Raw genomic sequence first — 288358 nt, forward strand, 5'->3', positions numbered from 1 at the left:
TTGATTTTTATTATGTTTGAAGTCCGCCCCGATAGCTGAGTGTTCAGCGTGACGGATTGCCGTCCTACGGGCCAGGGTTCGATTCCCGGCTGTGTCGGGGATTTTCTCCGCTCAGGGACTGGGTGTTGTGCTGGCTTCATCATCATTTCATCCCTATCCGGCGCGCAGGTCGCCCAGTGTGGCGTAGAATGAAATAAGACCTGCACCAAGGCGGCCGGACCTGCCCCGGAAGGGGCCTCCCTGCCAATGACGCCAGACGCTCATTTCCATTTCCATTATGTTTGAGAATATGTCGACATTCCAAAGATAATAATAATGAATTTTTGTAATACCGACTGTAGCTTCAGTTTTTTCATTCATAGATATACCAGTGGCAAGGCTGTAAGGCTTCAGCACTGAGTTCTGTAATGTAACTTATGGGTAATTTTCGAACGTATACGAAAATTGCAATTTGACTCTAGTAGTAAGTTCCGACTAACGTACCGAGCGAGGTGACGCAGTAGTTGAGACGATGGGCCCAAATTCTGGAGAAGTGGTGGTCAAACTTTGGTTTTCCGTGGTTTTATCAAAATCGATTAAGATGAATGCCGGTGTGGTTCCTCTGAAAAGGTGACGGGCGTTTTCCTTCTGCATCCTTCTCTTGCCAGGGTTTGTGCTCCGCCTCTAATGACCTTGGAGTCGACGGTATGTTAAACTCTAATCTCACATCCTTGCGACCATAATAAACGCGTAAGGGCAAGTGCAGCAATAGTGCGCAACTAAGCAAAAATTATTATTTTGAGAAATTCATGATATGTAACCTAAAGCCAACTGAATGCAGGTTTGTTGTAGTTTCTTTAGTTTTACTATAACAAATCAATTTACAAGTGAGAAATAATACAATGAAATTTGAGTGCAAATACCGTAAGATAGTTATCCGCAGTGGTTGCGGAATTGTGCGCTCGAGAAGGAAACGTTATGTTAAATACACATGAGTAAAAATAATCGCCATTTAAATTATCTGCCAGTTTTCGTTAGAAAATTAGAATATTGAAACGTATTTATACTGTAACATGGAATGTCTAATCACTTTCATTTTCACATTTCAAAAACTTTACAATGTTAATTTCTTGTATAAACTGTTATCGCAAACAAAATCTTGGGGTGTCTTCTCCAGTAGTGCATACATGCAGCATGATTCCAAGAGTAGCTCCCAACACACCAAAACTCTTTGTTTTTGCCTGCTTTTCCACAGATGCAGTATAACTCATTAAATTCTTCATTACGTGTAGGCAGTGGTTTCCATGTCCCACTAAAGTGGCTATCGTAATTATCGACCTCAAGACAAAAGTTGGAAACATCCGGTACCTCTGGTGACTCTGGTGTTTCCTCCTTACTTCGAGTTTTATTTCTCCGCTGTCATATTATTATTTCTCAAACCAGTCTTTGTGTCTTTTTAGTCCTCACTTTCTTTTTCATTTCAGCTTCTTCCAGCTTTTTTTTTTTTAAAAAAAAAGAGAAAAACACGGTGGTGCTGAACTCTTCTCTTTCAGAGTACCACTGACCCAGCATATTTCCTTAGTAAGGCAGTTCCTCAGAGTTGGAACAGTACAGTAATTTTTCTATTTTACAAAAAAAGATGACACACAAGACATAAAGTATTATAGACTTAATAGCTTCCTCCTCTCTGTGACGTACACACATTCATGAAAACTTTCCCCAGATGCATATAAAAATCATTGAATTGTAATCAGGCAATGGAACGAGCTGGAATTACAAGTGAAAGACGTTTCTCAAGTCGTGAAAGAAATTATTGTCCGGAGAAGTAAGTCTGAACTAGCCCGCCCTGTTGGCCGTGCGCTCTAACGCACTGCTTTCCGGGCGGGAAGGCGTGCCGGTCCCCGGCACCACGAATCCGCGATTCGTGTCGAGATCCGGCGTCCCGGCCAGTCTGTGGATGGTTTTTAAGGCAGTTTCCATCTGCCTCGGCGAATGCGGGCTGGTTCCCCTTATTCCGCCTCAGTTACACTATGTGGGCGATTGCTGCGCAAACACCGTCTCCACGTACGCGTACACCATAATCACTCTACCACGCAAACATTGGGGATACACTCGTCTGGTGTGAGACGTTCCCCCGGGGGTCCACTGGGGGCCGAACCGTACAATAACCCTGGGTTCGGTGTGGGGCGGAGGTGGGGTGAGTGGACTGCTGTAGCCTGTTGTTCAGTGACGAAAAAGAACTCAAAAAGGAATCACGCGGTTATTCAGAGGAATTCACAACAAATTTTGAGTCAGTAGACATTTCTACTATTTTGTACAAGGACAACAACAATGTCAGTTTCCTCTCCACTTTTGTTGGAGAACTTCCAAAATCAGAAGTGAGAAGGTTTGATAGGAAGAAAAAGAAGCACGTACTGGTGCCTTCCCCAGCAGTTGTCTCTGTATACAGTTCTCACAAGGGGAATGGGAGATTTGGTGAATCACGCACTGCATATTGCCAACATCTCACATGACAGATACATCATAGACATAATGATCGATATGCCTTGGGTATTCGGTAATTTATTGTGGCCTCTCCTGTGGAACGAAGCTGGCAGGCTGCTCCATGTGCCACTGTAGCAGACTCCGAGATTATTGCACAGGGAGACGGGTGAAACTGGAATGTCACAGAAAGAAAGTAGTGAAAGATATCATCAACACAGTTGGCACGGAGCCACTACTGAACCAGTCACACGATACAACAAGCACCAGAGGCTGTATCAGCTATATAGATGACTGCTAATAATAGTATCTGTGAGAACAACGGCAACTTTACGAGAAAACAGTGGGCTAGCTCTCAAATACGAACCAATTGACACGTAAAATATAAATTAACTATAACAACAACAAAACAATTTATACACTGATGAGACAAAACTATAAACACTGCCCACCACGATATTGACTGTCGTTACGAACAAGTGACGCAGTAAGAAAAGTATTCTATCGACGATACGGGCTCCAAAACGGGAAATCCATTGGCATGAACGACTTTGATAGAGGCAGGCTGTTACGGCCCGGCGTCTGGGAACGAACAGGTCGGAAACGGCGGAGCTGGTCGGCTGTGTTCGCATGCTACTGTCGTGATCATCTACGGAAATTGGTTGAATAACGGTGAAACGGCGAGTGGGCGACGTGTTGGACGTCCACGCCTCATCACAGAATGTGGAGTGGAGAGGCTTGGTCTCTTTGTAAAGCACGATAGGCAACGATCTGTTTCAGACCTGACGGAAGAGTACAAGGTGATGCAAGTACAAATGTTTCGGATCACTCTGTTCAGCGCACTTTCTTGAAGATGGGGCTCTTCAACAGATGATTCCTATGTGTTTCCATGTCGACCCGACGGCACGGACAACGATTTCATTGGGGATGGGATCATGGAGATTTGACCGTGGATAAACGGAAACGTGTCGCCTGCTCGGATGTATCATGTTTCTTGTTACACTAGGTCTGTGTTCACGTCTGGATACGCCGACATCCTGATGAACGACTGCTTGAAACACGCACAACGGCATAGATGCTGGCCGACCCACCATTTCATGGGTCAACTAAGACTGCACCAGGTGCTTACAAATCGCCCAGCGGTCTTCGCGGAAGCACCACTCCTGGACGGTATGCTATTGATCCTCAGTGGGAGGACAGTCTTCTTTTCATCTGCGATGGCCAGTGTACAGACCATGGCTGCATCAGGTTTGCTGCGTGTTAGAGTGCAAGTCAGCAAGTGGATAGCAGGCAGACCATGATCGACCGGCTTGTCGTGGTTTCACTGAAATTCAGTAGACTGTCATTCTCTCTGATTCTGGCGACACGGAGAGAATGACGGCGTTACTGAATGAATCTTTGAGCTCCGAAAGCCCCGTTATTTAAAGAGCCGAGTTCACATATATGACGCGGTAGATCTTGTGAATTTACTCTTGTTTATTGGTCTCATCACCGCCCATTGCGTTGCTGTAGTGCCTCAATAAATATTCTGGATTGTCGAGCTCGGAACTTTCTGCAACTCTTCACTATAGCTGTAGCGCTCTGGTGCTTGAAGTTACGGAGTATTACTTCGTACTGCACTGTTATGTTGCATTGCGAAGTTTGCTGTTTCGCTTCCATCACTCGGAGGTTGTTTGGCAATACTCCATTACATTGTCGGTATGACATGTTGACATTGTGATTGGCATACCGGCCCCGATCTGGCTTCCCCGTCTCTGAGTTCACCAGGTAAAACTTTAAAAAAATTAGGCTTGCACAAGGAATTCATTCTGGGGCACAACATCACCTTATGGTCTTGAGCTATGCGAATCCAAGTTGTTTCTGATTTTATGTACCTACCTTCCATTTGGTTGTCATCAGTCTTTTCTTTTCTCTTAGGCTGGCCGTAGTGACCGAGCGGTTCTAGGCGCTACAGTCTGGAACCGCGCGGCCGCTACGGTCGCAGGTTCGAATCCTGCCTCGGGCATGGCTGTGTGTAATGTCCTTAGGTTAGTTAGGTTTAAGTAGTTCTAAGTTCTAGGGGACTGATGACTTCAGAAGTTAAGTCCCATAGTGCTCTGAGCCATTTGAACCATTTTCTTATCTCTTAGAGACCAGAAAAGAGTTTCCTTGATCCATATACCCTTTGCTCGCCTTGCTACGTATCCCATACGTCTCTATATCATTTTCACTACAGCTGTAATTCCTTCTTCCATTCCACTTCCTTCGAGGATCATTTGTTTTGTTTTCCCGCGATGTATCTCTCCATTTATCCTAGGACAACCTTCGGTTTTCGAATGGTTTTCTCATTAAAAGTCCTGCTGTAAATAAAAACTGTTTATTGAAAATTTTCTTTTGAGGCAAACCACAAGCTTCGTTTTTTTAAAAAAAGAACGTATTTAGTTTAACAAAGGCGTCCAGGCCATTTTTAGTCTTCTGTTTATTTCTCTTTCCCTCAGTCGAGTCATTGCCTCAGAATGGTCTTAAGTTCAAAAGCTCAGATACTGCTTCCAGGACTTCATAGTGAGTTTGTACTATTCTATTGTCAGTATGTTCGTGATACGTTACTTAAATGATTTCCACTGGTTTTCACTCTTGCTTTGAAACTTGCTATTAAATTCTTCAACTAGATGTTGAAAGTGTCTCACAAACTGCACAATGTCACGAGCAAAACGAAAATGGTTCATACATATTTCCAGTTTAAGAACCTGGAAAGTTTCTCTATGGTTGATGAGAATAGTTTTAGTCACATGTATTCTTCTATCACCATCTTGACGAAGTCTAAGCAGTAGCACTGACTTCTACATTCTTCATTATATTAAAGAAAGTTGAACCAGTGTCTCGTTTCTCAAATGTTGTTAGCGCAGGGTCGGGCAAATAAAAGTTGCCCAGAGAATAGGTCCAGGTGGAGTATTCGTCTTCATGACTGACGTGGTATGACGGTCTCTTGCGACAGGCGTCGGGTTGATTTGGTAGGACTCAGAAGCATTTACTAGTAAACTGCAGACACATTTCTGGTGTGTGGACACTTCTCAAATGGTTTTTGTCTTGTTCAAAACAGATCCTACCTGACGACATTTTCGGACTAAGAGTTGCACTGAACTAACTTTACTGGCACTTTGACACCATTAAACTCCTCAGCAACCAACTGACAACACCGTTTCCAAGACTTTGGTGTCGTGTACCTTTGCACAACTAACACCCGCTGCTGCGCTGTGAATACCACCATCCCCTTGGCACCGCTCCACTGCTGAAACAGACCGCATTACGCTCTGAACCGGTGTGGATCACGTGGCGGACGTACACGTAGTGTGCGCGTCGCGAGGTGTGGTTATACACATAACATTCACGTCCAGTTGTATCCACTTGTCTGGACCACTTTTATATGCCCCATTCTGTAGAACATTCGTTGACCCTGGATCAAAGGCTTTTTCAAAATCTATGAATTTAAGGTAAAATGGTAATTCAGACTTGTATTGTATGGAACTGGGGACCTAGAAACGACGGAGAGGCTCCGTCCCCGCCGTAGCCCATGGGTACTGAAAGACATCTTTGGTTCAGGTAGTCTAGTATTGGCCTTATTTTGTATAGTTTCTCACTTTCAGTACCTTGGAGGTCTGTGACAGTCTGTTTTACCAACTCAACTCCAAATACATCACGGATGTTGGCTGGTGGGGCCAATGCACTGATGATGCATATGTCAAAATATTAATAAATGTCATAATTTGTACAATCAGTTGCCTTGTTTGGATTTTGTTTCTTCCACAAGTTTTGATATAATTTCATCAGTGAGGAAATATTTAAAATACTGGTACGGTGTAGATAGCTCTAGGACTGATTGCTGCAGTTTGTCCTTTCCTGTGAATGGGAACTTGTCAGAAGAGGAAGAAAAACTTTGCTTTTCCCGTAAAAGATGATTGTTTTTTATATTTCTTCTATTGGCAACAGGAATTTTAGTTCGAATTTCCTGTATCGGTTATATTTGAAATTGGTTCTGTTAAGATATTAGTTCCAGGATCACTGTCGCTATCTGCAGATTCTAGGGCTTGGGCATTTATTGTTGGATCTTCGTCAGAGTCGTCAAATTCCAGCCCATCTTCACATTCTGAAGGGCAAAGCATCGCCATCAATTCATCTGATTTCAAAACCTTACATTTCCACTATCCCAATACGCAATGGAGTCCATCACAGTGATGTTTCGTCAACAAGTGTACAGGAAACTGAAACAAAAGCATATAGTTGGAATTTGTATAATGTAAGAGTTCAAAACAGCATTACAACCATATCATGCACTTTTGCAGATGTGCAAACAGGATAATATTACTTATTTGTAAATTAGCAGAAATGTGCATGAACACGAAGACACATTCACCACTGTTAGAGACTCGCGAATATATATATTATTTTCGTTTTCACCACGCGCACAGACTCTCACAAGATGGCGCTTCATGCCAAACTGAAGTTTCTGTGTACGCGACGACTGTAAGTCGTGTAAGTCGACAGTGGCAAATTCTTGTGCACAGTTTTAGATACTCAGCATTGCAGTTGTGTAAAGGGAACTTCAGTGATAAACTAGCAAAGACACTTGAGAAAATTTCGCTTAATTCCGCTTTGCAGATATGCAAAGCTGCGTAGTGAAGGACTAAATGAGTTTGAACATGGTGTTATAGTCGGCACACGAGCGATGGGACAGAGCATCTTCGAGGTAACGATGAAGTGAGCATTTTTCCGCTCGACCATTTCACGAGTGTACAGTGAATATCATAAATCCGACATCGCTGCGACCGAAAAAAGAACATGAATTTTCTGAAGATTTCTTATTCTCACAGTCACAAATAATTCCACTCAGTATTAACCGGGATATTTATAAAGGGGAGGTAAGATTCCAGACCTGCCGACTGGGAGCAGGAGAGGCACCACAGGACATTTTAATTTCCAATATCCTGAATATAGGTTTGAAGGCTTCCGTTACATAATATACACATTTGAATTCTACAGAGCGAAATATAGCGACGTGAGATAGAAGAATGCTGTGTGAAGAGATGTGGCACTGCACTTTGGCACAGTTAAGACCGAATAACAAGTCTTACATTTCCTCGAACCTATAAGTTTCATACATCAAACTCTTCCAAATGATGTGTGCTACAAAATGAACACTTTTTGGAGAATTTATTTATTTATTTATTTATTTTTGACGTCCTATCAAGTTTCTGGCCCGGTGCGGAAATATCGTAGATCTGGGGCTGTTCCGATGATAACTGGTGTCTCGCCCACGATTCGCCGTGCTTCTGTTCACTGCCAGGTCTCCTAGACATTCTGCAAGTGCCTATGAATATCTGCGATTCGCCAACCGGCGGTGGTCTCGTGGTTCTAGGCGCGCAGTCCGGAACCGTGCGACTGCTACGGTCGCAGGTTCGAATCCTGCCTTGGGCATGGATGTGTGTGATGTCCTTAGGTTAGTTAGGTTTAAGTAATTCTAAGTTCTAGGGGACTGATGACCACAGCTGTTAAGTCCCATAGTGCTCAGAGCCATTTGAACCATTTTATCTGCGATTCCGGTTTTCCGCCAAAAGAAACTCAATGACGCTCTCTGGTTGGAGCGCACCTCCGTTACAGACACCATTTTGAAAACTACGCATAGCGCCGCCCCCTGTCGGAACTTCATGGAATTATAGACACTGAAGCGGGGATATTCCACGATGTCCGACAACAAATTCCGCATATTTTCAACCGATACTGGACGGAAAGAAACATACTCCATTACTTATTGAAGGCCCCTCGTACATTCCAAGTAATGACCTTGTCGTCGACAAGGTCTTTACTTGGAATGCTTCATTTTTTTGCTTCTAGAGAAGTATGGTGAGTTTAATTGTCCGTTCCTTGAAAGCTCAAAATGAAGCGGCAGCCTCGTTATAGATCTCCACAAACGTGGGTAAATTTCCTTTGGCCATAAATTGAAAACAAAGAATTTTTTAATAACGTGCTATTCGAGATTATTATACGCATAGCAACACTCAGACTATTTTCAAAATATGGACAGAACTTTTCCAACAGGTCAAGTTAACAAAGGACTTGCATTACGGCGCATACAGTGACAACAAGACTAAAATTTTACAGTTCTCCTGGCGAAAAACTTTCACCTTGTCCTCATAACAACCTAAAATCCGACGTAAGGTGTAAGACACCTTATCGAACTGCCAACTTTATAATAATAACTATAGTTACTGTTCTCGCTGTGAGTGCCGTACAGCGCAGGGCTGTCCCCGGCAAAGCGACGCAGATACGTGGCCTCGATTTTCAGGTCAGCTCAGCTGATTTATAACTTAGCATGCTTCCAACTGGGTGGGCCGTCACTTTCGTATGTGGTTACTATAAAACAGTAGTCCAAGGGCTCCTTTTGGCTTCTGGCCATACACGTGCTCCAGAGACCTGTCGACCTGATAGTTTAGGAACAGAGTATCGGAATACTGATGGAAACCCTCTCCGAAAATCACAGCAGGCACACAGATATCTGCATCTACTACATCGATATTCTGCAGTAGGGTAGTTAACATCGTACCACATGTAAGGGGTTGTGCATGTTCAAACCGCGTATGGAATGCGGGAAGAGTGACTGCTTAAATGAGTGACTGCTGCTTGTGTGCTTATTGTAATCTAGAAGCACACAAGTTTTCGACCGGTTTAGGCGCTTTCAACGTGTAAGATGAGTGTTGAAGGCCAACTTCGTTCTGGACGCCCTCCAATATCGCAAAGCGAGAAAAACATTGAGAAATAAGTAAAAAAATCAACGAAGATCGTCGTTTCACGATCGACCAAATTTCAACAGAGACAGGCGTGAGTTGGAACTTGTTCCAACGGATTTTGAGTGAGGATTTGCACAAGAAACTTGTTGCCGCTAAGTTTGTCGGTCTCCATGTTCGCCAGGCCTTGCCCCATGCGACTTTTTCCTGTTCCTATGAATGAAAAACAAAGTTGAGAGGGAAGCGTTATGATGATATGGAGGCAGTAAAAACAGCCTCGCAAACTGCAGTGGGAAAAAGAACTTAACAGGTGCCTCACATGTAATGGAGAGTACTTTGAAGGTGACTGAAGGAATATTGTAAAAAGGTTCATGAATAAATTTTTATAACAAAAATCCGGTTTTTTTTTTTTTACCTACACCCTAGTGGCAAACATGGCTCAGTGTAAACACGATGCCAAAATACGGCATGCATTCATCTAATTACATCGTAAACCTCATTTCGTATGAAACAATGCGTACGCAAATTCATTGTGACCATTTCTCATGTAGTATATGACATGTAGAATATTAAAGTAAGTAACCCACCATTGTAGCAAAATTTTCCTGAAAATAGTAAATTGTGTTGTCACGCAGTTTACTAAAATTACATTTATAAATGGTAATTTTTTATTTGAGGTTCCAGGTTTGTTCTTGCAGAGACTTAGTGAATGTTCCCCATTGAAGGTTACGTGGGTCAATGTTTATCCGTTAGAGAACGGAATGAAGAACAAAAATTCCTAATAACTGTGATATTTTGTTCTCTTTGGATTTAAAAGAGACCTGAAGACAGCAGAGGCAGCTGGAATGATTTGTACCGTGTATGGGGTAAGTGCATCTAAGAAGTGATCTCAGAAAATAATTGTTTCGTTTCACGTGCGATCATTTTGATGTGATTTTTCGCCACATGCAAGTGAACTGAAGAATGAAGTTTTTTTTTTTTCAATTTACCACTATTCAAGTTGTGCCACAAACTCTTCTTCTCCCCAATTCTATTCAATACCTCCTCATTAGTTATGTGATCTACCCATCTAATCTTCAGCATTCTTCTGTAGTACCACATTTCGAAAGCTTTCCCTTGAGTAGTCCCCGCCCGGAGATCCGAATGGGGGACTATTTTACCTCCGGAATATTTTACCCAAGAGGACGCCATCATCATTTAATCATAGGAAAATAATACTTGGTCATAATAAAACACTGCCTGAAGCAAAGACCAATGTGAGTCCTGAAATGTAACTTTTTGCATATGGTGGCACAAAGAAGGTGATTTGTGTTAGGAACTGTATCCCAGGGCTGGTTCTGTCGCAGCTGGCACCTATTGCCAACAACTAAGATTCCTTGCGGTTACAATATAAGAAAAGCGACCAACGAAACTGCGTCGAGTGTTACTACTGTGAAGCGAACATCTGTCTCCACTTTGCTGATTTTATAAAGGAATCGATCCAGGACCTTGGTTAGAAACCCATCCATACACTACTTATTCCAATGTTGCACCATCGAACGTTTATCTTTATCGCTCCTTATCCAGCAGGCATCAAGAAATTTTTTTGTGCCTGAAAATACATTTAAACATGGATTGACGACAAATTTATTTCCAAACCAGGAGCTTTCTAGAGGCGTGGGATCCAAAACCTAACTGAGCATCATGAGACAGTTTTAGTTAATGTGAAAGACTGTCGTTGGTGATTAATTTCTCTCTCATGTTTTTCTGTTGTATTGAATAAACGAACAAGAAACGCTATAAAACATGCACTGCTCATTTACAAATGAATTTCAACTTACCATCATGAACTTACAATGAAAGTCTAATTTAACAGAATAATTAGTGTACACAACATGAGACAGCTCGGATGTGCACGCATTAGTAATGATATTATGCACTTTTGACATCTATGTCATCTGTGACAACGTGCAGTCCTGAGTCCTATTCAAGAAGCATTTTGGGACACCACAAAAGTATGTAAATTTGGCAGTGAGAAAATACTCAAAAAGAAACCCAATTAAATTATTCAGTGCAACACATACATCAAATAATGTATTCACAAAAACCAAAAACTTTGGCTGATATAACCAGAAAAACATAAATTTTAACAAGGTTGCAATGTCACAGTTTCTTAAATTTTTAGATTGAGATATAGGCATACTAAATCAAGGTTGTGAGAAGACATTAGAGGGCGAAATTAAGATTTCTTTACTGATTCTCGATCTGGAAGCTTTTAGCTAAATAAGATAAGAGGTAAAAATGTGACATTGTTTACGTCTCCAGCGAGACTGGAACCAAGTGCTATCACAGCGTCCCCTAACCATTTAGCTGGTGAGCTGATACTGCTTGCAGTACATTCTCATTTCCGTACTGATTTTTAATGCAGATACTTTGTAATGTAAAATATATGATTAGTTATTGACTCTGCATGGAACAACGTTCCTGGAATCATTTCATAAATTTAATAATCCAACATTACACCTTTGAAATGAGAAACATACAGATTATTTGTTGGAAATTACCAAAAATATCAAGTGAATTTAACTGCCACTCCAGGAAATAATTTGGCAGTCACATAGTTGCCAAACATAGTCAAAAATGTTGCCAGTTCTCCATTAGATTAGCAACGCGAAGGTAAGTTTGACAGCCGATGTGCTTCCTGAGCTGGCTAACACTTGGTACTCTCACACTTTGAAAATGCAGTGGTACCAGCTACTTACACATTGACTGGGAGCCGAAAGAAAGCGTAGACCGGCGGGCTTTACTTGCATTCCTACAATTATGATTTGGATCAAAAGTGTTGTTACAGATAACATCAAGAAGCATCGACTGCAACTCGAACAGCATAAATGCACAGCAGAAGGAATTATTTGGGTGACTCTTCTTCAATGTATATTGCAGCTATTTTTTTCCTGCAAATTAAAAATCTAATTCGGAGTAAGCGAGTCGCTACTTTAGCATCTCCAGACACTATTAACATTATGGGTAAACAGCTTCCTTTTTGATATTACACACTTAGAAACAGTTCTACTTAACAATGCCTTCACTGGTACCACTTTTAATACATACTAACACAAATGAAAAGACAAAATAGCTTTGATTATAAAATGCGAACATCCACAAATTTCATAAGCTTTTGAAAAACTTACAGCTGCAAATTAGAAAAACAAACTGCACAAGAAAATCTTGCACAATGACAGAAAAACAGGATTTCAAAAGTTATGTAGAAAATTAACAAGTGAATGAGTGCACCACGACTTCGATTCCACCCTCTGATAGCATGAAGGGAGAAGTAGTTGTGATGAGAATATGCTGCGAGGAGCATAAAATTCTGTCAGTAATTTTAGATCGGACCGGAAGTCCTGGTAGAGGTGTGCGACCAAAATAACGGTAAGTATGACAGTGAATTTGAAAATGCTGGTAAATCGCATAAGAAATACAGATTCAGATGGTATTGAATGCTTTATTGTGCTTATGACACACTTCTGGAATGGCCCATCATCAGACAACCTGGTGACAAATAATGAAGAGAAGTGCAAAAATGATACCGTACAATACAGCTTTACCGAAGAAATGAGGTTATATAAACCTCAGATGAAGTTAACAGTGCACAATTTTGAAGAACATAAGTACGTACCATCTAAAATCATTCATTATATGCTTTGGCAAGGACGTTTAATAATGTCTGCTCAAATGTAAAGCAAAACATGTGCTGTCATATACAAGAAGTAGGCCTAACCCTCAGTTGACTACAGTTTCACTGTCAAGGCACTACTGACAGAGCCATAAAGTAACCTCGCATTGCTAGAGGGCAGCACTTCTGATGACGTGTCAAATAGAAATGTTTACATATGACCACATGTAATTTTATTAGTGATCTGTTTTTCTTAAGTCGTATTACAAACACAAACATGAGGCGTAACAGTACGTTTGTTTTATGAAACCTGCATTATAGCATTGTGCGTTTGCTGTTGACTTTCTTGCACAACTTTGCTGGTAAAACCGAAATAATTATTTTAATTAATATTGTGTTATTGAAAGGTAATTATTTTAATTAACTTTGTATCGGATATGACACCCTCTACTGAAATTATGAAGAAATCATACCGAATGTGCTCAATGGCGGGTACAGAAAATCCTCAAGGAGGGGGCGCTAAAGATATCTTGAGCTACCTTTACTTTTACCATAATAAAGAATAATCAAATCACATGCAAAGTTTAAGTAAGTGTTATTTAAACTGATTATACACATATACAAGACAATGCCATATTACGATATAAAAAAGTTACAATTGCGGTTCTCTTCCTTAAATTATGTATTCTATGGGCCTATTCTTCCTGGCAAATTACTTAATTACATCGTCAATAGGATAATCAATCTCTGGGTGAGTGTTCAACAGAGCTAAGCCATTACGTCGATCCTCCTTCACTTTTGACCTCAGCCACGTCTTTGTATGCCACAATGTTGAAAAACTTCTTTCTACTGTAGCAAGAGATGCAGGTGGACGAGACAACATTTTGTACAGTGTGTGCAAAGTAGGATAGTCAGATCTAGAACAAAAAGACAACGCTTGCGTGAAAGAATCACGATCATTAAGGGCGTTTATGCTCGTTTGCTTGTACTGCAGTATCTCTCCCACTCACAAAGAGTGATTCTTCTTAAAAGAACGGTAGCTTAGCTAAGCACTGATTCAATCTATGTGCCAGATCGTTACCGTCATATTTCAGTAGTTGTGAGGGCAAAAGTACGTTGAATTTTAAGTGACAAATATTTTATTCAGCAAAACGTTCTCTCATGCCAGTCGTAACATGGTCCAGTGTTGGAATAAAAACAGTTCTTTTCCAATATGTCATAGCATCATCATTATGATCGCAGTTTTCTCTGTGTCTTTGTCTACCTGTAAGACGAGGAACACTCATCTCCACGTCTAACTTTTCCATAACTGCCTTCGCCTTCTCAACAATACGAGCAAAGTGGCTATCAGCATTAGCTCTCATGCCGCCGTACACCTTGAGCGTCGTATCTAATTTTGTTTTTGCCACCGCGACGTCCAAACTAGGGTCTTGTAAAATTTTGCTGACTGGATATGTTATGCTCATAATGTCACTCCGTGTAGACAGAGTGATAATAAACTCGCAATTAGAGAGGCTCGAAGGAGAATATTGGCTTTGGCAGCCGTTGTTCTATCCCTTCAACACTGTATTTCCTTAAGAATGGCCGCCACTGTTCTCGTAGGTATATTTTAGCTACCTACGTGTCAGACCGAAACGTATAAAATACGATGGCGCGGGCGCGCGTGCTACATAGGAAAGTACAACTACTCGATAACTCGATTCAGTCGTGTGGACTGACGAAAGAAACAACGAATAGCGTGTAGGCTGACTGGCAGGGGCGGCGCGGGTGGCAATGCAGGCGGCCTCGAAAGGGGGGTGGAGGATGGGCGCGTGCCCTCCATATGTATCCGCCACTGACTGTGCTTCTACACTCCTGGAAATTGAAATAAGAACACCGTGAATTCATTGTCCCAGGAAGGGGAAACTTTATTGACACATTCCAGAAGCGACTCTCATCGCTGAAGACGACACGTCTCCATTCGTCCCTCCATTCACGCCACTGGAGGCGGGCTGCACGATGTTGGGGCGTGAGCGGAAGACGGCCTAACGGTGTGCGGGACCGTAGCCCAGCTTCATGGAGACGGTTGCGAATGGTCCTCGCCGATACCCCAGGAGCAACAGTGTCCCTAATTTGCTGGGAAGTGGCGGTGCGGTCCCCTACGGCACTGCGTAGGATCCTACGGTCTTGACGTGCATCCGTGCGTCGCTGCGGTCCGGTCCCAGGTCGACGGGCACGTGCACCTTCCGCCGACCACTGGCGACAACATCGATGTACTGTGGAGACCTCACGCCCCACGTGTTGAGCAATTCGGCGGTACGTCCACCCGGCCTCCCGCATGCCCACTATACGCCCTCGCTCAAAGTCCGTCAACTGCACATACGGTTCACGTCCACGCTGTCGCGGCATGCTACCAGTGTTAAAGACTGCGATGGAGCTCCGTATGCCACGGTAAACTGGCTGACACTGACGGCGGCGGTTCACAAATGCTGCGCAGCTAGCGCCATTCGACGGCCAACACCGCGGTTCCTGGTGTGTCCGCTGTGCCGTGAGTGTGATCATTGCTTGTACAGCCCTCTCGCAGTGTCCGGAGCAAGTATGGTGGGTCTGACACACCGGTGTCAATGTGTTCTTTTTTCCATTTCCAGGAGTGTATATGACGTTATTGTAAAAGGAATGTCTCGTAGTATTATACGGTATTTACAATTGACCTTATTGCACTTAAGTGATGACAGAGTTTTTATTACTTTATATCAGCGTTTCTATTTTACAAATCATCAGAAGTGCTGCCCTCTAGCGATACGAGCTCATATTATGGCTGCATTAGTTGTGCCTTGGCACTGTAACTGTAGCCAACTACTGTTCAGGTCCACTTCTTGTGTATGACAACACATACAGGGCTATTACAAATGATTGAAGCGATTTCATAAATTCACTGTAGCTCCACTCATTGACATATGGTCACGACACACGACAGATGCGTAGAAAAACTCATAAAGTTTTGTTCGGCTGAAGCCGCACTTCAGGTTTCTGCCGCCAGAGCGCTCGAGAGCGCAGTGAGACAAAATGGCGACAGGAGCCGAGAAAGCGTATGTCGTGCTTGAAATGCACTCACATCAGTCAGTCATAACAGTGCAACGACACTTCAGGACGAAGTTCAACAAAGATCCACCAACTGCTAACTCCATTCGGCGATGGTATGCGCAGTTTAAAGCTTCTGGATGCCTCTGTAAGGGGAAATCAACGGGTCGGCCTGCAGTGAGCGAAGAAACGGTTGAACGCGTGCGGGCAAGTTTCACGCGTAGCCGCGGAAGTCGACGAATAAAGCAAGCAGGGAGCTAAACGTACCACAGCCGACGGCTTGGAAAATCTTACGGAAAAGGCTAAAGCAGAAGCATTTCTTAAACAGGAGATTGGAAAACTGATGGATCGGTCGTGGTGGAGATCATGATCAACAATTCATGTCATGGCCTCCACGCTCTCCCGACTTAACCCCATACGATTTCTTTCTGTGGGGTTATGTGAAAGATTCAATGTTAAACCTCCTCTACCAAGAAACGTTCCAGAACTGCGAGCTCACATCAACGATGCTTTCGAACTCATTGATGGGGACATGCTGCGCCGAGTGTGGGAGGAACTTGATTATCGGCTTGATGTCTGCCGAATCACTAAAGGGGCACATATCGAACACTTGTGAATGACTAAAAAACCTTTTTGAGTTTTTGTATGTGTGTGCAAAGCATTGTGAAAATATCTCAAATAATAAAGTTATTGTAGAGCTGTGAAATCGCTTCAATCATTTGTAATAACCCTGTATTTTTCATGACATCTGAATGGACATTATTCAACATCCTTGTCATTGCATATAATGAGCTGCGATGGTATGTACTTACGTTCTTTAAAAATGTGCAGAATCAATGTCATTGGAGATTTATATAAAGCCATTTCTTTGGTAAAGCTGCATTGTATATCATTATTCGCACTTCTCTTTGCTAGTGGTTACCAGGTCACCTGATGACGGTCTATGCCCGAAACGCATCATGAACACAATAAGATATTCCCTACTATCTGAATCGCCATTCCTTTTGCGATTTGCCAGCATTTTTAAATTCACTTACGTAGTTGCTGGCAGTAATGTCTCGAATGTGTCGTTCTTAAGCCAAACTGTCATCTACAGCGTGTCCCACTCGAAAGAGGCCCCACAAATATGTGCAGTAATTCCGCTGAAATTGCACCGTGTAATTTCTGACGTTTGACGCGGCAACACCGCACTCTGCAACTTCGTTTGACGCAACAGTATTTCCGCGCGTTGCTGTGGCTGGAGCGCAGTGTTCAGTATTCAGTGATAATGCATCGTATTCTGTCGAAGAGCGCGTGTTTCTTGTGAAACAATGTTCTATTTCTGGTTCCATTACGACATGTCACCGAATATTTGTTGAACGGTTTGGTGACCAGTATATACCTTCTAAATGCTGCATACTGCATAAGAAAGTTAGTAAACAAGATGTATGGCAGTGGAACGGTGTTCGATCTTAACGGTGGGGGACGGCCGCCAACTCCGGAAGAGAAAGTGACTGACCAGACAAAACGATTGTTGGTCATATCCGCAATGTCTGTTCGACGTTTGTCTCAGGAACGTCGAATGTCACGGAGCACATGTCACAGAGTTGCGAAGAATGCCGGCATGTATTCACACAGGTTTAAAGTCGTTCAAGAACTGAATGTCAATGACAAAGACAAACGCATCCGTTGGCTTCAGCAATTTATTGCTCAGAGGCCAGGAATATTGTAGTACACATGGTTCAATGATGAGGTGTGCTTCCACCTCTGTGGGTATGTAAACTCTCAGAATATACAGGGTGTCCGAAAAGTCTTTCCCTGATTGCATAAATTGATAACTCAGGCTAGAAGTAAGATACAAATATGAAACTGGTGTCTAATTGTTTACAAACTATCAAAGTTTTTTTCACACATCAGTAAACTTCCACATGAGCACTCTTGGTAGCACGTAGCACATCTAGGCGATGTTCAATTTCCGTCCACACATTAGCCAACATCACTGGAGGGATCGATTCAACGGCTGTGGTTATCCGTTGCCGCAGGGTTTCAAGATCTGGTACACGTGTTCGGTAGACCTCGTCCTTGATAAAACCCCATAGAAAGAAGTCTAATGGGATGATGTCAGGAGAGCGTGGAGGCCAACCCGTTGGCCCATCACGACCAATCCATCTCCCACGAAAGGTCATATCGAGATAGGCACGCACGTCCAAACCCTAATGAGGCGGTGCACCGTCTTGCTGAAACAAGACATCGGGGTGATACTGAAGCAGCTGAGGAACAGCATACAGTTGCAACATGTCCAGATACACTTCAGATGTGATGGTAGCCTCAGCGAAGAAGAACGGTCCGATAATTCGATCGTGCAATAGCGCGCATCAAACATTCACCTTTGGACTGCCTCTGGGGCACCCCATGACCTCGCCAGGGATTGTGAACCCCAAATGCGCACATTATGACGATTCACTACTCCACTGACAAAAAAGGTCGCTTCATCAGAAAAGGCAATTCGTCTGAGATGACCATCATCGTCCTCAATACGTGATAGCATTTCGACCGCAAAGTCATATCGACGTGTACTGTCATTGGTCAACAAGGCCTGAACGATTTGCACTTTGTATGCACGAAACAATAAATGATTGTGTAAAATGTCATGGAGAGAGCTTTTTGGCATCTGTAATTCACGTGAGGCCCTGCACACCGATTTCTTCGGACATCGCAGAAAAGACTGCCCTACAGCTTCCACCCTGTCTGCTGAGGTTCTTGGTCGACCAGACCTCGCAAGGTCAGCAACGGATCCTGTGTTCTTGAACTTCTCATACCAGGCTTTAATGCTGTTGACATCAGGTGGATTCCTTCCAAATGGTGTCTGGAAGTGTGTCTGCACTGTGGTTGGTGATCGTGTCTCATGGTATCACTACTGCCTACTGTGCCTTCTCCTGATTGGTTAACATGGCTTCTTGGGCACTGCACCTCATCCACTACTTACGAACTGCGAACCTAAAACAGAAAAAAAGTTTTGATAGTAAACAATTCGACACAAGTTTCATATTTGTATCTTACTTCTAGCCCGAGTTATCAATTTATGTAATCAGAGAAATTTTTTTCGGACACCCTTTATGTATGTGGAGTAGTGAAAATCCACATGCACTGGTCGAGCAACCCCTGCATTCCAAAAAGATGGCGGGTTCTGTGCAGTATCACTGCCGGCCGAAGTGGCCGTATGGTTAAAGGCGCTGCAGTCTGGAACCGCAAGACCGCTACGGTCCCAGGTTCAAATCCTGCCTCGGGCATGGATGTTTGTGATGTCCTTAGGTTAGTTAGGCTTAACTAGTTCTAAGTTCTAGGGGACTAATGACCTCAGCAGTTGAGTCCCATAGTGCTCAGAGCCATTTGAGCAGTATCACTGCGTCTCGTCATCGGACCAATATTTTTCGACTCTACTGTGACGAGTTCAGTTTACATCAAAATGTTTCCGGAATTTGCGAACCAGTTGGACGATGAAGAACTTACCATTGTCTGGTACAAACAGGGTGGCGTCACACGCCACACATCTCGAGTGACCGTGGCTGAGGTCGAATCATTTTTCCCCAGCAAAGAGATTACGAAAAGACTGTGGCCTACAAAGTCACCTGATTTAACACCATCTGACTTTTTCCTATCGGATGTACGGCAAGGTCCACAGGAACAAACCACACAACGTAGAAGATTTTTGAGAGAACATCATCCGAGAAATCAAGGTAGTGACGTCAAAAGTTCTGATAGCAACATTCGAGAATCTGCAGCGGTCACTACCAGCAATTTTTGTGGCTTATTTTTATTTCCCCATGAACAAGGTATGACACGGTCATTTCATTTCCTGATTTTTATGCAAAGCCTTGAGGTGCAATTTAAGCCAATGTTTGTTTGTGTGGAATCTTTCGAGTGGGACACCAAGAATCTATATAAAGACAAGTCGTTGTATAACGTTCTTACCAAAAATCTCGAAAAGCTCTTGACGGATTTACTTCAAATTTTTACACGATGCTCTAATGAATATTCAGCCAGACACATTCTATATATTTTAATATATATAATACATAGATATATATACGTTATCTAAAGAAGAAACCTAGTTAGCAAAAATCTCGAAAATTTCTTGACTGATTTACTTCAAGTTATTTCACGATGCCCTAATAAACATTCGGATAGATATAGGCTGTATATTTTTAGTATATATATATATCCATCGGCACTGCTATATAAAGCCAAGTCGTCGTTTAACTTTGTCACCAAAAATCGCGAAAATTATTTGACTAGTTTACATCAAATGTCTCGAAAAATACTTGACCAATTTACATCAAATTTGTACACAGTACTCTAATAAACGTTTGGACAGACATATGCTGCACATTTTTTAATATGTGCAACTACAGAACTGGTTGGGCATACAGTTATTTCCACATTACATTGTTCTCATTACTATGTATTATGTTTTGTAGATGCTTAAAAGTGGCATAATGCCAGAATTGCAATCTTAAAATAAAGCACTAACAGCTGACAGCAAGAGGACTTCATTTAAAAAAATTTATAAAAGCCTTGGACCCACAGTACAAGAAATTAATAGGTATAAGACAGTGACCAATTTACTTCAGAATTATGTATATACATAAAGCGGAAACAATAGCAGAAATTTCGAAAAGTTCTTGACCGATTAACTCCATATTTTTACACGATACTCTAATAAACATTTGGACATACATGGGCTTCAAATTTCCTTAATGTATGAAGTGAAATGTTGTTAGCAAGTATTTCGAAAAGTTAATTGATTGATTATTTTAAATTTGTGCATGGTACTCTAATAAACGTTCGGGGAAACGTTGTTAGCAAAAATCTCGAAAACTTCTTGGCCGCTTTACTTCAAATTTTTACTCGATACTCTAATAAAGATTCAGAAAGACATAGGCTATATATTTTTTTAAACAGTAATTTACAGGTTTTCTGTTAAAACTAAATGCGAGAAGTAAAATGCAATCCTATTATGTGAAAATGTGCGGTTTCGTTTTCTTTCTTGCAGTCAGTTTTAACTATAACTTATTTAATAAAAACAGTCATGATCGCATTAAGTTGTTAACTTTTATTTTTAGATGAACAGCTATGATCTTCTAAGAGATCATCATCCTTGATGACAGTTGGAACCGCTTGTGTGGAGTAGGTTCGTTTGTGCAGGCGTAGAGAACACTGAACAGTGTCATTAAATAAGTTATATAATATTAATACATCGCGGTTTTTCCTGGAACAATGTGCCAAAAACTTTTAATTTGAACTATGATAGTAGGGCATTTAAATCACTACACAAGGCGTTTCTGCAATATATATTCTCTCTGCTTACATATAATTTTAAACTAACATGTGCTCTTTTGTTTTCTACCTCGCAGTCGCTTTTAACAGAAAACATAAAAGTTGTATTTATGGCCTACGATTAGAACACTACTAAGGAATCTGAATCGTCCAAAACTTTGTATTCCTACCTGTGCCCCCGATTAAAACTATGCGAAATACTGTCACTGAAGCTACTCTACTCATAGTTGCAGGTGTTCGAGTGACCTCCCTCATACCCCGTATATCAATGACCCCTACCGAGTTACATATCCGTTTTAAGCGACATCAGTTCCCAATCAGGTGCCTATTTGCAGTAACAATAAACAAGGCTCAAGGGCTGAGAGAGGAGGGAGGAGGAGAAGAACAGAGGTGGTTCAAATGGCTCTGAGCACAATGCTTAACTGCTGAGGTCATCAGTCGCCTAGAACTTAGAACTAATTAAACCTAACTAACCTAAGGACATCACACACATCCATGCCCGAGGCAGGATTCGAACCTGCGACCGTAGCGGTCGCTCGGTTCCAGACTGTAGCGCCTAGAACCGCACGGCCACTCCGGCCGGCAGATGAACAGAGAGGTGGGGAGAACATTGTCATCGAGGGAGGAGAAGGGGATGGGCAGAAGAGAGAGGAGCAGGAGTTTAGGACTTATATCCAGTTCCCTTATATATTTTTCAATCGCGAAGCATTGTCGGTTCGTTAGTTAAATTTATAAAAACTAAAGGAACAAAAAGTATTATCTATTCGTAACGATTACAACATAACTGCTGGATATGTTTTATCAGTGAAATCGAAAACCGCCCGATTAATGAACTTTTCAATTTTCAGATCGCTAAAGACAAAGAGAAACCAAAGTAACAAGAAAAGGTTCACCTGTGTGAGCACGGGCTGGAATTTGTATGCAGTTCCTCGCAGTTGGCGCGTTTTGTTCGCAGTTAATTTCCTGATTGTCTCACACTAACGACGCCTCTAGGCTACTAGAACATTTGTATGAGAATTATCTAAGTGTAACTGATAGAACAGACTGATACATTAAATATTACTGTACTTGCCGCCGAATCTGCCTCAGTTATCAACGCTAATTGTAATTTCGTTCAATCTTGGAGACTGTTGAAAAGATTTATACCGCTTACAGCATGGCCCCTGCACACATCACTTTGTCTCCTGACAGTATTGCTCATTGGCTCCTATTCAACTAAAAAAAAAATACCGGTAGTATAAATAGGGCAAAACCAGAACCTAAATAGACATGGATGCTACACACTTCACTCCTAATATCACCGTGGAATAACTCGTAAAAGTCGAAAACTAATGAGGCAAAACATTTAGAGTGGTGGTGGTGATTAGTGTTTAACGTCCCGTCGACAACGAGGTCATTAGAGACGGCAAAACATTTACATAGCTGGCCGGTGTGGCCGAGCGGTTCTAGGCGCTTCAGTCTGGAACCGCGCGACCGCTACGGTCGCAGGTTCGAATCCTGCCTCGGTCATGGATGTGTGTGATGTCCTTAGGTTAGTTAGGTTTAAGTAGATCTAAGTTCTAGGGGACTGATGACCTCCGATGTTAAGTCCCATAGTGCTCAGAGCCATTTGAACCATTTTTTGAACATTTAGATAATATGATGTTGATGAACTAAATAAAAACATTTAGAGATCAAATATAATTCATTACTACCCCACAAGTCCTTTACCATGTAATTTTATTTTAGTGCTTACAAAATCATGTCAAATGTAGGCATTAGGCAACCGAGACAGCTGGTGAATGGCAACGCGGTAGAAAAAGGAAATGAGTGTTTTGTATAGTCTATAACCCATGTCCAGAAGGTCAGAAATCTAATCGTGAGCCAGGCATATGTGTAGGTTAGTGATCTGTTAGAATGATTCTAATTTTGTAGTTGTAAGATCCGAGTTTGATTAATACTTCAGACAGCCGCTTTTAACAAGCAGGAACAGACCTTCTTCACCTCCGGTAACAAATTGAACGTAAGGTTGCAGCATAGTTCCAAATCGATATTAAACATTATTTCGACAGGAGGAGAGTTGGCTTAGGTTGGGTCATGACATAGGCGGCAGTCCGACCAGTAGATACTCCGGCATTAAGCATTCTTACAACAGAAATTTTATTTTATTAGTGAACCAATCGTTATGTCAGGTCGCACGGCACTTATTTCCTATTGTATTGGAACTTGAGACGTTGAATATATTGACGCTGGGCTAGCATTCGAAATCAGATATCTTGTTTCACGCGATTTGAACCCTTCAGTACGGTGCAGTTCCACCTTTACGTTGATTCCCCAAGATTCCAAACTCCTCATGGTCTCCACAAAAGGAGCGAGTCTGGGTTCGAATTCTTGTCCGGAACATAACTTCTCATCGTGTCATTTCAGGCTGTGGCATGCGCACACCAAACTACAGGTGAAATGTAAATACGATTTTTACGACTCATCAAGCGATGTGAACAATAACGATATCGTTAGGAGGTGTTTCGACTGCCAGTCAGGCACCTAACATTTCATTTTATGTTCAAACATGCCTTTCGTAGCTACTGGTGAAAAAGAATTCGATAGTTAACGGTTATTCATGTGTATTCAGCAATGACGAAATGTGCAGGTTCGACTCCATGCCAGCATAGAACTCTTCGTCACATTATTTTCAGTTCAGACATTCTCACATCACGCTACTGGTGCAACAAGCCGATATTTAATTCGTAGCCAGAAAAAGACAGTGATAGGTGCAGTCAGATGCCTACCATTAGACAGAATGGTCCACAAGTTAACAGGTATTTGTTTCGGAACATACATTTGGAGACTTTTTTCCTTTGTCCTCGCCAGTAATATCTCCTGAAAGAATGGAGACGTACATTTGGATACTTTCTTCCTTAGTCCTCGCCAGTAATATCTCCTGAAAGAATCAGGACGTACATTTGCAGACTCTTTTTCTTAGTCCTCGCCAGTAAAATCTCCTGAAAGAATCGGGACGTACATTTGGAGACTTCTTTGCTTTGTCCTCGCCAGTAATATCTCCTGAAAGAATCGGGACATACATTTGGAGACTTTTTTCCTTTGTCCTCGCCAGTAATATCTCCTGAAAGAATCGGGACATACATTTGGAGACTTTTTTCCTTTGTCCTCGCCAGTAATATCTCCTGAAAGAATCGGGACATACATTTGGAGACTTTCTTCCTTAGTCCACGCCAGTAATATCTCCTGAAAGAATCAGGACGTACATTTGGAGACTTTTTTCCCTTGTCCTCGCCAGTAATATCTCCTGAAAGAATCGGGACATACACTTGGAAACTTTTTTCCTTTGTCCTCGCCAGTAATATCTCCTGAAAGAATCGGGATGTACATTTGGAGACTTTTTTCCTTTGTCCCTGCCAGTAATATCTCCTGAAAGAATCGGGACATACATTTGGAGACTTTTTTGCTTTGCTCTCGCCAGTAATATCTCCTGACAGAAACGGGACATACATTTGGAGACTTTTTTTCTTTGTCTTCGCCAGTAATATCTCCTGAAAGATTCGGGACGTACAATTGGAGACTTTTTTCCTTTGTCCTCGCCAGTAATATCTCCTGAAAGAACCGGGACATGCATTTGGAGACTTTTTTCCTTTGTCCTCGCCAGTAATATCTCCTGAAAGAATCAGGACATACATTTGGAGACTTTTTTCCTTTGTCCTCGCCAGTAATATCTCCTGAAAGAATCGGGACATACATTTGAAGACTTTTTTCCTTTGTCCTCGCCAGTAATATCTCCTGAAAGAATTGGGACATACATTTGGAGACATTTTTTCTTAGTCCTCGCCAGTAAAATCTCCTGAAATAATCGGGACATACATTTGGAGACTTCTTTGCTTTGTCCTCGCCAGTAATATCTCCTGAAAGAATCGGGACATACATTTGGAGACTTTTTTCCTTTGTCCTCGCCAGTAATATCTCCTGAAAGAATCGGGACATACATTTGGAGCCTTTTTCCTTTGTCCTCGCTAGTAATATCTCCTGAAAGAATCGGGTCATACATTTGGAGACCTTTTTTCCTTTGTCCTCGCCAGTAATATCTCCTGAAAGAATCGGGACATACATTTGGTGTCTTTTTTCCTTTGTCCTCGCCAGTAATATCTCCTGAAAGAATCGGGACATACATTTGGAAACTTTTTTCCTTTGTCCTCGCCAGTAATATCTTCTGAAAGAATTGGGACATACATTTAGAGACTTTTTTCCTTTGTCCTCGCCAGTAATATCTCCTGAAAGATTCGGGACATACATTTGGAGACTTTTTTCCTTAGTCCACGCCAGTAATATCTCCTGAAAGAATCGGGACGTACATTTGGAGACTTTTTTCCTAGCCCTCGTCAGTAATATCTCCTGAAAGAATATGGGTAAACTTTTTTTATCCCCATATGCAGGGAGTCTTTTCAGTGGTTATGGAAACGTTATATGCAGAAATTACAGATAATTTGCGTGCCATAATCATTCTTCCATTTTTTTGTTTTATCAACAGTTTAGCCAACTGCCAACGTCAAAGATTTTTTTGTATAGTAGCGAACTTCAGACACTGCGTGTGGTGTCACCGCCAGACACCACACTTGCTAGGTGGTAGTTTTAAATCGGCCGCGGTCCATTAGTACATATCGGACCCGCTTGTCGCCACTGTGTGATCGCAGACCGAGGGCCACCACAAGGCAGGTCTCGAGATACGGACTAGCACTCGCCCCAGTGGTACGGACAACGTAGCTAGCGATGCACACTGACGAAGCCTCGCTCATTTGCAGAGCAGATAGTTAGAACAGCCTTCAGCTAAGTCAATGGCTACGACCTAGCAAGGCGCCATTAGTAACATTGCATGTATCTAAAGAGTCTCACTTGTATCGCCACAATCCCCAGATGTACCAAAAGGATAGATTAAAGTTAAGTATTCCAGAAGCTACGTACTTTTCTTTATAGCATTCATTACGTATCCTGTTTCAGACCTCACGCCATCCTGCTTTAGCTTAGCGCGTGCCTTTCGGCTTCCTCTCATTGTGTCTGGGCTGTCTTGTCTAGACACAACACCGCGACTGGCCGAACACGGAACCACGAACTGATATCAGAACATGCAGCCATGCGAAACACTAAAATGCACTTTTCGTGGATTTTGCGACCAATGTGCTTCATTTAAACAAACCAGCTTCAGGAAATCCATGTAATGTTGTCGTTTTAGGTATAAATTAATTAGTTTGATGTCTTCTGACTTGTCGTTTGTCAGCTACAGTTGGATAGCAAATATTCTCTAAATATTGGTATGCTTCAAAAATGGTATGTAACTTTCAGCATTATGGGTACGGCATTTGAGTTTCCATCCATATCCAAAAGTCACAGATTACAGAGGCAGCATCTATCCTAGAACCCGCGAAATGGATAACTGAGCAACCCTTCATAAAGTTTAGTATAAGTAGCACATGATAGGATGTGGAACAAATAGAATTAAATGACAAAATCTGGAAATGTATGTTGGAGGCCATTTGATTCACACTGTGCAGCACACGTACAGCACATTCCAGTGGACGACGCACTAACTATAGAAGACCATGGAGAGTTACATACATGCACTGGCTGTCGAAGAACTTTTGATCAATACTGTGTTGGATGACTCCCGTAATAGTACCCGGCAGATGTCACGCCTGTAGTGAGTATCCAAATGACCTCATTGAACATCATCCCTAAAAACTGATACTCATCTACAAAGCGTGCAACGTTGTTTACTGACGGTATTGCCCTTGCTATAACAGTGATGTCATTCATTTGTCCATCAAACCACCACTATTCTGAGAGTTCTGCCTTCCACCCTATTCATTTAGGGATGACGCTGTCTTTATGAAGGACGTGGATTCATTTACATGTTCAACACATGATCTTTGCGAAACCCTCTCGATATTGCTTAGATAAATGGAGAGTAACGGACTCTCAAAGAGTCCACAAATATTGTCATTATCTTTATTTGTATCTGACACGTTTTTCCTTCTTATTGCGGCCTCCACACAGCAGCAACAGGCGAAATGGCCCTGTGATTCCGAAATTTTACTTTGATTCAGTAGTAATTGGATTCAAATCCCCGTACGCTTATCTTGGGTTACTTTTTCCGTACTTCCCTTAAATCACCCGACGTGAATGACCGGATGGTTTCATAAACCAGTCTATAACTATATTCCTTTCCCAGTCTTATCCAAAACCTTTTCTATTGATATCTAATTTTCCTTCCTTCCTTCTTCCACTCTGAGGCAACCTGTGTTTGATTAGGGCACTGAGACACACTATACTTAGTAAGATGGTGCAATGGTCAAAACATTAAACTTCATTCAACAGGTGCTGAGTTCAAAAACAGCTTTTCCTTCCATATGTAGGTTTCTCATTGTTTCCATAAACCGCTTAAGGCAGTTAATTCCAGGATGCATCCTTCTGCAAAGATTATGGTCTTTTCCCTTCCTCATCATTGTCCAACCTGAGCTTGTTCTCCGTCCTTGATGACACTCGTCGATGAAACATTAAACCTTAACGTATCTTCTTCTTTTCCTTCCAAATATAACATGATGAAATGAAATGAGCGTTTGGTGTCGTTGGCCGGGAGGCCCCTTGCGGGGTAGGTCCGGCCGCCTTGGTGCAGGTCTTATTACATTCGACGCCATATTGGGCGACCAGCGTGCCGGATTGGGATGAAATGATGATGAAGACAGGACAACACCCAGTCCCTGAGCGGAGAAAATCCCCGACCCAGCCGGGAATGATCTGAGGTTTCTACTGATCCAGTGCAGTCAAAACCATCCAAGGAAGTCTGTGCTGGAAGCCCGTAACAGAACTATGCCTGCCTGCAGATAAAAAAATTAAATGAGCGTATGGCACCATTAGCCGGGAGGCCCCATCCGGGGAAGTTCGGCCGCCAAGTGCAAGTCTTATTTCAGTCGACGCCACATTGGGCGATTTGCACGCAGGTGATGAGGATGATATGATGACGAGGACAACAGAACACCCAGTCCCCGGGCGGAGAAAATCTCCAACCCGGCCGGGAATCGAACCCGGGCCCGCTTGCATGGGAGGCGAGCACGTTAACGCCCATCTACGCAGGCGGACAGCCTTTAGATAGAGTACAGCCTCTCGTTGCGGCCACAGCTACAGGAGATGGAGGGTGGCGAACCCACCACCCCGGTCGCCTTTTACCCCCAGAAAAGAACCCCGGTACACATTTGATAGCAGGCTGAGTGGACATGGGTCCGTCCTGGGATAGAGCCCCAGATGTCCATGTTGGCAATCTAGAGCTCTAACCACTAGACCACTGTGACAACACAACCATCCAAAGCCTTTCAGACAAAGAAGTGAGTATGACCGCCATAACACTGTGGTGTCACCGCCAGACACCACACTTGCTAGGTGGTAGCTTAAATCGGCATTTAGTACATGTCGGACCTGCGTGTCGCCACTGTGTGATCGCAGACCGAGCGCCACCACAAGGCAGGTCTCGAGATACGGAATAGCACTCGAGCCCCAGTTGTACGACGACTTTGCTAGCGACTACACTGACGAAGCCTTTCTCTCATTTGCCGAGAGACAGTTAGAATAGCCTTCAGCTAAGTCCATGACTACGACCTAGCAAGGCGCCATTAACCGTATCTGAAGAGAGTCTTATTTGTATTATCAAGAGCGATGTATCACAAGGATCGAATAAAGTATTCGAGGAGCTGCATACTTTTCTTATTAGAATTCACTACTTATCCTGTTTCAGAATTCACGCCCGTCTGCGTTAGATAGCGTGCATTTCGGCCTCCGCTATCTACAAGGTGTTGGCACATTTGCCAACACATCAAACAAAATATACCATCTCATATATTAGTTGAAACTATTTTAGCGTAATCTGATACTGGGAAAAACTACATAAGTTCCACAAACTTTTTATAATCTATCCCACTACTCTTCCCATATAGCTGGCACAGTTTTGATATTTCTCTCGATAAAAACTGTGCCGGCCGGTGTGGCCGAGCGGTTCTAGGCGCTACAGTCTGGAACCGCGCGACCGCTATGGCTGCAGGTTCGAATCCTGCATTGGGCATGGTTGTGTGTGATGTCCTTAAGTTAGGTGTAAGTAGTTCTAAGTTCTAGCGGACTGATGACCTCAGAAGTTAAGTCCCATAGTGCTCAGAGCCATTTGAACCATATTTTGATGAAAACTGTCTGATATTTCTGGAGACCAAATGGAATCAACGTAGGTTCCGAAAACAACGATCGTAATAAACCCAGCTCGCTCTATTTGTCCACGAGACCCAGAAAGCAGTAGATACATGCACACAGGTAGGTGCCGTGTTCCCTAACTGCTGGAAGGCTTTCGATACTGTTCCGCACTGTCGCCTAATGAACAAAATAAGAACGTACGGTATATCTAACTAACTGTGTTATTGGATTGATGAGTTTTTAACAAACAGATCACAGCATATCACTCTCAACGGAGACAAGTCTTCAGACGCAGAAGTACCTTTGGGCGTACCTTAAGACAGTGTTACAGGACCATTACTTTTCACAATATATATGAATGACCTACTTTATAACGTCGGAAGTTCAGTGATGCTCTTCGGCGATGACGCTGTTGTACACAGAGAAGTCGCAACGCTGGAGCATTGTTGCACAAGGAGTGGCGATTGATTCTCAACATAAACAAGTGAAACGTATTGCGTATAGACGGATTGAAAGAACCGTTGTTGCATGATTCCACGAATGCAGAAAAATTACTGTAAGCAGTTACTTCCATAAAATATCTAGGAGCGTGCGTACGGATCGATTTAAAGTGGAACGACCACATAGAATTAATCGGTGGTAAGGCAGATGCCAGATTGAGATTCATTGGAAGAATCCTCAGCAAATGTAATCCATCAACGAAGGAGGTGGCTTACAGGGCCGGTTTAGGGCTACCGCAAGAAACCCCCCCGAGCTTGAGAGCGCACCGCCATGATCCCTCTCAAAATGTCTCCTGACTTAACGAACAGTCTGATTTTCAGTTAAAATCACTCCACTCTCTGATTACTACAGTGGCGCTGGTGCAGCCACCTTAATAGATCCCTGGAACAGAAGAAACAGTCTTGGTTGCACAATATAGATTTGTTTAATCTTCGCATGTGACGTGTCTCGCCTGTTCTAGGCATCATCAGACAATAGATGAAAACTTCTGTTAATCGTAACCGAAGCGTCGAACGTAATTAGGAGGTCCATAGAAGTGGGAGGTAACAGCCAAATAACCACGGTCAATGCTTCATTACGTCACCGATAAAATTCTTCCTACTCGTAACCGAAGCGTCATACGTTATTAAGAGTCCCACAGAAATGGGAGGTAACAGCCAAATAGCCATTGTCAATACCTCATTACATCAGCATTGTAATCAGACCATATTTGTGCTCATGGGGTGGTTTCTTCATGTGTGATGTAACGAAGTATTGACAGTGGCTATTTGGCTGTTACCTCCCATTTCTTTGGGACACTTAATCACGTATGACGCCTCGGTCACGAGTAGGAAGTAATTTATTGGTAATGTAATGAACCATTGACAGTGGCTATTTGGCTGTTACCTCCCGATTCTATGGCCTATTAATTACGTTCGACGCCTCGTTTACGAGTAACAAAGTGTTCATCGATTGTCTGATGATACCTAGAACAGGCGAAACGTGTCATATGTGAAGATTAAATAAACCTATCTTTTGTAACTAAGACTGTTTTTTCTGTTCTAAAAGCCTGCATTTCTACAAAAAAAAAGTCTTCAAATTTAGAATGTTAATAGGCTAGTTCCACTGTGCAGAGCACCTTCGTAGTTGATTTTACTTTTACTTCAACTGGGCAGCTTTGATTAATACCGTGGCATTAGTTTTCCACGTGAACCGACGACAATACGGAGTTCACTTTCTCTCCCAGTCGGTCGCCTGGTTGTGCGGAAATACCAGGAACGTTTGATGTCTCCGACCGGCGCGGTACGCCTTTTTGCCTACAATGCTAGACAAACCGCAGCGTGTAGGACGAGATCGACCGGTAGTCGACGATGACAGCCCTCAACCCTTGCAACTGGTACGCATAGCTGCCAACAGTAGGGTCATGTCCCTACCCGTAGGGACTTCTGGCTCCTTTTTCCAAAATGAAGGGACATACGAGCGGGTTTCCGATCTCTCTGTAAAATGTAGGCACTTTTTGTCCAAGAAAGAAAAATTATAAAACATTAAATTAAAAAGAAAAAGCTGCCAAACTGTATAAATTTTATACGTTGTATACGTTTGTCCCCATTGCGTACGGGAAGTTGGCCTATAAGGACCTCCCTCACGGCCGAAACGAGGTGCAGAAGGAAAGTATTTTAGTCACTGTCTGGAGAAGCTACGTGACAGGAGAAATACTGAGGTGTTCGTTGCTTAGCGCTCTTCGTGCCAATGAGCTGCTTGCCTCCTAACTTACAAATTTTGCATTGATTCGCTGAATGCGCACTACGAGACAATCATTTTCAAATGCGGTTCTTATTTGTAGCAAGGAACGTAAATCAAACTAAAGCTGTTGCCATACAGCGCAATGATTAGATGAAAGAAGGTCAATCAACGCGAAGTGATTCGAATCGGGCCGACTTGAGACCACCTAAACCAGGCGTCCATCAGGCAACTTTCAGCGCGCCTACTGTAATCTCTGCACCATCGTTACTTCAAAAATTACATTCTTAGCTTCCGCGGCGGCAATTGTGTTTCTGTCTTTGTTGTGTGTTCACGTGTTGAAAATACAGGATAAACAGCTCCTGTAGCTCGAATGGTTCAAATGGCTCTGAGCACTTTGGGACTCAACATCTAAGGTCATCAGTCCCTTAGAACTTAGAACTACTTAAACCTAACTAACCTAAGGACATCACACACATCCATGCCCGAGGCAGGGTTCGAACCTGCGACCGTAGCGGTCGTGCGGTTCCAGACTGAACCGCCTAGAACAGCTCGGCCAGAACGGCCGGCTCCTGTAAGTCAGTTCAGTTCCTTTAGCCTTAACATAAGCCTCTAAAGTTTCTTTTCTTTCGGTATGTAACTGCAGTATTAGTACTTTCTTTATTATTATGGCTTCAACACCGACAAAGAAAAGAGAGTTACAACACTGTGACAGTCAAAGCCAAAAACAGAAATTTATAGATGTGTGGCAGGAGGAAGAACAGTTTAAGCGACAGTTATCGTGTTCGTTGCAGGGTGTGTGCTGGAAGAAGCGAGCTTTTGGAACACGCAAATCACGATTCACACAAAAGTCGAGTGCCACAATTTAATAAACAATCAGTATTTTCATCAACCTATTACAAGCACAGCAAATCTTAAGCTCGAAGAGGGCACCAAAGCTGCTGAAAGAAGATCGGTGACAGCATTTGCTGAGCGCTCACTACCCTTGTCAACAATGGATCATATAGGTGAGCTCATAAGAGACATTGTCGACGATTGTGAAATTGTCCAAAACGCTAACAGCAGTAAGCTTCCCAAATAATATTATGGGTATTTTGTTTGAAAACAGTGACAGTTCAGTGTACAGAATTGTTGATAAAGGCAAGATGTTACTACCAATTACGTGATTAGCTTTTCTTTCTTTTTTTAGTCAGTCTAGAATTTTTTAACGTCCATAGGGATTTTAAAGGTGAATACGAACTTTTCACATGTTGTACAGGAATATGATCGAAGATGAGTTGGCAACACTGCCGGCATGTGGTTTTGAATTACTACCGTTAACCTGCAGGTCGGGCGCGTTTGAGTAAAGGGCCCTAATGTTTTCGGTATATTGGTTCAACAACCCAGTCAGGCATGAAGTACAAATGCAGTCTGCGTGACTATACCTGTTGCTATAGCGGCTTGTGATTTGTTTTACGCAAGCATGTGGGATAGTTCGAAGTAGTTCTCGGTACAGAGTGATGTGAAAGAGTCCTGTGTTACTGTGGTTTCATCAGTAGATAATGCTGAAGAATCGTTGTTTCGTGCATGCAGGAACTATAATCCGATTAAAATTACGTGATAGTTTACACTTCACGGGCTGGAGCTGGCCTCCAATCAGAGCCCTCAACGACACGCCCGAACCGTTCGCCGTTGGTAAACAGCCACAACTGCTCAGTTCGCCTTGTCCGCTTCTCTTCCATACTAGACGCAATTCAGCGTCGCATATACAGTTATTATAATCACAGAGATCGGCTTACATTAGAAAAGTTTCTTACGACATTAGATGGAGCCGAATTTCTGAAGGTATCAGTTCATCGTTGCTACTGGGGTACCACAATCATAAGTGCAGTAACTATATACGCAGTGTAGTGTAGCACAGCGGTTAGCACAGTGCCGCGCGGGATTAGCCGAGCGATCTCAGGCGCTGCAGTCATGAACTGTGCGGCTGGTCCCGGCGGAGGTTCGAGTCCTCCCTCGGGCATGGGTGTGTGTGTTTGTCCTTAGGATAATTTAGGTTAAGTAGTGTGTAAGCTTAAGGACTGATGACCTTAGCAGTTAAGTCCCATAAGATTTCACACTCATTTGAACATTTGGTTAGTGCAGTAACATGTCGTGTAGAAGATTGTAGGTCTGAATCTCATAAAAGACAGCAATATTTTTTTCATATGTGACCAAAAGACTTTCATTATAATTTTGTTCACGTAACTGATTTAAATGTAGTTTGTTTACATTTCTAATACTTCACTATTTTTCTTCTTATCATTCTCTTCTCATTTGGAATCTGCCAGTATCGTCTATAATCTACAACCAAATGTCAGCCAGGACCACTCATCAGTTGGTAAAGTGGTATTTCGTGTAGGCAGTGTGAGGAAAGTTTCAGGTAACCAATGAGTAATAGCGAGAAACTACAGTTTGCTTTTTTAGCACTGACGTCTTAAGTTTGGTCGTAGCGATTAGCTTCAGTCGCCGATATTTTAGTTCAGCCGTTGATTATTGACCACCGTTTTCTCGGATACGTTGCACATCACGAGGTTGTGCTTAGTTCAGGACATATGTGTAATTCAGGGCTACAGAAGGCGTCGCTTCGGCCCGAGTGGCCGAGTGGTTCTAGGCGCTACAGCCTGGAACTGCGTGACCGCTACGGTCGCAGGTTCGAATCCTGCCTCGGGCATGGATGTGTGTGATGTCCTTAGGTTGTTGTTGTTGTTGTGGTCTTCAGTCCTGAGACTGGTTTGATGCAGCTCTCCATGCTACTCTATCCTGTGCAAGCTTCTTCATCTCCCAGTACTTACTGCAACCTACATCCTTCTGAATCTGCTTAGTGTATTCATCTCTTGGTCTCCCTCTACGATTTTTACCCTCCACGCTGCCCTCCAATGCTAAATTTGTGATCCCTTGATGCCTCAAAACATGTCCTACCAACCGATCCCTTCTTCTAGTCAAGTTGTGCCACAAACTTCTCTTCTCCCCAATCCTATTCAATACCTCCTCATTAGTTACGTGATCTACCCACCTTATCTTCAGCATTCTTCTGTAGCATCACATTTCGAAAGCTTCTATTCTCTTCTTGTCCAAACTAGTTATCGTCCATGTTTCACTTCCATACATGGCTACACTCCATACAAATACTTTCAGAAACGACTTCCTGACACTTAAATCTATACTCGATGTTAACAAATTTCTCTTCTTCAGAAACGATTTCCTTGCCATTGCCAGTCTACATTTTATATCCTCTCTACTTCGACCATCATCAGTTATTTTACTCCCTAAATAGCAAAACTCCTTTACTACTTTAAGTGTCTCATTTCCTAATCTAATTCCCTCAGGATCACCCGATTTAATTTGACTACATTCCATTATCCTCGTTTTGCTTTTGTTGATGTTCATCTTATATCCTCCTTTCAAGACACTGTCCATTCCGTTCAACTGCTCTTCCAAGTCCTTTGCTGTCTCTGACAGAATTACAATGTCATCGGCGAACCTCAAAGTTTTTACTTCTTCTCCATGAAGTTTAATATCTACTCCGAATTTTTCTTTTGTTTCCTTTACCGCTTGCTCAATATACAGATTGAATAACATCGGGGAGAGGCTACAACCCTGTCTCACTCCTTTCCCAACCACTGCTTCCCTTTCATGCCCCTCGACTCGTATAACTGCCATCTGGTTTCTGTACAAATTGTAAATAGCCTTTCGCTCCCTGTATTTTACCCCTGCCACCTTCAGAATTTGAAAGAGAGTATTCCAGTTAACATTGTCAAAAGCTTTCTCTAAGTCTACAAATGCTAGAAACGTAGGTTTGCCTTTTCTTAATCTTTCTTCTAAGATAAGTAGTAAGGTTAGTATTGCCTCACGTGTTCCAACACTTCTACGGAATTCAAACTGATCTTCCCCGAGGTCCGCTTCTACCAGTTTTTCCATTCGTCTGTAAAGAATTCGCGTTAGTATTTTGCAGCTGTGACTTATTAAACTGATTGTTCGGTAATTTTCACATCTGTCAACACCTGCTTTCTTTGCGATTAGAATTATTATATTCTTCTTGAAGTCTGAGGGTATTTCGCCTGTCTCATACATCTTGCTCACCAGATGGTAGAGTTTTGTCATGACTGGCTCTCCCAAGGCCATCAGTAGTTCTAATGGAATCTTGTCTACTCCCAGGGCCTTGTTCCGACTCAGGTCTTTCAGTGCTCTGTCAAACTCTTCACGCAGTATCTTATCTCCCATTTCGTCTTCATCTACATTCTCTTCCATTTCCACAACATTGTCCTCAAGTACATCGCCCTTGTATAAACCCTCTATATCTATCTACCTTAGGTTAGATAGGTTTAAATAGTTCTAAGTTCTAGGGCACTGATGACCTCAGAAGTTAAGCCCCAGAGTGCTCAGAGCCATTTGAACCATTTGAAACGCGTCGCCTGCCGCAGTTCAGTCATTGGTCACTTAAAACAAGCTATCGTCACAGCATCTCGCATTTCCTTCATACCCCGCGGCGTCTGCTTCCAACATTGCTCCGGGTTGCACATCTGCGAAGTGACCCGTCGTCTTTGTGTTTCATATATAACTGAGCGTTAGGTCGCAGCGGATGTGGCAACACGGCAACACTGTACAGCAAGTTGTCGTGACTTGGCAAGACAGCCAAGTCACTATGAGAGGAAGCCGAAAGGCACGCGTTAAAGCTCACGCAGGCTGGCGTGAGGTCTGGAACTGGGCAAGGTAATTAATATAGCCAATAACGTACGTAGGTGCTGGAATACTTAACTTTAATCCACAATTGGTGAACATCGGTCTGACGGTACATGCATCACAAGATAAATAGCAATTGATAATGGCGCCTTGCTAGGTCGTAGCAAATGACGTAGCTGAAGGCTATGCTTATCGTCTCGGCAAATGAGAGCGTAATTTGTCAGTGAACCATCGCTAGCAAAGTCGGCTGTACAACTGGGGCGAGTGCTAGGAAGTCTCTCTAGACCTGCCGTGTGGCGGCGCTCGGTCTGCAATCACTGATAGTGGCGACACGCGGGACCGACGTATACTAGCGGACCGCGGCCGATTTAAAGGCTACCACCTAGCAAGTGTGGTGTCTGGCGGTGACACCACACAAGTGACAGACGTCAACAATCAAGTAATTTTAATCTGACTGTAGTGGCTGATGCAACTGTTCCACTAGCGGAAGTAGCTTGTGACAGTGCTACTGTAGAAAAGATCAGAGCAGGCCACCATCACTGAGGAAAAAAAATCGTCTAAGGAAGGTAACGGCGTTCAAGTTGTCGATGGTCTTGGTGATCTGGGAATTTTAGAAAAAGAGCAATTGAAGAAGGTCCGCAATACAATGAAAAAAAGTAAAATATCCTGTGGATAGCGAGACAAGATGATATTACTGTTTTTCATTGCTTCCGACATCTTTCAAACGATGAAAAGTTAAGAGAACGTTGCTTGTTTATTCTCGAAAAAAAGTGCTGTGTATTGCTTTTGTTGCAAGTTGTTCAATTCAGGTGCTGGCTCTTTCAAAATAAATGGTTTAAGATGGTTAAGATGGTTCGGAGCACTATGGGACTTAACATCTGAGGTCATCAGCCCCCTAGAACTTAGAACTACTTAAACATGACTAACCTAAGGACATCACACATATCCATGCCCGAGGCAGGATTCGAACCGGCGACTGTAGCGGTCGCGCGGTTCCAGACTGTAGCGCCTAGAACCGCGCGGCCACACTGGCCGGCAAATGGTTTAAGAGAATGACAAAGGTTGTCGAAAATTCTCTCTAACCATGCACTGTCCCACAACTCTATTACTGAAATGTGAAAGTGAAAAGAGCTTTTACATAGGATTAAAAACTCAAAATTAATTTTTTTATGTTATTTGTGTTATGTGCGATCTTGATTCCATGGGTTTTCAATCCACAACACAAAAAAATTACAACACATCGTGTATTTGTCGTTTGACGACGTCAGCGTACTTGGTCAAGATTAATGGATGAGACAACTCAGGATCAAACTGATCAGGAAGGAAAGAAGTAGAGATCGGTTTTGTTAAACTTATTTTCGATATATTTAATTGCCGGAAGAAATCTTCCATTCAGAAGCGACCATGAAGTGTTGGGTAATGCACATTTTTAGGGCAAATAGGATTAATGGCCAAGATCAATCTCGAATTAAATGATCATATTAATCTTGTGGCTCAACTTGAAAAACTGGTTACTTACTTAGGTAAGCGCGTACAACATGAAATCACTACCATAATATCTGATGAGATTGTATCTACACTACTGGCCATTAAAATTGCTGCACTTAGAAGAAATGCAGATGATAAACGGGTATTCATTGGGCAAATATATTATACTAGAACTGACATGTGATTACATTTTCACGCAAATTGGGTGCATAGGTACTGAGAGATCAGTACCCAGAACAACCACCTCTGGCCGTAATAGCGGCCTTCATACGCCTGGGCATTGAGTCAAACAGATCTTGGATGGCGTGTACAGGTACAGCTGCCCATGCAGCTTCAACACGATACTACAGTTCATCAAGAGTAGTGACTGGCGTATTGTGACGAGCCAGTTGCTCGGCCACCAATGACCAGACTTTTCAGTTGGTGAAAGATCTGGAGAATGTGCTGGCCAGGGTAGCAGTCGAACATTTTCTGTATCCAGAAAGGCCCGTACAGGACCTGCAACATGCAGTCGTGCATTATCCTGCTGAAATGTAGGGTTTCGCAGGGATCGAATGAAGGGTAGAGCCATGGGTCGTAACACATCTGAAATGTAACGTCCACTGTTAAAAGTGCAGTCAATGCGAACAAGAGGTGACCGAGACGTGTAACCAATGGCACTCCATACCATCACGTCGGGTGATACGCCTTCTAGATTGAATAGTTCAAGAGAGAGAGATACTTAGGCAAGTCAGTGCAGAACGACTGGATAATTTTACACACACACTATTAACTATGAAATGATAAAAACTACACTTCCAACTGGAATTTTTCGACAAATAATGCATCCAATTACTCAGGAGAGATCAAATATTAATAACAGATAATAATCCGAAAATGTCACTTTTTGACCAATTCCGCCATACGTACTCCCCATAAGTTTTCTTCATGTGACGTAGTGTCCTCTGCCACGTCAACAGAATCAATAAAGCAGTTCGCCAACAAGGTATGCAGTTAGACACTACAGTAAAATTAATGAAATCAAAAGTTAGTGTTACTGAAGAATAGAGAGCCTATGGTTTTGAAAATGCTAAGAAAGAAGCAGAGTAATTGGTTGCAGCTTTAAGGAATGTTGCTGAGTTAACTGCTTTACGGTAAACTTCTATGCTGTGGCGGATACCGCTGTTATGTGTTTGAAGGAAAGGTTTAAGCATCTCAGTAATTACTGTGACGTGTTCAGTGTTATTTGTGGCATTAAGAACTCGGCAACAAAAAAATACTGCCTCAACAGACCGTGCAGAATTCTTGTAAATGGTATGAATGACCCCAAAAAGGAAGTCAGGAGACATAAATTCCCACGATCTTGAAAATGAATTTGAACTCTTCTCCCCTATGCTTTCACAAACTGCCAACATTTCGTTAAAAAAAAATGGCTCTGAGCACTATGGACTTAGCATTTGAGGTCATCAGTCCCCTAGAACTTAGAACTACTTAAACCTAACTAACCTAAGGACATCACACACATCCATGCCCGAGGCAGGATTCGAACCTGCGACCGTAGCGGTCACGCGGTTCCAAACTGAAGCGCGTAGAACCGCACGGCCACTCCGGCCGGCCATTTCGTTCATTTCAAGTGAATATTCATATATTTTTGATGTATATGTTTCTTGCTTTAGTGTGTATTTCTGGTGTTTTTGTGCATATTTTAATTCACAGCTACATACATTTAACACAGCAAAGCCAATTGGTGAACTAGCCATGGCGACAACACCGTCATGCTTACATTCGGAAAAAAGATAGACGGAGATATTATAAAATCTACATTATTCGGTATTCCTACAACTCGAGCTGAACACGCTACACTCCATATAAAAAATCACTAAGTTAAAATGTGTTTTTACCATCAAGTCCTAAGTCCATGCGAAGTTGCGGGTGAATTACGAGGGCAGTTCAATAAGTAATGCAACACATTTTTTTTCTGAAACAGGGGTTGTTTTATTCAGCATTGAAATACACCAGGTTATTCCCCAATCTTTTAGCTACACAACACTATTTTTCAACGTAATCTCCATTCAATGCTACGGCCTTACGCCACCTTGAAATGAGGGCCTGTATGCCTGCACGGTACCATTCCACTGGTCGATGTCGGAGCCAACGTCGTACTGCATCAATAACTTCTTCATCATCCGCGTAGTGCCTCCCGCGGATTGCGTCCTTCATTGGGCCAAACATATGGAAATCCGACGGTGCGAAATCGGGGCTGTAGGGTGCATGAGGAAGAACTGTCCACCGAAGTTTTGTGAGCTCCTCTCGGGTGCGAAGACTTGTGTGAGGTCTTGCGTTGTCATGAAGAAGGAGAAGTTCGTTCAGATTTTTGTGCCTACGAACACGCTGAAGTCGTTTCTTCAATTTCTGAAGAGTAGCACAATACACTTCAGAGTTGATCGTTTGACCATGGGGAAGGACATCGAACAGAATAACCCCTTCAGCGTCCCAGAAGACTGTAACCATGACTTTACCGGCTGAGGGTATGGCTTTAAACTTTTTCTTGGTAAGGGAGTGGGTGTGGCGCCACTCCATTGATTGCCGTTTTGTTTCAGGTTCGAAGTGATGAACCCATGTTTCATCGCCTGTAACAATCTTTGACAAGAAATTGTCACCCTCAGCCACATGACGAGCAAGCAATTCCGCACAGATGGTTCTCCTTTTCTCTTTATGGTGTTCGGTTAGAGAACGAGGGACCCAGCGGGAACAAACCTTTGAATATACCAACTGGTGAACAATTGTGACAGCACTACCAACAGAGATGTCAAGTTGAGCACTGAGTTGTTTGATGGTGATCCGTCGATCATCTCGAACGAGTGTGTTCGCACGCTCCGTCATTGCAGGAGTCACAGCTGTGCACGGCCGGCCCGCACGCGGGAGATCAGACAGTCTTGCTTGACCTTGCGGCGATGATGACACACGCTTTGCCCAACGACTCACCGTGCTTTTGTCCACTGCCAGATCACCGTAGACATTCTACAAGCGCCTATGAATATCTTAGATGCCCTGGTTTTCCGCCAAAAGAAACTCGATCACTGCCCGTTGTTTGCAACGCACATCCGTTACAGACGCCATTTTAACAGCTCCGTACAGCGCTGCCACCTGTCGGAAGTCAATGAAACTATACGAGACGAAGCGGGAATGTTTGAAAATATTCCACAAGAAATTTCCGGTTTTTTCAACCAAAATTGACCGAGAAAAAAAATGTGTTGCATTACTTATTGAACTGCCCTCGTAGTACTTAATTTATTCAAAGAAACCTCAATCCATGATTTTCATGGAAACTGTTTGGGCTTTACACACAGACACACACACACACACACACACACACACACACACACACACACACACGGCAGATCTCATGTATTGACGAACAGGAAGCGTCGAGAGTTGTGTAGGGTGGTTGTTAACAAATCGCATGAAGTCAGTAGTAGGATTCACTCGTGACGCCAAAGTGCTACCAGCAGTATAGTTAGCACAATGCGTGTGCGTGGCGAGTTAAAAAGCAAGGGGACAAAGTTAGAACACCTCCTCACAAGCCCCACGTTTCCGTAGTCAGTGCTAAGAGTCGCTTGAGGTGATGTAAAGCGCGCCGCCATCGGACAGTGTATAACTGGATAATAGTGGTTTGGGGTGATGAATCACGCTATACTAAGTGACAACCCGATGGAAGGGTTTGGGTTTGGTGTATGCCTGGAGAACGTACCTGCCGTCTTCTGCAGCGCCAACAGTGAAGAACGGCGGAGGCGGTGCCACAATATGGGGGAATTTTCCGTGCTTAGGGTGTCATACCCTTATTGAGCTTAAAAAAACGCTTCATTCGGAAGGCTGTAAACACATTTTACAGCATTCGGTACTGCTTAGAGTGCAGGATCTGTTCAGAGACGATGACTGTTTGATCAGCATGACGATGCATCCTGTCATAACTCAGCATCTGTGCGGCAAAGGTTTGTGGAAAACAACATTCCTGAAATGGACTGGATGCCCAGAGCCTCGACCAGAACTCAATGAAACACCTCTGAGATAAGTTAGAACGTCGACTTCGCTCCAGACCCCAGCATCCAATATCACAACCCCCTCTGGTTTCGGCTGTTGAGGAAGAATGGGCTGCCGTTCCATGACAGATATTCAGACACCTCATTGGAAGTGTCCCCAGCTGAGTTGAAGCAGTCATAATGGCGCAGGGTCGACACAAAAAAATGGCTCTGAGCACTATGGGACTTAACTACTGAGGTCATCAGTCCCCTAGAACTTAGAACTACTTAAACCTAACTAACCTAAGGACATCACACAACACCCAGCCATCACGAGGCAGAGAAAATCCCTGACCCCGCCGGGAATCGAACCCGGGAACCCAGGCGTGGGAAGCGAGAACGCTACCGCACGACCACGAGATGCGGGCAGGGTCGACACATCCTATATTAATGTGCACTAATAACTATCCTGATCACACATTGTATACATCTATAAGGCCTCCGTTTATGTAGGCAAATTTCTACTATCTCACCGGAGTGGTTTTATGCCCCCTCCATAAAATTTCGCCAACTAGTATCTTAGCTGCGCACATCCATAAACTAAAAACATTTGGAAACTCCTGCTCTGTTGGTCAGGGATTTTCACCTTCCTCGAGATGACTGGATGTCTGTGTTGTCCTCATCATTTCATCTTCATTCATGAAGGTGGCGAGATTGGGCTGAGCAAATGTTGGGAATTTGTACGGGCTCTGATACCCGCGCAGTTGAGCGCCCCACAAACCAAAAAATCATCATCTTCATCATCCTTCTCTATTGCTGCTGCTCACCTCTGGAACAAGCTATTCCGAAATGTGAACCACTTCTTTTAAACGATTGTCCTATAAGTTTATCTCTTTAGACGTGTGTCAGTGTCAAACTGCACATTCATTCTTGGCGACTGTTTGGTGTATCAATATCTATTACTTTAAATAAATTTGCAATTACTCTTTATACGACTTTTAGCTCAATATTAAAAGAGAAACAGTCTCTGGCCCCTGTGTAGATCCTGCAGCAAGCGCGCCTTCGCTAAAAAATACAGCCGGCTTGTTGGAGTCCATCGATTTGGTTATACTGCAACGTATTTCAATACGGGTAGTTGACTGGAGTTTCATTTTCTTTAATATCGGTGTAGAGCCTCACATTAAAGCCGCTCCTTCTCCACCTCCCCTGATCCACGCATAATGAAGCCCCACTACCATCTAGCCCTGCAAGGTGACATACTGGTATCCAGGCTCCTTTAAAGGCAATCTGTAATGTTAAATGTGTGATTAGGGATTTCCGTTAGCGGCTAACGTCCCTGTTTACATAACTGGAATGGAGTAGTTCGGGGGAACGTAATTAGCTGGAACGGGCGGAGAGTAACGATAACTTTGTTGATGCTGACAGACAAAGAGAACAAGTTACATCATGTGCATACAACTTCACCGGTAGAAAGCCCTGGTAGGAAGCGCAGCGGCGGTATGGGAGGTACACGAATTTCCCTTGTCTTCCCGCAGAACCTGCTTACCATGAAGAACTGCCACTGCTCCGTATACTTCATGTACACTGATCAGCCAGAACATTATGGCTACCAACCTGCTATCGATATAAAGCCGTCCAGGTGATAGCAGCGTCACCTGGCGAGGAATGACTGGTAGTCAGACACACGCATAGTGCGTGTAGTACCAGTGAGCATGCTATCCGTGTGTAGAATGGGGAAGGTGTGCGATCTATCTCAGTTTGATCAACGGCAGATTGTGATGGCCTGAAGGCTCGGCATCAGCAATTCGGAAACTGCACAACTTTTCGGGTGTTCGAGGAGTGCTGTGGTGAGTGTCTTCAACACGTTGCGAAATCAAGGTGAAACCACGTCCGACGTCGTGGGGCTGGGCGGCCACCACTCATTGCAGATGTCGGACGTCGTAGGCTGGGCAGACTGGTAGAACAGGACAGGCAGCGAACTGTGGTAGAAGTGGCATCAGACTATAATTCTGGGCAGAGTACAAGTGTCTGAACGAACAGTGCGCCGAACACTACTAACGATGAGCCTCCGCAGCAGAAAAAAAAAACGTTCAAATGGCTCTGAGCACTATGGGACTTAACATCTGAGCTCATCAGTCCCCTAAAACTTAGAACTACTTAAACCTAACTAACCTAAGGACGCCACACACATCCATGCCCGAAGCAGGATTCGAACCTGCGACCGTAGCGGTCACGCGGTTCCAGACTGAAGCGCCTAGAACCGCTCGGTCACAGCGGCCGGCTCTGCAGCAGGCGACTCGTGTGTGCCAATGTTAACACCACGATATCAGCAACTACGACTGAACTGGGCACGGGACCACCGGCACTCGACGTTGGTGCAGTGACAGAGCGTTGCATGGTCTGATGAATCCGTATGCCTTCTTCATCATGCCGATGGGCCGGAGTATACAGATGGGGCCCCTCCACGCCCGCACCAACGTAGTGACCAAACCAAAAGTTCTACTGTCACCTCCGTAAACATGTTAGTTGTCTAGTAAGTGGATCACAGGATGCTGGGCTGTGATGTTGTCCGTGCGTCTGGGTAAGGCTACGCATTAACACGGTCCACAGGTGATAGATAGTGGACGAAACGCGAGTGAGGGTAGCGATTTGAAGAGCAGAGGGAAAAAAGTGCCATGGCTCGTGCCGTGGGAAAAAAACCTCTGCGACAGTGGGATGGGTAGAAAGAGCAGTAGTGGCTTACTAGCTGCGATAGCTCATGCAAGGTTGGATTTGTTAGTGTAGGTATCATGCATCATTACCATGACAAGCGATGGCGATGTGTCCCAGTTGCTGTTGCTGCTGCATTCCTGGAACAATCAAGATCGTTATACAGCAGTGGGAGATCGGCCATAGATCATCTCACTGTGTGGGGGATGTGTGGAGCTTGTTTCCATGCAGTGTACGGTACGGCTTTCCCTGTGTGGTGCCAGTTATTCGGCAGTGTATTCCAGCTGGATATCCAGTAATGGCGTCTGATTAACAGGGGCTCGCCTGTGCCGTTATGTTTGCGTATGCTTGGCCATAGATGTTATGTCCTTACAAGTATGTCTTTTGGTCTTTTATGTTTCCATCTATGGTTGTGGTCGTAGTTCCCCAGATTCAGAATAAACGGGTTCTGCGAATGTCTGGAGTTTCTGTATAGTCTTGTGGTGAGTTTGTGGATTACCTCCGTGAGAGTCTCAAGTCGGTATTCCCGGTGAAGGTCCGCGATGCGTGTGTATCGTGGAGCATTGCTTATGATTTTGAGTACTTTGTTTTGTATGAGCTGCAGACGGCGCAGGCGTGTAGGCGCAGCGTATCCCCAGACAGGAGCTGCGTACGTCATCAGGGGTCGGATAAGTGTCATGTACATGGACCTCGACACCCTTCTGTTCAGTGTGCTACGCCTGTTGAGCATAGGATAGTGCTGTTTGAGCCTCGCGCTAGCTCGGTTGGTCATGTGTTGTATGTGGTCCCCCCAGAGTAATTTCCGGTCCAGCCAGACACCGAGGTATTTGACTTTCTCGCGGAAACGTATTGGATGTGCATGTAGAGTTATTGGTCTGCAGTAGCGGTGTTTGCGCAGTTGCTTCGGTCTTCTAGTGAACAGAACGGGCCGGAGTGAATCCGTCGTCTTCCAGGGGAACAACTCCTTCACACCAGTACTGAGGGACGAAGACAAGCTGGCGGCGGCTCCATTATGCTCTGGGAAAAAAAAATTGTTCAAATGGCTCTGAGCACTATGGGACTTAACATCTATGGTCATCAGTCCCCTAGAACTTAGAACTACTTAAACCTAACTAACCTAAGGACATCACACAACACCCAGTCATCACGAGGCAGAGAAAGCTCTGGGAAACATCATCCAGTGGAGCTCGTGCAAGGTACCATGACGGCCAAGAAATATCGTACTATGTGAGACCTTAACTTTTCCCGGCGAATTGAATGTTCAAATAACTTACGGGTTTGCTGCCAGGTGACGTCGTCGACCACCGCCGATATTTCGTCAGGAGCACACCCTGCCATTTTCAAGGTACAACTGCAAGGAGGAAGCAATGCGCAAGGGAATTTAATACCTCGGTTCACAGAGGTGAAACAAGGAAGATACCACACAAAGAACAAGTAACCGCAGAGTCAACACACAACCAGAGATAACTAACATCAGAAATATCGATAGTGACTATTAATCAGCAGGTGAGATAGCACTAATTCTGTCCTTCTGTTTTTTGATGAGAGACAGAGCCGGATTCCAAGCAGCATTTAAACAATGGTGGATTTTGTCTGTCATCAAACAAAAAAAAAACAAAAAAAAAGGGGGAGGGACAAAATTAGTGCTACCTCACCTACTGATTAATACACTCCTGGAAATTGAAATAAGAACACCGTGAATTCATTGTCCCAGGAAGGGGAAACTTTATTGACACATTCCTGGGGTCAGATACATCACATGATCACACTGACAGAATCACAGGCACATAGACACAGGCAACAGAGCATGCACAATGTCGGCACTAGTACTGTGTATATCCACCTTTCGCAGCAATGCAGGCTGCTATTCTCCCATGGAGACGATCGTAGAGATGCTGGATGTAGTCCTGTGGAACGGCTTGCCATGCCATTTCCACCTGGCGCCTCAGTTGGACCAGCGTTCGTGCTGGACGTGCAGACCGCGTGAGACGACGCTTCATCCAGTCCCAAACATGCTCAATGGGGGACAGATCCGGAGATCTTGCTGGCCAGGGTAGTTGACTTAAACCTTCTAGTGCACGTTGGGTGGTACGGGATACATGCGGACGTGCATTGTCCTGTTAGAACAGCAAGTTCCCTTGCCGGTCTAGGAATGGTAGAACGATGGGTTCGATGACGGTTTGGATGTACCGTGCACTATTCAGTGTCCCCTCGACGATCACCAGTGGTGTACGGCCAGTGTAGGACATCGCTCCCCACACCATGATGCCGGGTGTTGGCCCTGTGTGCCTCGGTCGTATGCAGTCCTGATTGTGGCGCTCACCTGCACGGCGCCAAACACGCATACGACCATCATTGGCACCAAGGCAGAAGCGACTCCCATCGCTGAAGACGACACGTCTCCATTCGTCCCTCCATTCACGCCTGTCGCGACACTACTGGAGGCGGGCTGCACGATGTTGGGGCGTGAGAGGAAGACGGCCTAACGGTGTGCGGGCCGTAGCCCAGCTTCATGGAGACGGTTGCGAATGGTCCTCGCCGATACCCCAGGAGCAACAGTGTCCCTAATTTGCTGGGAAGTGGCGGTGCGGTCCCCTACGGCACTGCGTAGGATCCTACGGTCTTGGCGTGCATCCGTGCGTCGCTGCGGTCCGGTCCCAGGTCGACGGGCACGTGCACCTTCCGCCGACCACTGGCGACAACATCGATGTACTGTGGAGACCTCACGCCCCACGTGTTGAGCAATTCGGCGGTACGTCCACCCGGCCTCCCGCATGCCCACTATACGCCCTCGCTCAAAGTCCGTCAACTGCACATACGGTTCACGTCCACGCTGTTGCGGCATGCTACCAGTGTTAAAGACTGCGATGGAGCTCCGTATGCCACGGCAAACTGGCTGACACTGACGGCGGCGGTGCACAAATGCTGCGCAGCTAGCGCCATTCGACGGCCAACACCGCGGTTCCTGGTGTGTCCGCTGTGCCGTGCGTGTGATCATTGCTTGTACAGCCCTCTCGCAGTGTCCGGAGCAAGTATGGTGGGTCTGACATACCGGTGTCAATGTGTTCTTTTTTCCATTTCCAGGAGTGTAGTCACTATCGATATTTCTGATGTTAGTTATCTCTGGTTGTGTGTTGACTCTGTGGTTACTTGTTCTGTGTGTGGTATCTTCATTTCTTCTCCTCTGTGAACCGAGATATTAAATTTCCCTTGCACATTGCTTCCTCCTTGCAGTTGTGCCTCGAGAATGGCAGGGTGTGCTCCTGTCGAAATATCGGCGGTGGTCGACGACGTCACCCGGCAGCAAACCCGTAAGTTATTTGAACAATATCGTCCTATAGTTACACGCCACGTACATCGCCTCATGACGATCATGTTTGCCAACGACAGTGGAATTTTGCAACAAGATAATGCGTCATGTCACAAGGCCAGGGCTGCGATAGAGTGGTTCGACGAACACAGTGACGAGTTCCAGTTGATGTGCTGGCCCCCCAGCTAGCCAGATCTGAACCCGATCGAGCACATCTGGGATGTGACTGAAGAACGTGGCGTCAGAGCTCAGCACCCCCCTCCGCGGGATTAGGTGACTTGTGTGTACAGATGTGGAGCTAAGTCCCTCCAGCGACCTACCAAGACCTCATTGATTTAACACCACGACGCGCCGCCGCTGTTATCCGTGCCGAAGGTGTACATACCGGCTATTACGTGGGTGATCATAATGTTCTGGCTTATCAGCGTATATCTGTGTCACGTTTGTTTTTCTGACGACGCAGAAAGAAAGAATGGAGAGGATGATACCGATTCTAGCACGTAGCGTAGTTGTGTTGTATAGCACCAGCGTACCATCTCGATCCGATGGACGGATCACCGTTGACAGAGGCTTGGCGCACTTGACCATTTTTCGGTCGGCTAACTTTCTTCGGCTGATAATTGGAATCAGCGTTATTTGAACTTACGTAAGTCAGGCAAGAACTGACCGGCTACGGTCGTGGTGCCATCGAAAACGCTCTCCAGACGTCATCGCTGGAGATCGCCCGATAACATCTAGCGATAGCTTGGTCATAGTAGTGCGCCCGATCTACTTCATCAGTTTATGGCTGGGCGTTTCTGTGCGTAACGGACAGGTCCCACATTGCCGCTTTTGCTATTAAAAGACGACGTGAATGAGCTATATCTGTCTTCAGAAGAATGTCCCGAATACCCTACACCTTTTCCTCAGTTACTGGAACAAGCATGCAAGTTTTATGTATATATGAGAAAAAAAGAGAGAAATGTTCTATTATATACTAGAGATGTTTCGTGGTGACACTGAAAAGCAATGCAACTTTATAAAATGCATTTCAGCGCGAGATAGGCTAATCTTAACCATATGGTAACATTTTTTTTATTCATTCTGTTTTCATCCTCGATCAAAAATTTTCAAAAATGGTTCAAATGGCTCTGAGCCATATGGGACTTAACTTCTGAGGTCATCAGTCCCCTAGAACTTACAACTACTTAAACCTAACTAACCTAAGGACATCACACACGTCCATGCCCGCCGGCCAGGATGGCCGAGCGGTTATAGGCGCTACAGTCTGGAACCGCGCGACTGCTACGGTCGCAGATTCGTATCCTGCTTCGGGCATGGATGTGTGTGATGTCCTTAGGTTAGTTAGGTTTAAGTAGTTCTAAGTTCTAGGTGACTGATGACCTTAAAAGTTAAGTCCCATAGTGCTCAGAGCCATTTGAACCATTTGAACGTCCATGCCCGAGGCAGGATTCGAACCTGCGACCGCAGCGATTCCAGACTGTAGCGCCTAGAACCGCTCGGCCATCCCGGCCGGCTTCAAAAATTTGTAGTTGCTCTATATCTACAGTTAGCTCCAATTCTGCTTGAGTGTTACTCGGTATAACATTCCACATTAATCCTGGTGAAGTAATGTGGAGGTATACGTTTTTCATGAATGTGCTCGAATTCGCCGGCATCCTTCAGTTTATGCAGTCAGTTAATTTTAACCGAATAACTTTATTTTTCTTATAGCTCAAGTATATTTTGTACTTAATACAGAAATAATGTCACTGATTTGAAATGACAGTCGAATCAAAACAATTTTATTACAAAAATATCGAATACCTTTCTACAAATGATTTTACAGTAGTAGATTCCAAGATACGAGATTTGTTCAAGAAACTCCGGAACTTTGTCCACAACATTCTTATACTCTTACCTTTTACTTTCTGTGCATGGTTCCTTCTAAATACTCTCCTCCACAGTTGATACACCGCTCCCAACGCCGTTGCGACTTCCGGAAGCAGTCTTGGTACGCCTCTTGCTGGACCGCGCGAAGCGCCGTCCGCGAATTTTCTTTTATCTCGTCTATTGTTGTAAATCTTCGTCCTTTCAATGGAGTTTTCAGCTTTGGAAATAAAAAAAAAGGGCCGCTGGGGCCAGGTCTGGAGAGTACGGAGGACTACGCAGCAGAATGATTTCGTTTTTTGTGCAATAGTCACGCACCAACAGGGATGAATGTGTGGGTGCGTTATCGTGACACAAGAGCCATGACATGTCTCGCCACATTTCAGATCGTTTCCTTCTCACATATTCTCGCAGGCGTCGCAATCCATCCTGATAGTGCCATCGATTAACATTTTCTCACCGTGGCACGAATTTGTGAAGAAGCAATCCTTCAAATTCACGGAAAACTATCAGCATGGCTTTGAGATTTGACCTGACCTGACGAGCTTTTTATGGTCTTGGAGACCCTACCCCGACCCATTGTGGGGACTGAACCTGCGTCTCAGTATTATAACCGTAGACCCACGAGTCATCACCAGTTACGCTTCTCTTAAGGAACATCTCGTTCTCATTTGCGCGATCCAAAACGTCTTTTGTCCGCAGCTCGTGGTCGTGCGGTAGGGTTATCGCTTCCCATGCCCGGGTTCCCGGGTTCGATTCCCGGCGGGGTCAGGGATTTTCTCTGCCTCGTGATGACTGGGTGTTGTGTGATGTCCTTAGATTAGTTAGGTTTAAGTAGTTCTAAGTTCTAGGGGACTGATGACCATAGCTGTTAAGTCCCATAGTGCTCAGAGCCAAAACGTCTTCACAGATTGCGAGGCGCAGGTCATTCTGGTCTTGACTCATGGGCCGTGGGACGAACTTGGCAACAGCACGATGCATTCCAAGATGCTGTGTAAGGATTTCATGACATGATCCAACTGAAATGTTACGTTCTTCTGCAATCTCTCGGACAGTCAGTCTTCGATTGGCACGCACCATTTCATTGACGTTCCTGACATTAGCGTCGTCGGTACACGTCGAAGGCCTTCCTGAACGAGGGTCATCTTTAACTTACGTCCGGCCATTTTTATACCGTGTGAACCATTCGTAACACCGAGTACGGCTTAAGCACTCATCACCGTGTGCTTCTCGCATTATATTGTGTGTCTCCGTAAAGGTTTTCTTGAGTTTCACGCAAAATTTAATGCAGACACGTTGCTCCTCGAACTCTACCATCTCGAAATTCGCAAAGTTTGTGACACAATGTTCTACTTAATATAGCACTGAACATTAACTAACAGACATACAAAAAATGAAACTGCCGGCAGTTACACATTAAACACAGACGTGCGGAGGGATGCCAACCGCATTTTACTACAACACACGATTGGCGCGAAATTACGAATGTTCTCGAATTTTTTGAATAGACCTTGTATGTCCCTCATGTTACTCAACTTCAAGATGGCCCAAACTCTTTTCCTATAGCTCTCTGACAGCCCACGTTTTGCGTGTGGGAACGTCATCCAATTCGACCAAAGAAGACAAAATGATCTGATTTCGGTCGACCATATCCTTAAGTTTATATGTTTGGGCGTTGAATTCGGTTATACTGAGACTGCGCCGATGTCGGTCGTCGACGTAATCCCCCGATGTTGCTGCCACTGTGGCCGCAGTCTTCAAACGCATCCCAGATTATGGATCAATCGACACAGTCGGTAAGACAGAAACGAAATGATCAGAAACCTTCGAAATGTCGTGGTGCAGAAGATTGTTGAAGACCAGATGGACTGAACGAGTAAGGGACGAAGATTTGGTGCATCGAGTCGACGGAAAAAAAGTCTAGTAAAAAGGAATGAAGCGATGGGAGATAATGCTAGGGAACATATTAAGATAGGAGTCATTACGCAGAACAATAGTTGAAGAGATGATAGAAGGGAAGAATCACAGGGGCTGACCTAGATATGAGTACAAAATATTTCAGATCATCGGTGATGTAGGATGCAGCAGTTATACTGAAATGAAGAGGGTAATAGCAAGCGACATGAATAGAGAACTGTATCAAACCATCCTTAGGGATGATGACCAACACCCACACAACAATTAAGAGGAAAATATGTTCTGAAATTGTAGATAGAATTTGCGCTCTATTTCTAAGATCGAGAAAGAACCAATTATGCAAAAATATTAAGTACATACATCCAGTAACATGTCCAAGGCAAGTGAAAGATCAGTCCTATAGGTCATATAAAGACCTGAGACAACACCCATCAAAATTTTGGAACTACACAACGATGTCAGTTCACGGTTTTGACATATTGCTTCCAATTATTTTATCTCGTATTGTGTATCAGAAAATTGTTCGTGATAGTACAGCAATTATTGAAAGGCTTTTAGTCACATTAAAGCGAGTACAAATATGAAATAAAACACATTTTTAATTTAAGTAAGTTAGATTTTGTTTATTTGAAGTTTGGAACATATGTCGACAAAAATCAATCCATCGTTGCCCTCTTTCGTTGTTGCCACAAAATGTAATTCAGTCGGCCGCCTAATACCAACACATCCACGGCCAGACATGCTAAATTGTATGTGTGAACTCGGCCGACAACAACAGGTCGATAATTTTGGTTGTTGCTAGATATTTTATTATCAGCCGATTTTTCGATCGTCCATGCCCGTACTTTTGAACAACATCATTGTCGCAACAAAACGATTCTGCGATTGCCCGAATGCAATCTCGTTCACGCCTGCGTAGCCTAGCCTCTTATAGAATCATTGGTATCGAGACAAATATCCAGGGAATAAAAGATTGCTTGAAGAAAGTCCTGGGAAGCTCCAGCAGGTAAAGAAAATGCAATGTTATCAGTAGTTAAGCCCTAAGCCCCTATTACACTATGCGCTGCCAGCCAGGGTGGCCAAGCGGTTCTAGGCGCTACAGTCTGGAACCGCGCGACCACTACGTCGCAGGTTCGAATCCTGCCTCGGGCATAGATGTGTGTGATGTCCTTAGGTTAGTTAGGTTTAAGTAGTTCTAAGTTCTAGGGGACTGATGACCTCAGAAATTAAGTCCCATAGTGCTCAGAACCATTTGGATGGTTGTAACATTAAGTTTTCTGGCGACTGGGGAATCTTTTAAAGAGTCTGGCTTTTAGCCACAGAATAGCATAGCCCACCATTTCAAAAGTTGTTGGTGTATGCACTGCAATTTGCAACACTTTAAAGGACCAATACTTAAAGGTGCACTTGTGTTGTTTTTCCAAGTTTGGAAAATGGAATGCAATGTGCAATGTGCTACTCGGAGTTTTGCAGTCATCGTATGTCCCACTGGGCGAAACTGCACGGACTCTGTCGCCATCACTCTTACGGGACTCGTTGGATTGTTGGTTTGTTATTTGTTTAAAATAGGGGGGAGGAGGGACCAAACTGCTAGGTCATCGGTCCCTCGTGGATTGTGTGCCGTGAGTAATGGGTATAGTGGCAGGGGAACTACGAATGTAGTGTGTGGACTATAAGTTGAGAATGTGGGTCTAACGGGGAGCGAGCCGGCGATAAATCCCTGCAGTCGCCCTATCCTCTGTGCCCTCGGTGGCGCAGATGGACAGTCGCCTTTCGGCACGCTAGCGGCACAGACGTCTTGTTTACGTCTTCGCCGTGCAGCTCGCTCGCGGAGTTGTTTACGTGATTCTGCCATCTTAGCGCGCTATATTTCCTTCGACAGAGAATGTCTTATGCCCACAGAAAATCGACGCTGAAGATTAGCTTTGCACCTGAATATGCCCGACCAAAAGCACTGGAAATCGAACAGTTTATCAGAGATGAAGTCAAGGTTGATTGCAACGATCTTGTTGGCATCCACCAGTCTATAGTGAGCAGTGTGGTGTACGTGAAATTGGTTAATGCAACTCGACGTGGTCGTAAGTTCCGTCACTCTGATGGACACATCGGTGACGTAACTGTGGAACATGCGGGACTTGGACTGCCTACGATACGTGTATTTGAACTCCCTTTCGAGGTGCCTTCAGAGGCAGTGGTATCTGCATTCCGCCCATATGGAAAGATGATTAGTCATACAGCTGAAAAGTGGGTTCAGTTCACTACATACCCAGCTCTCAATGGAGTATGACAGATTCGCATGGAGCTAACCAAACATGTGCCGTCCTACATATATATTGGTGGCTGCCGTGCAATTCTTATTTATGATGGCCAGCCGAAGACATGCTCTGGATGTGGAAAAGGACACCTCCGTTCCAGGAGTCTGCAACGCAGAATCACACAGTTACCGCTTGGGGACCTGCCGGCCACGACCGCTCCGACGACGCTACCGCTGACGTTTGTCGAAGTTCTCCATAACGACCCCCGACCGCGATCACCACTGGCTCCTACTACTGCCACATCGTCGTCTTCGGTAATGCCTCAGACTGTTGCGGAAGGACCGGCGCCCTTGCCTCCTCCTCCCGACATGTGCATTAGTGAGCAATCTCTGGGACAGGGGACGGCCCTTGACTCCATGGTTGTGCCTACCGATGCTTTTGTGCCCTAACATCCGGATCCCCAGGCGTCTTCGGACACTGAAGATCACGCGCGCAAGCAACGGTCACCGAGGAGACGTCGGAAACGGCGGATCGCCCCATCTGACACCTGCAGGACGCAGTCTCAAGGCGATGAGGGTCACACCTATCAAGATGTTGCCCCGATGGACGATTCCGTGGTGGAAGCACCAGTCTGCACCCCGTCGGAGGTACAATCATCTTTCCGTGCACCAGACGCTGTACCTATGGACGATGAACAGCAGCTGAGCCAGCACCACTCTTCCACCGCCGACGTGATGCCGCCTTCGGACTACACAGGTACTCCACCGGCGCACACCATCCACGCACCTTTGCGTGGTCTGACGATGTAGACGACGAAACACCCACCGTTGAGACAGGAGCGAATGCTGCTGCTCCAACCCACGACAGCTAATCGACAGGGTTGCTGGATGGGGATGTGCAGCCTCCTGGGACAACATTTCTGTTCGCTGCAGCTCTTTGTGCCTCCATGACCGTCCCAGCAGTCCCAATTCCACGACAAGCTTACAAGATTGGCTCCATCAATGTCAACACCATTGGCACCCCTGTCAAACTACAATTGCTCCGTGAAATGTTGAGGGCGTCGGACCTCGTGTTGCCCTTTTGCAGGAAGTTCGCCTGGCGACGTTTCCTAATATCTATGGCTATGTGTCCTACCTCACGCCGTTTGCTGACGGAGGCAGTGGGACAGCTATTCTTTTAAAGGACGGCACTGAGTAGACGACGTGACTTACCTACCATTCGGCTAGGGGTCTTGCTGTGACTTTCCACGGTGTCCGAGTTATCAATGTTTACGCTCTCTCGGGCAGAGCCAAGCGACGGGAACGGCCACGATTCTATTCAGAACAGGTCGCTCCTTTGTTTGTAGGCCGCTACGACCATATTATTCTTGCCGGCGACTTCAATTGTGTGTTATCCCAGAAGGACCAACATCCGCATTTCACCACATGCCAGGAACTCAAGCTGCTCGTGCATGAACTGAACCTCACCGATACTTGGTACCGCGTGCGTGGTGACGGGCCTGGATCTACGTACGTCACCAGCCATTCAGCAAGTCGTCTTGACCGTGTCTACGTTTCCCAAGGAATCGTAACAGCCACGCTCGACGCTGAGTTATGGTCTACCGCCTTTTCCGACCATATCGCCTACATTTGCACTGTTTCGCTACAGAGGCAGAAGGAGTGGCGCAGTCGAGACCTGTAGAAGCTGAATGTCGCCCATCTCAAGGATCCGGAATGCAGACAGGTCGTAGAAACGATGTGGAACAACTGTGTGAGACGCCTTCCAGCATATCCTTCTACACTCCGGTGGTGGCTCGACTGCACCAAGCCTGCTTTACATCGTTCTATGATGAATTACGGTCGCGACAAAATGCTGTGGCAACGACATACCGTGGAATACTGTCACAATTCTCCGGGAACTCTCAAACCATGCCCCCTCTGTTCAACGACAGTTTGAAATTCAACGTATTAAGGTGAAAATAATTTCTCTTATGCGTCACCGCCTTGAAGGCACAATAGTACGCGCAAGATGTCACGATTGTGTACTAGGAGAGCCCCTGTCCATGCATCATATTATCCGAGAGAAGCAGCGGTGTCGGAGAAAGCTGGTCAACGCCCTCGACATGCCAGATGGTCGTCGATTGACGTCCCAGAATGACATCGTAAAAGCCTTTGTGGATCACTACAACCAGTTCTATGCAGCAGAGGACCAGGACATATCGGTAACGACTGATGTCCTCCGTTCCTTGACGGGTACCCTGGATGAGGCTGCTGCGGAGATTCTCACAGCGAAAATTACATCTGATGACGTCGCCGTTGCTCTTCATAAGGTTGCGGCCAATAAAGCCCCAGGTCCAGATGGGTTCCGGCTGGAGTTTTACCGCACATTCCACGACATCATGGGCTCACGCTGGACTGCGATGTATGAAGAACTGATGAACCCCAACCTTCCCCTCCCACCCGAATTCGTAGAAGGCTTGCTTATCCCGGTCCCCAAGCCTTCGGGAGGTCTAGAAGTTGGACATTATCGGCGGCTGACCATGTTAAATTGTGACTTCAAGAATTTTACCCGGATTCTTGCCGCTCGCCTTTGGCGCGTCATTCCTCAAGTCATCTCTCTGGATCAAACGTGCTTTGGTGGTGATAGTAACATTCAGACGGTACTCAGCGATTACCGTGACGTCATAGCACTGGCCGCGACCTGCCGCCGTCGCGGTGCCTTAGTGACAGTGGACTTCGGCCACGCCTTTCATAGAGTGAGTCATGACTTTCTAGAAAACGTACTCAGACGGATGGCCTTTCCCGACAGGTTTATACGCATCGTCTTGCGGCTCCTCCGAGGTACCACGTCGCGAGTGCTGGTCAATGGCCGAATGGCGGGCCCTATTGATGTCATGCCGTCGGTCCGTCAAGGATGTCCGCTGTCGATGCTGCTTTTCGCCATCGCCCTTGAGCCACTGTTACACGGTTTGAGGAGCCGGCTCACAGGGATAACAATGAGGGGGAGTGCTTTCATCTGCCGCGCCTATGCAGATGACGTGGTGCTCTTGGTTCTAGCGGAGGATGAAGTGCGAGAGGCACTGGCATGGATCAACCAGTACAGGACTGCTGCGGGCAGCCGTGTACACCTGACGAAATCAAGTGCTATGTCCGTCGGTAGAGGTCTTCCAGCAGAGAGTTTGGCTCCATTTCCATTAGTAGACAAGCTCAAATGTTTGGGGATCATCTTCACGCGTAATATACAGCGCACGATCTCATTTAACTACACTCCTGGAAATTGAAATAAGAACACCGTGAATTCATTGTCCCAGGAAGGGGAAACTTTATTGACACATTCCTGGGGTCAGATACACCACATGATCACACTGACAGAACCACAGGCACATAGACACAGGCAACAGAGCATGCACAATGTCGGCACTAGTACAGTGTATATCCACCTTTCGCAGCAATGCAGGCTGCTATTCTCCCATGGAGACGATCGTAGAGATGCTGGATGTAGTCCTGTGGAACGGCTTGCCATGCCATTTCCACCTGGCGCCTCAGTTGGACCAGCATTCGTGCTGGACGTGCAGACCGCGTGAGACGACGCTTCATCCAGTCCCAAACATGCTCAATGGGGGACAGATCCGGAGACCTTGCTGGCCAGGGTAGTTGACTTACACCTTCTAGAGCACGTTGGGTGGCACGGGATACATGCGGACGTGCATTGTCCTGTTGGAACAGCAAGTTCCCTTGCTGCTCTAGGAATGGTAGAACGATGGGTTCGATGACGGTTTGGATGTACCGTGCACTATTCAGTGTCCCCTCGACGATCACCAAACGGCGCCAAACACGCATACGACCATCATTGGCACCAAGGCAGAAGCGACTCTCATCGCTGAAGACGAGACGTCTCCATTCGTCCCTCCATTCACGCCTGTCGCGACACCACTGGAGGCGGGCTGCACGATGTTGGGGCGTGAGCGGAAGACGGCCTAACGGTGTGCGGGACCGTAGCCCAGCTTCATGGAGACGGTTGCGAATGGTCCTCGCCGATACCCCAGGAGCAACAGTGTCCCTAATTTGCTGGGAAGTGGCGGTGCGGTCCCCTACGGCACTGCGTAGGATCCTACGGTCTTGGCGTGCATCCGTGCGTCGCTGCGGTCCGGTCCCAGGTCGACGGACACGTGCACCTTCCGCCGACCACTGGCGACAACATCGATGTACTGTGGAGACCTCACGCCCCACGTGTTGAGCAATTCGGCGGTACGTCCACCCGGCCTCCCGCATGCCCGCTATATGCCCTCGCTCAAAGTCCGTCAACTGCACATACGGTTCACGTCCACGCTGTCGCGGCATGCTACCAGTGTTAAAGACTGCGATGGAGCTCCGTATGCCACGGCAAACTGGCTGACACTGACGGCGGCGGTGCACAAATGCTGCGCAGCTAGCGCCATTCGACGGCCAACACCGCAGTTCCTGGTGTGTCCGCTGTGCCGTGCGTGTGATCATTGCTTGTACAGCCCTCTCGCAGTGTCCGGAGCAAGTATGGTGGGTCTGACACACCGGTGTCAATGTGTTCTTTTTTCCATTTCCAGGAGTGTATAAACGCCTGCTTCAAGCTATCCGCGCGAACGTTCGTGGCAACCTCCTGAGAGCACTGGACATGTTACAAAGGGTGGATTTTGTTAACCTCATCTAGTCTCGCGAATGCCCCATTTAGCACAGATGCCAAAGGCATTGGCACACAGACTTCAGGCGGCGTTCGGCTACTTTGTAAGCGCGGGTCTTATCCTCAAAGTCCGCTACGACACGCTGACACTTCCTCCTCGAGATGGCGGCCTCGGCCTTGTCAACGTCCAAGCGAGAGCAGCTGCCCTTTATGTAAGTACGATTGTTAAGTCGTGGATCCGCCCCCGAACCGGATTATCGGGAAACCTGATTGACGAACAGGTCCCTCCCTCTCGAGTGGCACCTGTTGCAGTAGCCCATATTTCTTCCTCGCTCTCACATGTCAGGACCTTTTTCATCTAATACAGTTATGTCCATGCCGACTTGCCTAGTACAAGAAACCCTACTGCACGTGATGTTTACCATCTAATGGTGAGAAATCATACTAGGAATGTTGTGGAAAGCCGACATCCAACGATCGCATGGCCCTTGGTTTGGCGTTCTGTGCACCATATCCTCCTCGACAAGAGGGCTCGTGTGACCTGGTATATGGTCGTTAATGGAAAATACATGACACAACTTCGTCTACATGCCATAAAAATGACAGATTCGCCGCTGTGTCCTCGTCGTCATACGCTTGATACGGACGAACATCGACTGATGTGTGGATCTTCTGCAGAGGTGTGGCAGCTGATTCAGAAGATGCTTGCCTTTCTTCTACGTACAGTTCCCCATGCCATTACACCGCAATCTCTTCTGTTCTCCGATGAGACATACTTCCCACATACGAAGACCAACGCTGTGAACTGGATAAAAGGCCTCTCGATCTGTTACTTGTTCCATGAATGGGATAAGAGTGTTCTTGATTTTTGGACGTTCCTGCAAGATCGCTTTACTTTTCTCGTGCACCATCCGCGATAGTGTCAGTACTATGCCAACTTTTTGAGTAGTGCCTTCTTCGATCCCTCCTGCAGTTGGGGTGTCCCAGGTATGAGAAGGTGATTTCAGTGGGATTGTGTAATACCGGGACTCGATCCAATATATCGGCAATGCAATATTCTTCGTGAAGACGTGCCTGGAACATACCTGACTGCCTTGGAATTCAGTGCGCGTCTACCCACAAGTTGGCGGGACGCGGATGCCATTTTGTCTGTTCTGCCAGGAGGGCGTTTTCTTTAAATTCTATAATTCCCTCTTTGTTTTGTTTGTTATTGATGGTAATTACACATAATTGTTTTTCGCCTGGAGGGCGTCCTATGTGATCTCAACAAATATATAAAAATAAATAAATTAGTAAAAAAAAGGATCGATAGAGCGTCTGCCATGTAAGCAGGAGATCCCGGGTTCGAGTCCCTGTCGGGGCACACATTTTCAACTATCCTCGTTGAACCCCCGTCAGCAGCTAATGGTATTGATTTAATTGTAATTTCATTCTCGAGAGCTGCACGATCACCAATGGCATCTGTTCTTTCGGACATGTCAGAAAGAACAGATGCCATCTTCATATGGTTAATAGTAAGATCGTTAGGGGAAGGTGTGGTAAAGTGGCCAGGACGGGAAGAGCGACCATTGCATTGTTTTTGCCCTGATCAGTGTTGCTGACTAGTTCTAATATGCAGACTAGTTCGATTATACATTATCTCTGTTATCAGTGACATTGGCAGAGGAAGCTTGTTCCGTTATTTTGTAGTAAAAACTTTTTTTTTATTTCGAGTCGTCTGATATATGGTAAGTCATTTATATCAGTCTTGTTACCTTACTTGTATGAAGAGTAATAATACCTTACAATTTCAGAATTTAAACAACGTCGTTCGCCCTGAAAATGCAGTCTCGTGTTATTTCTTTCAGTTTGATAGTTTCTTCTGTGGATCGCTATTACCGACATGGCACCTGATCGGGAAAAGTCGGATAAAACTGACTTCTAAACCCTTTTATGTACAAAGCTGTCGATCACAATTCTATCCCTTTTTGGTAATCTTGAACTAATAAATTTATATAATTGCGTAGGCTTCCGCGGCCAGAGGACATCACACACATCCATGCCCGAGGCAGGATTCGAACCTGCGACCGTAGCAGTCTCGCGGTTCCAGACTGCAGCGCCTAGAACCGCACGGCCACTTCGGCCGACCTTCTCTTTGGATTTTAATACCTATTCCTAGTTTTTCTTTTGTGTCCTTCACTACTAATAAATTTATATTATACAAAACAATCTTTGTTCTGTTTTATTTGGCCTAGTACACGAGCCCCACTGAAAATGGACTGCTGCAACCACTTGGTATTGTTTCAGATACTAGGGCATGAAGATGCTTAGAAAACATCCCTGGAAATCAGAAAAAAGACTTGGGAAGCTACTGTGATGGACCTAGCCACATTACCTGCTTGTGTACGGAAAGTTGCTCACTATGTGTTGTTGTTGTGGTCTTCAGTCCTGAGACTGGTTTGATGCAGCTCTCCATGCTACTCTATCCTGTGCAAGCTTCTTCATCTCCCAGTACTTACTGCAACCTACATCCTTCTGTATCTGTTTGGTGTATTGATCTCTTGATCTCCCTCTACGATTTTTACCCTCCACGCTGCCCTCCAGTATTAAATTGGTGATCCCTTAATGCCTCAGAACATGTCCTACCAATCGATCCCTTCTTCTAGTCAAGTTGTGCCACAAACTTCTCTTCTCCCCAATCCTATTCAATACCTCCTCATTAGTTATATGATCTATCCATCTAATCTTCAGCATTCTTCTGTAGCAGCACATTTCGAAAGCCTCTATTCTCTTCTTGTCCAAACTAGTTATCGTCCATGTTTCACTACCATACATGGCTACACTCCATACAAATACTTTCAGAAACGACTTCCTGACACTTAAATCTATACTCGATGTTAACAAATTTCTCTTCTTCGGAAACGCTTTCCTTGCCATTGCCAGTCTACATTTTATATCGTCTCTACTTCGACCATCATTAGTTATTTTGCTCCCCAAATAGCAAAACTCCTTTACTACTTTAAATGTCTCATTTCCTAATCTAATTCCCTCGGCAGCACCCGACTTAATTCGACTACATTCCATTATCCTCGTTTTGCTTTTGTTGATGTTCATCCTATATCCTCCTTTCAAGACACTATCCATTCCGTTCAACTGCTCTTCCAAGTCCTTTGCTGTCTCTGACAGAATTACAATGACATCGGCGAACCTCAAAGTTTTTATTTCTTCTCCTTGGTTCAAAAAAATGGTTCAAATGGCTCGGAGCACTATGGGACTCAACTTCAGAGGTCATTAGTCCCCTAGAACTTAGAACTAGTTAAACCTAACTAACCTAAGGACATCACACACATCCATGACCGAGACAGGATCCGAACCTGCGACCGTAGCGGTCTCGCGGTTCCAGACTGCAGCGCCTAGAACCGTATGGCCACTTCGGCCGACCTTCTCCTTGGATTTTAATACCTATTCCTAATTTTTCTTTTGTTTCTTCACTGCTTGCTCAATATACAGATTGAATAACATCGGGGAGAGGCTACAACCCTGTCTCACTCCCTTCCCAACCACTGCTTCCCTTACATGTCCCTCGACTCTTATAACTGCCATCTGGTTTCTGTACAAATTATAAATAACCTTTCGCTCCCTGCATTTTACCCCTGCCACCTTCAGAATTTGAAAGAGAGTATTTCAGCCAACATTGTCAAAAGATTTCTCCAAGTCTACAAATGCTAGAAACGTAGGTTTGCCTTTCCTTAATCTAGCTTCTAAGATAAGTCGTAGGCTCAGTATTGCCTCACGTGTTCCAATATTTCTACGGAATCCAAACTGATCTTCCCCGAGGTCGGCTTCTACCAGCTTTTCCATTCGTCTGTAAAGAATTCGCGTTAGTATTTTGCATCCGTGACTTATTAAACTGATTGTTCGGTAATTTTCACATCTGTCAACACCTGCTTTCTTTGGGATTGGGATTATTATATTCTTCTTGAAGTCTGAGGGTATTTCGCCTGTCTCATACATCTTGCTCACCAGATGGTAGAGTTTTTTCAGGACTGGCTCCCCCGAGGCCGTCAGTAGTTCTAATGGAATGTTGTCTACTCCCGGGGCCTTGTTTCGACTCAGGTCATTCTGTGCTCTGTCAAACTCCTCGCACAGTATCGTATCTCCCATTTCATCTTCATCTACATCCTCTTGCATTTCCATAATATTGTCCTCAAGTACATCGCCCTTGTATAGACCCTCTATATACTCCTTCCACCTTTCAGCTTTCCCTTCTTTGCTTAGAACTGGGTTTCCATCTGAGCTCTTGATATTCATACAAGTGGTTCTCTTTTCTCCAAAGGTCTCTTTAATTTTCCTGTAGGCTTTATCTATCTTACCCCTGGTGATATACGCCTCTACATCCTTACATTTGTCCTCTAGCCATCCCTGCTTAGCCATTTTGCACTTCCTGTCGATCTCATTTTTGAGACGTTTGTATTCTTTTTTGCCTGCTTCATTTACTGTACTTTTATATTTTCTCCTTTCATAAATTAAATTCAATATTTCTTCTGATACCCAAGGATTTCCACTAGCCCTAGTCTTTTTACCTACTTGATCCTCTGCTGCCTTCACTACTTCATCTCTCAAAGCTACCCATTCTTCTTCTACTGCATTTCTTTCCCCCATTTGTGACAATTGTTCCCTTATGCTCTTCCTGAAACTCTGTACAACCTCTGGTTTAGTCAGTTTATCCAGGTCCCATCTCCTTAAATTCCCACCTTTTTGCAGTTTCTTCAGTTTTTTCGGAAAAATACATGTAGTTCCTATAAAGTATTTTCTTTTGCACTTAAATATTTTGTGTGGTATAATATGTAGATTCAAAATATGGAAGTGATAAACTAGAATAACTAATCGTGGTTTGATGAAAATTTTATTTCCCTTCGATTGGCCACTGGACTCCACCTCCCCCTCCCCCCCCCTACTTCTCCCTGTTTGACGACCACTGCTATAGACACTAGTCTTGGGTGACTCCATCTCCCTTTATTCTAACCCCTTGGGTACAACACAGCCGACTTCCCACCAGCCGGAGTCAAAAGTGGCAACTCTGTGAAGGCGACCTACTATCAACTGTGTTCGGGGAAATATGAATTGTGATCGTTTCGACTTCAATTGTTGTGAGACGTACAATGCCTAGTAAAACGTTTCCCATTGACGTCCAATGACCGCTGATCTGTGACGACGAGGTTTCTTACTGGTTTGTTATTATAGAAAACGTGTTAAAAGATTTAATAAAACATCGCGTGTTTCTTGTAATAGATGTGCATTATTATTATTAATTAAATAACATTTTACAAATGTCATACAAATATGTTGTATCAGGAAGTGTGAACAGCTGTCGTTACAGAGGTGAAAAGAGTTACATCGCTGTATTTCGGTTCTCAACAGATACAGACACCCACGGAGCAATTCCGAAGAAAAGGTGGATAATATCCAAGAGGTCCGTGGTCTACGTGAAGCATTTTTAAGAACAGAACATCAATAAAAATTAATATTTTTCAAGGTCTGTAAGTAAATGAGCAGAAGTACCGATACCAGTACTCAAGAATTCGACCAAAATTACGTAAACGGGCTATTCCCCGATCTATTACATTATTTAATTAACAATAATCTGAATCATCGAAAGATCGTAATGGAGTAATACGGAAACGAGAACAAGATCTTCGTGAAAGAAATGAAGAGCTGGTTTCAAGAAGTGTGCTTAAAAGGTTTACTGACTTGTATGAAAATGTATATAAGATTGTGGGAAGTGACAAAGTGTACTGAACTGTAATAAACTACACTATGTGATCAAAATTATCAGAACACCACCAAAAACATACGTTTTTCATATGGGGTGCATTTTGCTGTCACCTACTGCCAGGTACTCCATGTCAGCGATCTCTGTAGTCATTAGACATCGTGGGAGAGCAGAATGAGGCGCTCCGCCGAACTCACGGACTTCGAACGTGGTTAGGTGATTGGGTGAGACTTGTGTCATACGTCTGTAAGCGAGATTTCTACACTCCTAAACATCCCTAGGTCCGCTGTTTCCGATGTGATAGTGAAGTGGAAACGTGAAGGGAGACGTACAGGCCGACCACGTCTGTTCCCTGACAGAGACCGCCGACAGTTGAAGAGGGTTGTGATGTGTAATAGGCAGACATCTATCCAGACCATCATACAGGAATTCCGAACTGCATCAGGATTCACTGCAAGTACCATGACAGGTAGGTGGGAAGTGAGAAAACTTGGATTTCATAGTCGAGCGGCTGCTCATAAGCCACACATCACGCCGGCAAATGCCAAACGACGCCTCGTTTGGTGTAAGGAGCGTAAACAGTGGACAATTGAACAGCGGAAAAACGTTGTATGGAGTGATGAATCACGCCACACAATGTGGCTATCCGTTGGCAGGGTGTGGGTAAGGCGAATGCCCGCCGAACGTCCTCTGCCAGAGTGTGTAGTGCCAACAGTAAAATTCGTAGGCGGTGGTGTTATAGTGTGGTCGTGTTTTTCATGGAGGGGGCTTGCACCTCTTGCTGTTTTGCGTGGCACTATCACAGCACAGGCCTACACTGATGTTTTAAGCACCTTTTTGCTTCCCATTGTTGAAGAGCAATTCAGGGATGGCCATTGCATCTTTCAACAAGATCGAGCACCTGTTCATAATGCACGGCCTGTGACGGAGTGTTTACACGTCAGTAACATCCCTGTAATGGACTGGCCTGCGCAGAGTTCTGACCTGATTCCTACGGAACACCTTTGGGATGTTTTGGAACGCCGACTTTGTGCCAGGCCTCACCGACCGACATCAATACCTCTCCTCAGTGCAGCACTCCATGAAGAATGGGCTGCCATTCCCCAAGAAACCTTCCAGCACCTGACTGAACGTATGCCTGCTAGAGTGGAAGCTGTCATCAAGGCTAAGGGTGGGCCAACACCATATTGAATTCCAGCGTCATCGGTGGAGGGCACCACGAACTTGTAAGACATTTTCAGTCAGGTTTCGGATACTTTTAATCGCATACTGTATTTATTATGTTTCTAGAGGTTTTTAGTGGAAGGAATTGCAAAAAACTAATGAAAAGAGTCGTAGTTGCAAAATTATGACTTCTTGACGCAGTTCAGCTAAAAATTAGTCAAATAAACCTATATTCAAGTAATCTCATACCTCTTTTGCATATGTGTGATTCTGATTTTTAATTGTTGGTTTTTCTGGTGAACTACCTGTGGCGAGGAAACAGCATAAAGTGAAGTTTATACCAATTTCAAACAATATCACACAAAATCTTATCGTACCTCAATACTTACTTAAATTGAACCTGTGTTCACTGTGCACATGTATTCCGGCTTTCCGTATCCTTTTAGATTTCCTTTTCGTAACTGCTTCTGGATATGCAAACCTGATTCTACTCATCATAAGAGTGTCATTTGTCAAATCATACAGTGAGGAAACAGACAACGAAATTCATTTGAATTAAGCGATTGCATAGTAACATTACAAACGGCTTTGTGCATCCATACATAACAGCAATTTGTCATCGTCTCTTACGTTTATTGCCGGCCGTGGTGGCCGTGCGGTTCTAGGCGCTTCAGTCCGGAACCGCGCGACTGCTACGTCGCAGGTTCGAATCCTGCCTCGGGCATGGATGTGTGAGATGCCCTTAGGTTAGTTAGGTTTAAATAGTTCTGATTTCTAGGGGACTGATGACCACCGATGTTAAGTCCCGTAGTGCTCGGAGCCATTTGAACCATTTACATTTATTGCCGTAGAAAAAATGTTTTTTAACCTTTTACGTATGTGCATACCGTACATTCTGCACTATACCTGATAGCTGCGTAATGTTTGCTTTTCGTGCATCATAATTTTCCTGACTTGTTAGAAGTCCATTCTTGCTCGTTTAAAGTGAGAATGATATTCCGATTCGTTCTCGTGCACATGTGTCAGTTGCAGCATCGCGTTTACGCACGAGAATATGACACATCCTGCTACATAATTTACTCGATTTCAGCGTTGTACGCAACATTCCGTTCTCGAGTTTCACAATTTTCGGTACTTGTTAAAATTACATTTGTGGATTTACAAACAGGAAGATGTCAGTGACTCATTCTTGTATACATGTGTTCGACACAGTTGCAGTATGAGAGTAAAACAGCTTCGGTTCTGATGTGCAACGAGACATCCACTGGCCGTCAGTTTGACAGCTGCGCTTTGTTGTTATACTGAAGCTCCGGCTTATGTAGATTAGACTATCGGTATAACGGGTATATAATACCTCCATAGTACCATTTACCAGAAAGTACGTTTTAATCTTTGACTGTAGAAGTGGTGTATCTTCGAAGTTGTATTGTAAGAAATGCACGTCACGCGTGTTGAATGTTTGAGTGGTGGCTGTTTGAAGTTGTGATAGAAGCTGAAGTAGGCCATGAGATGTGTGTGACATATACAAACTTCCGTTAATGACAGTGAATGTGTACCTAGGAAATGGTAGTTGGTGTAACATGGTTTGCGATAGTTGTTGTGCTTTGTTGTCTCCTAACTCTATTTTCAGGTGTTACAAGGAAGATGAATAATGTACATTATGGACAACAAACCGATAATTACATGTAAGTACAATGATACTTCCCAAAATGATGTTAGTGTGATACGAGAATGCCGTATTATCCTTGAGGTGTCCCCGTTTATTTGTTAATTCGTGGCGTTGCAGTTTCTGGAGATAAAGCATTGGTTTCTAGTCTTGAAACCCTGTTAGAGAAAGGAATTCCTCAAGAAAGTACGGAGTGGAAGAGATCATATGGAAGAGCCGTTAAAAGTGTATTTATTGAAGCCAAATTTATTCCTTTTTCGAAGGAAATATTGCCGAAAGACTCAGATTGGCACTTGACTAAGCAACCAATCTTCCATACATTTTGGACAGATTGTTCTGTAAGTTTGGCTTCTGTGTATGTTCAGTTATTAAGCCGTGTGCAATAACTTAAAAGTTCCATTATTTACTTACTTCTTCCAGGACGTAGATGTGTACAAAACTTCCGTTCGTGATGACATTGAGAACTGGATGAAAATTCTAAACCAGCATAACATTCACGACTGGTTAATTGTGCTTGTCGAAACTTATGATGTAAAGAAAACTAACAAATTGCTACTTAGAACTTCTGTATTGGACAAAATTAGAAGTGACTTTGCATCGAAACATGCTGACAGGTAAATATATTACATCAATCATTAGTTTCATGATTTAACGTAGTGTAGATGATAGAAATACTGTTTAATTGCATTTTAGCACGTCATTGTTGTGGCACACATTGCAAATTTTGTAGTAGAAACGATCTAAACTTTTTGCATGTGAGTTCTTTATTAGAATATGATAATATCAGCAGTTCAGGTTACATACCATAGCCCTACAGTGTTTATTATTTGTTTGGCCCAATAGGTGGATTGAATGACATACAGTTTTTGAATGAAATGTTTTTTTCCTGGGTCTCCTTGCAGTGTTTGTAAATATTTATCAAACTCTGTATTCGGTTATAGGGCAAAATTGCACCACTCACGAACAGTATGAGTATTGATGCCAAATTTGGGAAGGAATGTAACACATGAGCTGGGATTGAAAGTGCTCATGGTGTATTTATTGTGTAAAATGAAAAACCACAGCCTAAAACATTTTTTGATATTTTGTTTGTTTGATATGAACACAGTGCTTTCTATTGTAAAGTGATTACCATTAGGTACACATATGAAAGCACCAAACAGAAATGTTACGATACAAACTCTGCATAAATGTGACCAGTTCAGGAGTGACATGGAGAAACTAAAAAGTAGTAGACCTATTTGCAAATAAGAGTTACATTCCCCTCCCTCCCAAATAAAGTAAATAAATGAATAGAAATGCCTTGTTGAAAAGACCATAAAATTGATAGTGTTGGAAATGTGTATTACTAAATTTTATGAATTAGTTACAAATTACATACTTAACTCAGTTGCTGTTCCTTTAAGAGAGTATTCACTAATGACACAGTCACTGATAATTTAAGAGGATGTGTGGTTTCAAGGAGAGACACTTACCCATTCACAGGATTTCCCTTCTTATTTCATTTTAGATCAGACAAGCCAGTTGCAGAATATGGCCTGGCTAATGTCATTGCATTGTGTTACATTGTATTCTAAAAGGTACCTAGATAATAATATTTCCCTGTGTACATCTATTGGAATGATTGTTAGAAAAACTGGCATGTATTTCAGGTGTTTATCTGTCATTAATCCTATTCGCTCAGAGTCCCGTTCTGCTGAATCTTGGCGGGGTATGTTGACAAGAATTAGAGTACTGGTTTTGGCGGCATACAATAGGACATTGATAAAGTTTGAAGAAGTAATTAGGGAACAGAGAGAACGAAGAAATGAGCCTGGATGGAACTTCTGTCATTATTTTCTTTTGCAGGTAAAATAACTGTACTATTATGTAATGACATTGCTGATTTATGTTAATGATTTTGTGTAGACATGAAGCATACTTAACGCAACACAGTTTGTGTTGTGAAGTTAGATTTGAATTGTGGAACTGTGGTATCTTCCATTGTTATGTTAATTCTGAATTATCTCAAACAAACATGGTTTTCCCAGCAGAAAAGGTTCTTGAGCTAGTATTTGGTTAGAATGGATATGCATTAATACTATTACTTAAGAAATTTTTAAAGTGTGAGTTATTGCCACTGGAGTGCCTTTGCTGGAATTTACACCAATTGTAGATTTCAGAAGGCTGTTGGTGACAGCAACATGCATTATTTGTCAAAAACGCTTACGTTTTAGCAAATGGCTAGAATACTAACAAATGATTGCTGTATCAAAACATTTAAACTGACAACTGAGAGCAGAATTAATACACTGCATGGAGGCTATCTGCCTTGTAGACAAGTGAAATGTGTAAAGATTAGAAACTTAAGTACTCAGTGATAGGCCCTACTGCGACATGTATATGTTTTATGTAGTGATCGGAAAATTATGTAATTTTAGAAGGGGAAGTTGTTAACTTGTCAAGAAAAAGTTAGTATTACTAGGAAATTCATTTGTTAGAATTACAGAATAAAAACAAAGGTAAATAAAGTGTCCTACCCGTCCGTAGGGTATTTCTTTTCAGTTGACTGGAGTGAGATTGATGCTGAAGCTTGTCAAAACCTAACAGTATTAAGAAGGAAACTGTTTCCTAATGTTGTGCAAAAAATTACTTATTTGGTTGTGGGCCAGATTTTAGCTTATTAGGCCATCATCAAATGATAGCTGAATGTTTTCCCTATTTAATATTACTAATTTCAGTTACTTAGGAGGAAGGAAGTGGTATTAACAAAGATTTTTCTGGGATGCAGCCCTGTGAAACAGGGCCATCTCTTTGGGTGAAAGAACCAATTGTGTGTGTCAGTTACATTGGGTTATTGTTGATGCAAAACATTTTGTTAAACTGGTATGAAAGCAATATGAGACCTTAAGGTTATTCGTTGTCTGAGCTATAGCACTGCCCAAAATAATTACCGAGTGCTTTGTTTCAACACTTACTTTCCCCACAGCAATGTCACACCCAAGTGATGCAGCCAGTTCCCATCCCCAACCTAAACTTGTGACCGGTCTCTGACATCATCACTGGGATGTTAAACAGTATTCTTCCTTCTCCCCATTCTAAGTGGGAGCCTGAGGGTGCCAATGTAAAGAGTTTCACAAAGAGAAATAACTGTTGACTTCAGACAGAATTTCAACTTGCCCATGCCAGAACACACAACTCCAGTTTTTATCTGATTAAAAATAAAATGTAAGTATCTAACTCTGCATGGCACTTAAACTATGAGAACTGTGGTTACGGTGTTGTTGCTTGTAAAAGGATATTGTATGTGGAAAATGCAGAAAGAAAATTGACAAAGCTCTTTGGCTTCTATATTTTGCACGTGTTGCCCTTTGGTGCTCTTGTGATCAACTTGTAATGGCTCAATTCAAATTGATATTATTGATGCCAACACAACAAAACTGCAGAAGAAAATTGTGTTGCTAATGTACCTATTGTTAGCTCCAAAATAATGCTAACAAGTAGTCATGTAGGCTTAAATAAATAGCTCCACAAATACATAAAATAAGTAGTGTTTGCTTCCACTTGTTGGATGTCCTCCAGAATGGGAGAAAAATGCACAGGATATTCAACCAGAGCTTAAGAAACTATGACTGAACTACCAGCACACTTAACATGTACAGTTGGTGGTGGTCATTAAAATGTTTACAAAACAACCCTAAAGTAAATGTGCCCTCTTAGGCACATCACAGTGCTAGAGAGATAAAGGAAGAGGAGGGGAAAACACAGTACATGTCTCATAATTAATGGAAGTTTCATCAGATGCAGGACTCATGTGGAAGAATTAGTCCATAAAACAACCAAATGCTTTCACAGGAACACATTTGGATATGCTTTCCTGTGGAAATCAACTACACTGTACATTGATTTCTACTTTCTAGGTTGTGCAGACCCTTTTCAGCAATAAATGAAAACTGATGTACACTGTAACAGTCACTTTTCAGACAGGTGCCATCCTTAACAGAAAACAGTGCAGAGTACAAAGAGGTCTAAACCGAAAGAAAGCAGGGCAACCTGGACACAATGCCAAATTTAAAATCTTATCTTTAACCCACTCTAATAGGACAGAAATCTTGTGTTTATTTGTGACTGGTTTATTTTGTATATCACATGATAAACCTGTGTAACCCTTTTATTATTTTAAACAATTGTGCAGTTATTTGTTTTTAATATGTTTTTCAACAGTAAGACCATAAGAGATTCTTGTGCAGTACGAATGAAAATTAATTTGTGGAGTTCAAATTGGAATGGAAACTTATTCCTTTATAATAGCAAGCCTGATACTTTTGTTGTGTAGTCATCATTTTTCACTTCAGTGTTTTTAAAGGAATGACTTTTTTACTATGTGAAGACGTTCTGACATGGATGTATACAATGCCCATATGGATGAGTTTCTATCACGTTCATAAGAAGTAACATTTGTTATGTCTCTGCAAGACATTGATGTATTTATTTAGAAGGTCTAATGGCTATAGTGCATCATTACCTCAGTTGAGAAGAGATGGAGGTAACATGGCCAACCTTAACTGTGATCACTGCTATACCTCCAACTATTCTGTTTATCAATTACAGTGAGCAGTCTGTCAGATGTGCAGCACTGCATATGGTGGTGTGCTTTTTACAAGTGCCACTGCAGATATTTGCAGAAGCCAATAGGAGAAGATTCTCTGCCCATTTCTCCTCCTTAGAAATTTTAAGCCACATAAAATCCTAAGCAGTCCTAGTAACTTTTTTCCCAGTTGTGACATTATTTGAAGCCCCCTTCTTGGGAGGGAATGACCCCTGCTTCAGTATGGTAATATGTGTTATTAGTTATCATTCTTTCATGTGCAACCTTTCCACTAAAGGCCGCCAGACTATTATAAGTTGTTAGTTAGGGATGGATTTGTGAGAAAGGTGAGAACTCTGGAATAAACAGCAAAGGCAAATGCTCAGGAGAGAAGATAGTCACTGTTCAGCCAACTGATTTTTGTGGAAACAGTGTCTCAATGTTCTTGACAATGTGAGTCACATTAAATACGTTTATTAACCTGGATGCTAATATATCCTATTCAAAGTGTTCTGGTGGTATGCTTTTTGTGGTGCAGAATTGAACATCAATACCCAACCGAGTACGGACCACAGTTTCTTTGATGACTGAAATTTGTCAGTGCATTAATCGAGGGTAGCTGGGTATCAGTTATCAAATGTAATAAAATTACTCATTCCAGTTGTGGAAACTGCTTACTACAATGTATGTGCATTTAAAAAGTGCCAGAATCAGATGCTGTTCAATAAATCATGCTTCATTACTTTAATGTGAGATTGAACCAGCTTCTTTTGACAGTTATTAATAAAATTAGTCAGGAAAAAAAAGTATCTACACCTGCAGAGAGCCACTTATCACTAACATCCAAGGCCATGAAAGGTTTTTACTTCAAAGTGTATATCACTGTTCCATAGGCAAACTGCATAGTGCCAAAATCCATTTCAACCATTGCTCATTTTTCCAATTGAGTGAGCACTGTAATTAGCCTATTAAATATTTATATTCGAGAAAGAGATTACAAATCTGTATTCAGTCATCTCAATTTAGGCTCTCCGTTGTTTTCCATATTACTTTAGCTGAATCTAGATTATATTTTAAGCAAGGCAATGACCAGTTCTTTAATCGTTTTTATCCAAATCGAGCATATACTCGATCTCTAATGACCTCAGTGCCAGTGAGATGTTAAACTTTACTCTGTTTTGTCAAAAATTAACATTTTGAAAAACTTTGCTGTAATACTATAAAGTTTATAATTGAAACAACCACCAGCCACATGATTACTGTCACAGTTACAAACCTGAAACTTTAATTCCGATTTATTGGTCATGTGGATCCTTGAGACTAGATAATGTAACAGCCAACTGCAGCATCAGTTAAAGACGTACCAGTTAACATTTTGATTGTGTGTGTGTGTGTGTGTGTGTGTGTGTGTGTGTGTGTGTGTGTGTGTGTAAATGTAATAAAATGTGTAATGATTAACAACTAAATTTCCTTTTATACTTTCAGGAAGAATTAGCATTTGTGCTTCAGATGCTTGGTTTACATGATGAAGCACTAGTACAATATGATGAGTTGGATGCCTTATTTACTCAGTTTGTCTTGAACTCAAATGTTGGAGGTAAGAGAAACAATTTTTTTCAGTTCAACTTATTTTATATTGGAGCACCTAAAATGTGTTTTTAATGTTTACTATAGTCTAATGAAAAAAAATTAATGTTTTTGAAAGGAAACTAAATATGTAATGTGCATTACATAGTATTATTATGCCTTTTTCTGCCAGACACACCTGCATGGCTTAGTGACTTCCAGAAGCCGTTTGATAGTTGGTCCAGCATTGTTTTGAGCAAACAGCTGGATGTGGGACGGCGGTGTCTACTTACGGAGTGCAGAATTTCTTTGCTAGACTTTCGTGGCTACCTGTTTTCACGTCAGAGTGCAATGCTCCTGCTGTTACTCCGACCAGGAGAGGTATGGCAGCATGTAAACCTATCTGAAGTTAATTTGCAACATTTTAGTAAGTTTTAGAGAACATGCTTGTAGGTAAAATTGCAATTATTCCAAATTATTACTTAATAAAACAGTGAAAATTGCAAATAAATAACTGATTGCCTGTGATCTTTACTGTTTCCTTAAGTGATAATTTTAGTTAGTTTCCTTTGTAAGTCTAACTACATTCTGCAAAACATCACTCATGTAGACCACCTGTGTGGTCGTGCCAAATGGAGAGCACCTCAGGCAGTTCAGTCAGCAAGCACTGAATTTGAGTTTGCTGGATCCTGGGTCCCCATTCTGGTGCTAGTCAGTGTCATAATTGGCTTCCTTAGGTTTATGGGACTCTTCCTGAGCTGACATACTTAGGAGTCCAGTGGTTCTACTCTCTCATACTGCAAATGTTGCTGAAGCTGTGTCTACTGCCTGGCAGCAGAAGCACTCAGCCTAACTTGTGAGCACCCTGAAGCAATAATAATAATAATAAACACCCAGTCAGTCAAACCATCTTTAGACAATAGTACTCAGAGCCATGCGTCTTAGAAAAGCAATGTACAATAACAAAACATATTCTGTGATACTAAGTTGTATTGAGTAGAAAAGAAAAATCTTTGAAAAGTAGTATTCTAGATACGCAAATATCTACGATGTATTAGTGACACACACAAATCCATGAAAAAATTGTGCATTATTTACAGAAATATTAATGTAGCCACAAACAACACAGATAAAACATTATTACTCTTCCTACTCATTTGTGCTGCCAGGCTGGTTTCCTTAAAGTGCAACCCTGTGTGCCACATCCAATGAGGTGCTTAAAATTTCAGTGGTACGGTCATATCTCAGGTCTTTCAAGCACCAAACAACCTATTGCCTTGTTACTACCACCCCTCAAGTATCAGTAAAACATCATTGGAGTGGCTTCCTCCTTACTGGATAATATTAGCCTGTAAATATTTACATAAATATTTGACCTCAGTCGCCACCATGTGAGTCACTCAGCAGAAAAAAGTTATATATATGAAGATGGTAATTTTCTTTCGGACATGTCCGAAAGAACAGATACCATCAGTGACCATGCAGCTTGTTAGAATGAAATTACAATGAAATGAATACCCTCAGCTGCATACAGGCATTGATACAAGTCAACGGGGACAGTTGAAAATGTGTGCCCCGACTGGGACTTGAACCCGGGATTTCCTGCTTACATGGCAGACGCTGTATCCATCTGAGCCACCGAGGACACGGGATAGTGCGACTGCAGGGACTTACCTCTGGCACGCCTCCCGTGAGACTCACATTCCCAACTTACTGTCCCGCACTATATTCATAGTGCCTCTGCCCATTATACTCATTACTCACGGCTTTTTGCCAATTCCTGTAAGAGTTCAGGCACTGTTTGTGCATCTATATATAGATGGTATCTGTTCTTTCCGACACCCAAAGGCGCCAGCCCAGCTGGGAGTGGAATCACTGGGGGCAGCTAAGCATTGCAGGAAGGTGCCAGGGGACTGGGCCCCAGTGGAGGCAGGAGGTGGTGACATCCATAAGGAGGGCTAGTCTGCCCCTGCAAAAGGGACACCCTGCTAGGCCAGAACAGGCACTGAGGGAGGAGGCAGCAGTTGACCCCACGGCCCTCGCCATGGCGCGAGGACACAGCTTGTTGTGGTGGTGTGCAGTCAACCCATAACTGTTGTGAACCATACAGAGGCGGTGGCTTCGCCAGCTTTGGGCTCTGGATGGAAAGCAATTTGGTTGGTGGCCGAACGAGCAGATTTAGATACCAAAAGCATATATGTGCACTCACAGGCTGGTGTCTACTGAAAAGGAACATTGGAGGGGATGGGCTAAATCACCCACACCTGGAACAAATTTGTGATACTAAGCTCTTCTACCTGAAAACCCTTGTGGCATTCTTTGACATTTGTTGGGCAAGCCAGTTCTGTGACCATGGCAACATGATGACGTAAAGGCTTACACTGTCCGAAGAAACCTCAAACCCAGTGTACACAATGAATGCAGAGCCAGCAGCCGATCACGATGAGCGCCATGCCAACGAGCATTAGTGGGGCGACATGAACAGATGTAGAATGAAATGTTGGCTGGCGGTAACCTTTGAGCATTTTGGCCTGACTCTGGTCTCTCACTAGTATAAATCCATAGGAACTCTAAGAGTGTGTCAAGATTGTGTCTGTGGATGGATAAGTGATGTACCTCTTCATTTGAACCTTGAATGTGTGGGTGAGATGTGCCACCTCACCATTAGATTGGGGGTGAAACGGAGCAGTAGTTCAGTTGTGAATGCCTTGGTGGTCCATTACCCATTACAAGCATATAAGACAATTCTTCAATAGAAAAAAAAAAAAAAAAAGAATTGGAGAGGGCCTGAATGACAGATATGGCTGATATCAAAGGACAGTTGATAACATGTGGAAATTTAGACAGTATCGACAACCAACAACCAGGAAGAATTTACGAAAGGTCCTGTGAAATAACGTGGATGTGTTCCCATGGACATTGCGGTGAAGGCCATGGAGAGAATGTTGCCTGTGGCACTGCCTGTTGGATTGCACAATGAGAGCAGGCCACAAGAAGATGCACAGTTTCACCATCAGTGATGGGCGAAAACACGTGTTCAAAGGCCAGTAACTTGGTACACGAGACCCCTCCCCTCGTGCCCCCAAATGTCCCTCATGTTGGAGCTGAAGCACAGCCTGCTGTAGGGTGGCTGGAATCAGAACCCTAGGCAACAGCCCTCCATAGCTAAGAGAACACCACCATCAGACACTAAAAGGTGGTGACAGAGGGCAAAATTGTTACACAAAGGTTCAGAAGCACTGTCCGGCCAACCATGCCGAATGAGGTGAAAACTTAATGAAAAACCAAATCGACAGCAGCTGTGATATGGGAGCCCGTAATAGGAAACCGTTCCCCTGTACATTGCCCTTCAGAATCTAAGTGAAAACAAGAGTTCATCCTGATCAAAATTTGGATCCTGCTCTGTCGAAAGCACGGATAGCGCGTCAGTGTGCTGCTAGGTAGGCCAAAAATACATTTCATAGTTGTAGTGAGACATAAACAAGGCCCAATGCCTTGCGGCCAATGAAGCGGAAGGATGAAATAACAAAACCAAGGACTTGTGGTCGGTAATGAGGTGGAACATGGAGCCATACAAGAACAAGTGAAACTTTTTGAGGGCATAAACAATAGCAAGTGCTTCGTTTTCAATGTAGGAATAGCGCCACTGAGCAGAGTTCAGCATTTTCAATGTGTAAGCTATCGGTTGTTCGGAACAATCCTCATATCGATGTGTGAGAACAGCCCTGAGTCCATACCGAGAGGCGTCCATAGTGAAAACCAGTTAGTGGCCAGGATGGAAAGTAGCCAAACAAGGAGCACTCACAGGCTGGTGTCTACTGAAAAGGAACATTGGAGGGGATGGGCCAAATCGGCCACTCCTTGAATAAATTTTTTGATAGTAAGCTCTTCTACCTAAAAACCCTTGGCATTCTTTGACATTTGTTGGGCAAGCCAGTGCTGTGACCATGGTGACATGATGATGTAAAGGCGTACACTGTCCCAAGAAACCTCAAACCCAAAGTACACAATGAATGACTGAAAAAAGTGTGACTTGGCCAAGTTGAATTTCAATCCTGCAGTACTTAAGACCATGAACAAGGTGCATAAGTTACATAAATGCTCTTCTGTGGATGCACTTGACACGACAGTGTCATCAAGATAGTTGATGCATCCCAGAATGGACGTTCAGTTGTTCTGAAAAACACTGGAAAATCACCGGAGTGTTAGCCACACCAAACAGGAGGTGCTGATATTGGTGCAGCCTGAAGGAAACATTTAGAATCCTCATCCAACAAAACCTGTTAACAGGCCTCAGATAAATCAGGTTTGGAGAAAAACTAGGCCCTGTGGAGTATAGTCACCAACTCGTCGGGACGGGACAAAGAGTAGGTGTCAGTGATGGGGCATCAACTAAAAAAGTCACCACAGAGGTGAAGCTGATCAGTCAGCTTCTTGACAGTCACAATGGGATTAGACCAATCACTTATAAAGTGCAGCTGCAGTTTAGATTTCAGGGTAATGTGGGCTGCAAAATTAGTGACACAACTTAACCCATCCGAGAAGAGAGATGGGAACTCAAAAGACAGAGAATCTAACTGCTGGTAAGGGACCTGGTTGGAAAAGAGAAGAATGATATCCAAAATGGAAAAACCAAAATCATTGAAAGCATACAGACTGAACAAATTTGTCATGTCAGTATCATTCAGTACCAAAAAAGTCAAGGAACAAACCACAGATTTATAAATAGTGGGAGCCAAAATTGCTGTAAAACTGGAATATACTGCTTGCTGTAACTCGTGAAACATAATTGGAGACAATGCTGGAGATCCCATATCCACCTAAGTTTGCGAGCTCAGTAAAGTCACAGCTGCACCCGTGTCTAATTGTAGTCTGAGTACTTTGTCCATCATTTGCACTTTGATAAAGTTATGATTTTTAAGCACTGGAGACATACAGTTAAAATCCATATCCATTGACCACAGGAGGGGTGGGAACGACACACAGATGCTGTATGTTGTTTTTTCCTACAGTTGTTGCAAGTCACCTAGCATGTAGGGCATGTGACCCTGTCATGTTACACAAAACATTATGGGCAAGATGAATGTTGTTGTTTGACAGTTATCAAGTATGATGCAGAGGCCACATTTGTATGGCTGCCACGTCGTCCTCTCCCCAAGAACTGACTGACGCCCGACAACCAGGAAGAGGAACCACTGCAGCTATGTTACACTCAGCCTCAATCTAGTTGCCAGCTGAAAAAGATAACTTGAAAGAGTGAGCCATGTTTAACATTTCAGCCCAAGATGGATTCTCACACTGGAGATGGATTCTCACACTGTTGTGCACATTGACACGCTTCCTTGTCAGGAGCCAACTGAATGATGCATGACAGACCATAGGATCGGTATAAGAATCATGATGAGCATAGGCAACAAACTGACATTTATGACTGAGGTCATGGAGTTTGGCAACACAGTCCTGGTTGGACTGGTGGAGCTGTCTATGACAACAGTAGAACGTGTGCTGCAATGATTTGCATGCATTTACGGTGATAATTTTGTTGAACAAAAACGATGTAGGTTCCTGGAGGGGTCTAAATGCCACAACTAGTAGATGTGAGGAGAAATCAAGAAAGAAAAAACGCCTTACACACTTTAGCATCGGTGGCATCAAAAGAGATGAAATGTTGCCAAAGCTGCTTCTCATAAGCCTCCCAGGCTTAGACTGCATTGTCATAATGGGGAAAGGGTGGTAGGTATGCCAATGGTGTGGAAGCCTCCACAGTCAGTGTGGTTGATGAGATCATTATGGCAACAGTAAGAGCCTGCTGTTGCTCGATGGGAGATTGGAACACTCCCTCCGTGGCAAGAAGAACCAAAAGAAAAACCAGACAGACTGGGCACGTGGAAGTGAACATCATACTCATCGCCAGTTATAATGTACTGCAAGATAAAAACAATAGCACAGCCAAAAGGAGCCACAGTTTATTCTTCTTCCACATACAGGCAAATGTCAGTTGAGAACATAGACACAAACACTGAAACAATCCAGGAACTGATACAAAAAGTTGGTGACAGTAAGTATGAACACAATATGAGGGTGAGTGTCTGCTGCACAGTGCTTATAAAGAAGAGGGGTCCAGCAGACATTGTGGCTGATACCACCCAGTGTGCCTCTGGTGGTCAGCTCACACAGATGACATTGGTGGAATATTCAAACTGTAACGCGCCAGCAGCCTGGTGCCGCAATGTTTATCCAAATATTACACACAGGCTTATAGCAGTTGTGACATACTGACAAGATTTGCGGGAGTGCAGCGATTCCATTGTAGTATAAGATTTTTATGACAGTGAATGTAAGTTGACATTCTCTAACTTGTCCAGTCTTTACTGTTCTGAAGTAGTTGAGAAGTGCACAGTTTATTTCTTTCTCATGTTGTCCCCCTTACAGCTTTAAAGTGTGTTTTCCTCATATTCAGTTGTTGCAAGTATATCTTTCTTCAGAGTATCTCAGTCTTAAGCAATTTATTTGGTTGTGGCTTATCTTAATTTTGACTGTTTGTCTTGGACATTATCTAAGTCCCACAAAGACATGGTCAGATGCTTATGTAATTTCATGAACATACACACCATCTACAGTTTAGTATCCCTGCTAGCGCGCATACATATAAACTTAGATGAGCTGTTGTGGGTCTTACGGCAGAATAGTGTGGAAAGCTATGATGGATGGTGCACGTGGAACATAGTATGGGCAGACTCACTCACCGAGACATTTACTTGGCGGCAGCAGTTGTCCAAGCCAGCCAGTCTTTAGGCTGAGATCAACTAACAGGGACTTAGCTTCCATACTGTGCCATACTTGTAGTTCCATGTGCCAGATGTTTTGGTCATTTCTGCTGACTATGTTTGTGCCTTCTCCGTGTCAGTCTGTACACGACGTTTAAGCTCCCTGTTCCCTGTAGGTTGATCGGCATGTCGAGTTTTCGCTGCTTTCCGTTCGAGCGCCCACTGTTGGTTAGAAAAATGACATTTTTGCCAACAGGACAGATTAGCATCATTGTCACACCTATGCAGAGACAAAAAGTGGGGATGTAAATAATTGGAGTTTATTAATAACTTGAATACAATGTATTAATGTTTCACAATAATATTTATTAGGTTGTTATCAACCAGCTTTCGGCTTCTTAGGCCATCATCAGATAACTTAATGCTGAACAGATAGCCCACACAACTTCAATGGGATTTAATAGCTGAACAAAGAGTGTCGTACAAAGATAGCTGGCATTTTATGACAATATCGATACAAAACACAAGAATCATGTAATACATAAAGACACACTGAACAAACAAATCTTACATTACACAGATTGCAGGAAATTCTATAAATTCCATTCTGTTCTAAAGATGGAATCTTATCTTCACTGTCCGTAGTGTAAAAAGCTGGATTAAATTTCCTAGATTTTAGTTTCTGGCAAGCACCCGTGAAGTCGTACCCACATATAGCATTGGATCCCATTTGCTATCGGCGTGGTTTTGTGTTGTCTGAGGTGGATAAAGGAGAGCTGTTATCCTCTGTCTCTTCTTTTTGCTGAGTATATTGTCAATCGGTGTAGGACTGTAACCATTACTGTATGCTATTTCTTTAACTATTTTCAATTCATTTTCAAAATCTGGTTTGGTTTGGTGTACAGATAGTAAGTGTTGCACCATGGAGTGAAAGGCTGGATGTTTGTTATGAGATGCTGGGAAGTGGCTGGTATTATTGTGTCTGTTGAGGTTACTTTCCTGTATATCTTAAATAAATTCTGTTGGTTACAGATGTCAACAGTTTGCAGAACATGTCATTAACCTATCAAATCTAAATTTGTCTTCTGAAGAAATACAAATTTTAAATAAGAGAATTAAATACGTTCTGAAATTCAATATTTCCAAAAAACAGCTAGACATACTGGAAAGTGGATCTTGAACATTCTTTATCAGGTGATGCGTCTGTGAGTCATTTGGTAGCTCATGAACTAAAAACTGAAAATAGAGATACATTTAACACTACTTGTAGGGAGCAAAAAGTGTTATGCACATTAAAGAAAAAACTATCTTATCAAGATGTGATTGCCACCAACGGTGACGAGGGGAACAATTCAGTTTTACTTAATAAGTCATAACGTATTAAACAAGTATTTACATTCCTCAACCCTGTAGAGTTCCCTAAGTTACATGAACGATCTCACAATGAAATATGCCATGGAAGTGAAGAACCTTATTAAAACCTGCAAATCTTTATTTATTGGTAGTGATGTCAAATACCTCACAAACATGAATCCAATAGAACCCAGGTTATATGGGTTACCTAAGATTCACAAAGATGTTCCAATAAGACCTGTAGTGTCTTCAGTTCAGCACCTTGCCATAAATTAGTGAAAGAGGTACAATCACTGAATAAAACAAAAACTAAATTTCAAGCAAAATTTGGAATACCTACTTCACTTGCATTAGTGAAAAACTGAAAGATGTACCCATTACACCTAGTGCAAAACTAGTCCCATTTGATGTTAGCAGCCTGTTTTCTAATTTTCTTGTTGGAGAGACAATGGAAATTTTAGCAAAATAGTTACATAAAACCTGAACAAATCCAATGGAGATGTAAGATACCAGGATGGCAACTGAAACGTGATTAAAGCAGAAGACAAATTTTGACTTGATAGGTTAATGACACATTCTGCAAACAGATGACATCTGCAACCAACAGCATTTATTTAAGATATACAGAAAAGTAATCTCAACAGATACAATAATACCAGCCAGTTCCCAGCATCCCATAAAACACAAACATGCAGCCTTCCATTCCATGGTGCACTGCCTACTTTCTGTGCCCCAAACCAAAACAGATTTTGAAAATGAATTGAAAATAGTTAAAGAAATAGCATACAGTAATGGTTATAGTTCTACCCTGATTGACAATATAATCAGCAAAAAGATAAAAGGATAACAGCTCTCCTTTATCCGACACCAGACAGCACAAAACCACACTCATAGCAAATGAGCCCTGATGCTGTATGTGGGTAGGACTTCACAGGTGCTTGCCAGGAAACTACAATCCAGGAAATTTACTCCAGCTTTTTACACTAGAAATATTGTTGCCCACCATCTCTTCAACAGTAAAGACAGAATTTCATCTTTGGAACAGAATAGAATTTATAGAATTTCCTGCAATCTGTGTAATGTAAGATTTGTTTGTTCAATGTTTCTAGGTATTACATCATTCTTGTGTTTTGTGTCAATATATTCATAAAATCTCTCACATCTTTGTACAGGATTCTTTGTTCAGCTATTGTAATGTCTTCACATCTATGCCTGATATTCGAGAACAGGTAATGGACACCCTGCAACATTCTGCATCATCCCACACCATTGGCTAGAGACTAGCAACAGCCAGACTAATGAATTATTATCTAGAGCATAGGCTTCCATTAAAACAACAGCAAATATGGCTCCGTGTGGAGTAATGTCTTTATAGGGAAGCTTGGAGTACTGATGGATGGCATTGGACAGTGATTAGTGATGAGTTGTGGTTCTGCACCACTGCAAATGACTGTTACCGGCGAGTATGACACCAACATGGGCAGAGGTCCCATTCTTCCGATGTTTTAGAGTGTTGCTCCTGGCAGCATGGCATGGGGAGGAATGGGGTATCACTTCAGGTCGAAGCTAGTAGTCACTGAGGGAACTCTGATGGCACAAGGGTACGTCACAGACATTCTATGTCCCCATGTATTACGTGTCATGTGACACTATTGTGATCTCATTTTTCAGTGGGTCAGTGCTTGTACACACATGGCATGTGTGTCTATACACTGTCTGTGTAATGCTGAGGTACTTGTGTAACCAGCAAGATCCCCAGATCTGTCCCTGATATAACATGCTTGGGATGGGCTTGCACTTCAGCTCTGTTCCACTTTCGGTATCCAGGATATCAAAGAACAGTTAAACACTTGTGGTCCAGCTTGCCCAAAGGAAGGATACAATCACTCTGACACCCTTCCCAACTAAATCCAGCCCTGATAGGGTGTAATGTCTTTCTGATAAGTGAGCCCATACTGCAAAGTTCTTCATCGTTTTGACTTGGTTTTGTAATTACAGAAATAATACCACATACTCTCTAGACCTGTCAAGTTTCATTTTGTTTCCTTCTTCCTTTCTGAGTGCTTCACATTTTTTGTCGGGTGGTATACTTGAAACATTGTAGTTTACCCTGTCTCATCTCTTCACTTCATAAGTGTCTAATTTATACATTGCTTTTAGTGTACAACAAGAGTCTGCAGAACTGTGTAGACTGCCTAAACTCGCTACCCCCACACTGCTGCTGCGTGTTTCATTGAACTGATGGAAAAGTTGCATCTGTGAGTGAAAGTGCTTACGATGTTACATGAATGTTGCCAATAGAGGCCGAAGCATTTAGTCTTGTGTGTGCCTTCAGGTGGTAAAGATTTCTGCAACTGTGCACTTCATAGCTCATATGGCATGCTTAGCAAAATTATTTCAAGAAGAAAGAAGGTAGAATATGGCAACTTGGTGCAAAGAATACATGAATGTATTAATCGATGATATGAACTGAAGTTTACTCTTTTTGACTTCAAAAGTAAAGATAATAAAAATAGGAACAAACGTGGCACAGCATTAAACAAAATATGCTGTATGTTAAGAGTGTAGGCTGCAGACAACAAACAGTACATGACATTAAACAGAAAATAAAATGCCTGCATTTACAGTATTGCTGAGAAGACAGGTCATTGAGACCTCAAAGAGAAAGGGTTCTGTCAGTTAGGATGTTGATGTACCAAAAGTATAGTTCTTTGGCGTACTTTGATTCACCAGTGGCATGGAATCTTAGAGTAGCCAATAACTTCCTGGAAAAAGTAATTGCTTTTCTTACACCATCTCCTGGTGCATTAAATTCTGTTGCATGGTGTCCAGTACGAATTGATGATTATACCTGTTCATCCTCTGTTAATTTTGGAACACACACACACACACACACACACACACACACACATGAAACGAAACAGATGAACACTACATAGCTAGGCAGAAACAAGAGAAATAATTGCTTTAACATGGCACAAACACGAGAAATGAGACCATAAAAAAAAGGACCCTGCAACGTGCTAAATAACGCGATATGCAGCAATTTTTGTTTTGAAATTAATGAAAGACAGAAAATGTAAAAGTTCCATTGTTTGCAGGTGACAAACTGTATCGTATATTATGGTAGTTTAGCATTCACAACTAATAGTGTCATGTGAGTGTTAACAAATATACATTTGTATTATTTTGAAATTTAGTACCATAGATGTAAGCTAAGTGTAATGTAAGTGAACAATGCGTAATTCCTCAACTTAGTGGCATATGTCTTAGCTGTTTACTCTGTGTAAACTAATGTAAAATATTTGACACTAACTATTCAATCCTTTACAAATGTAAACTCCTTTGAGCCAAAAATTCATGTAACCTACAAAAGAGGTTAACATGTAACAATACTTCCTCAAAAAAAAAAGTTAAACGAAGACCCTGCTAAAGACAGCCTATAAAGTTCTAGAAAATGTTTGGGTGATAACAAAACTATACAACTGTATTGCACAAGGCATAATTGCTCTCCAGTTCTGCTGAGTAAGCATGGAAAGTGGAAGAGCTACAACATCCTAAAGATTATTATTGTATATGTTGACCTGCACAAATAAAGTTACTCATAGTGAAATTTATTTCCAGTTAGCAATGCGTGCACTTCAGTTCCTACACATGTGTATCAGAGAGCTGGAAATCCTAGAAATCTCTACACCACCAGGTGCTGTAGCATGCTGGGTCTTCCTTTGTTGTCTTGAAGTCTTGCAGACATGTGAGAGTTGCCCAGGAAGTACAGATTGTGATAGTGGTGATTCCTATCCAGTGCATGCAGCAAGCCTCTGGGCCTATGCCCGTGACAAGGTAACTCATTGTAGTTGCACTAAGATACCTTGAAGATGTTCTCTGTTTATGTTAGTCTTTTATTTAACATACACATTTTACTTTGAGATAATTACAACAATCTAATCACTGATAATGTCTTCTACATATTTTGATTAGACAGTTCACTTGAATTGTCATAAGTATCCATACTAAATCGATTTTTTGAGGATTCCACATGGTTACTTAGCAGCCAGTAATTGAAGTTCCTATAATCCTTCACAGGTGTTTGTAACTTGTAGCTAGCATAAAGAGAAGCTGATTTTCTATGTATTTAAAGCTGTAGAGTGTTTATTTTTGTGTAGTCATATCTAGTTCCACTCGTATCTAGTTCTAACCTCCTCCTTTTATAACTATTTTATAGGTGTGGACTAACAGAAATTAGCTTCCTGTATTGACCCCTACTTTGAGAGTGGGAGGAGGATTAAACTGTGATCGTCACTGTGTGTAACATTTCAAATAAAAAAAAAAAAAAAAACAGTTGATCGTAGGAATATCACATGGCAATATATGACTGCAGAACTTGGATTTCTTTTGTAATTTCATCAAGATGATACAGGAATTGGAGCATTAGAATTCCCATTGTTTTTTAGAAGCATAGAAAATTACAAGAAGGTACTCAAGTGACTTAAAGTTAACAGCTGCATTATTTGTAGTTGGGCAGTGTGAGGCTGCCACTTTGGATCATTTATATTAATGGTTTTTCACTTATGATGATGTAAAGTAATGTATAGATAAAACAACACACAAAAACCAGATGGGAAACCATCTTGTCTCTTAGAGACCTATTGTCATATGATATATTTTGGTACTTAAATGTTTTACATATTTTTATACTAAACAAAGTGTGTGTCACTATTCATTCTTGTGTTATGATTGTGTGAAGTTTCGTTTGTTTCAAAGTGAGAAAAACTATAAATAATGAAAGTCACAATTTATTGTGAGTTAGTGGCCAGTACTATGACTTTCCTCAAAAAGAGGAGCCTCGGGGATGATCTCCAAGCATAACTGTGACAACAGTTTTTTTGTGAGTGGTAAAGATTTTCTTTCAATATCTGAATTGTTCCAGAGGGTGATTCTTACACATACATGAATATAAATGGTAGACATAAAGATGCTAGTATCTGTGATATTGGGTACTGTCATTATGGCAACTGCTTCCAAATGTGGCCTTTATAAAAATGTGATTAGCGATGAGATTTGTTTGCAGCCACAACACTTTTGATCAGTATTTCCCATTGGTGTGAGGATGACTGGCTGGAAGTGACAGACAATAAACTCTGTCTAGTAAAGCGCACGGCGCTGCCATGGCATACCTCCTTCCAGTCATGTTGACAGGACTAGAAACCCCTTACTCATCTTCACCTAGGCCACAGCCTTACGTCGTGTGGCTTCTTGCTCCAGCGAGAGGACCTTCCAATGTGTGGTGCTTGTGGCGTACAGATCACTGTGCGCCCCTTTTTATTAGACTGTGTTTTGTTTCCCAACCAGAAGGCAGTGGCAGATGGTTCTGTGATTTGTCCAACTTGTTTCCAAAAATTTTAGGGAAATTTTCTTAATGTATTAACAGGGTGACGGTCTCTTCCAGTTTATTTGTAAGTGGTCAGCCAGTCACAGTTCCCTGTCCCATTCTTTTAGCTCTCCCATGGTTTTACTTCTGTTTTAATCCCATGTGTAGTACTTTCTATTTTTCCCCATTGTCCTATGGTGTACGAGATAGTGATTCAGTGCAAGTGAGTGAATGATGCTTAGTAGACTTGTTGCTTAGTTTATCAATACTGTATTCTGTATAAAGTGGCACACATCTGCAAGTAGTTGTCTTGCATTACAGGGGATGCTTTGTTGACTCTTACACTGCTTGTATCGTCATAAAGTATTGTTAAGTTTGCTTGTTTTGTTGGATGATAGAGGTAGGTCAGAAATAGTCCAGGACAGGTTGTTTTTTATTATTTATGAGTTTGCAAACTAAAAAGGAACAAATGTTTTTATGTTGCCTGGTATGTGTGCATCCTTCAAATGACCTTGGCCATGTTTTCATGCGAACTCACTAGGTGGCAGGGCTGTGCTTAGCAACACCTTTGTTTGGGTTCATGGTGCATTAGTTACACCATGGAGATTGATTGTGAGCAAAGAATGAACATTAAGTTCTGCGTTAAGCTGTGGAAAACCCCCTAGTGAATCAAAGATAATGATTAAGCAGGCAAGGCACTTTCAAGAAGTTGTGTTTTCGAGTGGCAGAAAAGTTTTTTTTTTTTTTTTTAAGGCAGAGATTCAGTGCAAGACAATTCCAGAGCTGGTCACCTGTGTACAGCACATACCAATGCAAATGTGGAGTGTGTCAGGCAGTTATTGCAAGAAGACAGTCATGTAACTGTGCATGCAATATCAGAAGTTAATTTGAATTGTGATGTGTGTCGTAAGATTTTACGTGACGATGTAGGGAAATGTAAACTTAATTCAAAACTCGTTGCTCACACACTAATGGATGAACAGAAAGAGGAAAGATGAAGAATTTTTGCTGAGGTACTGGATAGAGCCAGATGTGATCCCACGTTTGTGTCAAAGATTAGTGTTGACGATGGAAGTTGGTGCTACCAGTATGACCCTCACACGAAGCATCAAAGTGCTGAATGGCAGAGACCTTGCTCACCAACCTCAAAAAAAGTCAAGCTGCAACCTTCGAGAACTGTCGCAATGTTCATCACATTCTTTGACAGTAAATGATTAGTTCAGCATGAGTATGTCCCTCCTGGTCAAACAGTGAACTGAACTCTTTGTCAAACTCTTGAAACGTTTGTGACAAGCAGTTTGACGTTGCTGCTCTGGTTTGTGGCATTCTCAGGACTGGTTCTTACTGCGTGACAATGCAAGACCCCATACTGCTTCATCTGTTACTGAGTATCTGGCCAGACATTCTGTTATTACCATCCCACATCCACCATATTTATCCATCCTCTTGCCTTGTGATTTTTTCTTGTTCCTGCGAGTGAAAATACAATTGAAAGGAAAGCTTCATCAAGATCTCACAGACATCCAACGAGCTGTGAATGAGCTTACAAGCATTGCAGTTGAAAATTTCCCTGCTTGCTTCCAAAACCTCCAGAAACACTGGCAACTGTGTATAGATTGTTGTGGCGTAACAAGCTAGTTACGCTACACTGAGAAGGGAGCCTAAAGGCACGCGTACACACACGCCGACTGGCGTCAAGTCTGGAACAGGATACGTTATGACTGCTATAAAGAAAATACGTAGCTTTGGAATATACTTTATTCTTTGTTGGTTTACACGTTCTTCTTGAGACATTTATACGATAACTCTCAAACTAGGTAAGGCTAATGGCGCCTTGCTAGGTCGTAGCCATGGACTTAGCAGAAGGCTATTCTAACTGTCTCTCGGCAAATGAGAGGAAGGCTTCGTCCGTATTGTCGCTAGCAATGTCGTCCGTACAACTGGGGCGAGTGCTCGTCCGTATCTCGAGACCTGCCTTGTGGTGGCGCTCGGTCTGCGATCACACAGTGGCGACACGCGGGTCCGACATGTACTAAATGGACCGCGGTCGATTTAAGCTACCACCTAGCAAGTGTGGTGTCTGGCGGTGACACCACATTCCTCCCCCGCAAATCGGCGAACGGTCGTGTTAGAAGGCTTCCGCCCGCCGTGGGGAGGACCCCATGTTGACGTATGCGATGAGGTGGGGAGCCTAACAACAGGCGAGGCTGTGCCACCCGCACCCGGCCATTCGGTCCGAGGGGAGCTAGGAAACGCCTGAAAACCTAGTCCAGGGTGCACGTCAACATGCGGTGTATGCGCCCGTAAAGAGACAGGAGGGGCCGAAGGGTCGACCTCCATTGCGTCGGGGTACCCAATGCGCGAAGACGCCATGTGGTCCGGAGCGGGCAAGAGTTCCATGGCGGAGGACGGCTGGTCACGGGAAGCGATCGGCGGCGCGTGACCCAGGGAGACGCTTGGCGGCTGCAGCGAAGCGTCGAATGCGGGCAGCGCCGGCTGGAGAACAGGCGGCGGCTGCGGCGTCGCGTCGCCATGGGGCAAAATGGAAGGCAGCGTCGGTAACACCTGGGGATGAGGTGAGCCAGTAGATGGGTCCCCAGGGCGCTGACCGGACGGCACCGTCGCTGAAAGCAGACGGGGAGCGGCAGAACCCGTGCGACGACAGAGGCGCAGCTGATTGAGATGCCGTCGCACCTCACCAGAGGCCCCCAAAACCAAAAACATCGCGCGGCCGAGGCAGCGAAGAATGCGCCCTGCGAGCCAACGCCGTGAACCTCGATAGTTGCGATAAAAATACAACGTCGCCTGGAGCAAAAGCAGAAGTCTGCCGCTGCATAGGAACCTGATGCGGCGGATGCAACAAAGACATCAAGGTTCGATGAGGACGACCATGGAGCAACTCAGCCGGCAAGCGACCATCTCGGGGCTGAGAGCGATACGAAGACAAAAAGAGCAACAATGCGTCCTCCCAAGAATGCGACTCTTTCAACTTTAACATCTGTGACTTGCAAGTCCGGACCAATCGTTCAGCGGCACCGTTTGACTGAGGCGAAAACGGCGCTGATATCAGATGTTGAATACCATTGGCCTGGCAGAATGACTGAAATTCTGCGGACATGAATTGTGGGCCATTGTCGGAAACAATAGTCTGCGGAAGACCTTCAATGCAAAAGATAGCAGACAACGCTTGGATGGTGGCAGAGGACGTCGTGGAAGACATCCGGACAACAAAAGGAAAATTACTGAAGGCATCCACCAGAACCAACCATTGAGCATTCCAGAATGGACCAGCAAAATCGATGTGCAAGCGTTGCCAAGGAGAAGTGGCTTTTGACCATGCAAAGACTTTCCGCAGCGGCGCGGATTGTTGTTCGGCACACGTCATGCAAGAACAACACATATGCGTAATCGCAGCATCGATTCCGAACCAAGTACAGTGCTGACGAGCAAGTTGTTTCGTTCGCACTATACCCCAATGTCCTTGGTGAAGAAGCCGTAAAACAGAGGACTGTAACGAACGTGGGACCACTACTCTGGACTGATCATTATCAGAACGCAACAACAAAACACCACGTCGAACAAAAAGTCTCTCCTTGTGAGCAAAAAATCGGCGAACCAACGGATCCTCGATCCGAGACTTTGACAAAGGCCATTGTGTAGCAACGAAACGCAAAACGGTAGCAAGGACAGGGTCAGCAGCTGTGGCTGTAGCTACACGACGAAAATCAATCGGAAACGATTCGACCACTTCATCGGTTTCCGAATCAATGAACAGGCAAGCAAGTTCGGAAGAATCGAATGCTCTATCCTCAGCAACAGGCAAACGGGACAACGCATCGGCGTTTCCATGCTTAGCAGTGGACCGATACAAAATATCGTAGCGATACTGTGAGAGGAAAATAGACCAGCGAATGAATTTCTGCGCTGTACGTGGAGGTACAGGCTTGGTCGGATGAAAAAGCGATGTCAAAGGTTTGTGGTCTGTGATGATGGTAAAGTGACGACCATACAAGAAATCATGGAACTTAGTAACACCAAACACGAGAGCCAAAGCTTCTTTCTCTATCTGTGAATAATTTCTTTGCGCAGACGAGAGCAATTTTGACGCAAAGGCAATAGGGCGATCATGGGAGCCAACTTTGTGCGCAAGCACAGCACCGATCCCGAAATCCGATGCATCTACCATCAACAAAAGGGGTTTCTGGGGATCGAAAGGCGTGAGGCAAGTATGAGAAAGCAACGCCGATTTCAACTGGCGAAAGGCGCGTTCGCATTCCGTCGTCCAGACAAACGGAACACCTGTACGGCGTAAGCGATGAAGCGGAGCTGAAAGAGAAAAGGCATTGCGCACATGCACCCACACCTTGTGATGCGAAATCGTTCAATGTTCGTGCGACCTCATCACGCAATGCATGAGTAACATTGCGCGCTCTGAAAAATTTCGGTTGCGCGTTTACTTTCAGTTCCAAATGGGCGTCATAGTTTGTAGCGCAACTTAAGCCCGGTGCAAAAATGTCTGCAAATTCTTCACATAAGCGAGAAACACTGTCTGAAGGCACAGTCTGATTCACAGATAGGACCTGATTTACAATAGACATGTTAAACAACTGAAATAAATCTAAACCAAACAAGTTCACTGCAGTAGAAGAACGAAGAACATAAAATGACACAAGTTTTGTTTGTCCTTTATATGTTGCAAGAAGAGTGCACTGTCCTAACACAGGGATGAGCTGTCCTGAATAACTTTTTAGCGTAACATTTGCGGCACGCAACGGAGGTGTGCCCAGTTGTTTGTACGTGTCGTGATTGAGCAATGAAACTGCAGCTCCGGTATCGAGCTGGAATGGTATGACCTTGCCATTTAAGTCCAAATCTACAAAAAGTTTATTGTCCTGCTGACGACAAGAGCGACTGTTTTGGGCAATTTGAACAGACACTGGTACAGAATCACTTGCTAATTGACGTGATGTCCGGGGACGTCGACGCACAGTTTTTGTGGGACGAACACAGTCACTGTTAGAGAAAGTGGCACTGGACGGGGTGGAAGTAACGACATGAATGTCCATGGGCGAAGGTCCACGAGCCTGAGTGTCCTTGGTTCGATTCCGGCACGAAGCAAAGGGCCTGGAACGGGTGTGATTGTCTGATCTGAGCTTTTTCTGGCAAACACTTTGAACATGTCCTGTCTTATTACAGAAAAAGCAAATAGCTTGGCGTGACGGGCAATTTTCACGCGAATGTCTAGTTGCACACCGCGGGCATGATTTCACCGCATGTGTGTGCTGGCGCGGCACACCTGGTTTAGCGCGTGGCGGCAGCTACGTTGATGTGCGCGAGGGCAGTTGACCGGGCCGCGCAGCTCGCCCGGCAGGCCGGTTAATGTTACACACTGCTGGCGAAGTTTCAAAAGATTCCTGAGCACAGTCAAGTGTGTCTTGTCTATCCAATATGTCTATCACTTGTTGAAGGGAGGGATTAACTAGTTTCAAAATTTGCTCCCGTATGCGAACATCAGAAACGTTCTGTGCAATTGCATCACGCACCATTGTATCTGAATAAGAAAGGCCACAGTCACAGTCAAAGGCACAGTCCCTTGTAAGGCCTTGCAAAGTTGCAACCCACTCCCTATTAGTTTGACCGGCCGTACGTTGTGTACGAAAGAAAGTATACCGTTTTGCAACTACATTAACTGTTTCTTTGAAATAGGCATCTAAAGCAGACAAAATTTCTTCGTAGGACAGAGTTGCTACGTCGCGTCGGGGAAACAATTTCACTATCACACGGTAGGTGGACACACCGACACAAGAAAGCAAAAACCACTGCCGCTCATTACCTTGAATTCTGTAGGCGGCTAGATGAAAGCCAAACTGTCGGGACCATTCTGGCCACGATTCTTGCGCTGGATCGTAGTGCCTAAAAGGCGGTGCAACTGCGAGTTGTGGCTGCGGTAGCGGTGAAGCGGCGGCTGCCGCATCGGTTTGAATGGCACGTTGACCCTGGACGAGCTGTCCAAGGGCATCCAATAACGCCTGCGTCTGCTGATTCTGCAAGCGATAAAATTCGGACAGTACATCTGGCGAAGCCATGACACAAGTAAATGTAAGCAATCAGAAAGAACACTTCTCTCGTCGCCAATCTGTTGTGGCGTAACAAGCTAGTTACGCCACACTGTGGAGGGAGCCGAAAGGCACGCGTACACACACGCCGACTGGCGTCAAGTCTGGAACAGGATACGTTATGACTGCTATAAAGAAAATACGTAGCTTTGGAATATACTTAACTTTATTCTTTGTTGGTTTACACGTTCTTCTTGAGACATTTATACGATAACTCTCAAACTAGGTAAGGCTAATGGCGCCTTGCTAGGTCGTAGCCATGGACTTAGCAGAAGGCTATTCTAACTGTCTCTCGGCAAATGAGAGGAAGGCTTCGTCCGTATTGTCGCTAGCAATGTCGTCCGTACAACTGGGGCGAGTGCTCGTCCGTATCTCGAGACCTGCCTTGTGGTGGCGCTCGGTCTGCGATCACGCAGTGGCGACACGCGGAACCGACATGTACTAAATGGACCGCGGCCGATTTAAGCTACCACCTAGCAAGTGTGGTGTCTGGCAGTGACACCACATAGATAGCCAAAGGGACTACTTCAGCAGGAGCTAGGACCATTGCTTGGTAAATAGAATTGTCTGTCAAAAAAAAAAAAAACATATTTTCTTGCAACTTTTATAACAAAAGGAGTATAAATAAGAAACAGTTGGAGACCAAAGACAGAGTCGAACGGGAATCCATAATGTAGTGATCGAGATTATTCCATAATGTACCATTCACAAGTCACTGTATCCCTCAGTCCCATTTCTTATTTATATCTATGTTTGAAAGTTTTGTCTCTTCTGTATATAAGATTTTAGACAATTATTTATCAGATTCTGTTGTTGCATGCTGTCATAAAAAGTATTGTGAGGTTGACAATTGAAAGCCTAAAAGAAAAAAAAAAACTGGCTATGTGTCCTTGTCCAGGCATTTAAAATATAGTCTCAAAGTGAAAGTATGACCTTATTTTCAAAAACGGAATTTATGTTTGCTAATAATATCAATGCTGCTAACATGCTGCTCAAACAATACAAGGTAGTTTCCAGGACCTGAGAGGACTCAATGAAAAAGCATGTGAATGGATGATCCGTAACACCAGGACCATCACCTTTTTGTAAAGTAGCTTAACAGTAGGAAATTTTGTTCTGTTGGAGAAATCAGATTGATCAGTTACGGCATTAAATATATGAGCCAGGATATTATTTAACTGGTTAAAGCAGGATCTTAGCAGTAATCTTACAATATTGTCTGTACCTGTTGATCTTTCACTTTTAAAAGAAGTGACCATATACTTTTCTTGCATTTACTGTTACAGGTGTTGTAGTTACCTAATGTAAAGGTGTAGTGAATGCCCTTTGACATGTTCATGGCTTTTCTTATATATAAATAATAATAATAATAATAATAATAATAATGCTTTTGCGTTGTTTCCTCAACAGCATTTACAAAATTCTTGATAAAGATTTCTGCTTTCATCTATGGATTGTGGACATTTCTATTTTGAATTTTGTAAAATATCTTCAATTCTATTGTAGTTGATCATAGTTCTCACTCTTTATCATTTCCAACTTCATTTTTAAAATAAATTTTTTTTTTTTTTTGAACTTAAGTAAAAACTGTTAGATTGCTTAACTTTTCCCTTCCATTGAACAGATAATGACAGATAAGTACAAAAAGAGAATACAAAGCAAAAATGTGGAAGATGGTTTGTAATTCTCTATTCAGTTATTGAAATGAATGCATAATGGCATTATTGGCCAGGAGACACCATCTGGGATTGTTCTACTTGGTCCAAGTCTTTCTATTTGACGCAAATTTGGTGACTTTGCATTTTTGTGAAGAAGATGAGAAGAGATGAATAGCTGGATATGACCAAACAATATTACTAACAAGGCTTGCTCAGAATTAACTTGGAATTTGTGTGATGCACTTCACAATCGTGTGCCCAGTGCATATATTTTCCACAGTGGATGTAAAATAACTTCATGGTTCTAATGATGGTCACTCAGTGTATTACATTGGTTTACCCTTTCTTGAAAACAGAAAAGGGTGACATGAAAATAATGTGTGCTTTTGAACTGGGTAATATTCCCAAAACAGGAAATAGAAGTGCCATGTGCAGTCTGATATGAATGTAGACAAGCAGTGTTTGTGCTATTTAGCAGCCTTTTAGAAATAAAGATGCTTTTGTAACTGTTTATGTTGACAGTACGATGTTAAGTGCAGTGGCAATAGTCCAGGTTCTAATTCAATTTTCAGAAGAGTGGAATCATTTTTTGTGATTCATCATTTGGTGTGGAATTGCGTCCTGAGTGTCCATAGCATGCCCCAAGGTGGTATGTTATTTGAGTCTGTTTCATTACTTGCTGTGTGACAGGTTGCTACACTTACACAAAATCTTCATCATGCGAAATTTAGTTAATGGTGATTTTTTAAAATACATACTATTTTTGGGATGAATGCTAGAGATTCTTGGTATTGTTTTGTCGGTGGGTAATGAGTCACATTTCCATTTGGACAATGATGTAAATACTAAATTTTGGGTAACAGGAAAGTCACACTGCTTCCTCCAGAATACACCAGTGGTGAGTTCAGATAATTATGTAATATCTTTATTATTCAGATCATTGGACTATACTTCTTTAAGTGCTACACAGTGTGTCACATTGGGAAATTATGGCAGCCTGTTACACAGTTCTGTATTTTCAAACATAGGGCTTCAATTTTGAACATTGGAACAAATGTGATTCTGGCATGATGAAGACTGAGGCTACAAGGCAAGGCTTGCAGCGCAAGTTTTTTGAAAATAAACATCATTCTTTGGCCTCCGTGCTTCACAGATTTGTATCACTGTGACTTCTTTCTTTGCACTTATCTCAAATCCAAGTCAAAATTTCAATTCTCCTGCAGCAAAGAAGCTGCAAGTTACCAGTCTTATAGGAATTATGGCTGTTTCACAGAACATATTGTTTAGTGGGTTGATTAAAAACTAAATATATATATATATATATATATAGGGAAACATTCCACATGGGAAAAATTATGTATAAAAACAAAGATGAGGTGACTTACCGAACGAAAGCGCTGGCAGGTCGATAGACACACAAACAAACACAAGCATACACACAAAATTCAAGCTTTCGCAACAAACTGTTGCCTCATCAGGAAAGAGGGAAGGAGAGGGGAAGACGAAAGGAAGTGGGTTTTAAGGGAGAGAGGTAAGTCTTTCCGCTCCCGGGATTGGAATGACTTCTTACCCTCTCCTTTAAAACCCACATCCTTTCGTTTTTCCCTCTCCTTCCCTCTTCCTGATGAAGCAACCGTTGGTTGCGAATGCTTGAATTTTGTGTGTATGTTTGTGTTTGCTTGTGTGTCTATCAAGCTGCCAGCGCTCTCGTTTGGTAAGTCACATCATCTTTGTTTTTATATATAAGAGACTGGTTTGATGTGGCTCTCCATGCTACTCTATCCTGTGCAAGCTTCTTCAATTCCCAGTACCTTCTGCAACCTACATCCTTCTGAATCTGTTTAGTGTATTCATCTCTTTGTCTCCCTCTATGATTTTTACCCTCCACGCTGCCCTCCAATACTAAATTGGTGATCCCTTGATGCCTCAGAATATGCCCTACTAACCGATCCCTTCTTTTAGTCAAGATGCACCACAAATTTCTCTTCTCTCCAATTCTATTCAGTACCTCCTCATTAGTTATGTGATCTACCCATTTAATCTTCAGCATTCTTCTGTAGCAAAAAATTTTGAAAGCTTCTATTCTCTTCTTGTCCAAACTATTTATCGTCCACATTTCACTTCCATACATGGCTACACTACATACAAATACTTTCAGAAACGACTTCCTGACACTTAAATCTCTACTCGATGTTAACAAATTTCTCTTCTTCAGAAACTCTTTCCTTGCCAATGCCAGTCTACATTTTATATCCTCTCTACTTCGACCATCATCAGTTATTTTGCTCCCCAAATATCAAAACTTCTTTACTACTTTAAGTGTCTAATTTCCTAATCTAATCTAATTCCCTCAGCATCACCCGATTTAATTAGACTACAGTCCATTATCCTCGTTTTGCTTATGTTGATGTTCATCTTAAATCCTCCTTTTAAGACACTGTCCGTTCCGTTCAGCTGCTCTTCCAGGTCCTTTCTGTCTTTGACAGAATTACAATGTCATTGGTGAACCTCAAAGTTTTTATTTATTCTCCATGGATTTTAATTCCTACTCCGAATTTTTCTTTTGTTTCCTTTACTAATTGCTTAGTATTAAAGTTGATAGCTGACTTTACTTATTTGAAAAAATGGCACCTCTTACTTTACACCATCTATTACTTTGCCCTTGCACATTATTTGACTAATGCGGTGTGCAATTAGGAAAAGTTGAAATTAGGTAATTTTAGTTGCTTTCATGAAAACATTGTTTATGCTACATTAATCAGTCGCCACAACTAGTAATTTTTGCATTTACAGCTGAGAGAACTGGGTGAATTGTGTGGTCTTACGCCGGGTTTGGAGCCTACAAGTGAGCAGCTTCATACTGTAGTGCTACTTTCAGCTGGTATGGGAGATCCACCTCCAGGCATCAAACAGCCAACGCCCACTGACAAACTGAAAGAAGCTCTTTCATCAAAAGAAGCTTTTAGGAAACATTATCTGGTTAGTTTAACGCTTGCTTTGTTTGTTGCATGTAAAAAAATAAAAAAAAATCAATCATTTTAAAGGGTCCTTTACACACTCAGATATTGGCACTGACTCATCTGTACCGTCAGTGTTCATACAGACAAATCGTTAAGAGTGAATGAATCGCCAACTGAAAAATTTGTCTGCGTTACTGTCTGTGTTCAGCCTGTGTTGAGTTGGGCATTGCTTGAATAGATGCAGACCAGAGTGAATACTTTAGCACTTCATATATGGCATGACACATTTCCAGAAAGATATGGCTCAACAAGGAAGGTGATAAAACAGCATAAAATTTTGGATCAACAAAACTTCTGCTAGTTGCCAAGTACCTCAATGTTACTGTAGGTCATTCATAAGCACTTACTGATTTTTCTCATTACAGAACCATTTCTCCTTATATGCAATGTAACATACTTCAACAACACAAAGAATATCTCTTTGTCCTAGGTAGTTAAACAAGTCTTCTTCAATAATTAATGCCTTCAAAAGATTAATATACAAGAGAGTTTTGTGTGTTTGAAGCCACTCTTTTGTCCATATTCTCCATACTAGTCTTCTTCTTTATATAACTTCCAAAGTATTGGCACAACACAGAATAATTATCTTATAAGTTAATTTAATTAATATGGCCATGGCCAGAAAATACTCTGCGCTATCAGACTACTGCTTCTGGACTGTATGAACTCTTGTGATTGAAAGGTGTGAATGTGAATTGAGTACTGCAGACAAGATGCGTAGGTAGTCATTGAGGACATGATGGGGTTCAACAAACCTGAGCGTGTAAATGACCCTTGACATATTTGTGACTTTTACATTTCTGCCAAGAATAAGAACTAAATAATATTGGGAACTGACTAAAAAAATTAGTTTTTAAAGCCAATAATTCGCAGTAGAATACTTTCATTACGGAGCCATGGAGTATGACAAGTGAGCATCTTGAAAACAGAGTTAAGTTCACCATTGGGTCTGATCTGCTGCATCTGTAGCTCTGTAGGATAGCCATGTAATGTGATGTCAACAGTGTTCAAACTTGCGGAAGTCTCCATAGGGGCTGTGCAAGAACAAATAGCATTAGTCAAACATGTGATGGAAATGTTCCTTGATTCCAAGGTAAAGAACAATTCAGGTAGAAACTGCTTCATGTTTGGAGTGAAGCTACTTCTCTGAGCCATAAAAAGTAACATTTTGTTACAGAGCTGCGGAGGTATATCTCTGACAGTGTGGCCTTGTCTATAGAATAATTAATAAGATGTAACAAGGTTAATTCATTGATAAAATGCAGATCAATGGCACTGAACGTTTAGCTAAGCTTGGGGACAATGTATTCCATTAGTTACCAAATGTGACATGCACTCACATGTGTACACACACAGTTACATTGTTCCCAGCTGGCCTGCAGTCTTTAAATTAAGTAAACCTATTTGTTAATGAATATTTGGGCCTATGCAGTGTTCATCATGGAATGGGTTGGTGGTGGAAACCGCATTAAAGCAAGTACATAGGTATCAGGGGAAGTAATCCACAGAATATAAGACAAACAACAAATGGTAAAACTGACAAAAAAATCTCAAGTTAAAGTGAAACAGTAATGGTTGCAGAACAGAAAATAGAGAGACCATGTTAGTTGAAGGGATGAATGAGGCAGAGGTGGGATGACACATATTTTTAAAAAAGTTAGCATAGTGTGTTGGTGGCTTTACATACAGTACTGGTCATCAAAACTGCAGGGTGCAAAATTTAGTACACAGTGCTGCCACCTCTTGCAGCAACAGTGGCTCTAACCTGGCTTGGCATGGAGTCCAACTGAGCACGGCTGACAGATAGGGTTATGTCATTTCATGATACTTCATCATAGTCCTGTTGTGTCAGTCTCTCAGCAACCCATGACCACATTAGTTCCACGGGTCATAGATCTGGAGAATATGCTGGCCATGGTGATAGTTGAACTCCCTCTGCCATGAGGTAGGGCAGGAGAGCAAGGCCAGCATGCTGCCTCGTGCTGTTTTGTCAACAGATAATGTCACACAGACCTCAAAGACAAGGCTTAGCCGGCAGCCTCAACATGTAAGAAACAAAACAGCTGCTGTGCAGTTTACTGACTGTAGTGGTTTCGTTGTATGCCCAGTGGAACCCTATACCACTATGCCATTTGCTAGGACCCTGTGATAATGATGAGTGACATCTGTCGGTGTTCATTCCCCTCAGAGTCTCCACCCATTGGATGCTGTACACGGAACTGGGACTTGTCAGAATGGATGACGTGGTGCTACTCCTGTGTCCATTGTTTTCATAGTCTACACAACTGTCGTTCCCCTCTCTGCTGTTGTGTAAAGGGAAGCCCCAGCAATTATTGCTTTACTGACAGCCTTTGGTACTCCAGATGTCTTTGCACTCTCTCTTACTGGAAGCCAGCCCACATCCTGACCCAAGATCCATGATGTGGTTGTATGACCCCACAAAGCTTAGTGAACAATATGCCTGTTCTCTTGGATGCTAGTGATGTGAGACCACAGAGTTCCTGCATGGGATTTAGTATGGCTTCCTAAACCAATCGGTTACTTGTTTCCATGGAAGTCACAGCATCCCAACTGACATGAGAAGTAATATTGCAGAACAGTAAACCACAGTCCCTACAGGCTACAATCTTGCAGAAAGTAAACCACTACGGACTACAATCCGGTTTCTGTTAAATTCTGATACATGCTGGCAGACATTTCTTTTTCTTGTACAAGGCGTAACATGATATTTTCACAAACAACCAATTTCTGATTGAGAAACCTGCTGTGTAATTTTTTTTTTGTATACAGAATGTAGATGTGGTTGCACTGAAATGCTTATCATTTGCATGTCCAAGCATATGGTACACTTCATAACAACTTGATGTTTGCTGCATGTCACCTTCATGGTCTTGCAGTTTTATTGGTCAAGAGAGTAAATGGTGTTGACATAATTATAGCAGAACTTTTGGTAAAGAAAAGCTGATGTAGAGAGAACTTTGTACATAGCTTTGTAATACTGGCATCAATAAGTGAGAGCACCTGACTTCTGTGATCTTCGTGGTATTAACCATAGTTATACACAGAGTTTGCATTAGTTCTGTTTTTTTTTTTGTATTGAAATACACACATTAATATATTTTAAACTTTTTAGTCTTGTCTAAGTTAAATTTACTCAAAAAATCATTTTTCATTTTTGGTACGTACAGTGCATTTATAAAACTTCAAGAATGAAAGACTGGGATAACCATATGGATAATATTGGCATTATTACCTCTTACTATTTGTCTGATAATACTTTCACATTGTGAAGGGTGTACAGATTTAGTAGTGATGAATCAATTTTAAGTTAGTGATAATGATGTAAGTAGAACAGCAATGGCATATGAAGATTTAGGGGAAAAGTAGTTCCATATGTGCAGTAATAACACATTAGAAGCACTTGCTAATAATTTTTAATTTCTGTGTCTAGGAGCTTGCTGAACTTGCAATGGGGACATTCAAACATATTGGTAGATTTCGTTCAGCTCGCATGGTTGGCAGAGATCTTGCTGATTTTTATATAAAAATGGAGGAGCCACATAAAGCAAGTGTTTTTCTTGCTGAAGCATTTTTACAGTATGAAGAGGAAGGCTGGTTGAAGTTAGCAGCTGAAACACTATTGGAACTTGCTTCGTGTTATAAGAAGACTGATATAGTTGACAGGTACTGTAGTGTTTTTAATTGTTGTTTGATTCCTTCAACATTGTTGGTTTTTGGAGTATTCTTAACTATTAGCTTTTCAGTATTCTGTTTGATCAGAAAAGTATTCTTTTTTTCACCTTCATGTACTAAGCTCATTTATTATATTCTCTTCACTAATTTTTAAGTAGAATGTTTATTTATTAGGAGAAACAAAAATTATGTGAAATTTTGCTCTAGTAGATCAATGTGTATTATTGTTTTTTATTATTTTTTGTACTGCCTGTAAAAACAAAAAGAGGAGGAAAAAGTAAAATAAAAATAATGATCAAATGAAAATAGTTCTGTGTAACACTAAATCCTGTTGGGGTGTGCCAGTATACTATTTCCGCACACCTGTTCTGTTATCCATTGGCCTCCTGCATAAAAATGAACACTGGTGGTCTGTCATTCTATCTAGAAAATTAAATTATTGTTTTATGTCTAAGAAGAGACCCTTGCATAATAAGCGTGCTGATTGCAAAAATCTAAATCTGCAAATATGACATTACTTGTTGTTTGAGGTTGTTGGTATGCATCACTTTTGATAAGACACAAACAGTGCTGATGGTCCGATGCAGTTCAGTATAGATAGTTGTTTAAGATCAGTTCACAGGTTTACTTTTACTAACTGCACCATTACCCTCAGGCTTGGGGATGCTGCAAACAGCAAGGTGTTGACACACATGAGACAAAGGCCACAGTGCAGAAGTTCATGTGAGTTGTAAGGGGGGTTAATGATGTCACATTGGCACTAAATTTCACCAATCATGCCCAGTGCCACTGTGGATTTGTCACATAATGGGAATGTCGTCACATCCCGTGTTACTCATATTTCATGCTTTTTCTTTGATGCCTCTGTGATAGAGGTCAGAACCCAGACATCCAGACATGAAAACATGTGGTCTTCTTCTGAATGGCAGAGGAAAACATTCCAGTGACACCACTGCTCAGAATTAACGTGGGCATGGGCTCTTGGGCATGATGTAAAGGATGTCGATGAAACTTCACCTTCCATCGAGGCACTGATTCCTACACATTTTGTGGTCGAAAACTACAGTTCACTGGGTGGTGATCAACATGACGACGTTCTTGACAATGTTAGACTCCCTGCCACTCTTGGAAATTCCAAACCCACTCTAAAAGCATTGTGGGGCTGCAACTCTGCTGTATGTGATATAATCCCTATGGAGTATAGTGGGACCCCAATTTTTGATCTGGTATATAGTGTGGAAACACTAGGGATCATTCAAAACCATTTGATGAAATTAGAAAGTGATCTGAAACAGCAAAAGGTGTTAATGTTTTTTCAGTCCTCTGCCATCCTGTGGTGTGATCACAGGGATGCAACACTGACATGTGCATGAATAAAATGGCAAAGGGTCCCTCTAAGACACCCCCAACCCACTAGCCTCTGTTTGGCAACACTCTTTTGTTGCCACCCACACTTTGGTGAGGAAGTTAAAAATACAACTTTCAGAGACTTTGGAACTTCTTCAGCATCACGGCTGCTCTAGTGCCAGAGGACAGTCAAACCTGTTGAATGGGTTGCCTAACCCTCATGCACTACAGCAGCCAGGAAGCCAAATGGATGTCGAAGTTTCTGACAGGTACATTTTTAACATGCGCAACAAAGGTGCATGGGTGGTGCTGCAGGTGTTGCCAAACTGGAGGGGAGGGTCTTAAAAGGACACTTTGCTGTATTATTCACACACATATTAATGTTGCACACCCCTATGATCATGGCACAGGAAAGGAGGGGGGGGCAGGGTTGAATCAGGAGGGCTGAAAAACCATAAAATACCCTTTGCTACTTCGAACCACATTCAGATTTTGTCGAATAGTTTTGAACGGTCCCTGGTGGTTCTACCATGTATACCAGAGCAAAAATTGTAGTTGCAGTACACTTCAGAGGGATCAAACCATGTTAAGTGTGGTTGCAGCCTCCCCGCGATGTCTTTAGAATAGGTTTGAAACACTCAGGGGTAGCAACAGTGTCTAACTTTGACCTGTTGCTCATCACTCTGTGAACATTGTTTTCGACTGTGAAAAGTGTAGGAATCAACGTGCCAATGGAAGGTGCAGTTTCATTGGTGTTCTTTATGCCATCCTCAAGAGGCCTTTCTATGTTGATTCTGAATGGTGATGTCTGAAATGTTTTCCTCAGTCACCCATAAGAAAACCATGTGGTTTCAACACTAGCTGTTCTGGTTCAGACCTCTATTGCAGAGGTATCAGAACAAGGAGTAAAATGTGGGTAACGACCCTCTCATCATGTGATATGCCCCAGTGGCATTGGGCAGAATTGTGGTACAATTTGGTGCCAATGTGACATCATTAACACACCTTAGAGCTCACATGAATTTCTGAGCTGTGGCCGTTTCATCACGTGTCAACACCTTGCTGTTTTAAAGTGTTGCTGAGTCTGAGGGTGAGGGTAACGTTGCTGGACACCACACTTTTACACCACGAGAGAGGGAGATTGTAGCCACCTTTCAGACCAATTTCAAACTTATGCATCACAATGGGAAGCAGTTACAGGATTTTGATCAAGTGGTCCATCTATTGTGTTGCACAGTGCCTTATTGCATTATGTGTGTGTTAATTAATTAATCCTGAATAATAATGTTTCCTTTTCTATGACCACAAGATTGTAAGTTTTCTTTTTTAAGCATTCGTGCATGTTTTTGTTGGTTTGAAAATGATTTCATAGAATGCAATTGATAGTCACTTAGCTATTTCTGAAAAAAAAAAATTCTTTTACACAGTTGCTTTTACCAGCAACATTTGATTCAAGAGTGTGATACCCTATGTGTATGTTGATACAGTAATGTGTACAAAATGCATTTTTTGGAACAGTTTGATTTTTGCTTTTGAGATTGTGATTAGCAAATGCTTGATGTGTTAAGACAGTGTTAAGTACACCCTTCCTTAGTTTCATATAAAAATGGGAATTTTGTTTAGTTACACTTTGTGAAAATTTTCTCCATCATACACTTCATTGCCTCATATCAGTAAATCCAAGAATTTTTGTGACTTGAATTTTTTAAAGTACTGTGTTTGAAATGAATGAATGTGAGATCATTTTGCTATTTTTCCAACAGATATAGTGTAATAAAAAATCTTTTCTCTGTGTGAAAGTGGTCCTTCTATAACTGCATAAATAATGGCAGGTTGTTCAATGCAAATTAGCTTAGTGAGGCAGCACATGGGAAAAAAGGGCTTGTCTTGGGAAAAATTTGATTGTATCCCTGTCTTTTGGGAACCATGGCAGTCTCAAAGCTCATCATAATACTTTCAAGTACTAGGAAAGGCTCTTTGGAAGATAGACTATTCACACTTTAACTCTTGCTCGATTGCCATGGAAAGGAATTGTGTTTTAATGGACTGAGAACCATCATTTTGTTGTATTTTGACAGGCTTCATGCATGTTGATGGTGAAACAGTAGTCAGTTTTTCAGTGGGGCTGCTACACCTTTCACCTGATTACAGGGAGTGTGGGCTATTGCCATGGAGTGAAGTGGTACTAAAGAGGTACCTCAGTTAACATGTAACTTTTAGAATTTTTATTGCACTTGGTCGTATTTGATTTACTAAAAAATGAAGCTTTGTGTCTACTGCTTCCGTTTATCCTGCTGCACAAAAAAAATTATCTGTTTTCAAGTTTGTAAAACTCTGCCACTAGATGTTGGTTTCCACACGCAAACTGAATTGCTCACACAGCAAGAGCAACCTATGTTCTTTCATTGAAACTTCAGTTTTAAATTTTGTGGCTTGTTCTGTGAGAGGAGGAGAAACATTGAAGGAACTACCTCAGTTTAAAGAGCATTAAATGTGAGGGAAAACACGTGCTACATTCTACATGGGCCCTAAATTGGTGCCCTCTTCATTGTTCTAGCTTCTGCTGCCATGAACTTGCAAGAAATTAACAGTTGAGGATGATACCCTTCTGGTTTAAAACAATTCAACATTCCGGACTTCAGTGAACTTATTGTGACACCATGGACAAATATATCTTACATCGTGGACTGTGGTATGAAAAATCTAAAAACAGTTAATGTCATGTTGCGAAAGACTGCCCCTTTAATATTAACTCCAACGTTACAGACTTATCTGAACGTATTTTGTTACTACCATATTAATATGTCTACATCTACATCTACATCCATACTCCGCAAGCCACCTGACGGAGTGTGGCGGAGTTATGCACTACTTACATGTAGTATTTTTAATTATTGATGTTTCACCATATGATAAATAAATGTCATGTGACGGGGGCCTCCCATTGGGTAGACCGTTCGCCGGGTGCAAGTCTTTTGATTTGAGGCCACTATGGCGACTTGCATGTCGATGGGATGAAATGATGACGATTAGGACAACACAACACCCAGTCCCTGAGTGGAGAAAATCTCCGACCCAGCCGGGAATCGAACCTGAGCCCTTAGGATTGACAGTGTAGCATGTAAAAGCCAAACAAACTCAAAAAAATTAAAGCTTCCTCTAGTTTTTAGAATAGTGTTTCCATATGTTGTAAAGATAGCCTTTTCAAAGATCCATTTATCTGAAACCAAGCCTAAGAATATTACCACCAGTGCATGTGCTTGCCAGGGCAGTTACAAAAGTGTGCTTCTCAGTGTGTCTGCCATTTCCTATTAACCATTACCTGAGGCAACAGAGTTAAGTATTTGTCACCTCATCATGTCCTTGTAGTGAATTGGTTGGTAGTTCACCATCTCTGGTGGAGAAAAAGTCAACAGAAAACAAAAATTGAAAAAGAGTAAATAATACAAAGCTGCTGGTAAACCTTTTGGGATGTGAGGTTGTGGTCCAAGAAACTCTTCCATTCCCAACGTTTCATCCAGGACATTTTCAGCAGGTCGATAGAAACACAAACAGACACATACATACACACAAAATTCTAGCTTTCGCAACCAACGGTTGCTTCGTCAGGAAAGAGGGAAGGAGAGGGAAAGACGAAAGGATGTGGGTTTTAAGGGAGAGGGTAAGGAGTCATTCCAATCCCGGGAGCGGAAAGACTTACCTTAGGGGGAGAAAAGGACGGGAATACACTCGCGCACACACACACATATCCATCCACACATATACAGACAAGCAGTCTTCTGTGGATGTAGACTGAATTTTAGTATTGATCTGAATGATACATTTTCCCATGGTAATGGCTGGTTAACTGTCGCTGTTGTACGAGGTGGTACAGGCGTACCTAATGTATCAGGATTGGAAAGCTTCGTAGACAGAGACATTATAGCCTACCGCACATATCATGTTGTTGAAAATGCAAATAAAGACTTCGGCAAATCATCATATATGTCACCCTCACCCTTCTCCTTGTATACCCGTAATAGACGTAAGTTATCTGTTAATGAAACTGTATTTATCTGGATTAAAGGTAAAGGTACAGTGTGTGTGTGTGTATATATATATATATAAGGAAACATTCCACGTGGGAAAAATTATATATAAAAACAAAGATGAGGTGACTTTACCGAACGAAAGCGCTGGCAGGTCGATAGACACACAAACATACACACACAATTCAAGCTTTCGCAACAAACTGTTGCCTCATCAGGAAAGAGGGAAGGAGAGGGGAAGACGAAAGGAAGTGGGTTTTAAGGGAGAGGGTAAGGAGTCATTTGTCTGCTTGTGTCTGTATGTGTGGATGGATATGTGCGTGTGTGCGAGTGTATACCTGTCCTTTTTTCCCCCTAAGGTAAGTCTTTCCGCTCCCGGGATTGGAATGACTCCTTACCCTCTCCTTTAAAACCCACTTCCTTTCGTCTTCCCCTCTCCTTCCCTCTTTCCTGATGAGGCAACAGTTTGTTGCGAAAGCTTGAATTTTGTGTGTATGTTTGTGTGTCTATCGACCTGCCAGCGCTTTCGTTCAGTAAGTCACCTCATCTTTATATATATACACACACTGGGGCGTGTGGGGTGGGGGATGGGGGGTAGAACATTCCCTTCTATCCTCAGATGTGTCGACTGTTTAACGAAGTTCATGTTGGCTTTATATATATATATATGTTCTACCCTCCATCCCCCACTTTGCTTTGATGGAAAAAAATGGATTGAGAGATATAGAATTAGCATTCTTCAACTTTTATCTCATAGTAACAGTGTGGTCACAGTTCCTCTTAAATTTAATTTTTTTATTTTCTTTTCCAGGTTTATCAGAACCTGTGCAAAAATTGCAGGTGCAAAAGATCTGAATTGTCAGACCAGAATATTCTATTTTGATGAAATGATGAGTGCGCTTATAAAATTTAGTAGTGGTAAGCAACAGATTTTTTTGCATTATTATTCTTTCTTGCAACACATGGTATAAAAAATTTAATTATGCATGAATAATCAGCTTGAGAGAATGGAAAATGTAACAGCATGCTAGTGTAAAATATTGAATAAGAGTTCGCCTAATTTAATTTTGCATTATACTTGTTTTTGAAGAGTTTTGTAAGCTTTGAAAGTTATTAGTTGCTGTTCTGACAGTGCTTTTCCAGGTTGTCCTGTTTTGGCATTTAATTTCTCATCTAGGATTTTTATTTATTATCTTACGTCAAATAGTCTATGTCTACCAAGAGATGTTCATCCTGAGGGTATTCTGTATGCATGTGATGGGTTTTTCTTTCTTCCTGAGCTTGAAGTACCCTTGCTATCCAACGATGTCTCCTAGCTTTAATGTTGGGTGCGATTTGTGCCACTTCACATAACCTGTAGACTTGAGTGTTTGTTAGTTTTCTCAGTTCTGCTGTGATTTGATGTTGGATTCCTCCAAATAGCTTTCTCAAAATATTACTTCCAAATATTGTTGGTTTTACTTCTTTCAAATTAGTTAATGTCCAAATCTCATTGGCATATTTTAGAACAGGTATGCTAAGAGTTTTACGTATTTGTTTGGTTCTCTTTCTAGAGATCAAGCTGCTGCTTATTATGCCCAGCATTGCAAGATAACAGCTATATGTCTCCAACAAAATGTTCTCAGTTTACAAGGAGTGTCATTTTGAGTAAAACACTCGAGCTTTCAATAGCTGTCTCCACCATCATCATCAGGAGTGAAAGTCACTAACTACCTGGGCTGGCACAGTGTCGTGTTTATGTAGATCAGGGCCAGCCAAACGCTGCACAGTGTGCAGACGTGCGGAAGTGCTGCACAGGTGCGCATGTGTGCCACAGCGAGCGACAGCGACATCTGTTACTAGACATGTGTCCTAAATGAACGGCGGCGGCTCCACTTCCCCGTTTATGTGGTACAAGCAAGAGCGCAACATACCCAGTCTTGTTTACTCCTGGTGACCGTAACCTTAACAGAGAAGTGCTGAGAATTGACAGGTACTGTGCAAAAGCAAAGGTTGGGAGATGTATGTTCTCAGTCGTTTAAAAATGACTGGTAACTGCAATTCTTTTTTGTAGCCGTTGGCGAAAACTCGGTGTTTGCTGTGCCGCCGAATAATAGGCGGCCAGCGTAAGTTTTCAATTGAAAGATACTACAATACATACCACAAAGACGAGTGTAGTGTACTCAACAGTAAAGAACGGCAAGCAAAATTAAATATCCTTAAGAAAATGGATGAGACACATCAACTCGATTTTACTGTATGTCAAAGTAACTGTTACTTCTTGAACTCTTAGTTTCTTGTGTTACATTTATGTACGCTGTAAAATTTACTGTTTTCAATTTTCCAGAATGACAACCACACCAAATCTTCACTGCGAGCAAGTTTTAAAATCACATTAAGAATTACACAATGTGGGAAACCCTTTTCCGAAGGGGAGTTTGTGAAATGGTGTCTGATTGATGCTGCAGAACTTGTGTGTCCCACGGACTGTAGCAGGTTTCAAGAAATCAGTCTATCCAAACAAACAGTGACAAGACGTATCAGTGCTAAGGCTGGCGATGTGCACAGGCAGCTAATAAATAAGGCTAAAAACTTTGTTACTTTCTCTGTTGCGCTCGATGAAGCAACAGATCTTACAGATACAGCCCAGGTTGTGATATACATACGAGGTGTCGATATCACACTTTGTGTAACAGAGGACGTATTGGACTTAGTACCTTTGAAAGGGACTGCTACAGGTGCGGACTTACTCCAAGCTGTCGAGCAAGTGATTGATGGTGTCGGTATGGACTGGAATCGGTTAGTCTCAGTGACCACAGATGGAGCACCATCAATGCAAGGCCATCAGAGAGGACTCATAGCACGGATGCGCAAAAAGCTAGGGCGCACAGACGAGGCGTTGTATGGAGTTCACTGCATTCTGCATCGAGAGGCGCTGTGTGCAAAATCAGTAACGTTAGCAAACGTCATGCAAATTGTTGTGCGTACTGTAAACTATCTGAAGACACATGGGCTTATGCGTCGCCAGTTACGGCGGTTCTTGGAGAAATTTGGAGCGGAGTACGGCGACATACCTTACTATACCGAAGTACGCTGGCTCAGTTCAGGTAAAATGCTGAAAATATTTTTTGATTTACGGTTGGTCATAGTAACATCGTTACATGAGAAGGGAAAAAGTGAACCTATGTTGGAAGATCCTTGTTGGATATCAGACCTTGCATTTCTTGTGGACATTACGTCTCACATGAACAGCCTGAATGTCAGTTTGCTAGGTGAAAATAATTTAGTTTCTGACATGTTGGAAAAAGTAAATGCCTTTGAAAGGAAGCTTGCGCTTTTAGAGCGCCAGCTATTGACAGAAAACACTGCACATTTCCCGACTCTTCGACTGGTCCATGAAACTGTTAGATATCAAGAATACGTGTCAACAATTATAAAAATTAAGGAAAAATTTCAAGCACGATTTGCTGATGTTATGAGTTTGTCTCCTGTCATTTGCCTCTTTGCTCGATCATTCTCGTCGTCAGTTGAAGATGATCCAAATGATCTACAGATGGAACTGATAGACCTACAGTGCAATACAAGACTGAAGGACAAGTTCTTTGCAGTGCGAAGTACAAGAGAATTCTACGAAAATTTTTCATAACAAGAATTTCCACGCCTGCACCTAGAAGCTGCGAGAGTTATGTCCATCATATTCGGGTCGACATATGTTTGTGAAACATTTTTCTCGGTGATGAAAATGAATAAAACAAGGTTTCGATCAAGCATAAGTGGTGAAAAGCTTCGCATCAGCTTACGCTTGTCAATGAGCCGTGCTTTTGTGCCCAATATTAACTATATCATTTCTCATGACCAGTGATAAACGTGTTTAGATTTATTCCTTTCGTAATTAAAAATTATTGTTTACTAACTGTGCATTATTGCCTCATTCTGCTCCAGGTTACATTATTATCAGGAAAATTGGTCATTAAACCGATTGTTCCAATGTATACTCACATTTAGGGTTTTTTTTTTTTTAATGTGTGAAGGGCTATGCTCAGCTGAAGTCGATAAAACATAACATTCATCTAATTGTTGGTTATTATGCAGATTTCAGACAGAACTGATGAAAGATATACCAATAATGGTATTGAAATTAATGGTGATCATCGAGAGGTCAGTGAGACAGAAATTATGTGGGTGTAACTGAGGTAACCGAGAATTAGTTATAGGAAACCTTGCATTACTTTAATGTTATTTGAAATCATGAATAAGGTTCGTTGGAAGTTGCTAAGTGCTCTCTTTCTTAAATACTAGATCAGAAACATTACGCGTATTTACATGCCGTCAGTCAAGCTGTCTTAATAAAACCCACGGTTGTTATCTGTATTACTTGTCTTACTGGGTTAAACTGTTGACATAAAAGTAGATGTCTCAATGAGTAGACTGTGATAGTATTTTAAATGTTTAATACGTGAAATACCTTCCCATGGTTGGCTTGCAAACTGTGGAAAGAGCACTAGAATGCGCGGTACAGAGTATACCAGCAAGTGGGTAAAGTGACATCTGTGCCAAGAAACATGCACTACGTGAACGCTGACAGCTGTGGCCGCGCAGCGTACACGCTGTGACCCGGAAGTTGCACATGTGCAGAATTTCTGGCTGGCCCTGATGTAGATGCAATGGCAGCTTATCCTTATATTTTCAAAATTGATACTGTTCATTCCTGTTCCCAATACAAACTGATTTGAGCATATGATAATTCAATATGCTATCCAGTCAGTCTTTCAATTATGTAGTGTGAAACAGGGATATTATATAATGTATGTTGCCATGAGAGGTATAGAGAAAGTGAACTCTTCGGTTAAAATATTGGTCATTGTTACAAAGCCTATAGAGGTATTCCTAATGATAATCTTGTCTAATGCTTTGTGGATTTCTGTAGTTGCTGTTGACAGTGGTCAAAGGCATGACATGAGAATTTGGAGCTGGTATTCAAAAACTCCCTATGGAGTTTCAAATTGTTCAGCAGAATAAATTTAGTGATTACGTAATGCCTATAATAAATTTTATTCATTTTGATGCAAATTCAGTGCCTGCAGTAAAGGAAGGCCTACTATCAGTCCCAATAAGATAATTTGTGTGTCCAAAAGGAATATTTAGTGAGGTGACTTTATACAGCTGTCAGATACTTGAACTGCATTTTGGCTATTAGCTGTATGGATTATTCTTTTTATTTGCTGGCTTCAGCCCTAGTGACCATCATCACAGGAAGACTTTCAACAAAAATGAAATATGTAATGTACGCACAAGATAAAGTAAATAGGTTAACAAGTATGTGAGATAATTATATGAAAGTACTAACAAAAGCAGTAAAACAGATGGAGAAGCACTTGATCTTTCCTGTAGATGAATTGAAAGTCACAAGGTGTTTACTTAACCATATGTAGTATATCATGGCTCAAACAGCATATGAAATTGGCCCCACTACAGTTCACAACTGTGTATCAAAGATAAAGCTGAAATACTGATCACAGTTAAACAGAGACTGTCAATTAACACATTAAGAACTTTCAAGAGTACAATGCGAATATGTTGTATCACATTCAATGTACGTTACATACAAAGATCTACACTGCCAGCAATCTTTAAAGAGGTGGAAGAAAATACACATATGTCTGAGAAGTATATTACAATGTATCAGTGTTGTCTACAGTATGAAGACACAGTTTTTGTGGAAACACATTGAAAATATCACTCAAAGAGTATTGCTTATGAATAATGGGATACCTAAAGTGTAATATTTTAACTTACATCCTATATGTACAAATGTTTTAGTTTGAAAAATATTTGTTTTTGATGTTGTACAGACCTGATGTGTAAACCATCCACGTACCAAGGTTTAGGCTATTGATTTTCATGATTTCACTGACTAGTGCCAGATCTCTAGGTATGAGATAACTGATTAGTGTCTGTGTTTTAGGTTGTATGATAATACAATTTCAAATTTTTGTTATTGGTCAACATTGTTCCTTTAGATAATATCATACATATGCTCCTGTATCGTCCAATACCACACTGGCAACATTGTAATTTAGAAATTATAGAGAACTTCACTATAGTTCTAAACTTGAGTGAGTAGGTTTCTGATGTTTTACCATTAGTTCTATGGCCTTCAAAGAGGAAGAAACATGTAGGCCTAGTTATGACACTGGTAAACTAGACAGTTGCTTAGCTGTTCTTTATACTTACGAGGGTATAGTGCTCAACATGTAGGTCAGTGGTGCCGGAGCTTTGTCATTATTAACCCCTAGCTTAAGTGATATAGTATCCATTATTTAAATGGTTGCTACCTGAGATTCAGATTCATACTACAATAGAATCTTTGATAGCTTTTTGGCTGCATAGTTCATGCTGCTACATTTAAAGTGAACATGTCGTTCTGATGTTTCTATACAGGTTTTTGTCATTGTAGAAATGTACCAGTATTTACTTAACAGAGAAATTTGTATTCTTGACATTGCCAATTGTTATTGTCAGCCAATGTAGTGAAATAATACTAATAGTATGAGACAGCTGCTTCGGCAACATGTACGGCAGTTCATACTTATTGATTATCTTATGTTGTCCCCGATTTTCGTCATATGTATACTTATGTCATATTAGTAATGTTTGTAATTTAAATGTTTGCTGCCCAGTACCTAGGTTGTATCATTACCGATTGGCACTTGATGTACAAGTTGTATAATATTACAATTGGAAACTGTTGCCGTTTATCTACATAATGCCCTTTCAGAAATTAACAGATATTTGTTCATGTAACTTTATACATTGTATTATACACAATATATGATTAAATTATCTTGTACTAATGAGTGTACAAAACTCTGTGTACTTAATTCTGACATAACCTTATATTTGCAAGTATTTTAAATGATGTATTTTCATGATGTGTGTGTTACTGATAACTAACAGATTTATTGCTAAGGTATTGACTGGAAATTTATGATTTACGAAACATTAGAGTCCTATTGATGGATCTATGGCTGTATGGAATGTAAGTTAGTATATTACTCTTCAGATATCCCATTACTCATAAGTACTAATTTTTGAGTGATATTTTCATTATGTTTCCATGAATACTGTGCCTCTGCACACTGTTGACAACACTTATACATTCTAATATTATCTTCTAGGGTATATGTATATCATTTCCACTTTTCTGGTTGCTGACAGTGTCTCTCTCTGTATAACTTTAATCAAATATGATATGGTGTACTTCGCATTGTATTCTCCGAAGTTCTTACATACGTACGTGTACATTGATGGTCTCTATTTAACGGTGATCAGTTCTCACACTATTTCTTTCATACTCAGTTGTGAGTTATAGTGAGGGAATTGTTTTGCTGCTTTCAGTTGTGATATATAACATATGGTTAATTAAACATCATGTAACATTGAGGACTTTGTCTTCATCTAAATGAAAGATAAATTGCTTGTACATCTAATGTATTTCCTGTGATGATGGTTGCTAGGGCCAAGACTGGTAAAGAATAAAGAATAATTTATACATCTTACAGTTAAAATGAAGTTCTTCCTCTGCAAGGCTCATCGCACTTAATTTTGTTGTGTTATTGAACTCACTGCTCAACAGGCACCAACGCCTTACTTTAAAGGTTTGCCGTATAATGTATTTTTCTGTTTAACTCTGTGTATGCACTGTTGGGTAGCTGAATATTTTTATTGTACATGTTTAAATTTTTCTGCTAGTCAAGCTCAAAATAGAGAAGACTAGCTCTGTGTTGGTGTTCCAATTGCAGTGTCATCAAGACATACTACCAATGCAACACACATCAGGGCATGAAGAAAGCCTTGCCACAAATCTCCGAGTGAGGAAAGCAGAAACAGAAAGACCCAAGCTCAGTGCCCCAACATGATTACTGAATTGTCACAGCTAGGAAAGAGGCACTGATGGGACCGATAAGTAAGGGCAAATGCATTCATACACCCAGAGTCACCATGTCGTAGGTGCAGGCTTGGCCCTTCAAGTAATGAGAATTTTGGAGCTCAAAGACATCTCCAATCATGCTGCCATTTTTTTTTTGTGTCACTAGGACCAGATAAAATGATGATCTGTTAAGTTTCAGTGAAAACAAGACAAGCTGATTGATGATGGTCTGCCTGCTACACACTAGCTGAGTGCAACACAGATACGCAGCCAACCTGATACCTATCACAGCCGTGGTCTGCTGTTACTGCCTACTGGGACATTGCAGATGCGGAGAAGACTGATGTGCTGTCAACCTATGCCGCCGCCCCCCACCTCCACCCCCACCAGCGCAGCTGGTGGCCATGGTTCACATCTCCCTTATGAGGCATCTTTGAGGCACATGCTTGCATCTGGCTGCCGATTGCTGCCCTGAAGACACTTTATGATTCTGTAAACTCAACACGAGAAAGAAATATTACTGCAGATACCACTGTCACTGATGCGTCCAGGCATGAACTGGAGCACTCGTCCATACTCTGTGCCCGGCCTCCTGCACACAACGCAACCCCAGCTTTCCAAGTTGCAACAGCACCCAATACTTCTAACACTGCAGTGAAGACCAGCTTTTTACATGAGCCTGTTCTGTTGAAACTACATACCATGTAGTTTCCCTTCTTTGATGAGAATATTGCACAATAGTTAGCAAACCGCCAAACGTGATTAACCTGGTCGTGTAGTGTATGTACAGTTAGTGTGGTTCTGACTGTAAAATGTATTGACAATTAAAAAAAATTGCTGTAGTTCATGGAGTACTACATGCTTCTTCTGGACGTCCAGTTCAGAAGATCAGGTGAGAGCAAACTGTTCAGTAGCTCAGAATATGAGAAGTTAGAAGTGTAGTGTATCAAAAAGCTCGGACAATTTATAAATTTCAGGTAAAATGTTTGATGTGGATATGGGTGACAATGAATTACATTGTTTATTTGGGTGTAGCTAGTAACCTATAAAATGTCAAAGTTGTGCAATTTCAGAACCATTCCCAATACCATAGAATCTAAAAAGTGACATTAAATTATTATTTCTGTGCTTTTAAAAATACTCCTGTTGTCTAATCCCATTATTGACAAATACTAGTCAATGTACCTAGCAGTAAAACCTTTCCTCAAGTATTTTGCAGTTTCAGAAACAATCACAGTCATGCTTTGTTTCCAGATACGAAATTAGTTGTGCAAATATGTGTATAAATATTTCATTTCCAGGTAATGATTCATAACTAACAGCCACAATCTCTAGAATTTTCTTTACACATAACCTTTCATGCCTTGAGTTACTCTTTATCAGTTTTGTGAACAGAATACCATAATTGTGCAGTGACGTTGGCTTGCAGAGGCATTGGCTTGCAGAGGCATTGGCTTGCAGAGGCATTGGCTTGCAGAGGCATTGGCTTGCAGAGGCATTGGCTTGCAGAGGCATTGGCTTGCAGAGGCATTGGCTTGCAGAGGCATTGGCTTGCAGAGGCATTGGCTTGCAGAGGCATTGGCTTGCAGAGGCATTGGCTTGCAGAGGCATTGAGATTATGTAGCAACATTGTAGTGTGTCTAGACTGTCTCAGTGGTTATGTGCCAGTCCATGGATCAAAAAGTCTGATATGTCCTAGGATTTTTCTAGTCACTTATCACTGCTAGCAATGTTCATTAATGTGAAAAATGTAATGTTACATCTGGAGTCCAAGTCCACATTAAGCTGTAGGTCCTCCTGTAACTTGCTGTGTAAGTTATTTCAGAGGTGGGAGGAAAGCAAGGGCATACCAGCTCCGTTAGGATAACACCTAGTAAAGCACTGTGGCGTTCAAACCAAGTCTGGGGTTCATGAAAGCTTAATCAATCATTGCATGCATTCAGCCAGTGCCTGATGTGTTTCTGAAGTCGTGTGTCTGAGTACTAGAAAAAAAGACATAATGTGGACTTACCTGCAGAGGGCTACATTCTGTTGAACATGCATGTGGTGTTATACATTAAAAAATTAAAATAATTTCAGTGTGCAGTTCTTGTCAAATTACTGAGTGGCACAACCAATCTGTCTAGTTCGAAACACAAATTATTTTAGGCATGCCATTGTGTTTATTTTCCGAGTTTGACAGTTGAGTGATAATGATTTCCTATCTGTAATTTATAGGTTTCCAACCTCAGCAATGTGAATAGTGACCAATACGTTCTTCAACATTTTTAACCATACTAAGTTGCACTAATCGTGGTCTACAGGGATTAAATAAACTGATGGAACTTTCCAAGCATGTTAATAATGAAGAAGCTTCTTTTTCAGTCCAGGAATAATTTTAGTGTACTTTTGTTGAAGAAATTTTACTACAGTTATTCTATTGGATTTTTGGTATGTTGAAACAGCCCAGCACTTCCTTGACAAAGTTTGCTGGAGATGCTACCTCATATAGTCTGTGGTTTGGAAAAGAGCACTTTTTGATTATAGATTAACTGATTACACTTGATGAAGCTTAACCACACCTATAATGGTGTTGATGTTGAATGGGTTCACAGAAGTGAAAAATGGTAATGGTTTCATGTACACACTGTAGTGGCTGTGTGTGTAGTGAGAATTTTGTGATTTTTCATAGTCCAGAATTTGTTTGTACAGTTCATAAATGAACAAAACATGTTCTTACGGAATGTTACAGTGTTAGAATGGAGAATGTCTGTTACTTGATTCTAGTGTTAGGTATTTACATCATGAGTATACAACAGCATTAGAATGGAGAATGTTGATTGTACAGCTGTATTGTTCCCATTAAATTAGGCTTCATTCTCTTGTGATGATTGTCATAGCAGATACTGCTGTAAAAACTAAAACTCCTAACTGTTCCCTCCTTATACATTTACAAAACCATGTTCTTCGTTCCTAGGCACAACAATTTTCTGGGGAGGAAATAAGTTCGCCCTTATTTGAAACACAATTAATAAAGGCAAGTACGTGTTTCCTGCACTAAATATGCTGAGACTCCACAGTATACTGTCTGCAAGCTGGCAGCTGGGTGCCCACAGGCAGAGTTACGAATGTGATTCATCAATACCACTGGACTGTAGCGTACCATCTGTGCCTGCCCAATATGAGCTGACAGGTGCTTACGCCCCATGGGTCATGGTTGGAACAGCGTGGTACACGGGGACAGAAATATATAAGAAGTGGACAGACAAAACCATCCTCAATTTGAAACTGGATCCTGTTAAAAGAAATCAACAGGATGTTTTTGGGGGAAATTCCTACTATTTGGTAAAATAATTCATGTTCAATGAAATATGTTGACCATTGTGAAACTTAGAATAAGATTTATTGAGTGACCATTTTCCATAAGGGAACACTTTTAATACAGTAGACCCTTGTTATTTTGAAATCAAATATGCTGCAAACTCAGTTAACCCATACTAGCTGTTTGGTCCCAGCCAATTTGCATTGAAAAATGTACCGCTTACACCAAATTTTGGATAATTTGTACTACAAACAAAATTTTGGTCCCCAAATTACATATTCTGTATCGTACTCTTCATCTAAACATAAAAGTATGTACATATGTAGTGCTGTGCACTACGGTACTTTCCGTTACGCATGTCACAAAATTTTTCTCAATAATGTTACTGTTCTGTACTTTCACGACAATGGCCTGATCACTTTTTTGCTGCCCATGTGTCATTCCCTAGCACAAGAGGCCAGGGCGGGGGAAGAGAGGGGTTCGTTGTTTGAATGGTTCCAACATATTTGCTCACAGCAAATTCAGTGTTCCAGCCTCATGCTTCAAGAAAACGATAATGAAATGGCCCAGAAAAATGAAATTTCCGGGTTTGTGTTTTCCGCAGGCTGGCTAAAGCATTTTCAGGACAGGCATAAAATCACAGTGCTGTCATTGTCTGTGTGGAGAAACATAGAGTAAAGGAGGAAGATGCCAATGAGTGAACATGGAGAATTTCAGTCCAAACTTTCTCATACCCAAGAGATGTGTGTAATATGGATGAAGCTGGTGTTTCCCATAACTTGCTGCCTGAATAACCCGATGCCTGAATAACCCTACAGGTCAAGGGCAAAAAATGTAAGGGAGGAAAACACAGTATGTAGAGACTGGCACTGGTCTTATGTTGTTATTCAGGTGGTTCTGAGAAGCTCAAACCATTAGTGATTGTAAAATACAAGAATCCACATTATTTTAAAAACTTCAACCTATCCGTATGAAGATGGTATCTGTTCATTTGGACATGTCCGAAAGAACAGATACCGTTGATAATTGTGCGGCTTTCGAAGAATGAAATTATGAGTACAATGAAATCCAGACCATTAGATGCTTACAGGCGTTGATAAATATCAACGGGGACAGTTGTGCCCCCTGACCCGGACTCGAACAGGGATCTCCTACTTACAGGGCAGGCACTCTATCCGACAGCCATCGAGGGCACAGAGGATAGTGTGACTGCAGGGACTTATATCTGGTGTGCTTCCCGTGAGACCCACATTTCCAACTTACTGTCCACACACTACATTTGTTGTGCCCCTGAGCATAGTGGGCCAAATATAAGCCCCTACAGTCGCACTATCCTCTGTGTCCTCAATGGCTCTGTCGGATAGAGCATCTGCCATCTAAGCAGGAGGTCCTAGGTTCGAATCCCGCTCGAGGCACACATTTTGAACTGTCCTCGTTGATATTTATCGATGCCTGTAAGCAGCTAATGGTCTGGATTTCATTGTACTCGTAATTTCATTCAACCTATCCAGTCTGCCTGCCAATATGAGAATAACAATAAATCTGAAATGACTGGATATTTCTCCAGTAGCTGGCTCTTGAAGGCTCAACGACAAATGGCAGCGAGGAAGAGAAATATTTTGCTAACTTTGGAGCACTCCTCGGCACATCAGTTAGATCGCCTGGAATTTCTGAACATAGAAGAAGTCATCTTCTTACCGGCTAACAGTGTGAGCCCTTCGCAGCCATTAGACTGAGGAAAAATAGCCTCAGTGAAGTGTAATTACAGAAGCCAACTTATTGGGGCTGCTAGCAGTGTAATCAAACTACAAGAAACAGTTCCACATTGTAATGTATTGCAAGATGTCAGCAACATATCTGCTGCTTGGGATGAAATTACAACAGACACCATAACTAACTGTTTTAAGAAGGCCTGGGCAGCAGCTGATACCACCACTGAAGTTGACGAGGAAATCTATGATTCAACATCTGAACTTATAAATCGGGTAAAACTTTTGATTCTGGTGCTGCTCTTCTGCAGACTTTAAACCCAGTTGGTGCCCTCTTGTACTGTCAGTATGGAAGAATTAGAAGACTGGATGCAACCAGATATTATTGGTCCTGCTGAAGAACCAGTCATCAATACTGCTGATTATACAGAAGAGAATGATGGCACTTTAATGTCACGCTGTGAGGTGAAACATGATGATACGACACCACCACCCGGTGCTGAAGTTGCAGCTGCAGTCGCGGTTCTCAAGAGATTTGCTGCCATTTGTGATGTCTGCATGGCATTTCAGGCTACTTTGTGTGTGGTGTTTTCAGAGTGTGTCATAATATTATGACCAACAGTCTGTCAAACAATAATTAATGATTTTCTTTTCAAATTGATGTATAGAAGTAAAATGTGTAATTGATAAGAATTGTTGTAAATAAAATGTGCTATGATCAAAACTTAGTGTTTCAAAGAATAGTACATAGGAGTGTTTATTAAGATCATTGTTTGTACTATTACATGACGTACTAATTCAATGAGGTCAATACTGTTCTGCAATATGTATGTAATTGTACTGTTTGGAGAAAAAAAGATGACAAGAATTTGACAGTATGTACATATAGTTTCTCAATTAAACAAATGCCATAAATAGTGTTGTACATGTACGGTGTAGCTATTCTTACTTTTGCTTGGAGATTGTGAAAATAGAGCATACTTATTCATTGGTACCCATGATGAGAGAAAAGGTGAAAAAGTGAACTCAGTGTTCAAATATTTTACAAAGTATCTTGTTACTTAAAATTTTGTCTAACTGAATTGTCTGCTTTTCGGTCCCCTGTAGAATATTTGACATTTTTGACGGACGCTCAGTCTCATTTATGCTTGCACCAAATCATCACTATCAAAGTGAAATCCTCCAAGGTATTCTTTGAGTTTTGGAAACAAATGAAAATCAGATGGGGTCTAGTCAGGACTGTATGGAGGATGATCAAAGGCAGTGAATCCAGAGGTCGCAGCACTCGTGTGTGGTCTGGCATTGTCATGCTGAAGGAGAAGTGCTCCATGTGTGAATGACCTTTCATCCACCGTGTTTGAATGACCTCTTCGAATTCATAAGTTGATTACAGCATGCCATTTCTCACACTCCCAACATAAGTTATATTACTAACCACCATGTTACACACTACAATTCAAAGCCCTCTAGTGTTAGTAGGCCGCAACTTGGGTCAGTGAAGCAGGGAAGGTGACCTAGTAATATGCATGACATACCTTAACTAATATTGAGAAGAGAACAAAAAATTTGAAGGCATTACTTTTCAGCATGATCTCGTAAATTGACATATTTGTTGGTTATTTTGTACCTTCAAGAGGTGAAATGTGTAGTACTGCCAATGGACACACAAGTGACACATTACGAAGCTGTAGGTTACTGCTGTTAGCATTTATTGTACTTTAATAATAATATTTATCACAAATGTCAAAATATTTTGAAACATACTTAACTGTTGTTTAATCTGTGGGTTTCCTCAGTTTTAGCAAATAAAGGTTTCACCAGTTATTGCCAAATCAGTGAGAATGTACTATATCATACAAGATTAACAGTTCCTGTTTTAATAAGAAACTTGTACTCAGTTTGAAACTGAGACTGTATGAGTCATTATTTTGGGAAGAGTTAGTTACATAAATAGCAAAATATACTGCAAAATCCATAAAATGTAAATATTGTCTTACAGGAGGCATACATTTTGTGTCAAATGAAATGACTAAGGATCTTTCTATTTAATTTTATTTAATATTTGTTTTCTTTGTTACAGAAAATCCAGTAACTACACAGTTGTCGGATGCCTTTCAACTTAACAGAGTTGAAATAATAAAAGCAAGCAAACCAATTATTAAACATTCAGTTGTGGAAGTGGAGTTTGAGGTGGAGAGCTTACTGCCTAAGGTGGTGTGTTGCAAAAGAGCATCAGTCCTAGTAAATGAAGTTAGAGAAACTTTGAGGCAAAGTGGGCTACCAGATCCTCGTCCCCATGAAATGGTTTCTGAGAAGAAATCGAAGCAGCATAGTGAAGATGCTAAAGCATCTTTAAAACTTGTAGATAGGTATGGCATTTCTTAAAGAAACCCATAGTATTTACAACAGATTCTTTCATGTTTCACTGATAAATGCTCTAATAATTTTGCAGTCTTTTTTGACACCTCTCCTACATGAATTGGTGAATGTTGGGGTTTTGTAGTTTGCACATAACATTAATTTCTTAAATAGAATCCTCTCTTAAAATGCCAAAGAATGCATCATGCCCTTCTAAATTAGACAGCCTCCATTACATTCGACTTTGCAGGGGACAGTCCTACTAACACATTGTTCCAAATATTAACACTATTTGGAGCATTGAAATTTCCTGCAATGCCAAAAAGAGAGAAAACTATTTCGAAACTTCTTCTAAAAAGTTCTCTAATACAGGCACTTGGAAATAACAGAGAACATGAAAATAAAAAGAAGTGCGTAACTGTCTTCCAAAAAATTGGTTTCCTATTATCGATCAAGTCTTGCGTTGTGTGTTAACCTGAGTCACTGTAATACAGTTCCACTGTTGGAAAGCATAAAACATTTGATACTGAAAGGAGGAGTTTTATTAATCATTGTTAGTACGGGTGTAGTGACATCCCTTAACAAAGTGAGAGCAGGAGAGCTGAAAAACCCCAATGTGTCTGTGTATTCATTTAGAATACATTTAACAATTTGATATGGATTCATTTCTCAGATACGAGCTGGAATCATTTAATCCACTTCATGATTTCAGTCTCCAGTTCGAGGAATAGTTGATCAAGCCCTGCAAAAATGTGTCTCTAACAGTACCACTAAAGTTAGTAGAGATCCTCCTCAATATACAAACAGTGACATCAGAAACTTTTTAAGAAACAGCATCTGCTGAGAAACAGGTATGCGTAAACTAGCAGATGGGTACATATTAATCAAAGCAGTGCGCTACCAGGAAGGAAATGTTTGAAGCTATCAATAACTCCAATGTTATACCATTGCAAGACTTCTCCTGAAATATCAAGAAATAACAATATCAAAGCCAAAATTTTAAAAATTTACCTTTAAATGTTTCCCACAAAGGAAGTCTAAAAATAGTGTTACCATTAACCCTTCTGCTGCCACAGACGTTCATTCTGTGGGGACAGCTTTTGGCCTGCTGAATAACCTGCAGCCGCCTTCTGCCCTCCTTTTGAATATTTCAGCCATAGCTTGTGAGCTAAATGCTGTACAGTCTGCATGTCCACTCTCTTCAGTTCGTCTCTGTCTTGGCGCATGCTGACGCAATAAGTCGTTCAAAAGGGAAACGAAGTGTTAACTGAAACACACTATTGATGCATCTGAATACCTTAAGAGTATATAAATAAAATGACAAACTTCAAACCAGAGATCAATGTTTCCAAATACGAAAATCTTTCCTTTATGTTGGGATGCTTTGATGGTACCCTTAATGGTGAATCTATATAATTTTTTATTAACTGATAATACGTAGGCTGTGTATTTACTTCATTCATGGAGTAAGTATTGCTGCATATGTAGAATCATATCCATATGATGCCAGCATGCTACTTCACCTAGAGAGAGAGAGAGAGAGAGAGAGACTTAAGTCTCGGAATCTTTTAGTGTTTAAATACTTCGTAAAAAGTGCAGTATGTATTTTCAGTCCTTTTCGTGTCACTAGACAGTAGTCACAGCCAAAAATTGATATACATGAATATAATTGTGTATGTTAGATTGAATTAATTTTGACATATCATTAGAAGACGAATATGTAAAAGTGCAGTTTTACCTGTGCAACGTATGCTACATAATTACATAATGTACAAAATAGATATAACATCATCTGAAACAGAACAGCAAGTCTGTTTCTTGCCAACATACTTCTTCATTTGGTCTGGTGCTCCAAAGGGAGGAAACTGAATAGTTTGAGTACTTTCTACAGTACTCAATATGTGCATTCAATTCTTGTATACACCTTAGTCAATTTTCAGGGCTTAAAATCAAGGTACCCAAACATAATTGTTTTGTATCATGTTACAATAATTTCATCACATTGAAGAGTGATGAATATTTCCAGTTTCTGTTTAACTGGTGAAGTGAATCACGTGTATTTATGTCACATAAAGTGTAGATATTGTAGAACACCAAGCCTGTTTGTTGCTAGCGTATTTGATCATGTGGGGAGGTACTTCAGACTCCAAAACACAAGCATCTGAACACTGGTTTGTACATATAGTATGTATGAACCCAGAAGCGTGTCACAACTGTCAACTGTACACACACTCGAACTGTAATCTGTAATCTGTGAGAAGTGTTCAGATGAAAAGGTACAGAACGTCGTAACAACCTGAACAGGTTGAAATTTGCGTATGCCACTTTGGTTTAATGTAGTAAGACACGAATGCAGTGTCTGGTGTGGTTTTGCACAGGTGTAACCTCTTCATAAAAAATTTAAAGCTGTGCCCGTAGCAGGCAAGGTGGTACTCACTATCTTTTTCAGCATCCGAGGCCTAATACTCGCCGAATACATCAAACATGGAAAAACCGTTAACACTGGATGTGTACTGAGACACAGTGTAGCCCATGCAAGTCCATCAAGAGCAAACAGTGGCTGCTCACACAGAAAGTGATCCTGCTCCATGATAACAAGCACCCACACATCTCCAAGGTCACCCAAAGTGTAATGCTGAAGTTTAAGTGGGACTAGCTTGAGCATCCACTTTACAGCACAAATGTGGCACCTTGCAGTTTCCATGTGTTTGGTCCATTAAAAATATATCTTGAAGGGAAGTGCTTCAACTCTGATGATGAACTGAAGGACACAGTGGAGGACTGGCTCCTGCAACGTCACAGGAATTTTGGCAAAGGGGAAACCTTCAGCTTGTGAAACAATGGGTTAGTTGTGCTCAGGCCTCTGGTGTTTACTTTTGAATAAAGAGTTCAGTTAGGCACACAGTGGTGTTTCGTACAGTTTCTTTTGAACACCGCTCGTACAATCTTTTTTTTTTTTTTTTTTTTTTTTTTTTTCCCAGTCTTCTCTGTCTTCTTCGTTTCAACCATTTGTGTTCTGTTACACGTTGTCAACATCCACATTTCTCTTTTATCACATCCCTTGATAGCAAGCATCTCGTCAGTTGACTTAAACTCAGTTTCTCCTTGTTTCAATTTCTGTTGCAGTTTTGGAACATTGTGCCCTTTCGTACGAACAATGCCACACCTGGTTGTGAAGCCAGAGAAACATGTCTGGCCTGGAATACCAGTTGTCAGCAGAGTATGCCCTTGTTACATACATGGTCTCATAAGTGCTGCCACTATGTCACCACTTTTCCCTAAATTGTGGAAACCACTTTCTGTTGTTGCACCTGTATATACAGCGAAATCCAAAATGTATCCAGTCTGATAATCACAGAACACAAATGTCTTTGTTCTGAATCTAATTTGCTTCCATAGAATAAATTGTTTAAAAGATATTCAACCTTTCAACATCAAGAGACTCACCATCAGTGCAAAGCTTATGATGTGAAATAAACACACTGGAAAAATCATATGAACTATATCGCAAATATCTCTAATTTTAAACAAACTGTCGCCTCTAGTACTCGCAGAGCTGTCACTAAAGTGAGGTGTCCTCGAAAGTAAAATAAAACGGTTTCAGGACATCATTTCTCCAAGAACTTTGGTGTTTAAAAGTTTATTATGACACAAATAATTACTTAACTTCAGCTCTTTAACTGGACTGTTAGAAAGGAAATAGCAACAAAACAAAGTTCCCCAAGTCTAGTAGCTTTCTGCTTTGACAGTTGAGAATGCACAGATTCAGGAATATTTGTCTTGGTGTTCACACAAAATTGATTCATTTCATCTGCTATAAAGTGAAATAGGTAGTTTGATCAGAATATCGTGACAAATCACAGAATGCTGAAGTCATTAACCAGTTAACATTTGTGCCCCTAAGCTGACTCATCAAAAACTTGCTTTAATTGCAGGAAATTGATTTGTTCCCAATCAAAAAGGTCACTAAGGCATGTACTTTTTTGAAGTGTTTCACTAACATTTTCTGATTCTTCAGATTCTGAATATCCACCAACTGCACATCATATAGAAACATCAAACTAGCGTGCTTTACCAGCTGATGTATGGGCCTGAGGACTATTGCTTAGAGATTCCCTTTAAGACTAATCACTGCTATCGACATCAGAGAATTCACATTCACTATCACTAGTGAGTACCTACAGGATATCTCTATCTGTACAACCATTGCGATGCGATATTTCTATTGTAGAACAGAAATCACAAAGTTAATACTGACAAAAATATGTGAAGCGAAGTCAAAATCTGCATTGAGGGACTGCAGCAGCAAGCACAAATTCAGCTGGGTGTGTTGTCACATCTAGAGCATGCAAGTTGCTGTGGCTTAGCACTCATCAACAACACTGAGAGTGTGTGCAGAATGGAATGCGTAAACACGTGAATAGTGCTCAAGGAAAACCCAGAGGTTGCACTTGCACACATCCACAGAACCTGGGGAATTGTGGAGTATGATGAGTTAACTCAGCGACAGCAGTTGTAGGGTTAAAATTACTTTATTGTAAGAGAGTAACAAGTAGGGCTATTTTAATAATATACTGTCTCTAGTCTTGGAGGGTGAGCAGGATAGTATGGATAATTTCACTGTTACGCCACCGTAGTGTGCACCTTTCCTCCATTAGTGCTTTAGTTCACTCTTGACGTTTTTGTATATGATTAATGTAAAAGTTCTTTACGGGGTAAGAAAAATGACAACACTGTGTTTCTGGCTGTAACAAAGGTGATGGGCAATAAGTCTGTGTCTTGTGTATGAGTGAATGTTAGAAGCAGTTTTCTGAAGGTGGAGAAAACATGACGATGATTATTTCAGTTGACTCCTGAGTGTGAGCAGTGATGAAAACATTCCACAAATCAATAAAATTCTGTAGACACAGCTGAGCATATGGCTGTTGCAATATTGAAAAAAATTAACAAACATACATTCACGCATGATGACTTAAGACGCGACAGTAGCTATGTGCAGAAAAGATGGTAAAAAGAAAATGTTGATGAGGGACAAAATGAGTTCCTTATCCAGACCATGAAGGTCCAAGGGATGTCTACAGGGCCCGCTGTGTCACCCTATGCCTTGTGGTGTCATGGAGATGTGGTATGGAGGGGCATCTGGTGAGCACACCTCTCTCTTGACCGTTTTGCAGACTCTCCAGACCGTGGAGCTGCTACTCCTCAGTCAAATGGCTCATGAAGCTGAGTGCACCCTGTACCAGTCATCCCACAAGGGAACAATCCTGGGCAGTACTGGGAACTGAACCCGGTACCCCACATGGTAGCCATGTGCTGTGACCACTCAGCTATCGAGAGAGAATTAGGGACAAAAAGGTAGCCAAAAAAGCATTTGCTGGGACATCAAAGAACAGCTAATAATAGCAAAAAGACTTCCTGCAAAATAAGGAAAGAGACATTTCTGAAACTGTACAAAACACTCTCACTCCCAGTTGTACTACATATATGGAAGCAAAACCTGGTTAACAGCAGGAAAGGATACATTAAGGATCCATAGAGAGAAGTAAGATTTCTTTAACATGTAGCAGGATACACAAGAGAAGATTCAAAGTGAAATGCACAAAGAAAGATTAGGATTAGTGTCTCTAAGACCACATCTGGACTTACAACTACTATCTTTAATAGACAGTTTGAAAGACAGAAAATACGCCTGCAGACTGGAAAACCACAGTTTGCCCCATATTTAAGTACAATGAGTCCCTTGAGTGACATTCCGGAGGGCTGAACGGAAAGCCTCTCCAGTTTGTCTGACGAACCGGTTTCAGGCTCTGTCTCAGGCTGATACTGATCTTCGGCCTGACATGGCTGCTTGTCCTGTTCCAGAGGTTGCCCCTCAGTCTGCAAGATCCGGGCAGTCGCAGAGGGTGGGCTTACTGGTAGTTGGGAGCTCCAACGTCAGGCGCGTAATGGGGCCCCTTAGGGAAATGGCAGCAAGAGAGGGGAAGAAAACCAATGTGCACTCTGTGTGCATACCGGGGGGAGTCATTCCAGATGTGGAAAGGGTCCTTCCGGATGCCATGAAGGGTACAGGGTGCACCCATCTGCAGGTGGTCGCTCATGTCGGCACCAATGATGTGTGTCGCTATGGATCGGAGGAAATCCTCTCTGGCTTCCGGCGGCTATCTGATTTGGTGAAGACTGCCAGTCTCGCTAGCGGGGTGAAAGCAGAGTTCACCATCTGCAGCATCGTCAACAGGACTGACTGCGGACCTTTGGTACAGAGCCGAGTGGAGGGTCTGAATCAGAGGCTGAGACGGTTCTGCGACCGTGTGGGCTGCAGATTCCTCGACTTGCGCCATAGGGTGGTGGGGTTTCGGGTTCCGCTGGATAGGTCAGGAGTCCACTACACGCAACAAGCGGCTACACGGGTAGCAGGGGTTGTGTGGCGTGGGCTGGGCGGTTTTTTAGGTTAGATGGCCTTGGGCAAGTACAGAAAGGGCAACAGCCTCAACGGGTGCGGGGCAAAGTCAGGACATGCGGGGACCAAGCAGCAATCGGTATTGTAATTGTCAACTGTCGAAGCTGCGTTGGTAAAGTACCGGAACTTCAAGCGCTGATAGAAAGCACCGAAGCTGAAATCGTTATAGGTACAGAAAGCTGGCTTAAGCCAGAGATAAATTCTGCCGAAATTTTTACAAAGGTACAGACGGTGTTTAGAAAGGATAGATTGCATGCAACCGGTGGTGGAGTGTTTGTCGCTGTTAGTAGTAGTTTATCCTGTAGTGAAGTAGAAGTGGATAGTTCCTGTGAATTATTATGGGTGGAGGTTACACTAAACAACCGAACTAGGTTAATAATTGGCTCCTTTTACCGACCTCCCGACTCAGCAGCATTAGTGGCAGAACAACTGAGAGAAAATTTGGAATACATTTCACATAAATTTTCTCAGCATGTTATAGTCTTAGGTGGAGATTTCAATTTACCAGATATAGACTGGGACACTCAGATGTTTAGGACGGGTGGTAGGGACAGAGCATCGAGTGACATTATACTGAGTGCACTATCCGAAAATTACCTCGAGCAATTAAACAGAGAACCGACTCGTGGAGATAACATCTTGGACCTACTGATAACAAACAGACCCGAACTTTTCGACTCTGTATGTACAGAACAGGGAATCAGTGATCATAAGGCCGTTGCAGCATCCCTGAATATGGAAGTTAATAGGAATATAAAAAAAGGGAGGAAGGTTTATCTGTTTAGCAAGAGTAATAGAAGGCAGATTTCAGACTACCTAACAGATCAAAAAGAAAATTTCTGTTCCGACACTGACAATGTTGAGTGTTTATGGAAAAAGTTCAAGGCAATCGTAAAATGCGTTTTAGACAGGTACGTGCCGGGTAAAACTGTGAGGGACGGGAAAAACCCACCGTGGTACAACAACAAAGTTAGGAAACTACTGCGAAAGCAAAGAGAGCTCCACTCCAAGTTTAAATGCAGCCAAAACCTCTCAGACAAACAGAAGCTAAACGATGTCAAAGTTAGCGTAAGGAGGGCTATGCGTGAAGCGTTCATTGAATTCGAAAGTAAAATTCTATGTACCGACTTGACAGAAAATCCTAGGAAGTTCTGGTCTTACGTTAAATCAGTAAGTGGCTCGAAACAGCATATCCAGACACTACGGGATGATGATGGCATTGAAACAGAGGATGACACGCGTAAAGCTGAAGTACTAAACACCTTTTTCCAAAGCTGTTTCACAGAGGAAGACCGCACTGCAGTTCCTTCTCTAAATCCTCGCACAAACGAAAAAATGGCTGACATCGAAATAAGTGTCCAAGGAATAGAAAAGCAACTGGAATCACTCAATAGAGGAAAGTCCACTGGACCTGACGGGATACCAATTCGATTCTACACAGAGTACGCGAAAGAACTTGCCCCCCCTTCTAACAGCCGTGTACCGCAAGTCTCTAGAGGAACGGAGGGTTCCAAAGTATTGGGAAAGAGCACAGATAGTCCCAGTCTTCAAGAAGGGTCGTCGAGCAGATGCGCAAAACTATAGACCTATATCTCTTACGTCGATCTCTTGTAGAATTTTAGAACATGTTTTTTGCTCGCGTATCATGTCATTTCTGGAAACCCAGAATCTACTATGTAGGAATCAACATGGATTCCGGAAACAGCGATCGTGTGAGACCCAACTCGCCTTATTTGTTCATGAGACCCAGAAAATATTAGATACAGGCTCCCAGGTAGATGCTATTTTTCTTGACTTCCGGAAGGCGTTCGATACAGTTCCGCACTGTCGCCTGATAAACAAAGTAAGAGCCTACGGAATATCAGACCAGCTGTGTGGCTGGATTGAAGAGTTTTTAGCAAACAGAACACAGCATGTTGTTATCAATGGAGAGACGTCTACAGATGTTAAAGTAACCTCTGGCGTGCCACAGGGGAGTGTTATGGGGCCATTGCTTTTCACAATATATATAAATGACTTAGTAGATAGTGTCGGAAGTTCCATGCGGCTTTTCGCGGATGATGCTGTAGTATACAGAGAAGTTGCTGCATTAGAAAATTGTAGCGAAATACAGGAAGATCTGCAGCGGATAGGCACTTGGTGCAGGGAGTGGCAACTGACCCTTAACATAGACAAATGTAATGTATTGCGAATACATAGAAAGAAGGATCCTTTATTGTATGATTATATGATAGCGGAACAAACACTGGTAGCAGTTACTTCTGTAAAATATCTGGGAGTATGCGTACGGAACGATTTGAAGTGGAATGATCATATAAAACTAATTGTTGGTAAGGCGGGTGCCAGGTTGAGATTCATTGGGAGAGTGCTTAGAAAATGTAGTCCATCAACAAAGGAGGTGGCTTACAAAACACTCGTTCGACCTATACTTGAGTATTGCTCATCAGTGTGGGATCCGTACCAGGTCGGGTTGACGGAGGAGATAGAGAAGATCCAAAGAAGAGCGGCGCGTTTCGTCACTGGGTTATTTGGTAACCGTGATAGCGTTACGGAGATGTTTAATAAACTCAAGTGGCAGACTCTGCAAGAGAGGCGCTCTGCATCGCGGTGTAGCTTGCTCGCCAGGTTTCGAGAGGGTGCGTTTCTGGATGAGGTATCGAATATATTGCTTCCCTCTACTTATACTTCCCGAGGAGATCACGAATGTAAAATTAGAGAGATTAGAGCGCGCACGGAGGCTTTCAGACAGTCGTTCTTCCCGCGAACCATACGCGACTGGAACAGGAAAGGGAGGTAATGACAGTGGCACGTAAAGTGCCCTCCGCCACACACCGTTGGGTGGCTTGCGGAGTATCAATGTAGATGTAGATGTAGATAACTACAGAGGAATTGCTTTACTGGATGTAACTTATGATACCGTATTTATGTGCATATTAAACACACGATCAAAATAATTGAAAAACTAATTAGTGACTTTAAAAGCAGTTTCTCCAGAAGTACCTCCACATTATATCATTTATTCACCCTAATAAAAATAACTGAGAAGGCGTGGGAATTCAGTGTAGATATCCACATATTATTTCTAGATTTCAAAAAGGCCTATGGTAGCATACACAGACACACTCCTAAATATAATGAGGGAATTTGAAATACCATAATCTAATCAGATTCGTTAAGATCTTTATGTACAAAACTTTGTCTTATATACACCCTTTGGAGAAACAGAAAAGTTTAAGGTTTATGCTGGACTGAGACAAGGGGATGCCATTTTATTTAACTTTGTCTTAGAGAAGATCGATAGAGAATTTAGTGAAAATATCCAGAGGGGATCCGAATGCAGGAGATAAACATTACTAGACTTCCCTATGCAGGTAATGTCGCATTAATAAGTAGTCCCAAAACAGAATAAATCAGAATAATGCAAAACTACTACAAAATCACTGATAAAACAGGATTATTTGTTACTGAAGAAGAGATAGAATATCTGGTCATAAGTAAGAAAATCCAAAGTAATGCACCTTTGGCTGTAGATGGATTCACTTTCAAGACAGTTGACTACTTCAAGTACTTAGAGGTCTTTTTAGTAACAACAATAGAATGAACATAGAAATATATGCCTATCTAGCAACTGTGGACGAAACACTTTTTAGTTTATCAAAATCTTGAAAGAAAAAAATCACTTAGTACTAACTGCAAAATGCACATGTATAAATAGATTATTATACCGGTAACATTATACAGGTGTGTAGTATTAATATGTAGAAATAAAGATGAAGAAAAACTGTTAATATTCAAAAGAAAAATACTAATAAAAATTTACAGGTTGTTATGTCAAGAAGATAACATGGAATGGAAGATAAGAAAAAATGAATTAAGATACCTGTACAAATATTGTAACATCATCGAAGTGCTAAAAAAGAGAAGGTTGAACCGGCCAGGCCATATAGCAGGAGTGAAGGTAAATAGACTGCCTTAAATAGCACCGAACTGAAAAGCAGTGCACTGGATAGAAAGAAATGGAAGAGGCTCTTAGAGTAGGCATATAGTTGACAAGGCCCTTGCACATGTAAAGTAAAGTAATTCTCTAAATGAGAAAAATGAGTACATCTGTGAGATGGAGGAAGAAATGAGGTGAGGTGGGAGCATGGCTTCATAATTGCAGCATCACACTGAGAATTAATAGCAGTCCTCAGGTTTGGAGCTAAGTGAAAGGTTTAAACCAATGATCCTGCATCAATCTTGGATGTAAATTTCTCTGTCTCGGCTATTCTAGACCCCCATGCCTTCTCACCCCCCCTCTCAATAGGTAAGGTATATAGTATGTAAGGAAAGCAGCTACTCAGGATTCACTACTATTATTATTATTTATTATTATTATTATTATTATTATTATTATTATTGCTGCTGTTGCTTGGGGCCAGTGTTCAAGTTACATACTGTAAACAGAGGAAGGTCATACATGTTACCTTTGGATGGGATTTAGGTTCTTAGATATCAGAAACACAAAACATTAATGTGATGTTAGTGCACTAGGAGTGTCCATGGATGGGTTCCAGAATTAGGCTCAGGTATTGAAGATATAATGCCCATGTAGTCTTAGGAACAGGAAGGTAGTTGAAGGCAGTAGTGAACAGTGAACTTCGAATTGGATTATATATCACAAAGATAACCTGGACAACAATGGCAGTGGCATATTTATTGCTGTATAGAATGTAGTAATATCTAGTGATGTTATTTCAGAAACTGAATGTGAAATAACCTGTGTGAAGGTGTGCATGGAAGGTAGGTCAAACATGGTACTTGGATCCTTTTATGGACCACCTTCTTTAGGAGCAGAGCACTTCAGAGAATACTTGGAGAATAATGTTAGTTTCTCAACCATACCATTGTAATAGTGACATCTACATACACGTACATACTCCACATGGCACTGCACAGTGCGTGGTGGAGGGTGCATTGTACCAGTGTTTCCTGTTCTGTTCCATTCACATATTGAGTGAAGGGGAAAAGTGACTGTGTATATGCCTCTCTAAATGTGTTCCAATCTCTCACACAATCTTCTCACGATCCCTACATAAGATATACTATTTTCACACAGTATTCTTGGAATACAGGTTTTCTAAAACTTTTGAGAACTATGTCATCTTTCCTCCAAGTATTCCCATTTCTGTTCTCCAAGCATTTCTGGTACACATCCATGTGGCCCATAATGACCTGTAACAATTCTGACAGTACATCTCCTAATTTGTACAACATCTATTGTCATAACTTTTCGATAAGCATTCCAAACACTGAAACAATATTGTAGAATTGGTCACACTAGGATCTTGTGTGTGATTTCCTTTACGTATGTGTTACATTTACCCAGTACATTTCGAAAAAATGTGTCTTCTCTTCACTTTCCCTAATTACTGATTTTATATGACCATCCCATTTCATATTGCCTGTCAGTATTACCCCTAAATATGATAGTGTAGGTTTTCTCAGCAACATTCTTGAATAAATCTCACCATATAGCGGAGATGCTGAGTCGCAGATAGGCACAACATAAAGACTATCACAAATAAAGCTTTTGGCCGTTAAGGCATTTGTCAACAATGGAGACGCACGCGCGCGCGCACACACACACACACACACACACACACACACACACACACACACACACACACACACACACACACAAGCATGCGTGCGCGACTGTAGCCTCCTGCAACTGAAAAACATTAAAGGTATTTAGCACTTCCTTTGGGGTCTCTAGATGTTACTGTTGTCAGCTACAGTGGGAGACAGCACTGACACAAACAAGGAAGGACAGAAGTTGCATTGATTGGTGGCAGGAATCCAAAATTATCTGTACATTAAACTTAAAGATTAATGTAACACTTTATTTCTAAAAAGAAAAGAAACAAAACTTCTCTTTATCAAGTGGCTGCCTGTGCTTTTTACATGTAAATACTTTCGTCCCTATTACTACTCGCAGAACGCAGGCTAATAACGTACTCAATACTGATGCGCTTGAAGTCTGTGACCAAACTGGACTGGCTACTGATGGGCAGCTGGTCAAGTCCGCATTGACGGGGGGAGTGAACTCTCTTCCTGGAGGTGTGGCACTGTCTGCTATTTTCTCTGGCTTAGGGGCCAGCACCTTCTTGATGCTGTTTCACGGCACTGCACTGGTTGGTGTGCAGTCAGTGCTTTAGGGACTGCACAGTTACCTTTATTTCTGTGGAACATTTGGCATTCAATATAATCTGTTGGGCTCATTTAGTGGAATATTTTTCAAGGCTATCACAATTTTCCGAAGACTCCGTACGGTCATATCTTAGTTAGTAGTTGAAGTTGTGAGACAATTTGGAACACCTTTCAGAAATCTAGGAAATGGAATCTATATGTTACCCTGCAGCTATTCAATTCCAGTCATGTTGGACTATTCGCTGCACAAGAGATTTTCAGTAAATACGAGCTTGGAAAAGAGCTAATTGTACCACACTTTCAGTGTAAAATCTAACTGGGATTCTATGAGAACCTGGTGTCTTGTTCACTTTGAGTATCAATGGGTGCTGGTATTGATGCGTCTCATTTGAGTCTGTATGGTGTCAAACACTGGTGTGACAGTACACTCCTGCATGCATGCCTTTTAAGTGCAGAACTTAATACTTGTTCTTTCTATCTGCTGTCTCCAGTTTCAGCACAAAACAGATCCTCGAGACATTGAATGGAAAGTTTGGACCCATTCATTGTTATATGTTTGAACAGAACATCTAGGATTTGCTGATACCTATAGAATCAAAAGGTCATATGATTAAAACTAAATTAGTGCCAGAGGCTGGGAATTGCATGATAATATCTGAATGTTTTATCTGAAATTTACTTCCTGCAGACAGAGAACTGACTCATGATGGGAATACTCCTAGTATCAAGTACACCCAAACTTCGTGAATTAATTAATGTGGAGAAGGGCCTAAGTGAAGTGACCTTAATGCTGTTTAGCTGTAACAGTATTGTGGACTACAGGTATTACAAGAAATGGTAGGAAAGATAGAAAAAATATTTTTGCTTAGTAAGAGTGACAGTAAACAAATCACAGAATACCTGAGTAATCAGCATCAAATAATTAGCTTTGACGATAAAGATATATAGCACCAAAATTCAAAAGCATTGTACAATACACATTACAAGTGGGAGGCCTCAGATGCAGCCATCGATTCGGCTCATGTTTGGCAACTCCATTGTGTACAACCTACTATATAGGACTCGATGTTCTGGCTCAATACCCCCACTCCCAATTTTGAGAAAATCATCCCTAAAATTCATGACTTGCAGTAGACTCAAAATTGACAAGTTAGGTAGATTGAGCATTTTTTGTCATATAGATGGAGTCTGCAAATGTATATTTTCATAGAAATCGAGGGGAAAAACTGTTACTGTTGCCACTTATGCATCATCAAGGTAAATGCTGTTCAATTAAAGTGAAGCTGGTATAGCGATCAAGGCATCTGGTTGGGGAGCACAGAACTTTAGTTCAATTCCCAAAGGCATTTTGCAGTTTTCCCCTTTGTATTATTCTGCATATCTAAATTGATAGGAATAGGAAGGTAAGTAAGGTAAATAAAAACTTTTAAACATGGCTGCATGGTCAGTGACCGTTTACAAATTAAAGTTAAAGCAATTACAAACTTAGGTCGCAAGATTGTAATGGCTTTAACTTTAAGGTAAATAAATTAATAAAAAATAATTAAAAGCTAGGCAGGTATATTTCTCAAACAACTTGGATTAGGAAAGAATTAAAATTTTAATCCTTGTCACCTTACAACGGCTCTTTCACTCACTCTGTTACATGTCCTCACTTTTTACAAACAAGTCATATAAATCTCAAGGCAAATATACTCACATTGCCAAGAACACCTAATGAATGCAATGTTTGCACAACATCATCATTCCTTCCAAAGCTTTGGTGGAAGACAGACTTGGTTTACATTTAAAAATATTTCTTTTTCAGGACTTAATTTTGATGCCTACCTGACTTACTTACATTATTAACCCTCATTTTCCTACCAATTTTATTATAGGAAAAAAATGAAACCTATAGAATGCGTTCCGTAATTGAACACAGGTTCTCTGCTCCCCAGAGTGCCAGTGGCACCTTCATTGAATTACATTAACATTATGGGCACCTAAGTGACAGTTGCAACAGCTTTTCCTTGATCTATAGGAAAATAGGAGTTTCCAGACCCTATACATGATGATGAAAAATGCTCAACTTTCAGTTATGTCACTCACCAGTTTTGAGTCGATTGTACATTTGAAATTAGCAGAAGTTTACTTTAAACCAGCGGTGGGGCGTTATTGAGCCAGAACCTCTCAGAGGCCTTAATTGTAGTCTGTACACAAGCAAGCTGCCAAATAGGAGCTGAATCATTGGCAATGTCTAATTCCCTCCCCCTTGTACGACCAGTATGTGCTGAACAAGGTTTTGAGGGATGGGAAAGATCCACTGTGGTTCAGTAACCATGATTGAAGTTTGCTATGAAATGCAAATAGAGCCACATCACAAATTTTAAAATAAGCTGTAGTCTTGTTTCAAACAAAAGCTGCACAAAGCCAAAATGAACATAGAGAGAACAGGGTGAGAAATAAAATTTTTGTAATCTGATCTGACTAAAAATTTTAAGAAATTTTGGTTCTATTTAAAGTCAGTCAGCATACTGAAATCATCTATTCAGTGGCTCAGTGATCATACTGGCACCAAAACTGAAGATGGCAAAAGGCTGAAGAACAGACTTTGATATTCCAAAATTCTTTCATCGTGGAAGAGGATAATATGTTTCCTCATTTTGGGTATCATACAAATGTCATAATTTAACATATTTGGGTAAGTAATCGTGTAACAGGAGATCAACTAACATCACTCAATTGGAGTCTGCCATCCAAACAGTTTTTGCTGAACGTCAACACCTTATAGCGGTCTTCTTCGACGTGCAAAAGGCTTAAGACACCACATGGCGGCACCAGATCCTTGCTACCGTACACAATTGAGGTCTCTACAGTCTGCTCCCAATTTTTATTCAGAAAATCTTATCTCTTGTATTTTCTGGGTTCAAGTTGGTGCAGACTTCTTGCAGGCACCCAGTTCTCTCCATATCCAAGAGAATGGTGTCTGGCAGGTCTCTGTACTGAATGTCCCTCTCTTTCTAGTAGCCATCAGTGGTCTGGCAGCAGCTGGGGGGCCTCAGTATCACTCTACTTGTATACTGATGATTTTTGCCTTTACTATTGCTCCTCTAGTGTGGGTGTCACTGAATGTCGACTGCTAGGCACCATACAAAGTGTGCAGGTTTGTGTCCTCACCATGGATTTTGGTTTTCAGCCCCCAAGACTCATATCGTGCACTTCTGTTGACATAGTACCAGTCAGCCACAAGGAGAACTTTACCTCAACAGCCAACTACTCAATGTGGTGGAGATTTATCACTTTTTGTGTCCGATCTTCGATGCTTGGTCAATGTGGATTACCCATTTTTGCCAGCTTAAACAAAAGTGCTGGCTGCATCTTAGTACACTTCACTGCCTGAGTAACATAAGCTGGGGTGCAGATTGCACTCCCCCTCTGCAGGTTTACAAAGCCATGATACAGTCCTGTCTTGATTATGGGAGTCTGACATATGGTTTGGCATCACTTTCAGCATTCCGAATGCTGGATCTGATACACCATTGTGAGGTTCAACTTGTGACACGAGCCTTTTGACGTAGACCTGTGAACAGCTTACTCATATTGGCTGGGGTCCTTCCATTGCAGATCAGGCACTTACAGCAGCTTGTCATTTATGCTACTTGTTTGCAGCTCTCCTAAGCATCTGAACTACTGTCTCCTCTTTCCAAGCACGGAAATCCATCTCCCACAGTGATGGCCCAGAGCAGGGATTACGATTGCAATCCACGGCCGCTCCCTCCTCTCCGAACTCCAGTTGTATCCTCTACTACCTCTCCTCTACTACCTCTCCTCTGGGCCCACTCATCTGCAACTTCATTGTGCATCCCTTGGCCACAGCTTTGTCCTGATGTATCTCAACTTTCAAAAGACTCAGTTCATCCTGAGGCCATCCGCCACCAATTTTTCTCAATCCTTGGTGCATCCCAGGGTTCAGAAGTAATCTATGCTTATGGCTTGATGGTTGCTGATCACGCAGGCATTACTTACGCACACACACACTCGGGACATACTGAACTGCACTTCTTGCCAGATGGCTGTAGTGTATTCACTGTGGAGTTGGTCACCATATCTGGTGCTCTTGAGCATATCTTTTCCTGCGCAGGTAAGTCCTTTCTCATCTGCAGTGACTCCTTGAACAGTTTGCAAGCTCTTGACCAGAGCTACCATCGCCGTCCCATTGTCGTGGTTATCCAGGATTCTCTGTATGCCCTTGACCAGCGTGGATGCTAGGTGACCTTCGTGTAGACCATGGGCCGCATTGGGATCCTGGGGAAAGAACTCGCCGATAGCCTGGCCAAGCTGGCTGCCAGTAAGCCGACTCGTGGGATCCATATTCTGGAAACAGACCACCGATCGGTATTACACCCTTCACATTTTAGGGGTCTGGAATACAGAATGGCGCACTCTGACTTCAGCAAACAAACTATGGTCAATAAAGGAGACTATGAATCTGTGGAAGTTCTCCATGCAGACGTCTTGCAGGCACCCTTTGCTGGCTCCGCATCGGCCGTACTTGGCTGATACACGGTCGTCTCCTACCCAGTGTCGTTGTGGTTCTCATTTGACAGTGGTCCACATTTTGATAAACTATCCCAATCTAGCCATTTTGTGGTAGACTCTTAATCTCCGTGGCTCACTACCCCTGGTGTTTGGAGACAGTGTCTCAGCAGCTGACTGTTTTGCATTTTATTTGTGAAGGAGGCTTTTACCATTCTGTTTAAGGGAGCCCTACTTAATCTTATCGGCCCACTGAGTGGTTGGCAGAAATTCTGTTGCCGCCTCTGCTCAGACCAAGCGGCGGCTGTCAGGACTTGGTGGTCCACCCCAATCCTCACCCTACCTGCCCTTTTACTCTTCCTCCCCTCTCTTGTGAGGTCTGTTCGACTTGTTCATCTTCTGTTTATCTGTGCTTATCTTGTCATGTCTGTGTTGCTCATGTTTCTTAGGCAGTTTCTGAGTGGTTTACCTCTGTTAAATGGTGGGGGTGAGGGATGTATGTCCCATCTTTGCACTCTGCTTTCGGGGGCTTCCAGCTGGTCCCTAGATGGGGCACCTCGCCTGCCTTTCTTCCTGTGTCTCCTCTTTTTCCATCCTGTATTAGCCTTTGTTGACCTTTGGTAGACCTTGGGATTTTCTTCCACTGATTTTTGTGCAGTAGACCTCTCATGTACAGTCACGTAGACCTGTCTGTTCGAGAAAGAAGATACTGATGACCTAGTAGTCTGGTCCCTTTAACACCCAACTAACATCATTCACATGTTTTGTAGGCATGAGAACATTACACAAATCTTCAACAAACTCCAGTATCAGACACTACAAGAGAAGCATTTTGCTTCATGGAGAAATTCATTGTTGAAATTCTAGAAGCATAAGCTGAAAGAAGAGTTGAACAGCATATTACTTTCTCTCTCATGTGTCTTGCAAAATGACCACGACAGGAAATTTCCTGAAATTAGAAATCATACGGAAGTTTATCAATAGTCATTCTGCGTACGTACCATTCACGAATGGAACAGGGAGGGAGGAAAACGGTAGTGGTACCAGAAGTATCCTCCACCGCACTCTGTAAAAGACCTGCAGAGTATTGATGTAGATGTAAATATTCTTCCTACACACAATCCACAAATGTAACAGAGAGAAACAATCATTTAATACAATGAGAAGTGCACATTGCCATGCACTTCATTATGATTTTCAGTGTATAAATGTACTTACGGAAGTTGGTTAAAGATAATACACAACAGTTTTCCTTAAAACAACATATGCATACTGGCTTGCCCTTTTATAAAAGTGTGAGTACCATTTTCAGGACAGAATACGCATTAATTTCATTGAAAACAAATGCAAAGGCAAGAAACCTTCCACGGTATTAGTACATGGCACATGCATTTCCTCCTGTTCAGTTTCAGTTCTACTGATCAGTTAAAAAACTGTTTTCCATCATATTTATTTTGTCAATGCTTGAGTGAAAATGATTTTCTCTATATGTAATATTTTTTCCGCCAGGTACATTAAACCAGAAGCAAATAGTGAAATCGCTCAGAAGTTGGCTATGCTGGAACATCTAGATTATAAACAGGACAAAAATCTTGCTTCCGCCAGCGTTGTTGCGAAAAACCCAAAACAGTTCCTCAGGTATTTATCTGCTGCATTGCTCTTTATCTCAGTTGTTAAAACATTATGTAAATTGTTAGTGCTAACTTGTTTGTTTTACCTCAAGAGGAATAATAAGTACAAGTCGCATAAAATGAAGTGTAAAGTAACTGAGGAAAGTTTCTACAATAATCAGCTGTCTATTTTTATTTCTATATACTGCAGTAAATTTATGAACAGATTACCTTTATTAATTTAGTCAGTTTCTTTAGAGAAACAGACTAGGTTTTTGTGTTGCTTGTTTTTGAGACTGATATTCAGTTCAAGAATTCCTCACTTTCTGTTGAACATTGCCCTTCTATTTAAACACATTATATTTGTGGAAGAGCCACAATGCGTAACTCCTTTGAAGCTGTGAATATCACATGGCTTTTATTGCTTTAGTTGATACGCATTTTGGCTTACTGAGAATACAACATTTAAAGTATTGTAATGAGAAAGTACAGTTTAGGTTATTAATGAAGAACACTGATATAGTATAAAGAAATTTCAGTCCATCTAATTTTGCCAGTGTACTTTAATCCAAAGTGTACACTATAACATTTAATTTTGCGAGTGCTGATCTTGGAAATCCGAAATATACTGAGAGCAAATGTGTGATGCAATTCTCACCTTATAACAGCAGTTCCTGCACATGATACTGAAAGTACTTAAAATTGTTAGATTTATAAAAATTACATTCTCTTAATTGTGTGTGAAAATTTGAAATGTATAAAGGTAATTGTCAACAAGTTGTACAATTTTGTGAAGTTAGTAACAAATCACCCCCTTCTCTTACTGCTATTACATGGGGTGGAGTGATACTTCGTGTATTAAATAAATCATTGGCCAAACTACCTGTCACCTGGCATTTTGTAAGAAGAATTTTGGAGAGGGGTGTGGGGCGTGCACATACTGCTGTAATAAGGGATGGAAGTTTTTAAAGATATACATTTCTGAGAGAGGTAGTTCAGACTTTCGATCAGTTATCTTTAAAAATGAACAACTGCACGTTCTCCACCTGCTGATTGGCATTGGTGTTGTCTGCAGTTCATAACACAATAATTGATAAAAAAATCTGTTGTACCATGTTGTGGGGAATGCTGAAGAATCCTTCTCAACCTTTTCCATCTTACTGTCTAAAAGAGAATAATTTACCATCTTACAGAAGGAAGCTATCTTTATCAAAAATTCTTCTTAATATCTTCGCGGGGAAGACTGTGGAGCAGGACTAGTGGTTTTTTCCATGAAATTGGGCAGCATTTTGATCATTCAGGGAGTTTCTTGTTTTTCTTAATGTATCACACCTTCTTACGAGTGAATCATTTTTTTATATATAGTTTATAAGAAGATACTGGATGTCAAATGGCTGGAAGGACAAAAGTGTTGTGGTGTTGTACAAGTGACAATTTTTAACTTCAAGGAGCAATTAAATTGCACATGCCTCCAAGAAAGTTGCGTATATGGAAATTTAATACGTGTTGTATGTGTAGCATTGTGACAGTCGAGGAGAGTTTATGGTATGGCCCTCCTCAATTTTTCTCATACCTAACGGATTTGAAGCTCAGTGCATGGACTTACGTTTCTTGAAGCAGTATGACATAGTTCCCAAACAACATCGAAGAATCATGTGGTGCTGAGGGAATTAGATTAGGGAACAAGACACTAAAAGTAGTAGATGACTTTTGCTGTTTGGACAGTAAAAGTAACTGATGATGGTTGAAGTAGAGAGGATATAAAATTTAGACTGGTAGTGGAAAGAAAAGCTTTTCTGAAAAAGAGAAATTTGTTAATATCAAATGTGGATTTAAGTGTTAAGAGGTTTTTTTCCAGAAGGTATTTGTTTGGAGTGTAACCATGTATGGAAGTGAAACATGGATGGTAAACAGTTTAGACAAGAAGGGAACAGAGATTTTTGAAATGTGGTGCTGCAGAACAACAATGAAGATTAGATGGGGAGATTGCATAACTGATGAAGAGGTACTGAATAGAATTCAAGAGACAGAAAATTTGTGCCACAATTTGACTAAAATAATGGATGGATTGATAGGACACATTCTGAGACATCAGTGGGTCAGCAGTTTAGGATTGGAGGGAAGTGTGGGTGATGAAAATCATTGGTGAAGACCAAGAGTGGAATATGATAAGTGGATTCAGAAGGAGGCTTGCACAGGATTCAGTAGCATGGAGAGCTGCATCAAACCACTCTTTCGACTGAAGAAGAAGACGGTGATGACATTTCTTTCACCTCTAGCAAAGATATGTTAATGAAAAAGAATGACTGGTTGCTGTGCAGTTCAGAGACCATGTTAAAATACAGGCGCGACTCTGACTTAATGGGTAAACCAGTTCATAGCCAGTAGAAAAGAACACACCACCTCCAATGGGATCTTGCTTAGTAAAGCATCATGGTGTTCAAACCAACCCTGTTGAAGACAGTTTTACCTTTAGTCTTCAGGGTAGAAAACGTAAATAGAACACACTGTAAGAGAAACTGCAAATATAGTGTTAATGAAGTTGAAAAACTGGACAGTGACATCCTTTTATTGGACAGACCATATCAGTTTTTAACTGTTGTGCACTGGCATAGTGTAGTCATTGTAGATATAATTTTAAAAAGTTTTTAGTTTCTTGAAACTTGCGAAGTATTCAAATCTATGTATACTCAATAAGAAACATTTGCATTACATTCCATAGTAACAAAATTATTTTTAAGATGTTTTTAATGATGTACAATCTTCTTCATATTTCAGGAGGACAGATAGTCAAGGAAAATATAAGAAAGTAAATGCAGCAGTAAAAAGTGATTTTATATGCGAGTTCAGTTTAGACAATTTCACTTTATATCCTGGAGTCAACACATTTGTATTGAAAGGAAAGGTAAGATGAAATTCATGTAACTGCAAACACACACACACCCACACCCTGGGACGGCAAAATTTTGGGTCTTCGGTTATTGAAACTGCTACTTTATAGTGAACATTCTGTGAAACAGATGATGCATATTGAAAAGCCTCCATCTGAGATATACTCCATTACTTACAGTGTAACTGCAACTGTTCGTGCATTCACAATGCTTCAACATGAGAGATGTGTACAAAACATGCTATAAACTTCAGCTACATTTTGATAATGTCATCATTTGTGACTCAGGGTGAGAGGGTGTACAAAATTCAGTTAATTTTTTTCCTTCAACATCTTTCTTTGAGGTTGACACTAATGTTATTGCATTCATTATTACAATCCTCCAACATCTTTCTGATTTATTATGTAGATTTTGATTATTTCAATCCTATCCCAGTATGCATTAGATGAAGATGGCAAAGAGAAGGCCAGATGAAGCTGAAATTGGTTACAGTTTTGTGACATAGAAGGCACGGTGAAGGTGAAGGAAATGACACTCTCATTTGCTGTGTAATTACTGTAGATGGTGCCATTCCACCTTTACCATATAGGAGCAGCTAGAAACATACACATGTACGAAAGGGCATTGAGAGTGTGAAATGTCGTAATGGTCAAAACATAAAAATATATAGCTTAAGATGTGGTAATATCATCTCTGAAATGGTAGTGCATATGTTCAGAACTGGCTCTTTGTGGTTTAGTGCACTAGGCAATTGATGTATTTAGCTTTAATTGCGCCACAAATTTCTTTAATAAGAGTTTGATAGATTTACTTACATAAGAACGAGGTTCCATTTTTTAAAGTTTTGCCTTCTACTTGGTTCAGGCCAGAATTAAGGTTATCCATTGCCATAGCAGTCAGCCATTTCAGGGGCACCAGCTGCTGTTGGGGCATTCATTGACCACCATGCCACTGTTGAGTGAGGTTGCTAATGAGTAGCGTAGCTTGACCACAATAATAATGCATTTATATTGTGATGCTGGTAAGGTGGCAGAATTGACAATGACATAAACAGATACTAAACTCAATTTGTGTAATTTTCTGGATTTTTGCCCTAAATTGGGTACTCCTGAAATGTCTACATTCTAGGTTGTTTAAGAGTTTGCCTATTCAGGTGTGCCACCTGTTGCCAGTAACTGTATAGCCTAAGCAGTTGGTAAACATTCTCTTTTTGTCAGTTACTTGCTCACTTCAAAAACCGAAGGACTATTTAATTGGTTAATATTTAACAAATCAATTAGGTAATACAACACATAAGTATTGCAAAATCTGTTTCGTGATGTTGAGCAATATGGGATGTTGACAAACTCAGCGGACCTGTGTTCAGGAAGGTGGGATCTGGCCATCCAGATTTAATTTTCTTGTCATTTCCTAAATCTCTTCTGGCAGGTGCTGGAAATGTTCCTCCAGCAAAGTCACAGTACATTTTCTCACAACTTCCACCGACTAGTGGTCTATTTCTAATGACGATAAAGCCAATAGATAGATACTCTTATTTTTATACACTCTAAGAAAAAAGCACACACCACAAATGAATTATTCGAATGGGACAGAACCCTGTAGATGTGATGTAAATGTACAGACAAACAAATGATTACAGTTTCAGAAGAATTGGATGATTTCTTCAACAGAAAGAGCTTTACAAATTAAGTCATTTAACATGTTGCTTCACATCTGGCCCTTATGCAAGCAGTTATTCAGCTTGACATTGATTGATAGAGTTGTTGGATGTCCTTCTGAGGGCTATTGTACCATATTATGTCAAATTGGTGTGTTAGATCTTCAAAATCCCAAGCTGTTTGGAGAACCCAGCCCATAATGTTTCAAAAATTCTCAATTAGGGACAGGTACACTGACCTTTCTGAGCAAGGTAAGATTCAGCAAGCATGAAGACAAATAGTAGAAAGTCTTGCTGTGCATGGGGAGGCATAGTCTGGCTGAATTGTAAGCCCAGGCAGTAAAACAGGGTGTTGAATATTGTTAGTATATTGCTCTGCTGTAAAGGTCCCTTGGATGACTACCAAAGAGGTTCTGCTATGAAAAGAAATGGTATCTCAGACGATCACTCCTGCTTGTCAGGCTATATGGTGGACGACAGTCAGATTGGTATCCCACTGCTACCCCTCGAGCCCCCAGACATGCCTTTGGCCTGGAATCTCATTGACTGGAGTAGAATTGTTTCCGTGATGAGCCCAGCTGTGAACTGATCCCTGATGACCACTGACTGTTGCCTGCCATACAGCCTGACAACTGGGAGTGATGGTCTGGGGAGCCATTTCTTTCCATAAAAGGACCCATTTCATTGTCATTTGCTATGCCCTTACAGTACAGTGGTACATTGTTGATATTCTGTGCCTTGTTTTGTTGCCCTTCATGGCAAGCCATCCTAGGCTTACATTTCAGCAAGATAATGCCCACCTGCACTCAACGAGAGTTTCTACTGCTTGTCTTCATGCTTGCCAAACCCTACCTTGTCCAGCAAGGTTGCTGGTTGTCTCCCCAATTGAAAATGTTTGGAGCATTATGGGCGGGGCTCCCCAACGAGACAGGGATTTTGATGATCTAATGCGGCATTGGACGTAATTTGGTACAATATCCCTGAGGAGGGCATCCAACCACTCTATCAAATAAGGTCAAGCTGAATAACTGCTTGTATAAGAGCCAGAGACAGACCAACATGTTACTGACTTGATCAATTTGTGAAACTCTATCTCTTGAATAAATCATCCAATTTCTTGTGAAACTGTATTTACTTGTCTATCTGAACATGTACATCACATCTACTGATTCCCACCTGTCTTGGATAATTCCTGCATGGTGTATCTTCTTATTCATCACACACACACACACACACACACACACACACACACACACACCCTGTGCAGTGCAACTCATATTTAATTTGGACTTACGCATCTCTCACTGCTTGAAATCTATCAAAAAGGATTTGCCATTGTAAATTATTGAATACGGTAGTGCTGTGATCCACTGCTTCATTTAGCCTTTATGTGGGAAAGTTAATTACCATATTAAAGCATGTTGTTTTGTAATCTAAGTAGTGACAAGAAGAGAGTAGTATAAATGGAAATCAGTTTTTGTCAAGAACGCCAGTAATAAACAGTTAAGTGTGAATGGTGATCATATATAATCTCACAATGCAATATCACATTTCAGTTTGTGTTTCAGCTTGCTGCCATATACTTTCAGTTTGGAGAAATATTTTGAACATTATTCTATAAATATTCAGGGTGTTTATAATTAAAGTTCTAGTTTCAAAACACTGTAGAAAGAGAACCACCACTTAGAATTATGTCAAATTTTAGCAGCATGTTATTGACACGGGGGAAATGTTATGGGGAAAAAAATGAAATTTTTTTGCCAATAGATGGTGTTGTAAGAGTCTTAATGTAAATGGGGTTGGCTACAAATGACAGATGAATCAAAATACGATGGCTACATTTTGAGTTGCCACATCACACCATCCATGCTGTTCGATGTGCAGGACTGCACAAGTTCAGCAGTCAACAGTTGTTGCACAGTTAATTAGGTAAGCCTTTCCACCATCGCAAGGCCGTACACATTGGGTGGGAAAAATCAGTTTTTAATTGTTGTGAGGCCAAAAACCACATAAAAAGCAAAAGTCATCTGTTTTTAACTGTCCTGGTGCCAGAAACCACATGAAAAGCAAAACAACATCGGTTTCTAATTGTTGTAATATATGTTCATTATGCTGTCCACCGCTTTCTGCCACAATTTGAAATTAAGACACAGCGTGTTTCACAGCAGATCAGATTGTCTTGGGTGTCACGTTCAGAATGCATTGTGCAGTGGATATCTTCAATTCAGACATTGGAACCCTGAAAGCAACATCTTTCAGATAACATCACAGCCAGATGGATTAACATCAGATGATCTGGACAGCCAAGCTGTAGGCAGATGATGACTGATGATTCTGTCATTTCTGAAATGCCACTGCAGCAGTTGCTTCACAGGCTGTGCATTGTGCAGAGAAGTGCCATATTTCATAAAAATGATCCTAGCCACACATCCTCACTGTCAGTGTCGGAATGACGTCGGCGACCAAAAGATGCTCGTAGTAGTTGGCACTGACAGTACAGGTAACAGGGCTCACTTGCTTGAAAAAATATGACCCTATGATAAATGATGCCATCAGCACACATCACACAGCCACTGTTGCAGGATGAAGTGGTACTGGTAGATAGATATGTTGATTTTCTGTTGCCCATATTTTGCAATTCTGCATGTTGACCTGCCCTTGGAGGTGGAAATTGGCTTTATCTGTCTACTACAGAATGTTCCATGGCCATTCATTGTCCACTTCATGTGAGCAAGAAATTGGAGGGCGAACATTTGTATTGCTGCCAGGTAGGCAGGAAACAGCTCCTGAACATTAGTGATTTTGTTGGGATAGCAATGTAGGATGTTCATAGGATTTTATGCACCATACTTGCAAGCATGTCCAATGTCCAGGCATTTCCCTATGCTGTCCAGGCAATTCCCTATGCAGTGCATGTTTGCACACCACTGCTCAACTCCTACTGCAGTGCTGTGGCCACATCGACAGATGTCAAATCAACTACTTTCCTCCCTCTGCCACACTGCACTTCAAAAGAACCTGTCCTCGAATTTTGTAATCTTATTGAGACCCTTAGCGGGCATCAGACCAATGCCTGTTTTCATACCCTTGAGTGTCTAGGACTTCTGCAGGGCTACTGATGCACAGTCACCATCCTTGTAAAAGAGCTTTACCAGCAGAACGCTATCCTTCGTGGAGACAGTCATGTTGGGCATCCCAGACGCAAACTGAGGAACAGCTGTGTTCCACGCATCAGTTGGTGAGCATATTCTGACCCTTACAGCACTATCTATTGGTAAAATTTTCATTAATTTTTTCCCATCACTTATCCCCTTACATCAATATTTTACTGTTCAAATTTGATATTGTTCTGAGCTGTAGTTCTCTTTCTGCCAAGTTTTGAAACTATAACTTTAATTATGGACATCATGAAAACAGTGATTGTCTCATAAGCTTTCAATGAATATTTCATCTTTGAAAAATGTGATCTCATGATCATTAGTATTAGGTTAAAATTCTGTAACTGGTCTAGTGGGTCTCTAATCATCTTGAAATGTCTGCCTTTGAGTTTGTAATTGAAACTATTTTACTTGCTGATTTGCGCAACTGTCTATCCAATTTCATCAGAACCTCCACCATATGTGCAGTTGTATTTTTAAGTAGGGGAGGGGATTGTGATATGTGCTGTGATATCCATTTCAGTATGTGATTGAGGCAAGAAAGAACAATTAAAAACAGTTAACTAGATTTTAGGAGGACTGGAGCATTGTTCAAATATGCAGTTACAAATAACCACGTGTACACTACAGCAAAATTTTCCTCCATCAACCATTTAATTGTAAAATGATGTACTGATTAAAGCATCTCAGCTGTGCTCCATTCTCGTACATAAACTACCCATCTTTTATTTGTTTACCAAACATTCCTTCTTTCCTTTCATGCCAATGATTCAATGCTTATTTGCTACTATTATTGGCCCAAGTGTTTAAAATTTAAACTTGGGTTATTTTTTGCACATCCAAAATTCATATTGAGTGTCCATATAGCTGCAGGTATTGTTTGTAGCTTTTTACCAATGTCACTGTATGGATGAATATTGCTACAGTTGGATGTAACTTGAGGGGTTCTTGCTTGACATGCAGGTAAAAACAAGGCCGGTATTACACTATCCAATTTCTTTGTCCAATATCTTTGTCCAATATCTTTGTCAAAGATATTTGATAGTGTAATAGGGACTTTGTCAAATGTCATCCAATATTTGATCAAATCTAGGGCCTCGCTATATATTTGATCAAAGAAACCGCTTGTCTTCTGTTCACTGCAATGTGACATGTTACCACATGGAGCGCTAGCATCGCTGCAGCGTTCTGTCGTCTGTAGTGTTTTTATAACCATTGCCGGTAAATACAATTGGTGTGTGCCGACAACTACAAAATTAATAGAGATGTCTGAAGCTGGTGAGGCGCTTTACAACGTGAGGCACCCTGAATACAAAAATAGATTAAGAAGATTGGAGACCTAACCTAACCTAACCTAACCTAACCTAACCTAACATAACCCTGTCCTGTAGCAAGGAATCGAAGTGTTATAGTGAGCCTGTCTTCTGAAGATGTAGCAGTTCTTAAGTGAATATTGTGCTTTGTGATATGAGGATACACTTCATTGAGCACATACAGAAATGTATGCTCATCCATTCTTAAGTACTTGATGTACGACTTGACGTCTTCCACTGTAAGCTCACGTAACAAGTTTTGTTGAATGCTTTTATCGTGTCGTCGTAAAACCCACGGCTTCACCCAGATTAGATTAGTTTTTCGTTCCATAGATCTGTGCTGAGGAGATCCTCGTGGATGTGCAACATGTCGATTTTTTTTTTTTTTTTTTTTTTTTTTTTTTTTTTTTTTTTTTTTTTTAAAGCTGAAATAACAATACTAATAGTATGAATAAATACAATACATCATTTGTTTCTATTAAAAATTTCGCCAATGGAGTAGAAGGAGTTGGCCAGTAGTAAGTCTTTCAGGCTCCTTTTAAACTGATCTTTATTTCTAACTAAATTTTTTATGTTTCCTGGCAAATTATTGAAGGTGAGTGTTCCTGAGTAGTGGACCCCTTTTTGAACTAAAGTAAGTGCTTTTAAGTCCTTGTGCAGATCATTTTTGTTCCTGGTATTGTATGTATGAACTGAGTTGTTTGTTGGAAAAAAAAAAATATTATTTACGACAAATTTCATTAAGAAGTAAATATACTGACAGGCAGTAGTTAGTATACCCAGTTCTTTGAAGAGGTTTCTGCAGGAGGTCCGTGAATTTACTCCACAAATAATACGTATTACACGCTTTTGGACCTTGAAAACTTTTACCCCAAAATATTATCCCATATGACATTATGGAATGAAAGTATGCAAGCTTTTTCATTTTTATGTTGCCTATGTCTGCTAACACTCGAACTGCAAATACAGATTTGTTAAGCCTTTCTGCACTTCTGTGGTGTGCTCCTCCCAACTGAATTTATTATCAAGTTGTAATCCCAGAACTTTTAAGACTGTCAACCTCGTATGTATGGTTCCATTTTTTCCCCCCACTTCTTTTCCGCATGTGCACACAATGCTATTGGAGTACGTAGGACTGCTGCGGTTAATAACAAGTTGTTGTCAGCCATCTTGAACTTTGACGAAAAATTTGATGACAGCGCTACGTCAAAGATCTTTGTCAAATATATTGGACGGAATATTGGATCACATCTTTGATCAATTCTTTGACAAAGAAATTTGATAGTGTAATACCAGCCTAACTAGATTCTCAAGCTTGGTGATAACCTCAGTAGTTAACTTTTTGATTTGAAAAAAAAAAGTGAATTTAAAACATACACCCTTGAAAGCTTTTAGTTTGCAGTTCTGCTGCCAGAGTACCACCAGATGATATTTAGAACATATTGCTGAATGTTTTTTATAACGCTGTGAAAAAAGCATTGATAATGAATTGGTGTCACTAATTTTTTGTCATTGTGTAGTGTAAAAAGAATATTCTGTGAAATTGTTAACTAACAGACTAAATTGGGTTGTTAAGATGCCTATTAGCAGATTATTTTATCCTTCACACAAGTTCTTACTCTGGCTTTTTATGAATGAAGGTTAATCATGCCAATTTCATTATGATGTCATTCAGGGAATGTGGAGATTTAGTCATCTGAAGTTAGTACATTTATTACATTAGAATGTAAGGATGCATTTATGCTGCCATCTCGTTACTCGCTGGCACGGCACAGTGATGATGAATTAAACCCACTGTGTCTTACTGGTCCATTTAACCTGTAGCATTGCTGCTCGCCCCACTACTTGCCCTACTTCTTGCTACGATCCATGCCAGGCAATGGTATCAAGCTCTTTTGTGTTTCACGCTGCGACCATCACTGTTTGTCGTGAAACTTGGGCCGCGATTGCTTCAAGGCTACTCCAGGGCACCATATTTGACTCTGCAGCACTCTTCTCAATATATGAACAGCTGCAGGGCGATTACTCCCTGCAGCAGTGAGGCTGCAGCATAAATGAACAAAGCACCCAGTGAGTGACAAGGTGCGATGTGCCAGCTGTGTGCACAGAGATGCCAAAGTAAGGCTCCAATGTAAACATTCCCTAAGTGAAATTACTGGTGTAGTTAAAAAACTGCTGGTGCACCTTGACTACAATAGTAGTTGCAGATATAACCATTGCCTAGAAAGTCTTCTTGAATTACAAACTACAGGCAACATGACTTCACCTTTAAATATCAAACATCCAGTAACTACTATACTCATTTATGTCAGTGAATGTAATAGTATGCTGTACTAAGTGTCAGTGGCTTCGTAACATAGGTAGTGCTGCTTGTTCCAGGATATATTGTTTCTGCTAATCAGAATCCTGCTCTCAAATTACAGATTAATAGTTCTGACACACATGATAGGCTGCTGTTCCACTGGTAGCCAATGATCACTGTGGAGAGGGGAAATGGGGCCACTACTGACATTATTCTTCCTATTTATTGGAATATCGGTCTTACATTATCACTGGAGTTATTACTCCAGCCCATTTCTGTAGGCAGTGTTCAAACTGATTGACTTTTAATGGAAGTAACAGAAATGGGTTCAACAGTATTGAGCAAGGTGAACTAAAAGTAGAAAGAACCCAGTGACAATGTTGTGCTCCAGTAGACAGTGGCAATAAAATTGAAAATAATTACTGTTTATCCTCACCAGTGTCGCTATGCTTTGGGTCTCTAATCTATATTAATCCCTAAATTCGAACAGAGAATTCAAATTTAAATTGTATCTGCTAAAGCACTGTGTAGCACTGAAACAAGCATGAGCTGTATATGAGGAGGCTTGTTAAAGTTGGTTTTACACAAAAGGATTATTTGTGAAATGGCAACTGTTCGGTAAATGGTCGCACTGCTGTGGCACACGAGTTCCAGCCCAGTCACCCATAATGTGACAGAAATCGAATGACAGCAGCCGCAAGTGCTATGGGCCAAGAGATTCAACCAGCCAGCCACATGCTCAGTGCAGCTGATGTCTGAAGAGGATGCGGGACCAGTTGACAATAGGCAGTCAGTGAGGAGAGTGGAATGGCCAGCTGACAGCAGGCAGTGTTCCATTCTCTGTACTGTCTTTATCTACAAGTATTGTACACAATGTTTCCTCTAGATGTAGAGAAAATGGGCACAAAAATTTAGTAATGAAGCTAGAAAAAGGCTTTGTATTTGGGGCATGAGGACTGATAAAGACGTGCATAGAAACATTAAATACGTGGTATGACATTTATTGTGAATTATTTCCAAACTTCACAGACCCATAAAGTAGAGCGGGAAAATCTGTTGGTATTTCTTTTCCAGCTCTTCATTATTCCAATGATATTCTGGTCACAGGATCAATTAGTACTGCAACAAAATTATTGAGTTAGTATCCCCAAATGTAATCAGCATTTTGATTCAGAAAATCATCTACAGCTACAAATTTCAAGAAACTCCTAAATTTCTCTATTGTTCACATTTTAAGTCTTCCTCCTTCTGACACAATCTGTAAGACAGACTAATTCAGTTGCAGCTATGATTGTATCTGGTGATATTTTTTTTTGTAAACTTGTAACTACGACGAGAGAGATCAGTGTATAAGATCATTCCCAGTTATGTGATTTCTTGAAGTATTCCCAGCTTGACTGAGTGATGGTTGGCTACCGGGAAACAAGTCTTTTTGGTATAAAAATAAATGTGTAATTAGTTCTTTATTATATTGGAATTATGTACAACAAATACAAGGAATGACCAGAAAGAATGAAACGTAGGTGCCAGCATGCATTAAAGCTTCTTACAGGGTTTGACATAGGGTACTGTTCATATGTTTATGACATGAACAAGCGGCAGTAATAACCTAGGATTCCTTTATATCAGATGAATTAAGCCACATGAGCAACATGGACAGTTACATTATTCGAAAGAGTGACACTTCGATCAGTAAACATATAAGATAAACAAACCACGATTCAGTAAGCATTACTCTAAATTGGATTTGTGGATAGTGACAGATTAGTTCATTCTGTTATGTTTCAGATGAATTTACTGGTACAGTTACTGAAAATAACAATCAAAGTAGAGAAATCAAATTACCAAACTAGTACATATAAAAGGAAATGCTTATGACAACTCATATTCTGCCTTATGTTATGCAACACCTCAGATTTTGCTATCCTACCAAAGCATTTTACCAGCCTCACTTCCATTGCTTACTGCTGACACATTTCTTCTTTTTTCATCAAAGTTTATGGCAGACTCAAATCCTTTCACAGCAAATGTGTGTCCATGTTGGTGGCCATCTCTGTATGTGTGGCCTATGTAGCAAAGTGTCTCCAATTTAAGAAAACATGTTAAAAATAAAGTATGCAAGGTAAATTGTTATCAGTTCGTAGATGAAACTGTTAGTTCAGACAACAAAAAAGGAGACTTGCGGTATATAGACAACTCTCCCACTGGATCTGTAGTCTTTCTCTTTAAAATGAAAATAACTCTTAATGCAATGTTAATGTAGAGTGTGACTGTAACAGACTTCATAAACTAAACAATTTCAATGTGTTAGCTATGATTTGTGTGATCTAAAATGTACTAAATATAAATAGGTATAAAATATAAACAAAATATAAATGGGTATAAAATATAAACAGGTCAGCAACTGCAAACTTTCCGAAGTATGTGCAGTCAGTTACTTAATTTTGAAGGACTGTAATTACTATGAGCAGTAAAGGAGAGAGAGCTACTTCATTATCAAGCTACAATGTGAGACTACCATATGCCAAAGAAGTTTTTTCTTTTTTTAGTTGAATAGTCTCCTCACTCCTCATAATTGAGTGTGGGAGCTTGCCTAGCAGAAAACATACGTGATTTCAAAGACCAGTCGCTTTCAATTTTTTTACCTGAAAAGTAAAATTTTTTATGAGAAACTAACTAAATTTCCATAAAACCATTTTTTAGAAGCTCAGCAGATGACTCTATATTTCTCTCTTCATGCCATTCCACAGCCAGCTGCATGGCAGCATGATTCTATGTCTCACTATAGTATATCTCCTGTTGTGGAAACATTTTGTGTGTGTGTGTGTGTGTGTGTGTGTGTGTGTGTGTGTGTGTGTGTGTGGTCCGAGCCTAAGTATGGTATAAGTTCCAAGTCGCCATCCATACAAGGGGGTGGAGACAGTTTACATGAGCTCATGTTTTTGCAACTAAATTCTTCATGTGAGGTACCACAGCCATATATCTGTTGAAAGACATTTTGAAGTTTTCCAGCTTGGCTGTTTTCATCAGATATTCACTTTTTTACATCTTCCACGATTGGCCTTGTCGGCTATTTTCAAGAGCAGTCTACAAAGAAGCAGATCAAAGGTACGTGACCCAAAAGTTTGGCGTACTGACATACAGAAATAATATTTTATAATGGCCACCTAAAATTGTACTTACAGGTGCTCATGTGTTGTGCACTTATCTTGTTATAAAATGGTGGATATAACTGATCAGAAAGTGAGCACATCATGTGGACGCGTCAGAATTAAAAACAGAAAGATTACTGTGTGCATTAATAGTCAGATTCATAACTAGTGCCATGATACAGGACACAATATGGGCTTGTTCTCATTGTTGTACACCAGCTGTCACTTCTGGCCATACAGGAAACAGTTAACAGCAATCAGTGTGTCCATAGATCTACAGATGTGTCAGGGACATAATGTACTGTATGCTATTGTAGAATTGTAAAAACCAGATCCAGAACAAACAGTGTGTCAGGGCATCAAATGTGTGTATAGAGTGCAGTGAATACAAGAAAATGGGGGAAGGTAGCATTTATTACAATCTGAATGCAAAATAATTAGAAGTAACTGGCTATTATTTTAGTATATTATGGATTTTACCGTCATGTTAATGTTAACCCTATCATTAACTTTTGCAGTAGTGAACTACCTCTCTTTACTTTTAAATATTGGCAACTTTATAATTTAGGCTTTCGTATATATTTTACTTGATGCATCATCCAGCACATTTTAGTTGCTAGTAGCACCTTTTATGTAAGATAGCGGGAGCTCCATGATGCTATATTATAAACTGATCGTCGCCTCAAGCTATGTTATGTTCTTTCTTTTCAACATTTCATTCCTTTGCAGTAGCAAACTACTTACGTGACTTTTCTTAATATATCTTTATGCTTGTCATTTGTTACAAAAATGTTTTGTGTTTATGTGCCATCTGACAGAGCCGTCCCCTCATCTTGTTTGTTTGCCACTTGTAGAACATTTTATGTTAGACTATCTCAGACCATGCTTCGAGATTAACTGTCCATCGTTTCATCGTGTATGCTGTCACTATGCTAGAATTACACCTTGTCATGTTTGCTGTAGCATACAATTTTTTTTAATCTTTCAAATATTTTAATTTTATTGATTACCTTAAGCTTTCAGCTTGCTGTGATTTTTAATTGGTGTACCACAGCTCCCATATAACCCCATTTTTAGCCGTTAGTAGAACTTTTACATAATATGTTCCCAGACCATGATATGAGAATAAAATAACTTTCATTTTACATATTACACATTTTACGATCATAAGTTACACCCTGTCACTAATTTTCGGTGTGGCAAACTAAGGGGGGTCTCTAAAACACATTCAGACTATTTCTGTATCATACCACCCTTTAACAGCATGTGGGAGAAATGAACACTAAAATCCTTCCACTATAGAGTGGCAATAATAAAGTATTTTCACATTCAGAGGAGGAAGTTTGTGAAAAAGTCTTTGTTTTTATGACTGCCACCCCAACTCGATTATCATATGTGTGAAAATCTCTCCCTTATTATTTCGTGGTAATACAAACTGGGCTGCCCGTCTTGGACTACTTCAATTTTTTCCCTCTATCCCATCCTGTAAGGATTCCATGTTGTACAACAATACTTGCACAAAGGATGTACACGGATATTGTAAATAGTCTGTAGTAGATCTGCTGCATCAAATGGCAGCAGCATCTGCAAACAATCGGAGAGGACTGCTCAGATTGTCTCCTAAATGGTTTATATGGATCAGGAATAGCAGAGGGCCTATAACACTTCCTTGGGGAACACCAGATATCGCTTCTGTTTTACTTGATGATTTTCCATTTGTTACTACATACTGTGACCTTCCTGGCAGGAAATCGCACATCCAGTCGGATTTGCAGAAGAATACTCTCTAGGCACGAAGTTTGATTTGAAGTCTCTTGTGAGGAACAGTCTCAAAGCCTTCAGGAAATCTAGAAATAGGGAATCAGTTTAGAACACATGACGATAGCAGTAATTACTTGGTTTGAGTAAAGAGTTGATAGTGTTCTACAATAATGATATTTTCTGAATCTGTGCTGACTTAGTCAATAGAATTACCTTCAAGGTAATTCATAATGTTCGAACACAGTGTATATTCCGAAAACCTGCTGCAAATTTGTCAGTTTTACGTGTCTATAATTCACTGGATTACTCTTATTTCCTTTCTTGTGCATTTTTGTGACCTGTGCAACTTCTCAGTCTTTTGGTATGGATCGTTCATTGAATGAGTGGTTGTGCATGATTCTTAAGTATGGAGATATTGTATCAGGTACTCTGAAAGGAACCTAATTGGTATACTGTAAGACTTACGTTTTGCAAATGATTTAAGCTGCTTTGCTAGGCTGAGGGTATCTACTTCTGACTTACTCTTGTTCACAGCTGTTCTTGATTTGCACTCTGGAATATTTACTTTACCTTCTGTGGTGAAGGAATTTCAGGAAATTATTTTAGAAATCTGCTTCAGTGATGCTATCATCGGTAATATTACCACTGGTGTTGTGCAGTGAAGGTATTGATGGTCTTGTTATTGGTGTTCTTTATGCACAGCCATAATCTCTTTAGATTTTCTGTCAGATTTTGAGCCAGAGTTTTGTTGTGGAAGCTATCAAAAATGACACAATGTTACAGTGCCCTTTTTTGTTCTGGATTACGATGCAAAGTTCCTTTGGACATGCATTCATTTTGCTTGAAAGTTGCTTGCCCGGTGTCAGTTGATAAATACAATATTGCAGTGCCTGTTTTATTCTGAACTACGAAGCAAAGTTCTTTTAGGCATGCATGCGTGCATGCATGCATGTTCAAAGGAACTTTGCATTGTAATTCAGAATAAAATCAGCACTGCAATACTGTATTTTATCTGCTGACACCAGGCAAGCGACTTTTAAGTAAAATGTCTCACTTGTATATAAATACACATAATGGATGTATGAGTACAGGCTGCAGACGTACAGTTGAAGACACATGGAAGTTTGGGTCTGCCCGGGAGTCATGCATGGACAGCGAACTGGTAATGCGACTGCTCACGATCAGGGGGAAATCGAGGTTTGAGTCTGGTACGGTACAAATTTTCAGTGTCGTCATTCCATTCTACAGCTGACGGTTGTCCATATTTGCAATTGAAAATACATTTAACACTATTAAAAGCATCTCTCACTTGTGTCTACACTAAGTCTTGATCTTCAGCAAAACATTGGAGCTTTTGTGTTCTGTTCAATTTGGCATGCCTTTTTTGTTGCTTGTGTAACAGTGTTGTGACCTGTCTTTTGTACCAAAGGGGATCAGTACAATATTTTATCGATTTTATTGGTATAACTTGCTGCTGATACTGTTTCTTTGAATTGAAGCCACATCTGTGGAAACTTACGTAGTTAGCTGGGAAGGAGTGGAGACTGTCATCTACCAAGGTGTGAAGGGAATTTTTATCTGCTTTTCTAAATAGATGTATTTATTATCTGCCTTCATGTTTTAAATATTGACAACCATATAATTTAGGATGTAATATTCTTTACTTGATGCATCATTTAAAGTGTTAGCTGCTAGCATCACCGGCCTTCCCACTTACGTTCAATGACCTTAGGTGCAACATGCTAAATTATAAACTGATTAATTTTTCTTTTCAACATGTAATTTCTTGCTATAGCAAACAACTTTTGTCACTTTTTCTTAAAATATCTTTACATTCATATTTTGTTGTGCAACTTTTTTATGTTTCAAACAATGGAAACTCCAGGTGGGAATATCAACAGAGTAGGAAAAGATAGATTGCTACTTACTGTAAAGATAACACACTAAGTTGCATACAGCCACAGTTAACAGACACTTACACATAAACTTTTGGCCACAGCATTGGTCAGAAAAACACCACACACACACACACACACACACACACACACACACACACACACAAGCACAATCATGTACATGACCACAAACTTTCTCTTGCGATGACTGATGGAAACACTGCCTGGTGGAATTTGCGGGGACTAGAATGCCAACATATACAGTGTCAAGACGTGGAAACTGTTGGGTGGAGGGTGTGGGGACAGTATGTGACTGTAGGTTGAGGCTGGGATAATTATGGGACCAAAGTGTTCTAAGGATACTCCCATCTGTGCAATTGAGAGAAGCTGGTGATGGAGAGGAGAATCCAGATGGTTCAGGTAGTGAAGCAGCCATTGAAATAAAGGATGTTATGTTCAGCTGCATGTCATACCACAGGATGGTCTGCTATGCTGTTGACCATAGTTTGGCAGTTGCCATTCATCTTAGTGGACAGTTGGTTGGTACTCATACCAATATAAAAAGCTGTGGGATGATTGCAGCAGAGGTGGTAAATGATGAGGCCTGGCCCCAGATAAGGTAAGATAAACCTGTGATGATGACTGGAATAGGAAATACTGGATGGGTGGATTAAGCAGGTATTGCCCCTGAGTCTTCCATAGGGATATAATCCTTGCAGCAAGGGATTAGGATTGGAAGTGCACAGGGATGGACCAGGATGTTGTGGAGGTTAGCTGGGCAACAGAACACCATTTTAGGAGGGATGGGAAGATATTGGGTAGGACGTCCCTCATTTCAAGGCATGAAGATAGGTAATCAAAGCCATGTAGAACGATGTGGTCCTGTTGTTCCAGTCTGGAGTGGTATTGTTGTGATGAAGGGGGCACTCCTTTGTGACTGGTTCTTGGGGGTGTGAGGGGAAATGGCACAGGAGATCTGTTTGTGGGCTAGGTCTGGGGATACTGTGCCTGTCTGTGAAGGGCTTCGTGAGACCCTCGGCATAATGGGCAAGTGAGTTCTTGTCACTGCAGGTATGTCATCCCCAGGTGGCCACACTGTATGGGAGAAATTGTTTGGTGTGAAAAGAATGACAGCTGTCAAAATGCAAGTACTGTTGGTGGGTTTAATGTGGACAGAGGTGCAGATGGGGCCAGTGGAGAGCAGGAGGTCAATATCCAGGAAGGTGGCACACTGGGTTGAGAAGCACAAGGTGAAGTGGATGGGAGAGAGGTTACTTACTAACTTTATCCTAAGCCACAATACTACTTTGAGGCCGGCCGGAGTGGCCGTGCGGTCCTAGGCGCTACAGTCTGGAACCGAGCGACCGCTACGGTCGCAGGTTCGAATCCTGCCTCGGGCATGGATGTGCGTGATGTCTATAGGTTAGTTAGGTTTAATTAGTTCTAAGTTCTAGGCGACTGATGACCTCTGAAGTTAAGTCGCATAGTGCTCAGAGCCATTTGAACCAGCCATTTTACTACTTTGAAGTGAAGGTATATAAACACACACACAGCACAGCCATGGGCACCTGCATGGCAGCCTCCTATGCCAACCTGCCCTGTATGCTGAGGGTCTCACAAAGGCTTTCACAGACAGGTACTGTTCCCTGAACTAGTCTGTGAACAGATCTCCTGTGCCATTTCCCCTCACACCCTCAATCCTACCACCATCCCCAAGAGCCAGCCCCAAAGGAGTGCCCCTTCGCCACCCAGTACCGTCCAAGACTGGAACAGCAGAACGACATCCTTAGCCAGGGCTTTGATTACCTATCGTTATGCCCTGAAATGAGGACATCCTACCCAATATCCATCCCAATCCTACTAAAGTGGTGGTCAGTCACTCGTCCAACCTCCATAACCTCCTAGTCCATCCGTATGCCACTCCCAATCCCAACCTCTTGCCATAAGGAACATATCCCTATGGAAGACCCAGGTGCAAGACCTGTCCAATGCACCCACCCAGTACTTCCCATTCCAGGCCTGTCACAGGCTTATCCTCCTCCATCAGAGGCCGGACCACCTGTGGAAGCCGCCATGTCATTTAGCAACTGTGCTGCAATCATTGCACAGCTTTTTGTGTTTCATATTGGTATGACTACCAACCAGCTTTCCACCAGGATGAGGTACTCGGCATTCAGGTGCCGGGTATGGGCTTGGTGACCCCGGGTTTCCTGAGCTGGGTACTGGTAAGCGCCGCCAGTCCCCTGTCACCGTAAGATCTGGGCATACTTCAGTGACCACCGTGTGGCACGGTGGTGGAACATTGTGTGTCTCAGGGAATGGGGATCTTGGCTTGACCGCCCGGATCATGAGGATGGAATAAACCTCTACAAACAACCCCTTAATCTCAAGGTGTGCTGCGTGCTGCTTGGCTCTCGAGGTGGAACAGTCGTCAGCGGGCAGCCTCTGGGGAAACTGTCGCACATCAGTTGTATAAGGCTTATCTAGGAATGCGGGGCTCTGTCTAGGTGGACTTCTAGTTCCCTAGCTGCTCGTGGGACCGAGATGGATCCTTCGAAATCCTCTTTTCCTCTTCTCATCTGAAAGGGTGGGCTGCTGGAAGGTTCTAACACCCAGTCTCTCAAGAGGGCTCGTGCAGTCAGTCCCCCTGACTCCGGCACTTCTTTAACAAGTAAAGTTTTTGATAACAGAATGCATTCTGGTAATCGGAACGTGTTTCTCATTGTGAAACTGAAGGAGGGTAGTTTTGAGAATGTTTCGCCCTTCTATATACAAAAGGGTTTGGAGGGAATCTGTGGCTCCTTAAAATCAGTGAAGCACTTGCATAATGGGACCTTGCTAGTGGAAACTTCCACTTCCCAGTAAGTAACTAACCTCCAATCTGCTAAATGCCTTGGGGAGTATGCCATAGACACTGAACTGCACAGCACCTTGAATTATAGCAAAGGTGTTGTGACATGCCAGGATCTAGTTGACATTCCCAAGGAAGAACTGCAATGTTAGTGGGCTCCGGTAGGTATCGTTGATGTACAACATATCATGAAGAGGGTTGATGGCAATCTTGTCAAATCCGACTCCTTTATTCTGACCTTCAGTAGCACGAAACTCCCTGAACATGTTAAAGCTGGCTTCCTTGGCCTTAGTGTGAGGTCTTATTTCCCGACTCCAATGCGCTGTTTTAAATGCCAACGTTTTGGGCATACCACCTTAGGGTGTAAAGGCGAAGCGACTTGCGGCAACTGTGGTAAGGCTGCTCATGAAGGAGTTAGTTGCTCTTCACATTTGGCATGTATCAATTGCTCTGGAAACCACCCTGTATAGTATAGGGACTGCCTAATATTTTTAGAGGAATGCAAAGTCCAGGAAATAAAAACAACCAAGCATATCCCCTATAGTGAGGCCAAAAAGATCTACAAGTCGATGCAACCTCCCACATTTGCTACATCTTTCGCATCCATGGTTCAAAAGCTTACTCCAAAAGCCGATGCCTCTATGCAGACAGAGGTGGTGAGTGTTGACACTAACACCTCGAGCTGTTAGTGCACTTGCAACACAGCCAGTTTTTCGGAGCCTGTAGCCCCTACTCGACCGGCAGACAAAGGTACATTAGCGAACTTGGGCCAGCCCCTGGCACCTCCAACAGCTGAGGCTGTTCCGAAGCCCACTATGGCCATCACCACTCCCATGTCGGCTCCCCCAAAGCCCACCAAACCACAGAAAGGTCCTATTTAGCAGCAACAGCGGGTCAAATGACGTGGTAAACCGTCTGATCTTGCAGATGTCGTTTTAGATGCGGCTTCTTCTGACTCTTCCTCAGAGCTGATGGAGTACGATGTATGTGTGGGGCAATCATCTCGCCCCATGACTGCCCCTCCACCTGCTGAAGTCTCCCCACCCCGTCAGAGAGACAGGATGAAGGTGCTACCCCCGTCATAGATGGCTCCCATACTTCAGTGGAACTTGCAGAGGTTCAGGACGCATGTGGAGGAACTTCGTCTACTCTCTCAGGGTAGACCACTGTGTCTGTCTCTCCAGGAGACTTATTTCCATCCATCTTACTCCCCTGGGCTACGAGGTTATACACTCCACAAAAAGAACGACCTGCGCGGGGAGAGAGTTACAGGGCGGGGGTATAGGTATTTTTGTCAGGACGGACTACCATTCCTCGCCTCTCTCGCTTACGAGGAGTTTACAAGCTGTTGCTGTGTCCGTGCACATGCGTCATCCATTTGTCCCAGGGGTAGAGCAATTGAGAGGCTTCTCCTGTCATCCTGTGCCTACTTGTTCAATGCAGGACAGAGCACTCACTTCTGCACAGCAACTGGGTCGTTCTCTGCCATTGATCTCTCACTTTGCTCTCCAGCTCTTGCTGCCACTGCTCAATGGGAAGTGGTCGCTGACTTGCACGGCAGTGATCACTTCCCAATCTGGATTCATCTGCCAGATGGCGTGGGCCCCGAAAGGAGACCACCACGATGGGTGCTCAGTGGGGCCAACTGGACACTTCATTGCCAGCTGGCCCAGTTCGAACACTGTGCGAATGTTGAGGTGTGGGTGGATCATATTACCAAAATGGTCCACCACACTGCTGCAGCATCCATTTCACAGTCCACAGGCCACCGGAAGAGGCAACCTGTCCCTTGGTGGAGTGCCGAATGCTGCTCTGCAATCAGGACCAGGCATGCGGCTCTGCGTAGGTTCCAGTGTCGGCTGACTGCTGAGAATCTTGCAGCCTTTCAGGTGGCGTGGGCAAAATGTTGCCGCATTATTCGAGAGAGCAAGAAGAGGTCGTGGCAACAGTTCCTGGACGCCATTAATCGTTCCACCAAAAGTTCCATTGTGCGAGAGACCATCAGGAGAATTTCTGGGAGAGGAGGGAGGTGCCCCATGGCTTCTGTAATGAATAACAGCACTCTCCACATGGATCCGCGAGACATTGCCCAGACTATGGCAGCGTATTTTGTCATGTTTACTGCAACAACCAGTCAGGATCCAGGTTTCCAGTGCCATAGAGTGGTTGCTGAGAGGTTTAGTGTGGACTTTCAGTCCACGTCTAACGAAGTTTACAACTGCCCATTTTCTATGTGGGAGCTGGATTCTGCATTGTCTGCAGCTCGTGACACATCCCCTGGTCCCGACAGGATCCATTACAGTATGCTACGGCACCTTACAAGGCGCAACAAAGAAATCCTCCTCGCACTTTTTAATGCCATTTGGGCGTCAGGTCACTTTCCTGACTCGTGGTGTTAGGCAGTTTTAATTCCTTTTTTAAAACCTGGGAAAGACTGCATGAGCCCAAGTAGCTACTGTAGTGTTGCCCTCACTAGTTGCATGTGAAAGACCTTGGAGCAGATGGTCAACCGCCGCCTGGTCTGGATGTTAGAATCACGGCAACTCCTTAGTCGCTTTCTGTGTGGGTTCAGGAGGTTTCGTTCCACCTTCGACAACCTTGCCCTCCTGGAGGCGGCTATACAACAAGCTTTCCTACGCCGTCATCACCTTCTAGGTGTATTTTTTGACATGGAGAAGGCCTATGATACTACTTGGAGGCGTCTCATCCTGGAGCAGCTTCACGAATGGGGTTTTCGTGGTTGTCTTCCTCTTTTTATTCAGTCTTTCCTCTCACCACAATATTTTAGGTACCAAATTGGTGATGTCCTGTCTGACTGCTTTGAGCAGGAGAAGGGGTAGCGTTTTAAAGGTACTATTTCGCTGCAACTGCCGGCCGTAGCGGCCAGCAGCGACTGCGGGCCGTTGACTACTGCTCTTAGGCAAAGCAACAGAACATATGTCGTTGTAACTGCTCGGCAGTCAGCGGACGTGACTTCATCGCGACTGCCGCGTGTCGGCCGCTGCAGAAGCAGTCAAGCAGTTGGGCTGTGACTGCCAGGTTTGTGACGACTGTAGAAATTAAAGACGCGCTATATCGAAGAAAGGTTTTCATGATGATGACGACGACGAACAGTTAGTGGAGTATGTGAGCAGATACTCTATACTGTATGATCATAAGCATACAGATTTCAGAAATGTGATGGCAAAGGATAAGGTGTGGAAGAAGATAGGAGAAGCAGTGAAAAAATATGGTTAGTGTTTTGCATATACACAATCATTTATTTATGTTTTTTTTCCTGCTGTGACAAATTGTACAAGATGGAGGCTACAACAATGCTTCCATTCTTTCTGTCACCAAACGATTACAACAATAATTACGAGTAGTAACAATAATTTATTTCCTTTATTTGAGCCTTAGTTCTTTTCCAGGTTGTAATCATTGATTTGTGGGTTCACAGAAGTAATTCTTAAGTGTATCTCGTACCTGAAAGCCTTCAGCTTGGCCGGCCGAAGTGGCCGAGCGGTTCCAGGCGCTACAGTCTGGAGCCGCGCGACCGCTACGGTCACAGTTCCGAATCCTGCCTCGGGCATGGATGTGTGTGATGTCCTTAGGTTAGTTAGGTTTAAGTAGTTCTAAGTTCTGGGGGACTGATGACCACAGAACTTAAAGTCCCATAGTGCTCAGAGCCATTTGAACCATTTCAACCTTCAGCTTGGTGGAATTCCCCTGTTCGGGGCAGGGGAGTAATGTTCTGTGGTAAAGTCACGTCATGGTCAAGTTCATAAAAAGGTCGTCCTCTTTTTTTCTAAATAGTCGTCCCTGAGGAGATTGTGTAGACAGCAACAAGCTGTAATGAGTTTATCACATGTGTTAGGTTGTAGATTAAGATTTGTGTAGAACACTCAAAATACCTTACACAAAAGTCCAAAAGCATTTTCAGAAACTTGGTGTGCTCGTGACAATTTATAGTTGAAGGTCGCTTTTGATTTATCTTGCTGGGCAGACGAGCGAGTGTAAGGCTTGAGAATATGCTTCCACAAGCGGAATGCCTCGTCGCCTACTATAACAAATGGCATCCTGATGTCAGTTAATGGAAGCTCTTCATCTGCTGGAAACACGTCTCCTTTCATGATCATTTTCCCCATTGCTGACTTATTAAATATGCCACTGTCTTTTTCCTTCCCATATGAACCTACGTCTATCGCAACGAATTTACAGTTCGCATCAACCAATGCCAAAAGTACTATTGATAAGTACCCTTTTTAATTCCAGAAAAGGGAACCACTTTTTCCAGGACACCATATCCTTATATGTTTCTCATCAATCGCAGCACAGCAGTTAGGGAAACCCCAAAAAGTGTAGAATTCTTTCTCACCTTCCCTGAAAGATTCTCGAGATGGAGGAGGCAGGAAGACAGGTGCCAAGTGTTGGCACATAGCTTCTACTGTTTCACAAACTATGATGCTCACGTAGCTTGGTGATATCCGGAAACAATATCCAAGGGAGACGAAACTCTCCCCTGTAGCTAGAAACCTGTAACACAAACCGTAATTATTATTAATACATGAAACATAAATAATATGTCTTGTCCTAATTACACAGCTAAACAAATATCGTTGCGTTTTAAGTAACCAGTGTAAGAATAGATGGAAAGACATCAGAGATATCTACTGGAAAACAGTTCGTAAAGAACAACTGCAAACAAGTTCTGCAGCACCAAGTTCAACAACAAAATGAGCGTTGTACAACAGAACAAGGTTTTTTGAGAGATATAGAAAGGGAGCAGTCGTCTTTTTGTAGTGTTCCACTAAAGGAGCCAACAAGTGTTGAAGGACTACTATCTGATGAAGATGGACAAAATGCCAATGAAACAGGGCCTGACACTCCACAACCATTGCTTCCTTGTCCTCTAGTGACGCACTTGCTGCCAACTCTTCCATCTCAGCTCGCAGATCGAGGAAAACACACTGGGATTCAATCAACCAAAGGGGCCATCAATGATTGGAATTGCTGCAGCACTTGGCTAATAATCGGCAGCTGGAAGATGATGTGGGGCTGTTCATGAGAAGCATCACAGCGTCCATTAGGAAACTACCACGTCACTTCATTAATAAAGCGAAAATTGACATTTTAAGCTATGTTACGGGACTTGACAGTTCTTCAGAATCATCTCATGTGCCACTACCTGTCAGCATCAGTCTTTCTGGCTCGGCTCCCCTTTCATTCCCATTCGAACAAACTTCATCAGTTGGAGATGACATGTACACTTTCACCCCATTGATAAACGTTGAACCACAAGCAGGTTATACTACTTTCGAAAATAATTGCTAATCATAATGTAAACACAGTGTGAAGATAATGTGAAAATAAACAACAAACTGTATAGGCCCTGAGTCGTTTCCAAATAAACCTATTATTTTAATAGAAATTTATGCTATTTCACAAAGATACAAAAGTATCCATTTTAAACCATTGTTGATGAATACGTATGTTTTTATACAGCTACTTACCATAAAGTCACTGCCATGTTTTCGTCGGCTTCTGCTGGAGTTTGCACTGCACTGGTAGCTGTTCCTTCTTTCACCAGACTTAAAACAAAGTCAAACTGAGATGGGTTAAGTCTAAAGAAATTTCTGAACCCTTCTTCATCATTTCGCAAGTGACCGGTTGCTAAGTTAGCATGAATTCCTTCACTTTTCCATGTTTGGAAAATACTTTGGGGACAAGATCTTGTAAGCATTGCTATAATTTCCTCTTCTTTTTCCTCGTCCACCAAAAAACCTAGAATGGTATTGGCATCCATGTTGAGAACTCGCATGCGTGTTCCTTTCACAGAGGTAACTCACTGAGTGGCATGGCCGCTGCGGTCGGCAGTCTCAACGAAATACACAGGCAGTGATGGTCGGCAGTTACGGCTGGCAGTTACTGCCCGCCGCTACGGTGGGCAGTTGCAGCGAAATAGTACCTTAAGTGTGACTGTCTTTGCCATCGCTATTAATAGCACTACCTCCATAGTGAAAAGTCCTGTTCAGTGTTCCTTGTTTGTGGATGATTTCTCTTTGTTTTGCTCTTCTTCAAGCCTTGCAACAACAACACGTCAGTTGCAACTTACTCTTAGATGTTTGGATGACTGGGTCAGAAGAGTGGTTTTAAGTTTTCCACCGAGAAGTCCATGTGTGTGTTCCTTTTCACCATTCTCGTTCGATTTTAACCTTTCCTGAATTGAGGATGAGGGACACTGTCCTTGCTTTTAAAGACACGGTGAGATTTCAGGGGCTCATTTTTGACTCTAAGCTTACGTGGTTACCTCATCTTAAAGACCTGAAATTATGGTCACTTAAGGCTTTAAGTATTTTAAAATGTCTTAGCCACAGTACATTGGGAGCCGACAGGAATTGTCTGCTCCAGTTTTACAGGGCGTTTGTGCGATCTCGGCTCGATTATGGGTGCACGGTGTATGGGTGTGCGAGGCCTTCTTACGTCAAGATGTTGGACGTTGTGCACCATGAAGGGCTTCGGTTGGCCACTGGGGCATTCAGGACTAGCCCCATACCAAGCCTCTGCGTAGAGGCTGGTGAGCCGCCACTTCATATGCGGTGACGGCTACTTATGGTGCGCCAGGCATATAAAACTTTGTCCACACCATACACACGTGCATACCATACCGTTGCTCAGCTTCCTCTGACACGGCTATTTCATAACCGGCAACGAGCGACGCGGCCCTGTGGGATTCGCGCACAGGATTGACTCTCTGCAATGGATGTGGCTGGTCTTCAAGTTTTATGTCGCGGTTGGAGCAGATTTCCACCTTGGCTACTCCGGAGACCCAGACTTAATTTAGATTTGACTAATTTTAAGAAAGATAGTACACCAGGTTTTACATTCCAATTTCTGTTTTTTGACATTTTAGATGTGCATCAAGGTTTTACCGTCGTTTACACTGATGGCTCCAAACAAGGGAATTTCCTTGGCTGTTCTGTTGTGTTTCCTGATCATGTTACCCGGATTTGCCTCCCTGATTAATATACAGTTTTCGCAGCGGAGCTCCACGCAATTGTGAAGGCACTGGAGCAGATGAATCGTGTTCAGGGCAATCAATTTCTCCTGTGCTCCGATTCTCTTAGTGCCTTACAATCATTGCAGAATCTGTACCCAACTGAGGAGATGGTCCAGCTGATATATGACCAACTCTACCTACTCCAACAATGGGGTAAGGAGGTGTCTTTCTGCTGGGTGCCTGATCATGTAGGAATATGGGGCAATGAACAGGCCGATCAGGCTGCCAAGGATGCCTGCAGAGAGAAGGATGTGGTCCAGTGTCCTATTCCCTTGTAGTCTGTCATTTCTGCACTCCACAAGAAGTGCTTGGAGTTGTGGGAGGAAGATTGACTGGCAGTGACGGCCAATAAACTGTGGTTGGTGAAGTCAACAACTCAGCCATGGTATTTCTCCTGCCAGTTGCTCAGGCGGGAAGAAGTGACCCTCACACGTCTTCGGATTGGGCACTGTTCTCTCACACACAGCTTTCTATTACAGCGGGAGGATCCCCCGTTTTGTGATGCTTGTGGTGTGCTCATTTCTGTGCGGCACATTTTAACAGACTGCATTTTATACTGTGATGCAAGGGCAGAAGCACAAGTTGATGGGGATCTGCCTTGTCTTTTATCTAATGATGAGACGTGTGTGTCTAGGGTTTTAAAGTTTTGTGATGTATCTGGACTCTGGCCTAAACTTTTAGGCTGGAGGTTTTAGTGTATTGCACAGTGGCTGGCTTCTCCCTTTTTCCTTTCGGTCAGCCAGCCACTTCCCTCTGCTATATTGTTTTAGCTCCCGCTACCACTTTCTTCCTGTGTTGTCCATGTTTTACTGCTGATGACATGCTTCGTCCCACGTTTCGGTGTGGGTAGGCACATATTTTTCCAAGCATGTTACCTGTGTATTAGGTTCTGTTTTACCTTACTATTCTGATTATTTTCTTGACACATGTCTCAATCTGTTACTGAGCGGGTGCTGAATACATTGGTGTCGTGTGCCCAGACAACTCTCTACTACTCCTCCTCCACCGGGATGAACAGTCACTGCCAAACTGTGGTCAAGAGCAAAGTAGTCCATCCTGTGGTAAAACATGCTGCTCAACATAACATTCTTGATTTTCATGGCTGCTTCACTATCTGAGCTATCTGGATCCTCCTTGCCACCACCAGCTTTTCTGAACTGCGCAGATGGGTGTTATCCTTACACTGGGTGTATACACCCTGGGACAACTGGGAAGTCTGGGATAAACCTGGGGAATTTTTTCATCTGGGAGAAATCCGAGAAAAACTCTGGAATTTTTTAGACTTCAGGGAATTTTTCATTATTTTAGTTTCCAACAAAATTTTTGTGATTTTGACTAGAAGAACAGATAACTCTAACAAAGAATTTTACCTTAGCCCGCTACTGCAGAATAATACTGCAGCAGTAAAACAAAACAATGCACACACAAGAATCTGCAGAATCTGCCAACAGCAGAATGTGTCAAAGATTATGCAATACTTGTAACAACAAACTGCTTTCAAGGCGTCTTTCCAATGGGCCTTGTTTCAATGAGCATGACGTCACAACTGTTTGTATTTCTAATAGGTCATAGGAAAATATTGTGAATGATGATTTGAGAAGCATTACTTTCAAAATAAATTTCCATTTACACAGTATGAATTACGTTACATGTGAGAATCTGGGATGAATTTCTTAAATTGCAAAGTGTTTGAATCTCACACTTTGAGGACCAGCCACTTAGAAAAGTTTCAGTTTCAGAAGACCAGCCATTTATGTCGTCATTCAATATTTTGCATGCGCGCACATACTAAAAGAGACCAAGTTTCAAGACTACTTTATCATATTTATTTTAGCTCTTTCATAGATTACAAATTATGCACCAATGATGGCGAAAGATACAATCATCCTTTAAAAAAAGTGCAAAGTGAATTCTTGACAAATTGTGCACGTAATTAGTGCTTCTATGGAAAACTCAAAGTTCTCAACAGATCATGCATTCAGCTCAGTAATCCACGAAATGTTTGGTGCAGAGCAGTGAAGTATATAATCATGCTTGTCAGAAATACTTAGCTGCTGCAATTTAATCTGTGTTCTTAGGAACCTGCCTAATCACACCCTCAGAAAAAAGAGCAAAAAGTTTTGATGACCAATGTTACATGTGAAAGATTAGCTTTTCTTGCAGATATGCTGTATGTATATTAATTTAAACTATTGACTTTTAACTGTTCGTGTGTTCATGCTACTTAATAGTGATATTACTACTGGATGACTTCATCAAATGTTCTATGCTCTGAATATCTGCTTTCATTGGATGGTGAGATCATGTGACATGAGCCGTGATTGACTTACAAAAGCTCATCGCAGTCTCGATTTTAGTGCTTCGGCAGCTACTGTGCTGTATTTGGTGGAGTTCCTGTTGCTGTGTTTGGTGGAATACCTTTTTATATTTTTGTAACGTAAAAAATGTGCTGTGTAAATGTTTCCACACATCAAAGATCTTTCTGAAACACACTGTTTTTTGATGGGTTTCATTTCCTAAAGTGCCGGGAAGTTCTATGCTGTTGCATAAAACCTTCACCATTCAAAGGATTGATAAATCTTACAGCTCTGTGGGGAAAGTATATCGTCACTTACTACAGGAAAAAATGTACTTTCACCAGGGATATAGCGTATTTCCACCCGGGAAAAAGTGTATTTTTAACTGGGAAATCTAGGAAATATGCGGATCCCCCCCCCCCCAAGTCTGCTTGTACATCCTGTTACAACACAGTTTCCACCTCTGTAATGTTCCTGGCCTCAGCATACGGTAACATACTGCCCACTCTCACCAAACAGTGTCCACCGCCCTGTCCTATCCCCCCAGGAGGCTGGCCACTCTTTGGCGGATTCATGCTTTGCAACCACGGGCAGCATTTTTTCACTTCCATGCTGCATGTCTATCCTCTTGCTATTCTTTTTCCCCTCCCTTGGGGAACGTGTCTGGGATGCCATTGGGAACGTTCTGCATTGTCTGTCGCTGATGTAAGAACAGTCATACCATTGTTTTTCGCTCCCTTTTCTTTTCTTTGTTTCCCTTCTCCTCTCGTTCCTCCGCTTCGGCGTTTGAGGTTCCTCCTTTTCTTCTTCCTCCCTGCGGGTTCCTGAAGGCTGGCACACGCATTGTACGTGTAACAGGTGATTCGGTAATGCTTAATTCCCAGCCCCTGGTCGACAGGTAGGGTTCGCACGTGCCCTCTGGTACAAGCCAGGCCCAGGGAGGGGTGATTGCCTGAGCTGCAACCTTCCCCAATTTGCCGATTGCTCAATCTGTCAGGTGTTCGGGAGGTGGGGCCTGAGGTGTGAACAACCACCTAAGGCGGGTGCTCCCCCTTCTGAAGGGGGCTCCAGTTGGAAGGAGAGCGGTATCAGAGATGCTGGCGATCATGGGGATTTTCTTGCAATGAGTCAACTGTCTTACCAATCAACGTCTACGAAACGCAAACGTAATGAGGTTAATGACTCAAAGAACTTTCCCACTGCACCACGGTTCCTCGTGGTCTCACGTGCTGAAGACGGTCAGTCCATTGCCACAGTCAGTCCGTTTATTGTTCATAAAGGTGTTGATTCAATTGCCGGCCCTGTGAAATCCTGTTCTCATTTATGGAATACCACTTTGCTTTTGGGGACTACTTCTGATTCTCAAGCACAACAACTGCTTGTCGCCTCGCTTCTCCACAACTACCCTGTTCATGTCGAGGCTCATAGAACTTCGAATTCTTCCTGTGGTGTAATTTACACCAGGCTGCTTGACAGTCTGAGGCCGAAATCCAATCTTACCTCTCTGATCAGTGTGTTGTTGCCATCCATCGTGTAATGAAAAAGGTAGATTCCTCCTTAGTGCCCACCTGCACTCTTTCCTCACCTTTGATAGAGTGGTGCTGCCATCCAACATTAAAGCAGGCTGTGAAATTGACACAGTCCGGCCATACATTCTGAACCCGATGCGCTGCTTCCAGTGTCATTGTTTCAACCAGCTAAATGTGTTACATGTGGTATGGATGCACACAAGGGCGATTGTCCACCCAGCAAGCGCGCAAGTTACTGGCTAGTAGCAAATCCTGTGTTCTCGCGTCTGGCACCTATAGTTCTGTTCTTGTTTCCCCTCGCTCCATGAAAGACATGGTCACACAGACATGTGACCCCAAATGCAGCTCTGAGGTTGTAAAATCACCCAGTGTCAAGGTAGCATCGCCATCCCCCCATCCAGCTGTGCAACAAACCGTCAACTTCTCGCCACAAGGGCAAAGCCACTAGCTACACAACCAGTCGGCCAGAAAGGACAGAACGAGTACTCCTTTGTAGACTTCCTCCGCCCCTCCAGCCAAACAACACCTGAGTCTTCCTCTAACCGGAAAGGCTCGTAGAAGTCCACCAAAGGCAAACGATCTTCTCCTCCTCTGACTCAAAGATCCTCTTTGATGGTGTTGCCACATGACCAGCCGGCCTCCGTATCACCAGTGACCACCACCAACCATTTTTCAGCGTTGGACTCCACGGGCAGACTGCACAAGCAAGCTGATGCTTCTGTGGACCCCATGGAGTGGGATCCTCCTGTATTAGTGACTCTACACTGGCTGTCACTTAACAGCCACCGAGTTGACACCCCTACATCTCTTCCTCATCATGACTGTCATCCAATAGAACATTCGCAGCATTCGGTCCCACAAAGAGGATTTACATCTGCTTTTAGCATCACAGCATACCCTTGTACTCGGCCTTCAGGAAACAAAAGTGTGCCCTCACGACCACTTCGAGCTTTCACATTACTTACCGATTCATTTTGACCTTCCCCCTGAGGTCGGCATTCCATTTCATGGGAACATCATGTTGCTCATACGGGATGACATTCACAGTCAACACATCTCTCTGTGACTACCCATCTTCAAGCTGTTGCAGTTCACCTTTTCCTTCCCCACGTGACTTTTTCCCTCTGTACCATTTATGTCCCTCCGTCATTTGATGTCACTAGTGCAGACTTCCTTCAGCTTATTGGGCAGCTGTCTCTCCCATTTTTTGCTACTCTATAACTTTAATGCACATCATCCCCTTTGGGGTTCTCCCAGGACCTGTCAGAGATACCCTCTTGGTTGATCTTCTTAACCAACTTAACCTCTTCTGCCTTAACACTGGAGCACCCACTTTCCTTTCCAATTCCTCGCACACCTACTCCCATTTGAACCTATCCTTTTGCACAGCTCAGCTTGCCCATTATCTTCAGTGGTTCGTTCTTTCTGGCACCTACTAGAGCGACCATTTCCCGTGTGCTATCCATTTGCTGACTCCTACCCCATCCGCGCGCACTCCAAAATGGCAGCTTTACTCCTCCCTGGCAACCTTCAGAGAACAAGATTTCACCAGTTGTCATGTCCATGTGGACTATCTCACAAACATTATCCTTACTGCTGCAGAAAGTTCCATTCCATGCACTTCCTCTTTACCACGTAGTGTCCCAGTCCTTGGTGGACTGAGGTATGCTGCGATGCAATTTGTGCACAGAGACATGCTCTCATCCAATGAGATCAAACTGCATTCATTATAAACAGATGTGTGCAAAGTGCCATTGTGTTCTTCAGGATAGGAAAAGAAGCTAGCTGGATTTCGTTCACTATTTCTTTTAACAGTTCCACCCCTTCCTCTGTTGTGTGCACCAACCTCCGATGGCTCTCTGGGACCAAGATCCATTCCCCAATTTCCGTCCTGACAGTAGCAGATGATGTTATCGTGGACCCTCTTGGTATCTCCAACACCTTGGGCCACCACTTCGCAGAAGTTTCGAGCTTTTCCCACTGTCATCCTGCCTTCCTCCTTCGAAAACTAGTCAGGTGATACCCTTCTCTTCTCCGAATTGCGAGTTCTACAATGCCGCCTTTACTATGAGGGAGCTAGATCATGCTCTCAGTTCATCCTGATCCTCCGTCCCAGACCGAGCGAGGTAGCGCAGTGGTTAGCACGCTGGACACGCATTCGGGAGGACATCGGTTTAATCCTGTGTCCAGTCATCCTGATTTAGGTTTTCCGTGATTCCCCTAAATTGCTTCATGCAAGTGCCAGGATCGTTCCTCTTTACAGGGCATGGCAACTTACTTCCCCATCCTTCCGTAATCCAATGAGACCGATGACCTCGCTGTTTGGTCTCTTCCCAAATCTACCCACCCACCCTCTACCCCAGGGCCAGACGCCATCCACATTCAGATGTTGCAGCACCTTTCTCTTGTGGGCAAGCACTTTCTGCTTAACTCATACAGCTGCATCTGGGCAGAGGGCACATTTCCTGGACACTGGCGTGAAGCCACCGTCGTACCCATACGTAAGCCTGGTAAGGACAGAAACCTTCCTTCTAGCTACTGCCCCATCTCGCATACTAGCTGTGTTTGCAAGGTCATGGAACCTATCATTCATGCCCGGCTGGTATGGTGACTGGAGCCTCGCAATTTACTGATTAATGTACAGTGTGGATTTCGAGTGCGGCATTCTGCAGTTGGCCATCTCGTTACTTCGTCCACCCATGTCATGAATGGTTTTCAGTGGGAATCCCAGACTGTGGCCGTATTTTTTGATTTGGGGAAGGCCTACGACACCTGCTGGAGAACTAGCGTCCTCCGTACTCATTACACATGGGGCTTCCGTGCCCACATGCCCTGTTTCCTGCAGGCATTTTTAAAAGATTGAGTTTCCAAGGTGTGTGTGGGTTCTGCCTTGTTGGACATACTTATCCAGGAAAACGGTGTACCTCAGGGTTCCATCCTGAGTATCATCCTCTTTGCTATCACCATTAACCCTGTAATGTCCTGTCTCCCGGCAGGCATCTCTGGCTCCCTTTCTGTTCACAATTTTGCCATCTATTGCAGTTCTTCATGGAGCGGTGCCTTCAGTGATGTCTTGATCGTCTTTACTCCTGGAGCATCGACAACGGCTTTTGCTTTTCTACTGACAAAACCGTTTGTATGAATTTCTGGCGAAGCAAGTGGTTTCTCCCACCATCTTTACACCTTGGGCCTGTTGCCCTTCCATTCATTGAAACTACAAGATTCCTGCGGCTCATCATCGATAGGAAACGCTCTTGGTCCTCCCATGTGCCTTACCTGGCAGCCCGCTGTATGAGGTTCCTCAATGTCGTACTTGTCCTCAATGGTACTTCCTGAGGTGCCAATCTAACCACCCTCCTTCATTTGTACTGGTCCCTTGTGTCTGTTCGAAACTCGACTACAGGTGCTTTGCTTATGCATCTGCACACCCATCCCTCTTAGCCCGTCTCAACATTATCCACCATCGTGACATCCGTTCGGCGATGGGCACCTTTTACAATAAACCGGTTGGGAGTCTGTATGCTGAAGCAGAACAACTACCACTGTCCTAATGCCGTGAATTTCTCCTCAGCAGGTATGCATGCCGTTTGTCTGCCGTGCGTGGCTACCCATCCTATGCCTCCTCCTTTGATGATTCCTTTGTCAGTACGAGGTGTGTCCCTCTTCTCTGTTACCTCCCGGAGTCCGCTTTCGGCACTTGCTATGGTGGCTTAACTTCACACTACCTGCAACTTTTTCAGTGGATGTGAACCCTTCACCACTTTGGCTTTGTGAAGCAGCCCATGTTAACCTTGGCCTTCATTCGCTCAAGCCTCAGTCTATCGCCTTCAGTTTCACGACCTTTGCACGGAACTTTGCGATAGTACTTTTGTATACACTGAATGGCTCTCAGACTGACCGTGGAGCCGGGTGTGCCTTCGTCATTGGCACCCGTGTCTTTCGGTATCAGTTTCTGGCACACTCCTCAGTATTTACAGCCGAGCTCTTCACCGTGTATCAGGCCACGGAGTACATCCAGTGACACAGCTTTTTCAATTGTGTCCTCTGCTCAGATTCACTCAGCGCCCTTCAAAGTCTGTGTGTGCTGTACACCGCCCATCCCTTAGTACAGCAGGTCTGGGAAAACTGTCACTTGCTCACTCTTGGTGGAGACGGTCTGATGTTTCTGGTCATGTCGGTCTGGCAGGAAACGAGGCTGCAGTCCTTGTACGTCAGCCCGCGAGCACCTATATTCCCTCTGATGATCTCTGTGTTACTGTCTGTCAGGAATTGGTGTCTGTTTGGCATCGCCAATGGTCCCTCCTTCACGGGAATAAGCTCTGGCTTATTAACCCTCTCCCAGCAGCTTGGATGACCACCTCTCGGCCCTCCTGCTGGGAGGAGGTCAATTTAACTAGGCTGCATATTGGCCACTGCCTTTTTAGCCATCGTCATTTGGTAAGTGGTGCTACCCCACCACCTTTTACACATTGTGCTCAAATTTTAAATGTATGCCGCTTCCTGACGAAATGCCCATTTTTTAACCATTTACGTTCCTGCTTGGGTTTGCTGTGTGGTTTATCGGCCATTTTAGCAAATGAAGCACGAGCTGTCGGCCACATTTTACTGTTTATCCGCCAAAGCAAAATGGTGAAGGCGATTTAATTTTTAGTTTTGGATCTACACTTCTGTATCTCTATGATGTCTTTTTTTAACCCTTTTTTCCACGTGCTGTATCTCCACTTAGCACCGTCTCCTACACTCTTTGACACAGTCTGCCAATGCACCTGCCCGTCTTTCCTGCTCCTCTCCTTTTGTGCTCAGTTTTCCCCACCTCCCTGCCCCACAACCTCCTGACACAGTACCTGTTGGCTTTCTAGTTCCTGCATGCTCCACCAGACAGTGCTCCTACAGTGTTATCCCTTCCCCTTCACCACCCCTCACCCCACCCCCCTCCAGATTGCTGCTGCCATCCCATGTGATAGCTACATTCTAGCCTGAGCCGCCGGAGTCGGTGGGTTTCTCTTTTTTCCAGCAGAGGGTGTGACCAAAAGCTTTTAATGGTTGCTGTATGCAACTTACTGTGCTATATTTATGATAGATAGCAATCTATCTTTTCTTACATTATTGAGTTTTTAATGTTTGCGTCATTTGGCAATCCATATGTTACAATAACTATTATGACTTGAGTGGAAGCTATTTTAAGTCATAAATGTCACTTTCTAGCTAAGGCAATTTGTCACGTGTAGCTAGTTATGTAGTCACAGATTATATTCTAATTGTGTACCAACTGGCAGAGCTATATTTCTAGTTACTTTATGCCCAAAATGTAATAAAGACTTTCTTTCCCCCCTTTTCCTGGATTTCACCACACTCTGCAGACACATTTGATGCCTTGGCACTCTGTTTGTTCTGGATTTGGTTTTTCAATTTTGAGTTTTTAATGTGTACTAATAACATACAGTACATAATGTTTGACACACTGATTCAAATTGTTGTATCTTTGCTGCAACTGTTTCCCCACATGGATAGCAGTGACAACTGGTGTCCAATAATGAAAGCAAGCACATTTAGTGTCCTTTAATGTAGCATTAGTTATGAAGATGACTTACTGCATGTAGTAAGCTTTCTGCCGTTAATTCTGATGCATATATATTCGTCCTCTCTTCCTGATCAGCTTTATCTGCTATTTTATAACGGGATGGTTCTACAACACATTGACAGCTCTATGTACAATTTTAGGCTGTTCATTACGAAATATTATTTTTGTACATCAGTAAGCCGTACTTATGCGTCCTGTATCTTTGATCTGTTCCTTTGTAGACTGTGCCTGAGAAAGCCCGTAAGGCTGAAATTGGCCAATTGTGCAAGATGTAATAAAATGAACACTTGTCAAAAGCATCCGAAGTGGAAAACTTCAAAATGTCTTTTAGTTAAATATTCTTTTTTGGAATCTGAGCAGCATTTTGTTCTCAAAAATTAGAGAGACAATACCGTTATATGCATGGTATAGATTGAGATTTTTTTTGTTGATAAATATTGTACATAATGCATGTACAGGCACAGTTTTTCAATTTTTAATGAATAATATATGTCTTCTGTTTCTCTTTCAAGGCACAACAAAAGGGAATTTATCAGCTTGGTCAGTTGTCTTTAATGGTGGAAGGAAAACTGGAGTTCCTGTCACCTATTATATTACCTCGCTTAAGCTTTAGAGTAGTAAGGGAACCTTCATCAGTTAGTCTTAACAAAGGTGAAAAGGATCTGCTCGCAGGACTGGAACAAGAGATGGTACTCACAGTTTCGTCAGGAAGCTTTTCCATTGATGAGGTGAGAAAGTAACTTTTTATGTACTGATACTTCCTAATATAAGGTATTTGTAAATGTATAACATCAGCATGATAGAATTTTCCTCTAAATCCCAGCTACTCTAAAATAAGCACCAGAACTTTTTTGCCAGAGTAACCACTGGAAGCCAAATTTCTTTGTAACTAAATTTTTCTGATGTAGATGATACACGAAAAATATAACAAAATAAATCTTTCCATTTAGGTATTTCGATTGGTATTTAAGGTGTTTAGATTGTTCAAAGTAAAGAAAAGGACATACGTATGTTTCTCTCAGGCCGGACTATGGTAGTGTCAGTATGTGCAGAAACAAAAGGCTTTTGAGGCACTGAGATCACGGTGTCAACTTCGAAGAGTTATGTTGTAGAAGAAATGTTGTGTTCTGTACTAAGACACTACAACGTTACAATTTCAACAAAATGGAAACCCTAATTAGTGAAAGAATTGAGGAAGATGTAGCCATGTCAGTCAGTGAAGAATTTTGCTATTCAACTCTTGTCCTTAACATTGACTTACAAGTATTGGTAATTGTGTACCTACAGGAGGCGAGTGGTGTACTTAATCTAAAAGCCCAAGGTTATATATATGCATTCGTATCCTGTAAGTATTATCTTTCATGAACATTCTCCAACAACTTTGTCTGAAAGACTGGAATGTGCAGTACATGTTACAACAATCAACAGCCATTATCATTCATTCCAAAGGCAAGTCATGAGTAATTAATAGTTTAAAGAACCTCCTTTGGAATTTTTAGCGGGCTTAATCTTTGAGAATGGCTTTCCACTATGTTCTGATACGCTGAAACATTATTAATAGTGTTTTTGGATGTTTGGGTGAACGGCTCTGGCATGCATGTAATACTTCGGTCGAAAAATTACTGGTTTTCGAAGTGAGAGAGAGAGAGGGTGGGGGGTGGGGGGGGGGAGAGAGAGAGAGAGAGAGAGAGAGAGAGAGAGAGAGAGAGAGAGAGAGAGGGGGGGGGGGGTTACTACATGATGTTCTGGTGATCATCACTCTATGAAACCTCATTACGCTCCTCCAGTCACCAATGCTGCTGCTGCAGACTCTATAAAATCATGTTACAAAATATTAGAGCAAGGGGAAAATTTCTCCACCTAGCACAGATGGCATTGATATCAGTGTAATTTTGTTACTTTTTTATTTATACATTTCATGAAATTTCAGTAGTCAAATGTCAACATGATTTGCAAAATAATGTGGTTTATACGGTTTTCTGAAGTAGTCATGTTGTGTGTTTAATTGAACTTGATAAACTGAGATAGAATGCTGTCATAAAATGTCTTACTTTGTAAAGTTTGTTGTTGATTTAGGTCATTCAAAGATGGTGAACATTTATAAGGAGTTTGGTGCAACATTAGCATCACTTAAGATTTGGACAGCTGAATTCAAACATGTGCATATATTCTTCTAGTTGATTGCTGTGAAGGCCATCCCAAAATTGATAAAAACACTGATAAAACAGACTATATGTTATTGTGCACTCAGTAGTTAACTGTGTATGAAACAGATACCACCTTATTACCTTATACATATAAAAAAAAAGTGCAGGGTTCATTTCAGATAATAGAGTAACTAACCTTCGTATCATAAGGGAACTACAGTAATTGAATGCTGGCTGAAAATGAGTGTAAAAGATAATCCTCTTCCTTTTCCTGGGCTTATCCAATGATCTTCGTGGCTCCCTTCCTTTCCTCCTCTTCCAGCAGGCCATTGTGTTTGCTACCTAAGGTGCTTTGGTGCTTGTGAAAATGACAGACTGGAAGTATGACTTGTTGGAATATCTGTCCTTCTCATCAGATTTCTCCCCCTATGATTTCCACCTGTTCCAACTTTAAAAGAAATTTGTTGCAGATCCAATGACCTCGCTGTTTGATCCCCTCCTCGCAAATCAACCAAACAGATTTGTTGGTGTAAAATGTTTAGCGTACAGTGAAGAGGTTATGGTAACATAGACGGACAACCAGCATTAGTGTCATAAACATTATATTGTTGTTGTTAATATCACTTATTATTAGAGGATCAATTAATAACAACATTTTGCTGTAACTCTGTTACCTTTTGGCAAGCCTCTCTATTCAGGGCATCCTCCTTGTGTTCACCATGACGCTCTGTTATTTTGTTGATCTACATCTACATTTATACTCTGCAAGGCACCCAACAGTGTGTGGCAGAGGGCACGTTACGTGCCACTGTCATTACCTCCCTTTCCTGTTCCAGTCGCATATGGTTTGCGGGAAGAACGACTGCCGGAAAGGCTCCATGCACGCTCGAATCTCTCTAATTTTACATTCGTCATCTCCTCAGGAGGTATAAATAGGGGGAAGCAATATATTCGATACCTCATCCAGAAACGCACCCTCTCAAAACCTGGACAGCAAGCTACACCACAATGCAGAGCACATCTCTTGCAGTCTGCCACTTGAGTTTGCTAAACATCTCCGTAACGCTATCGCGCTTACCAAATAACCCTCTGACGAAATGCGCCGCTCTTGTTTCGATCTTCTCTATCTCCTCCGTCAATGCGACGTGGTACGGATCCCGCACTGATGAGCAATACTCAAGTATAGGTTGAACGAGTGTTTTTTTAAGCCACCTCCTTTGTTGATGGACTACATTTTCTAAGGACTCTCCCAATGAATCTCAACCTGGCACCCGCCTTACGAGCAATAAATTTTATATGATCATTCCACTTCAAATCGTTCCGTATGCATACTCCCAGATATTTTACAGATGTAACTGCTACCAGTGTTTGTTCCACCATCATATAATCGTATAATAAAGGATCCTTCTTTCTATGTATTCGCAATACATTACATTTGTATATGTTAAGGGTCAGTTGCCACTCCCTGCACCAAGTGCCTATCCGCTTGCTTCTGTTTGTCTGAGAGGTTTTGGCTGTGTTTAAATTTGCAGTTAAGCTCTCTTTGCTTTCGCAGTAGTTTCCTAACTTTGTTGTTGAACCACGGTGGGTTGTTCCTGTCGCTCAAAGTTTTACTCGGCACATACCTGTCTAAAACGCATTCTACGATTGCTTTGAACTTTTTCCATAAACACTCAACATTGTCAGTGTCGGAACAGAAATTTTCGTTTTGATCTGTTAGGTAGTCTGAAATCTGCCTTCTATTACTCTTGCTAAACAGATAAACCTTCCTCCCTTTTTTTTATATTCCTTTTTGCTTCCATATTCAGGGATGCTGCAACGGCCTTATGATCACCGATTCCCTGTTCTGTGCTTACAGAGTCAAAAAGTTTGGGTCTGTTTGTTATCAGTAGGTTCAAGATGTTATCTCCACGAGTTGGTTCTCTGTTTAATTGCTTGAGGTAATTTTTGGATAGTGCACTCAGTATAATGTCACTCAATGCTCTGTCCCTACCACCCATCCTAAACATCTGAGCGTCCCAGTCTATATCTGGTAAATTGAAATCTCCACCTAAGACTATAACATGCTGAGAAAATTTATGTGAAATGTATTCCAAATTTTCTCTCAGTTGTTCTGCCACTAATGCTGCTGAGTTGGGAGGTCAGTAAAAGGAGCCAATTATTAACCTAGCTCGGTTGTTTAGTATAACCTCCACCCATAATAATTCACAGGAACTATCCACTTCTATTTCACTACAAGATAAACTACTACTAACAGCAACAAACACGCCACCACCGGTTGCATGCAAACTATCCTTTCGAAACACCGTCTGTGCCTTTGTAAAAATTTCGGCAGAATTTATATCTGGCTTCAGCCAGCTTTCCGTGCCTATAACGATTTCAGCTTCAGTGCTTCCTATCAGCACTTGAAGTTCCGGTACTTTACCAACGCAGCTTCGACAGTTTACAATTACAATACCGATTGCTGCTTGGTCCCCACATGTCCTGACTTTGTCCTGCACCCTTTGAGGCTGTTGCCCTTTCTGCACTTGCCCGAGGCCATCTAACCTAAAAAACCACTAAGTCCACGCCACACAACCCCTGCTACCCATGTAGCTGCCTGCTGTGTGTAGTGGACTCCTGACGTATTCAGCGGAATACGAAACCCCAGCACCCTATGGCGTAAGTCGAGGAATCTGCAGCTTACACGGTCGCAGAACCGTCTCAGCCTCTGATTCAGACGCTCCACTCGGCTCTGTACCAAAGGTCCGCAGTCAGTCCTGTAGACGATGCTGCAGATGGTGAGCTCTGCTTTTATCCCACTAGCGAGACTGGCAGTCTTCACCAAATCAGATAGCTGCCAGAAGCCAGAGAGGATTTTCTCCGATCCATAGTGACACACATCATTGGTGGTGACATGAGCGACTACCTGCAGATGGGTGCACCCTGTACCCTTCATGGCATCCGGAAGAACCCTTTCCACATCTGGAATGACTCCCCTCTGGTATGCACACGGAGTGCACATTGGTTTTCTTCCCCTCTCTTGTTGCCATGTCCCTAAGGGGCCCCATTACACGCCTGACGTTGGAGCTCCCAACTACCAGTAAGCCCACCCTCTGTGACCGTTCAGATCTTGCAGGCTGAGGGGCAACCTCTGGAGCAGGACAAGCAGCCATGTCCGGCCGAAGATCAGTATCAGCCGGAGACAGAGCTTGGAACCGGTCCATCAGACAAACTGGAGAGGCCTTCCGTTCAGCCCTCCAGAATGTGTTTCGCCCCCTGCCACACCTCGAGATGACCTCCCACTCTACCACGGGTGACGGGTCAGCCTCAATGTTGGCAGTATCCCGGGCAGCCACAGCCGTAGTCCGATCAGGGGATGCATGGGACGACCTGGCCGTCCCCGACAAACCCCCGTCTGGACCCCCACAGTGATGCCCATTGGCAACAGCCTCAAGCTGTGTGACCGAAGCCAACACTACCTGAAGCTGGGAGCAAAGGGATGCTAACTCAGCCCGCATGCGAACACAGCAGTCTCAGTCCCTATCCATGCTGAATACTGCTGTGCAAAGAACATCTGAACTAATCTACAGAGAGCACAAACAATTCAACACAAAATTTAAATGGTTATTAAAATACAAGACTGCCTAGTAAATGCAGTAATGCTGCTACTTGCCCACTGCTGACACACTGCTCAGCGGCAGAAGGCTAACTGTACTGTCAGTAACGTAAAAAGATTATTTGAAAGAAATAAACAAATGACAGACGACTACGCGACTTCACATGTCACATACATTAAAATGCAAATATGCCCATGCTAATTACGAAACTACACAATGATTTGACAGATTTAACTAAACAAGTGCGCTCAAACAAATTTTCAACTTGACTACTACACTTATATGAATGCTAAATAAGCCACTTGCTGCTACTTGCGCACTGCTGACACACTGCTCAGCGGCAGAAGATAGTCATTCCAAGAGTGTCATGCTCTGCTGTGTTTACATCTGCCAGATGGTTTTCATTCAGAAATTTTCTTTGGCCACCGATGAGATGGCATTCTCAACAAATTCTCACATCACTTTAATGGTTCTCTTTCAATTATTTCCATCACTTGTCTCAATCGCCCTTATCACAGCTCTTACTTCATCATTAGTTTTTTTTTTTTTTTCTCGATTCTTGATATTCCGGTACTCCTTCAAAAATAATCCGTTTCCACAGCCAATAGTCATCTCCTGAGGTCAGAATTCATAATTCACAGTTCTGAACCATAGCATAGGACAGATTCAGCCATTAGTCTAACCACTCTTTTCTTGTCCCACCACAAAGAATTCATACACCCTGTTACTTCTCTGCTTCATTGTGTTCTGCATTTTACTTCTTATTGCCCAATCCATTTATCAGGAAAAACATTGGAAAGAGTAGATTGACCTGACCTGTGATTAAATAAAATGCAGTTACATTCTTTGCAAAACAAACATTTCGTGACTAAGGATTTTTCCCTGCCTTCGTTGAATCATTCTGAAGTAGTTACAATTGCACCTAATATTTGGTTTATGCAATATTCTTGTTTCTTGAACCTAGTTTGAGTTCATTTTTTCCCCTGACATCCCCACTTAATAATAATAGTAATAAAGGCAGTATGAGATGAGCATATGCAACTTCTGTGAAGTCTCTCTGACTGAACACCAGTTTTACTCCAGCTGACTGAAAACACCTTTTATGATAACAACACTGTGAGTCTGCTTTTACACTCTCTATATATCATAACCTGATAGCATACAGATAACACTCAGTATGGTGTACAGACTTCTTACCACATGACTTCTTTTTCAGTCTCCATTTAAGTAAAATTATTACCATGGCTAACTGGCATTTGTTAAGCTGACAATGGTGAACTCCTAGCTTCTTACTCATAGTGGCTAGATAGAGTTGCTAACAATTCACTCAAAAATAGGAACAAATGTTTTGGTGTATCACATTTCAAATACACTATTTACTTTTATTTTCCAGGGAACATGCATTCGATTAAGAACTTCAAGAGGCTTGTGTATGCAGTTAAAGGACAGCAGCGAACCTCTCTCAAATGAGGTGACTGTTTGTCTACCTGAAGCACAGCCATTTGAAACAAAGTCAATGCTCATGAAGGTATTGGCTGACATGCCTCCAGTGAAGGACAACACTGCTGTAGAGCATAAGGTAATTGCAAGGTGGGGTTGGGGCGGGAGGGGGGGGGGGGTAGAGTGAATTCATCTTGTTTATGAAGATGAAAAAGGGCCCAGATTTTAATGAGCTGAGGTAACTTGAAAATTATCACTCAAACGACCTGAAAATATCGATAAAACAATCTAAAAATCATACAAAATGTATGTAAAGTGACCTAGAGTAATGAAAACTTTATAAGAGGTTTTCTTTAAGAAATAGCCATTGTAAAGCCATAAACTGCAGTGACGGCCAGCAGGCAGACATTCTCAAAAGTGATGGAACATCTATTGTCATATAATATGTGCTAGTAGCTAGAAAAACTTTCAACATATGCTGAGTCAACTGGAGCACGCACTTTAATATTTTCATTTAGTTTCAAAAACGACTATAAAAAATTGACACATGAAATTTCACAAATTGACATAAAGTTTGGTATATTATTCATACAAGACATTTAAATTCTTGTTTCAATACCCATACCTAGTAAAAGTTAATAACAGTAATTGATGTGACAATGAAAATGAGTAGATAAACTGTCAGTTTATTTCCCACATGTACGAATATATTCTTGGGAAGTTTTGTGTTTTTCCTAGAAGCACCTGCATCATTCGTTCTTGCCAGCAATAAAAGAATGAATTATTGGGTCAAAAGTAGATACTAAATGCAAATGTATAAAAAACTGAAGTAAAATCTAAAAAAATGACGTAATCTTCAAAAAATGAATTACACCACAATACCATTATGGAAAAAGGCAACATTAAATTTATATCTCTATAGCCAGACTATTGGAGATTTCAGTATTTGTGACAATGCGTAGCTTATAAGGAAAGAAATAGTGATGCCAGCTATAATGAAATGGAATTAAGATATTGATGTACTGAGTGGCGAAACTACTACATGGGTATGCAGTCCCATTATGAAGGATAGCCAAACATGTGCGTATTGTCTCAGAAATGTTGCCTTCCTAGTGAGTACTGCTTGCGCATATCTTAATAAATATCAAATAGCTATTGCTAATTGGTATTTACTTAAATATTGCACAGCAGGGTATGATGTTAATTATCCAGGTATCGATTGATGTGGCGTGGCGGTAATTAAGTAGTGACTGACAATTAGAGAAGTAATGACGGTTTGAATGTAACAAGTTGAAATGATAATGACTTCGAAGTGAGTAGTCCCAGTCCCTTAGCGGCCTCAACGGATGCCTGTTTTTCCAGGCTTCATTCATGTCGTATGTCACAAGGTTCAGGATGTGCAGGTTTTGAATTTACTTCAGGAAAGATAAAAATTAGTTGCCAGGGTTTCGTATTGCAGGTGAATGGATAGAATGCTTGCTTCTTGGTGTCACTCTGCAATCCTAATGAAGAGTGTAGCATGTAATGTGTTTGACAAAGCTTTGATTGCAGTGAAGGTAAATTTGACCAACTTTACAGAGTTGAACATAGTGATGTGTTTCTTACTGAACTGTTAATTTAAATCCAGTTGTGTTCACTGCACAAGCCATTAATATTATGCAAAATAAACATCAGATTTTTTTATGTTATCAAACAATTTATAATGGCAAGAAAACAATTTATTAATGAAGTAGGATTTTTGTGATATCAACAGAAAATAATGTAACATATTTTATATAATGGAGGCCCTCCTAAGAGACATCAAGCACATTTTCTCTCTCATTTTTGGGCAGATAAGTGCAGTTTCATTTTTGGAATGTGTAGCTGGAGTCAGCCAAAACAAATACTGTTCATCAAGTCTTTCATACGACCCCTAATGTTGATGGAAAAGTGTCTGTTTCGCATTACAAAGAAAATGATTTTTAAAGCAAACATATCCTTGTATGTTCAGAGGATGCATAATTTTTAACTGGCATACTGACCTCCAAATCTATGAACACGGTACACTCACTGGTCGTTGTTACTATGAACGCTGTATGCCTTTCCCGTGTGTCTAAATCACGTGTGGGGAAAATCTTCTGCCCCTACGAGTGCGAGAACCTGCAGGCACCTGTGATAAAGAGGTTACGGAGTCTATCCACACCTTATTTCCTCCCACATATGTGTTGTACAGAGTGATTGTGAGGGTCAAATTGGAGAAATTCAGTCTCATACAAAGGCTTACCAATAGTTACAAAGTATAAATTAAATCTAGTTCTCAGTGTATGTATCATACTAATTACAAATGTAGTGACTTCATTTTTAGTTTATTGCAGTCACAGGATTGAAAGTGTTGCTCTTATGTACCATTGTTTTATAGGTGAGCTTGCATTTACCTTGGACATCAGAAGAGAAGAATATTACTCTGCACTTTCAGCCGTCTTTCAAGACATCATGCCGTCTTTACACAGAACATGCTAACAAATTCATTCAAATTGTTGTATGTGGTCTAAACCAGCAGATGATTGAATTGAAGGATCCAGAGCTCGTAATTAAGGGGAATAAAGATCATTCGTTGCTTTCCCATAATCCTACTGCTGGGCAGAAACTAGTAAGTGTTTAAAGTGATTTATAAATTTTTATGTAGTTTGATATGTTTTCTAAATACTGTTTTATTGAAACAGTTATATTCATAGTTTCAGGCTTTCGTATGTAAATGTGTTAGAAATCAGTATATCTTCTTTTGAAATACATATGTGACTATCTCCTGGAAATCATACTGCAGGACACACAATGAGGTGAAAAATATAAGCTTTTTGATTTCAGTTCTATCATTTGAGAGAACCTTGAACTGAGATCATAAAACTTGGAAATTCCATAAAAGCATTTAAAAAGTCATTCAAAGCAGACTACACATGCAGACAAAATCACAGCATAGTGAAAATACAAGGTTTACACGCCCTCTGCTGAACGATTTTCATTCATGATTTTGGTGTAGTAAAGTGTTAAATAGCAACGTATTTGGCATATTGATCGTACCTGTGCTGAATATCTAGATGGATAGCAAAGCTAGCTGGTAAGCCATCAAAATATGTTACCTGTGTGTCTGAGCTGCAACTGGTTGACACAACAGGGAGAGAAAAGCTTACTCTGCAGACCTGTAAATCTCCCAAGTGATACTAAGTTCCCTGATCATCAACAACTGCTTCCCTAATGTCTCAATGCAAGTAATGTAAAAAAGAAAGCAGCGACTGTAATCCAGGATTCAGTGTGAATATGATACATTTTGGGAGATAGAAATTCTGTTTACAGAGTAAGGTAAGTCAGTGATTAAGGCACTGGACTAAGGGCTCAAATCTTATCTGGTTATCAAGTTTAAAGTTTCCTTGCAGTTTTCCTACATCACTTAAAGCAATTACTGTGGTGATTCTTTTGAAAAAGAACACATCTGATTTCCTTCCCTAATTCAAGCTAATGCTCTTTCAAGTCCTCGTGATCAGTTGGATATTGACCTTCCTTCCTTCCTTCCCATGTTCTTTGCAATATTGTGTGTCTAACTGCTTAGAATTGCTTATGGTACATGGGATAAGGGGGGAGGGGGTTGCAAGGGTGGTGGAAGTAATGTCCAGCCAGCACACAGTACATAGACTGTCATACACACAGCACATAGACTGTCATAGGGAGATAAGTAGTGTGAGGAGAGCAAGTTGTGCTTAATTCACATAATGCTGACACTACAGGTGTGATATGTCTCTCATACAGAGCATCATTACAAATGTAAAAGTGACACAGGGAAGTCGTAAACACACGGCTTGAAAAAATACCAAAATATGTTCATTTCCTCTACTTGTACCAATTGATACGAATCTTGTATTAGTGCTCAAAAGCAGCATTAAGTAACATTGTTAATTATTTTCTTCCCTTCATTCCTCATTTAGTAAACTTTAACTCAGGAGTCATAGTCCCACAGCAGGCTTGAAAGTTCTTCATCACACGTTTCAAAGCCCAGTACCACAATATGATATTCACTAACTGCAACAGAGGCTACTACAATGTAATCATAATATTGTTGTTGTTGGATCTGTAATGTTGACAGTGTCTGGACATTAACCACTAGCAGCCCGAAGTATTCAGACTACTGACAACTTAAACAGATTCAGAACTAGGTAACCCAGCAATCAAGAGAAATCTGACCAATAGTACGTGGCATATCAGCGATAATTTTATTTTTATCATCATTTAAATGTAAGAGAAGCCTGAAGATACATTTCTTATATCTGAAGTGCTGTGTCATTTACAGTGGTAAGCAAACATAAAGACATCAGTGATCTCCATAACACTCCAGACTGTGGGGGACACCCTTATTGATTCTTGAGAAATCTTGACAGGTTCAGATGTAAAGTTGATGAACTGAGAGAATCGAGCATTAAAGGCAAATGAAAGTGATCGTACTACCTCTTGGTTAAAGAGAAGTCACTACTTCAGGACTTGTGCTACCAGTACAGATACATCATCACTACCATGTGTTATTCTAATTGGAGAGTAAAGCCTGTTCATTGTACATAAGATACTTTTAAGTAAGTATACACACCCTTGGAAGCTTCAGCAGGATTGGAAAGCACTATGGGCATGTAATTGTTATGTATATGGTACTTAAGCTCAGAAAAAGAAATTGTATCAGTTTATTTGCCCATGGTAATTAAATGGTGAGAATTGCCAAGGGAATGAGAGAAGATAAATCCAGTAGCCCCAAACCCATCTCGAAGGGTGGGGAAAAATGCAAAGATTAAGGAACTAGGCCATTTAGCATGTGCACTGGGCAGTGGCTGGGAACAGAAAAGAGAAACTTCTATGGTCACGGCTCAGAGAGCTCTCTGTCTCTCAATTTAGGTGATCTTACGATGTGATTTGATTAGCAAGGTGGCCTTGCTGACTAAGAGTCAACCTATTGTGACATGAGGGGGTTGGGTTGATTTGGGGAGGAGACGAAACTATGAGGTCATCAGTCTCGTGGGATTAGAGAAGGATGGGGAAGGAAGTCGGTCATGCCCTTTGAAAGGAACCATCCTGGCATTTGCCTGAAGGAAGCGATTTAGGGAAATCAGAGAAAACCTAAATCAATATGGCTGGACGCGGGATTGAACTGTCGTTCTCCCGAATGCAAGTCCAGTGTTCCAACCACTGTGCCACCTCGCTCAGTATTTTGTGACAGGAACTGATAGATCGTTGTCACATCAGCTAAAAGGTGTTGGGTGTAAAAGGTGCTTCTCTGTAAAATTTAAATAACAAAAATTGCCCATCTCCAACGCGTGGGGGCACCTTGTATATTTCCTCCTCTCCCTGTGAAAGAATTCAACATGGTTGAATGTGACAATCTCAATGGGGTCTTAAATCTAGGGGCAACAGTATTTTAATTTCATTTAATAATTCAAACCTACGCAAGTACTATAATTGTTGCATCACCATGCGATGACTACCATTGTCGACACAGAACTGTGAGGGCGCTCGCTCACACACACACACACACACACACACACACAGTGTCCAATGTCCTTACAGTGACCAGGTAACCAGAGGGGGGCACCAATAGGGTATTAGACTGTTTTCTGGAAATCATCTTACATCATTGTGATATTTTGTGCTCATAACTTGCTTTCTTTCCTATTGAATTTGATTATTAAAAAGGGGGGAGGGGGGAGTGAAATTCCAAAAATTTTGAAACCCATTGAAATGCTCAGTTTGAGTTGTGATGCCTATGATGTCACTGGCAGGTTCATCGCTCCTATTGTCGTAAAGCTCATTCACAGTGGTATCTTGGTTTGGAATTTACATTTAGGAATATGGGTAACAAATGATGTGTAGTACCACATTGTACAAATAAATCTATAAAAATGCCTGAAAAATTGTTTTTGAGTGTTCCAAAGAATGAGAAAATGTGTGAAATGTGGTTGCACTGTACTGGCAAAATGCTACGAAGTCAGTGCCCAAATTCCCTAACTAAATTAAAAAGTCTTGAATTCACAAGTTAACATAAATTCACCTCCGATATATGCTTTGCCACTGTTGCAAGGAAGGACAGCATCATTCTACAAAACTAAATTCACAATGAAAGTAAAGAGAATTGACTGTCATTATACGAAAAGTTACATTCATTGTTTGCTAGTGCAGTTGATAGAGTGGTGGTCTGTAATTGTTTATAAGTAAACAATGGAAAATCCAGAATGGAATGTAACAATGCCAGAGAAGGAAAGTATTTTGTTGTGACTATCGCAACTAAGTATCTACGCTATATGGTGAGTAGCAACTTTCCTTCTCTGGTATTGTTTATAAGTAGTTATTAATAGGTTTGTGGTTCAAATCTGTACCAAAGAACTATTTTAACTTAATTTGTAAATGACTCAACAGTCCTCTCTTATGAAAAGTGAGTCACAATTACAAAACTTAACCATGTCGATCAGAAACATGGTATTGTTGAGTTGTCCATGCTGTTTACATGTGCTTACATTCCAAATAGCTGTTCACACACGTCACCTTCAAGATGATCTCTAGTTAATGTGACTACACACTTTTTACCTTATTGGAAACAATCCTTTCTTTTTTTCTTCGTACTGGCCAACTAGGATCCTTATTGTTTAAATTTTCATCACCATACATAAAGATAAACTAAGTTTATTTCGGACACTGATGTTAGTATCCATTGTCAGACATCATAGCCCATACATTTGTGTTACATGGCTGGTGTAAATGCTTTATAACTTTCCGCATACAAAACCTCATCATCCTACACCTTGTTGTGGGCATGTGGTGATACCTTCACCACAGGCAAATTGTGAGTAAATTGTGTGTATGCAAATTAAATATATTTATTCTCAGTTGTCTATTTCTCTGACCAAAATTAATGCAAAGCTATGCATAATACAACCCACTGTCGAAACAATAGCTACAATGATTTCTTCCTAATCCTATTTTCGTATTTCGTATAACACTTTTAAAAAGTTTATGACCATGCCAGGATTCAACCCTAAAATGCTCTGTTCTGTAGTCAGATATAATATCCGTTGCACCACAGAGCCGAACAACAGTCACACCTACACTAGGTTGCCTTGTATACTGGGAAATCTGCACTAAGATTCACTAAGAATTTTATTCTGCTTTGGGTTGTATTTCTTGACTGATAGATGACAATTGAGGTATAAGATGTGGGCCCACTTGTATAAAATGATCTACAATTCCTTAGTTTTAAATAAGTTTAATGATGATGCAGGGAGTAGGGAAAAGGATGTCCGTCCTTGCACATGTCACTGCTGTCATTGGATGTAGCATAAATGCATCAGCTTCAGAAAGGTTTCCACTATTAGTGTTAACAAAGTTACTTAAAAGTTGTAAATGCATTTCCCATCACTGAATAGCTAAACTTTCTGCAGCAAAAGTGCAAAAAAGTAGTAGCTTTGGCTAACACTCCTATTACATACACATAGCTTCAGCCAATGACAGAGCATTTTTGATCACATGAGCAGATATTGAAATTTAATAATTTTTAAGCTTTAATTACACAAGAACACAAAAGTGAACAGTTCATAAGACAGATAAAAAGTAACATTTTTAATTATAAGAAATCAATCATAAGTGGGATTACGAAATTATAGTTTGTGATAGTAGAAAAGTAAGTCATCATTAACTTTTGCACTGGAACTTGGCCAAGGCACGTCGTAGTCAGCTGGAGTGGCTGCAGTGTTCTGCTACATAATGTCCATGTGAAACAGTAGTACATAGACTGGCCCAGTATCAGTTTCGCTAGCAGGACGGAAGTCACTGGAATAGTTATGTTAAGTTAAATATGGTAGGATGCTGTAGTAGGGGTGGTAGCTCGATCTAGTGAGATTTGTTTATAGTCCTGTGCCATCAACTAATCCAAGGACTTCCTCAATTCAGCATTGTGAATATCCAGAAAAACCAATATGGCAGTATGCATACCGAGATAGAAGTTGAATTCCAGAAGGAATATACAGGAATGGTTTCATAGTAGCATTCAAAGTTTCTTTAAACAGTGCAGAGAACTGAAATTCGTGTTCCAGGATATTTCAGTGAACTGCTTTAAACAAAAGTCTGCTATTATGCAACATTACTTGATACGTGTGTGGGGTGAAATTCCAATGGGAACATAAAAGTGAAGCCAGAATGGGGTATGGGACGGCATATAACTAGCTGATTCTTGTGCGATGGAACATAGTGCGGGTTAATTCAACTATCACTCTGGGACCAGTATAATTTGTTATGTGTGAGACAAACTGTGTCCAATATGTCCGAAGAAGAAACAGAGTCCACAGAAAACATTGATTTGTATTGCCAATGTGTACTTGGAGATCAGGCACACGGAGTGGTGCTGGGTTACGCTTATTCAGTGGTAGTTGAACAATAGGTGGTGATTCGGTTTGGCAGAGTGTGAGATCTTATTTCTGCAGATTCCTTCCAAACAATGCAGCATCCTTCTCCACGATAGTGACTTGTGATCTACAATTTTCTAATGAAAGTTTTCAAGTTTATTAGACTTTGAACATAACGTCACCATACCAGACAATGGTGATATTAATGTTAAGCTAGTAATAGGAGATTTTAAGTTGTAAAATACTGTGCTGGAGTACTCAGGCAGTGCTTCCATTCACAATAGAAAAATAACTGTTTTCACTGTTAAAATCTGGTACGCACTAACATATCTCCCCTGCTTCCTTAACTAAAGATTCCCACTAATTCTGATTCAGTTTGAAGATTTCTGTCTCATTCAGTTTTTTCTTTGAAATATGTAAGTTTGCATTTTGTGTTGTATAGTGTTAGTGCTCCATCTTGTCACGTTCTCTGTCAGTCTCCTTTTCTGACCTGCATACTGTGTGTAGTTACTCTTTGAATTTCATGAACAGTCTATCTGAACTAGCCTGAAGCATCCTTCATAAAGTTCTTTCTTTTTATCCGTAGTCAGTGTGAGACCTAAGAATTATGCCAGTAGGGTAGGCAAAACAGCAACTGCTATATAGGCTCACTACATGCTAACAGCTGCTGTGTGTATTAGTTGAGGGGGTAGGTCTGGGCTATTGTAATTTCAGAACACTAGCCATGCTGTAATGCAAGTTGTGTGTGTAGTGATTTTTGGTTGTTGAGTTCTCAGGCACTATTAACTGTACCTAATTCATGTTTCTTGTACCTTCCATTTTATAGACAAGAAAATTTTTAGTAGAACTGGACATACTTATTTGGAGAAAATAAACTTCCCAGTTTCACTGATAGTGGTCTGTTGAGATTTTAAGAAACGATTGGAAGATGACCGACACTACCGGAAGCCAGTCAGTTAGAGTTAATAAAAACAGTGATTGAAAGACAAAAATATGTGTGAATTCTCATTAGCTTGTAACTGTCTTTTGTTCTTGAGACATGTTTATGGATACATAGAAAGTGCAACCTTGCTGGCTGAAAAACTAATGCTTTATATACAGTTATTACAATGTTTGACTTGGCATTCAGTCGTTACCATTTATCTTTCAGGTGATAAAAACTGGATTAAAGTGTTCATTTTTATGGGGGCTAGTGCTTGGTGACACTGATGATACACCACCTATCAAGACAGAGTTTTCAATCAAATATAGCCCCATAATTGATCCACTGAAACGAATAAGTAGTCCAGAATTCAAACCATATTCTTGTAGCTTTGAAATAAAAGATTACAAGGTAAGTTAGTGAAAAATAGCATTCAGCTTCTGCTTAACATAATTATTTTAATATATTTCAGTATCTTCCATTATCCTAATCACAGATTCGATGTCTGCTTGTTCTATCCCCCCACTTCCTGTTACTCAATTGTATGGTATTGCATTACTTGTTTAGTTAATCAATCACCTTACATTTGCTTCAAAAGGTTTTTTCCATTTTTATTTGTATTGTATTATTTTATAACTTAGTTTATGAACACCACCCTTGTCTCGTGTCTCGATTCCTCTGTCTGTGTAGAGAGTACAACCTTTCACTTTCAGCAGAAACTTCATTTCAGCTGCTTGCATGTTGAAATTAGCATTTTGAGAGGGAACTTTAATTTCACTTGCATAGAATATTGTAGTCAGTGCCATTTTCTTAAAGAATTTTGGGTATGTGTGGGTGGGGTGGATGCCCTTTTTAAAGTCATCTTTATTTTCATAAACAGTAATGTAATCATCAGTAAATAAAAAGTTGTTGTTATACCCATTTTGCTTGAAGTGAATGACATGTCTTACCTCAAAACTCCATTCCTTGAGAATATCATCATTATAAACATAAAATAGTGTTGGAGAATGCCTACAACCTTGTTTTGTACCTGGATTAGGTTTTATTGGCTGCAGGAGGTTGTCTTTTATTTGAAACATGCTCCATTACAATATTTGTAATACTACGTGTGTGTGTGTGTGTGTGTGTGTGTGTGTGTGTGTGTGTGTGTGTGTGTGTAGAGTGAAGTGTAATGTTTGTGTTGTGGTGGTGGTGGTGGTGGTGGTGGTGGTGAAGAGAAGGGAGAGGGTGAAGCCCGGTGCCAATACATAGTCTAATTCTCACAAATAGCACCAAGAGGGCCACCAAACTTAATGTCCCCATCTAATAGATGGATCATCGTCCACGTCACATGCCCTCACTTCATGACGCACTGTGGAGAGGTTTGGTGTTTAAACTAGGACATTGGCACAAAGTCTGGTGATCAGGAACTTTACACTACCAGTTCTCCTCCCCTTGTCAGCCAAATACTAGCAGTGAAATTTTTTTCCAACTCCAGGGTTCGAACCAGCGTACCCTCAGGTTGAGCACCACCGCAGAAGCATGCATTGACAACCTCAGCCATGTAGACAGGTAAACTGCTGCAGTGGTGTGTGTCGAGTTTTATTTTAATGTTAGTGTTTTCTATAAAGACTGTTGATAGAGCCTATCAAATGCTTTGGAAAGACTTTTACTTTTCTAATAGTTCACAGCTTGTACCATATCCCATGTCCCTCCAGAATCTATGAAGGCTATACAAGTCCATAATTTAAACTCCCTACTCCTTTTTTATAATTTAGTTTAGAGACCACCTGCACAGGCAAATACTTAGCGTCTCTGCCTTTGGTGCTGAAGGACCCGGCTTCGATTACTGGTATCTCCGCAGGTCTTCGGTGGAAGGGTGGTCTGGAATGAGATCCACTCAGCCTCATGAGGCCAAATGAGGATCTGCTTGAATATAAAAGCAGAGAATCATCCAGACTCACCTACTGGCAATAATGGCTGGAGAGATTGGCAACATGCTGATTGCATGTCCCAGGATCATAGATGCCTCCTCATACTGCTTTGTAGGCAACAGTCGGCCAGTCACAACAGGCCTATCTGATCCGTGAGTGGTCTTTATACACTGAAGCACGAAATAAACTGGTATAGGCATGCGTATTCAAATACAGAGATATGTAAACAGGCAGAATACGGCACTGCAGTCAGCAACACCCATGTAAGGCAACAAGTATCTTGCACAGTTGTTAAATCGGTTACTGATGCTGCAACGGCAGGTTATCAAGATTTGATTGAGTTTGAACGTGGTGTTATAGTCGGCGCATGAGTGTTGGGACACAGCATCTCTGAGGAAGCAATGAAGTGGAGATATTCCCATATGACCATTCCACGAGTGTACTGTGAATATCAGGAATCCGGTAAAACATTAAATCTCAGACATCACTATGGCCGGAAAAAGATCCTGCAAGAATGGGACCAACAACAACTGAACAGAATCGTTCAACGTGACAGAAGTGCAACCCTTATGAAAATTGCTGCAGATTTCAATGCTGGGCCATCAACAGGTGTCAGCGTGCGAACCATTCAATGAAACAACATTGATATGGGCTTTCGGAGCCAAAGGCCCACTCGTGTACCCTTATTGACTGCACAACACAAAGCTTCATGCCTCACTTGGGACTGTCAACACCGACATTGGACTGTTGATGACTGAAAACATATTGCATGGTCAGACGAGTCTCGTTATAAATTTTATTGAGTGAATGGACATGTACAGGTATGGAGATACCCTCATGAATCCATGGACCCTGTTTGTCAGCAGGGGACTGTTTAAGCTGGTGGAGGCTCTGTAATGATGTGAGCTGTCATCAGTTGGAGTGATATGGGCCCCTGATACATCTAGATACGATTCTGACAGGTGACACATGTGTAAGCATCATGCCTGATCACCTGCATTCATTCATGTCCATTGTGCATTCCGATGAACTTGGGCAATTCCAGCAGGACAATGAGACAACCTACACATCCAGAACTGCTACAGAGTGGCTCCAGGAACACACTTCTGAGTTTAAACACTGCTGTTGGCCACCAAACTCCCCAGATATGAACATTATTGAGCATATCTGCTATGCCTTGGAGTCTGCTGTTCAGAAGAGATCTGCACCCTCTCGTACTCTTACGGATTTATGGACAGCCCTGCAGGATTCATGGTGTCAGTTCCCTCCAGCACTATTTCAGACATTAGTCAAGTCCATGCCAGGTCGTGTTGTGGCACATCTGCATGCTTGTGGCTGCCCTATGCAGGTGTACCAGTTTCTTTGGCTCCTCAGTGTATTATGATTTAGCAGAGCCAGATCCCAGCATATGTACGAGTAGTACCAGGTGAGTAGATTGTTTGCTCATTATATTAAGAGCTTCTGATCCCAAATGAGTTACTTATTTAGCATTGTCTGTGTGCTTCTGTAGTTTAAATTGCAAATTTTTTGCATATTCATTTACAGTTACACTGTCTTCAGTATGGGTGGGAACTGTGAATGGTGTGTTTGAATGTGACCTGAGTTGGTGACTGTTCACTCACAGCTCCAGGTAATGTGGCTTTGGTCATGTAGCTTGAGGTTGTTGCATCGAACGAGGGGTCTAAGGGATTTCTAGCACATCTCATGTGTCCTGTGAACAGGCCACTGCTGTGGCTGGCCCAGTTACTGCTCACATTGAGGTTGACTCCTCATCAGTGTTAGAGTGGGAGTTTCTTTTAAGGTGTGGCAGTCGGTGAAAGACTTTCTGGGGACCAATGGAAAGGCATTCCCAGTTTGTGTGACAAACAGATTTCGAGCGCGATCTGTGGCTGATTAAGATGCTGAGCCAATTGCAGTCAGTTGCTATGTTTCAGTGGAAGCCTCTCGACCTGCAAAGTCCAAACATTCACAGAGGGTGGGATTATTGGTAGTTGGGAGCTCCAGTGTTAGATGGAGCCTCTTAAGGATAGTGCTGCCAAGGAGGGGAAGAAATCCAGTGTGCACTCTGTGTACATATCAGGGATGACTCATGCCAGATGTGTAACAGGTCCTACAGGATGCTACAAAGAATGCAGGGTGCGGCCAACTGCAGGTAGTGGCTTATGTTGGTTATAATAACATCTGTTGATTTGGATTGGAAGAAATTCTCTCTGATTTCCAGCGGCTATATGAAGTGGTAAAGACAGCCAGTCTTGCTTGCAAGATAGAGGCCAAACTCTTCATATGTAGCACTGTTGAGAGCATCAGTTGAGGACCTTCGGTACAGAGCCAAGTGAAGGGTCTGAATCAGAGGCTCAGATCGTTCTGCAACTGTGTAAGCTGCAGATTCCTTGAGTTGAGCAATAGGGTGGAGAGGTGTCAAGATCTGCGTAATAGATTAGGTGTCCATTACACACACAAGACAGCTACATGGGTTGTGGGAAATGTCTTAGAGTGGGCTGGACAGTTTATTAGATTAGATGGTCTTAAAAAAGTACAAACAGGGGCTCAGCCCGAAAGGGAGCAGGTCAAACATATGGTGAGGGTAGATCTAGGAACCACAGGTATGACAGAAGTGAATTATCGTAAATGTGTTGGCGAAAGATCCAGAGCTCCAAGTGCTAACAAAAAGCACTAAAGCTGAAATCAGTACAGATATCGAAAGAGAGTTCAGTTGAAGTTTTTATCAAGGGCCTAGTGGTGTTCAGAAACACCAGATTAAATTCAGTTGTTGATAGTGTGTTTGTTGGAGTTGGAAGTAGTTTGTCTTGTAGTGAAATTTAAGTAAATAGTTGGTGTTTATTAGCATTGGTAGAAGTTACAATTGACAACCAGAATAAATTAATAAATTGGTTCCTTTTCTGACCTCCTGACTGGATGAAAAAGTTGCTGAACAGTTCAGAGAGAACTTGAGTCTCATTTCAAATACGTACCTGACGCACACAATTGCAGTTGGTAGTGGTTTCAATCTATCCTCGAAGTGTTGGTGAAAAAACATTTTTAAAGGCAGTGGTAGGCATAAAACATAATCCGAAATTGTAGTAAATGCTTTCTCCAAAAATTATTTTGAACAATTAGTTTAGGATCCCATTTAAAGTTTAAATTGTTTTGATAACATATTGGACCTCTTACCAGCAAATAATCCTCACCAGATAGGGGAGCATCATGAGGGGTGTATAGATTAGTGATACCAAGGCTGTGATAGTGAGACTGAATACTGTAACTTCGTAATTCATGAAAAATAAATGCAAAATATATCTATTTAAGAAAAAGGAGAGAGGAAAAAACCAGTAAGAAGTCACTTCATACTTTCCTCAGAGGCAGTGTCCATTCCTTTCAAACTAACTATGTAAGTGTGCACAAGATGTGGCTTAAATTGAGAGAAATAGTACTGAAGACAATTGAGACATTTATACCAAGTAAATTAATAAGAGACAGGTCAGGACAAAGTTGCAAAATTAACAAAAAAAGTGTGATTTAAAAGAACAAAAAATATTGAAGGTTGCCATGCTTTACAGAGGATTAAAATTTATCACAAACAAATGCAAGATGCTTTTAATAGTTTCCTCAACAAAACTCTGTCTCAAAAGTTGTCAGAAAAACCAAAGAGATTCTGGTTGTATGTAAAGTACACCAGCCGCAGGGCCCACTCAATATATCCACTGTGCGACAACAATTGTTATGTTACGGATGAAAGCGCCACTTAAACTGGAGATATTAAACATGTTTTCGAAATTTCCTTCACCAAAGATAACACAATAAATATTCTAGAATTTGAGTTGAAAACCACTGCCAACAAGAGCAACTTACAAGTAGATATCCTTGGTGTTGCGAAGCAGCTTAAATCACATCATAAAGGCAAGTCTCCTGGCCCATACTGTATAACAGTTATGGACCTGTCATAATATGCTGATACATAGCTCCATATTTAGCAGTCATATTCAACTGCTTGGTTAATGAAAGATCACGTCCCTAAGGACGTGAAAGTTGCACATATCACACTAATACATAAGAAAGGAAATGGAAGCAATCTGCTAAATTATGGATCCAGATCACTGATGTGAATGTGCAGTAATATTTTGAAATATATACTGTGTTCGAACGTTATGAACTACCTAGAAGAAAAAGATATATTGACACATAGGATGGATTCAGAAAATATCATTCTTGTGAAACACAACTCTATTAATTCAAACAAATTAATGAGTGCTATTGACAGGGAATTTGAATGTAGTTCCATATTTCCAGAGAGGTTCTGACATTGTTCCTCAAAAAGGCTTCTAATTGTGTGCCTGTCAAGTATCATCGCAGTTCTAGGACTAGATTCGTGGTATCATGTCAGAAAAGTCACAGTTTGTAGTGAGTTATGGAAAGACGTAGAGTGGAACAGAAATGGTACTTGGTAGTCCCCAAGAAAGCGTACAGATGTTATAAGTGATTATCTCAACAGCTTTCTGGGATTGCTTGCAGATGATGCTGACGTTTACTGTTCAGTAAGATGAAGATCAAAACCAATTGCAAAATGATTTAGGCAAGATATATGTATGTTCTGATAAGTGGCAATTGACTCAAAATTATGAAAAGTGTGAGGTCACCAACCCACATAAGTACACTACTGGCCATTAAAATTGCTACACCACGAAGATGACGTGCTACAGACGTGAAATTTATTTGACAGGAAGAAGGTACTGTGACATGCAAATGATAAGCTTTTCAGAGCATTCACACAAGGCTGGCGCTGGTGGCGACACCTACAACGTGCTGACATGAGGAAATTTTCCAACCGATTTCTCGTACACAAACAGCAGTTGACTGGCCTTGCCTGGTGAAATGTTGTTGTGATGCCTCGTTTAAGGAGGAGAAATGCGTACCATCACATTTCCGACTTTGATAAAGATCGGATTGTAGCCTATCGCGATTGCGGTTTATCGTATTGTGACATTGCTGCTCGCGGTGGTCAAGATAGAGTGACTGTTAGCAGAATATGGAATCGGTGGGTTCAGGAGGGTAATACAGAGCGCCATGCTGGATCCCAACAGCTTCGTATCACTGGCAGTCGAGTTGACAGGCATCTTATCCACATGGCTGTAACGGATCGTGCAGCCACATCTCGATCCCTGAGTCAACAGATGGGGACGTTTGCAAGACAACAACCATCTGCGCGAACAGTTCGACGACGTTTGCGGCAGCATGGACTATCAGCTTGGAGACCATGGCTGCGGTTACCCTTGACGCTGCATCACAGACAGGTGTGCCTGCGATGGTGTACACGACGACGAGCTTGGGTGCACAAATGGCAAAACGTCATTTTTTCGGATGAATCCAGATCCTGTTTACAGCATCATGATGGTCGCATCCGTGTTTGGCAACATCGCGGTGAACACACATTGGAAGCGTGTACTTGTCATCGCCATACTGGCGTATCACCTGGCGTGATGATATGGGCTGCCATTGGTTACATGTCTCGGTCACCTCTTGTTCGCATTGACGGCACTTTGAACAGTGGATGTTACATTTCAGATGTGTTACGACCCATGGCTTTACCCTTCATTCGATCCCTGCGAAACCCTACATTTCTACAGGATAATTCACGACTGCGTGTTGCAGGTCCCGTACGGGCCTTTCTGGATACAGAAAATGTTCGACTGCTGCCCTGGCCAGCACATTCTCCAGATCTCTCACCAGCTGAAAACGTCTGGTCAATGGTGGCCGAGCAACTGGCTCGTCACAGTACACCAGTCACTACTCTTGATGAACTGTGGTATCGTGTTGAAGCTGCATGGGCAGCTGTACCTGTACACGCCATCCAAGCTCTGTTTGACTCAATGCCCAGGGTACTGATTTGTCAGGATCTATGCACCCAAATTGCATGAAAATGTGATCACACGTTAGTTCTAGTATAATATATTTGTCCAATGAATACCTGTTTATCGTGTGCATTTCTTCTTGGTGTAGCAATTTTAATGGCCAGTAGTGTACTAGAAGGAATCCATTAAATTTTGGTTCCCATATGAATCACACAATTCTAAATGTAGTTGATTCAGCCAAATACCTGGGGATTACTATTAAAAAGAACCTAAATTGGAAGCAACACATAGATATCATGTGGAACGTGAAACAGATTCCATTTTATTGGCAGAATGCTTACAAAATGCAACATGGGTACGAAAGAGACTGCGTGCAGTGCATTTGTCCATCCTCTTTTGGAGTATTGCTGCACTATATCACATCATTACCTGGTAGGAATCATGGAGGACATAAAAGAAGTCCAAATTTTCTACTGTTGTGAGATAGGGGATACAAGCAAGTTGGGGTGGCAATAAAACAAAGACTTCCCTCATTGCAGTAAGATCTTCGCACGAACTTTCTATTACAAATTTTTTCACCACCTTTCTCCTGTGAATGCCAAAATATATTGTTAACTCCCACCAGCATAGGGAGAAATATCCATTGTAATAAAATAATAGAAATTAGTACTTCCATGGAAAGACTGTTCATTCTTCTCAAGATCTGTTAGAGACTGGATTCGTAGATAAATAGTGTGAACGTGATTCGATGAACCCTCTATCGATTAATTAAGTGTAAATTGTACAGTAGTAGTTATGTAGGAGTGTATAAAACACACAGCTGACCATGAAAACTGCAACAGTAGGAAGGATAGCAAATAATGAAATTTTATCATACAGTGTAGGCTTTCACAACTCTTATTGTCTTCACTTAAAACTTCAGGGCTGATAGGCCTTGGTCGATGTATAAAACTCTCCCCTGACATTTTGTCTCCAACTACGGGAGACATCCTCTGAGGTAAAGCAGCAAACTCCAAAGAGAAGTTGAGGAAGTGCTGATTATATAGGCAGTACAGAGGGTGCAATGCTGATATCCAAATTTTATCCAGTTTGACACCTTCGTCTTTACTGTTACAACTATTATGGTGTTTATCAATCTCGATAGCCTCTCTATACTTGCACGCATAATAGGGCGAGGTTTTAGATATGACGCTCCTCTCACTGAATTTTATTTCATGATGACCTTCCTGGTAAACATGTTATGCTACGGCTGATTTATCTGTGTGACCCAGGCGGCAATTCCCCCTATGTTCAACAAGATGAGTGTTCACACTTCTCTTTGTACCGATATAAACCTGTCCACAACTGCAAGGAATTTTATATACCCCCGGTGTAGCCAAAGGGTGTCATGCATCTTTTGCCGATCTTAAATATTGTTTTATGTTCCTGGTGGGTCTTGTTGAACATAGGAGGAATTGCCGCCTGGGTCACATGGATAAATTGGTCATAGCAGAACATGTTTACCAGGAAGGTGACCGTGAAATAAAATTCAGCGAGACGAGTCATATCTAAAATCTCGCATTATTATGCACGCATGTATAGAGAGGCTATCAAGGTTGATAAACACCTTAATAATTTTAACAGGAAAGACGAAGGTGTTAAACTGGATAAAATTTGGATGTCAGTGTTGGCATTACCAGAGACAGTCTCATAGCAGATGCCACGTGATGGACAGTGGTGCCCTCTGTACTGCCTATATAATCAGCACTTCCTAGAGTTCTCTTTGCAGTTCGCTACTTTACCTCAGAGGATGTCTCCCGCAGTTGGAGACGAAACGCCAGGGTCGAGTTTTATACATTGACTGTGGCCTATCAGCCCGGAAGTTTTAAGTAAAGAATGAAATTTTACTTATTGTGCTTATACATCATAGGAGAATGAACAGATATTTTAGGGTGTGTGTGTGTGTGTGTGTGTGTGTGTGTGTGTGTGTGTGTGTGTGTGTGTCAGAGAGAGAGAGAGAGAGAGAGAGAGAGAGAGAGAGAGAGAGAGAGAGAGAATTTAATACTCAGAGCTGCCACTAATGGCAGCAACAATGACTTTAACCATCTGATTGAACTGAGCTTGGATGGTGTATGTAGCTACATCTTTCCATGCTGCTGCAACTGTATGGCAGAGTTCATCAGTTGTAGTGGCTAATGGTTTGGCAGCACAGTCTAGCACTATCGGTATTGAGGTAGATCAAGGGTATGTATGTATTATTTTGTAATCTTGTCAAAAGATTGTGTCATCGTGATGTTGAAAATAGGGCAGAGCCTCTGGCCCTAATACATCATAAATTTAACAACTATAAATATAATGGCTGCTGTTCCAATTAACAGCTATGCGAACATGGGGTGAGAGCATTGTGCATCCGTTGGCACTCCATAACAACATGCCAGATGGTGGGTCCATATCACAGTTATGAGTGCAATCTCACAAGAATCATCATCCTGAGGGGGGGGGGGGGGATATGGGTCTGGAGTGTCCAACATCGTCATACAATATTACACTGTTGGCACACCTCTCTCTGCTGTTGCATCAAGCAAAGTTGCAACAATGTTCGCTGTGCTGACAGTCTGTTGCGTTCTTGACTTCGACACACTGTCAGTGTGGATACTCATCTCACAGCAAACAAGCTCATTTTCTAACTCAAGGTACTTAACGTGGCTGTACGATACTGCACAGTCGAGCAAACAATATATTTGTCCTCTCAAACAATAGGCACACAGTGCTACCGTGAGCCTGTGTGGCACTGAGAGAATGTCTCCTATGAAACTATTAATTCTGCATAATTTAGTTCCTCACTGCATATTTGTTGATCAAATAGTCAGTTGGTGTACTGCCAGTCTGTAGTGTCAGATGAGCATAATGTTTCTGTGATCGGACTTGTTGCTGTCGTCAGGTACACTGATGAACTGACCTTCTGAGGTTGCGCGGCTGACTTATATCCCCTCACGCCATGATCTGTTCCCTCTGTGGTCCGAGCTCGAGAGCCCGACATTGATATGCAACTACTGCTAAAAGCGGCAGAAGATGTACATTGTGAACCTTGTCGTGCTCTGGTGAGAACTGAGACTGAGAAGTCAAACATTACGAACAAGAGGAGGGTGGCAGAAACCTGAGAGAATGCCCAGAGATTGTTATCTTACCTTCTGACAAAAGCAATGCTGCTGCTGTTCTCTCCCTTGACAATTACTTGGAGGAGAAGCAGAATCTGCTAAATGCCTACTCCCACAGGAAGATCAGTGCTGACTCCACCAAGAAGGTGCAGAATGAGACTGTGACGCTTCCCGAGGAATAGGGGCTACCAGAGGGGGTCATCAAGAAATTGTCACCATGAGGACCTGTACCACTAAGACTTGACTCCCTGATGTCCGTAAAGAAGGGGTGCCATTACACCCCATTGTCAGCAGCATCAAAGCTCCTACGTATTTTCTGGCAAAATACCTGACAGAGATAGTAAGTCCTTACGTGGGTAAATGCCTACATCATATGTGCGGTTTGGTGAATTGTACATCTGAACTCTATACATCCCAACATCAAATTTATGATGGAGACCAAAGAAGGGGGAAGACTACCATTCCTGGACGTCATAGTCAAGAGAATAGCTGATAGCATCCTGGACCACAGTGCGTATCAAAAGAAAACACACATTGATATGTGTTTGCGTGCTGGTAGCTGCCACCATCCTACACAGAGCAATGGAGTACTAAAAACACAAGAATACAGGTGCACACCATCTTGGATGCAGAGTGTCTGCCACAGAAACTGGAACGCCCTAGGCGTGTGTTCCAAAAAAACAGATACTCTGAATGGCTGATGAAGCAAGCTGTTCACCCCTACAGTAAAACTTGCGGAGATGGAAGAAATAATGGAGAGAGAGGTAGTCACAGCCTTTATACCTGGCAGGCTTTCAGGATAAGTAGAAGCACATACTATAAAAGCACCATGTAAGAACTGTCTTTTGCCTGACCAATAAAATATAGACATTATTGTGGAGTGTCTGACATTGGTTTGTGGAAGGTTGGAGCCTATCACATTATTCCATGTCATTGTGACAAGACATAAATCAGACAACCGTGGCACCGTCGAAGACTGATGCAGAGAACACCAGCAGCAAACTCGAGTAATGCACCTAAACTAGTCGGCGGTTGCAAAGCATAGTTTGTCAGAGAATCACACTGTGGAAAATGAACATATAAGGATTTTAGTGCAGACTTCCAAATACTGGGACAGTGACATTAGAGAAACCATCAAAATTCACACCAGGGATAATCTTATCAATCGGGACTGCACACTGCAACTATAATCTCAGCAAGACTTGGGAACCAGCACTGGGTCTAATTAAGAGGCTTAGCAAACAGCGATGTGGCAACCCCCTAAACAGAGCAACTACATCAACACTACCAACTTGTCTGATTGTATTCATTTCATGAGATGTATGTGGGAGGGAGTAATACGTTGCCTGAGACATCTTCAGCCATATGCTCTCAGAATTTCAACACTAAACCTCTCTGTTATAAACAAGACCCCTCTTGTAGAGACTGTCACTACAGATTGTTGAGCATTCCCATAACACTTTTGCTCTTACTGATCAATCCTTTGATGAAATGTTACATCTTTTCTGTCTTCCATTAATCCAACCTGGTAAGGATTGCAGATTGATGAGGAATACTGAAGAATCAAACTTAATAAGGTTTTGTTAGCCATTTATTTTGTGTATGAATTACACTTCCTGAACAACTCATTGTAAAGAAGACACGTTAAGTTGCAGACCGGCACAATTAAGACACTTACATAAAGCTCTCAGCTGCAGCCAGAGAAACAGACGCCATTCATACGCACAAACAGGCACACTTGATGCACAATTGACGGCCAACTCCGGCACCTTGGGCCAGAGTGCTGATTCCTGCCCGGGGTTTCTATTGTTACATTTGCTTAAGATGTTCCCAGTGAATCTCAGCCTGGCATCTGCTTTTTCTACAGTTTATTTCATGTGGCCACTCCACTTTGGGTCACTTCATACGGTTAATGCTAGACTTTTCATGGTAGTTCTTATTTCCAGTGGTTTATAACCAGTAGTGTAATTGAACAGTAATGTCTCTTTGGCAATTTATGCACAACGAAACATTCTCTGTACAAAACATTAATCCTAGTAGGTGACCATACATTTTACTGCAGGCTTCGCACCCTTCCTGTAGACAACACCATTGCCTGTGAAAATCCTGGTGGAGCTTTCAATGTTACCTACTAGATAGTTTATAACACTGATGGAAAAAAATTGCAACACCAACAAATAATTAATGTAGAGTAATAAAATTTCAGAAATACGTTTGTCTAGGTAACATACACTCCTGGAAATGGAAAAAAGAACACATTGACACCGGTGTGTCGGACCCACCATACTTGCTCCGGACACTGCGAGAGGGCTGTACAAGCAATGATCACACGCACGGCACAGCGGACACACCAGGAACCGCGGTGTTGGCCGTCGAATGGCACTAGCTGCGCAGCATTTGTGCACCGCCGCCGTCAGTGTCAGCCAGTTTGCCGTGGCATACGGAGCTCCATCGCAGTCTTTAACACTGGTAGCATGCCGCGACAGCGTGGACGTGAACCGTATGTGCAGTTGACGGACTTTGAGCGAGGGCGTATATTGTGCATGCGGGAGGCCGGGTGGACGTACCGCCGAATTGCTCAACACGTGGGGCGTGAGGTCTCCACAGTACATCGATGTTGTCGCCAGTGGTCGGCGGAAGGTGCACGTGCCCGTCGACCTGGGACCGGACCGCAGCGACGCACGGATGCACGCCAAGACCGTAGGATCCTACGCAGTGCCGTAGGGGACCGCACCGCCACTTCCCAGCAAATTAGGGACACTGTTGCTCCTGGGGTATCGGCGAGGACCATTCGCAACCGTCTCCATGAAGCTGGGCTACGGTCCCGCACACCGTTAGGCCGTCTTCCGCTCACGCCCCAACATCGTGCAGCCCGCCTCCAGTGGTGTCGCGACAGGCATGAATGGAGGGACGAATGGAGACGTGTCGTCTTCAGCGATGAGAGTCGCTTCTGCCTTGGTGCCAATGATGGTCGTATGCGTGTTTGGCGCCGTGCAGGTGAGCGCCACAATCAGGACTGCATACGACCGAGGCACACAGGGCCAACACCCGGCATCATGGTGTGGGGAGCGATCTCCTACACTGGCCGTACACCACTGGTGATCGTCGAGGGGACACTGAATAGTGCACGGTACATCCAAACCGTCATCGAACCCATCGTTCTACCATTCCTAGACCGGCAAGGGAACTTGCTGTTCCAACAGGACAATGCACGTCCGCATGTATCCCGTGCCACCCAACGTGCTCTAGAAGGTGTAAGTCAACTACCCTGGCCAGCAAGATCTCCGGATCTGTCCCCCATTGAGCATGTTTGGGACTGGATGAAGCGTCGTCTCACGCGGTCTGCATGTCCAGCACGAACGCTGGTCCAACTGAGGCGCCAGGTGGAAATGGCATGGCAAGCCGTTCCACAGGACTACATCCAGCATCTCTACGATCGTCTCCATGGGAGAATAGCAGCCTGCATTGCTGCGAAAGGTGGATATACACTGTACTAGTGCCGACATTGTGCATGCTCTGTTGCCTGTGTCTATGTGCCTGTGGTTCTGTCAGTGTGATCATGTGATGTATCTGACCCCAGGAACTACTTCTTGGTATTGTGATATTTTCCTGTCACTGTATGTTGTAAATGCTAATAGTCTTTAAATTACCTTTATGTCAGCCATCTTTTTCCTGTTATGAACAACTGTTACGAATTTTTGCAGCAGCAGTGGGCTATGGAGTGGAAGTGGCTGTGATTGTGGGTGTGCAAATATATTTTTTTAGGTGCCACAATTTTATTACAAACACACAGTTGAACAAAAAAAGAAATCAGTTGTAAACAATAAATTTGACTGCCACAAGAAACATTAAAGAAACAATGGTAATAAAATAAGGATAAAATATGCCCAAAGCCTAAAATTCAGGCAGTGGATTATTCTAAAAAAAAATACAAATACACTCTTAAGACAAAATAAGTGCACCATCTGGTTATTTAGATTGTCAAAATCCTGAGCTGGCTGGAGGACCCTGTCCATAATGCTCCGAACATTGTCAACTGGGGGCGAGATCTGGTGACCTTGCTGACCAAGGTGGGGTTTGGCAAGCATGAAGACAAGCAGTAGAAACTCTCGTCGTGTGAGGGTGCAAATTATCTTGCTGAAATGTAAGACCAGTATGGCTTGCCATGAAGGGCAACAAAACAGACTGTAGAATATCGTCAACGTACAACTGTCCTGTGAGGATGCCATGGATTACAACCAAAGGGTTTATGCTACGAAAAGAAATTGCACCCTTTCATCACTCCTAGTTATTGGGCTGTATTGGGGGCATCTAGTCAGGTTGGTATCACCCTGCTGTCTGGGGCATGTCCATGCATGTCTTCATTGATCATTGGGCTCAGTTCGATGCAGGTCTCATCACTGAAGACAGTTCTACTCCATTCACCCTGCTGTCTGGGGCATCTCCATGCATGTCTTCATTGATCATTGAGCTCAGTTCGATGCAGGTCTCATCACTGAAGACAGTTCTACTCCATTCAATGAGATTTCAGCTCAAAGGCATGTCTGGAGATGCCCTGGGCAGTAGTGGATACCAACCTGACTGTTGCCATCCATACAGCACAGCAACCAGGAATGATGCTCTGGGGTACAATTTCTTTCTATAACAGCACCCTTTTGGATGTCAGCCATGTCACCCATACAGCACAGCGGTACGTCGACAATATTCTACACTCCGTTAAGTTGCCCTTTGTGACAGGCCATCCTGGACTTACATTTCAGCAAGATAATGCCTGCCTGCACACAGTGAGAGTTTCTACTGCTTGTCTTCATGCTTGCCAAACGCTGCCTTGTCCAGCAAGGTCGCTGCACTTCTCCCCAGTTTAGAATGTTTGAACATTATGGGCAGGGCCCTCGAACCACCTCAGGATTTTGACGATCTAACATGCTGATTGGACATAATTTGGCACAATAGCCGTCAGGAGTACATCCAACATTTCTGTCAATCAATGCCAAGCCAAATAACTGCTTTCATAAGGGCCAGAGGTGGACCAATGCATTATTGACTTGCTTGATTTGTGAAGCTCTTTCTCTTGAATTCTCTGAAATTGTAGTCATTTGTTCATCTGCACATATCCATCACAGCTACCAATATCGGTCCCATTCAGATAATTTTTTTGTGGTGATTTTCTTCTTCTTCTTCTTCTTCTTCTTCTTCTTATATTGTAGGAGCAATGTGTTACGCAACATCCCTGTTGGCAAGTTATAGTTACATGTCCAAAATGGCACTAAAAATGCATTGAATGAACTAAAGTACACAATCAGTCAACATTAACCAACGCTGCCTCCTCCTGAGCTGCTAACCACCAACCCCAACCCCTCTTCCTGCCTCCCACATTTCTCTCTTCCTCTACCCACCCCACTTGACACCAACCCCACCCCAACCTAGTCCACCTGTCAAACTGCAGCACTGGCATTGTGCATTCAGCCAGTGCCATGTAAGGGCTTTGTTATGATTGTGGTTACATAATTTTAATGGTTGCACCTATTGTGCTATTAGCCTGTACTTTAAAAGGAAATATCATAGTTGTGCAGAGGTTATGAGAAGCTTGATTTTCTATTTTTTTCCAGACACTGTATGAAGTTAAATCACAGGTTGAACCTTTAAAAGGGAACGAATTTTGTCGGGCAGGCAGCATGTGCCATCTCCAACTGCATGTCCGCCGAATTAATCCTAGTTCTCATAACTCCTTAATGTATGAAGTACTTGCTGATCAAACTATTTGGGCTGTGTGTGGAAGAACAGCTGGTAAGTTGATATAATTATTATAATTTAATTGCTGCACATTCAGTATAGAGGCATTTGACTGCAGTTTTGCAGAATTATTCTCAGTTTGTATTACATTTGTTTGTCAGTCCTGCATTTGATCTTACTGTCTCAGCTATGTTTATCCTCAGATGTGTACATCTGCAGTCTTCAGGCTTCCTACAATACCACAGATTGTAAAGTCATATCCCATTTCCCAATGCACAGGCCATTTAAACATCCCAACAGTTCCCTACATTGATCTTTCCATGTTTCTTTGCTGTTAATGCTTCAGTGGTTAGAGCCACAGAAACAATACATTTCTTCCTGCTTGCACTGTTACTTGCCATTTTTCACAGACGGAACCCTTAGAAAACCAACCAAGGACTTGGCGAATAATCTGTCTCTCTCAGTCTAAGCAAATTTTAAAATACTCTTGGCTTACATTGTAATTGATATAAACCACCCTGTGGTATTATATGATGTTGTTAATTTGCGCAAATGAGGAACCTACTGTTGCCTTTGTTGGACAAGTCATGTTGTCATTATTGTAAGTCTCCACAAATGCTGAACTTAGTTACGCTTGGTGCAGTATGTTAACAAGGACATGCATTTGTCACCTGTGCTATGTCTTTTGTTCATTTTTTTGTCCTCTCTCAGGTAATTCATTTTCTATTACTTGTACATTTTTTCATTTTTGTTCTGTTATCACATATCACCACTACTGTAGTCTTACTCTTTACTTTTGTTCATCTCCCTCCACTGATACAATGCACAAAGTCTGCACGTGTTATCTTTGAGGAAGGGAGTTAACATTTGCCATATCTATAATATGTGTAATGAGTATTAAATGGAAAACAAGCCAGGATGCGCAGCCAGGAGGGATGGGATTGGGTTTTGTAAACACAAGGTCCATGTGGATTGCTCAGTGACCCCAGTTACTTATCACAGTAAGATTTGTATGTGTGTCGGTGACCACTTAGAAGAGTATTAGGACTAGGAAACAGGCCAGTTATACTGTTATTTAAAGTGTTCTGCTACATGTGTAATTGCTGTATCTTGAAGAGTAATACATACTACAAAAAGACCAAGCTTCAAGATTTATTTTTCGCATTTACTTTAGTTCTTTGATAGATATCAAATTTTAAAATAATGGCAATGAAAAGTGCAAATCTCCTTCCAAGAAAAAAGTGTGAGGTGAGTTATTGAGCAATTTCTTCCCTTTGAACTTTGAAAATTTCTTGCTCACTCACCAAATGTGATGTATTTGCGGCAGAATTACAGCAAACTGTGAAACCTAATGAGAACATGCATGGAATTATGTTAATGTGATCACATATTGGGTCAGCCATTCATGACAGCATCTACTACATTCAGTTGAGTCTCTTTTGAAATAATTCTAGAAATTGACAAAGAAATTAGCACCTGTCAAGGGACAGGTAGCAACGCATTGTTCTCATATGAACTGAGTGCAGTTTTTGAGCAACAGGTGGCTCGAATGTCAGGAAAATCACAGCACGATCTACACTGGGACATGATCTTCTCAACAAAATTTTGTTGGGCGAGCTATGCTCGAGCTTGGTCTTCAAAGTGTTAACAATCCATATAACGAAAATGATGGCTAAAAATGTTACTGTAAAATTGTGTGTTGACTTGGTGTATAACTATTATAGTAAATCTGTCAATTGCAAGAAACTTTTGGTGTATCTCTCCCAACCATCATTTGTGATATACTTAGCTAGATATGTTTTGGAGATGTGCCACCATTTTTCATTTTGAGAGAAGTTGAGGTCACTAAAATCTGTAGAGAGGTTTTGAAGTGGGTTACTGGTAATGCAGACAGGAACATTACTGTAAGCAGCCAGCCAGCTGAAAGAAAAATTGGTATAATACTCTTACTATAGTTCACATAATTTTGTTTCCACATGACTCATTGCCTGATGCAAAAGTCATCTGCATTTGATGAGTGAATCATCATCACATTTAACACAAATCCCTACTCCAGTAGTCACTGCAGAAAAATATCTGAAATTTTAAGCCCAAAATGTTGATATGGAGTGTGGTGATCAGGAACTCCACACCACCGGAAATTGGTGAAGGAAATGTCTTCCACTACCATAACATGAACAAACTATATCAGAGTAAAGTGTAACCACATAAACATACATGAATGATGTCAACTACAGAACTAAATCAGGCTCACACTGCTACTGCAAGACTTAATCAGAATTTAGTGGGAAAAGCAACTTGACATGCCAGTGGGAAATTTGGACGTAGACAAATGTTGGCTGTTGTGCGAAATGGCGTTCTTCTTCAATGTTCAAATATAGACTGAGAGTGGCTGTTTTCACACTATTGTGAAATGTTGGTTTTTGTGTAGTTGCAGAGTTATTTTTTCTGTAATTGACTAAATGTAATAGCTTCAACATATTGTTTTCAATAATATAAATAATTGTGATATGTGAGATCATTAAATGTAATGTAATTACTAAGTATATTTTCATTTTTCAATATAATCCAGTAAAACAATGAAATAATAGAAAAAGTAAAGAACATAAAGCTGTCTGAAAAAATACAGGAATTTGCAAAAATTATGTTGGAAAGTCCCTAAATATGGCATGTCATGGCACCTTGAGTACAGAGAGAGGTAAATCTCTAGGCAGCCTTTAACAAAATCTGGTTGACTGGAGGTTACATAAGGGACATCATCCCAACTTCATATGGCCCTTTCTTTCAAGTCAGTTTATCAGATACTTTGTTGGTAATATCATACACACAGACATGAAGAAAACCATGTCTCCCATAGACCAGTTTGTTGCTTTAATATGCTTTCTGCTAATTGTTTGCAGACATGTTGACAGTTTTGCTGATTTATCATTCTCAAGCTCCAGTCTTGCTACAATTACTTGTTTGTTACAACTGGTAACAAAATAGAAGAGCAGTGGGTAGAGAAGCCATTATGTAGACCTAATTAGAGAAATGTGTATATAGTTTCAATTGCTCGTATCACCTTCAGATGAGGCATATTGCACTCAGTTTTAAAAATACAGTGATGTTTCTAGAACTCACTTTTGTGGAAAAGGTGATAGCATGTTTTAGGTATGGAGCAGATAACTGTTATTTTTCAAAAGATCACTGTACTTAGCCTGTGTTCTGAGTCATGTGAGCCACCACTTGCCATCTGGTGGCAGCTCCTCATGGTGCATGATATGTACAGTGTCTGTCTTCCAATTTTTGCCATTCCATACTATTGCTTGCCTATCAGTGGACTAATTTTTCATGAACTGTCAGTGTAAACAAGGCAAGTGGTGTAGACCAAATTTCCTTCATCAGTTATAGAAGCAGTAATTCCTTACCATGAGTTGCAAAGTAGGTTCAGAATTATTTTAGATTTGTTGGAAGAACAACTGGTATCAAGGATATGTTTGTAAACAGCTGTTCAATAATAATTTAGTTGAACACTAAAAAACTGTAATTTAGTGCAAGCCGCCCCCTCCCCCATGCCTCCTAGTTGCTCTGCAGCGTTCAACAATTCTCTGAATGATTTGTTCTCAAAATTTCCTTACCAAATCAACCTGTGATTTTTTTAAAATTGGGTTTACAAGTATCCAGAGAGCGTTACACAGAACGGATGTTAACTATGCTTGAATACTTGTCATTTTCTCTAACACTGGGATTATGTCACTAAGCAGTCCAAAGTTTTCCAGCCATAAAAGAAGCCTAGGAATTCCTACAAAGATAGAGAATTACATGGTTTTACTGTTTACCTGGGCACACAGGGACAGGAAAATAAAGCAGCAGATAATGTAACTAAGAGATTGTCTTCTTATTGTTGAGATGGAACAGAATTGTGCATCAAATGGTGTTGTTGTTGTTGTTGTTGTTGTTGTTGTTTTGTTGTGGGGGATGAGATTCAAATAGCTGCTGCCAGTGAAGCCAAAAACTTGGTCATTTCATACCAGTACCTCCATGTCAAGGATGCAAAATCAAATTGTTAAACACATCTTTGTGTAAGACTGTGCACTGTGACAAATTAATTCCTTGTCTGTGAAGAACCACCATCAGTGTAGTGTATTTGTAGCATACAACTTTACAGAGGTTCAACAAAAGTATGGAAACAATGAGAACTGTGCGCTTAAACGTAGATACATATGCTATCCAAGGTCACCGATGGTTCTGTTGTATTTAACGACATATGGCACCTGTGTAATGCACTCAATAAGATGCAGCAGTCAGTTATGGTCAAAACTGTGTTCTGTGTAGCTGTGAGTGCATTATGTCAGAGCTAAGTAAATATGGAATGGGCAAATTGTCGGTGCTTGTTTGGTGTGTGCTTCTGTAATCATGGTAGCCTAAGTATTTACTGTTTCAAAAGGCACTGAAGATTTATACTGCATTCAAGGAAAATGGGAAATTGTCATCCACTAAGTCACAATGTGGACAAAAGTGTGTGTTCAGTGATCATGAAAGATGGTCATTGAAACAGATTGTGATCGAGGAAAAGATGGGAGCTGCAAAAGCCACTGCAGAACTGAGTATTGCAGTTTCGAACCCTGTCAGTACCAAAACAACTTGAAGGGAGTTCCATAAGCTGGGAATTGCAGGTTGAGCTGTAATTGCAAAACCAGACATCAGTGATGCAAATGCCCATCACAGGAAAATGTGGTGCTAGAGCCATAAAACATGGACTGTGAAGCAGTGGAAGAAAGTCATTTGGTCAGATGAGTCTTACTGCACACAGTTACCGTATTTACTAGAAATCTTAAGCCGCACTTTTTTCCGGTTTTTGTAAACCAAAAAACTGCCTGCGGCTTAGAATCGAGTGCAAAGTAAGCGGAAGTTCTGAAAAATGTTGGTAGGTGCCGCCACAACTGCCGTCGAATATGTGTCGCACTACACAGGCATGCTTTGCAGGCACAAAGATAAATACTGGCGCCAAAACCTCTGAGTCGGTAAATAAATTAAAAAAAAAAAGGTGGAAGACGAGCTTTTTTCTCCGCCCTGAGTTTCAACCACTGCATTTTCATACATTATCCAACGAAGTAAATACAAATTCTGTATTGTTCATCTTCGAATGTAGCAGCATTTCAGTGTACTATGAAAATCCGAGTGGCAAGACTGTTTGGGATGTTTGTCAATTTGGCCAACTCTATGTTCTGATTTTTTTCCTACTTGTGAGAAGAGATGGTTGCTAATAGGAACTTTTATGAATTGTGAATCAGATGCAGTATTCTCTCCACCATAAGAATAATACGAATATAAATATTTTGCCATGTATTCTTTCGTGTTTGCTGATATCTCATTTAAATCCTGTCTGCCTAATAAACTATGAAACTAGTGAGACAACAGCAAATGCTGAAGAATATACATATCATGTCATGTTTATATTCGTATTATTCTTATGCCTAATAGTGATACTCAGAAATGAAGCACGGCAATTAACTAGATTTTTAAATTTAAGATGACTCTAATTTCTGTGCAGAATGTAATGTACAAAAGAGGCATCTGCAAAGATTTTCAAACGGCGAAAAATTTTAGCTAAACTCTCATTCAGAACATCTTCTATCATACGCAGTCTATTATTTGGTTCTTGTTGATCATTATCAAAGAAAGCAGCAGTGTAAGTAACAACAAACAGCAGTCTCTTGCCATTGTTTCGCTAATGAGGCAATTCCTCTCTTTTTTTTATCGTAAGCGGCGGTAGGGCGCACAAAAGCAAGCCATGCCGCGAGCAACGACAGGTCATAAACACACATTATCAGGATACGACAAACAATGCATGACACAGTACAATAACGATTTTCAGCTTATAGAGTGATGTAAACACCTATAACAAAGAGAACAGCACTTATCAAATCAAAGAAAAATAAGCAATCGATTCAAACCAGACGAAGCACGTGAGAAAGGGAGGGTACCCGTATAAATACGGACGGAGCGCCTGACGCATAGCAGTGGCTACCTGGTAAAGCTTAACTGCTAAGCTTACGACTCGAACCAAACTACTGTAGCTGTATCGTCATTCATTCAACCTAAATTGTGTGTCATATTACAATGGACCAACTTTGTTTCGATTTGGAGGTGCGGCCTAAAACTTTTCTCTCCCTTGAATTTCGAGTCTTAAATTTCAGGTGAGGCTTACATTCGGGAAATTTTTTTTTCCTTGATTTCGAATCTCATTTTTCAGGTGCGTCTTAAATTAGAGTGCGGCTTAGATTCGAGTAAATACAGTACCAACTTCTGGCTGAGTTTATGTGCCAACAGTGAAACATGGCGGGGGTTTGATAGTGATTTGGGTGTCCATATTATGAGTTCGTAGGCCAATGGCTACTCTGCAAGGCTGCATTCCTGCTAAGGATTATGGGACCACTTTGTGTGATAAGGTCCAACCGATGGTACAGTGTCCATTCCCTAATGGTGATGCTGTGTTCCAAGACGGGGCCCCTATTCCCACCGCTTGTATCATCCATGAATGCTTTTATAAGCTTAAGGATGAATTGTCGCATCTCCCCTGGCCACCACAGTTGATGGATCTCAGTATTATCAAGCCTTTATGGCCTACTTTGAAGAGAAGGGTGTGTGATGGCTATGTACCTGCATCATTGTTACCTAAACTTGCCACTATTTTGCAGAAATAAGGCTATATAAAATTCCCTTCCTGTTTGTGATCATTACAGTTAATATTATAAACTGTAATGAGTCCTGTTAGTTAATTTGCTCAATGTGCTCATTAGAGGGAGGCTGGCTGACAAAATGATTGATGAACTACAGCAGTATTATGGGATGGCCATTAGAAATAATACTGAGAATTTGTTGAAAATGAAGTGGGTAGTATGGGCTACCTTCTTCCATAGACTGTCAACTGATGAAAAACCAGTACACCACCTGTGCCCTCCTGGACCTGGTTCATGGTGCAATTACTGCAGTGCCCAGTACTCAAACAGTTCATACAGCCATAAACATTCCATCCCAGCAGCAGTCATGGATATCATAAAACCTATTTACAGAGACCTGGCTAATCCTGAATTACTGAAGAACTGTCTTCATGGTCAGACTCAAAATCCCAATGAGTCGTTCAGTAATCTTATACGGACTCTCTTACCAAAAAGTGCTACAGCATATGGGAATTAATCCTGGAGCAAACTGCATCAGAGAACTCGAATGGATGGACAAGATTTGCATTGATAAAGCAGAGTATGCAACACAGTTGGCCAGAAAAAAAGAAAAGACGAAAAAACTTGGAAAAAGGTCAAGATATACAGTATGGTGCAGGGTGCTTCTGAGTGACTAAAAATAAAAAAAATTAAGCATATATTAAGTGAATTACAGTCTTTTGAAACTTTAGAAGCTGTTCCTGAAAATTTACTTTTTTCTGTTGCATTTTTCCATAAATCTCTGAAACCACTTCAAGTAGAGTATTCAAATTTTCAGGGAGTAAGAACATACATATCCTGAGTCTACTGCACTAAAAAAGGGCGTAATGTTATGTATAATTAAAATTATTTAAGATAATGTACAAAAAAATACACAAAATTTTAACCGTGTAATTAAATAATTGTATATCTGAAAACAGTGGCTCAAACACAATTATTATAGTTCAGTAGACTCAGACATACAGTTTAATGCCCTGTAAAAGTTTCATGTCAATGGCTACAGTGGTTCCTGAAATACAGGAAGCCAAGTCACTAAATTTAACACTATCAGAATAGGGCATTCCAGCTCCCCTTAACAAGCATTGTTAGCTACTTTCCTCCAGTTGCAGTACAGTTCATTGAAAACAGAAATGCATAATAAGTTCTTAGGAGACAAACTGCAACACACTTTTAGACAAGGCAAATCCTCAAACTTTACAACAGTAACACAGGTGTTACCTTTGGCCCAGTGCACATATTATGCCAGTTGATGGTTCCATTAATGTTTAATTGTACTTAATTAGACCAGAAAATGTTAGTCATCAGTTCCAGTTCACATGTAACGATCCCCTGATTCCATTCACAAAATTACACCACGCAGCTTGGGTCAAGACTACATGGCTGTTGCATGGTCCTCAGAATGAAGTAACGTAACATACTTCTCTTCTGAATGCGTTATTCACTCTTAGCATGTAAACACTCTCACATGGCCCTTGCCTTAAAGATTCTTATCGTGATTGCTGAAACAGTTCCAGTACTATGCTATAAAACAAATTCACACAGATAGCAGACATGTTTTAAGCATTTTCCTCATTTCTATGCATGCATAGCCATAGTCTGCAGACTTGCATTCACAGTTGTATTACTAAGTTAAATACTGATGATGACAAGTACACATGTCTACGAGGCCACCTTGATCATCCTTTCTGTACTACACTCACTGTTTTATGTTTCATAGACATGCTTTCATTAACCCTGTAGATGGATTGGTCACTTACTCACATCCCTACTTTCTGTTAACTGTAGCAACATTGTCAGACTTCCAGTACCACTTAATAAGCTGCTTCCACTTTTCAAAGTTCAAATGTATGTCCACTATCTTGGTATTAGTGTTCTGCCACTCAGTGGATTTCACAACTAGACCGGCTGTTCTACAACCATCTGTTGAGGGAACATAAAATTACCTTCTCATAGGAAAAACCTTGTCAGGAGAAAAATAAATTTTCTGTGACAGACCAAAATGTACATATGGAGTTTGCAAATGAAAGATGCAAAGGTCTTAACCTCCAAACTGGTTCAAATTTGCATATGCTGCTGTGGGATACTGTACTGAGACACCTAGGGATGTGAGTGTGGTGTTTGGTGTGGTTCTTCGTATGCGTCACCTCCCCCTAAAAATTGAGCTGTGCCCTCTGCAGGCAGGTTGACCCTCACAGTCTTCTTCAGCATTCGATACTCATCAAATTCCTTGAGCAGGGGAGTTACTTGTACTGTGAGGCACTCCATAGCCTATGCAAGTCCATCGAGAGAAAAAGGCCTGGGCTGCTCGATGGTAATGTGTGTCCACACATCTCCGACATAACAAAAAGCGAAATGACAAGTTCAGATAGCAGCAGCTTTTGCATTCGCCCTACAGCCGGGACATGTCATCCTGTGACTTCTTTGTGTTTGGTCCACTAAAACAAGCATTTCAAAGTGAAGTACTTTTAACTCAGACGACAAATTGAAGGACACAGTGAAGGGCTGGCTTCTGCCACAGCCACAGGCATTTTGGAAACAGGGAATCCTTCCACTTGTGAAATAGTGGGATAGTTCTGCTCAAGTGTCTGATTATTACTTTTGAATAGAGACTTCAGTTATACCCACAGTGTTGTTTTGTACCTTTTCTTTCGAACACCATTTATTCTTGGTGTATCCTGTACATAGATAGCATGCTTCCACTTTGTGTTACAGTGTAAGTACAAAAACTGCAAAGGTGCTACATGGTGTCACGTGACTTCACTTGATGCAACATTTTGAAAATTAAGTACTCTTTCCATGTAAAACTCCATCGAGTATAGTATACGGTGCAGATTTTTTTGTGACTGTATGCAGTCAATGGACACAATTCTCTGTCATCGCAAGGCTGATTAAGTCCAGTGTAGCATTTATGCATGAACGTATTAAACCATTGTTTCCAGAAATTGTTGATGGCCTTAACCCACCATCTGTATTCCACTGAGACCATTTTGGTGTTTATATTAATGAAAAAGAAAATGCTTTTATTTGTAAAACTTCACATTAACAGGACTTCATAACACCATCAGAAAAATATAAATTTAAATCTGAAATTTAAAACTATGCTTGAAATTAGACCAAAATACTGAGAAACTGATAAATGTGTAATTAGTTCCCCCTGGGAATGAAGAAAATATATGGAATAAAAACAGAAAATAACTCAATAGTCAGTCTGTCAAGGTAAATGTAGGTATCTGTGGAGACTATTTGGATTATGAGTATATTAGAATTGTGTGACGTATCACAGTTGATCACACCATAATGTGATAAACCACTTTGCACATAGGTAATATCTGTCAGATATATTAGTCCTCTTACTCCTTAGATAGAGGATACTAAAATGTATCAACTGAAAGCTGCGCTGAATATATTAGTGATGCAGAAATCCAGAAGGTTTTTGAGGAGGCAAGGCCTATGACTGACAGAAAAGAGTTATATTATAATTTAAGAAACTGTTGGTTTATTGAAAAAAGTTCTGGATCACTCACTATAGTTTTTGTTTTGATATGGTGCACAGATCAGCTTCTGATCCAATACAGGGAAAAAAGAAGAAAAGTGTACAATAATACAAAATTTGTGGGCTTTTAATTTTAAAAGGTACACCACAACTAGTGCTAAGAAATTTAAGTTCACTTTAGTTCACAGTGCCTCCTTTCTGTAAACAAATCTGAAGATGGGTTACGTATTAATCCAGAACTGTCATCTGTGTTAAGTTTGTGATCCTGCTACATGACACTGATGTAGCACTCTGCTCCTTCACAACTGTTCATATCCTAAATTGTATCATTGGAGTAGAGTTCAGAATTGTAATTAATGAAATTGATCTTGCACAGTTTACTTCCCACACTCTTAATATCAGAAGTGAATATCTGCCACAACTTTATAGAAAATCCAGAGCAGTTTTTCCTTTGTGGACCTTCAGCCTTGAAGAGCCACGAACTCTAGAACGGATCTTTCCCACTGCGTGATGGAACCATGGAATTTTGCCCATCCGTTATTTTATATTGTGTGAAGTGACCAGGGTACTTAACGGCATTAATTATTAATTCTTTCATTGAAGTGTTTTCTCCCATTTTCTGTAGTCATCCTATGGTGTGTTGTGATGAGGAACTCCTTTATTACTAGTGGTCTCCACACTTGGTGCCTGACTGATTTGTATTTCCATGTGTACCAAATTCTGGACCACATATTTAGAGGCCTGTAAAGAGATGTTAACATATTTTGTCCAACCTCTTAGATCTCTAATCTAGTTACTAAGTCTGGTTACACCATCACGACTGTTTATATGAAGAAGTTACATATTGAGTTTATATTACAGAATGCTAATATTCTTTCAGGTGTTATATCTTTAGAAGACTCAGATAAACAGAGTGTAACATTGGATGTGATGCCTCTGATTGGTGGATATCTACCACTGCCATCAGTTCGCCTGTCTAAGTACATCCCTGCAGAAAAAAAGTCACCAGGAACAAAAGTTCAAGGTATAATATAAGCTGCAGTCTATCAATTTGTTTGATTCGTACTGTGATTTGACAATGGCGTCTAACCATTTAGTAGTACATTGCAACAGTACTGAACAACTGTGTTTCAACCATCATTCAAAACAGTGGACTTTATATCCAGGTTTAAGTAGGAGAAGGAATGCCCCTTGAGTATTGATCCACTGGCAGTCATCAAGAGTATTAAGATGGCCAATTTCAATATCTAATTTCTGTATTGATAGTGGTTGCTTGTTAGGTAATTCATCAGAAAATGATATCAGTTACTTATCTGCTTGCAATTATTTCTTATAAAGTTTTTCATAAATTAAAACTTCATTTTCAGGGCCAGTCTCTAACATAATGGTTTTTAAGTTTTCGTTTTGTGTTTGGAACAATCTACTTCACTTTCACAAAGTTAATTTTAGGTTATGCAGACATACATAGACCCCCACTGTGGCAATTTGTAGTTCTTTCCAATAAGAGCTGCTGCTACCTGAAAACCAACAAACAGATTCCTATATCTGATCATTGTAACTTTCTGTCATCAGACTTCATTTGCAACAATTCAGTTGTGAGAAGCAATTTGTAAAATCATTTTATCAGATTTGATGAAAAGCTCTCAGGTTTCCAGCTTGGTGTGATTGTTGAGATATGATGTTGTTTCAGTGAGTGTCATACGCGTCATTTATGCCAGAAGAAAAAGATACGCATTGAGTTTAGATTTCAGAAAGATAATATTCTGCCAGGTGTTATGTATCTCTAGATACTACTTGTCATCATCATCATCATCATCATAAGAGACAATATCATAATACTGCCACCTGGCCAGAAACCGAAGAGCTTTTCATCAGTGGATATGCCTTAAAAGTCTACATTCCCACATTTAACAAATTTGTTCTAAGATACAGAGTTTCTTAAACTGAATGTCACTTATATCTTTATCATTTACTTTGCAATTTACAGAACTGTACATATTGTGGGTATGTAATTGCATGATAAATAACAATAAATCAAGAATGAATTCAAAAAATGTGATTATGGTACAGCACCAGCTGTCAACTATTTCAGAACAAATGAAAATTTGTGTTGGACCAAAAGTCGAACCCGGATTTCCCACTTGTTGTGAGTGGTCACCTTACCCATTTTGGCTGGCTGAGCATGCTTGGAGGAGCAGCCCAAATCTCCATTTGTCCTGGTGTGTCTACATTCTCTTGTGCTCACACTATATTCCTGTGGTTTCCACACAGGTTGGGGCATTGTTTTCTCTCATCATATTGCCTTATCTTGGCATGAAATACTGTCATGCAGTTTCGTGTTGTACTATATAGTCCAAAGCATGTTCCTTCAGACATGGAAGTGGTATTACATTGCCTTCCTACTCTTACCTTTGAACTAAATTATCAAGTTGTTACAGGAGGCTCTATAGACTAATAGGGCTCCAAATGGTGGTGGAGAGGGAGAGGGAGAGAAGGGAGGTGGGGGAGAGGAGGAGGAGGGTACAGATGAAAAGATCTGAACAGGTCTTCCTCAGCAACAAAACTATTAAGAGGAAAGGATGTTACTGCTAGCTGCCACAAACGGTTAACAGTGACATGGCAAAGCTCTGTGAGGTAGTTAAAGAGCTCTATAGACAGTCTGTCCCATTCCTTAGAAAGCCCCTAGCTGATGTATGGAAGAGTCTTTTATTGCAGTTGACCGACTGCAATCCATCCGCAGTGTCATACTGGACTTGTATTCAGGTGTGCTTTGGTTGAAGTTCCAGTCTGGCCATCCAGATTTATGTCTTCCATGATTTCTCTAAGTCACATCAGTCTAATGTCAGGATGATTCCTCAAAAACGGTTGTGGCCAATTTCTTTCCCCATCCTTCCCTAGTGCAAGCTTGTGTTCCTCTATTGACCACATCGTCAGTGAGGTGTTAAACCCTAATCTCCATTCCTGAGACCCTAATCTCCATTCCTGCCTTCCTTCCTTCCCTCAGGATACCACCACCACCACCACCACCACCACCACCACCACCACCATCATATTGCCCTCTTTCCTGTAATTCCGTGATTATATCAGCTGTCATTTTCCCTATGTATGAATGTGTGATAAAGTTGCCACTCTTGATAAAGTCAGCATTACAGACAAACAGTCTGTAGTTGTGGTATATATATCTAAATCTACCTGCATACTCCACAAGTCACCTATGGTGCATGGTGGAGAGTACCACATACCACTACTAGTCACTTCCTTTCCTGTTCCACTCGCAGATACAGTGAGGGGAGAAAAGGCTGTCGATAAACGTCCATATGAGCCCTAATTTCTGTTATCTTACCTCTATGGTCCTTATGCAAAATGTATGTTTGCGACAGTAGAATTGGCCAGCAGTCAGCCCCAAATGCCAGTTTTCTAAACTTCTGCAGTAGTGCCTTGTGAAAGTAGCATCATCTTTCCTCCAAGGATTCCCATTTCAGTGCACAAAACATCTCCGTAATACTTAAGTGCTGACTGAACCTACCAGTAATGAATCTAGTAACTCAACTGTGCATTGCTTCAATGTCTTCCATTAATGTGACCAGTTGGGGCTTCTCAAATGCGTGAGCAGTACTCAAGAATGGGTTCCATTATCATTCTACACTCCTGGAAATTGAAATAAGAACACCGTGAATTCATTGTCCCAGGAAGGGGAAACTTTATTGACACATTCCTGGGGTCAGATACATCACATGATCACACTGACAGATCTACAGGCACATAGACACAGGCAACAGAGCATGCACAATGTCGGCACTAGTACAGTGTATATCCACCTTTCGCAGCAATGCAGGCTGCTATTCTCCCATGGAGACGATCGTAGAGATGCTGGATGTAGTCCTGTGGAATGGCTTGCCATGCCATTTCCATCTGGCGCCTCAGTTGGACCAGCGTTCGTGCTGGACGTGCAGACCGCGTGAGACGACGTTTCATCCAGTCCCAAACATGCTCAATGGGGGACAGATCCGGAGATCTTGCTGGCCAGGGTAGTTGACTTACACCTTCTAGAGCACGTTGGGTGGCACGGGATACATGCGGACGTGCATTGTCCTGTTGGAACAGCAAGTTCCCTTGCCGGTCTAGGAATTGTAGAACGATGGGTTCGATGACGGTTTGTATGTACCGTGCACTATTCAGTGTCCCCTCGACGATCACCAGTGGTGTACGGCCAGTGTAGGAGATCGCTCCCCACACCATGATACCGGGTGTTGGCCCTGTGTGCCTCGGTCGTATGCAGTCCTGATTGTGGCGCTCACCTGCACGGCGCCAAACACGCATACGACCATCATTGGCACCAAGGCAGAAGCGACTCTCATCGCTGAAGACGACACGTCTCCATTCGTCCCTCCATTCACGCCTGTCGCGACACCACTGGAGGCGGGCTGCACGATGTTGGGGCGTGAGCAGAAGACGGCCTAACGGTGTGCGGGACCGTAGCCCAGCTTCATGGAGACGGTTGCGAATGGTCCTCGCGGATACCCCAGGAGCAACAGTGTCCCTAATTTGCTGGGAAGTGGCGGTGCGGTCCCCTATGGCACTGCGTAGGATCCTACGGTCTTGGCGTGCATCCGTGCGTCGCTGCGGTCCGGTCCCAGGTCGACGGGCACGTGCACCTTCCGCCGACCACTGGCGACAACATCGATGTACTGTGGAGACCTCACGCCCCACGTGTTGAGCAATTCGGCGGTACGTCCACCCGGCCTCCCGCATGCCCACTATACGCCCTCGCTCGAAGTCCGTCAACTGCACATACGGTTTACGTCCACGCTGTCGCGGCATGCGACCAGTGTTAAAGACTGCGATGGAGCTCCGTATGCCACGGCAAACTGGCTGACACTGACGGCGGCGGTGCACAAATGCTGCGCAGCTAGCGCCATTCGACGGCCAACACCGCGGTTCCTGGTGTGTCCGCTGTGCCGTGTGTGTGATCATTGCTTGTACAGCCCTCTCGCAGTGTCCGGAGCAAGTATGGTGGGTCTGACACACCGGTGTCAATGTGTTCTTTTTTCCATTTCCAGGAGTGTATATGCTGTCTCCTTTATAAGTGAGCTGCACTTCCTCACTAAATTCTCCCAATAAAATGAGGTCAAGCATTCACCTTCTCTACCATCAACATGATGTGTCCATTCTATTTAATATCGCTTCACAGTGTTATGCCTGGACATTTAATCGCTGTGACTGTGTCAAGCAGCATGCTACTGATGCTGTATTCAAATGGTGCGGGATTGTTTTTCCTACTCATTCACATTAATTGACATTTTCTACATTTAGAGAAAGCTGCCATTTATAACACCAACTAGAAATTCTTCTTGTCCCCTTGTATCCTCCTACAGTCACTCGACGATGACACCTTCCCATACACCACACTGCCATTAACAAAGAGCTGTAAATTACTGCTGACGTTGTTTGTCATATCATTTATGTATATAGAGAATAAGAGTGGTTCTATCACACTTCCCTGGGGCACTTACAATGATACCATCACCTCTGATGAACACTAGCCATCGAGGGCAACGTACTGGACTTTGTTATATAAGAAGTCTTGGAGTCACTCACATATCTGGGAACCTATTCCACATGCTCGCACCTTCATTAACAGTCTTCAGTGGTGCACCATTTCAAAATACTTTTCAGAAATCGTGGACTATGAAATCTGCCTGTTGCCGTTCATCCATAATTGCCACGATGATGTGTGAGTAAAGGGCAAGCTGAGTTTTGCACAAGCAATGCTTTCTAAAACTGTTGTGATATGTGGAGAGAAGCTTTTCCGTCTCAAGAAAATCTGTTACATTAACACTGAGAACATGTTCAAGAATTTTGCACCAAACTGATGTTAAGAATATTCATTTGTAATTTTGCAGGTCTGTTCTTTTACCCTTCTTAAATGTACAGGAGGCACCTGCACTTCCCTCCAGTTGTTTGGGACTTTGCAATGAGGAAGAGATTCATGATAAATGCAAGCTAAGTAACGGGCTAGTGCCATAGAATACCCTTTTAAAGCTGAATTTAGATTCCATCTAGACCTGGTGACTTAGTTGTTCTCAGCTCTTTCAGTTGCGTCTTTACCCCAGGGATGCCTACGAGTATGTACTCCATACAAATATATGTGCAACAGTCAATTAATTTTCCTTTTGCTGTCTTCTGTTACCACCCTAGACTGGTTGACAATCAACTGGATAGAAGCATTTGTCCTGCTTAGTGATTTTATGTATGACCATAATTTTCATGGGTTCTTAGCAAGATCTTTTGCTAAGATGTGATGGTATAAGGTGTATGCTTCACACATTGAGCTTCTTATGGACACATGAATTTTTACCATCTTTTGCCTGTCCACATTTGCGTGATCTTTTTTGGACTGAAATTTGCCGTTTCCTCAGTAATTTCCAAATATGATTATTAACCCACAGAGGATATTTTCCATCCTTGATAAACTTACTTGGCACACAAGTCTCATGGGCATGATTTGCAATAAGTTTAAACTCTGCCCGTATTCCTCTGTGTTCATCATATTGGAACTAAATGATGTTAAGTGGGATGCTAACAACTGCTTATCTGCTTTTTCTAACATAATACTCTCCTAGCATCTTCGATGGATTTATTAAGTGACAATGATTGCTGTGGTATCATGATCACTAATCCCTGTCTCTGTACTGGTGTTATCGGTAAGGTTAGGCCTGTTTTTAGCTACAAGATCTAAAATATTTCCATTACATGTGGGTTGTCTAAGGCAGTTTTTGGAAAATGTGTTCAAAAGTACTTCACAAGACTGACTGACTGTATCAGCTGCAGTGAATCACAGACGTCCCAATCTATACTCTCTAGATTAGTCACCTCCAACTAACACTGCATATCTTGGTATTTCTGTGCTACTGAGCATAGGGTTTCACATAGTTAAGGCCAGATACCAGTCTGCTGCTGTGAAGTGGTTACTCTTGGTTGACCCTGTACTGACATATAAAAACTGTAATATAGCAGTTTCCTACTGCAAACTAAGTAGCAGCCAATGTTAACTAACCAACAATGTCATACTGTTCTCTCATTGTCCTGCTAACATCGGTTGTCTGTCAGTTTGCTTACCTGCTATTTTTGCAGTCACTGTTCATAAAATGACACTTTTCACATGCACATATTACTCATCGCTCTTTTTCCGTCATACTCCACATGGCACTGGGTGAGAGATCATCACTGTATATAGTTCAAAAGATGTGTATATTCTGAAATAAATAATACATTATTCAAAGTAGACACCACAGCATCATGCCCTAAGCAAACTGGGGATATACATAGAAGCTTAATATACTAAACATCTGTTGACCACGAGAACTAGTGAGTTTACTGTTTATTCCTCTAGGAAGAGACAGTGATCTGTACCAGATTAGTGACACTGATACATTTCAGCATTGTCTGTGTATTGGAACTGTCACCATAGCCTTCAATTGTGCTTTGTGGTAAACTCAACACTGCTGAGATAGTAGTCTGTCTTCGACTTGGTTCAAGGTGTCTAAAGATTTTACTCTGCAAAACAGGATGACATTCTATAGTCAACTTCACCAAGGGAACACACTTCTGTGACAAGGAATTCAGGGTTAGATATTGATGCATCATTTAGCTGTAAAACAATCGTAAACATAGTGAGAGATTTTGTGCTCCTGTGCTTCAGACTATTTGACAAGTTACAAAAATTATAAATTGATGAATAAGTAGCTATTTTGAAAATTTTTTTATTGCTTACCTCCATGCAATATTTCTGCATATTTTAATCTTCATTATTTTACATCAGCACATATAATTCATTTCCATTTTAAACATTCTTTTCCAGGTCAGAAGAATAAAATTGACGTGTCTCCTGTTCATCCGAGATTGGAACCTTTCAGCCCAGGGCAAGTGTATAACAGCAGCAGTGGTGAACAGATTCATGTTCTGGCTGCAGTAACACCAGCAATGTTACTGGATTCTGCAATTCATCAGTAGTAAATTCTTTTTATACAAATTTCTTGCCATGAGAAGTGGGAAAATTTGCTGTCACAGAGTACTTTATTAGCATCTAGTTCATGTTGAGGAAATATTGGTGTAACATCAGAAACTTGACTCATTACCTACTGCTTGTCCATTGCACTTTGGATTAATACTCAGAGATCTGTGCAACATTTTCATAACTTCTTTCGAGACACTATGTGCCTTTTTCTGGCTAAACTAACTAATTCCAAACCTAACTGGTTGTACACTTTATAGAAATCTGAAAACGGAAATGACAGTTGAATTTGCATATCCATTGTGGAATTTGTACGACCCCTAATCTCCATGTTGTGTTGATACATTACAAAAGAAGTTTCCAAAACTAGCAATTTTAGTCTATTTTGTAGCTTTGCAATAATGCAGAATGTGCAATGGTATCAGGACCTAAAAACTTTCAAAGTTACAGTTTTGAAAGTGTGTGCCACAAATATTTGTGCCAATGTTCTACTGTAAAGTGGCAGGCATGAAACAATGAACTAGTTTTAATGTTACTGTAACATTTGTTTATGCCTTATATGTGAACAAACAGTGTGTTCATTAGCAGTGTATGATCTTAATATTAGTGTTACTGTAAAAAGTACAAATGTACGATGCAGGAGTGTGTGCAAAAAGTGACTTCGTTTATGAATAGACCTATGCTATATGACTTGACAAATACTCAGTGTTTTATTTTCATGCAATTAGTGTCATCTTTCATTTAAGTTAATGGAGATATTTACATCATACTCAGATTCATCATTCTGTATAAATTTCTTCATGGACCCTCACTGACTGTCCCTAAATATAAATAGTGTGTGAGAAAAAATGATTTTCCATGGCAAAAAAGGTCTTAGATGTGCATTGACCATGACTTTTGATATTACCTCTCTGCAAATATAGGTAAAATTTAAAGAATGATATTATGCAGTATGTGCAACTGCCTTGTAAATATTCTTGAATGTATTATTAACAGAGGAAATAGTACTTTACATATTTTTTGATTTAAAGTGTAAATATATATTCAGATTTATAGTCATAGTGGCAGAAAAGCCCTTCCGTGCTGGCTTTGCTCTGTTGTAGGAAAATCCTGATGGCTGCCGTTGTAAGTGTCAAATTGAAAATGTTTTTGTGTGCCACTTCCATTTAGTTCTGTGCACGTGCTGTGATTTTACAGATATTTTTGTTTCTTCCTTTATTTTTACTGTGAGCTGTTGATGATGTCAGCATAAGTATTTAGAAAATCTGTGTACCTCTGAAATCTTAACACATTCAAAAGTTATTTAGAAATCTCTTTGTGGTCTTTACATAAATCAAAGCTGCACAAGTATATTTTTTGATGTTACCTAGTTTCTAAAAGTTCACTCTTTTGTGTGCTGAATATGATCTTCTGTTCCCACCTTGGGCAAGCTGAGTAACTTGGTGTATGCACAAACAGTGTAATATTTTGAAAGTACGAAAAGTAAGTGTCTGTGGCTACACTACTGAAATTAATGATAGAGATTTATATTGCTATTCTGAGCATAGCAATCATTTAACTCGGACAAAAACTTATTTTGTTTCTGGTTTACTCCTAAGTTCCTAGTTTAGTCCCTTGATTTGTACAAGGAACATCATTTGTGTTCAGGAACAAAACTTCTTCAAATTTGCAACGAAATTATATTAAAACTGTGGTATTATCTTCCATTAATATCTTTGTATGTTCTTGTGATGTGTTGAGTATATTAGCTTCATGCCTGCATGAATTCAAATTTGCAGGCTTTATATAGGTTACAGAGATTGTATTGCTCATATTTGTTAATTTATAAGTTAAGACTGTGGTGCTTGCAGATACTCAAAATTCTGGTATTTGCATTGTGAATTTTATAGACTGATTTGGATTCTAATATTAGTGCATAAATGCATCTGAGAATCCACAGATCATTAGTATTTGTGTGTTGTAAAACATAGTACCATTCTTGTTCCAAACAAAGTAAAATTTATTATGAAATGAATTTATTATAAAGAAGCACCATCATTTCATGTGGTCACATTGGAACTATCTTAACCATATTACCAGTTTAACTGGGGCACAGGATGTTCTCTCCTTTTGTTACAAATTAGGTGCGGAACTGATTTTGTTTACAGGAATCTGATTTTACTGACTGACACTGAGAGTGAGTAATTGTAATACAAATGTTTAGAGCTCGTTTATGAAGCTAACCGACCACATACTTGTGAACACAGCTTCATTATTATGTTTGTCATGTTTCTCTGTCCTGGGTGTTAGACATGAGAATTACTTTACTTATTTTCCTGTTTTGTATATTATTTGCTCTCAGTGCAATGTAGTTTGCCAACTAAATATTGGTCTAAGTGATTGACTTCCTTGGAGATGTCTGGTAAATAATTACAAAATGTTTCTTAGAACATCCGTTTTTACATTTGATAACATTTCTTGTAGAAGTGTGTGTGTGTGTGTGTGTGTGTGTGTGTGTGTGTGTGTGTGTGTGTGTGTGTGTGTGTGTGTGTGTGTGTGTGGGGAGGGAGGGAGAGAGAGAGAGAGAGAGAGAGAGAGAGAGAGAGAGAGAGAGAATGTCAGTATGTAGTTGTGTTGTAAGATCTAAACAGCATTTCTCCCAGTTCAGTGTTAGAAAATCTGAGAACTGTTTCATGATATTACATGGAAATGAATTCTGTTAAATAATTTTATTTGATTAAATTTATAGTTTATGTCACATATTGTAAAATTTTAGCCTATGCCATGCCATGATATGCAGTTGATGACAGCAGAGTTGTTTGTATTTTCTATGTTATTGTCAAGTTTGGATATGTCACAAATTTGTTAAGCTTTGATATACATAATAGATCACAGCTTGCCCATAAATATCTTCATACAGTTTCCTATTCTTAACGGGAGAAATTACTGAAATTAAATATGTTTTTTGTTCTCAAATATTTGTTTGTTGAAGAGTTATATATGTTAAAATGTTTTACATGAAACAAAGAATTAAAGGCTGTGAGTATCTAAGTTAATTAAATGTTATGTTCCAAAGAAAGTTCCTGCATTTTTAGTGTTTAACCCTGAGCCTAATTTTAGCTGTGTGAAAGTGAGATAACAAGTTCAGTTACATCCTGGTCACAGAATGCTGTTTTGGGGCTAATCATGAAACTACAATAATAGCATTTTGCAAGATGGAATAGTGAGCTGGCTACCATGGCCATTTGCAAATATTTGGGGTTTATAAATGTTCCATTACAATACTGATATAATGTTAAGTGCTTAGCTGATCTTATGGTGTTTTATTTTTGTTTGGAATGTCATTTCACATCTTTAGTTTCCAGGTCTGTGAGTGTTAATGGTGGTAGAATAAAACTTAGATGGCACAACAGAGAAAGATGATGTTTTAGAGTACTATAGATAATACAAGTTTTGGAGAAAATCATATCATAAGAAGAGATTCCAGTGGACTTTAATAATACTAACAGTTCCATGCTTCTGTAACCATTATATGCTGCACACACCAAAATACTGTTAACACTAATCTCTATCTAGTTTCTGAAGTTCATGGAGCTAACATGTGTTCAGCTGGAAGACTGTGAATCCTGACATGGCAGTTAACATGATGTAATAGGAAGCGTGATTTGTTTGAATGGACAACTTGTTTCCATTGCTCAATGGTCCAATCAAGACATACCTGTGTGCACTGCAGCAGTTAACTGATATGGGTTTTGATTGAACAAAAGAATTCTGGCACAGAATCCCATTTACGAATGTCACCAGTGAATGACGTCTGGCAAAACACTTTTGACTTCCTCAGGACTGTGCTTATTTGTTGGTTGCACCACAAAGTGGTGCTTATTCTGCGTAACCCTCCAGAGGTCATGCTGTTGTATTTTGTACAACACCTGTCTTTTTTTTAACTACCCAATTCTTCTGGTCAGCTTCTCGGAATATTGGTGCCAGCTGTTCCTTGTGTCACTATGTTTCTTGCCACGTGCCCCTCTCCACCCCTTTGTTGCAGCTACTTTTCTGCTTCGAAACAACTTGGTTAGTACGTGCCTGGCTGTTCTACAGAGTACAATGCGTGATGGCTCTCATTCTGATTGGTTTTGGTCATGTTTATTCTTCATTAAGCTGTGTTTTACATTATGTAAGTACAGTTCTTTTCTGTTTTTCATATTTTTAATGCTAGTGAGTAGAATAGTACACATTCAGAATGTTTTTATTAGGTGGGACTTGGTAAAACTTGAATATATTTCCAGGCTTTGTGAGCATTATGAGGAGAAGAGAATGAAAAAAAGGCTCAAAAACAATCAACTCAAAATAGTGGTGAAAGCAGTTCTGACTTGAGTGAGTAGAAATAACAAACACTGAGCACAATTCTAAAACTAAAGTTGAGGGTAATGATAGAGAGGATGAAGATGAAATAAGGGCTGAAGATTTTTATGTTGGGAAGGATAAAGTTATGAAATGGTGCAAATCAAGTTTATTGAAATCTTCAAAAATTAAGGAAAATAGTAAAAGTTTTACCTGGTCCAAGAAGAATAGTAAGAGATTCTGTATCTCCAGTTGATGTATTTTCAGAACTTTTCAATATAAAAGTTATTAATGAAATTTTAAGACATACTAATTCAAAAGTAGAAAAATTATGCCTAATTTATGCTTGACACTGAGATTGCACTGATCTAACCGGTGAATAACTATTGTCCACTACACCTATCCTTATTGAAATCAATTTGAAAAATGGATAAATGTGGATGAAATGTGGAAGAGTTATAGGGAAACGATGGGACGGGAATGACACTACCAAGAGCAGCCATGAGTTCTTGCAGGTTTCTACTAATTTTGAGTAGCATTTGATTTGATGATAACACAACCCAGCAGGAAAGACTGAATCTTGATAAAATTGCTGCCACAAGATGTAAAACAATTCCTTTTGCTTGTTACTTATATTATAAAAAATTTAATTTAATTATATACTCAAAACACTTTTTGCTTTGAACATAAAATGGGTAAAATTTATTTAATACATTAAACCTAAAATAAGTCCAATAATTTCAGTGAAACAACATTTTGTGCTTTATGCAACATACGACTGCCACAGAGCACAGAAGTAAGTGTGAGGCCTTTCCCATGTGCACAGAGCCCCCAGCGCTTGGGAACCTACCACGCCTAGCAGAGCCTCAGGCTTGCTGCTGTTTTCTCTCTGTCTGCTAGCTTACTCCCTACCTCATCTTGACTTTCTGTTGGGTTTGCTTTAGTTTTCAAGTTACTTAAATGAATGAGTGAATCTATACATGTTATAAAAGTGGATATACATACGTATGTATGTTCGAGATCTCCTCCTAAATCACTGGATCAATTTCAACCAAACTTAGTACGTGTATCACTTACTATCTGGAAAGAATTACTGTGGGGGTAATCGCTGTTAAAGAGTTGGGTGGGGGTAAAAGAGAAGTGTAGCCCACAACGCAGGAATACCCAGACTTCATTTGTCCAGTGATAGAGAATGAGAGTGCTTAGTGACTTGCAACAAGCTTTACACATAATTTCAAACTGTTACAAACCTTTTTCTCGCTGACTACATTTTCATTGGTCGTGCAGTAAAACTGCTGCATCAGGCATGACATTTCAATTTGTTGCTACTTTGCCACTAACCCTATTTGCAGCGCATTTTGCAGATGTACTGGGGGTGAGGTGTAGATAAGAGGGAGAGGGTGAAGAAGAGGGGAGGAGCAGATGGGCATAGGGGGGAGAGGGGGAGATGGAGATGGAAAGAGAGAGGGGGAAGGAGGAGATTGACTAATAGAAAGTTAGATTAATTGCATTCCCAGGCAACACTGGATACTCGGAAAGAAAATTCAATCACACTTTGAACAAAATAATATAGGTAACATCGTTTCCTGAAACCAAGTAGCATAGACTGAAAAAACTCACGAGAGTCAGTATCTTGAGCTGAAGACTTCCAGTATCTTTTCATTTGATTAAGTTTTTCTTTCATTTCCAGTTTCGGTTTGTATTGGTAGAATTGCAATTATCGCGAATCTCTTGCCCAATGTAAAGTCCCGAGTGACTGGAAAAAAGCGCAGGTGACGCTTGTATATAAGAAGGGTAGAAGGATGGATCCTCAAAATTACAGACCAATATCCTTAACATCGGTTTGTTGCAGGATTCTCGAACATATTCTCAGTTCGAATATAATGAATTTCCTTGAGACAGAGAAGTTGCTGTCCATGCATCAGCATGGCTTTAGAAAGCATCTCTCCTGCAAAGTGCAACTCGCCCTTTTTTCACATGATATCTTGTGTGAAGGATATCAGACGGATGCCATACTCCTTGACTTCCAGAAAGCGTTTGACTCGGTGCCCCACTGCAGACTCCTAACTAAGGTATGAACATATGGGATTGGTTGCCAAATATGTGAGTGTAGAACCCAGTACGTTGTCCTCGATGGTGAGTGTTCATCGGAGGTGAGGGTATCATCTGGAGTGCCCCAGGGAAGTGTGGTAGGTCCGCTGTTGTTTTCTATCTACATAAATGATCTTTTGAATAGGATGGATAGCAATGTGCGGCTGTTTGCTGATGATGCTCTGGTGTACGGGAAGGTGTCGTCGTTGAGTGACTGTAGGAGGATACAAGATGACTTGGACAGGATTTGTGATTGGTGTAAAGAATGGCAGCTAACTCTAATTATAGATAAATGTAAATTAATGCAAATGAATAGGAAAAAGAATCCCGTGATGTTTGAATACTCCATTAGTAGTGTAGCACTTGACACAGTCATGTTGGTAAAATTTTGGGACGATGTGATTCATCTGTAAAGGAGACCGCTTATGAAACACTAATATGACCGATTCTTGAGTACTGCTCGAGCGTTTGGGATCCCCATCAGGTTGGATTGAGGGAGGACATAGAAGCAATTCAGAGGCGGGCTGCTAGATTTGTTACTGGTAGGTCTGATCATCACGTGAGTGTTACGGAAATGCTTCAGGAACTAGGGTGGGAGTCTCTGGAGGAAAGGAGGCATGAATCACTACTGAGGAAATTTAGTGAACCAGCATTTGAGGCTGACTGCAGTACAGTTTTACCGCCACCAACTTATATTTCGCAGAAAGACCACAAAGATAAGAGAGATTAGGGCTCGTACAGAGGCATATAGGCAGTCATTTTTCTCTCATTCTGTTTTGGAGTGGAACAGGGAGAGAAGATGCTAGTTGTGGTACGAGGTACCCTCCGCCACGCACCGTATGGTGGATTGCGGAGTACGTATGTAGATGTAGATGTAAAAGAAGAAAAACATAAGGCAGCTTCACACACTGCATAGCAGGTGGCAATAGCCATGACAGTGGCGTATAGCTACCACCCTTGTTGCGGACTATCTCCAATATATTTCACTTATTTTCTCGAGAATGGAAATATGTATTACTCTCCTTCCCCTATTCAAAACAATTTCAATACATTAGCTAATGTATGGCATAAAAGGGACATAATGTAAACAAGCCAGCAGTTTTTCACAGCAAACTTTTCAAAATACGCATGGTGTTGTACTTCACTCTGGAGTATGACAATAACTATGGGCACCAATGAAAAGAAAACAAGTTCATTAGCAGGCTGTAATGTGTGGCTATGGATTTTTTTATTTATTTATTTTACCAAATAGTATCCTCAAAATTGAACCAGAAAGGCTGCATAGCAGAGAACACGTGCTAATCCCTAAAGGTTTTTAATTTCTTACGTGCTGTAGCTTTGCCTCATCTGCATCATACAGTTTTTTTTAAGCAAATCAACAAGCATCTCCGTGGGTACCCAAAGGGAGGGGAAGCTTGACACAATTTGCAGAAGTCCACTGCCCATGTGACAGATACTGGCATGACCAGTGGAAGGTTAGTAGCAACAAGAAGTGTTTTAGGTTCTTGGAAAGGACATGAAATTTGTCTGCTAACAGTTTCTCTATCACTAGTTCTTTGTGAATTGAAGCTTTTTGTCCATTCCACTGGTAGAAGATTGGTCATAAATTATGACAGACCTGAACCGTTTGTTTGAAGGTGTCATTGATTTGCAGTGCCACATGCACTGTACATATTTGGATCTTGACACTTTGTGTGATGGGTGCTGGCAGTGAACCCTGACTCCCACAAATACTAATTTCTTGAGGCAGGTAGCATACAAAACAAAATTAGATCCCTACAAGAGTACACCCCTCATGGGTGCTCGTTACCCTTTCGTGAGTATGTGCTCACTCACTTCCTTACTTGTGCTGCAGTTTCTCGTTTTAGACTATCCTTCCTTCTCGTACTTTCTTTCTCATGATGGCAGCTTTTGATGTTGACTAGACTATCAGGTTTGGCTGTCCTTTCTAGATATAATCTTTCATTTACTGTACATCACCTTTCAGCTGAAGTAATTTTTGGTACCTTTTTGAGTTTGTCCTTCATTCTGAAAATTTTTTTCTGTAGTGTGGACCAATTGGAGAAGATCGGCTTAAATATTACCTGTGGCATGCGGTGCATAGTCTCATTTATGCACTGAAAAACCAATGCTGTAACTAATCTGATGTGGTGGGGTTGTTTCGTACCCTTCCAGTAGAGCCCCCGCCCCCTCCCCCCCCCCCCCCCCCCAAGACATCACAGGGATCACACTCCCCATGCCTGAGCTACTAGCTCCCCACACATGCAAAGGAATAGGTGCCCATAATCTGGGGCATCAGGCCTATGGGGTGAGCCCTTGATTGGAGTGAGTGGCATAAGAGCAGATGTTTTGCAACATATCAAATTAAATCAAGGTAATCGCGTTTCTGATCTGGCCATCTCATCAGACAGGTATAGAAATGTCAATGCAGATACTTACAATCCCACTGCTTTGCCTTCCCTGGCTACCACATTTGAAGTAGGATGAGCAATACAATTGGGAACGAAACAATTTATCCAATACCTGGGAAGTACGTGAACAGATGGACATATTTTTACTGCAATGAAACCAATATTTTTTGTGGTATGCATTGAAGATAAATTTGGAGAGGTTGAGTCATTGGGAAGAATGTGTAATGGATCGTTACTAATTACAGCTTCCTGTGGTACACAATCTACAGCTCTTCAAGCATATAAAACATCTGAATGTGGTCCAAGAAGTCACCTTCCACAGAGGCCTTATTCTCCAGACAGATGAGCTGCTACAGGCTAATCTCAAATAGTGAGGCATACATTTTTTCTGGCACATACGAAACATCTCAAGGAAAACTGAACAAATACAGGCACTTTCATTTTAGCCTTTGAAGGAAATTATGTCTCGGAAAACGTTAGTCATGATGTACAGATGTGACATGAAACTTTACGTCCCACCGTCCGTGAGGTGTTTCCAATGCTTACACTTTGGTCATATGACATCCTGCTGCATTACGGACACAAAGGGCAGAAACAGTGAGCGTTCATTCTGCAAAGATAGTCCTTGTGAGCAAGTGCCTTTGTACATAAATTGTATGGAACACCATCCTGCTCTTTCGCTCGTTTGCCCAGTCTTTAAGAAAGAAAAGATTATACAAGATATAAATCTATTGACTGCATGACCAAATCTGAAAGTCACAGCCATCTTCCCCTCTCCCCAATTTCTCCAAACCAGATCTCCCACCGCCCTCCTCTCTTGATTCCCACGTTACCCAGCTAGATATGCAGCTTCCTCCTCCAGCATCTACCTGTGACAGCTTACTCTCAAGACCATTCTCCACGGAAACCCAGAGATCAGCGATTGTGCAAGATGTCTCCATCATGATCACCCACACTGCTAGAACTGCTATTCCAATTTCTACAGGTTCCTTCAATTTTCAACCAGTGCCATAGTGGATCAAAAACATCGCAACAGCTATTCAGAATTATCATAGGACCCTGCAGAACCTAAAGCAGCATCTTTCACAGACCATCCTCCTCACGTTCAAGGGACTCTGCACTAACGCTTGCTTTCTAAGTAGTCTGAAGGATGCTGGGGTCACTACGCCACTTTCTTGGGAACATATGCCCCTTTCTTCCATATGTGGACTAAGCTCTAGTCTCCTGGGCCACCAAAAATTGACAACTGTTTTGGGTCTTCTGTGTCAGAGAGGTCTGTTCTTGCTGAACACCTTGTACCTGCTTTGTGACAGCTCTGGCATCCTCCTCTTACCCAGCTCCCTTTATAATGTTAAAAACATCCCCATATCACCTCCCCCCCCCCCCCCCCCTGTCCCTCCCACCAAGCCAAATTATATAATGAGTCTTTCAGGGACCTGCTTCAGATTCTTACCCTGTATCATAATATGACCCCAGGCCCTGATTCAATTCATAACCAGAAAATCCAACACTTGAATGTTACTCAGAGGCTACACCTTCTCAGGGCCTTCAATCATATTTGGCTCAAAGGCAGCTTCCCTTTGCAATGGTGACATAGTATCATCATCCCAGTCCTTCATCCAGGCAAAACCGCAATGTCTCTCGCCACCTGCTGACAGATCAGCCTCACAAACATGCCCTGTGAACTGCTTGAAAGTACAGTTTCCCGTAGATTATGGATTGAGAGACTGATGACCTAGTTTTTTAGTCCGTTAACCTCCAGTCAACCAACCATCTGTGTACGAGATAACTGAAACAGAAATATTGTTGTCCCAGATTGTAAAATGGTACTGCAACATTTCTGCAAACATTATTGTTTCCTAGCTAAAGTTGGCACCTAGCACTAAATAGTGGCTGACTTCTGTCGATACCTCAGCGAAAAGTATGTATAATGGTTAACCAAAGTGGGAAAGCTTAGCATTACTATTGTAACAGAATATTGCTGGTTCCTGTTTATTTGGGGGGAGGGGGGGGGTTAATTTAATTTTTGGGTATAGCATCCTATTTTTGAGTTAATTTGAGAAGGATCATCAGCTTCAATAGAATCGGGATGGGCAGTGATATTTGTCATGTACTTTAAAAATGAACCATTATAGCATCCATCTTACTTGAGTTACAGAAACCATGGCTAACCGTATCTGGGTGGACAGGAAAGATTTGAACTCAGCTCCTTGTGAATGAAAACCCAGCACTTCTTCATTGGTTTTGCTTATCTGCATTATGTTTCAGTTACTTACACTTAAGATGAAATGACATTCATCACCCTAAGGTGACATTTTGCTTTAATTTTTATCAATTTCTTTGTAGTTATGCAGTGATAATACTGTCTTGTTGCCAACTGGAAGTGAACAATATTCTGCTCATCTGGTATTCTTTAATTACTCAAGTTATCCTATCATGTGGTGTTGGAACATACTTAATTTCTTTTGATTGCTAATTACGCTTAGCATTGAGAATTTCTTTTATTAACTGAAGCTTGTGTTGTACACCCAGGAATTTTTGGAGATAGTGTACCCCCCACCCTGCAGCTTGTGATCCAGCTCAACTAGCCAATTACTGAGGGATTTGTGTTTAATGGTGAATCCAAACTAATGCTTAATGTGGTTGTAAACTGGTTTCCATAAATTAGGCAAAAGTCTGAAAAACAATAACTGAAGAGCTTGTCAATCAAATGATTCCAAAGTTCAGTATGTCACTACAATAGTAATGTTTCACAGTACAGCTTCAAGAACTGCAGCACTGTAGCTACTGGCTTGCATCCTCTAAACATAGCAGACAACTACATGTTTGAGAGTAGGACAAACTGATAAGGTGAGAGGGTGACTGTTGTGTACAACTTCATACACAATGGTAAGGAGAGGTGGGTTACTGAGTGGTGCGGCAACTGTCCACATAGGAAAGCTGGACAGGAGCAGAAATGATTAGTGAACAAGTTAAATTAATAAACAGAAGATTTGTGTAGTTTTTATTTCTCCAAGTGTACAAAGACTCATTACAAATAATGCAGTGAGGAACAGAGTCCAGGCATCACAATGTCAACATGGATGAGGCTCTATGTACTGACCACATTTGATGGTATCATAGCAAAGAGGTTCCAAGTTGAGTAGGCTGAGCAGCTGCCGCCAGTCGTGCTATATCGTGGTAGCAGGGGGCGCTCATAATCCAGAGCCACTGGATGTGTGGCTCAATGGGCATGCATTACTGGGTCTTCCAGATCCTGTGCAGCCGCTATTGGTGTCTGATGGAAATGTGGAATTCCATTGCCAGCATGATACCACGAAGACAAAACAGCTACCTTAGAAAGGCATCATTTACTGGATGAACTACAATATAGTACCAATACCCGATCAGAGAGAGATCAAGTTCCGGGACATGTGGTTATGTTCGTTCTTCTGGAGCATGACCCTTTTCCAATAACAATCTGTTCTTAGTGCTGCCACAATAAGGGTGTTGCTGAATGCTGTGAGCAAGAGACTTTATGAAGGAGAAATGTGTGAGGTAGGTCATAACAGTTGTCACTCACCTTTCATTACAGAAGGGAAGATAGTAGTGAATGCACCAATATCTACAAAGAGTATGAAAACTGGTGATTATTTTGGAATGAAGGACAGTGAATAGGATTGTTAGCCCATAGTCATGTTGTAAAAATGTTTCCTGTGCTTTGGCCAGATTCTATTATGATAGGATCCAGTACGCCCTGTCTCTCTCTCTCTCTCTCTCTCTCTCTCTCTCTCTCTCTCTCTCTGTGTGTGTGTGTGTGTGTGTGTGTGTGTGTGTGTGTGTGTGTGTTCTACTTAATAGCTGGTATGTCCCCCTTTGGTATGGATAACTGCAGCGACACTTCATGGCACAGAAGCAGTGAGGCCTTGGTAAGTCACTGGAGGAATCTGCACAAAGTCACCTAATTCCCGTAAATTCTGGAGAGGAGGGTGATGAGCTCTGACGCCACGTTAAATCTCATCCCTGCTGTGTTCGACTGGGTTCAGATCTGGAGAGTTGGGGGGCCAGCACATCAACTGGAACTTGCCGTTGTGTTCTTCGAACCACTCCATCACACTCTTGGCCTTGTGACATGGCACATTATCTAGATGAAAAATGCTACTGCGTCAGGAAACATGATCGTCGTGAAGCAGTGTACATGGTCTGAGACCAGTGTATGATACTCCTTGGCTGTCATGGTGCCTTACACGAGTTGCATTGGCCCCATGGACACTCCGATGAATATTCCCTAAAGCATAATGGAGCTGCTGCCAGCTTATCTCTGTCCCACAGTACATGTGTCAAGGAGTTGTTCTCCTGGAAGACGACGGGTTCACGCACTCCCATTGGCGAAGATATCGGGGCCCATCAGACCATGCAATGCTCTCCCACTGAGGTTGCTGGTGTTGTTGTGTTAACATTGGCACATGCATGGGTCGTCTGCTGTTGAGGCCCGTCGTTAATAGTGTTCAGGCACACTTGCCTACGACATCCATCTGTAATGTGGGGTGGCCACCCAACCTCACGATGTCTGGACATACTTTCACCTCGGTTTCACCATGTGTTGAAGACAGTCACCGCAGCACTCTTCAAACAGCCGACAAATCGTGCAGTTTCCGAAATGCTCATGCCGAGCGAGATGGTACAGTGGTTAGCACACTGGACTCGCATTCGGTAGGAGGACAGCTTAAGCCCGCATCCGGTCATTCTGATTTAGGTTTTCTGTGCTTTCCCTAAATCACTTCAGGCAAATGACGGGATGTTTCCTTTGAACGGGCATGGCTGATTTCCTTCCCCATTCTTCCATAAACCGAGATTGTGCTCCAACTCTAATGATCTTGTTGTTGACGGGGCGTTAAATACCAATCTCCTCATCCTCCTCCCTCGAAATGCTTGATTACATTAGTACTTGTTCCACAGATCGTGAATACGACACTTCGTAATGATGTGGAACGTGTCAGGTTAATAAAAGGTGTCTATACAAGATATTACATTACACAAAATATTACATGACACTTAATATTTTTAATTTTTTTTTTTTGGGGGGGGGGGGGGGGGGGGTTGGGGAAATCACCCATTTACTATATCCAAAAATTCATCTAATGAGTAGAAGTAGTTGCCATTAAGAAATTCTTTTAATTTCCTTTTAAATGCTATATGGCTATATGTCAGACTAATGATGCTATTAGGTAAGTGACCAAAGACTTTTGTGGCAGCATAATTTACCCCCTTCTGAGCCAAAGGTAGATTTAACCTTGAGAAGTGATCATCCTTTCTCCTAGTGTTGTAGCTATGTACACCACTATTACTTTTGAATTTGTTAAGATTGTTAGTAACAAATGTGTCCAGCCCCTGGCCATTACAGTTATTTTTATTGCACTCCCGCTGGTATGGTTATTTTATTGTTAATCGCTTACTGTGTAATATATGGATGAAAAAGACACAACACACTACTATTTTGGTAATTTACAGTGCTGTCATGTTGTTAACCCTGGTCATAATTTCCATTCTTCTGGGAATTCAGAATAAATTATAATAAAACTAAACATGTGCAGCAAAAAGTCAACACAAACAATGTCCACCATCTTGCCAAACAAAATTTCTCTCAAACACGTCAGACAGTGCATCTACACCATAAAATATTTCCCAAAGATAGTAAGTAACAGTATGACAAACTGTTTGATCATGTACGGGTGTCACTAATCTGCACTCATGCCCAACAACATTGGTCTGAGGTGCACTTTTTGTTTCTGCTTGAATTAAACTAATCTGTAGATGAAGATAGTCTTGAATAAAATAAAACAGTTCATTGTACCAAACTTCATTAACCCTTGCAATACTAAGAGGGGGGGGGGGGGGGGTTACTTTACATCCAGGTTTTGAAAACGTTGTAATCTAGACAGTTTTTTTGTTTTAAAGTTCCGAAAAAAAATATTTATTGTTTTTGATGAATTCTTACAGCAGAGTCTGTATATGTTTTAAATTTTTCTGTTAAACTTAACCCAACAATTTAAGTCTCCTTAGTAGGTGTCACTTTCCCCACTGAGGTTTGTATTCAATATTTCCAGGTTCAGGGCTTAGTATCACGTCCCTATCTACCTAAAAACTATGTTCAGAGTAAAATTCGACAACAAGGAACTAAATTTGTTTTTTTATGTTTTTTGTGTGGTCCATAAAGCCGGTAGTGCACATGATCAAAAGTGTATTGTTATTGCTAAGTGTGTGCTTAAAGCTATTTTCAAGTACTGGACCCAGATTACACATCAGCACCTCTTTTAAAAATATGTTGTTAAAATAATTCAACAGTAATTAACGATTAATGTTTTCAAAATTTTTTTTTCGGATGGGCACTAAGTACCCCCCCCCCCCCCCCCCCCGGTCACTCCTAGATAATGTATATTATAGGAAATGCATTGGTATTGCTAGGATTAATTCTCCTTATGTGAACATGAACGTAACTAACTGCAAGATATTTAGTGTAGTGTACAGCAAAATATTCTGATTACTCACTGTGATAAAAACAGGTGATTTATGTCACCTTAGGTATCGTAAATCTTCTCTGAACCAGTCATTTGCTCTCGTAGTCATTTCTGTTTATTAAGTACTGTACTGGGGACACAGATAACCACTGCATGAATAACACTTTTATCCAGGACTTTAGTTGGGCCGACAGTCAGCAGCATCTAAATCTGAAGGGGGTGCGATGGGGAGGTTCCCTTGTGAGTGAACGCGCGAAGTTTTCGTCACTCCCGACAGATAGCGTAGCTGCAGGACAGTTTCAAAATGGCGTCTGTTGGTGATGTATGTTACAAGCAACGTTCCGTCATTGAATTTCTGACTGCAGAGAAAGAAACTGTGGTAAATATTTATAGCGCTTGTGCAAAGTCTATGGAGTATCTGCTGTCGACAGAAGTACAGTTATTCGCTGGGCACGGAGGTGGGGTCATCAGAAGGCGGTCCGGCGGAGATCCAAGATTTACAGCGGTCGGGGAGAACATCCGCGGATGTAACACCTGACACACGTGACCTGGCCCCCTCCGACTTCAACAAGTTTGGGCCGTTAAAGGATGATGAGGAGGTGGTTCACACAGTGACGCACTGGCTCAGATACCAGGACAAGGATTGGTACCGACAGAGCATACACACCATTGTTTTGTGCTGGGGGAACACCATCATAGAACGGGATGGAGATTACGTGGAAAAATAATGTGTAAATAAAACACCAGTCTTTCGTGTGTGTAATTCTCATTATGTTCAGTAAAGAATTCTCGAAGAAAAAAAAATGCAGTGCATTCCTTTCTGGGCAACCCTCATATTAATAACAGAAAATTATCATTTTGGCCTGCAACTTCCAAATGCAGCAGCCAATCGTGGAGAAGGACCACAATTTAGGCGGTTTTTATCATGATACCCGTACTGAACAAACCACCTATCATCGGTACGTCCCGCCACCTTCCGTCACCCTCCCACTGCTGCCTTCTCAACTGCTCTAAGAAGAGCAGAGCTTCTTATACCTGAATATTTTGGCTGCAAAGCCAGAAATATTACAAAGGCAATGGTCACAGTACGTTGGATGGGTTTGTGTTTGCTGTTAGAGTAAATCAGGTTATTTTTGGGGTGTGGAAGTGTGTTTAGAAAGTTAGTGTTTCACACTGGACAATGAGCCAGGCAGCAATTGTGAAACTGTTGGTCGGGTACTTTGGTATTGCATAAGATGTACCTACTGGAGAAGAGCGTGTTATTTATGAACAATTGAAACAAAAAAGGGTGCCGTAATAGCAGAGATTACTACAGTTTTAATAGACGAATAGGCATCAGATGAAGAAAATAAACTGCCATGGCAATGGGGAGTGTAGCAATGTCATCGGTGGCGGATTTCCAGGGAAGCAGCGGTTAATTTTAACAGCTATCGTCTTCAAGAAAACGAACGAAGTTCTCAGAAGGATATGTGACTGATCCATACAAGATATAGACAAAACAACCAAGACAAATACATAGAAATGTTGATCCTCCTTGTCTGTGTCATCCTGGATTAGCAGCTGATATCACACTGCACCTGAAAATTTCAACAGTATTGTCACAGAAAAGGAAAATAAAGAGCGAGACTGTGTCACAAAACTTTGAAAACAGGCTAAAGCATCATTCGTCAAACCCAAACATTGTACAGGACACGATAAATTGCGAATTACATGATCATTCTAGAGCAAAGAGACAGGAAAACACAATAATACATGGCTGCGCATTAAGACTAGGGGAACTGAAAATAAAGATGAGAATTGACCCTCACAATTCACAGCAGTTCAAAGCTTCCAGCTTATGGGTAAAGAAACTGAAATGTAAGAACAAGACTAACTGCTGCAAAATAATCCACAAAGTTAGCAGTGGTTGGTTAAAGGGGATGCCTACACTCAACAAAAAGCTTACCCATTCGTGATAGAAATCAAGTCTCTCTGAGGAAAAACACTATCACCAGATCAAATAATTAATGCCGACCAATCAACATTTTAGAAAGTGTTTCCATCTACGGATTGACTCTCGCAGTGAAGGGGAGCAAGCACGTCTTTGGTGCTGTTGGATCCATAGCGGCAACAAATATGATAATGCCTGGGGTTGTGACGGATGGAATGCTGCTACCGCATTTGTATCTCCTTGTATCGGAGTCCACCGGCCTGTTTCCTGCATATATTAATATAAATGTACCGAACATCAAGGCGCTTTCTAGCAAGTCTGCCTGTATGAAGAAGAGGGATTTGAAGGATTTGAAAGCCTTCCAAAAGCAAGTAATGTGGCCAGATATACAAGAAAAAACTATAGCTCTTCTTTTGGTTGAATTCTGGACAAGTGGACAACCAATAGAAATGATAAACTATATAAATCTGCAGTTCATAAAAGCGTTGAATTCACCAAGAAGCTGTTTGGAGAAAAGTGCACAGGCATTGTGCAACTTGCCGACGCTTTCTTCTTCTACCTATACAAAAATTTTGTGATATTTACTACAGGTATCATTATGGCATTTTCTGACAATGACATTAACATATGGTCTTAGAGACCACTTCTTACACCTTCAGTCGTCTGTGTATTTCCAGTTCTGGGAGGTATGATTCTCCAACTTATCAAATTTGTATTTTTTCAATACGGCTACACCAAAAACTTTCCTAGTGTATTCAGAACGCCCTTGGAGTACTGTTTCGATGAAGAATTAGCAGAAGAGTGTTCCCATGCGATCTGTGACCAATCTGCTTTCATCGAATGTGCCCACTGTGAGAACTGTCTATGCACTGACCATGCTGTTATTGTTGACTTGCATATTTTTTGCCTCTAGTCAAATAAGTAAACTCTGTTATAGAGAGTTTCATATCATACTATTGACTATTTGTCTCAAATAATCCATTTGTGTAATAAATCATTAACATTTACAGTACTCTCATCATAATTTTGACGACTGATATCTTCTGTTCTAATAGTCCATAGCAGCTACAATTTTTAATGGTATGTGTATATTTTATTGCTCTACCAATAGCGCTATGTATGAAAATAATTTACGTGACAAGATATCGTGACTGTCCCTTGTCAGACCAGTGGAACCCATGAATAATTATTACTAAATGTAACTTATCATGTAAAATAATTTCAGAAGCAAATTGTATTCCTAAAAGACCTCAGGGACTACACATTATGCAAGAACTGATGCAGGGAATAATAAACTGCTATGGCAGTGATGAGAAACCTCATGCCCGCATCTCGTGGTCATGCGGTAGCGTTCTCGCTTCCCACGCCCGGGTTCGATTCCCGGCGGGGTCAAGGATTTTCTCTGCCTCCTGATGGCTGGGTGTTGTGTGCTGTCCTTAGGTTAGTTAGGTTTAAGTAGTTCTAAGTTCTAGGGGACCGATGACCATAGATGTTAAGTCCCATAGTGCTCAGAGCCATTTTTGAAAAACCTCAACAACAGACGCCGAGGAAAAAATTTGTGTACATAAATTACGTAAATCACACACATCTACGTCAGAAATATGCGAAACGCAATACTTAGAACAAGGAATAATAACAGTGCAGTAAGAAGGAGTTGAAACCACTGATCGTATTTTTAGAACAGCTTACAAAATTGCAAAATATCAGAAATCTTATACTGATACGCCAGTTGATATATCTAATCTCTTAGCGGACTCACTATGGGAAGACTCCTTCACACAAATTTCTCTTGCACTAATATCACATCTCGTACTCACTAGCAGCATGCACGAAAAGATTTTGAAACATATCGTAGAATACAAACTGAAAATAAGTGTATACTAGTGGCCATTAAAATTGCTACACCACGAAGATGACGTGCTACAGACGCGAAATTTAACCGACAGGAAGAACATGCTGTGATACGCAAATGATAAGCTTTTCAGAGCATTCACACAAGGTTGGCGCCAGTGGCGACACCTACAACGTGATGACTTGAGGAAATTTTCCAACCGATTTCTCATACACAAACAGCAGTTCACCGGCCCGGTGAAACGTTGTTGCGATGCCTCGTGTAAGGAGGATAAATGCGTACCATTACATTTCCGACTGATAAAGGTCGGATTGTAGCCTATCGCGATTGCGGTTTATCGTATCGTGACATTGCTGCTCGCGTTGGTCGAGATCCAGTGACTGTTAGCAGAATATGGAATCGGTGGGTTCAGGAGGGTAATGCGGAACGCCGTGCTGGATCCCAACGGCCTCGTATCACTAGCAGTCGAGATGACAGGCATCTTATCCGCATGGCTGTAACGGATCGTGAAATCACTTCTCGATCCCTGAGTTAATAGATGGGGACGTTTGCAAGACAACAACCATCTGCACGAACAGACATTGCTGCTCGCGTTGGTCGAGATCCAGTGACTGTTAGCAGAATATGGAATCGGTGGGTTCAGGAGGGTAATGCGGAACGCCGTGCTGGATCCCAACGGCATCGTATCACTAGCAGTCGAGATGACAGGCAACTTATCCGCATGGCTGTAACGGATCGTGCAGCCACTTCTCCATCCCTGAGTCAACAGATGGGGACGTTTGCAACACAACAACCATCTGCACGAACAGTTCGATGACGTTTGCAACAGCATGGACTATCAGCTCGGAGACCATGGCTGCGGTTACCCTTGACGCTGCATGACAGACAAGAGCGCCTGCGATGGTGCACTCAACGACGAACTTGAGTGCACGAATGGCAAAACGTCATTTTTTCGGATGAATCCAGGTTCTGTTTACAGCATCATGATGGTCGCATCCGTGTTTGGCGACATCGCGGTGAACGCACATTGGAGGCGTGTATTCGTCATCGCCATACTGGCGTATCACCCGGCTTGATGGTATGAGATGCCATTGGTTCCACGTCTTGGTCACCTCTTGATCGCATTGACGGCACTTTGAACAGTGGACTTTACATTTCAGATGCGTTACGACCCGTGGTTCTACCATTCATTCGATCCCTGCGAAACCCTACATTCCAGCAGGATTTTGCACGACCACATGTTGCTGACCCTGTACGGGCCTTTCTGGATCTAGAAAATGTTCGACTGCTGCCCTGGCTATCACATTCTCCAGATCTGTCACCAATTGAAAACGTCTGGTCAATGGTGGCCGAGCAACTGACTCGTCACAATACGCCAGTCAATACTCTTGCTGAACTGTGGTATCGTGTTGAAGCTGCATGGGCAGCTGTACCTGTACATGCCATCCAAGCTCTGTTTGACTCAATGCCCGGGCGTATCAAGGCCGTTATTACGGCCAGAGGTGGTTGTTCTGGGTAGTGATTTCTCAGGATCTATGCACCCAAATTGCGTGAAAATGTAATCACAGATCAGTTCTAGTATAATATACACTCCTGGAAATGGAAAAAAGAACACATTGACACCGGTGTGTCAGACCCACCATACTTGCTCCGGACACTGCGAGAGGGCTGTACAAGCAATGATCACACGCACGGCACAGCGGACACACCAGGAACCGCGGTGTTGGCCGTCGAATGGCGCTAGCTGCGCAGCATTTGTGCACCGCCGCCGTCAGTGTCAGCCAGTTTGCCGTGGCATACGGAGCTCCATCGCAGTCTTTAACACTGGTAGCATGCCGCGACAGCGTGGACGTGAACCGTATGTGCAGTTGACGGACTTTGAGCGAGGGCGTATAGTGGGCATGCGGGAGGCCGGGTGGACGTACCGCCGAATTGCTCAACACGTGGGGCGTGAGGTCTCCACAGTACATCGATGTTGTCGCCAGTGGTCGGCGGAAGGTGCACGTGCCCGTCGACCTGGGACCGGACCGCAGCGACGCACGGATGCACGCCAAGACCGTAGGATCCTACGCAGTGCCGTAGGGGACCGCACCGCCACTTCCCAGCAAATTAGGGACACTGTTGCTCCTGGGGTATCAGCGAGGACCATTCGCAACCGTCTCCATGAAGCTGGGCTACGGTCCCGCACACCGTTAGGCCGTCTTCCGCTCACGCCCCAACATCGTGCAGCCCGCCTCCAGTGGTGTCGCGACAGGCGTGAATGGAGGGACGAATGGAGACGTGTCGTCTTCAGCGATGAGAGTCGCTTCTGCCTTGGTGCCAATGATGGTCGTATGCGTGTTTGGCGCCGTGCAGGTGAGCGCCACAATCAGGACTGCATAAGACCGAGGTACACAGGGCCAACACCCGGCATCATGGTGTGGGGAGCGATCTCCTACACTGGCCGTACACCACTGGTGATCGTCGAGGGGACACTGAATAGTGTGCACGGTACATCCAAACCGTCATCGAACCCATCGTTCTACCATTCCTAGACCGGCAAGGGAACTTGATGTTCCAACAGGACAATGCACGTCCGCATGTATCCCGTGCCACCCAACGTGCTCTAGAAGGTGTAAGTCAACTACCCTGGCCAGCAAGATCTCCGGATCTGTCCCCCATTGAGCATGTTTGGGACTGGATGAAGCGTCGTCTCACGCGGTCTGCACGTCCAGCACGAACGCTGGTCCAACTGAGGCGCCAGGTGGAAATGGCATGGCAAGCCGTTCCACAGGACTACATCCAGCATCTCTACGATCGTCTCCATGGGAGAATAGCAGCCTGCATTGCTGCGAAAGGTGGATATACACTGTACTAGTGCCGACATTGTGCATGCTCTGTTGCCTGTGTCTATGTGCCTGTGGTTCTGTCAGTGTGATCATGTGATGTATCTGACCCCAGGAATGTGTCAATAAAGTTTCCCCTTCCTGGGACAATGAATTCACGGTGTTCTTATTTCAATTTCCAGGAGTGTATTTGTACAATGAATACCCGTTTATCATTTGCATTTCTACTTGGTGTAGAAATTTTAATGGCCAGTAGTGTATTAAAAGAGAAATCTGCCACACTAAGCAAAAATGAGCCTCTAGCTGTGTGTTTAAAATTTTCTGTGGAGGACACTCAAAATTGTCAAACTAGTATGTTTTTTAAATCCGATTGAACTAGAGAATGGAACAATTTCTAGTATTACTGCTTGCCCTTTATTTAAAAGAATGTCTTGCATGTTTTTCACGCGATGGTGCCTTAACAATGATAGGCGGAAACAGTAGTGTAGGCGCACAGCTTAAAAATTTGTTTCCCTATACCGTAATCTGGCATTGCAGAAACCATAAAGTAGAGCTAGCTGCTATTGACTCCATCAGAGAAGCCCAAAGAAAAAATTACTTCGAGATATTTGCAGAAAAACTGTATGATCTATGCAGTCAGTCTCCTAAGAACCAAACGTAACTAAACACCTGTGCAATAGTGACCTCTCTACCTCTCTTGGTGTCTTCTGTCTCTTATGTTTGTCATTACTGACGTCAGTGGCTCTATCTTAGGAGCTGATTTTCTGAAGTTTTCCAAAGTGATGCCAGACCTAGTGAATGGCTCTTTGTTCAGTACTAAAATTGAAAACTTTTTACCCTTCACGGCACCCGCCCCGGTCTCCGGTGATGCTGCAGAAAGGTAGACGAATAAAATGTTATCTGAAGGTATCGTGCATGTCTCAAGACAGCGATTAGGTCCTTCCACCCCATATAGTGGAAAAGAAAACTGACTGGACAGTGGAGACTGTTGTGCCAGTTGAAATAACAGTCGCAGCCACTGAGGTGGGTTCTTAGATTTACTTCTGGAGGAAGCCAGTTGGATACTACACTCAGGCACCAAAGAAACTGGTATAGTTATGTGTATTCAAATACAGCGATATGTAAACAGGCAGAATACGGATCTGCGGTCGGCAACGCCTATATACACTACTGGCCATTAAAATTGCTATTCCACGAAGATGACGTGCTACAGACGCGAAATTTAACCGACAGGAAGAAGATGTTTCCAACCGATTTGTCATACACAAACAGCAGTTGACCGGCGTTGCCTGGTGAAACGTCGTTGTGATGCCTCGTGTAAGGAGGAGAAATGCGTACCATCACGTTTCTGACTTTGATAAAGGTCGGATTGTAACCTATCGCGATTGCGGTTTACCGTATCGCGACATTGCTGCTCGCGTTGGTCGAGATCCAATGACTGTTAGTAGAATATAGAATCGGTGGGTTCAGGAAGGTAATACGGAACGCCGTGCTGGATCCCAACGGCTTCGTATCGCTAGCAGTCGAGATGACAGGCATCTTATCCGCATGGCTGTAACGGATCGTGCAGCCACGTCTCGATCCCTGAGTCAACAGATGGGGACGTTTGCAAGACAACAACCATCTGCACGAACATTTCGACGACGTTTGGAACAGCATGGACTATCAGCTCGGAAACCATTTCTGCGGTTACCCTGGACGCTGGATCACAGACAGGAACACCTGCGATGGTGTAATCAACGACGAACCTGGGTGCACGAATGGCAAAACGTCATTTTTTCGGATGAATCCAGGTTCTGTTTACAGCATCATGATGGTAGCATCCGTGTTTGGCGACATCGCGGTGAACGCACATTGGAAGCGTGTATTTGTCATCGCCATACTGGCGTATCACCCGGCGTGATGGTATGGGGTGCCATTGGTTACACGTCTCGCTCGCCTCTTGTTCCCACTGACGGCACTTTGAACAGTGGACGTTACATTTCAGATGTGTTATGACCCGTGTCTCTACCCATCATTCGATCCCTGCGAAACCCTACATTTCAGCAGGATAATGCACGACCGCACGTTGCAGGTCCTGTACGGGCCTTTCTGGACACAGAAAATGTTCGACTGCTGCCTTGGCCAGCACATTCTCCAGATCTGTCACCAATTGAAAACGTCTGGTCAATGGTGGCCGAGCAACTGACTCGTCACAATACGCCAGTCACTACTCTTGATGAACTGTGGTATCGTGTTGAAGCTGCATGGGCAGCTGTACCTGTGCACACCATCCAAGCTCTATTTGACTCAATGCCCAGGCGTATCAAGGCCGTTATTATGGCCAGAGGTGGTTGTTCTGGGTACTGATTTCTCAGGATCTATGCGCCCAAATTGCGTGAAAATGTAATCACATGTCAGTTCTAGTATAATATATTTGTCCAATGAATACTCGTTATCATCTGTATTTCTTCTTCGTGTAGCAATTTTAATGGCCAGTAGTATAAGACAACAAGTGTCTGGCGCAGTTGTTAGATCGGTTACTGCTGCTACAATGGCAGATTATCAAGATTTAAGTGAGTCTGAACGTGGTGTTATAGTCGGCGCACGAGCGATGAGACACAGCATCTCCAACAAAGCGATGAAGGGGGGACTTTCCCCGACGATCATTTCACGAGTGTACCGTGATTATTAGAAATCCGGTAAAACATCAAATCTCCGACATCGGTCCGGTGGGAAAAAGATACTGCAAGAACGGGACCAACGAAGACCGAAGAGAATTGGTCAATGTGACATTAGTGCAATGCTTCCTCAAATTGCTGCAGATTTCAATGCTGAGACGTCATTAAGTGTCAGCATGCAAACCATTCAACGGAACATCATCGATATGGGCTTTCGGAGCTGAAGGCGCACTTGTGTACCCTTGATGACTGCGTGACAAAAAAATTTGCGCCTCGCCTCGGCCGGTCAACACCGACATTGGACGGTTGATGGCTGGAAACGTGTTGCCTGGTCGGACGGGTCTCGTTTCAAATTATATTGAGCAGAAGGACGTGTTTGGCTATGGAGACAACCCCATGAATGCATGGATCCTGCATGTCAGCAGGGGAGTGATCAAGCTGGTGGAGGCTCTGTAGTGATGTGGGGCGTGTGAAGTTGGAGTGATATGGGACCACTGATATGTCTAGATACGACTCTGACAAGTGACACGTATGTAAGCATCTTGTCTGTTCGCCTGCATTAATTCAAGTCCATCGTGCATTCCAATTGACTTTGGCAATTCCAGCAGGACAATAAGACACCCCACACATCCAGAATTGCTACAGAGTGACTCCAGGAACACTCTTTTGAGTTTAAACACTTCCGCTGGCCACCAAACTATCCAGACACGAATATTATTGAGCATATCTGGGATGTGTTGCAACGTGCTTTTCAGAAGAGATCTGCACCACCTTGTGCTCTTACGAATCGATGGACAGCCCTGTAGGATTCATGGAGTCAGTTCCCTCCGGCACTACTTCAGACATTAGTCGAGTGCATATCTCGTTGTTTTGCGGCATTTCTTCGTGCTCGCGGGGGCCTTATATGATATTAGGCAATTGTACCATTTTATTTGGCTTTTCAGTCTATAACATAGAATATTAGATCATTTTATTATAACTTGAACAGGACATATTTGTTTATTACTGTCACTAGGAACTAATTTATGACTTGATACAGTACAAGATAATAGTCTCTATTCCCAGTGGACAGTTGACTATAAACTTTACTAATGGTTACAGTGTGATTATCCTCTTGTCTTCAGCGATTATTGTAGACTAGGTTGAGCAGTACTCTTACGTAAGCACGCGCAGCAGTGGCGTATGGAACTGACTTCACTCATGCCGTTGCATCTGACAGCAAATATAATTACTTGTGGTTCCGCCGCGAACTACCAACCTTGCCATGAGACCTCGTTCTTCGGGCGACACCACCTTGCACCCCCTCCCCCCTCTCTCTCCGCCCCCCTCCCTCTCCCCATTCCCCAGACCACCGCGCATCGTCAGCGTGTAGGGGACGTAGATGAGGAGACAAGGAGTGGAACAACAGCCGATGGCAGCTCCCTGTCCGCACCCCCGTATCTACTTTATGAGTGCTCAGCAACACCAGCCGAATAACCAAGCACAGAATGCACGCTCGCATCCAGTGACTCAGACACTGTGGTCGGACAGTCACGAAGAGGACCCGCTGGGATGTCGTGATGGCTATCTGGGGACAGCGCCTCTACCGACATCGGCTCAAGCTGTGGGACAGGCGGCAACGTCAGCAATGGCAGTGGTGGCAGCTGCAGTGTAGCCGGCATCGCTGACGTCGTCGCCTGTAGCCTGAGCCGATGCTGGTGGAGGCGCTGCCCCTGGATAGCCATCACGCCATCCCAGCAGATCCCCTTGGTGTCTGCCCGACCACAGCGTCTGAGTCACTGGATGCGGGCGTGCACCCTGTGGCAGATTCTTCGGTCGCTGTTCCCGGTCACTCCCAAGGAGGTGCGGACAGGGAACTGCCATCGGCTGTCGTTCCGCTCCTTGTCTCCTCATCTACGTCCCCTACACGATGGCAGTGCGGTGGTTTGGGGGGCGGGGAGGGTGAGGAGGCAGTCGTCCGAAGAACGAACGGGGTTCCAAGGCGAGGTTGGTACCTTGCGACAGAACCACAAGTAGTTGCTGCCAGACGCAACGACAAATGGGTGAAGGCACTACAGACACGTTGTCAAAAGGGCCATAAGCCACCGCTGCATCACTCTTATTTACGTAAGAGTACTGCTCAGCTTAGACTTCAACCATCGCTGAAGACGACAAGATCATCTCAATATAACCACTCGCAAAGTGTACAGTCAATTGTAAATTGAGTGAAGAGACTATAATCTTGTACTGTACCAAGTGATAAATTAGTTTCCAGTGATAGTAACAAATATACATGATATTCCTGTGGATATGGATTGTTTCAATGTTAAGTATTTCGTCTTGTTCAAGTTATAAAAAAGTGAGCTTATATACTGAGGTGACAAAAGTCGCCGGATAGCGATATGCGCCGGCCGTTGTGGCCGAGCGGTTCTAGGCGCTACAGTCTGGAACCGCGCGACCGCTACGGTCGCAGGTTCGAATCCTGCCTCGGGCATAGGTGTGTGTGATATTCTTAGGTTAGTTAGGTTTAAGTAGTTCTAAGTTCTAGGGGACTGATGACCTCAGTTGTTAAGTCCCATAGTTCTCGGAGCCATTTGAACCTTCACTTAACGACCGAGAGCAGCGGCGTTTGTGAAGAGTTATCGGTGCTAACACACAAGTAATGCGTGAAATAACTGCAGAAATCAATGTGGTACGTACGACGAACGTATCATTTAGGACAATGTGTCGAAATTTGGCGTTAATGGGCAGGCGACCTACGCAACTGCCTCTGCTAAAAGCACGACATCGCCTACAGCGTCTCTCCTGGGCTCGTGGCCGGATCGGTTGGATCTAGATGACTGGAAAACCGTGACTTGGTCAGACGAGTTCCGATTTTAACTGGTAAGAGCTGATGGTAGGACTTGAGTGTGGTGCAGACACCATGAATCCGTGAACCCACTTTGTCAAAAGGCACTGTGCTAACTCGGAGTGGCCCAGAGTGGTGTCGGTTGTGTTTACATGGAGTGGACCGGGTCTTCTGGTCCAACTCAACGGATTATTGACTGGAAATGGTTATGTTTGGCAACATGGAAACCCTTTGGAGTCATTCGTGGACTTCAAGTTCCCAAACAACGATGGAATTTTTATAGACAACATGTGTAATGTCACTGGGCCACAGTTGTTCCTTATTGGTTTGAAGAACATTCTGGACAATTCGAGCAAATGATTTGGCCACCCAGATCGCCCGACATGAGTCCCATCGAGCATTTATTGTACATACTTGAAAGGTCAGTTTGTGCACAAAATTCTGCACCGGCAATACTATCGCAGTTATGGGTGGCTATAGAGGCAGCATGGTTCAGTATTTCTGCAGGGGACTTCCAACGACTTGTTCAGTCCAAGCCACGTCGAGTTGCCGTACTACGAGCGGCAAACGGAGGTCTGACACGATATTAGGAGGTATCTCAACACTTTTTCCACTCCTGTGTATCCAATCGGCCTCCTCCAGAAGAAAATCTAAGAACCTGCCATTGTGCCGAAGAGTGTTATTTCGTCCAGCACAATAGTCTCCACGTACCACCCTTCTTTTTCAGTATATGGGGTGAAGAGGGCCAGTCACTGTCTGAGGCAGACACGATGCCTTCAGATAACATTTCTTCATCCCTCTCTGTGCTGCAACAAATTTCTATGGTGGTACGCGGCGTGCACGATAGAAAACAAGCTGGCCATGTGAGGACCGAGCGAGGTGGCGCAGTGGATGGCACACTGGACTCGCATTCGGGAGGACGACAGTTCAATCCCGTCTCCAGCCATCCTGATTTAGGTTTTCCGTGATTTCCCTAAATCGTTTCAGGCAAATGCCGGGATGGTTCCTTTGAAAGGGCACGGCCGATTTCCTTCCCAATCCTTCCCTAACCCGAGGTTGCGCTCCGTCTCTAATGACCTCGTTGTCGACGGGACGTTAAACACTAACCACCACCACCACTACCACCACCACCATGTGAGGTTTTGATATGACGCTGCGGAGTGTGGCAGCGTCTTTGTTTTGATTTTAATGGGTCCATCAGAGCAGGGAATTCATTCAACAACTGTGAGGAGATAGCATCACTGGAAATAGCACGTAGTTGACATGTCATCGATACTGTAGTTTGGATACTGTGGCTTCTTTCTTGCGTGGCACACACAAGTGCGGTCTTCATTTGGAGAAGTACAAGTCTCGTGCATCCGATGTATGTACCACAGAAATCTTTCTGCGGACCATGCCGGGAACCGGCGGTGGGTCTGGCATCACTTTGGAAAACTTCAGAAAATCAGCTTCTAAGGCAGGACCGCTGACATCAGTGATCACAAACAGAACAGACAGAAGACACCAGAGAGGTGCACCGCACTGCACAATGCACTTCAATCAGTCGATCTTATGGTCGCTACTTGTCGAGATATCGCCTTCCTTATCAACTACTAGCATTTCATCAAGTCTAGATGATAAAAGTAAAGATGGATTTGGAAATCTCTGAAAGTGTTACTGAAAGAATTATTTTCTACATCTCTTAGAAAATCTCAGTCTTATCATAACCTTTCCGCTTCCAAATACATAATTTACTTAGTTATTTATAGCTGCGACGTTCAGTGTTGAATAAAATATTTTCATTTTGTGTTTCGGAAGAAACTATAAGCTCAACAAATTTTATGTCCAGTATCTAAACCGCAATGTGTTTTACCGTATACACGCAGCTCGTGGTCTCGGGGTCGCGTTCTCGTTTCCCGAGCACGGGGTCCCGGGTTCGATTCTCGCCGGCGTCAGGGACTTGCACCTGCCTCTAGATGACTGGGTGTTTGTGCTGTTCTCAACATACATGAAAGCGGCGAGTTTGGACTGAACAAAGGTTGGGAATTTGTACGGGCGCTGACAACCGCGCAGTTGAGCGCCCCACAAACCAAACATCATCATCATTGCGTTTTATTGTAGCAGGTGATCGTTTCTGGTTTCATTTTACTTCATGTTTATTGGTCAGTTACCCTATCAGATACAAGTTCAAATTGAGGATGATAATCTTCTTCACTTTCGCTTTGTGGTATGCGATCACTCTTCAGTGTAAAACACTGTTGTTTGTATTCTTTGTCGCTTCTGTTACTTGCCTCTTAATTTGCTTAAGAATTCGAACAAACAAAAACCTATCATGTTTAGTCACATTCTCTAGAAGAGGTAACATTGTACCTGTGTCTTACGTAAGCAAAATCGCTCTTGCAGCAACTTCGCGTCGTGACATGGAAGCAATGAGGCCTTGGTGGGTTACTGCAGGGAGTTGGCACCATATCTGCACACGCAAGTCACCTAATTCCCGCAAATTCTGGGGAGGGAGGTGTTGAGTCCTGACGCCACGTTAAGTCACATCCCAGATGTGTTCGATCGAGTTCAGATCCGGCGAGTTGGGATGGGGGGGGGGGGGGGGGAGGGAAAGCACGTCAATTGTAACTCGCCACTGTGTTCCACTGGATCACACTCCTAGCCTTGTGAAATGCCGCTTTATCTTGTTGAAAAATACGATCTGGAAACATTATTGTGATGAAGGGGTGTACATGGTCTGCAACCAATGTACGATACTTCTCGTGGTGCCTTGTACGAGCTCACTAGGTCCACGGAGACCCACGTGAATGTTTCCCAGAGCATAATGAAGCTGCCACCAGCTTGTCCCCATCCTGCAGTAGAAGTGTCAAGGAGCTGTTGCCCTGGAAGACGACGGGTTCACGCCTTCCCATTGGCATGATGACGAAGGCATCGGGATTCATTAGACCATGCAATGCCCTGCCACTGCGCCAATGTTCAGTGCTGATGGTCACATGCTCATTTGAGATGTAGCTGCCGATGTCATGGTGTTAACATTGGCATATGCATGCGTCGTTGGCTGTGGAGACCCGTTGTTAGGAGTGTTCAGTGTAGTATGTGTTCAGACACACTTGTACTCTGCCCAGCATTGAAGTCTGTTGTTAGTTCTGCCACAGTTGACCACCTGTCCTGTGTTATAAGTCTGTCCAAGCTACGATGTTCGACAACTGTAATGAGAGGTGGCCACCCAACCCCATGACGTCTGGACATGTTTTCACCCTGGTTTCGCCACGTGTTGAAGACACTCACTGCAGCACTCCTAGAACATCCAACAAGTCGTGCAGTTTGCAAAATATCCGTGCCGAGCTTCTGAGCCATCATAATCTGACCCTCGTCAAACTCAGATAGATTGCACACTTCCCCATTCTACAGACGGACAATGATACTGCATGCAGCGTGTGCGTGTCTGACTAGCATTCATTCTTCGCCCCATGACGCTGCTATGACCTGGACGGCTTTATATCGACAGCAGGTAGGTGGTCATATGTTCTCGCTGATCAGTGTATATGCGGTGTCTACTCTTCTGAACATGTCCAAAAAAACAGGCATCATCTTTTATCCGGTAGGCTTTATATGACAATCAGTCAAAGGAAAAATGACTAGCTGCTAGTATGCATTGAATTAAATCAGCGGGGATAGTTGTACATTTGTGCCGGACCCGGACTTGAACGCAGATTTTTCGCTTTCTAGCGAATGGTCCCCTTGACCACAGGCTATCTGGGCATAGTACCTGACCGAAACAAATTCCCAACTTGTCCACAAACTACCTGACGAAGTGCCTCTGCCCATTACCTTCATTACTCAGACCGATCGTTGATTCCTGTAGGAATTTGGGCTTTTTTATCTGAAAGAACAGACACCACACATATAAAAGCAGGACGAGACGGCCATGATCCTTTCAGTGCAGACATACAAAGAAGTTCTAATTCCAACGGGAATCAGCCATCGCTGATAATAGTGAAGGTAATGGGCAGGGGCAATATGTCAGGTAGTGTGTGGATTAGCTGGGAATTTGGCGCGGTCAGAGATTGTGTCCAGTTAGCTGAGGCGGTCAAGGCGACCGTTCAAGATAAACGAAAAAATCTGGCTTCTGATCTCAGTCCGGCACAAATTTTCAACTTTCCCTTCTTTTAACTCGGTGCCCACTATTAGCTGTCGCTAGTCCACTGAGTAATTGTCATATAAAGGCTGCAGGATCAACATGGTGTCTGTTCTTTTGCACATGCTCGAAAGAACAGACACCACAAATATATACGTGAGCATTATTGACGAACACTTGGATGCTTGATGTCTTCCCTAACGGCGTCGGCACCATTCAGCAGGATAACCGTCCCTGTCATATGGCCAGAATCGTACTACAATTGTTTGAGAACAATGATAGTGAGGTGACGTTAATGACTTGGCCACCTAATTCACCTGATCTGCGCCCAATGGACCACATCTGGATCTGGGTTTCTATGGGCGCCAGCTCAGCGTCCACAAACCAACGGTCCGTAATTTGAGAGAATTACGTGATCTGTGCTTAGACATTTGATACCACATACCTGCAGAAAACTCCCAAGGACTTGTCGGATCCATGCCACGCAGAACTGCTGCTGAACTGCGTTCCGCCGGCCACTGTGGCCGAGCGGTTCTAGGCGCTTCAGTCCGGAACCGCGCTGCTGCTACGGTCGCAGGTTGGAATTCTGCCTCGGGTGTGGATGTGTGTGATGTCCTTAGGTTAGTTAGGTTTAAGTAGTTCTAAGTCTAGGGGACTGATGACCTCAGATGTTAAGTCCCATAGTGCTTAGAGCCATTTTGAAATGCGTTCCAAAGGTGGACCAACACGCTATTACGGAGGCGCTCATAATGTCTTGGCTCATCAGTGTATCCACAAAGAAAAAAAGAAAGAAAAGTTCTTAAGGTTAGACATCTTGTATCCATTTACACGCTAAATCTTTATTTCACTCCAGACAAAAAGTGAGATCGTTACCGATCCTCAACAGGAATGAGTGCCCACTGGCAAGATTCGTTCATTCATTCCTCTGGCCACGGCCATCGCAAGGCTAACTGCAGCCCTGTGTGAACTGCAAAATTGCCGCCCCCCTAATTTAAAAAAATTGTGTAATGTTTAAATGTTTAAATCTGTCCAGTTTTTTGGTATGTGTGGAAACTTGACTTGAAAAGGCAGTCATATGATTTAAACAAATCCAGCTCTCAAAAATAATTTTAATAGACCATGCGAATTTACGGTTACGTAAATGAACATTTTTTTACGATTGTGTACCGATAATGTATTCTGCGAAAACAGAGCATAATTACAATAAAATTTAAAATTTACAACTTAATTTGCTTTGAACAGTAATGTAGACGAGGGTGGTTTGAAAAGTTCTCGGAACGGAATAGAAAAAAAGTACTCACATCTCTGAAACTTTTTTATTTTTCAATGCAATCTCCTTGAAGATTAATGCACTTGGTCCAACAATGTTCCAGTGCCTTCATCCCATCTCAAAAATGAGTTTCCTCCAGGCCTGCAAAACAGTTGTCAACTCCGGCTATCAATTCTTCATTTGAAGTGAATCTTTGTCTAATAAGAAAAATGTTCAGTTTTGGGAAGAGATTAAAGTCTGACGGAGCCATATCAGGCGAATAAGGCGGATGTGGCAACAATCCATCCTTTAGTCCGTGTAATTTTGCCATGGGGACGGCACGTGTCTGCGGGCGCGCATCAAGAGTCGCGGCACCCATCTTGTAGATAATTTTTTTCATTTCTAATTCTTCACTTAAAATGTGATATACCCTTTCAGGTGACATCTCGCAAGCGTGAGCAATTTCACGCACTTTCAATCGGCGATCCTTCATTTTGTGCACTTTCGAAATGATTTCTTGAGTAGTGACACATCTTGGCCGACCATTGCGCGGATCATCATCTAAGCTCTCTCGACCAAATTTAAATTAATTTGTCCACTTGGCAACAGTTGAATATGAAGGAGCAGAGTGCCCCTGCCCATTACCTTCATTAGTCAGACCGATTGTTGATTCCTGGAGGAATTTGGGATTTTTTTATTTGAAAGAACCAACACCACATATACAAAGCAGGACGAGACGGCCGTGATCCTTTCAGTGCAGACACACGAAGAAGCTCGAATTCCAACGGGAATCAGCGATCGCTGTGAGTAGTGAAGATAAAGGGCAGGGGCAGAGTCCCCCAGTGTATTCTGGAAATCGGCATGAATGTCCTTTGCTTTCATACCATTCTTTACGAAGTATTTAATCACTGCTCGAATCTCGATTTTTTCTATCTCCGCAAATCACTACGCGGGAACAACAACAGAGCCCTGTCACCGCCACAGCTCTCTTCCAGGAGCACTAACTTTTCAAACCACCCTCGAACAATAAAAATTTATTTTGCGTTGAACAAAATAAAAAACAACACGATAAATTACTTAGCAAATGAACATTTAAAAATAACTAGACAAATCGAACTTTCCCGGCTTTCGCTTGCGCAAACTCTTTCACTCGATCCGCGAAATTTAAGTCCCCTGCGGTCTCGTGCTCAGTAGATATTGTTGCAAGTTCACTTAAACGAGCTCGGCTCACCATTGATCTGAGATGTGTTTTTATGAATTTTAGCTTTGGGAAACGTCTCTCCTCTCACGCAACTGTCACCGGGAGTGTTAGGAGAATTCTTACAGCAATGTTAACCTTGGAGTAAACATTACATCTCCTTATGAACTTCAGGATCTCTGTTGGACCCATTTCGGGTGTCGACAACGTCGAAAGAACTTTAATTTGTTCCCTCAATTCCAGCGCGTTAATGTCGCTGGACTCGTTGTCTCACAAAACCGCTACGAGATTTATTCATTTTTCGTCCAGGTCATCAGGAGGTGTATTTTTCAGCTTGCCGACGTCGCACAGAAAATCAACATGATCGCAATGAGATTTCAATTGAATGAATCTCTCGTCCAATGATGTGGTGACTACGTCTGAAAGATAATAGCAGAACTGAATCTTGTAACCTTTCGTTGGATCCTCTATTGTCTTATCCCTTCCTTCGTAGGTAAAGTGTTTTGCTTCTTGCTTTGTCGCCACGAAACACTTATCCGCCAGAACATTTAGACCTTCTAGCTCTAATTCTATGGCCAATTCTTTGGAATCCGACAAGAAAAGTACAAACTTTTCTTCTGTTCTGCAGTTTTCAAAATGTCTTTTTATACTTTCAAGATTTCCATGGCCTCATAAACATTAATGTCAGTGCTTTGGAGGGTCTTACGGACTGCACTGCTACAAAGCAGTACGTCGTACCGGATTACCAGAGAAGTAAAAAAGGTGTAACTTTTTGTTTGACTCGCAAGTGCCGTTGCTTCGTTAGCGGTCATGCCACCGAATTCTTCTGTTATGTGAACAAGCGCGTTACAAACTCCTCCAATTTGAAACCTCAGGGGCTTCAGCGTGAGGTTAGGCAGATACTTCTTCAAGACATCCCAACACCGATGCGAAGAAATCGTACAAGCTCGTCACCGTCGAAACCATGGAAACAAAATACTGTGAAGACAGCCGGCCGATGTGGCCGAGCGGTTCTAGGCGCTTCAGTCTGGCACCGCGCGACCGTTACGGTCGCAGGTTCGAATCCTGCATGGATGTGTGTGATGTCCGTAGGTTAGTTAGGTTTAAGTAGTTCTAAGTTCTAGTGGACTGATGACCTCAGCTGTTAAGTCCCATAGTGCTCAGAGCCCCCCCCCCCCCCCCCCCCGGGAAGACATAGCGGAATCGTTTACAACTAGATTCAATAAGTAACTGCTACATGGCACACGGCATGCTTTCTTGTTCGAGTCTAAAATTCTTTTCTGGAGACCAGGATGATTTCCCCTCATGTTCACCCCATTGTCGTACCCTTGACCTCTCATATTACACAACGGGATTTTTTTTTATCTTCCAAAAATTTAAGTACTACCTGCCTCAAACGGGAGCTTGAAGAATCGGGCACTGGAAGAAATCCCAGGATATGCTGGCGGATCCGGACATCTTATAGCCCTTCGAGTTGTATCTCCTGGACGAAGCGTACCACAACTGTCATCTGCTCGACTTTTAAAATATCTGATGTGCAATCCAGAGTGCTACTGTAATACTTCGCAGATTTCATCATTAATGAAATTTTGTTGGTTATGGATGACCCAATAAGATGAATTATTTCGTTCTGTGTGTCTTTTCCGGGATAATGACGACCCGTGTTCTTCCGTTGTCACGCTGAAAGAATGTATCTGTACTTACTCTGAAAGGTAGACATTGCTGGCCCAGGAAATTTATTGTCACTATTAAACGCTGAAGAACATTTTGCCAATGTTTACTTTCAGTATTCAGTAGCCCTTGATGATGGGTGTCGACGGTTCGTGAATTTTTGAGTCCTTCAGAAAACACGAGCCATTTTTTGTGTGAATTGAAATGCTCAGTAGACTTCGCATGCATTTAGAGATAAGAAGCAAGGTGCCGCCAGTCACATATACCGTTCATTGCAAGTTTTACTGTAGAGAACGAAAAAAGTTAGCAACAAAAGCAGAAGACAACATACTTGCTCCTTGAGTACATCAACCAACGTCTAATCTGATTTTTCTAGGGCTCAGGGTTGAAGCTCAGGTTGTCGCCGGGAACATTTCCATAGTTCATGAATGTAGCCTTGTCACTAAATAAAATCAAATTAATAAATGTGTCATCCCTCTGGATCTGAAGTTGAACCGTCGGCAGAATTCAGTGCGACGTATACAATCCGTACCAGTTAATTCTTGGGAAGGATGATATTTATGGCGATGCAGAACACGAACAACACTATTCTGGCTCATGCCAGATTCCCTTGCGATTTGACGCGAACTAACACAAGGACCTCGAACCACAGTGGCAAGAGTACCAATTTCCGTTTCCTCGTTAGCAGCTTTCCTTTGCCGGACATGTTTCCGATGCGTTAAAGATCAAGTTGTTCTCACTTTATTATACACATATTGAAATGTAAAACGTGGAGGGTGAGTACGTTGAGGATATCTTTCAGCGTATAAATCTCTAGCTCTCATTGAATTCCGTTGGCATTCTCTATAAATGAGAAGCATATTGACTTGTTCTTCGAAGGAATACATCATTCACATTCGCTTGATTCGACGATACTAGTCTTACCTTTCCTATTAGTGTTGTAATGCAAAACAGTCGATGGCACGTTAGACAGATAAGCCGTATTCGACGAATATTTACTATTTGCACCATATACGAGAGAGAATTGTCAGAGCATGTGGTTCGACGTGCCGAAGTGATAAAGAATACCACTCACTCCATGATAAGAAGATTGCAGCACTGCGTTGATACCAATGGTCATCACTTCGAACACCTTCTGTAAATGGACGTTCATGCCATCTTTTAGACCTTCGTTGACCTTCAAAGACCTTACTGTTACACATCATTGGATTCGTCTCGATAGCCGCTATCAGAAAATAAGTACCAAACTATAGCATCCCATTTAAAAAAACAAAGTTGACCTTCATATCTCTGACGCGTCCTCACCTAGCCACAAAAAACCAATGTCATATTGTGGCCCCCGTTGTCCCAGGCAACATTTGTCCCACAGACTTTTCACCTATTATCATACTTTCGGAGTTATTTTAGGTGGCAATAGTTAGTGACTCACCCTGTGTATGTGATATACAAGGGGAAACGTTGTCACTAAAAATCACGAAAAGCTCTTGACGGAGGTACTTGAACTTTTTACATGAAACTCAGGCACATATTGACATGGAGAGGGGGGAGGAAGAGATAGACAGAGACAGACGGAGGAGGAGATGCACAGAGAGAGGGGGACGGGTGGAGGGGACGAGAAGATGGGCACACAGCGGGGGAGGGGCGTAAGGATTAAGGAAGTACATGCAGTTCCTATTCATATTTAGCAGATGCGAAGTATGCTGGGTTCGCTAGAAATTTCTATAAACTTACAAAATTACTTGTTTCTCAAAATACTTTAGGAGGAATAACCGCTTGAAGTTTTCACTCCAACATGCTATATTCTTGATTGACAGTAAATGAAATAAAACTTGATTCCTGAATACCAAAATAGCCTATATTATTGTGTTAAAATCGGCCTAAATCCCGCTCTCTAGTTGCTCTTTCGTCCGCCCTGTGAAACGAAGCTTTTCCCTACCCGTTCCTACTATTTTTTAAAACTTCTTATACAACAGGGAAGCAAGCGTTACAAAGAAATGCAGCACACTGACTGGCTTCATGCGTCATGCTCTCTAGAGGAACGGAAGGTTCCAAATGATTGGAAAAGAGCACGGGTAGTCCCAGTCTTCAAGAAGGGTCGTCGAGCAGATGCGTAAAACTATAGACCTATATCTCTGACATCGATCTGTTGTAGAACTTTAGAACATGTTTTTTGCTCGCGTATCATGTCATTTCTGGAAACCCAGAATCTACTCTGTAGGAATCAACATGGATTCCGGAAACAGCGATCGTGTGAGACCCAACTCGCTTTATTTGTTCAAGAGACCCAGAAAGTATTAGATACAGGCTCCCAGGTAGATGCCATTTTCCTTGACTTCCGGAAGGCGTTCGATTCAGTTCCGCACTGTCGCCTGATAAACAAAGTAAGAGCCTACGGAATATCAGACCAGCTGTGTGGCTGGATTGAAGAGTTTTTAGCAAACAGAACACAGCATGTTGTTCTCAATGGAAAAACGTCTACGGACGTTGAAGTAACCTCTGGCGTGCCACAGGGGAGTGTTATGGGACCATTGCTTTTCACAATATATATAAATGACCTAGTAGATAGTGTCGGAAGTTCCATGCGGCTTTTGGTGGATGATACTGTAGTATACAGAGACGTTGCAGCATTAGAAAATTGCAGCGAAATGCAGGAATATCTGCGGCGGATAGGCACTTGGTGCAGGGAGTGGCAACTGACCCTTAATGTATACAAAGGTAATGTATAACGAATACATAGAAAGAAGGATCCTTTATTGTATGATTATATGATAGCGGAACAAACACTGGTAGCAGTTACTTCTGTGCCGGCCGGAGTGGCCGAGCGGTTAAAGGCGCTACAGTCTGGAACCGCACGACCGCTACGGTCGCAGATTCGAATCCTGCCTTGGGCATGGATGTGTGTGATGTCCTTAGGTTAGTTAGGTTTAAGTAGTTCTAAGTTCTAGGGGACTTATGACCACAGCAGTTGAGTCCCATAGTGCTCAGAGCCATTTTTGAAGTTACTTCTGTAAAATATCTGGGAGTGTGCGTGCGGAAGATTTGAAGTGGAATGATCATATAAAATTAATTGTTGGTAAGGCGCGTGCCAGGTTGATATTCATTGGGAGAGTCCTTAGAAAATGTAGTCCATCAACAAAGGAGGTGGCTTACAAAACACTCGTTCGACCTATACTAGAGTATTGTTCATCAGTGTGGGATCCGAACCAGATCGGGTTGACAGAGGAGATAGAGAAGATCCAAAGAAGAGCCGCGCGTTTCGTCACAGGGTTATTTGGTAAGCGTGATAGCGTTACGGAGATGTTTAGCAAACTCAAGTGGCAGACTCTGCAAGAGAGGCGCTCTGCATCGCGGTATAGCTTGCTGTCCAGGTTTCGAGAGGGTGCGTTTCTGGATGAGGTATCGAATATCTTGCTTCCCCCTACTTATATCTCCCGAGGAGATCACGAATGTAAAATAGAGAGATTCGGGCGTGCACGGAGGCTTTCCGGCAGTCGTTCTTCCCGCGAACCATACGCAACTGGAACAGGAAAGGGAGGTAATGACAGTGGCACGTAAAGAGCCCTCCGCCACACACCATTGGGTGGCTTGCGGAGTATAAATGTAGATGTAGATGTAGAATAAGGCTCAGTTTCGCAAATTGTCGTCACTTTCTTCTGAACTCATTGTTTCAGATTTAGCGCTGAATAGCACTTGTGACGGCAAGCAAACGGGATGGCCTGATCTTAATAACAAACATTGAGTGACAGCATATGCTCTGTAAATGCTCGCAGGATGAATGCCACAATCTACTCATAACTGTTACCGAGTCAAAGTGTGGATTATGGTATTCATCCGGCTAATATTTACAGAGCATGTGTTACCATTCGGTGTTTATAATTAAGATCAGGCACCGTCAGTGCAGCCTCAGGAGGCAAGGCTTGAAAATGAACCTTTAACGGTTCGAAACTAGTCCACTAATAAATACTGCAACTATTGACAGAGCCATTAATAAACGGTTTAAGGAATTTAAATGAAGTTGCTGTTCCCTGTCAATGAAATGTTGAAACTGAATAAACAGAAAAATGTAAACGCGCTGCAAAAATTTGTAAATTTGTGCTAAGATCTTATGGGACAAAACTGCTGACGTCATCGGTCCCTAAGCTTACGCACTACTTAATCTAACTTAAACTAACTCGACCCTAAGGACAACACACACACCGGTGCCCGAGGGAGGACTCGAACCTCCCACGGGGGCTGCCGCGCGGACCAAACGCGCTACACCGCGGTCGCTCGTAAGAAAAAACCGCCATCCTAATAATTTATTGGCTCTTTCGTGTCTGATTATTCAATAAAAAGTAACAAATTAGTCTTCGCCGGCACATCACTTCATTCTTCTTCCCTTTATTTCATTCTAGCTATTGGGACGACGTGTGCTTATCTGCCGCCTTGCCAATTTTTCAGTTAACAGATCATACGAAAAGAAATTTTCCTTTCTACAGCCATGAAGGAGAAAAAATCTAACTTACAAGGAACGTGCATGCACAATACTAACTGTACTGTACATGAAAAACAATTACCCATCACATCAATGTAAATAATATGATCCCAAGTTAAAACAAATTGTAACGCCCCTCTTTTTCCGCGTTTAGGAAAAGCAGTAAAAGTACGTCTGCCCTGTCTTGTCTCCCTCGACCAACAGCCAAGACGAATTATGTATTTTTCAGTCGTAAAGAACACAGCAATAGCTACAATCTCTGTTGGTCCATTGCGGATACGGGACAGCGGCCGGTCAAATATTTACGAAAGAGAAATGGCCCAACAGCCGTATATTTTCAGAAGTTATTTTGTTTTGACAACCAGTATCAGCATCTCGTTAATGACATTTTCAGGTCACTATTGTCTGTACATGGAGTGCACAGAGGCATGAAGACGACATTAATGAGATGCCAAAACTGGTTGTGTAATTAAAATAACATCTGATAGCATGTGGCTGTTTGGCGACTTCTCTTCGGTAAATACACTATGTGATCAAAAGTATCCGGACACCCCCAAATCATACGTTTTTCGTATTAGGTGCACTGTGCTGCCACCTACTGCCAGGTACTCCATATCAGCGACCTCAGTAGTTATTAGACATCGTGAGAGAGCAGAATGGGGCGCTCCGCGGTACTCACGGACTTCGAACGTGGTCAAGTGATTGGGTGTCACTTGTATCATACGTGTGTACGCGAGGTTTCCACACTCCTAAACATACCTAGGTCCACTGTTTCCGATGTGAAAGGGAAGTAGAAACATCAAGGGACACGTACACGACCTCGTCTGTTGACTGACAGAGACCGCCGACAGTTGAAGAGGGTCGTAATGTGTAATAGGCAGACATCTATCCAGACCATCACACAGGAATAACAAACTGCATCAGGGCTGCTCATAAGCCACACATCATGCTGATAAATGCCACACGACGCTTCACTTGGCATAAGCAGCGTAAACATTGGACGATTGAACAGTGAAAAAACGTTGTGTGGAGTGACGAATCACGTTACACAATGTGGCGATCCGATGGCAAGGTGTGGGTATGGCGAATGCCCGGTGAGCATCATCTGCCAGCGTGTGTAGTGCCAACAGTAAAATTTGGAGGCGGTGGTGTTATGGTGTTGTCATGTTTTTCATGGAGGGGAGCTTGCATCACTTATTTTTTTGCGTGGTACTATCACAGCACAGGCCTACACTGATGTTTTAAGCACTTTATTGCTTCCTACTGTTCAAGAGCAATTCGGGGATGGCGATTTCATCTTTCAACACGATCGAGCACCTGTTCACCTGTGGCGGAGTGGTTACACGACAATAACATCCCTGAAATCGACTGGTCTGCACAGAGTCCTGACCTGAATCCCATAGAACACCTTTGGGATGTTCTGGAACGCCGACTTCGTGCCAGGCCTCACCGACCGACATCGATACCTCTCCTCAGTACAGCACTCCGTGAAGAATGGGCTGCCATTCCCCAAGAAAAGGGTGGGCCAATACCGTATTGAATTCCAGCATTACCGATGGAGGGCGTCACGAACTTGTAAGTAATTTTCAGCCAGGTGTCCGGATACTTTTGATCACATAGTGTACCTCCACAGGCCTACAAACGAAATTTCGGATCCCTGATACGCAGAATCAGTGATGTATTTCGTTCCATGGACGGAAAAACAAGCTATTAAGAAGGTGGTTATATTGTTTTGGCTCATCATTGTATGTAAATGTAGGGTGAGTTTGGTAAGGAGCTTTCTAATAGTCGGCTTACTGGAATCATCACCAATTTCTTCCTTAAAGAGAGGTATTTGTTTTATGTTTCTTCCCTTTATTAAAATCACGTTTATGAATGTTTCATTATCAGAAGAGTCGTTATTGTGGAGACAAGGTTTCAACAAACAGTGAAAATGTTTTTCTGTAGGTCATGAACACAGTTGTTATTTAAATGAAGTTAAAATTGTGTAGCGTGCGATTAAACAATGTAGTGCGCAATGGGGATTTCTAATTCATTCAAGGACGCTGATTGTGAAGACACTAACTTCGGTCGATGATGTTACCACAGCAGAGTCAGTGGGGGCGGTGAAACGTACCAAGGCTGTCCACCTTGAAGCGTTGCGCCCTTCCTGCAGTGTATTAGCAGATGCTTTTCTTTTCTTTACTTTACTAACAATGAAGCGCAAATTTCAGCAATTTTTTCCTAGTCACTTGCCTGATATAAATGTTAGTGTTTACGCATTGCGACTTTTTGTATATTTTAAGTTCTGTGGTTGCTATACTGTGAAGTTCGTTCTCCTATGTTGTGCTACTCTCGAAGTTAATTTATCACTAGAAGCAGCTAAACTAAAATCCATGCGCTTCTGTTGTACCTGGAGTGAGGGAGAAATGTGAAAATATGAATTTTCTGAAAGATTTATCTGGCTCCTGAAATCATTTTATTTTTGTAAAGCACAACTAAATCTGTAAAAGCATCATTTACCAATAAGACTGGCGTATATATTTGCAGACTATGGACTAAATCCTCTTGGTCCACGAGCAGCTCTAGAAGCCTTATAGCGAACACTTCTGAGAGAAAGAACCCTCTGAATTACGAATATCGGATGGCTGGGGCTCCTATTACCATTCTTATCCTACCCTCTGATATTTCCTACCACAGTACTGTGAGATGAATTCAGTTCGTAGTCATATCTTACCAGAGCCCTGCTTCTGGTAGAAGGTGTGGATCAATCACGCTAATTAGGTGGTCCTCGGTCAGCTATGTCGCTACAAATAATTCACAGAATGAGTCCACAAAAACTACTTGGCAAATATGCGGGCTAACGCCTCCGAATGTTTCGTATGTGGGGCCGATGTACGTGCTTGATGCAGGAGTTACTTGTTGGTTGGTGCCAGTAGCCTTGCAGCTCGCTACTCAGACGCCACCAGACGACAGGCTGCGGGAGACGCTACTCCGACTTGCTACCACCGATTCTGTCATCGCGCTCTCTATAAAATACTAGATTGCGGATATTAGGACAGTCCCTGTGACGCCAAAATCCAAGGCGGGGATTCAAGACGGCGGAGCTCGTATACTGGGATAGGCTGCATGATTACCAGGTCACTTGTGCTAACAGCCCAATTCTGCTAATTATACAATCCAAGCGCTCTGTTAAAAATGGCGAAAAATTTAAAAATCTACTTGCGCTACATACAATTACCGCCACCTCCACCCCAGTTACCATCCCACTTAAGGTGTTTATACATTGCCGACCGCTGTGACCGATGATACATTGCCGGCCGTTGTGGCCGAGCGGTTCTAGGCGCTTCAGTCCAGAATCGCGTTGCTGCTACGGTCGCAGGTTCGAATCCTGCCTCGGGCGTGGATGTGTGTGACGTCCTTAGGTTAGTCGGGTTTAAGTAGTTCTAAGTCTAGGGGACTGATGACCTCAGATGTTAAGTCCCATTGTGCTTAGAACGATTTTAACCATTTGTTGATACATTTTTCACCCGAAGTTCAGAATGCCAAGAGCTAACAGCCGTAAGTTTAAAAATGTGTGCTCTTTAAACATTTACGGTAGGACAGGATGGGATCAATTGTGTCTTTATTTAAACAAAATGCAGGGGAGCCCTTTCCGTGGTCCGTCCACAATGTCTCCGGTGGTGTATTTATAAGTGCGTGTGCTGGGCCCCTCCACGCCCGCACCATCGTGGTGACCAAACCAAAAGTTCTACTGTCACCTCCGTCAACATGTTAGTTATCTAGCAAGTAGATCACAGGATGCTGGGCTGTGATGTTATCAAATGGTTCAAAAGGCTCTGAGCACTATGGGACTCAACAGCTGAGGTCATAAGTCCGCTAGAGCTTAGAACTACTTAAACCTAACTAACCTAAGGACATCACACACATCCATGCCCGAGGCAGGATTCGAACCTGTGACCGTAGCAGTCGCGCGGTTCCGGACTGTAGCGCCTAGAACTGCTCGGCCACCGTGGCCGGCGCTGATGTTATCCATGCGTCTGGGTAAGACTACGAATTAACACGGTCCATCAGGTGATAGATAGTGGAGGAAACGCGAGTGAGGGTAGCAATTTGAAGAGCAGAGGGAAAAAAGTGCCAAGGCTCGTGCCGTGGGAAAAAAACCTCTGCGACAGTGGGATGGGTAGTAAGAGCTGTAGTGGCTTACTAGCTGCGATAGTTCACGCAGGGTTGGATTTGTTAGTATGGGTATCATGCATCATTACCGTGACAAGCGATGGCGATGTATCCCAGGTGCTGCAGCCGCTACATTCCTGGAACAATCAAGATCGTTATATAGCAGTGGGAGATCGGCCATAGGTCATATCACTGTGTGGGGGATGTCTGGAGCTTGTCTGCATGCAGTGTACGGTACGGCTTCCCTGCGGGGTGCCAGTTATTCGGCAGTGTATTCCAGCTGGATATCCAGTAATGGCGTCTGATTAACAGGGGCTCACCTGTACCGTTGTGTTTGCGTGTGCTTGGCCATAGATGCTAGGTCCTTACAAGTATGTCTTTTGGTCTTTTATGTTTCCATCTATGGTTGTGGTCGAAGTTCCCCAGATTCAGAGTAAACGGGTTCTGCGAATGTCTGGAGTTTCTGTATAGTCTTGTGGTGAGTTTGTGGATTACCTCCGTGAGAGTCTCAAGTCGGTATTCCCGGTGAAGGTCCGCGATGCGTGTGTATCGTGGAGCATTGACTGTGCCGCCGCCCGTGCCAGAGGACTGGATCCGGAGCAGACAGTTGTCACGTGCATTCAGACCGCCTCGCCACGCCACACCAAGTCCAATCGACTGTCTAGCTATCGCATTTCAATCCAACAACGCTTTTAATGTGGTGTTAGTCTATCTCTTCTTACAGAAAAGAAATGTTACAAAACTGAACTGTACAACACTGTTTTTGCATCCCTACTTATAAAAAAGACACATGCAATGCTGATATGTCTTTACATTGTATGGTATACCAATCTCACGTTGTAAGCAATTGTTTGTCAGGGTTGATGTGAAAGATCCGCCTTCAGTGTAGATGGCTTCTGTGCAGAGAAGCTGGGTTCAATTCCCAGTACCGCCAGGGACTTTTCCTCGATGGGAGGACTGGTACGGAGTCCACTCAGCTTCGAGATGCCAACTGAGGAGCCACTTGACCGAATAGTAGCGGCTCCACGATCTGGGAAATCTGCAAAGCAGCCGGGAGAGCGGCGGCGTGCCGACCGCATGCCCTCCATACCGCATCCGCATGATGCCACAAGACACAGGATGATAGAGTGGTGGGTAGACATCCCTTGGGCCTCCATGGCCTGGATAAGGAGCTCGTTGATACGGAAAGAAAAACGACTGACCAAAGTTTAACAAAGTAGATTCTTTTGTTCTATATTTTTCTCAGTTGACACACTTTGCATTTCAGATAATATGTTTTTCAAAATAGATGTCCAACAAGTTGGATCAGTTCATACAATTTACATTTCAGTATGTCTTTACATAAAACGAGGTACAAACATGTCCACAATATTTACAAAATAATTTAATAGTGCACAAAAGATACACTACCGGAACAGAATTAGTACACCTTTTCAGAGGCTTCCAATTCACTCGTGATTTATTATTGCAAAAGTACATATGGAGTACATGAAACGATTACATTTATAGATCATCAGCGCGAGCAGTTCTGAGGTACCAGGTATCGACCCATACTGAAACACCCATATTAGTATGTGGTGTAGTCTCCAAGACTGGCAATGAAGGCGCTGATTCTTTCATCCAGTCGGCTGTAGAGATGGCGAATACTGTCCTGAGATACACTATGCCACGCATGCTCGACCTGTTCACGTGATTCTGGAAGAGTTGTCGGTTGACAAGTCGCACGAGTCACTTCTGGTCCCATAATAACCCACACATGCTCGATGGGACACAAGTCCAGAGATCGTGCTAGCCAATGAAGTTGCTGCACGTCTTGCAGAGCATATTGAGTTTCATGGGCAGTGTGTGGGGTAGCATTATCCTGTTGGAACAACACATCATCTTCCTGGTGCAAGAACGGCAAATGGATGGATCTAAAAACATTGTGCATGTTCTGAATGTTCCAGTGTAACATCAAGCGCCGGCACGTCGGCATGGAACGTAATCGCAGAGAAGGCTGTGAGATGACGTCAGCCAATAGTTCGCTGACTAGGACCGCATCACGACAGGAGCGGCCTCTGTCCGAAGAGAATATAAGCGCCGCTCCTGCCAGCCTCGGCCGCAGTAGAAGAGCCGCACTAGAAGACGAGCCGTCATCCTAATTGCTTAGCTGAGACTTGTGATCCATAAAAATTGCTTGTATGGAAATACACTCCTGGAAATGGAAAAAAGAACACATTGACACCGGTGTGTCAGACCCACCATACTTGCTCCGGACACTGCGAGAGGGCTGTACAAGCAATGATCACATGCACGGCACAGCGGACACACCAGGAACCGCGGTGTTGGCCGTCGAATGGCGCTAGCTGCGCAGCATTTGTGCACCGCCGCCGTCAGTGTCAGCCAGTTTGCCGTGGCATACGGAGCTCCATCGCAGTCTTTAACACTGGTAGCATGCCGCGACAGCGTGGACGTGAGCCGTATGTGCAGTTGACGGACTTTGAGCGAGGGCGTATAGTGGGCATGCGGGAGGCCGGGTGGACGTACCGCCGAATTGTTCAACACGTGGGGCGTGAGGTCTCCACAGTACATCGATGTTGTCGCCAGTGGTCGGCGGAAGGTGCACGTGCCCGTCGACCTGGGACCGGACCGCAGCGACGCACGGATGCACGCCAAGACCGTAGGATCCTACACAGTGCCGTAGGGGACCGCACCGCCACTTCCCAGCAAATTAGGGACACTGTTGCTCCTGGGGTATCGGCGAGGACCATTCGCAACCGTCTCCATGAAGCTGGGCTACGGTCCCGCACACCGTTAGGCCGTCTTCCGCTCACGCCCCAACATCGTGCAGCCCGCCTCCAGTGGTGTCGCGACAGGCGTGAATGGAGGGACGAATGGAGACGTGTCGTCTTCAGCGATGAGAGTCGCTTCTGCCTTGGTGCCAATGATGGTCGTATGCGTGTTTGGCGCCGTGCAGGTGAGCGCCACAATCAGGACTGCATACGACCGAGGCACACAGGGCCAACACCCGGCATCATGGTGTGGTGAGCGATCTCCTACACTGGCCGTACACCACTGGTGATCGTCGAGGGGACACTGAATAGTGCACGGTACATCCAAACCGTCATCGAACCCATCGTTCTACCATTCCTAGACCGGCAAGGGAACTTGCTGTTCCAACAGGACAATGCACGTCCGCATGTATCCCGTGCCACCCAACGTGCTTTAGAAGGTGTAAGTCAACTACCCTGGCCAGCAAGATCTCCGGATCTGTCCCCCATTGAGCATGTTTGGGACTGGATGAAGCGTCGTCTCACGCGGTCTGCACGTCCAGCACGAACGCTGGTCCAACTGAGGCGCCAGGTGGAAATGGCATGGCAAGCCGTTCCACAGGACTACATCCAGCATCTCTACGATCGTCTCCATGGGAGAATAGCAGCCTGCATTGCTGCGAAAGGTGGATGTACACTGTACTAGTGCCGACATTGTGCATGCTCTGTTGCCTGTGTCTATGTGCCTGTGGTTCTGTCAGTGTGATCATGTGATGTATCTGACCCCAGGAATGTGTCAATAAAGTTTCCCCTTCCTGGGACAATGAATTCACGGTGTTCTTATTTCAATTTCCAGGAGTGTAGTCTATAGCGAAGGACATTATTTCGCCAATGGCTTGCAACACTTCAGTGTAGAAGGCAAAGTTAAGTACTGTCAATCACTGTAATAAACTCCATAAATATGATTTGCTTGTATGTTGTCTAGCTATCCGAGAAAACAGCTTTCTAGGCACCCTGTATTATACGAGTGGGCATGATTTCACACCGAACATTGGTTAGTGCTCCCTCCAGAAACACTGGAGGTGAACGTGAGTTGTAGCTTATCGCACCCCTGACCATAAGGCCTGGAGTGGGGCCAGTGTGTTTGTTTTCGGCGAATGCCGCGCTCACCAGGTCTATGTCGCAAGCGCAAACGACCATCACTTGGGTACAGGCACAATCTGATTTGATCGCTGAAGGCGATGGTGCGCCAGGCCATCTTCCAAGTGATCCTCTGACGGCACCAGTCAAAGCGAGGACGTCCATGTTGTGGCATTAGTGGAAGACGGGCTAGAGGTGTGTGTGTCTATAGTCCCACTACTAATAACCATTTTCCAACTGTGTTGACATGTCTGGGTTCACAAGGCCTCTTATCTGTGCTGTTGTATTTGTACGATCTGCCACTGCTGCCAATACGACCATCTGTGTTGCGAGGACGTCCAGAACCTCGTCTACAGGCGTGAGAGTGTTCACGTGACTACTGATACCAGAATCGTTGCACAACTGATGCAGCACGTCCAACTTGTGTGACAGTTCTCCGAAAGGACCATCGCACCACTTGGGAGACCATAGTTTGATCCCTTTCAAACTCGCTCACTTGGCTGTAGGAAGCATGAGTGCGTTTCCATGGCATGGCAACCTGCTTGCTTCACACGTTTGCACCACACTGAACCTTCTGGCTGTGAGCATTCCCTATAAAAGGATAGACATAAATTACATTCTGGTAGCTATGCCACTATGCTATGCGTTGGCGGACAACATTGACAGCATTATCAGTATATCTACTATGCTGTAGGTGGCATATGCTATCATTAGATCAAAATCAATGGCGTCTTTTCAGGTGTACTAACTTTTTCCAGAAGTACATGTACGAAATAAGGTTCACAGATTTGAACATTTTAATATGTTTTTCGCAGACTGACGCACTCAGATGTTTTAAAAAGCTTGGAATTCACGTTTAAGAACAGTTTACAGTGTCAAATAGTTGGCACTGTAACATATGACAGTTCACCTTACATAATAAATATGATCCTTATTTGTATGGTACAGCAGCAGGAATGGAACTCGGCTAACTCTCTTACATAGTATGCAAACAATATAACTCACACGCCTGGTGTGCAAAGCATACTCTCACATACTCAGTATACAGTCTCTCTCTCTCTCTCTCTCTCTCTCTCTCTCTCTCTCTCTCTCTATCTCTCACCCCCCCCCCCCCCCCCACACACACACATGGTTTGGACAATACTAAGGCAACGCCATTAACACAGCACATTATAGTTCCTAATACAATGTAGGAAACCCGTTGACATTCAAAATGGCTTTCAGTTGTCTCAGAAAGGATAAATACAAGTTCTGTACGGTTTTCAGTGGAATCTTATATGATTCTTTGCGCAAAATAAGGCAAATTCTGTGCTGGCGTACGCTGACGCCAGCACACCATGCGGCATAGAAGTTAAGAGAGTATCGATAGAGGCTACCGACAAGACCTACTGGAAACGCGCCGCTAACGCCCTCTCAGCCGCCAGTATTTAGGATCGCAGCCACGGACCGGATGGCTAGTTTATCCATTTAGTTTGAGTCTGTATACCGAGGAATTTCAGCGTGTCACATAGACGGAGCGGTAGACTTAGCCTCTAGCACAGAGACAGACAGCACGTTATAACCTTATAGTGAACTTCTACTTCAACAGCATTGAGGCTACGTCGGTTATACAGAAGAGAGCTTGTACTATAGCACATGGAAACTTAAAGTGAACTAGCTCTTTGTTTATTAATAAAGTATCCAGTTATTAATTGCGTGCAGTTGTGTTATAAAATGAGGATACCGGCCACCAATCAACATCCTCTCCTTGCTTCCCATGGTACAGCTCTACAGGGACAACGAGACGACATAAAAGCGGCTAAAGAGAATACAACAGTGGCAACGAGGAAACTTCTGTGAAGAAGAATTTGCTCGCTTCTCTTGTGTTTCAGGTTGCAAGGGTTTCTAATCGAAAATTCGTTGTTCTTGCATGTATTCCAGAAGGGGAGCCGCAGAACTGATCAAATTTCTCTGTTCAGAGGCTCTGTTGCTTGTTCTTTTGCTATAACGTACTTGTGTAAACCATGGCAACTCCACCCCCTGCCCGCACGCCTCTACTGCAGACGACCAGTGTAATGGATGTAACACAAGCTTTTCAGTTTCCTAACTTGCTGACGACGATACAACTTCTGGCTGCACAAGCTTCGGCGGCCGCCACACAGACCGACCGACACACCCAACAAGTGCCGCCGACCAACATTCCTGTTCCGGCAATTTAACGACACCGAAGAGGAATGACACGAATACCTGACACAGTTCCAAGCTCATTGTGCAGTTCATCGAATTCAAGGTACTGTGAAGCTACAGTACTTACATTCGATTGCGGGGTCCACAGTGTTCAGGTTAATACAAAAACTGCGTCTCCCGACGAACTTAGCTATGACGAAGTAATCGCTACATTAACCAAGTACTATGACCAGCAAGTTCAAGTAGCTGCAGCCAGATATCAGTTCTTTCGTTTGCAGAAAAAGGCGGAACATACGTACCGTCAGTGATATACAGAATTGACGGGCATGACTAGGAAGTGTAAATTTAAGTGTAGTTGTGGCAACTTTTACAGTGACCTCATGATTCGAGACGCTATAACATTCAGTGCCCCCAATAGTAGAATATGGGAACAGATCCTCAAGTACTCAGATCCTTCATTTCAATTGTTTGAAATCTTAGAGCAATATGATTCGGGTGCCATAGCGGCCGATAAGTTTCACTAGGCCCCGATTTGTCGGGTCGAGTCGCCCCTTGCTCGCGACCGCCCAAGAAGAACAACAGAGAACGAGAACACAGCCACGCGGACAGCCTCGTAAACATGTAAACAGACTTGTGAACTTAGTGAAGTCTTGCCCTAGATGTTCTGCTCCCCATAAAAGACAAGATTGCCCGTCACGTAACGTGACATGTTACGCGTGTGGAAAAAAAGGCCATGTCCAAGCAGTTTGTCTCCAACGGAACAAAAACGCAAATTTTTCCCTCTCCCAGAAAAAGCAGGCTCGTGCACATGGAATAAAATGTAAATGTCGTTTGACTAGGGCGTCCCGTCGGGTAGACCGTTCGCCGGGTTAAGTCTGTCGATTTGACGCCACTTCGGCGACTTGCGCGTCGATGAGAATGAAAAGATGATGATTAGGACAACACAACACCCAGTCCCTGAGCGGCGAAAATCTCCGACTCAGCAGCGAATCGAACCCGGGCCCTTAGGATTGAAATTATGTCGCGCTGACCACTCAGCTACCGGGGGCGGACGCACATGAAGCGAATGTTGTGTTTCCAAACCTACAACAGGTTCTGACAAACGTAAGATTAAGGTTGTGCCCCATTCTCATCCTAGTGATGTGCAACGACGTTCTAACAAACTTTTTGACTCATTACGCATTGCTGGCCATCGTGTAAACTTTTAGTTAGACACAGGTGCATCAGTCACTTTGCTTAATCGTACCACGTACGAACAGTTAGGCTCACCACGCCTTTCTAAATCTAGCAAGGACCTCACTGCTTACAACGGACAGGATATTCCAGTGCTTGGACAGTGTAGTTTGCCTACCACATACAAATCTCACACCAGGACAGTGCATTTTAAGGTGTTGAAATCAACAGACAATGAGAACATTTTCAGTTTAGATGCCATTGATTTGTTTTGCCTTAGCATCCAAACCAATGTACTTTCCACATCGGCTTTTGATCCGAAAACCATTGTAGCTAGCTTGCTTAAAGAATTTCCTGAACTATTTTCGGAAGAAATGGGAAAAACAAATACTTTGTGACGCATGTTACATTGAAATACAATGCATAGCAAGTTTTTCCGGGCCCACCACGTTCCAATTGCTTTAAGACACAAAGTAACCAGTGAATTGAAAGAATTGCAAGATAATCGTGTAATTGCTCCCATTCAAGCTAGTCAATGGGCCAGTCCACTAGTTTTTTTGCCTAAGCCTACTGGTCGCATTCGTATTTGTGTTGACCTCAAGTCTACAGTCAACTCACAGACAGTAGTTGACAGTTATCCGTTACCTCGCCCTGAGGAAATGGACAGGCTTGGTACAAGGCGTTACTTTTCTAAGGTAGATTTGCGTGATGCCTATTTGCAAATTCCACTGGATGAAGAATCACAGAAAGTGTTTGTTGTAAATACACACTTAGGACTGATCAAGTATTTGCGTTTGCCTTTCGGCAGTGCTTTCGCAACCGCCATTTTTCAACGTTACTTGGAACAGCTGGCTGCAAAGCGCCATGTTGCTGCAATATTGTCGTCTCAGGTCGTACACCAGAGGAACACATTGCCAATTTGCGTAATCTTTATCGAGTGTTGTCAGAAGCAGGACTCAAGTGTCGTCTCGAAAAGTGATTTTTTAAAAACTGAACTACGGTACTCACGTCATGTGATAAACAGTCAGGGTGTGCACCCCCTCAAATCTAATTTGCTTGTAATCCGTGACCTGCCGGTTCCTCGCAATGTGTCTGAACTGCACCCAGTAGTAGGCAAGATGACGTACTACATTCGGTTAATACCAAATGCCGCTCAGATCGCAGCTCCATTGCATCGCTTGCGTCGCAAAAATGTGCCGTTTGTGTTGTCTAAAGATTGTCAAGATGCATTTCAGAAACTCAAAATTGCTTTCCTTAGTGACGGATGTTTAGTGCATTTTGACTCTGCCAAGCCAGTAGTTTCGCAAGTCGACGCATCTTCCTACGAAATCGGCGCTATGCTTTCGCACAGAATTGGTACACAAGACAGACCTATTGCTTTTACTACAAAGTTGCTCACTCAAACTCAGTGCAATTATTTTCACACTGAAAAAGAAGCTCTCGCTATTGTGTATGGAGTGACTAAATTCCTTCATTATTTGTATCGTCGCAAGTTCTATTTAGTGACACATCACAAGCCTTTGCAGTCGTTGTTTCATCCGTCAAAATCGGTTCCTACGTGCACTGCTCAAAAACTCCAACGCTGAGCTTTGCTGTTTTCGCAATATCAGTATCAAATTGTGTACAGACCTACGGAAAAGCATGGCAATGCAGATACCCTATCTCGCCTTCCGATTGGCTCAGACTCCGATTTTGATGCATCTGCCGCATCTTGTTGCCAAACCTACGCCCAGGGCTCTGAATTGCTAGAATCTTTTCCCTTGAACTACAGAAAAATAGCACGGGCCACGGAAGCTGACCCCGAGCTCAAGATTTTGATACGTTACATTCGCATATCTTGGCCGCGTTCATTGAACAGTATCCAGAACTCTGTCGCGCGCCGATATTTTGCACGCCGGCATAGCCTTTAGTTCAGCAAAGTGTGAGTCCAGTTCAAAATGACAATGTACAATCCTGTGTGCTTATTCCCAAAGTGCTTCAAAAGGACGTGTTGCGATTGCTCCGTCAAGGATATTGGGGAATTGTTCGCACTAATAAGTTAGCGCGCCGGTACTGAACTTGGCAGGGCATGGACGCCGACATTGAACAGACGACGTCACAGTGTCACGCATGCGTGGAGAACCAATCCTCTCCACCACAGACATTCTCAGCTTGGCCTAAGACTCAATCGCCGTGGCAACGAGCGCATACAGACTTTGCAGCACACCGGCCGGTGAGGCCGAGCGGTTCTAGGCGCTTCAGTCTGGAACCGCGCGACCGCTACGGTCGCAGGTTCGAATCCTGCCTTGGGCATGAATGTGTGTGATGTCCTTAGGTTAGTTAGGTTTAAGTAGTTCTAAGTTCTAGGGGACTGATGACCTCAGATGTCAAGTCTCATAGTGCTCGGACCCATTTGAACTATTTGAACCTTTGCAGGACCATTTTGGAACACTCGTGGGCTCGTAGTGGTAGACTCCTTTAGCAAGTTCCCATTTGCAGTGCCTATGGCTTCTAATACATCACGTAGCACCATTCAAGCGCTGTCGTCCATGTTTTGCATAGGTTTGCCAGAAGTATTTGCGTCGGACCACAGACCTCAGTTCACTTCACGTGACTTTGAACAGTTTTGTGAATGCAATGGCATTCATCATCCAACAAGTGCTCTGTTTCACCCGCAGTCCAACGGAGAAGCAGAACGCTTCGTACGCACTTTCAAGCAACAAATGGCAAAGCTTCGCCCCATCCACTCACGGGAACAGGGGCTGCAACTCTTTCTCGCCTACTATCACTTCCACCCACTAGGCGGACCATCACCGACGGAACTTCTGCATGGCTGCCCCCATCGGATGCTGCTACACTTGCTACACCCACCGTAGCATCCGGTGCCTCCAATGGTCTGCAAGTATCGCTTTGCGCCGCGCGATCTTGTTCTTTTCAGGGTTTATGGCAACCGTGGTCGCTGGGAAAGAGGCATAGTCCAGGAACGCATTGGTTCATATGTGTATTTAATTGCAGGTCTCGATGTTATTACTCTTTTTTTAAATCTTTGTTAATACAATGCAATAATAATGATAAAAAAATACGAGACAAATGTGCTACAATACAATACAATACAATTCAGTGTGATAATACAGATTAACCCACCAACTAATTAATTTGTGGGTCATTTTATAACACAAAAATCAGGAGCAGCTTGTACTTAATTGACTAGCACAAACTTATGAGCAAGTTAATCTACTCTATTAATCTACTCTAATGATAATCTACTCTGTAGCGTTACAATTGTGCCAGATGATCTATAAACCTACTTTTGTGGCCTGCTCACTGAGCTAATCCCAGTGAGCGTGCTCTTGGCACTGGGCTGGCCGAATTACTTTAAAAAACCGCTGCAGTCCCTACCTGTGTTAGTGTTCTAAGTTCTACCTACAACTGCAAGTAACTAATACCTAATTGAAAGTACAGATGTCTCTTTTTTTGGGGATTACATACACCTGCCAGTCTGGACCTGTAGTGTGGCGGATCCCGCGACCAGCAAGTTCCACACCCGGCGGTATTGGGCGGGTGCACCTTAGTCTTCGTCGGTTCCTTTGTTGTTATCCATTTTGGTTCCTGATAAAATCCCGCGTTATCTTTTGTGATATTCTGTTTGCCGAACTGTTGAGGACATTAAAGGTGTCAGCACGTCGTATTAGTGCACATGTGTCGCTATTCGGTAATTGGGTTCTTAATTCGCGGGCCACATCATCATATAACTGGCAGTCATAGATGACGTGTCCGGGTGTACCATCCTGAACGCCACAATCACACGCTGGTGTCGCCTGTTTGCCTAATCGACATAGGTATGTCGGATATGGTTTATGTTCTGTGAGAAAGTGCAGCAGGACCCAGCTAGACTCAAAATAGCTCGTCTCCAATCTCTCCTTGACGCTGGGTATCAATTGAAATACCCTTCTCCCCGTTTTCTCATTTTCCCATAATTGTTGCCATAACTTTTCCCCTCTTCTTTTGACAGCAAATTTATCCCCTACCTGTACCCCCATGATTTCCCTAGTTCTTTCTATCTTTCCCTTGGCGAGCCAGTACCACGCTGCCTGCTCTCTTATTTTGATGCCTAATGGACATAGCCCCATTATTACCAGTAAGCCCTCCCCCCCTCCCCATGAGTCGTTCGGTATGCTCCAACGGAACGCAGTAACATGTTCCACTGCACCCTTCCCACGGTCATGCCGGGCATCACCTCGTGAAGCTGTGTGCCCAGACCCCACACGCATATCCTACTATTGACAAGAGGATGCTGTTATGACAGAGTCTGATTAAATTGGGTGGTAAATGGAATCTTTTGTGTCCTATGTTTATAAGATTATTTAGGACTTCTAGGGCTCGTTGTGTTGCAATGTCTATGTGTGAGGTGTAGTTCCATCTCTCGTCAATTACCACACCTAGATATTCTGCCTCGCGACGCCGAAGAAATGGAGTTCCTTCTATTCTGACTGTCGGGTTCCTAGTTAGACTGCCTTTCAGCAAGAGGTATGTAGATTTGTGTGGTGCGACGTTCATTTTCGCCTCTTGGCACCACTCAATAAGTGATGTTATCGATCGTTCCACTTTTGGCTCAAGATCTTAACGGCTACGGCCGCCAACCAACAAGAGAAGGTCGTCAGCGTAGGCTAGCACGTCCGCGCAAAGTTGTAGTCTCTCTAATAATGGTTCTATATTTACATCCCAAAAGAGTGGCCCCAGGACAGATCCCTGGGGCACCACTTCGTGATGGTTTTACATATCTTCCCGCTAGGCGATGATAACGAGACCTCCCTGTCCATACAATAGCTCCTTAGACAGCCATATAGGGGCCCTGGCCACTCCTTCTCACGCAAGTGGGAGAAGAGCGAGGGCCACCATAGGTTGTCGAAGGCGCCACTGATGCCCACCATGATGCCTACCACATACTTACGCGGGGCGGACCTCAGACGCCAGGGCAATTGCGTCAGACGCCGATCGCCCCGGCTGGAAGCCGAGCTGCCTGTCGCTCATCCCGTGCAGTGTCCTGTGTGCTGTCAGTCTGTCAGCCAATAGCTTCTCTAACAATTTTCCCAAGATGTCCAGGAGACATATTGGCCTGTTGGGTTTCGGTTCCGTAGGGTCCTTGTCCTTTCCCTTCTTTATAATGCTCACATTAGCCTTTTTCCAGATTTTTGAGAATTTCCCAATCCTTAGGCATTCATTGAATAACCCCGTGAGAGGTGCTATTAGCTGAGGGGCGAGGAACTGTACAACCTCCGCTACTATACCATCCGGACCAGGTACCTTTCCCTTTTTGAGTGCTTTTATATGTGCAGCAACTTCTTCCTCTGAGGAGGGGTACACCATGGTGTCGTTGGTATACTCTTCCTGATCTTCCCTGCGGATGTGCTGTTGGAGTTCACTTTCCCCGTTTTCCTCGTCATCTGGCAACAGAGTGCACAGAAGTGCACAGAGGACAGAGTCCTCCTGCGAGGACTCTGTCATTCGGTCACCATCTCTGATTGTTGAGAGGACCGCAGGAGATCTTATCTTCTCTCTGACCAGCTTGTAGGGGACCCCCCAAGGGTCAGTGGTCAGTTGATTGAGTACATACCTCTCCCAGCTGTTCACCCCGACTTCCTTCAATTCTTTTGGAAATATTTCTCTCGCTTCTCTGTATTGCTGCAACCAATACTGTTTTTCTTGCCAGACGGCATTTCGCTGGTACTACTTCCTCGCCCGTCTCACAGACTGGCGCATACATTCTAGGTCGATAGTTCATGGTGATGGAGAGGCCGCAACGGCCCTTCTACTGGTTGGCACAGCAGCTTTTACCGTTCAACAAATGACCTAACCAGTTCCTCGGCGTACCTGTCAACGTCAAGGGCACCCTCAGGCAACGGAGGAAAGTCACACTCTCGAGCTAGGCATTCCCAATCCGTTTTGTTGAAATTAATACAGTTTCAACAAAACGGATTGGGAATGCCACCCCCAGATCCCAGTGGCACTCCTCGTCACTAAGATGGATCACAATTAGATTATGATCACTTGTAGTGACATTATCTAAGACTTTCCAGTTTTTGATATGGCTGATGGAACTGGGCGTTGCCAGGGTGACATCTATGTTAGTCCCTAGTCCGCCTCCTCCTGGGTAGGTGGGGGGATTTCCTGGTTTGTTTGCCACTACAAACTGGGAGACCATAATCAACTCTTCGGCCTTCTCGCCGTTCGCGTCCCTGACGCCGCTGTGCCACAGAGGGGATTTGGCATTCATATCGGCCGTAGTAATAACCTTTCGCCCTCGCAACGCCGTGGTGACTCGTGTAAGGTGGTCCAGGAAGTCCTCGAAATTTCCTCCATATTGTAAATACATATTTATGATGTATACCGTTCCTACTGGGGACTGTAACTCCACGACGTTGCAATGACTATTTGATAACTGCGTTCTTGTGGTGACCCGCAGGGCCTTGTTAGCTATAATTAAGACTGCCTTGGGCTCTTCTCCAGTGGAGATTACCTGCCAGGTGGTGGACATGAAAGAAATTTGCCCAGCACGAGAAGGCTCCTGCAGGGAGATTACATCCAGTCTCCACTCCTCCACTGCCTTCCGAAGCTCCTGCATGACAAGCCGACTGTTACGGGTGTTGATCTGTCCTATTATTATTTCAGTTGACATTATGAAGAATGAGCGTGTGAGTTGTGAGGGTGTGAAAGGTGAGTGTGAAAGTTGTGGGTGTTGACGTATCCAATTTTGTTTCAGTTTTCGTTATGGGAAGTAAGTACACTACTAGCCGTTAAAATTGCTACACCACGAAGATGACGTGCTACAGACGCGAAATTTAACCGACAGGAAGAAGATGCTGTGATATGCAAATGATTAGCTTTTCAGAGGATTCACACAAGGTTGGCGCCGGTGGCGACACCTACAACGTGCTGGTATCAGGAAAGTCTCCAACAGATTTCTCATACACAAACAGCAGTTGACCGGCGTTGCCTGGTGAAACATTGTTGTGATGCCTAGAGTAAGGAGGAGAGATGCGTACCATCACGTTTCTGACTTTGATAAAGGTTGGATAGTAGCCTATCGCGATTGCGGTTTATCGTATCGCGACATTGCTGCTCGCGTTGGTCGAGATCCAATGACTGTTAACAGAATATGGAATCGGTGGGTTCAGGAGGATAATAAGCAACGCCGTGCTGGATCCCAACAGCCTCGTATCACTAGCAGTCGAGATGACAGGCATCTTATCCGCATGGCTGTAACGGATCGTGCAGTCACGTCTCGATCCCTGAGTCAATAGATGGTGACGTTTGCAAGACAACAACCATCTGCACGAACAGTTCGACGAGGTTTGCAGCAGCATGGACTATCAGCTCTGAGACCATGGCTGCGGTTACCCTTGTCGCTGCATCACAGACAGG

General features: G+C 42.4%; 1 protein-coding gene and 1 non-coding gene across 2 annotated transcripts; both read left to right on the forward strand.

Annotated features, from left to right (window-relative positions):
• Window positions 1-34291: 34291 nt before the first annotated feature.
• Trnas-gga lies at window positions 34292-34375 on the forward strand. Its single transcript is given in 2 exon segments — window positions 34292-34331; window positions 34341-34375. It is a non-coding gene; the product is annotated as a tRNA-Ser (tRNA).
• A 32550-nt stretch (window positions 34376-66925) lies between these two features.
• Window positions 66926-230828, forward strand: LOC124555562 (trafficking protein particle complex subunit 10). Its single transcript, XM_047129518.1, has 20 exons — window positions 66926-67163; window positions 67265-67482; window positions 67565-67758; window positions 68797-68992; window positions 73197-73308; window positions 73471-73658; window positions 85022-85237; window positions 97333-97518; window positions 101011-101243; window positions 107439-107545; window positions 121627-121915; window positions 140578-140706; window positions 143457-143583; window positions 178617-178832; window positions 185244-185429; window positions 187689-187919; window positions 194843-195025; window positions 211120-211297; window positions 222318-222461; window positions 229299-230828. The coding sequence occupies exons 1-20, from the start codon at window positions 67130-67132 to the stop codon at window positions 229448-229450; spliced, it is 3519 nt and encodes a 1172-aa protein (XP_046985474.1). The 5' UTR covers window positions 66926-67129; the 3' UTR covers window positions 229451-230828.
• Window positions 230829-288358: the final 57530 nt, after the last annotated feature.

This window comes from Schistocerca americana, chromosome X (genome assembly GCF_021461395.2).
Source record: "Schistocerca americana isolate TAMUIC-IGC-003095 chromosome X, iqSchAmer2.1, whole genome shotgun sequence".
Classification (NCBI taxonomy): domain Eukaryota; kingdom Metazoa; phylum Arthropoda; class Insecta; order Orthoptera; family Acrididae; genus Schistocerca; species Schistocerca americana.

Coding starts and splice junctions, on each gene's coding strand:
- LOC124555562 (XM_047129518.1), top strand. CDS start 67,130: ATGTACATTATGGACAACAAACCGATAATTACAT. Junction 67,164..67,264: donor CAACAAACCGATAATTACAT/GTAAGTACAATG, acceptor GTGGCGTTGCAG/TTTCTGGAGATAAAGCATTG. Junction 140,707..143,456: donor AACCCAAAACAGTTCCTCAG/GTATTTATCTGC, acceptor TTCATATTTCAG/GAGGACAGATAGTCAAGGAA.